This window comes from Ipomoea nil, unplaced genomic scaffold, assembly GCF_001879475.1.
Source record: "Ipomoea nil cultivar Tokyo-kokei standard unplaced genomic scaffold, Asagao_1.1 scaffold0302, whole genome shotgun sequence".
In the NCBI taxonomy this organism is placed as follows: domain Eukaryota; kingdom Viridiplantae; phylum Streptophyta; class Magnoliopsida; order Solanales; family Convolvulaceae; genus Ipomoea; species Ipomoea nil.
In genome coordinates this window covers 142,867-411,818 of record NW_017616730.1, presented here as the reverse complement: position 1 = coordinate 411,818, position 268,952 = coordinate 142,867, and the positions used below count along the sequence as shown (strand labels likewise).

The following is a 268,952-nucleotide window of genomic DNA, read 5'->3' as shown; positions in this document are numbered from 1 at the left end:
ATTTTCGTAAATAAAAGATATATGATGGTTTGATAAAAGTGATGTATATATGATGGTTTGATATGAAAACATTGTTGGGGTGGCCTGGCATGGCGATTTCAGCAGAATATGAACCACAAATAGGGCTGTAAAAAAATCATAATGGCAGAGAGCACAATGCCGACAATGGCACGTTGTATCCTTTTCGGAGTCATCATCTACGGCGAATCATAAACAAACTGTAACGTAATTCATCATAGATTCTTTGTTTTGGTGGATGAGCATCCTATCCAATATCCTCATCTTCTATCCATTAATATTCTGGTAATAACAATATCACAACATAGTCACTCACAAATCATTACCCTCTTCTTTTTTCTCTATCTTCTTTTGCATCATCACAACCCACCCAAAACCCCCCACCTCTGATACAAACTCATATTGACTCTGAGTGGTACTTAAGTTCAACCTCTAAGAATTAAGGTATATTGGGGGATTTGAGAGTTGTTTTTTTGGATGACGAGACGAAGGAAATCTGCAGCCATAGAATTAATTTTACAGGACGAAACTAAGCAACAAATGAATGAAAATAAACTAAATCATTAATCCTTAACATATTCGAGAGTGTACATGCTTGAGGTTTCTTTTGGATTGGTTTAATGTTACGTTGTCAGATGGATAGAAACTTAGACCCCAGACACCCCATTTCTTGGCTGCTACGTACTTAAAAGCTAGGGGCTGCGCTGTAGCTATATACCCATATGGTTTGGGCCAAAACTTAAGTCATACTCTGCTTTATCTTTTGAATAGAGTTTCCTCATTCATTCATTATTTCTTTACAAAAAGAAGAATATGGATATTAAAGAGGAAATGTCATGATATGAGTCATGCATGAGAAGAGGAGAGAAAATGAAAAACTCAAGTCAAGTCAGTTAGGTTGTTAAACTCAGTAATTACAAGATTACAAGTTTGATTTTCAAGGGAAAGCAGCGTATGTACTGGCCTTTAATTTTGATTTGAGTTAGGTTGATTTACCTTAGCTTTTTGTGATCATCTGCTAGATAGCTAGAATCACAAGACAATATTTACTTATCAGTACACACTTTCGAATAGTGAGATTTCCCTTTCACCAAAAAAAAAAAAAAAAAAAAAAAAAGAGAGAGAAAATTAAGAGAATAAAGGGAAAGAATAACTGTGTTGAAATGATGATGGCGGTGAGCAGCGCCTTTGCTTTTGGGTTGGCCGCAAGCTAAGTTGGGGTTACAGCTAAGCATAAGCTAGCTGCAAATGAAATGGTTAGTTGTTAATTGAGGGTAATTAATGTACGAAAAGGTGGATAATTGGAGCTTAATGATGGGGTGTTGTTTGTTAATTAGTTGTAATGTGGGTGAAGTGGAATTAAGGGAAAAGGAGGGATTGAAGAGAAATTAATTAATGGGATGCATCATATGATATGATCATATGGTTTTCCTGTTTCTTGGAGATAATCATGTGACGAGGGGGGCTGGGGGGGTCCAGTCCCAAAGAATCATCAAAGTATAGGCACTCCAATGCAATGCTTTAACTTTTGGAGCCGACCAAACTATCATGAAAACCCACTGCGTGCTTTCCGTGTCCAACATTATCGCATTTCCTTAATTTCTACTGTCATGCATGCATAGTTGCATACTACTATTCGTATACTACGTACTCTTTCCTTTCCTTGGTTTGAGGAACAAAGATATATAAGGCCCATTTAAACAAAAAAACAAAAGTTGACATTGAAATATCCCATAGCCCATTCGGTAATCGTTATACTGGAATATAGTCCATATTGTAATATATTTTTAATGTACTTAAATATAATTCACATTGTAAAATATTTTAGTGTACTAAAAATTCATTTTTAGTAAATGATCAATCAACGATCACCTTGTAATATAAATCATGAATCATAGTATAATTTGCCGCATATGTTAGATGGTAAAAAAAAAATCATGGTAAGTATAGCTTTATCCAAAGGTTCTACCTCTTGATTTGCAATAGAGAAATTGAGAAAACACGAACGGGCCGTTTGGTTCACGGAATGAATTTGGAGGGAATAAGAATGTTATTCAATAGGGAATAAAATAGGCAAGGAATAAAATATGAATTGTATTCTGTTGTTTGGTTCGCTAAAGGAATAGACATTGAGAACTGTATTCCAATGTTTGGTTGGTTAAGGAATAGGAATAAAATATATGTTTAAAAGACATAAATGCCCTTGTACAAAAACTATTATTATTATTATTATTATTATTATTATTATTATTATTATTATTATTATTATTATTATTATTATTACAACAACTATTATATATCATCATCATCATTGTCATATCAAGTGATTAATACTCAAAACAAAATAGTCATATAAATAACAAACTTTTGTAAAGAACATTTAACAATATTCAAAAGAAGCATAACATATGTTATTTTTAACAAAATACTCAAAACAATCCAATGCAAGTTACAATGTTCATAAAATCAAACATCAATGAACATGTCCTTAATTTCTAGATGATATCCATTAATTGAACATGTCATTTGCTAATTCTGTCCTCCAATTATTCCAAACTTCTGAAGGCTCTATTTGTGTGACATCATCATCTTCATGTATGACGTTACTTTGTACGAATTCCTCTTCCATAGGATCAACATTCATCTCATTTCTAATAAAATTATGCAGCAAACAACATGCAAGTATAATTCTGTTATGTATTCTAACAGGATAAAATGATGGGCTTCTAAGTATAGCCCATCTCATTTTCAATAATCCAAAACAGCGTTCTATGACATTACGAGCAGCTGCATGTTTCATATTAAAGAATTCTTGAGGAGTTGTCGGTTGATGACCTTGACGCCATTCATTTAAGTGGTATCTTTGACCTCTAAATGGTGCCAAAAATCCCTCACTATTAGCATATCCTCCGTCAACTTAACCCTCCTATAGTTTGTAACATTGCACACAACTTCACAAAAGCATGTCGATTCATCCTAAGTTGAGATATGCATTTTTCATCACACGAATACACAGTTCGTAACATATATTCTCGAGACCCTAAAGTATTTATAATATAAGATTTCACTCGTTTTTTATTAGAACACAAAATTGTCAAGGTTGACATCATCATGATAAACAATAAACTCACAGAAGCACACATATCCAACCATACACGCAATACAGCTACACATTTTTTCCTTCTTTCAGTACGAGTTATTAAACGCAATCGAGCCATAACTGCAAATTTAATTTAAAACTTACAATAACTTATACAGATTATAATAACATTACGGTAAAAAAAATAAACAATAACATTGCTATGGCAAAAAACAAAACCAAATAAACAATAACACTTTTCAGCAAAAAAAAAAAAAAAAACAATAAACAATAAACAATAAACTAAACTAAAAACCAAAAATAAATAAAAAAAATAAAAAACTAAGTCAAGGACCCATCCATTTTCAATTCCTGAGTAAGTATTACAATTCCTAACTAAGTATTACAATTCAGTTCAAGATAAATAAAATTCAATCTTTTCTTTCATTTTCACCAATTTCTATGTTAAAGATTATCTGTGTGTCAACCTTAATCTTAATTAAATAAACTTTGATTGATATTAGATGGTAAATTATTAGATGAACATATCATTATCTGGTATTCCTACCAAATATACCAAATCTATCATTATAGAATCAAACTAATTAAGCTGACTGAGTCTATAACTGCTAACGGAATTCCTCACTTTGGACCTAGAGTCTTTTGTCATTCTATATAAATTTTGTGATAATTACATTAATAATATAATTTTTTTTTTTTTAAAAAAAACAACATTAAACAAAACTGCTGCGGCTGCGGAACCCTCTGCGCCGCAGCAGTGTATATATATATATATATATATATATATTTTACTGCTGCGGCTCGCCGCAGTAGTGTATATATATATTACTGCTGCTGCGGCGAGGCTGCAGCAGTGTATATATATATATATAAATTACTGCTGCGGCGAGCCGCAGCAGTGTATATATATATATATATATATATATATATATATATATATATATATATATATATATATATATATAATATTTAATTGGTAAAAAATAAAATTCTGAAAATTTACCTTTGATGTCGCAGAAAGATTTGCTTGATTTTGATGTTGATGATGCTTTAATTTGATCTGGCTAGAAAACTTGTTTGATTTTGATGTTGACGATGAAGAAATCGATGATGATGATGAAGGAATCATGAAGGATAGAATGATACGTAGGGAGAGAACGGCGAGAAAGATAAGGTTAAAATTGAAAAAAAAAAAAATTCTATTCCTGAAGACTCAGGAATAAGTTAATACTAGGGGGGGCCCTGGTATTAGCTATTACCTCATCTGAGGTAATAGCCTATTACTAGGAACAGTATTCCTAGTAATACACATTGTTACCAAACAGAAGAATAGGTCTGTTACTGGAAATGCTATGACATTCTCAGTCTATTCCGTGAACCAAACGGACCAGAATAGGTTGTAGTAAATTTGCATATTTAAATGACAACTGGCAAGTAACAAAAGAAACTAAAAATGCATCATTATTCAACAATTCTTCAAAAACCAAAATGTAGTTTAATTTGTCTATAGCATCTTAAACACTTTTTTCATCATTATCATTTCAGTATAGGCGGCGGTTTGTTACAGTGTCCTAACGCAATTGCAATCTTGCGATTCTATAATTTACCCATGACAACCTATGCGGAAGGCCACATTCTGTTCTAGCCAACTAACTCAATCCATAATAATTTCCAATGCACGATGATATTGATCCTCACAGTGGTTGTGGCTGAGGATCAGGGGGGAACACTGAAACTAGAAAACGGTGTATCATCTCAAAACTGGTGAAGGTAATTACAGCTGCTGGTGTGGTCCGGATTAAATTGGTAGCACAACCTCGATAAAAACCAGGGATGCCTTCTTGCTGGAAAACTTTCCTAACGCAGTCAATCACACCACTATAGCGTTTCTCCGAGTGTAGGCCCTGTTCTTGAAGCCTTGACCGCACAACCTACAAATTACACTAATCAATTATAATAATACCCAAGACAGACGGTAATTGGTAATGTTTCCTTTCCATTCATTTGTGTCATTCACTAAGAACCAGAAGAAGACAAATAATAAAGGACCAACAGACCTCATGTGGATATGTCATTGTAGAAGCAAATATTTTTGAAACTGATGATGCAACAGCGACATTGCTGGCACTGAGTTTGTCCATACTAGTGTTATCTAATGTCACCAGAAATCAACCAGTGTCAATATTGATCCTTTCCAAGGGAATAATTCAGGAATATTGCTATGGTAACTAGTTCTAAGCAAATGAAAAGGGAAAAAGAAAATAACCAAGTACCCCGATTAGCCAAATATATCTTGATCTTCTCATATGTTGGAAACTGGATAGCAACATGACTAACACCCGCCAGAGCAGGCACAAGACCACTGACAACAATGAAAACATAAGTGATCAACAAGCTTAACTACCTATGTGATGCATAATTCAAACATTCAAATAAAGACTAACCTATACAGCCCACGAATGCCCTCTTCACGAGCTATTCTTCTTAGAGCCGATAATGTACCCCTATATGGCACAAAACCAGCTCTCATTCCTTGAGTCTACAGATATCAGAAACAGATCTTTCAGATCTCTCAATCTTGAAATAGAAACGAAAATGCTACTTCAATTGAGTAGCAAGGATATATCCTCCCCCCCCCCCCCCCCCCTTTCTCCCCTCCCCACACCCAAAAAAAAGAAAGAAAGAAAAGAACCCCCCAAAATATTGTGTATATAAACTTTTCAGCCCTAATTGATTTTCCAGAGGAACAAAATAAAACAAAGTTAAACTCCTCTTGGTAAAAGGGAATAGTAAAGGCCTCATATCATTGTGTAACCAAACTAGTAGATGTCATGGGACATAATCAATTGAGTCAAGGAAACTTGTGTGAAGGACACACACCTGAAGTCTAGTCTTCACAACCCAAAGAGGATTTGTGGCAATTGTTGTTGCAGCCCCAGCACCAGCAGCAGCAAGCATGTTGGCACCAATAGAAAGTTCATGTCTTTCATCTAAAATAGCCAATAAAACACATATTGAGCTCTAAAACAGCAAACAAATTCTTTATATTCAACAATGAAACAAAATTAACTGACCATCAGAGCAAAGAAAAGATTTCAGCTGCTCATAAATAGTAAAATAAACCTGCAGAAGATATGATCATGTGCTGCATTATTTCAGTTATTAACTTCATAATTTCAGGAATATAAAAGAGCGAAAAGGCAGAAGAACAATGAGTGAGAAAACAAAATTAAGAAAGAAGCAAGAATGGGCCAGCCTCACAAAATATATCAGCAAAGGAAAAGTACCACTGTCCACCATCCCATGGTGTTGGGGAAAAACTAATCTGTTACTCTGTGACTATGCTTAATCCTCTCAGTGCACAAGTGTTTATAGGGGGGGTGGATGGCTACCACTCTTACCCAATTTAAAAATGGACAAGAAGAAAATAGTCAGAATAGCTTCAGATCTAAATAAAATTCCTCATTCTTTTATAGACAGTATTTCACACACTACTTTTTTTTTTCAGAAAAAAAAAATATATATGTGAAGAGCCAAAGCATGGTAGAGTCAGATTCAAAGATTGTATGCAGAATTAAACAAAACTCTGTATGCAGTGCAAGAGAAAGCTACATACTGCATAAATTGTAATTTTCTCAAGCTTGATTTCTTAGCCAAACCTCTAGATAAAACAAACAGCATACTAACTTAGGCATATCATCCATGGGAGTGTATGAACAAAGACAGAAGTCAACAAAATGATATTCTAGAAGCACATAGATCAAATTTAGAGAAAAGGTGATAGTATACCGCCCAGTTTGGAAGTAATGCCAGAACTGTTGGAGAAAGCCCACGGTACATCCCCCGCAACCCCTCCCTCTGGAATATCTGCTCTAAGCTACCAACTATAAGACTGCCTGATCAAAACAAATAGAAACGTATTAGATTACCCATCAAATATTACATTGTTTTACTTCTAAATATGCCTGCTGTTTGGAGAGAATTTGAGCCAAAAACCAAAATTAAATATAGCAGCTATTTGGTAGTACCTCTAATGTTAGTATTACCAAGCTTTGGAAGCCCATGAACCTGAAATCTTGTCTTTATAACATCTAAAGGACACACAAAAGTAGCTGCAATTACTCCTGCAAAAGATCAAACTCGCAAATCTAAGCAAACACAAACGAAATAAACATCAACAAACTAGGGAATGGAAAAGGCGGAAAACGAATTGTTTGTGGACCAAAAGGAAAGCGCGAAGTACCGGCAGCGGCGCCTGCGCCGGCATTGCAGAGGAGGCCTTTAGGGCTAGGGCCATGAGCATCGGCAGTCATTGCTAAATCTACGGCGATCGAATCGAAAGAGGGCTGCGTGAGATGATGCTGCGGCAACAACGTCAACGGCGGGAACAATCTGTTTATTGGAGAAGTCCTCTCTGGAGAGGCCAATAGCTGACAACCAGCGTCGCATGGCCAGTCGGTAGAGCTCGGAACGAGCAATTCGAAGGAGCAAACCTATATATCTCCTCTATGACTGGCCTTTTTATCGTCTTCCTCCCCGCAACAACCTGAAGAATTATAATGCCTGCGTTGTTGGGAGTTCGATGCGATCGAGAATCACAAACAGGAAAGCGATCTCACACTAATCCTCATCTGATCTGGGAGGGTAGGTTTTGGATCGAAGGAAGAAAATTATTGTCGACCATTGAACTACTCTCCACCAGACGATTCGCCACAATTTGGGACCCTACTTTTCTTTTATTTATTGTCTTCCTTCTACGGATGCGCAGCTCCCTGCGGGTCTCTATTGGCGGCCGCGCCTACGTGCTATAAAGTCACAATATAAAATTAAAATTTTGTTACTTTATAATATAATAAAATCTTATGGCTAATAATTAGAAAGCCACAAATGTGGTTGGTTGAGTTGATGTTATAATTCTAAAGTATTATATTAATTTAGAATTAGATAATTGGTCCAAATGCAATTTTAAGTGGTTGATTTTATTAAAGTTAACGTAAATTTTATTAACTATATAATAAAAGTACGAGTAAATATCATTGAAATTTTTTATTTCAAAATATATAAGTGTAATTTTTATTAGGGAGAGTGTATTTTTTTTTTTTACTTTTTTGAACTTTAGAGTAATTATAATTGTAGTTTTTTTATGAATTTTTTCAAAATAAAAACTTGAGGGGTGGGATTTTTTATTTTTTTTTGAGTTCTTTATCGTGCAAAATAAATTTTGCTATGGTACCCACCATTTAAAATATTTTCATAAGACTTTTCTTCTCTTTTGTCATGACTTTTTTCTTCTTTATCCGCTTCTCTCTTCTCTCTCTCTCCTAAAATGCCGGTCAAAAATTAAAGAAAAAAATTGTTTATTAATGTTGCTCTTATATAATTTGGCGCACATGATACATATTATGCCAGTTATAATTATTAATAGTCAAGTAACATAAATAAAGCATGTGCAAAACCTATATTAAATACATATAACGTTGTCAAAATATAAAATCCTGGTTAATACACCTTGCGATGATATATTGCTATGACCATTTATGCTATCTTCAAAGACATACTATACGGCTTGTTAGGTTCAACTTTGAAATTTACTAGTTTACAAAAATCTCATAGTTATATGCAATGGCCTTGCCAATATAATTGGCAAGGTTGATAGGGAATATACCCTACTATACTGACTCGTACGTATCGAAAACCTGATCGGATTAAGCTCCATAGGTGGCGAAGGTCAATTGTCGACCTAGTCTAACCCGAATATAATTCTTGATCAACTAGACGTGAGAGATAGACAATCGAACGGCCTGTACGTTGTTGCTCTTAGCCTTTGGTGCCCAGTTCCGATCGGCTGAGGGACCCGAGCCCAATATATAAGCCCTTAAACTCTTAAAGAGGTATATTGATAACCGAGTATGTCAGATATTGACTAGACAAATACCCTTCAACACGTGGATGCCTTATCATTAGATGTCGTGACCGTCCGAGTGCACAGATGACACGTGGCGTACATTAGATGTCGTGTATGCCTTATCATTAGATGTCGTGACCGTCCGAGTGCACAGATGACACGTGGCGTACATGCCAATTTATTGGCATGTGTCCCATCCACTATTCTATAAATGCCACACTAGACGCTAGTAAGAGTGACTTTTGGCTTTCTCTCTAAACTATTAACATACTTAAGACCCTTTGGCTTCCAGTTGCGGTAACACGAGCCCCTATAACCAAGTGCTCTTTACTCAATAAAAGAGACGAATACATATATCCGGTGAAATTTACCGCATCAGGGATTTTTGCTGATGATAGGTACACAAAATTTGTCAATGATACATGTAGCTGGACAAAGCACACATTTTTTTAATAAAAATATATTATACTAGTATAGAGATAATCAATAATGTTAATCTTTCATTCTAGTAGGCATTAGCATTTTAGCATATAACATACTTGAGACAATTTGATAAAAAAATGCAACTACTATCAATAATGTGCATTATGTAAACCATACTCATGCGGATGAGATTATGATTCAGCAATTCAAATTACATCAGAAGAGGATTACAATACAAAGAGATAGAACTCCCGTAAACAACTCCTAACTAATAGACTAGTAACATAAGACTAAGCCACAACCACTAGAATAATAAAGGAAATAATAATAGCAATAATAATAATACTAACACACCCCCTCAAGCTTAAGGTGGGTGCGAAAAAACATTAAGCTTGTCACGAAGAGCAGCAAACCGCGGGCCTGGCAACGGTTTAGTGAGGATGTCTGCAACCTGATCCTTGGTTGACACAAAGTTAACCCGGAACTCACCGGCGGCAACCTTGTCACGAACGAAGTGAAATCAATTTCAATGTGCTTAGTCCTGGCGTGAAACACCGGATTGGCACAGAGGTAGGTAGCCCCCAAGTTATCACACCATAGAGCCGCTGGTTCACCAGAATGTAAGCCCAGTTCACGCAGAAGAGAAACAACCCAAGTAACCTCAGCTGAGACATCGGCTAGGGCCTTATACTCTGCTTCAGTAGAAGAGCGAGCCATCGTTCGTTGCTTCCTGGAGAGCCAAGAAATGAGGTTGGAACCCAAAAAGACGGCGTACCCACTGGTGCTCTTCCTGTCGACTTGGCAACCGGCCCAGTCTGAGTCTGAAAAGGCATGAACCGTAGTAGAGTCGGAGGCAGTCAGACGGAGCCCAAAGTCCAACATGCCCTTGATATACCGTAACACACGCTTCAATAAAACCCAGTGATCAACCGTCGGAGAGTGCATAAACTGGCAGAGCCGATTAACGGAATAGGAGAGATCTGGACGTGTGATGGTGAGATACTGCAGTGCCCCAACTAGGCGTCTGTACTGCGTGGGGTTGTCATATGGTTGGTCGGAGGCCGCAACTGGTTGACTGACGGCAGCAGGAGTAGCTAGAGACTTACAATCAGACATTCCAGCCCTATTCAACAGATCCCTCATGTACCGGGTTGCGAGAGTAGGATCCTGTTATCATCTTTGAGCGTCTCAATGCCAAGGAAGAAGCTGGGGTACCTAGATCCCGAATTTTGAAAGTAGCTGATAGTCGATGAAGAAGGGTGTCGATTAGTGCTGCGTCATTGCCCATCATAATGATGTCATCAACATACACGAGTAAAAAGACCCGTGCCTGTCCAGCTAAGTAGTGAAAAAGTGAGACAGAGAGTTGCGGCAGGGAAACGGGTGTGCCGATGACAGTGAGCGAAGCAGCGAGGGCTCGGAATTCTGGACGTAGCCCCCTGAACACATACATGTTCTGCTCGTCCAAGGAGAGAGGCCGGCCGGCAAGCGCAAGTACTTCGACAAGAAGCTTAGCACGGCCGAGGAATTCCGCCGGCGTGCTGTTCCCTTGGCGAATGTTCTGAAACTGTTCTAGGAGGTTCAAACAGCGCGCTCGGGTAGACGAACCAAGAGCCGCCGTGATCGACTGCCACACCTCGCCGGACGTCGTTCTCCCCACTGCAAGGTACATCACTTCGTCCGACAGAGAAGAGATGAGCAGTGAGAGAATACATTGATCTTTCTGCACCCATGCAGCATGAGCGGGATTGGCAGCGGACACCGTCGTTATCGCGGAAGCAGACTCACCGAAGATCACGGTTTCGACGGTGGCGGGCGGACATGGGGTGGCACCATCGACATAACCCAATAGTCCTTGTCCACGGAGAAACGGGACTAATTGAGTGCGCCAAAACAGGAAATTGCGTGAGGTTAATTTTATGGAGATGAAATGGTGGGCTGAGGAAAGGGAATTTTGGGTGGGAGATGCGGTGGTGACAGGAGCGGCAGTGACCGTCCGTTCAGAAGAATTCGTCGACATTGTTGTCGGGAAGGTTTGGCGAGGAAGGAGGTAGGATCGGATGGCTAGCTGATACCAGATGAGATTATGATTCAGCAATTCAAATTACATCAGAAGAGGATTACAATACAAAGAGATAGAACTCCCGTAAACAACTCCTAACTAATAGACTAGTAACATAAGACTAAGCCACAACCACTAGAATAATAAAGGAAATAATAATAGCAATAATAATAATACTAACAATGCGTAATAACTCATAAATCACACATAAAAAAAACATATTAATAAGATTATAGTCACCATACTCAACCAAAAATTATTTACATTATGTAATTATGTGTAATAACTCATAAACCCTACATAAAAAAACATATTTTTTTTTAAACCAAACAAACCAATTTCATTAAATCAAATTCGAAATACAAGGAGGAGGGACAGTGTCCCAAACACCAAGGACAGATGAAGAACTAATAAATAAACATGCTAAAAAAACTATATTCAGCAGACTCAATAAAAAATAAAACTCCTGATATTAAATACAAAAATTATATTTAAACAGATACTACAATGTAACAGAGTTAGTAACATTTACAAAAAAAAAAAAAATTATGTTTCATCAACTCATTCATCATTTTGGAACCAAACTAACAATTTCGTTCTTCACTACTACTCACCTACCAAAAATAATATGTTTGATTAGTACACGGGGCTCAATTCCGAAATTGTAATTGGTGCACCAATAAAGAAAACCGGTCCAGTCCCTCTTTGTTTATTTCTTCCCTCTTTCCACACCGGCCGTGCACATCACTACTAAAGTACAAACTCTTACTACACTTGACACCTCTAAACAACACAAAAACCTCAAAAACCCTAATCAGGGATATACTCAGCTTTATATAGTAAAATTTTCTATTACTTCATTTCAATCCCATTGACTGTGAATTATAAATCTCATCTCACGTATCTTTGATACTTAGACCCATACATAGACACCCATATAGAGAATAGATTGATTGATTGGTACAGTAGATATAAAATGTCTAATTCTGGAGGCTTTGCTGTGTCCCGGAGCCATGGCGGAGACCGATTCTACAGCCCGCCGGCGATCCGTCGGCAGCACGAGCAGATGCTGTTGCAGCAGCAGCAGCAACAGCAGTTCCAGAGACTTCAGCAGCAGCAGCAGCAGCAGTTGCAGAGAACTGTGAAGGTGGAGGCAGCTGCTGCATCGGCTGAGGTGGGGAATCGGATTGACTTGGACGAGTCGGGGACGGCATTGTCTAAACAGTCAGTTCTTTGCTCTTCTTCTCCCACAGGGCCGCCAACAAACGCCACCAACTTGGATCGCTTGCTGGAATCGGTTACTCCCTTTGTGTCAGCTCAGCACAATTCTGAGGTATGAAAGAGCTAGGGTTTTGCAGCTGGAGAAAAATCGGGTGCCAGTGTCTAATTTGTGAGAGAATGCAGTTTAAAATTAAAATAATTGGTACTCTTTTTAGGGCTTAGAATAAGGTTATGAAAATCACTAACTTTCCATTTGATGTCTTCTTATGTTATCAATTATTGCTCAATTGTCTTTATTCAGTACAAAGGAGACTGCTGGTCTGTTTTACTTTATAGATTAAAATTCTCCCACACTTTTTTAAATTCATAACTAAATGCTGTTTGATTGTTTGAATTTGATTAATATCTTGGCAATTGCTTCTAACTGGCTCTGGTATTGAGAGTTTGTGAGTTGGAATAGAAATTTGAATGAAGATGTATAGTGGAGGGCATGTTCATGGTGCCAACATTTTTTAATTATCTTTACATTTAATTGGAGGCGTTTTGTGTGTTCAGCTTAATGTAAGAGGGCGGAGAACTCGTGAGGCAGATGCAAATGCATATTTTTGCCTTGAGGATCTTTGGGAATCCTTTAGCGAGTGGAGTGCATATGGAGTGGGTGTGCCACTGTTGTTGGAAGGAAAAGACCGAATTATACAATATTATGTCCCTTTTTTATCTGGGATACAATTGTATATAGATCCATCAAAGTCCTCTTCTTGCTTTAGGTAAACTTTTTTATAGTATGATGCTTTTGTAGTTATTTCATCTTCATATAAATATCATTTATGCCATTATTGTAGTCCTTTTGATTTCGTGCTTTTGTTTTTATTTTATGACATTTTATTTGTCAATTTTGTTAATGCCAATTATGGTATGTCAACGCCATACATGCTGATAGCTCACTTCCACCATTCTATATTTATAAGACATTGGCATGCTGGTGGGCATTTTCCTTCATTCCATATATTAGATGCATTTGAGTCATGAGAGGGCATCACCTCAATTGTGGTCAGTTCTTTATTTGTGTAGTTAAATTATCTTTCACCTGAAGTTACTGTTGAGGAATATCATTGTTGCAATAACCATTGCAGCATGATACCTAAGGACTCTTATCTTAGGCATATTTGGAGCTAGACCTAATTCCTAGCTATAGAGTGCTACTAAGTTGCATTAACTTTTGGACATTGGCATGCTAGGTAGTGGAATTAATATTTTCCCAGGAATGAGGTGCTACATTGGAAACAAGGTGATCAATGATTAAACAGTATTTACTAATACCAATGCTGCCTGCTTTAATGCTGGGTTTCATCATCTCTTATGTCAACTTTCTAAAAATGAAAAATATAAATGGTAGTGAAAAATCGAATGCCAGATGAACCTGCTTTGCTACATACATTCTTAGCGTGCAAGTTTGCTGCTAGACTTGGAGAAGTGCCTAATGTGCTTCAGTGTAATACTGGATTATTTCTCAACTTTAGGAACTCTTTGGGTTTCTCAAGTGGCTAGAGGAGCTTGTCACTTGATGCAACTTGTAAATACATATTGGTTTGCCATGCTCTTTCAGTACCTTTGGACCTGTTTCCAAGAGAATAGGTTGGTTAGGGAGGAAACCAGGAAGCTTGGCAATATGCTAATTCGTATATTTTCGAGCAGAGTTATGCATTGTGATAACCCTGTGTCAGATAGCTTTGAATTATTTTTCTCCATTTGAGAGAGAAAAGAAATACATCTTGAATGTTCTGCAATAACTTATTTCTTACTTGGATATTATCAGATATATACACGTTGCTTCTTGTGAACATTTGATTATTGTTTCTATAGGAGATCTGGTGAGGAGAATGATGAGGAGCCAAGGGAGATTAGTGGAGGCAACAGTAACTGTGAAGCAGATAGGCAATGCAAATCTGCTGCTGATGGGAAACTAAACAGAATCTCATCCAGAGACAAACCTGGTATGTGCTTGTCTGGTGATGAAGGTGAAAATGGCAAATCCAATGGGCAACTCTTATTTGAGTATTTGGAACAAGAACAACCACATCATCGTAGACCATTAGCTGACAAGGTAAATACCCTTAGTAGAGTTTGATGAAACAAACCATGTCTCTGCACTTCTGTGTCCTGAGATGGTATTCTCAATCTTGCTCATGTGACAGATAGCAATTCTAGCATCTCAATTTCCAGAGTTGAAGAAGTGCAGGAGCTGTGATTTAATGCCATCAAGTTGGATTTCTGTAGCTTGGTATGTTCTGATTGCTGCAAAGAGGAGAAGGATATTTGCAAACTATTCAAAATTTAGTTTACTAAAAGATTAATTGCAGGTATCCAATATATAGAATACCCATAGGCCACACGCTTCGGGATCTGGATGCATCTTTTTTAACTTTTCATCCACTGTCCACACAACCTATAGGTGCCTCCCTCCTCCCTGTAATTGTATGTGCATGCAAACTCATTTTCTTCAGTACCAGATTGCTCTATCTGCTTCTCCTAAAGCAACCTTACTCATCTTCTTCGCACCAGGTACTGTTACACCACAACATTATGGTGCAAGAGATGGGAAAGTATGCAGCATGGTTGATGCTGCTTCAAAAATTTCTCTACCAGCTTTTGGCCTTGCTTCATACAAACTTAAGGGCTCACTTCTGAGTCCATGTGGACAGCATGAATCTGAGCAAGAAAACACTCTTTTGCAAGTTGCCGATAGTTGGCTTGGGATGTTGCAGGTTATTCTTCCTGATTACCAGTTTTTTCTCTCACATTATTCTCAAAGGAGATGACATCCCAGGAAGTTGATTGTCTGCGGACATTTGAACTCCTTAAGATGAAATATTGAAGTTCCAAGTTTGGTGGCAGTCTTGAGATCAGCAATAGCCCAGAAAACTTCCCAGAACTTGGGAAAAAATAGAAGTAATGCTGTGTCCTTTAATCCTTGTTTTTAAATGCCAGAGAAACTTTCAGCAGGTCTTGATAACTCGCCAAGGATGATAATGTTTGATTGGTGATTAACAGTTTGATATACCACACTTTGCACTTCATTGCCTCGTTTTGAGGTATGGGAGATGAAATTTTAGAGGTATTGGCTTGAAATCAGTTGATGCCTTGGCTATATTGATGTCTAAAGCACATGTTAGAATGGCTGACATATTTTAGCCAGTAACATTAGTTCTTGGGGAACTACCATGATGATAGTGACGAAAATTTTGAAACACTGTACTCCTATACTGCATATACAGACTTATACTTGTGATAGGGTGTTGTAACAAGTGCTTCTGACTATAAAATGCTTAGATAAATGCCATATTATTGAAATTTTCATTTTTAGATGCACTGTGTTGCAATAAAGGTTTAAACGGCTTGAAGTTGTGTGATTTTGTTTTGTGGTTTTAGTTCTCATGAGAATAATGAATGATTTTGATATATGAAAAATCTATAGTCGATACCTAAATGTGTGTTGATTGGCTCAAATAGTTAGCTCTTACTAAGGAAGTTGAACTTAAAATCTTGTAATTATTAAGCAAACTGTTCAATCAACTTGATTGAGGTTACCTGCCTTCGAGAATAATGGTTCACTACAAAATGTTGTGTGGTATAATAAGGGTATCCACACCACCATTCACTCTTAGAATTCTACTCATCTTCTTGCATGATGTAAAAAAGGCTCAAACAATTAATTAAGCTAGAAAAACACAATTTCCATTACTCATCATTAGAAATGGGAATGTTTCTACATATCAGAAACTGCACCTTAACTTGCAACATCAGCTAAGATTTTTATGAAAAATTAAAATTTGATCTAATAAGTGCGAGGTAAATTTGGTTTGAAGTCCAAATCATGTCTGTCCTATAACAATAGAGTACATCTCTCAGTCACATATACATTCATTCAGACACTGCTACAGCCAAAAACAGAGCAGGGCAGCACAGGACTTGGGGGACTTCTTGAGTTCCAGCCGACTACATTTAGTTTAATTGAATACCTGTCAGATTCAATGTTATTTGCAATGTTTGTTGCTAAATCATCTGCCTAGTTAGCGCACAGCTTTCATCAAGACTTCCCCGGCTAGCATGTAAAAGACTGCTGCAGGCACAGCATTGTCCTACTCATAAAAAGTCATCCAAAATGGTCGAGAACAATATCCCGCTCACGAAATCACACCTTCGGACCTTCTCCGCTTGGTCCTCATCCACTGGGTATGCTTGGGTGCTTCTGTAAAGAGTTGAACAGAACCCAAAATAGATGATTAGTGCAACATACAGAATTGCAGAAAGTCAAATGCAATAAGTTCTACTAAGTTGTAATAGATTTACAGCATGTTTGGTTTATGGAATAGGTCAGAAATGGAATAACATTCCTAGGAATAGACCTATTCCATTGTTTGTTTTGACCATTTTTTCTTGGGAATAGCATTCCTTCCTAGGACTCTTGTGCATTCCGTGAACCAAACATGCTGTTAGAGATAATGACTGAGAAATTTGTAGGACTCTTGTCCATGATAATCTCTCTATTATTGCCAAACTAGCAAAAATGATTACTTTCCAGTAGTCCCGCCTTAACTTTTGATAAACAAGATTTTCTAATCAAACCTATCTATATAGCTTATAACAAATGTCCTCAGCAGCATTAACATCAATTCTCAGCGCTTAAATATCAAAAGGAATGGCATATAATGCAATTAAAAAAGTATACAAGCACAAACACTTATGATGAACATATGGATAGTAAATTAATAATGGTTTAACAATAAAGCTATTATCTATTTTATGCATGGTTTAACAGATTTTTTGGTTTGCAGAATACTTCTGGGACATACTGGTGCATTTTAATTTCTAACTCCTTTGCAGTCATGTTAGTTGTGTACAGTGAATCAATCCAGTGATTCAAACACGTGAATATGATATCAGAACTCACAGGGGAATAAATGCTTTCTTAAAGGCGGTCTAAGGACCAAACCGATTTTAACTTCTAATTAGAGTCGTGCCCGTAACCTAGGAATATCAGTATTCAGCCTTTTAACCTAAGGTTATCATGATCACAGGATGTGGCTACAAGAGCAGAAGTTAACTTTGACAAAAACAAAGTTTATTTTTTTTACCTTTCACAAATACTGTTTTCCTCACTTCTTCCATGTAAGCTTGTTTGAGCTGAGTTTTTAGCTTGCAAGGTTTCAACTCTGTGAGTAGACTGTGGACTGTTGACAAATGAAAGCATCAAACGATCAGCATCCGCATTGGAGGATGAATCAGCCCGACTAGACTCCTTGAGGTGAAGATGCAAATTTAAATTCTGTAACTCTTTCCTCAACAAGGATAAGCTTGAATGCGCTCTGGTATTCAGTCTATTCTGAAGCTTCTTTTTAGAAAGAGCTTAAAAACATGTCAAGTTCAACAAATCATAGCCCAGCGTTTCAAACCAAAAAAAGGTGACATTGTTATGTTATACATAAACACACTGGCACATAGAAGGTAGAGAGATACAAATAACAAATCTTTGAAGACAACAGCTAAATCCAAACAATGTTATAGGTAATGTATGCTGGTTCAATGCACAAAAGCAATTTAATCAAAACATTCTACTCAAATATGAAAACAAACATTTAAAACTAAGGATTAAAATGGACAATAAATGAAGGATATCTTCAACAGATCCACGTGTTGTGAAATCACATGTGCAGCCATGTTAATCCCCACATTTGTAGGACAGAGAGGACATATCTGAAGACAAAATTAACTTCATCATTCACAATACAACATAAAGGCTGAAAATTATTGGCACTCAAAAGCTGTTCAAGAAGGAAAATCGATCACAAACAGACAAAGCAGTGACATTTCAAACTGAAATGTTCTAATTTTATGAATCCAACACTGTACCTTATAAAACCATATCATATTAGCCAACATACTTTGATATGATTTCAGCTGGTTTGGTTTTTCTGAATCAATATAAACTCACATTTAAAAAAAAAAAAAATCAAAATGTGAAGCATTCCAGCACTTGGATGCAGTAACTTAAGGAGTATCTTACAAAAAACATGGGAAATTCAGAAGATGGGGCTCAAAATCAAATTAATCCCTTTAATTCAGTTTTCTTGTTTATGCTACCAAAATTGCCTATAAAGTTTCATCAGTTCTCAAAATTAGCTTGTGAGTATGAGGTTCTTCAACCTCTCCCCTGATAAGACAAAAACCCTGTAGGCAAAGTTGCATTACTTTTGTGTTTCAAGAGTTCCCACCTAAAGTCTGTACCCAAAAAAAGTTCTTCTTTCCACCTTTAGCAGATAGAATCAAACTTGTAAGTAGCTAAAGTTACCAACTTTTTCTCAAAATGAATCATGATCTACTTTGCAAAAATTGAATAACTAATCCCAAAAGTTAGAACCTAGCCAAACATCCCAAAATTTAGAGAGGAGATTAAAAGTAAGATAGGTACCCCAGATTTAGTCTCCACGCGATGCTCACTGTCAATATGGCAGCACAATCCGAGGATATCATAGTCATCCGAGCAAAATGGGCACGCCAATTCCGCCTTCCCATCATCGTTATCGTCCTTAATATACTCATCGTCATCATCATAATCTTCCTCCTCTTCCTCCTCCTCCTCCACCTCCTCTTCGGTGTCTTCAGTGTCAATGCAACTAAAAGCTACACAACATCTTAATTCAACCATCACATATGCATATACTCCCCCAAATCATACACAACCCAATACTCCCTATCCAGTATAGGCAGGTGAGGGCACTGAACAACTTACCTGGAGGCGGCTGGCGAATAGCAGTCTTGAGAGCAGCAAACAGAATATCGACCTCAGTTTTCCGATCAGCCATCGGGTAAAATACGCGAAATGAAATGAATTTAGGTATATGAAGGAGAAGGAGCAGGAGAAGCCGCCTCTTCTCAAAATCTGGTGGTCGGTGTGGACATGATGATGATGAAGGCGAAGCAAGTAGGTATAACGTACGCGATTTAGTGTCGGACGACTGAGAGAATCGGGTCAAGCTCCCTCCCCGCGTATATAAACCGGAGATGAGAGAAAGGCCAAAGAAATTTCGGGCCGCCACACGGAGTCGAAGCCGATTACCGGATACCTGTAGACTCCCCGGAGTATATTCGTCAACGATCCATTAATTGCCGTATCATCATATATTTAATCCAATAATAAGTTACAAGGGATTGAAGCTAAAGGTGGAGGCCATAACTATGACTCCCTCAAATAAGAAGTTACAGGTTTAAATTTTAATGGAGGCATTGACTCAATATTTATTGTAATAAAGTTAATTGATGTAGAGTATACAAATGATATTCCCTACACTTATAATTCTATTTCAGTTCCGGACTTATATCCTATGCCTAGTCTGCTGGTTGATTTAAGTTCTAGCCTCAGCTACAGTTCCTGAGCAAGTAGATAGTATTATATTCCTGAACACACCGTACTATGTTGCTAGAATCAAGTCAATAGTCTAGTCTCGACCTAAATAGGGCGAGACGTGAACTTTATGCAAATGCTTGGGCCGGCTCCCCAAGGGGGAGCTCGCAGCAAGCCCGGAGGTCGGGTACCGGATCGATGTAGGTCGGATCAGGTTGAACTTGGACGGAGAGTCTGTTACTGATCATTAATGCTACTCACAAAAAAGTTACAAAAGATTGAGCTGCATTCTTGAACCCGAAATCTTGATTTAAGTAATTAGGAAGCAAAAGTTATGCTATTTTATTCCCATTTTCATAGGTAAAGAGTTCATTAATCTGATTAAAAGTAAATGTGTTTAGTTTTTTTTTTTTTTTTTTTTTTTTTTTGAAAACCTAAATGTGTTTAGTTTTTTATGGGCTATTAATTCACTAATGATAAATAATTGAAGTATTAATAATTTTGATCATATAAGTTTAGATTTAATGATGTAAAACTATAAAAACTTTCATTATAAATAGACATGTTTTATTTATCATTTTCATTCGTCCATCTAACTTATCTAATACCGTAGTTCTTTTTAAAAAAGAAACAACTTTTACCATTATTATTCTCATAATAATAATAATGTACCTCTAGGCTCTAGGTCCTTAAATCCTCAATCAAATTTATAGTATCACGACCAAAATTGAAAAGAATATAATATAATCATACGCTTAAGAGTGACAGTGGTTACCAAATTTCGTAAAACAGAAAGCAACAACAATTCCATTTAGTTTTATTGGCATACATTTTAGTTTACTCCGTAATAAATGGTAAAGTCTACAGCACAATACGACAATGTACAAATAGTTGAGACGGGGGCCCGTTGAGTTGTTGACGAAACGTGTCGGGCTGCCCATAGAAACCCAACCGGGCACCCGCGCAAAAACGGAAACTGCGTTCGGTATCGTCAACTTATTCATCCCAGAATTACCAATGTCGATGGATTTCTATTTTGCGCTTTAATTTCTCTTTTGTTCTGGTTTTGGGTGCAAAAAGATCAGCTTTTTTTTTTTTTTTTTTTTTTTTTTTGAATTGTAAATCGGGGGAGGTTGTGGAATTCTTGATCACAGTCATGGCGACGAGAAACAGAAATGAGGTATTCAGAAGGCACAGGAACACTCTGAACCAGAACCGCATTCCATTTACTTCTTCGTCGAAAGCATTCGGCGGCGACGCTCCGGTTATCGAAATGGCCACTTCTTCGTTTTTCAATTCTCGCCGCTCGTACGCACCCCTGAGCACGGAGGATCCCGGGCCTTCCACCTCCAGGTTCTTTTAATTCTTCAAAATAAAAATAAAAAAATCTTCTTCCCATTTGCGCTTGCTGAATTTTCACCATCATGTTGATTTTTATTGGAATGATTTGCAAACAAAATCGAGTGATGATCTTTTAGAAGTTGCACTTTTATGCTCTTATGATAGAAGGCACCATGATCAGCCATTAAACTACTTGCTCAGTTACTTAAGGACTAGCTGAGCCCAATTACATATGATATATGCACATAGGGTGTTCATGAATATGCGCCATTTGTTTAAGAGATTGATTTATCCAATCCTTGTTTTAACTTTCCTATGTTGGTGATAATTTAGTTAACAATGTGAATCAGTTCTTTGGTCTTCAATTTAGATTTGTTATTGGATTGAGTCCAGGAAAGGATGAAATTTGAATGTTAAAAATTGTAAAGAGAGTTTTCGACATTGGACTTATTTCTTGGTTCAGTTATGATGTGCATACAGTGGGTTTAGCTCCAGGTTGGGTAGATATTTCAGAAGAAGTTGCTGCCAACATAAACCAGACTCGAGTTAAAATGGCTGAGTTGGTAAAGGCCCACGCAGAAGCTTTAACGCCATCTTTCATTGATGGAGAAGTAGATCAATGTAGGATAGAGGCTCTGACTCAAGATATTACAGATTTATTAAGGAAGTCAGAAAAGACACTGCAAAATCTTTCTGCTGGTGGACGTTCTGAGGATTCAACTGTCAAACGAAATGTGCAGGTAGACTTTATGATCTGCATCTCTAGTAGTAAAATTTGAGTGAAACATTTAAGCTTGTAAGACAGCTACCTTCCTTCACGTGTTTGGTTCAATCTAAGGGATGTTGATGAAGTGCTAAATCTACAATTCTTCTTATTAATCCTGTAAAAAATTATCATCAGTTGTTGCTCTCGAGGACATGTACATGTCTCCAGTCTCTTATAACCTGAACTCTTCTGTTCATTTTCCTTTGTGGCTTCAAGTACTTCTCTGTTGGAGTCATTTATCTTTTCCTCAATTGTCCCGCTTTTTAGTTCCTTATAGGAGTTTATTTCCTTAAATACTTATTCGATGTGTCATTTTTACAGCGATCTCTAGCTACAGACCTTCAGAACCTTTCAATGGAGCTCCGGAAGAAGCAATCAATATATCTTAAATGCCTACACCAGCAAACTGAGGTTTGTTATTCTTTTTGCTTGTGCATATAATCTGAGTGCATTAGAACAAATTGTAGTTGCATCATTTCACATGCTGAGGCTCCCAAAATTCGCTCCCCCTATCTTTTGGATCCTTCATTCACCTGCAGTTTCCATAATTAAGCTTGTTTTAATTTGCAGATAGCTTATATCTTGGTTTGGATATGTGAAGATTACAGATTGGAACCCTGCACTAGAGCTTACAGTCTTTATTTAATTCTTTGTCTAGGGACTTGATGCGCTTGATTGGAAGATGAACTTGAATGGAACATCCTGTAATGTAGATGATGAAATCAGTGGCATGGTAGACTCTTTTTTTTTTTTTTTTTTTTTTTTAATAAAAAATAAAAAGAAGTTTATGATTAATAGAATACTTAATTTGTGTTTATTAGAGTTTTGGTGCTTATTCAAGAGGGAAAAGAAAAGTGAACAGAATGCATAATACAACGAGTGCCCTTTGATTGATTCTGAATGTTTAAAATCATGGTTTATCATTATCTGGATTGATTTGACAAAATGATATCTTTGCATTTTTTTTTCTCCAGGGTTTTAATGAACATCAAATGGCCAAGCTTAAGAATAACAATCAGTTTTCAGAGGATAGAGAAACAGAGATTAAACAGGTATCTGAAAGGCCTTTTTCTCCCTTTAGTGTTATTCAGATTTGGATTACTCCATCAATTTCTTCACGGATTAATGTAAACTCAATATAGGTTATGAAGTCGGTTAATGAGCTTGCTCAAATTATGAAAGATATCTCAGTCCTTGTGATTGACCAGGTTTGAGTCTAGCAGTCTAGTACTTGTTTATCACTGCAGTAGCTCATACTTCTTATTTGTCGGACTCAACTAGCGCAAATCTCATCAGGGCACAATAGTTGATAGGATAGATCACAACGTTCAAAGTGTTGCTGCATCAGTTGAAGAAGGCACTAAACAATTACGAAAGGTCTTCTTCTGTCTCTTTCTCATATGTGCATGCATGCAAGATTGCGAGCAGATGCATAGAGTATTTTATCTATCTGTGGTTGGAAGAGGCTGGGGTGGTAGTTGCTTGTACCGACTAATATCCAAAACATTCGAATTTATTTCTCCTAATATACTAATGCTTGATTATCGGGGGTTGAAATTTCAGGCAAAGAGAAATCAGAAGGAAGGGGGAATGGTGAGATGTGCAACAGTCCTTTTTATCATGTGCTTCGTCTTGCTTATGTTATTAGTCTTTAAGGAGATACTTGTATGATGTGATTTCATTTTGTCATAGACAATTATATGCAATGAACAGCTGAAATTGATGTAATTCTATAGTTTTGGAAGAATGCAAAACTGTTTCGGCCTAGGTTGAATGTCATTTTTCCAGAAATTTGCAGAAAACTAATGAAAGAATTGAGTCCAGAATGGAAGAGTATGATACAGTGCACATAATTATATCACGAGAACCAACACAGCTAGAACAATGGTGAATGCTGTGGAGACTACTGGCATTCTGTAAGCCCTGCTGGGTAGTGTCACCGGAAGTGAGCATTCCTCTCCATTGAAGAATACCTTACTGGGAAAACCATCACTGCGAGCTACATTGATCCCGGGAGTGTTCTTCTTCTTGAAAGAAATCACTGATTGCTGCGTTCCAGGAACCGGGGGATCTCTCCTTGGATTGTCTCCGTTTCTTTCTGCAAGAAGATAGTTTAATCCCGAACCACCTTGTAAGAACAGGGTGTTGCTGGAATTAGTCATGGGTTGTCCTTGGAAAGAGTACACCTTTTCGAATCCCGGCATGGCTTCTTCAAGCTGCAGAGCTGCAGACCAATCAACAATGTCGTCTTTCCCCCAATTGAACAGCGTTATCCTGGCCGTCCACCCGTCGTCGTAATCGGTAAGCAGGTGCCAGTTAATGCTGACTCCACAGTTATCCCCGCAGGGAAGAGGATTTGGAAGATTACGGCGTTTTAGATCTGCGAACTCTATGGCCTTTTCAGTTCTGTTGTCGAATGGAACGAGAAGAGCATCCGCCGGCAAAAGCAGGGCGGGCGCGGTGGCGCTACACACTTTTCCGGGATTAGGTTTACAGCCGCAAGCGCAAGTGTTGCAGGGGACGACGGATTCGTTGAAGAATGAGGAGAAAGATACGCAACATTTGGGCTTCTGATCATCGCCGGAACGCGTGATATTGCACACCACTTGCCAGCTAGCCACCGCCGCGGTTTCTGAAGGTAGGCCGGTGGGATCAGGGAAGAGAGTGGGGCTCACTCTCACCGGCGGCCCGCACACGTAACCTTCGCCGCTAGAACTGCCGTTGATTTTCCAGTTCTGCGGAGGAGTAAGCTCGCTTATGTTAAGGTATGGCGGCATTTTGTAAACCTGCATTACAAAAGCTGATTTCGACATGGCTGCATCCATGGCCGGCGGCAAGATGGTTCCATTGCGACAGCAGAAAGGAACCAATCCAACGTTGGTGTCGTTGGTCTTTGCAAGAGGGAGATCAATGATTGTCGGCTTTCTTTCACAGTTCAAAGCCTTGGAAAAATCAAGACCCTGGTAAAATTCGCCTTGCTTACCAAAAATGCAGTCTGATGTATCCACCACCAAAGGATACGCACCTCTCATGGCGTTGATGAACTCTTCCCTCATCCATTCCCAGCTCAAATGCCAATTGTCCAGACGCTTAATGGGGTTGTGATTCGATATGGTGATCTGCGCCCAGTAATTAGACTCGTATGAGCTGGTCACATCGTACATTATAGTAAGATCACCCTCCTGCCGAGGTAGAAATTCCACTTCATCTCTCGTCGTGTTTGTCTTTGCGTTTGGGTCTTTTGTGCAGCAAACATGAGTGTCATTTTTCCCTGCCCCACAACAAACAACATAATTACCATTTTATTTGACAAAAGAATAGTAAATCGGACATACAAAATGAGACAGAAGGAGTATATGTTTGGAGATAATTCAACGGCCTAATGGATTTCTTGATTTGAATCAGTCAGTTATGAGCAATTAAGGTTGGTTGTTATACCAATTTACCTAGAGATGGTGTTGGAGAACACGAAAAGCCATCATTAACGAGATAAATGGAAGAAGGCATGGGAAAAGCCGGAGGTGCAACGCCAAACTGGGTACCCACCAACTCCACCCTGGCTTGCATCTGATTGAAGTCTCCGGCGGTCTCCACCGCAGTCTTGAGGTTCTCCACGGGGTACCCGGCAAGAGTGGTGCCGTTGCTGACGTCGGCCGGGAAGGAACGCCCGTCACCTAGCACCGCTCTGGGAGCAGATACCAATATTTCCTTGTTCTGGAACCCAACAAAGACCCGCCACGACTTGAGCTCTTCTAGGCCGTTATTGAGGACGATGAGGGTGGACTGGAACCGGTAGGGTTGGTCCTTCCGGTCCGACGGCGAGAGGGTGGGAGGGATAACGAAGCCGGAGTCATAGACGTAAGAAACCAGAACGCCGTTGCAGACGTTGGAAGAAGGTTGAGACGACGTCGTGGGGAGTGAAAGGGCGATCAAGAAGACAGAGATGATAGGAAGAAGAGTAGCCATGGTTGGCTATGCCCTAGCTCTGTGAGCTCGAGGAGGACAACATAAACATACAAAGAGATCAATAACAACGCTTGATATAAAATAGAAGATGATCGATCACAACAGATTCATGTTTGAACTTTTCTGTTTCTTGCGGAAATAATAATGCATGGAAGTTTGTCGCCGGCATTGATTGATTCTTCTACTAATACTAATTACTAATATTAATACTCTGCGTATTTGAAACAATCAATTAAGGTTGATCATACGTGTGTTGAGTGTGTCAAAATCCTATGAAATGTTTTGGTACGGTAGTGGTTGGAAGGATTAGAGAAGAAAGCTAAGCGGTGATAATGACTGAATGGATTAACTAAACGTTTAAAGTTTGGAATTCAATTGAAGAAGACGACCCAGTCCCACTGTCCTACGTAAGGGAGATGGATAATAAAAGACCTCTTCATAATGTGTTTGTGAACGGAGATTACAAAATTTTATTAAGCCGGCCGGTATATGCATACGATCGAGCTGAGGAATCCCTTCCACAAAATGATGAATAATCACTTGTTGTTATATATATCGTGCACCAGGGCACACAATACATTGTGCGTCAAAAAAATCTCATGTTTCGTATGTATATAATTATATAGTAGAATACACATCAACTCCTAACATAATACATAATACATAATACACGTGAACTCTTAAAATAATACACATAACTTTTAGGTGCACAATGCATTCTACGTCTTGGTGTTTTGGTGCACGATATAATTTGCCAGGTTATAATATATGGGTATGTCCAATAGTGCAATATCATTGATCCATATATAGTTTGGGCTAAGCACAATGTCTCAATGATCAGGTATATAGAAAAACAAGATACAAATATACTAGTGATAATAAGAATGTAGAGCTCCAAGCCCACACCCTCATCTCCCTCCATTAATTATTGGAGCTAAAATACTATTAGTTTTATGGCCATAGAAGTCAATGGTCAGCTAAGAACTAACATGTGTAATGGCTTTGAGTATTAAAAATTGTGGACCATTTATAATGCAGTATTCAGGGTATTTATACATATTGAAGCATTGAATGCACTCACTAAATTTAAAAAAAAATTAAATCTCTACAATTTTGTTAATTGATAGCCTAATTAATTGAGTATATATAAACCTGGTAAGATTTTCCCCCCCCAAAATATGGTAAGAAATTATCCTGATTCTTGTTTTAGTATGGCACTTGGTAAAATAATTAGCTTATCAGTCAATTTTGACTTTATTTGACTTGATTAAAAATTCAATATAGGCATTTGATTAATCAATTTTTTGTAACTCCAAAATGCTAAAATTCAAAAAGTTGTTCAAACAACTTTTTTCAATTAGCTTTTTTAGAAAAGAAATTATACCAAACAGTTATCAGCTAATAGCTAATTTATTGAACACCTTTTTACAATCAGCTAATGTTATCAACTAATACGAATTAGCTTATAGTGATTTACCAATCATGGCTGTATATATAGGTTAACCATTGCGGAATCGGGACTGGAAATTGTATAAAAATGAGTTGCGTGGTAGGCACATGCCAGGTAAGACTGTCGCTTCGGCACATGGGGGCTTCATTTCTTTACATCATTATACTATGCTTGCTTTTCATCAAGTACGTACGTAAAGTACAAGCCAATATCATCGTTAACTTGTTGCTCCCCTTCTATTTTTTTCCTCTATACATTTAATCTTTGTTTGATAACCCAAGTTTTGTATTTTTGCTAAATTATATCATTGACTCTGATTTATAAACCCGTTACATAAACTTATGCGAAGAAATTTGATGAGGATTATTCTCCTGGCTAATCTATTTGTACGCATCACACACCTATTCGATACTTGGTCAGCTCCCCAAGAGGAACTATAGTTCCGACCATAACCGACTTTAGAGTTGATCGATCAGACCTACACTGGCGAAACGAGCCTAGTCTTAGCAGCCATTAGTCTTCGACCGCTTGGAAGATCCGCCCCAACCATTTTAGCTCGAAACGAACTGTCTAACCTTCTCCTCCTAGAAAACTAAGTCTTTTCCTCTAGCCCAACTCGTTCACAACGGAAACAAGGGCATCAAGAATCTTAGCACACATGGAGGAATCAACAAAGTCCCCGATCTTCCCGTATGCATGATCACACATGTCATGCATGCCGAGCTTTCAGCATGTGTTCCCTTCACTCCCTATAAATACTCCATTAAATGCTAGAGGGAGGGACTTTTAGCATTTCCTTTAGAACCATTATCAGCTCGGGACCCTTTAACCCACTGTCTCATTTTTTGAGCTCAGTAACTTGAACTAACAAGCACACGAATAGAAGTTTTATATACAATCCGACCTAATAATACATACGTATTTTATAGTTTTGTCTGTATTTACCACTAAACTGGACAATTTTACACACAAAAAGTCTAACCCATACCCAAATTCTAAATATACGTTGCAAAATCAAACATCTATCATGCTAATGAAAGCAAGTCTATACCTTTAATTTGTTAACATTTGAAATTGTGATTTTCAGTTTTTCAATTTTTATGTTTCAAAAAGAAAAAAAAAAATAATAATAATCTTCTTTCACACCAAACGGTTCACTCTGACTCCTTAACATTGCCTGTGTTTTTCACGTGCACACAATTATTTTTTTTTTAAAGAAAAAAAATCTTTAAAACCGAACTATACATACATTGACTATATATAACTTGCAACTCTTTAAAAAAAATATTTGATACGGAGTATTTATTTATCTTAAAATTAAAGTGAAAATTCAGTAATTAATTTGATGAAGAAAGTAAGGACGTAAAAATCTAAATACTCCGTACTCCGATAGTAAAAGTTATGGCGGAGTTTTATGATTGCATCAGAAACGGCCGGGAAGGACTACGGAGAATTTAGCAGTGTCAGATGCTCAGTCTTTATCGGATTTTGTAAAATAAAAATAAATTAATTAGTTTTTTTTTTTTTTTTTGAGGAAACATAAATTAATTAGTTTACAGGAGAGGTAGGTGGCACGGTAATGGGCAGTAGTGGAGAGCAACGACGTCGTACCCAGTCAACCCAACAATAAGACACAGATGATAGAAATCAAGAATACGATGCCTTAAGGACAGCTAAGAATATCCTATTTTTTTATTGGGAAAAAGCTTAATCAAGTTGGCAATGGTCCCTATGGTTTGGACATTAGTTAATCAAATACCACGTCACTCACCACCTGCCAGCTGGCTTCTAATTTCTCACTCCACACATTTATGCCTTTTTAATTAACTATTTATGCTTTACTCCCTACTTTTACGTATAACCTAAGCTTGTGTAAAATGTGATTCTTGAGTGTGATATTATACTAATAATAGGGTGATTAAGTAATGTTTGGTGAAAATTTGTACATTTTATTTCCAATTTCACCAGACTATAACAACTCGTTGCTGGAAGTAATATTAAACGTTGATTGGTCAACCACTTGAATTATTTAGTAAGGCGAATTCGAACACCATTTTGTTACTGAAAGCAAAATTAAACGTTGATTGATCAACCATTTGAATAACCGACAGGGCGAATAAATGGTGTGATTGTTATAGTGATGGTGAGTGGTTTTTGGCACACGGGGAATGAAAGTAATAGGGAAGAAAATGAAAGGGAGTGGCTAAGAATGGGTGAGGTTAAGTGGGTAGTTCACAAGACATCCGCCGCTAACGCCAAAAACACATCCACACAGTCAAACGTTATTAGTAAAAAAGCATTGTTAAGTTGCAGCAATGGCGGCTGCGTCGGTCCGACGCCGGTGATGTCTCTGGACATCATCGTTGTCATCCTCGCCATCAACAACATGGGTACAGATGTATTTATTTGTAAGGTACTAGCAGAGCTATCAATGGTCTAAATTAAATTACAATCCCACTGTCATGGTCGCCGTTGACCTCTCTATTCCATACTCAGGTTGCTAATGGCAGCCAACATCTATCGTGGGTTTGTTGTTGTCTACTAGGTTTTCAAGGCACAAAACAAGCAAAGCTACAACCTTCCTACTATCCTCAGCTAAAACAATACCTCCCAGACAGAATCTTGTCGTTTTGTTTTAGGATTAGGAGGATGGATTCAAATTCTGACCTCGTATCTATAGTGTTCTTTGGCCCAAACATAGACACTAGTTAGAGTGTCTGTGTCGGTATTAATGTATTATTATGCCTCAATTACAACCATAAATGCAATCATAATTCAAACATAGATTTTGGGAAAATGGTGGTCGGAATGGAATTGAATTGAATTGAATTTTCCCCTTTTATTTCAGAATTCAGAGAGCAGAGTGCGGATGAATAGAATACAAATCCTCTCTCATCATCATATAATAATGGAGCTATATTTTAATCCAAATGCCAAAAAAAATCAAGAGAAAAAAATTCTGAATATAAGAAAAGACTGACAAAAATTAATGGAGAAATGAAGATGTCGACCAGAAAATTCAAAGAGACGGGAAACAAAAGAAATTTAGACTGACTAGGAATTTACCGGCGAGATAACAGTAGAGGAGTTGAGTTCACGTTGAATGTCCATGGAGGTCGTACGGTGCCCATAGAGAGTCAAGCGGGCATGGCTTCCTGGAGTCCAGCCTCAGCCACGGCTTGCCGCTGCCGCTCCAGTGGAGGAGACTCACCGGACCAGGGTGGAGGTTCCGGCAGCTTCCTCGTACATTATCGCCGCCCAAACCGTGCTGGTTCCACCTGTGCTCAATGGGCGCCACTTCTCCCGCAAACACTAGCAGGAATGGCGGCAGTGACCCCAATTCGTAGATCCGGTTCGTCTTCTGGATCTCCATCCACCTCTCAATACGCTTGGTGTACCCCAACCGCCTCCATTTCGCTAGATCTATGACCATAACGCCGGTGTTGAAGTAGCACGGTTTCCGGCCGGCGAACGTAGCGTATAAACTCCGGTCCGACCAGAAATTAGAGGTGAAGTACTTGGTGAAGTTGGCGTGACAGTACTCCGGAGCTCCGATGGTCTTGTCCCCCAAGTTTGTAGTCCATAGCTTGGAAATATCGTCCACCACAACCAGATCAGAATCCAAGTATATAACTCTGCGTACGCAGGGCTCCAGCATACCCGCCAAATAATTCCGAGCATAGTTGAGCGGCTCCTCCAGCGCTTGCCGGACGGAAGTAGAGATGAGGCTCCGGACTCTCTCCGGATCGAAATAATACACCTTCAACTTCAACTCCGGAAAAGTGGATCTCACCAGGCTTTCCAGACTGGTCTCGGAGACCAGGAAGTGAAAGAACACACTCTCCGGACACCTAGAATGCTGCAGAATCGAATGCACCGCCGCGATTGAGCCCCGGAGATACTCCATGTCCAGAGTAATCGCGACGTGAACCAGAGAGGGATCGCACACGTAGCTTTCCCCCACCACGGACCCGCATCCACCGGCATTACGAAACGGCGGCGCTTTCCGGAAAGAGAATCGGTCAAGTGCGCCGCTGGAAGCAATCTGTCCTTGAAACCGAAGGTAGGAATCGAGGTTGGACGATCTAATGGCCTCCGCCGGAGGAAACGATTGCAGCGACGGAAATAGAACAACCATCACCATTGCGGCGGAGACGAACCACGAGAATTTCATTATCCAAAGCATCTTCCTAACGGAGAAACCTCCTCTCTTCCTCTTCTTCCTCTTCAATTTAAAGCGCAACAACCGAGAAGAGCACAGAGAAGAAAAGAGGAACTCTAGGGTTCCTCTACCGTCCGCCAGATTGTGGCAGAGAGGTGGGGCTTCCTCGCACTGCTGCTATATACCAAATTAATGCCAACTCCCAAAAAATCACAAATTATTTGATGTTTGACTATATGTATATATATATATATATGCCTTGCCTGAGTTGCCTCTACTCCGACGCCACCAGAAACCAAGCAAACTCAAAAAACACAGCAAATGTAGCGGCGGCGCTGCACCGCCGGCGACACCAATCCACAGTCTTCCCTTCCCCTCTCTCTCTCTCTCTCTCTCCTTTCTCTCTTATCCGGAGAAGGTGAAGCAAAAGCGCAGTCACACAACTGGAGAATAGAGAGGGAAGGATGGGTATAGAGGAGAGAGGGAGAGAGGCATTGAAGTTTTAGAGGAGCCTTTTTTAGTTCTTTTGGCCTTTGATATTATATATTTAATTCTTTCAGATTTCACACCATAAATGATAAAATTTCCCAGTTTAATTCCCCCCAGTAAATGCATGCGGGACGCTAATCAATGCTCAATTACTTACCTATTTCACCTTTCCTAAATCATGTTACCATAATTCTACCTTTCCATGATACAATCCTATTAATTATCTTAATTTCCATTTGATTCAAAACAAAATGTTTTTTTTTTTTTACCGACCACATTTGGTATGCCCACCACTTGCCAATTAATCCTTACTCGCTCCCATAATCCAAAACTATTGAATTGTTATATGTGTTTTACGTACAACATTCGCTATTTTCACGATATGTGAAATTAATTGGATTTTGTTTGGATTGCATCAGTTTGACTTTTACTTCGAAAAAGAATTAACTCATAACTCATTATAGTGAATTATCATACCTTACAATTGTATTAACAATTCACTAACTATTTTGACCGATTGTAATTCATTCATTTTAAATTTATCTTCTACTTCTTCTCTTAAATATTGTCTATTAAACCGGTAAATTAAGTCTATGCAAGCTTAAATTTGTTTTCTAATATTAGGCATGGTGTGTGTGTATAAAATTGCTAAATGAATTGTTTATCAACTACCTAAAGTTAATTGGCATGTTATATCATTAGTTATACAAATTGGACCCAACTACCATTAATTATAAAATAAAACTATGTAATAAAATACGGAGTATTTGGTAAAAAAAATTTAACATGTTTACTATGGAGTATAATTTATCTCTTATGTGTAAGGTTTAAGCACACTTTCAAACAGTGAAAAGATAACATTTGGTAATAAACTTTTAACATGTTTAGACTATGAAACATTATCTTATGATTCATCTTAGTTGGATGATCTTTAATTATTTGAAGATGATATTTGCTGAAATTATCTACCAAATTCAGACAGGTTGAAAACCAAATCTATTTTGGTCCACAAAATTTTTGCACCGTACCACTCCTTTGTCATGTAAATATATATATACTCAAAGAGATGGAGTGTTACATGATTCAGGTAGATAGAAAACAGGTTTTAAACATGTACAACCTTAGCTTACCACAAGAGATCAGACGAGATTCCATTTTTGAAAAAGAATGAATAGACATAAACTGGAAAGTAGCGATACAATTTTTATTTTAGTTAATAGAGATCAGAAAAAATTCAAAGGATGTTTTGGAGATGGGAGTTAGGTGGTGGTCGAGCATTTTGTGAGACTGGACCAGCTTCCTTCTCTCCATCGAAACCGACAACCTTTAACACCCCCCCTCTCGCTACACAGATGCCCTATGCCAATATAGTCAGATACCCTTTCTAAGATTATGAATATCCAACTCCAGTACTAACTCGACCACTCATATTTCAGTCTTTATGCATGATTTTTTATGGTCTAACTTAATTAAAATGGACGAATTTGAACGATGGAGATCCTATAACACAAGTGAATAAGGAGTGAAGATGGTGTTTAAAAAAGAAATACAAATATTAACCAAATTGGTTGGGAGACAGAGCACTCTTGTTCCTTAAGAGAGGTCGGAAGTTCGAACCCGGTCTCATATGAAAAAATCAATTTGACCAGTACTTTGCCTCGTAAATCTTAATTGGGTCGGCCCGGTGTGTACAGGGATTAGCCTGAATATAGTACGGGTTAAAAGATGCCTCCTACAGTTAGGGATTTCAATAGAGTAAACATTTAATTTCAAGTATTTTAAAAATAGACAACCTAAGAGCGGGCTCAGGAGTATAAGATATAATCTATTGATGAAGTGGAAACTTCGGGTTATAAAATAAAAATAGAGTTAATACCCAATTCGGCCACTCAACTATTATGATTTCACCACTTTGGTCATCGACTATTAAAGTTGCTTAATTTAGTCTCTAATTATGTAATTTTCACCTAAAATGGTCCCTCGACTATTAGAATTTCATCACTTTGATCTTCGACTACAAAAGTTGTTCAATTTAGTCCCCACCTATACAAATGTTAACCTAAAATGTAAGTTTAGTGTGAATTTGGAGACCTTTTTAGAGAATCGATGACTAAAGTGGTGAAATCCTAATAGTCTAAAATCAAACTAGTGAAATTCTAATAGTCGAGGGACCATTTTAAGTAAAAATTACATAATTAAGGACTAAATTGAACAACTTTAATAGTCGGGATAATAGTTGTGAAATCTTAATAATCGAAAGACTATATTTAAGTAAAAATTGCATAGTTAGATATTAAATTAAAAAACTTTAATAGTCGAAAATTAAATTGGTAAAATCCTAATAGTCGAGACTAAATTAGGTATTAATTCATAAAAATAGGAGGCGTTGATGAGGTTGACACAAGCCCAACAACTAACGTAACGCCCACGCCGACATACGTCTCCCATTGTATTGCTTGTGATTAGTGATGCAATTGGTTTGATAATTTGATTAGAGCCTAACTAACTCCTGCGCTGATGTGATGACGTTGAAAACTGTATAGCTAACTGCTGAGATCAATTTTGTCCAGTTTTTTACACAAATATTCTCACACCACCTAATCGCCATTGTTATACTTTCAAACACGCCACGTTTGGTGTAAACCTGACCATTTCAACCCCCATTTCCGTTACATCTCTTATTTTATCTTTACCCATAATTTATTACCAGAAATCAACTGAATTATACCTGCAGTTATCTTCTTCCAAAGATTGAATTTCCAATTCTAAGAGTCCCATACCCATGATAAAATATTTGGAAGGATGTAAATCACGACAGGACTCAATACGGATACATACAAATGATCTGTCTACTTTTGGTATAATTTTCACACTGTCACAGTCGAAGTTTGAACCTTAATCTCTTCTCTCAGATACTATCTAATGAATCATTTAAGTAAGTTTATGTGGGTCATATATGCAGTTATGCTGCAAGTGACGTGTAGAGGGAAGAACCAATTAACGTTCGCAGTTCCATTTATTGCTCTGGCAAAAAGAGATCAGAACGGAACACTGAAAGGCCTGCAGGCGATGTTGAAGTTATAATCAAATCCAGAAAATATGAGAGGTAAAAAAAAAAGTGACTGAAAAAGTTGTCGCCACTCGCAAGCTAAGAAGAAAGCACTGACTAATAGTATATACCACAATTTATCCTCACCAACAAAATGACATCAGCGACAACTTTAATATTGGTAAGAGAAGATAATACATGTTTAAAGGATCAGATAAGGTGGCATTTTCTGATGCGTTTGTTTAAACCAATGCTTTTATTTTATTTTTATTTTAAGAAAGTTTAAGAAATAATAAGAATAGAGACATGTTGGTAGTTGCCTATGTTGTCGGTGCAGAAATTGACCCAGTCTCGTCTACTGTAAACTGCGGTTGGGGTATATATAGTACTGCAATATAATTACCGAGTAATGTAATCAAATGAATGTACTGCTCAACTGATAGATTAAGAGGATTTTTGGTTCAAATTATACAACATAGTCAAAAGAATTTGACTTTTAGAATGTTATATTTTCATGTTTGATTCATATTATCTTATTTTTTTCTTAGGTTTTTGAGTATTACTGACTATTCTACTTTCTCAGCTTACTGAAGTACAAAAAGTCAATATTGCTCAAAAGTCTGAACCATTTCAGACCACTAGACCCGAAGGTCTTTGCCTTATTTATTTTAATTACAAACTTATGAAATACAATGAAATATGTAAAGGTATTAAATTTTGTTTATTAAAAAAAAATATCATTATAACATAAAAGATAACTCATAAACTAAACATGTTTATATATTATATTATACCCCTCAGATTTAACCAAACACAAGAATCTAATATTCACAATAATTTAACATTCGTAGCAATATAATATTCTCTAAGAAATTTAACATTTTTTTTAGTGTAATTAAGGTTTTCACCGTTGGAACATAGTAATTACTCTCGTTGAATTATATACGCCTCTTATGAGTGGGACAGCTGGCCTAGTAATTTAAGATTACTTCGAACCCTTAGTCTTCAGTTAAAGATGGATGAGTCACTTTCCCTCAATTATACCCCACAAGTTGTAATCTAACATTTCAGGAACCAAGCGTCCCTAATAGTCTACTCTTTAAAATGATGAAGAATATAATGTGTATTACTTTGTATAAAATTGATTGCTTGTCCTTCTTCCTTCTTTCTTTGTCGATTTTATGGTTATGAAAATCATATTTCTAAAGATTTATTACAGAAATTTAGTAATTATAGACTTTCCATAATTCATGCCTAGCTTCCTTAAGCATAGCACTTGTCAAATCGTAATTTCTATCAGTGTTGTTGAATTTATATAGTAATCATGGATTCATGGTAAAAGATGTTTTGCACCCGAAATTATATAGTCGTGGGCCAAGGTCCATGCTCATAGGAAAGCCCAACACATTTGCTGTATTGGGCCAAAGACAACGGCCCAATAACTCAGGCCGAAGAGTTAAATTTTGGTTACTCACAGTTACTATTGTGGTGATGATGAGAATGAGAAAATTATTGGGAGACATCTATGCTTTGAGTGAACCAAAGACGGGCCCATTTTCTGAACAACGATTCATTACATATCTACTACCACAGCCCTACCAAATTTTAAACATTTTTTTTCCCGTAACTCTATTACAATATAATATATATTCATAATTACTTTTTTCACATACTGTCATACTGAAGCACAAACAATCAATACCGTCTCAATTGATAATCGAATCCATGACCTCTTATTTAGGATAATCGAATCTATGACCTCTTATTTAGAGAGACATGACGTTACATTATTTTCTTCCTTCTTTTACTCACATAATAATGATTTGTGATTTGCTTACTTTTAACGTTAGGAAAGCGACATCATTATATTACAAACAAATTCCTTGTGGCCAAGTTCTATTACTATTGGTTTTTTGAACCTAAAATTTTGCTTTTTCAAATGTTGCCCGGACAATTGATGGGAAAATTGCACCCACTAACATACAAAACTTGTCGTTTCTCGGACGCACATGCAAACACACATTATTGGCATCTTTACTTGTTAACCACTAAGCTTTGGTACGACCGTCCATGTCAGATTTGATTAATTAATTTAATTAATGAATATAATAAATATAACCAGGAGGAAAATGAGACGAATTTGGAAGTACTAATTAAGATTATGAGTTTAGAATTACAGTAATTAATACACAGCGGTATTTATAGCATGCCAAATTTTTGCTAGCATTTAATGAGCTTGACTAATAAAAGCGGTGAAAGGGAAGTAAGTGATAACGGCGTTATTTGACGGATATATTGCATCTTTTTTTTTTTTTTACTGGATTGAAACAGAAAAATGAGTGGTGAAAAGTGAAAAAGTTAATTTGTATAGTTTTGTGTTTGGAAGGATTTTTACCCTAACGTCGACAAGTAATAGGGGTGGCGATTCGCGGCGGTGCATCACGGGGAACCAGTTGAGTTTGGCCGTGAGCTGCCAGCATAGATTTGTAGATCTGGACGAGCATCCTCTCGTCGTACTCCTTGAGTGGCCGGGCTCCGAAGCTGGCGACGGTGTCGCCGGAGAAGCCACCCATGCCCATGCCGCCGCCGCCGCCGATGACGCGGGTGTTGGCGATCCTCAGCATCATGTTGACGTAGGCGTTGCGGAGGCGAATAAGCAGCTTTTTGGGAGAAAATCGGAGGTTGAAATTGAGCTTGATCTTGGGCGTGAGCTTTATCCTCCACGACGGTTTCTTCCGGCCGCTAGCTCCGTCTCCGGTATCAAACTTCCTTCTCCGGCCGCCGCGGCTTATCCTCTCGTATCCCTTCCTCTTCGTCTTCCAGTACTGCTTTATCCCGTTGTATACATTAACAGACACCCCTTCCATTCCCCTCCCGGATCACGATCTCGTAACCGCCTTATCTCTTCAACTCCCCTCAGATTCTCAGAACATTGAATGTTGCGTATAAACGAAGACGAGAAATATAGGAATTTGGTAGTGGGGAGTTGGGTATATGGGAGGTAATATTAAATGAGTTTCAACTGCTTTTCTCGCTTCAATTTAATGCACTTTTCCCTTTCTAATCATTAATTTCATTTTACGTTTAATAAAATGACATTTTAATGTCAACAAAGCTTATCTAATTTTTTTAAAACCAGATTCTATATTACAATTAATACAAATCTGCAGCCTCCCATTTAAAAAAAGGTTTTTAATTCCTGTGATAACTCAAAAATTAATCAAACTAGATAACTTATAATAATTTATTTTTATCTCTATCTAAGAAATAGAATTAACAAGATATCTCACGAGTTATCTTACCTATACTAGTGAGTAGTGACTTTTACCGATTCAATTTTACATGAAATGTTATGATGAAGATTATAGGGTGGTTGTACCCTAGCTGGAATTAGCTGTACCCTGGCATTCACTAAAATAAAAAAGCATCTAACCGTCCATTGCAGGGGAGCAGTACGTAGATCCTGGTAATTAAGGTCAACGTCGCTGCGTGTGCGTTGCACGTGCATTTGCCGCTGAAAGTGAATACGCGGTGGTTTGTATTAACTCTGGTTGTTTCATTGTTTCCGGTTATAGGTTTTGGTTCTTTAATATAACATTATACGCCGTTATTTGTTAATGTTAGTGAACCTGAGACGTTGTTATTGTAGGGGCCACATTTAATTTGTAAGTGACGGCGTTAATGGGTCGTGGAATTAATCCAAGGAGTAGTTGTTTGTATTATTACGGGGGGTGTAACATATAAGTAGAGTGTTTAACCGTGGTTTACAGTTTATATCGATCACCAATATTCTCCTCTAAGATTCCTGAGAATCTTGCCGTGCGGGGAATCTGGGTCGCCCCTCGCGGCGTTTTGTTTCCAAATTTCCATGGCTCTCAACAGCGTATCCTCCGCCGATTCCAGCTGCTCCGGCAGCCACACCACCACACCTCCTGCGGCGGCTCCGCCGCTGCTGTCGGTTGCTCGCGTTATCGGCTTTCTTGTGTCGGCCATCTTTAAGCCCGACAACGGCGACGCCTTGTGGTGCTTGAAGTATTCCCTGTTGTCGTCTTCTTGTCGGCGCCGGTCCGTCGCGTCATCCGGCCACGGGCCGCCGTCCAACCCCGCGCAGCTCACGTCTGTTGTTGAAGCGTTAGAGTTGCGACGCTTTTGTTGGAGGTTTGGCTCTATGCGATCGTTCACGCCGGAGCTCTCTATCTTGGGCGATGACCCACAAGGGGATTTCGACGGCGAATATGGAACTTTCCCGGTGTTGCTGGGTTTAATCTCCGATTCCCCCTTCGCCGTTTCCGCCTTCTTCGCCTCCGCGGCATCATATTCCTGCATATATATATAAATCATAATTATATATATTCACACGCAGCTAGCTAGCCACGTATCAAGAATGAAGAACCAACTACTTATTACTTACATCAACATCACCGCCATGAACATCAGGGTCCGCTGTCCGGCCTACCGAGGCCGACAAAAGTCTTTCCGGCAGACAGTATTGATTCCTCGGAATCAATCCTAGAAGGGGACGATTCAGCTTTGCTGCTAATCTAGCATACATACTTAAGATCTGGCTTCGTATGCGACAAAGGAACAAGAAATTTATAGTTTTAATTTTACCGTCCTATGTAGAATGATTCAATTCTTACTCTGCTTAACCAAATTTAGGATATGATGCTTATATACGTGTCGGCGGCGGTGCAGTGATGAATGAAAAGTTACGTGTCGAAATTTCTGGAGCTTCTGGTGGCATCTTATTTCTACGCGTCACATTTTTGCTTCTTCGCCGTCATCTCCAGCCTTATCCAGATATTTCTTATTTCTTAATCACAAATTTTCTCACTTGATTTATCATAATGTGGAGTCACGTGATACAATCTTTGTAGAATCAATGTTTAGTTTTACCAATAACACATTACAAAAAAGGCAAAAAAAGGCTTTCTCTTTTTCCAGTGATTTTGTTTTCTCAGGAAAAAATTACTGAAAAATGAACAACACTTTCCCCTTTTGCATATCTGGCTGCCAGCTGCAATGGAGATTGGAGAAGGACTCGTACGACTACTAATTTGAAAGTTGGATAGATTGCAAAAATTGGAAAAATGGATTCAAAATTGAAATTTCCCTCGGAATCCAGTCTTCATGCTTTGAATAGTACTCCGTAATTAATATCAATGTACAGCAGAGACACTGACATTGAAGTTGATGAACCCGTGAAGGGTACAAGACGACAAATGAATGCCATGGAAACGTCAACAATTCAAACAAAAAGGGGAAAAAAAATCAACAAATTCAAGATTAGATCGCATTACTAAAACAGAAAATGAATGCTCCGTCGGTTATTACAGCATCATCTTCTTCTACTTCTTGCATTTCTTATAACAAAGATCTTACAATTGCAGCACTAAGCTTGAGGGTTAACAATGGAGTCAATCGATTAGTAATCCTAGAGGTTTTTACTGCCTACAACGGGTACGGGGGACAGGGAAAATGGTTGGTTGTATGGGGATGGGGGTTAGGGTTTGGTGTTCGGAGCGGGGCGGGCCTAGGCGTAAACGGAGCCGTAAGAGAGAGCCATCAAAAGTATCGCCGCCTGTTCCTCCTCTCGCAACTGACTCAACAGCTTTTCCGATCTCCGTAACGCCGTCTCTCCTTCCAATGCCATCCACCGCATCCTCAGCGACTTGGCTGTCTCGGTGCTCCCGCCGCTGCTAACGGCGCCGTCTCCGCCGCCGCCGCCGCTCTTCCTCCTCTTCTTGCCCTTCTCGTTCCTCCCCCGGTCCAACCCTAGCATCTGCCTCCTCTTCTTGTTGTACTTGATCCCGCACGCGTTACAAAGCGACTACACCCAAAACTTCACCTCATTACTATACACCACTCATAACAAAAAAACAGAAAATCAGCAAGTAAAAAACTACCTTGGGACCAGCCGGACCGCCACGCCAGAGCGGCGTTCTGGTGGTGTGACAATCACTGCAACTCTTAACCTGGGGAGAAGGGCTATCCGGTTCTTTTGATCCCTGCAACAGAAAGGACGGTAAGAGCCTAAGAGGAAGCGGAGATAAAAGCATGATCGCAAAAAATGGAGAAGAAAATAGTTTAGAGGAATCACTGACCATTTGCTCATTCAGATCCATGATCGCATACACTCCAGAAAGCAGTAAAAAAAATGCAGAAAAAGATGTCACAGCAGGAACCCACAAAAACGCATTTAGAATGAGGAAACGAAAACCCAAAAGTGAAAAGCGGGAAGAAGATAAGGGTGGGAAATAGGAATTTGTTTTAATGGAGGCTACATAAACACAACAGACAGGCAGACAGAGAGGGAGAGGGAGAGAGAGATTGTGATGTATGAAGAAATCAAGAAAGAGAAGGAGAGATCAAAGGGGTGTAAAACGTTTGGGCCGTTGGGAGGCGGGGAGACATTTATCTGTGGGCTGAAGGGAATCAGACGGTCAGCGGCTACTAAATCTAAGATGAAATATAAATTTAAAAAAAAAAAAAAAAAAAAAAAAGGATAAATGGGTAACAACAGTGAAGCATTAGGTGGACAGTGGTCTGCAAGACACGAAACCCTAGACCCCCCTCACTCTTCATTTTCCATTCATTTTTTAAAATTTCACGAATACTACCCTCTCCATTGGATTCCCTCCCACCTAATCCAAACCTCCAACAATATCTTGCTCCAGCAATCTCAGCCGTTGAAACGAGTGGGGGATCTTCGGCATTCCACGTCGACGTTTCCTTTTAAAAGATCTGTGGTGCGAGATTGTTCGCCAGTGTCTTGATAAGTACGTACCCTCTCACTGCTTAGGTGTCTATTGGATTTTTTCTTTTAACAATACAAACCAACATTAATGATATATATTAGGTAAACTTTGTTATTATAAAGATTAATAGGTCGTTCCCCAAATGTCTATCTGATTGATTATGTTTGTGCTTCTATTATTAAAGCATTTAATTTTTCACCTTGTAAAATACAGTATTAAATAGTGATACAACTTTTTAATTGCTCTTTCATAAATGACCAGTGTTTCTAGTCCAGTTTCTTCACTTTCTTGTGTGTGGGTGGGTATAGAGTTGCATCGCTACTGTCTACTGAAGAGTAGCTGACAAAAGTGCGAGGCCAGATAGCTATACTTTGATTTGACACTACCACACTGAAACGTCCTTGACCTCGGGGTCAAACTTATAGCATCTTACTTGACTACTTTCTTCCGGATTTGTTGAGTAAAGCTCAATAATCGGTTATTAATCTCACTTAAGTAATTGTCTGTGATGTTTTATTGATGGCCGCTTTCGATTTTACTCTATTTATTTATATCAAAAGTTAACGTCTCCGTCAGCCGATTTCAGTAATAATTAGTCCGCAATTATCAGGCTGTGCAAACATAGTCTTCTGTTTCTGTGGTCCATCATCCTTCCGCCTTAATTTTGATCACGATAGTTAACCATCAACCTTGGGTACATGTAGATGGTGACACCATGATTCATAACAACTACTTTCAGTATGAGCCAACAAAATTATTTTCTTAATGCAGGGCAGATGCAACCAACAACCCATTCATTGTACCAGCAAATACAAGCTGCTCATTTACATTTAAATCACTCACAGTCTATTGACCTTACAAACCACAAAAACTGCCTCAAAAGCGTCCATTACTCATTGCTTTACATATTCCACCTCTCAATAAATCTTTAGAACTTCACATCACATTACAATGCGACAAATCAAACAAACAAATGAAAAACATAGGATGGATTTTTTAAAACCAAAAAAAAAATAAAAATCATCCAAACAATTCCTCTTTCATAACAGGACTGTGACCATCTGGCCGGCCTCGGCTGCATTTCTGATCATATGATAATTTATTATTATGTAGCCACCGTAGAGATAGAACCAGAGATCTGAAGAATCTCAAGCAAGTGGATCTGAACCAAATAAAGTGTTGGGAGAAACTATCCACCCGACTCCAATGTATTTGTATTGCTGGCCAAGGCCTTCACATTTAATCTGATTCCTGCAAGGTATTGACGAATAATGAGTGGCATGACAAACTCCATTCAAGGTTTTGTGATCAGGTCAGGATACATTACTGTTCTGCAAACACACACCATAATTGGAAATATGATACTTTAATGAAAATGCCATCACAGCCTAACGGAAAATATATGAACATGTATGAGAGAATCACACCTTCAACTGAAGTTGAATCCTCCTGATGGAACATTTAGTTCACCACCTCCAAAGTCAAATCCAGTTTGTGGAGCATCACCTGATGTAACCTGCTCGTCCTCGTCTTCGTCTTCCAACCAATATGTCTCAAGGAGCTTTATAGCCTTCTCATATATTTCATTATTATCATGGTTCTGAAGGCTTTCAATCTTATCCAAACCATCAGCTTCATCAATCAACTGTGCATATATATTAACACTATCTGCATTTGCATCTGCAGCCTTCTCAGTTTCCCCAACCTTCAGAATGTTCTCCAGTCCTTCCAAGCAGACAGTCACAATTCTTGGGTCAGGACAAGCTAGAAGATCGCACAATGGCTTAATACAACCCTGGGCAACCAAGAATCTGCCAAACAGTCCAAATATGAGCTTCAACTCACCTGTAAAGTAGCAACCAACTACACTGCAAAATCAAAGAAAAGAGATATACTCCGTACTTGATTTGTTCCTTAGATCCACCGGAAGTGGCATTTGAAATTGCCCAAGCAGCCTCTTTCTTTATATCAAATTCAGCATTTTGGAGCAGATCGACAATAGGAGGAGTTAAACCAGCATCAATCACAGCCTGAGAATTAAATTTAAGACAACTTTAATATCACCATGCATCAGGGAACACAAGTATCAACTTTAAAATTAAAAAGGAAACAAAATTTTAAAACTTCATTTTAAATGAGAGGTGGTTTGATGCAAAAGTCAAAACATATTTATGAGAATTACAAATTTTTTATTATGTAATCAGGAGAAAACGTCCAAAAAGTTACTTGTTGAAACTACACTGGTATTGAACCATGACAACGCTGAGAATATTCTAGCAAAATATTGTGACTGCAGGATAATACAACTAAATTTATTGCCTGTACAGGGATTACCTGAATTTGATCCTTATTTCCAGCAGTGATATTTGAGATTGTCCAGCATGCTTCCTTCTTGATGTTTTTTTTGTAATTTTGAGTCAACAGGTTGAGAAGGCAAGCAAGGGCCTGATGATCAATCATGACCTGTAATTTGGAAATAGTTTATTGATGAACTAAGGATCATATTTAGAATTTTTAAACCAGAATACAAGTTCATGGAACAAATACAAGACTAAATATTGTTTGGCTTAAGAGAGCTAAGGAATGAAAATAAAGAGAAATCTAATGTTAGTTTACATAGCACGTAAGGTTGGAGAAATGCAAGGGATAGAGGACGAGGCAGATTAAGATTTAATTGCATACACAAAAAAGGCATGTACATTCATCTCCCGCTTTATTTATTTATTAATAGTCATAATTCTTTACAAAGTAATTCTACTATTGGGGTTGCAAAAATAGCGCCTAGGCACCGGCCAGCCGCCTAGCATATCACCATAATTGGTGGTCTAGGTGGCCTAGGGCCCCCGCCTAGCCACCGATTAGCTATTGTTTCCTTCTTCTTTTTTTAAATGGGTTATTTTACTCAAAACAACGTCGATTTTGAACTAAATAACTCTAAATCATTCAAACCCTAGATGTTTTTTAGGTTAACATTTAATATTTTAGTATTAACTATTAAAGTATTAAATAGTTTATAATTATCAAGTCTTTAAAAAAAAATTAAAAAATAAATAAATAAATAAACATTTAAACCATGTCTACTATACTTTCTCAATCTTTTTCAGCCCAAACAAATAAACAATCAATGCCACCCATTTGGAATGGTAATAGAGGTGTCATCACACTACATGGTAGTTGGCTTATTTATTTATTTATTTTTCCTCTTCATTCCAAATAGACTTTTCTCATCCTCTGTTTAGCATCAAAGATCAAGACACTAGTTTAAGAATTTTTTATGCATAGCAGCAAAGTAAAAGACAGAACAAGTGGTAAATGAGAATGAAATTACAAATAAAGAGGAAAATAAACAAGGGGAGCTGATTATAAAACCTTATCTTTAGCATATAATTAGCACCTTAAGTATCATGGAATAACAGGGGACCCAATTAATCATGTATTGCTGCTTATCTACTAAAGAGTTCACGCAATGATGTATGTATATACCCTAGCAGACACCGTGTAAGCTTAATGCATTTTTGTACAAGAGATAAAATTATAGCAAAACAAACAGAATGGTATTGGATACCTGAGTTTGGATATCATCTCCAGTAACAATATTACCAACTGTTCTTAGAGCTGGAATAATAACACATGGTGAAGGATGACTGAAGACAATCAACAAGCAAAAAATAAAGTGAGAACAATTGATTCTTATTAAGTAAACAAGACAAAAATTTGTAAAAGTTGGATAGTAAAATCTATTACTAACAGCAGAAGCTCAACAAGGCGTGGACAGACTCCAGCCTCAATCACAGCCTGGATTTTATCGTTAGTACCATCAGAAAGGTAAGAAAGAGCCCAGCATGCATCTGTCAGGACTTCCTCGTCAGTTGAAAGTATAAGACGAGCAAGAATAGGTAGGGCCACTTTTAACTGCATAAGCATATTCAACCCCCATATTTATACATACACATGTAAATGTATAGATTTATATAAGAGAGAAAAAAAATAAGATGGAGAGGGAGGTAAAAAAGGTCTAACCTCCTCAAATGGAGGCTGAGGGTTTTTGCCTCTACAGAAATTGGACAGTGTCCAGGTTGCATTTCGCAACATGGACAGTTTTGACTGGTCATTAAACTGTGCTAATAATGACATCAAAGCTCCATGGTTAATCAAAAGATCACGACAGTTGGGTGAATCACCAGCAATATTTCCTAACGCCCAAACGGCCTGAGAACTCAAAAGCACATTGAAACCAATAGAACTTAATTGAAGAATCGGTCATTCACTTGTAATGTTGCACTGCTAACTATTAGATGCTGAAAAAAATTAATCAAACCCCACAAGAAGAACAGTATTATTATGTCTCACAACACATACCTGCTCACGAACATCATCACTTGGAGAACTAAGAAGTCTGATAAAAATTGGAATAGCACCATAATCAATTACAACCTTTGTGTTTTCTGAAGTCCCAGACGCAATATTAGTGAGAGCCCATGCTGCCTCAAACTAGAATAACCAATGATATCAAATACGAATAAATGAATGCAAGGGGTTATACACACACAAATATAATAAGAAATGCCAGCAACAAAACTCAACCTGAAGTTGATGATAATCATCTCTGGCAAGAAATTCAACAAATCTAGCAACAACTCCAGATTGTATCACCTCTTCAATTGGTGGATTGCGTTCTGTCATGACATTCACAAAGAAAATAATATATAAATTTGTGAGGCAAAATGATGCCCAGCAAATCTCAACTGAAATCATAGCATTGAGTAGAACTATAGAAGGAACCTATTGAAAGGAGCTTCCGTAACTGAGTAGTTGCTTCGAGTTGCAAATTGGCATCATTAGACCAAGCCCCGGCAACCATAGCAGGAAGACTCTCTAACTGAAGTAATCGAACAGACAATACAATTTCAGTGAAAAATACACCTAAGCAACTTCGGCGAGATAATCTACTACTCCAATACAATCTTCAACCATCAGAAGCATATGAAAGTTAGCACAATAGACTATGAAACAATACGTAATGCAGTCATCAGCAGAAACAAAAGGAAGATGAACATCGGCAAGTACTGATCGCATGCGAAATCTGAGTTTAGCTAGCTAAATCCGATCGAAGCTCGAAGGGAGGTATCAAGTACTGAGGAAAAACAAAATATGAAATGAACCTTCTTATCGATAAGAGAGACGGCAGCAGAGCTCTGGAGTTGCTGAGCTTGAAGACCCTCGCGACGCTTCTTAAGCAAGTTCTCCTCTCTTTTGTTCTTGCGGATCTCAACCATGTTCTCTTCTCTTCTTCTCCGACCATCGTCGGCATCAACGGCGACCTTATAGCGGCTCCGGCGAGCATCGGTTCTGGCGTTAGGTCTCAGCGACATGATGCTCAAATCAATTTAATCAATCCTAAACAACCTGGCAGTGATACAATCTATGATTATATTCACGATTTCACGGTAGGGAAGAAATTCTCCAGGAGTTGTAGAAAGAAGAAATCATCAGGCGTGGGTATGGTATGGCTTTGAACCACCGCCGAGTCTCTAAATACGCCCAATAATGATGCTATTAACTATAATGCCACTGATTTGAATTTCATATGATGATATGAGAATTGTTATTCTATTTTGTGAGGTGGATCTTGGTAGGAATAAATTATGTATTTTGTGTATTTTTAATATTGAAAGTGTGAATTTTTAAAATATAAATTGTGTTTTTAAGTTAAAACTCATACAAATATTTAAAATGTAAATTGTAAATATTTAGCATGTAAATTGTGAACATTTGAACCTAAGTTTATATCTTAATATGGATCCGGGCCCACAAAATAATTTGTCATGATATGAACATGATACAATATTTTACTTGTGAGTCAATATCACGCTGAATTAAGCAAGATGAACTTCTTGCTTTAGCTTTCTACCCGAAAAAACTGAAGTCCTTAACTACTATGCTATTTTCGTAAGCAATAATTTGTATATGTGTCACATTGTAACTTTTATAGAGAAAATGGTCAAATAGGCCTCTAAACTTTACCTCAAAGATCAATTAGCATCATAAGCTTTACAAAAGTGCAATTAAACCCTCAAACATGTCAAATTGGATCAATGAAACTCAAAAATTAATAAATAACCTATTATTACAGTTCATTTCAATTCCGGCAACAGATTCTGGCCACCGGCGAGGAATTCCGACCACCGGTAAAAAAAAAATATGATCACCGACGACAAAATTCGACGTTCGGTCGTCTTCCGGAGAAGACGACCAGATCTGGTCGTTCTTCTCCAATGGAGAAGCGTCTTCTCCATGGGAGAATGCGGCCGTCCGATCGTCTTCTCCAGTAGAAGACGACCGGACGGTCGGATTTTTTCGCCGATCGCCATAATTGAAATGACATGTAATAACAGGTCATTTATCAGTTTTTGGACTTCATTGACCCAATTTGACATGTTTAATGGTTTAATTGCACTTTTGTAATTGACCTTTGGGTAAAGTTTAGGGGCCTATTTGACCATTTTCTCGCTTTTATTTTTATACTCTTGTAACAAAATGTCATGAATTCAATTCTTGCTAATATCATTTCAATTCATTTTGTTACATACGTTTTTTAGTGTGATTTATTTTTCTTATACGATTTATGAGTTTTTGTATAGGAGCAATATTTATCTAGTATATAGTATCAAACACTGACTATGTATACAAAATGTCATTAATAGTGATTATTCCCCGAGTCTCGTGCCTATACGTTAACCTGTCCTAAGCATGCGAGCTCTGGTGGATCCGTGCCGATCAACTCCGAGCTAATTAGTTGGTCTTCCCGCTCATCTGTGCATGTTAGGTTCTCGTAAAGGGTCATCCTAAAGAGAGCTCACCATTATCCTATCACCCGACCTACTCTAGTCGGGTCGACCATCCCTGGGATTTCCTGTCCTGTCCCGTATGGTCAGGAATCTATAAATACCGCATTTATTGATGTCAATTGAGACTTTTTGCTATTTACCTACGCAACGACTTTGGAGCTCAGGAACCTATGACCCATTGTCACGTTGTCCAGGCTTTATTAGTTAAACCAACAAGCAGATCAAGGTTAAGGAACCACCATCGGGATCAACCTAACCCTGTATCTTGTACAATACATATAACATTTAATAATATTCCCGTATTTACAACATCAGCCATTATACTTGAGTATTGGAACAATTATAACTAGTTGGCAAAACTAACAGGTGTATCAATTATACTAAACAAGTTCGACTAAATTAACTTATGTTTACCATACTACAAAGTTAAGTTGTCGTAGTTATCAAGCAACTCAGTTAATGCCACCTAATTGCGACGTGTCAGCATGACACTAGTGTTTGGTCATAAGTATAAATAGAGCTATCCCATTGTAACACATGATCATCTATTATTTCATATTGTTATTTGTATTGTACATATTATCTTGAACTAATTATTTGATTATTATTTATTTATCTTAGTGCATTCTCAATAATTGGCTATCACTCTCAATACGCCCAATAAGCGCGTGTAGTATACGCGTCCACTAGGTGCGCACCCGCTGTAATTTTTTTGTTTTTGTTTCAGTTTGTAGGATTCACTCCATGAAACAAAAAACGAAGACTCATGCACTCCTCCTACAACCTAAATTTTTTCTTTTCAACACACTATCTCTTCCACTTTGAATCAACCCTAAAAAATGAGGTAAAATCCTATTGGGATGCTCATATAGATATTTAAAAAATAAAAATTTATTGTATGGATCAATTGCAAAAAAATTGGTTTGATAGTTTGTTTTGTAACTATAATATTATAAATTTAATTTGTTGTGTAATTTATCTATTGTAATTATTTGATTTATTTATTTGTAATTACTAATTATTTATTACAATGTAATCTCAACTCAAAGTTAACCCTCTCTATAAGAGTTAGATTAGGAAAGTAGTTCTTTTTTTCCACAAGAAATATTTGAGAATAATTTCATTTCGCATCTAACAAGTAATAGCTCACACTTATCTTATCCAATATTATTGTTATCTTCAGCTGTAAGAAATTAGTAAGCTGCTCCATCGGCAACTGAAATAACTGCAAATCTGCAATCAGGCACGGACAAGAGACGAAAATTTGTTGGAAAAGAGAAATATTGTGCGGAGTAATAGAGAAAATAGGACTATTTTAAAATCCGGAGTTGATTAAAGATTATTAGGATTTGACTTTGGAAATTACTGGTAATAAAAGTGCCAATAATGTTCGACAGACCAGAAGAGAAATAGCTCACGACAGGTAACAGGATGTCGTCGTCGTCGATTACGGAGGTCAGGGATTCCGACGAACGAACACCGCTTCTTGGGAGTTCCTCGCCGGAAGCACCGATCGTAGGTTCACTCAACAGTGTGCAAGAAATCGTCGTTTTGCCAGCTGAAGCAACACCTACACATTCAAGTAATTCAAAAGAACGCCTAGTCTCTCTCGATGTCTTTAGAGGCCTCACTGTTGCTGTAAGTCCCCTCTGAACCTTATATATGTATATATTTTTTCGTTTTTGTTCATTTTTGGTATTTTCATGTGAAGGAGATCAATTGTAGTGATCCTCTCTTAGCGCCGTTTCTGAATTTGACACTCGTGTGTTTTAATTTTGATTTTTATATTATGCGGTGATTCGTTAGCTGATGATTTTGGTTGATGACGCTGGAAAAGCTTTTCCGAGTATAAATCATTCTCCTTGGTTTGGAGTGACACTTGCGGACTTCGTGATGCCATTTTTCCTCTTTGTTGTTGGTGTTTCAGTGAGTCTTGTGTTCAAGGTACATTTTTTGACTGATAAAATTTCCCCACCTATTCAGGCCCCTACTTCTTTTAAATGTTGTATGCGGTATGATTGCTATTCATGGCTGTTACTGGTATCACTGATTTTCATTAGCTACTGTTCCTTTGAGTCCAGAGAAATAATTGTTGTTAGTGCCATTTTTTGAGATGCTAGATCTTTGGTCTCTGTTTACTGCTATTATACTCTGATAGTGATGAGACTACCCTATCTGGTGCAGAAAGTTCCCAGCAAACCAGCAGCAACGAAGAAAGTTTTGCTCAGGATGGTTAAGCTTTTTATATTGGGAGTCATTCTTCAAGGTATGCATCACCAAACCCACATTTATTTTTCTGGTTATAACTACATAATAAACATTTATGGTTGTATGTGGTTAGGTGGGTATTTTCATGGGCGTGGTGATCTAAGTTATGGAGTTGATATAAAGAAGATTAGATGGATGGGCGTGTTACAGGTACTCTAGCACAACTGGAACTTAAATTAAGCACTGATGAAAATATTAAATCTTTGCTTTTCTTTATTTATTTACTTTATTAATGTTCTCCGTGTTTCCAATTCTTTGCTATAGAGGATTTCAATTGGATATCTTTTCTCGTCAATTTTGGAGATTTGGCTTGTTAACAACATCTCTGCTGATTCAGCAATGAAATTTGTGAGGAGATACTGGCTTCAGGCGTAAGCATTCTCTTTGGTTTAAAGTGGGGCATGACTTCTTCTTGTTCAGTTTTTAATTTCTCAGATTGATGCCATTGTTTGGTTTGCATATTATCTGGTTGATATTGACAAAGTATCCATTCTTATTACCCTGATTCCCTTTCTAAATCTCACTTGATTAAAGAAGGTGGTTAGATGCGACTCTGGGAAGGCAGTATTAATATGTTTCAGGATCTCAAATAACAATCAATTCTTAATCAGGTCTTCATTTCACAGGCTGGTTGCAGTGTCACTTAGTGTCTTATACATGGGTTTACTATATGGCCTTTATGTTCCAGACTGGGAATTTAAAGTAGATACTGCCAGCAACAGCTCAGTAGTACCACAATATGGATCTACTACACAAACTGTGAGTTAAAGGCTTTCTGAAGCTTCATCATTCTGGCAATTGCTATTTGTTGATAATAGTATTGATGGGCACAGTCAATTAATATGGATATAGTACTCAAACAGTGATAATTACTATTCGTTGATAGTATTGATTGGTGCAGTAAATAGAAGAATTCAAGCACCAATTATTGGCATTATCATTGTAGTTATGCTGACATGCAAATCATTTATCTATCTTTTGATGGTTGAGCTTTGCTAAGTTAAGGTTGTCTTTCAACCAAACGTGAAAGATCTACTAAAACACATAGTAATTTGAAAGAGATGGATATGATTTTTTATCTTACTCAAGCCCAGCATATTTCTTACCAGGTTCATTGTAATGTGAGGGGAAGTCTTGATCCTCCGTGCAATGCAGTTGGCTTCATTGATCGACTTATTCTTGGTGAAAGTCATCTCTATCAACGCCCTGTCTACAAAAGAACCAAGGTTGGTCAACTTTTTTCTTTGGTGCTGCTTTTGCTTTGCTGGAATCTTGAACTCCTGCAGTTTTATCATTACATTTTTGCTAATCCAGTTTATTTTAGTAGGAATGCAGTATCAATTCCCCTGATTATGGACCTTTGCCTGAAAATGCACCTGGGTGGTGTCTTGCTCCATTTGACCCTGAGGGTATTTTGAGGTTGGATATATCCTCTTATATCATTCCTTGCAGTTTAGATAAAATTTTGTTATGCTGTTCTGCTCTCTCTATCCCTCTCCCTCTTCCTTTATTTTTATTTTAAATTGTTTAAAGTTTAGTTTAGCCTTAGCCCTTATGCAATTGCAATTTTAGAGTTTAGTTTTGTCCTACTTTTACTGGCATAAGCTGTGAGCAAGATTAATTTTGACCGTAATTCAACTTTGAGTGCTCCTTTTCCCTTTTTCTCCATTCTTAATCCAAATGTTTTCCTCTTCTTCATTTTAATTGAAAACTTTCAGTTCTTTAATGGCTGCCATAACATGCCTTGTTGGATTACATTATGGGCACATTCTTGTTCAGGTTAAGGTAAGATGCACTCTGCTGCTATTTGGCTGATTTGAAAACTTAAATTAAATCCTATCGTTATTTTCTTCATCTTTTTTATCCCACGTATCTGTTCTTTTGATGTAGGGTCACAAGCAAAGGATAATATTTTGGTCCATATTCTCCTTCCCACTACTGATTGTTGGACTTGTTCTGGTGGTTGTAGGTAATGTTGCTTGTATTTCACATGCATTCGTATCTATGAATTAAAATTTTGTAATAAAACAATGCCTGAAGTTTTGTTCTTTCAGGGATTCCTCTTTCTAAACCACTCTATACATTGAGCTATATGTTCACCACCGCTGGAGCTTCAGCCATTGCTTTTACCATCATATATTACATTGTGAGTGTACACTTATATATTTTAACTCATTCCTTTCATCCAAGCTTGAAATTAAGGAAAACAATAGTGCTAGGCCAAGGCGTCCTGAATGTAGGTTTGTGTTGAAATAGGTCAATAAAGAAAAGGTTAACTATATGTTGCAGGTTGACGTAATTTGTTTGAGGAAACCAATGATTATATTTCAATGGATGGGAATGAATGCTCTTATCGTCTATGCTTTAGCTGCCTGTGACATCTTTCCTGCAGCTCTCCAAGGTCTCTATTGGCGTTCAACTGAAAACAATCTGGTGGGTTTCTTGTTTTTCTGTTTTCTTTGTTTAAAGACAATATGTATGTATGTATGTGTGTATGTAACCATAGATAAATGGGTCATAGGTTGATGGCTCAGAGAGGCTATTGCAAGGAATGTTACATTCAGAGAAGTGGGGTACCCTGACATTTGTATTGCTAGAGATACTGTTTTGGGGCATTGTAGCCGGATTCCTGCACATGAAAAAGCTGTATATTAAGTTGTAATGGAAGCACTGGTTTTCCTCCGCTGTATACCACCTCTCCCTCTCCATCTGAGCCAAACAAGAAGCAGAAAGTGGTCATGTTTTTGGATGCAATAATAAGGTGTCCAAAGCGGCGTTTCAAGGTACACAACATTCTCATGTTGTCTTCTGGCTCCTTTGTAGCAATGTGTATCTGTAGACATTTGAAATGTCTACATCATTCTGCCATAAGCTTATGTTGTAGTTTTATGATTTTAAATTGCCCACCAAACACCTTATAATCAAGTGGCATAAGTTTGTAATTTTAGATCAACCTATTAAATGTAAATTTTAAATTTTTGAAGACTGCAACAAGCTACACAGGCTCTCTTTTGTTTTTATGTGTTCTCTTCTCGTGATATAACTCAATTGGTCAATTAATTATCTTTGCTTGGTATGAGATGCTAAAAATTTCAAAAGAATGGTAAAAGTAGATCGGAGGCCAACATTATTATGATTATCATCATATGTTGCCTTTTATAATAATAATAATAAAAAGTGGCATCGAGTACTGAGACCACACATAGAGTTGAAGAATCTCTGGCTAGTCTTGAAAAATAAAAACAGCATCACTAGTCACAACCCTTACAGCTAATTGTCTGCCTCTTCTGACCAGGTTGCCTCCTAACTAGCATTTTCTATCATTCTCTTTCACTTTCTTTTTGAATAAATTCTGGTAGTGGCTAACAACTTTCCCTTATATGCTCTGCGCCTCGTTCTCCGCCGTTTCTAGCATTATTTTTTTAGTTTTAGAAGATCGAGCTGGGCATGGAGGAATACAGGCCGAGTTTCCGGAGCAGCGCCGGCGATTTCAGACTGGAAGTCGTGAGCGGGAGGAGCTTCGGCAGCGTTAATCAGGTGTACGGAGCGAATCGGATCCGTTCTCCGGATCTGGCGCCGGTTCCGCCGCGGCGGAGTGTGGTGACGGCGACATCGATGCCCTGGAGTTTCAACGATCCGGAGATGAAGAGACGGAAGCGGATAGCCAAGTACAAGGTGTACACGATTGAAGGGCGGATGAAGGCTTCTATCAGGAACGGGCTAAGGTGGATTAAGAACAAATGCTCCGAAATCATCCATGGCTACTAGCTACCTACCCTACACTACTCCCACTTCAAATCTTATCATCATTGTTCATTTGTTGTTGTTATAATCACATGCAGTAGATAGGTAGTACCTGTTCCTTCCATAAATTGCTTTTCTGATTGCCTTTTGCTATAAAATGGCTGATTCACATGTTCAGATGACTTCGATCCGATCAATTCATTATAATATCTTGTTCGTTTGTTTCATTATATTGTGGCAATTCAAACAACCAGTTACAAATCAAATCATACATGATGAGTACAGTTTGGGAAGAACAAACTACTACAAGGAAACAACTCCATTGTGGAGAAAATTGACGTATAGTACCTCCTCCTGGTTAAACTAAACAGATGGAGAGTATCAAAAACCGATTATGATGCATGTTTTGGGCTGTGGCTAATGATTCAAAATTCTTGAATTGCTTGAAGCTTCATTTGTTTGTAGAATTGAGTAATGAATTCTTCAGCTTTGACGTCGATCATCTCATCGCCTCCGATGGCGTCAAAAACCTCGTCGGGATCATCAGATCCGGTGTCCAGTGCCTGGAGATTGGGTGCGGAGGCGTACTGGCTCATGCCGCTGCGGGAGGAGACGGAGGAAACCGAGGGAGAGACAGGGACCGTCCCATACAACGTTAGATTCTCGAAGGAAGACGACGGCGACCTCGGAACCGAGGGCGAGGGAGAGGGAGATTTGTCTTGCAGTGTTAATGGCCGCATTGACTCCACCACCCTCTTCCAATCGTTGCTCTTCTTCTTCGGTTTCTTATTCTCCTCCTTCTCGCTGGGTTTATCGTGGAAAATGTTGAGCGCAGCTTTGAGGAGACTGAACGACCTAGTGCGTTTCTTCTTCGTCAACCCCTTGTCGTGAAGGGGCGTGGGAGGGGCGGAATGAGTTTTGTATTCCACCATTGCGTCCGCGGTTGAAAACACGTTATCTTCTTCCTTCATATGCTTGGTTTTGGGGATCGAATTTGGTTTTGTTCCGTTGAATTATGTCTCAAATCCCCCGCAGCTTGCAGGGCGATTTGAGGAACAGCGGCTTGAATCGGGGAAAATTGCATGACTTGTCGCTGTATTTATACGTACGCCTAGGCCTAGGAAACCAATGCACACAACCTTTGCATATACCAGACCCTTTTGACCGGTCAACTTCGTAAATCTATCACCACCTTTCGTTTCATTCGGTTGTTAATACTATTTGGGTGTTTAGGAATTGATGAATAGTTGATTGGGTTACTGAATTTGACTAGTTTATAAAATTAGATAAAAAATAGTTTATAAATTAGTTGTTGGTTGTTAGTTTATTATATACCAAATGACTTTCTTAAAAAATTGATGAAAAAGCTACTTTGAGTAGTTTTTTTAATTTTAACATTTTGAAGCAATAAGTTGTTACGAAAAGTTAATTAATCAAACACTCATATTGCTTGTTTAACCAAATTAAACAATTAATAATGATTAAATAAGTCAAAATTGTTTAATTATTTTTACCAAAGCCTTTCTCCCAACACTGAGCTTTAATTCGACTCAATATTATACTCCATATACTACCGGAGTGGCCATGTTGTTTTTGAGTATATTGTGGGGGACATTAGAAAGTATTTGAAATGATCGAAAATCCATTTTAAATACAAAGATGGAATATTTATATAATATAAAGGGAATTTAATCCATGCAAGATACATGTACATGACAACTAATAGATTGAAACTGATGTTAAAATGAAACGTACTTTTGGAGGACCTGAATCTAGATAATTTTAACATTTGACTGCGATGATTTACCTTGTGATATACCGACATTGATTGAATGGCTCAAATGCATTGAATGATTACATCAAACCATAACACTCTCCAAAAAAAAAAAAAAGATCAAACCATAATGACCCAATAGGTAACAAATTCAAAGATGTTGAAAGGCCCAACCCAAAATAAGGTGGGCTGAATCATGCTGGACTTAAATGTCGGAGGAGTTCCCGGCGAGTTGCTTTCGTGCTTTTCGTGGTGGATGAGTGGATGAGGATCCAACTTTTTCTTAGCAGATTCGATTTACGACAAGACGGTTTAGCTTTAAACACTTTGCATCGCTTTCTTCAGCGAATTACGGTATTGTCGAGCTTGAAAATGAATTGACGGAGTTGCTCAATGGGTTCGGAAACCAACTTCTCGCCGGCGTCGTCTTCATCGGCGGCAGCGTCCACGTCATCTACGCCCAGCGCCAAGCGAAGTAGAGACCCCGAAGATGAGGTTTATATTGACAATCTCCACTCTCACAAGCGTTATCTTAGTGAGGTACCTTCTCCTTTTTCTCCCTCTCTAACCTATTTTCATCTTACATTTATATTTTCTGCTTTTGCTGATATTTCATTTTCTTTTCTGTGATTATGAAAGCTCAAATAAGCCTTTCTGTTTTTAGCTAAGAAACTAGAATTGCATTCATGATTCGATCATAAGCTGCTTAGTGATTTTTAGTGTTACAGAAACGCTGGAATTCATATATTGCTATGCTAAAAGTGACAAGAATACTTATCCCTTCGTCAGCTTTCTGATACAAGTCCAATTTTCTGCAAGATTACAGCCCTAATATTAGATAAGTATATACCAATGGAAAGATGTTGTAATGACCCAATCTAGATAGATAACTTCCTACAAGATTCTTTCTATAGAACGGAAACATTTCTAGGAATCTTATCGTATAAACCTTCAAACTTAGTCTTTAGCTATACCAAGGAGCAGCTGCTGAGAATTTTCTGTCAACTATATAATGATGCCAGTCATTGCAAAATTACGCAGGGAGAAGAATTAGAAGGAAAAGAATGAGTACGTTACAAACTATATTAATTTCTCAGAAGACAAAAGGGAGAGGTTGAGTGGAAACACCGAGTGGTATTAAAGATGGAGGGAAAATGTGACCCGTGCATCAAGCTGGTTATATTCAGCATGTTCATGTAGTGTGTTATGCTGCCCTATATTCTATTGAGCGGCCAATGGAGATGTTCTAATCCTTAATCTTGCTTGACGAATTGCAATTTGATTATTGTTCTATTTTTCTTTTTGTTCGTGTCAATTGGATTTTTCTTATTCTAGTAGCTTTTTCGGATCAAATCACTGACCACTGATCAAGGAGGTAATATAGTAGCATGTCGATACAAAAAGTTCAGGGAGAGGGTAAATTATCCCTAAGCAGATAGTAGAATTTACTCTTTTTTCTTTTTGCAGATAATGGCTTCAAGTTTAAACGGGCTGTCTGTTGGAGATAACTTAACTGATAGTCTTGTTGATTCTCCAAGGTCTGAAAGCATGTGCTATATTAGGTAATCTATTTTGGACTAACAGCTAAATGTTTGTGTTCACTTTGCCCTGTGTAACTATTTTATTGTATGCATTAAACAGCAGCAAGATCAGAGGTACTGTGAGTGCATAGCCACCAGTATTTTGTCACTTTTTTAGAATTTTAGCTTGTTCGTTATTTTAGGTTAAGTGTTTTTTTTTTTACTGAGCCACAGGTTTCGTTAACCTGCAGATGGGAGCAGCTCAGAAGTTACGTATTTGGTTTTAATCATCTGTTTTTTGGACCCTGTCTATTACTGCTGAATGAAATATTGCATTGTGTTGGATTACCTGAGCAGTAACTCTTATAATGTTTTTTATTATAAATGATTGTTGATTAAGTGAAACCTCTTTGTTTGATGACAAGCATCTCCTTTTGTATTACCTATGTGATTCCAGGGATGATATCTCTCTACAATATTCACCGATGTCAGAAGATTTGGATGACTTGCCAAGCTATGATGTTTCCATGCATGTTTGTTCGTCTCAGCCCGAGAGCACTCCAACCAGCCCTGTGTCTCCTTACAGGCACCAGAGAACTTTGAGTGGGCTCTCATCAGTCCCCCAAACCACTTCAAGCCCAGCGCTTACCTGCAACTTAACTCCTGTCACATCTCAGGCTCGTCAACGAGGCTCAGATTCTGAGGGTCGGTTCCCATCATCACCCAGTGACATATGCCATTCAGCCGACTTGAGGAGGGCAGCGCTTTTGCGGTCTGTGAGATCCGTGCAGCAGATGAAAACCCAACCTCATGTACCAACACCGTTTGATTTGTCACTTAGTCAAGGCCATGATCACGAGCACGGCTTGGAAACTGAAGATCGTCCTTGTTTGTACATGAAATCCTTAATTGATGAGAGCGATTATCAGATTGCAGAGTGCTCCTCGTTCAGAGCATCAGAATCTGAAAATCGGGATAAACGTTCCAGGTTGTTGAATATGCACGTGAAAGGCGATAAATCTCCCTGATTAACAGTTTGTGTTTGTAAAATTTAATTTACTGGGTCTAATTGATCAGTTCTTCTTAGTCATTTGTTACCATGATTTGTGGCATGGCAATTAAAAAGTAAAATCATATACGCTGAAAGATGTTCCTAAACTGACAATTCATCTTTGCAAAATATTAAATAGTTCATGTGGTCATGACACCATTCAAGTTGTGCTAGTTCCATAAACACAAGAACCCATGTTGGTCTTTATCAATTACCCTGCAAATCTGCAATGCTTTATATCAAAATCATGAACCACCAACTTTTGCCCTTGAAGGAGGTGGAAGGAAGTTTGTGAGTGGATGTAACAAACGTTAATCGCTCATAGTTGGCAAACATTGAAGGTGCATTATCCCGTGATGCAGCATCTCTAAATCCTCCAAGTAAATCCGCTTCAAGTCCATTTGCCTTCTGAGTTCATCAATGCTAGTGCTAAATTGTAGACCTCTCTCCTGCAAAGCAATCTCTTTTATGGACTTGGACGCAGTAGAGTTGCTTGAAAGTAAAGATGCCGATAAGTGGCTGTTGCCAATAGTTGTATCATTCAACCTAAAATCAGGGGAAAATGTAAGTACAATCTTGAATAATAGCCAAATGAAAAGAAAATGAAGATGGCAAGGTTATAAGATAACACCAAACAGAGAAGTATTGCACTTACTTCTCGAGTATTCTTTGAGAGTCGGATTCACTTGCCACAGTAAAGAATGCATCTATAGCATCGTTGCCTACCCATTCCAATCCATCTAAATTGCCAAGCGTTTTGCAGAGTGAATGTATGTCATGAATGGATGCATGGTCATCGATGCCTTGGATTCTAATTGTGTCAGTTGAACTACTTGCATTGGAAGCATCCACAGGCTCAGCTATGCTTTGACAGGATTTCTCGCGACTTGAGACAGTTCCCTTTTTGTGGTTCTTGTCTTCATTTTTGGATGACATTTTTCTTGCAGATTTATTTTTCCACTGCCACAAAAGAGCTTGACTTTACTTTCTAACCATATAACAATAAAATGAGACACATGGCACCCACAATATTACAGAGTCATTCAATTATAGAAATAACCTTAATAGCCATAAGCCCATAGCAAACCATTAGTCAATGTGACTTACTATGAAATGTTCGGGTTTCTCTGTTGCCAATTTCAGTTGTGAAACGGCTCTTTCAGTCACCGGAGGACCCAATTCTGCAAAGCTGTCATCTTCCATCGAGGAGCTGTGTATCGAGCCATTTGAGCTCCCATGTTGTATACTGGTCAATCTTAAGACACAAGCAATATAATCAAATCAAATATGACACATACAAATCATCGCATATGAGAAAAACTCATTACTAAATCTGAGGACAGTAGACATGGATGATCTCTGAGGACAGTAGACAATCCGGGAATACTAAATTAGTTGTTTAATCTTCTTTTTTTTTTTTTTTTTTTGTCAATAACAAATTGATAAAATGTTCTACTTTCTATGGTATGATCAATCTCTCTGCCCCTTCTCCATCAAACTTTCGGTTACTAGTTCTTCATTGGTACTGGAAGAGTTATCAGGAACAATGCACAACAAAACAACTTGTGCCTTACCAAATATAACCTTCAAAATTTCCAGGCACAAAAGAGCAAACAACAAGCAATTTGCAGATAATCCAAGAGAATCTTACCCAAAGTTAAACGCTTTCCATGTTCTGCAAATGTTATTTGAACGAGCACCTGCGATACAGAACGATAAACCTTTTAGAGAAGGAAGCGAATTTCGGAAGGACTAGGGTTTAAGAAGCGTGTTGAGAAACAGCGATGAACCAACCAGGCAGGAATGATATTGAAGCTGCAAGTCTCGACTTCATTTAGCTATGGCGGGAGCTAAGGGACGAGTGAATCGGCAGTAGTAAATACCTGAGAATTGAACGACCCGACCCGAATCGAGTCCGGGATACGACATGGGTGGGTTGATATACCCTCTTCTATCACTTTCAGAGTTCCAAGACAGGCTGGACTTTTTTCTAATAATTCTGCAAACACCATTTACTCAACTTTAAATGCCATCCCAAAATGCAGCTTATTCTAGCTTACCAACTACTCTTACTGAAAAATAAAAGCTTTCCATTACTTAAGATAGAGAAACATAATTAATGCTTCTTATTACTGAAAGCATCCTTATTAGCTGAGAATTTTATGAAATTTTTGTCATACCAACGTAAAAGAGAGGGGAGGAGCAAAGCAAAGAAAAATAAAACTTGACAATCAAAAGTTAAAAATAAAAAATAGCATATTTACGGGCCTAGCTGATGCGTCACTGCACGAACTAGCTAAGCGCAACAGTTTCCAGTATAATTTTTGACGAATAGTAATTATTCGGACAAATTTCCTTGCTACCACAAGTTGAGCTAGTCATTCAAAATATTGGTTCATGTGCTTGATGTACTATGCACATTATTTAAGTAAATAAGTAACTGAACTAGTTGAATTACTATATAATATAATCACTCTTTATAAAATAGGGTACGAAGTATAATTTTATAACTCATAACTAATTTGATGGTTTTTTTTTTTTTTAATATATAAACCTCAAACCATGTGTTTAACACATTGATAATTAAAATGGTGAGATAGTACCAATAATTAATTGTGTATGTTAAGCAATATTCACGTATATTGATAAAATATAAACCTAATATCTCGTATATCAAACACTTGCGTAATTATTTAATGCTATGTGTTCAAGTACTTTAATTACAAGATTACACTTTATTTGATTTATATAAAATTCAGTAATCATTATTTGCATATGTATTTTGAATAAAGCTTATTTTATAATTATAGTCAGTAAAGAATCACAAACGAAATAAATCATATTAATATACAATTTCAATAGATAATTTTTATGGAGAGTCAAACATAAAGGATCCTTATTATAAAAGCTTCTGACCTGACTTGGTATTGGATCTAACGAAGTGTCTCCCATTAAAATTTTGGGGGAAAAAGAAAAAAAAAAAAAAGAAGTTTGGAGTGTAGGATTTTCCGGATTGCGAGGAGGAACAGAAAAAGTGGAAACTCATGAGTCATGAGCGTAAAAATATGGGAGAGAAAGTGTGTGAAAGGTTGGTAAACCGTTTCCGTTTAGTTATAAACGCAGAAGCAACCGAACTTGTGTTTGTGTGTCGTTATAACAGAAGCTTTCGTTCTTTCTTTCATCCTCTCTTGTGATCCTTCTACAAAGTCAATCGATAGTACTAAGGAATTCAAACATTGGTGTACAACCTAAGAGCTCCGCGTTCTACACAAGTACACAGCCCACTCTGGCCGGGCTCGGTCTGGGTCCCCACCACCCTCCAACGCCAACCAGATGGACACTCTTTGTTTGAAGGCAGGGGTGGGCGGCGGCGGCGGCGGCGCTGCGTTGGATGTCCGTGCCACCCTTCCCTCGCACGTTAATGCTTCATCCGTTGGGCGGTCTTGTGCGGTGGTTTCAGTGGAGAAGCCGTCACTGTCGATCCCGCAGAGGATTTCCCCTCGGCGGTTGTCTTTCCGTACATATCGGTGGCCCGGTGGTAGAAGGCGGTGCGTTGTCATGGCCGGCGACGACGTCGTTTTGATCGACGAAAACGTGAAACGGAGGGCGGCGGAACAGAAAGATAGTTGGGTTATGAAGATACTCCGCGTGCGATCTCTGCGCAATGGAGGCCATAAAAGCTGTGGACTTGGGAACTCCGAGGCTGCGAAAATTGAAGGCCGAATTAGTGATGCCGGTGAAGAGTCCGATGTATGTGCCGTTGATGACGACGACGACAAAATAGAGTTCGACAGGGATTCATTCTCGAAGCTGCTATGCCGTGTTTCATTAAAAGAAGCTAAATTGTATGCGCGATTGTCTTATTTGGGAAATTTAGCCTATTCCATACCCCAAATCAAGGTAATGCATTTCTCCCCATTCTGGGAATTTGCGTTTTCATCTGCTAAATCGATATGCATAAGTAATTCTTTGATTCACTGCTAAAGTTAACACCTTTACATTCTTTTTAATTTATGTCTCGTGTCATGTTAGAGAAGAACATTTTATTTTATTTTATCAGTCCATTTCAATATACTTAGCAATCACATGAATAGAGTTCCTGAACACTTGTTATGATGGTGGGTACAGCCAAGAAATCTTTTAAGATTTCATGGATTGCGGTTTGTGACTTCATCTTTAGAGAAGAAAAAACAGGCCTTGAAAGCTGAGAAAGAAATATTGGCTCAAGGGCAAATGAAAAAAGGGAATGAAGTTGCTGATGAAGCTAAGGAAGGAGATATGAATGCAGCAGGGAATGTGAAAGAACTTGAGGGGGATAGGACAAATGGGATTGGTATAAGTGCATCTGTTGCTTACAAGATAGCGGCTTCTGCAGCTTCGTATTTGCTTTCTCATACAAAGACCATTCTACCGTTTAGTTCTCGTCTGGTAGCGGTGAATGGTACACCGAGGAGAAGAAGGATTGGAAGGGATGACAATGGAGATTTGAGGAATGGGGAAGTTGCTTCGCTAATGGCCACCACTGACTCAGTGACGGCAGTAGTTGCTGCAAAGGAAGAAGTAAAGCAGGCCGTTGCAGATGATCTGAACTCAACACGGTTGTCGCCATGTGAATGGTTTGTTTGTGATGATGATCAAAGCGCGACGAGATTCTTTATCATTCAGGGATCGGAGTCATTAGCATCTTGGCAAGCTAATCTTCTTTTCGAACCAACTCAGTTTGAGGTAGTAGTTATTCCCAGTCTGTTCTTATGGCTCTTGAGAGCTCGATCTCGAAATTCTCCAACTCCACTTTAATGCATCTATGTTTTTAGGGTATGGATGTGCTTGTGCACAGAGGTATATATGAGGCTGCCAAAGGCATGTATGAGCAGATGTTGCCAGAAGTTTTAGGGCACCTTAAATCCTACGGTGATCGTGCCTTGTTTCGTTTCACTGGACATTCCCTCGGAGGAAGCTTATCTTTACTTGTAAACCTCATGTTACTAACAAGAGGAGAAGCTCCGCCTTCTTCTTTACTCCCCGTCATAACTTTTGGTTCACCCACAATTATGTGTGGAGGAGACCGCCTCCTCCAGAAGCTTGGATTGCCTCGAAGCCATGTCCAGTCAATCACATTGCACCGAGATATTGTACCCCGAGCCTTCTCTTGCACTTATCCCAATCACGTGGCAGAATTTCTCAAAGCCGTGAATGGAAGCTTCCGTAACCATCCATGTCTAAATAACCAGGTAGAAATGTTTTTTTTTTTTTTTTTTGTTCTTGTCTGTTGAGCATATAGCCATTAATGTGCAATCCAACTATTAGCTTAGGCTTTTAGTTGAGATGGAGCACATGCTTCAATTTGGTATCAGAACCAGACCAAAGGTCATGGGTGAGCATATAGCCATTAATGTACAATCCAACTATTAGCTTAGGCTTTTAGTTGAGATGGAGCACATGCTTCAATTTGGTATCAGAACCAGACCAAAGGTCATGGGTGAGCATATAGCCATTAATGTACAATCCAACTATTAGCTTAGGCTTTTAGTTGAGATGGAGCACATGCTTCAATTTTGTCTATGTTTTTGTCAGTCATTTTTGTTTAGACTAATGTGATTTATTATTTTGTTGTCCCCAAAAGAAGCTGTTATATGCTCATATGGGAGACCTCGTGATTCTGCAGCCGCATGAAAAGTTTTCTCCAAGCCATCACTTGCTTCCCCCCGGGGCTGGACTGTATTTATTAAGTCGTCCCCCCGTGACAGATGACGATGATGCAGAGAAACGAATCCTAGCTGCAAAGACCGCGTTCCTAAACTCCCCACATCCTCTCGAGATCCTGAGCGACCGCTCAGCATATGGCTCGGGAGGAACCATACAAAGAGACCACGACATGAAATCATACTTGAAATCTGTCCGACACATCATTCATGTAGAGCTCAGCCGCATCAGAAAATCAAAGAGGGAATCATGGTGGCCGCTGATCGTGATTCCTGGAGTTAAAGCTGCTGACATTTTCGTTGGGAGATTGGTACGCCCCACTGGCCAAGGCCAATTCACTTTCGCTGGAATGTTTCACAGCGGGAAAGAATCTCTGAAGCGATTTACAGTAGTTGCAGCCCAGCACATGCATTTGTTTCTCATGTTCTTGCTCCCTGCACCCCTGTTGATGCTCAGAGCATTCAATGTTATTATCTTTCGTTGATTTTAGCACACAAGCATATATGCTGCTGTGATCGATCTAGAAATGGTTAGATGATTCTTTATTCATTTGATTGATTGCACAGGAATCTTATGTCCCCCTGGTGTTTAGAATTGCCAGATAATTATAGATTTAGACAATAGATCAAAGATTAGATTAAAGGGGAAAAAAAACAGAACATTGTAATTGCCAAGTGCCAAAATTGGGCAGGGAACTGCCTAAATCTCACATGCATGCATTGATGCATACCTATATATTGAAACCAAGTTGTCCTCGTGGGAGCTCTACTCTTATTGGTCTTTTTATTGATTTAAGCTAATTAACTATGAACACAGATATATTCGTAAATTTGAACTAATCAACTATGAACAGAGTCATATATGTAAATGAAAGAAACTTATAAATGTAAAAAAAAATGTGGAATTAGTTTCAAGGAACTACAATTACTGTGTCCTAAAAATATAGTTATAGTTAAATATTTTGAAGTTTTGAAACTTGAAAGTATGTTACGTAGAGGCGGATTATTAATGTCAATAATGTGTGTTATAACGACGTGACGTACCGTTTCCTGGCTTACGCTAAGCTAAGGTTCCGTTGGCGTTGGTGCTAACGGCCAAATGGATGATCCTTGCACGCAATCCACGATAGCTCCGTCGTTTACAATTAGTTATTTTGCTTTTTTGCTTCGGTAGTCCACGAAACCAATATAAGCCATTACATCAAATTTCTCATTCATGCCGTACAAGACATTTCATGATTCCACGTGTCTAACAACTGGATAATCCTCGTAAAATCCGTCTTACATTTGCATTCAACCATAACATGAGTCATACAATCCAATTGTTATGCCATGGGCCCGATCCACCTTGTAAGGTGGACTCAAGTCCAAAACAACATAGCTTTGCGCATCTAGAATAACTGCTATTAGTGTTACCGTTTTCTCGCGGCGCAGCCATGTTTTTTTGTGTGTGTGTGTGAATATAGAGTTCAAAAATTGTGAATATAGATTTAAAAATTGTGTTATACTGTTGATATAATTGTAAATATAGAGTTCTGTAATTTTGTATATTGAGATCTAAAATTGTGAATATAAAATTCTACAAGTGTGAGTATAGAGTTCTACAAATGTGAATATTAAGTTCTGTAATTTTATTTATTGAGATCTAAAATTGTGAATATTCAATTCAAAAGTTGTGAATATAAAGAAACGAATTCTAAAGATAAATGGCAAGGAAGGAAACATTTTTTAAAAAAAATTCAGACGGCATTGTTTTGAAACAAAACGAGACGATTTTAGACCCGGGTCCACAACATAATTTGCCCATACAATCATATTGGGCCTCGTTCCGGCATTTTTATTTGAGGGCCCAATAGGACCGACCACAAAGGGTCCAAGTGTGGAGTCTGGATTCTGGACACGTGTATCCAAAAAATAATTCTCCCGCCACTACGCAGTACGCACAAAAATCAAAACGAAAAAACCACGAAAAATCCCTCCATTTTTCCCTCATTTATTTTGTTAATTTCGGATTTGCCCCTCTCTTCTCTCCGGCTTCCTCCAGAAGTTTTGCAGCAGTCTGAGAAACTCCTCCAATTAGCGCCAGCTTTTGACCTTTTTTTTGCTCCAATTTTCTGTCTTTTTTCAATCAATTATTTGCGTTGCTTGGTTTCAGCTTTTTCGGTGTATCTTCTTTCTCAATTTTCTCTTTATCTTTCACTATTAGTATTTGCCACTGATAGTGAGAATCAGATGGCTGAGAGTAGCAAACAGGATATAATGCACGACGACCCCTCCAAAGCTTTTACAGGCGTTCGTTTCGTTCTATTCGGCTTCGACCCCGTTAAGAAAGAACAGGTTTGAGTTCCTTCGTAATATCCCACTTCATATTTCCTGGCTTTGTTGCTAAAGATCTCGATTTTTATCTCTTTTTTTGAATGTTGTCAGGTTCGGTCGAAGCTATTGGATGGGGGTGGAGTGGATGTCAGTCGGTATTGTCCAGATTGCACTCATGTTATTGTTGACAAGATTGTCTATGTGAGTGTATTTTGAATTGGTTAGCCTAATGCTGATTCTTGGTGTGAATTATTCTATACTCTGATTATTGAAATTGGTATTTTGTGGTGTGGGGAAAAGGATGATCCCATGTGTGTTTCTGCTCGAAGGGACGGGAAAACGGTGGTGAATAGCTTGTGGGTTGATCATAGCTCTGAAGTGGGAATGATTGTTGATCCGGCTTCTGTAAGTTTTTATGGCAATATCAGTGTGATTACAAAAGGCTTTTATGTTCGAGTAAATGATGCTGAGTGCTAAACATTGTTGGCTTAATGTTCTAAATTAGCAGTAGATTGCTATCATATTGTGTCAATTCTTGCACATCTTTACTGTCTGAAGGGCATTTCAACTGAAAGGTACTGTTGTTGATGACAGGTTATGTATAGACCTTTGAAGGATTTGAATGGCATTCCAGGTGCCAAGTCGCTGCTTATTTGCCTGACTGGATATCTTCGTCAAGACAGAGATGATATTATGGTTTGTGCATGCTTCCTCGTCAATATTTGACAAAATAACACTTCCTATACATGTGTTTATTGTGATGAAGATAATAAAATAGTGTCTTAATGATCTGTTTTTGTGATCTCACTCTTTGATTGCTTCTTGTTTGCAGACAATGGTAGGGTTGATGGGTGCAAATTTTTCAAAGCCATTGGTAGCAAACAAGGTTACTCATCTTATATGCTACAAGTTTGAGGGTAAGCTTTCCTCTCTCTAATTATTCCCATCAATGTGTGGGATTAATATCAAATCATCTGAAGTGTTAGCTGGTGTTTGAAAACAAAAGATTGCTTATGTTTAAGTACCCAATTCTTGGCAAACCATCATTACACCTACAAAGAATGCAAGCTATGACATGCCCAACTTTTTACCCATCAAACTATGAAAAATTACTTCCCGTTTTCCTTTCCACTTTTCATCATTTCATGCTCCAATAGTATTTCAGCTATGTGATGGTCCTTGCTTTACTTTTTTTTCCCTCCTGAATATTTACTATCATCTCACCAATTCACCATGAGGTATCTTTTGAATCAAATTCCATTTAATAGGGGAGAAATATGAGCTTGCTAAGAGAATGTCGCGGATAAAGATTGTCAATCATCGGTGGTTGGAGGATTGGTGCGTCTCTGTCTCTCTCTCTTTTCCAGAAATCTGCCTGTGCATGCTGATTTATGAACAGCTGTTAGATTTGATGCAAAATAAAAATTTGCCAAATTCTAAGCTTACATCCTATGTCTTTCACTTCGTTTTGCAGTTTAAAGTCTTGGAGTCTACTTCCAGAAACTCGCTATGATCAGAGGTGAGATGTAAATTTTCATTTTCCTTTAAAATTTGACTTAGGATTTCAAAGATACTGTTTATAGGAATAAAGGATCATCTCTTGCTGGTCCTAATGTTTGCATATCGAAGCATGTATCTGCAATTTGGGAATTTTGCCAAAAGTAAAAACTTTTGCGACAAAACACTTGAATGCTTGTTATCCTGCAATATTATTTGTATGTTTTTGTGCTCATGCTTGAAATTGAGTAGGGCAGATAAATGAGCTAACACAGCTTTCTTGTCATTGTCCCTTCTTGTAAGAAAGAAATTTGGGCTTGACATTTTGTAGAGATTATGGCCTCTATGTTGTTTGGACCTCAATAGGATCTATCTTCTCTATGAAAGGCTAGTGAATCACATGCTGACATATTCAACTTTTTGCTGCTCTTCATAGTGGATATGAGTTGGAGATGATGGAAGCTGAGGCTAAGGATTCTGAAGAAGAACGGGAAGACGTTCCTGCAGGAGAGAGAAAACTTGTGACCACACCACAGAATTCAAAAAGTTCTCATCAATCCCTTTTGAAGCAGGAAATTCAAAATTTGACCACTTCAAATATTGCTACCTCTCCACAAAATACAAAATCTCCTTTGCAATCCTCATTAAAGCAGGACCTCTCTAGAGACCTAAATTTAAGTGCATCTAAAGTGCTATCAGATCAGAAGAGCAGCATTAAACCATTGTTATCAGCTGGAAAGGGATCAAAACTTAGTCCTATCTCTGGTTTTGAACAAATTCAGAATAGGCATCCTGAGATGATAGACACTCGTGAAATTACAACTTTTGGTGAGAAACCTGCTGGCTTTCTATTAAATGATAATGTCTTGGCATCTGGCACTACTACCAAGCAATCGCCTCCTGAGGCGTCAAAATCTTGTCCTAAAAGTTACTCGCGAAAGAGCTTAAGGAAATTCAGTCCTGTTACTGAAGTGAAAAGCAACAGAGGAAGTCCTCCCAGTGTCAGTGCTGGAAAACATAATGATGGTCAAAGCCTTACATCATTAAATATTGAACAAGATGGATTAAATACTGCCAGTGCAGATGCTCATAAGGTTGTTGCATCATCTTGTGGAAATGTGCAAAGTTCTATATTACCAGAGAAGAGGATCATGACCACTCCATCTAGTAGCTCGAAAATGCAAAAGATTACTCATACACAAGGAACCGGGGGAGATAGTGCCTTGATTGTAAGTGGAACTGAAGTGTTACCGGCTGTTCCTAGTGGAGATGGTGCACATGAGACAAGTAATCATCCTTCAAGGGATAATGGCTGTTGTCCTGATGCAAAGAACGCTTTAGATCCTACAAATAGTTCTCCTGTTAACATCTGCAAAATTGCAACTCCTGATTCTACTTTACAACAATGCAGTAAGGAAGCACTTGAGACTGGTTTGACTGAAACTATGGGGTTAAGGACCTGCCTGAGCAGCCACAATACACGCTGTAAAGCTATTTCCCCAGGCAGCTCTAAAGATGGCTGTGCTGATGTTGAAGTGCAAGAAAATGAGCTGCAAGGCATCAAGGTAAAATCACCTGGAAGCAGAATGGAGATTGAAAAATTTGATGATTTAGCTGACATGGAATTGCCCAAAGGAGGAAAGTCCAACCCGCAGTCTAAAATGCTTAGGAAGAGATATCTTTCCAAGAAGACAGAAAACTCAAAGCAAACTAGTGGTAAAGGGCGTGCTAGAAATCAGAAGGGTTCTATTTACCTAAACAAAACTACAGTCAATTCAACTGGTGAGGAAGAGATGAAAAGCAATGAAAAATTAAACTCTGAGAAGGTTGATGTTCCTGCAATGGATAATGCAGATAGTAGCAAAGAGACTGGTAAAAGTAGATCTTTAGAATCTGAAGCTGAACAAACTGAACCCCTGTTTGATGAGACCGAAGCTCCAGATGACAAAGAGGACGAGTTCAATGTGGCGGTCCATAGAGACAAATCCAATGACATTGAATTGCAACATTCAGTAGATAATTTTGTGGAAGAGGAAATTAATGTCCACAAGACAGATGAACAAATCACTGAAAACAACTCAGATACTGGTAACCATCCTGCAGGGCATGGTGCTCTGAAAACAATGGTTGATCAGACTGATTCTGTGAAGAATGCTACAGAGGTAAAATTGAAAAAAGATAAAACATCCCCCTTGAGTACTAGTAAGAAAGCCAGTCCAATTGCTAAGAAATCTACAGAGTCTAGAAAAGGTGCTGAAAGAAAGAGAGTCATAAATGGAAAAAGTAAGAAGGGAGTGGGGAAGCAAAAAAGACCGGCATCTAGTACACCTGCAGGAGTAAACCTTGCTGATACAAATAAAGAAAACAGTTACATGGAAGTGGAAAAGGAGAACATACCAGCTGTTAGCAGAGAGCAGCAAAACTTGAATGATGAGAGGCAAGGAGTTGAAAATATGGCTCATAAAAAGCCTTGTAAGTCTAATGAAATAGTGAGCAATGCAAAAGCTACCGGAGGTGGTCTAAATGCAAGCCCTGAGGAAGAGGGAGTTGGAAAAATGACCCTGGGATCATGTAAAAAGCCTTGCAAGTCTAATCTCCAAGTGGAAGCTGTGGCTAGGTGTTTTATATTTTCCGGGCATAGGCTACAGAGGAAGGAGTTCCAGCAGGTCATTAAACGTTTGAGGGGGAAATCTTGCAGAGACTCTCACCAGTGGTCATATCAAGCAACACATTTTGTTGCTCCAGATCCTATTCGCAGGACTGAAAAGTTTTTTGCTGCTGCAGCATCTGGAAGGTATCACCTTATTGACAGTGACAACACGCACTAGTAGTCTTAAATCTATTAAGATATTATCGTCTTATTTCATCATTCCTTGCAGGTGGATCCTGAAGGTGGATTATCTAACTGCTTGCAATGAGGCAGGAAAATTATTGGAAGAGGAACCATACGAATGGCACGGAAAGGGATTGACTGAAGATTTAGCTATCAGCTTAGAAGCCCCAAGGAAATGGCGGCTCCTAAGGCAGAGAACTGGTCATGGTGCATTCTACGGAATGCGGATTATAGTATATGGAGAGTTACTTGTGCCATCATTGGTATGTATTCATTATTTCACCCTCTGCTTCATTTTGTATGCCAGAAAGTTTCTGCTAAATATGTGTATATGCTGAATATATCTGTTTTCCATGAATTAGGATACTTTGAAGCGTGTTGTCAAGGCTGGGGATGGCACTATATTGGCAACTTCTCCGTCCTACACTCGTGTCCTCAAGTCAGATATCGACTTTGCCATTGTGGCTACCGGAATCCCACGCAATGATGCGTGGGTTCAAGAGTTTCTGGAACACAAAATACCCTGCGTTTCAGCTGATTACTTGGTAGAGTATGTTTGCAAGCCTGGTTACTCCCTGGACAAGCACGTTCAGTACAGCACCCATGCTTGGGCAGAGGAGTCTTTAAAGAAACTTGTAACACGCTGTGAAGAGGTTGAAGACCTGACACCATCTGGAGATGATAATAGCAGTGACAACATATTGTGTAAAGTTTGTGGGTCTGATGATGCGACGAGAGAAGCAATGGTGATATGCGGGTGTGGTGTTGGCATTCATATTGGCTGCTGCAATCCTCCGCTGGAAGATGTACCAAACGAAGCCTGGCATTGCCCGGAATGTAAACCCAACCAAAGTGGCTCTAAAAAACCAAAGAGGAAGCGTTGCAAAGTTTGACTCTTACTAGGTGTACATTTTTTGTTTTATTGATTATTATTATGTATCAATAACTTGTAGCCATTAGTATAGTAGGTGACGTCGCTAGTGAAATAATGCGATTTGGTGTGGACTCAACAGCTTGCGTTCTGGGCTGGCGACTCAGCTGCTGGATATCTCCTTTTCCACTTCAATGTTCATCCTGCATGGGTTATCAAGCCTAGTGGGCTAAGCATTCTAGTGTGAGTTATTAAGTGTTGTCTTGTGGGATTAATTAATTTAGTTCAGTTAGTTTGATTGATTACTTAAAAGTTTGGTCGTAGTCGATAAAGGGGTCATGTCTAGTACTTGTTGGGTGTGGGATTGTTAAGTAGATGTCTGTAAAGTTTTTAAGGGCTAAGTCATGTACTTAATTTGTCTTGAATAATGTGATAGTGGTTTATAAGTAAAAAAAAAAAGTTGTGTATTCATAATTAACTATAATTTTTGGTGTGAGTGGTAAATACTTGATTTTGACAGGAGGTTTGATTTTTGAGACTCTTGTGTGTAAAATGTACTGGTACAGAAGCATAATCTAAGTTGAGATATCTAATTTAAAAGATTTGAAGTGTTAAGTGTTGAAATGTAGGAATGTGTGGGTTATGAGTGGAGGTCAAACATGAAAGGACAAGAGGGAAGGTAGTGTGTACATGGAATGGTTTGCTTGACTTTGAATAGTGGTTTGGATTTTGAAATGAAAAAGAATGTTTAAATTAATAAAAATGAGAGAGATTTGGTTGGATTATGAAGCAATCCAGCTCCTTCTGATGATGAGAAAAAAGAAAAGAAAAAAACTAAAGAGCACATGCGGATTCCAATTCCTCACATGCTCCTCCTGACATCATCGTATCTGGCCACGACTTAGCCCTCTTTCCAATGTTCCCAACATTCAAACATCACTCCTTAATTCCCCAATACCCCCCTCCATTTTCTTTTATTATCAATTTCCTTCCATTTACATTTTCAAATTCAAATCTTTTCAATTCGATCTAGCTTCTATATCATAACAATAACAACTTCCTGCTCATCACATATTATATATATATTCTTAATATAAATAGTAAATATGTAGTTTAATTATCAATTGAGATAAAATACATGCGAAAAATCACACATTATCCATTACAAGATCCATCCAAAGTAGGAAATATTACTATTCATTAGAAAAGTTAAGGGGAAAAGAAAAAGTGAGGGATACTCTGCTTCAATAGAACTTCAAAAAAAAAGCCTTTACTTCCACCCCAAGAAAATAAAAAATTCTTTTCAAAGTAATAGTAATAGGTTCTGGTTTGGTTTCCAATGATATATGATCATATATATATATATATGAAATAGGGCTGGCAGGGATAGATTAAAAAAAGGGAAAGAAAGTGGGGATATGATGTTGTAATGGTGAAGGCAACTGCTAAAAGAGAATATTGTTAGAGTTTGTCAGAGTCATCCCATTGAGTTTCGCAAATTGTAAAGAAAAAGGAAAACCTTACTTGCATTCTGTGGGTTTCTATAAGATCGATGCATGCACCCTTCCCTTCCCTTAGCTTATTTCTTTCTTTATTCTTCTCACATGTTTTCCACTTTTCTCCCACTAACGCCACCCCCCACCCCCCTCCCCATTTCTTTTACCATTTTGAATCCCTAACTTAAGAGCACCATATAGTTTTTATCATGTAAAATAGTGAAGAAATAAATTACGAGATATATCTCAACTAGTTTATATGCTCCCAAATACTGATACACTAATATTTACAATAAGGTAACTGTTAACAAAATAAATTTTATAAACTTATTTTAAATTAATTAATCAGTTGAGATATACTTCTATGGTTCATTTAAATAAAAACTCAATTTTATGTACTCGTTATCCTCTTAACCCAAACACTTGTAGTTGTACTTTCCAACTACCTTACTTCACTTTATATGTACAATCTCGACGGACTCTTGTAAAAATAAAAGTTCAGGAAATAATTTTATGGTGAAGTTAGGATGATCTAGGTAGGGAGGAAAATGCTATGTGTATTCTTATCTTTTATTCCTAATTTTTATTATATTTTCACACAAAATCTTGATATAGACACTTGTATTGGGACTCACATGAAAAAAAAATTACTTAGTACATGTAGTAGAACTCAAGCTGGGATTGAATACACTACATTGTTGCTGACCGAAATGGATGAGGAGACATGCAATATAATGGGTCAGTAGAGCTGCCCTATAATCGTGGTTGATAGGGGAGTTAGGGTCTCAACCTTTCATCTTTATGACTATTTACGGTGGTAAGTTAAATATATAATAACAAAGAATCTGATTACTTATCGGTTGAAGAAGAATACTTGAAAAGCACATATAATGCAGAAACATGTTTTGTGCAAAGGTAAAAAAAAAAAAAAAAAAAAAAGATGGTAAAAAAGGTGTTGGGTGCAAAGTCACGAAAAGAATGACTGTACCATAATGATGGGTTGAAGCAGATATTTTTTACCCTGCACTGCCTGCAGGGTTCAATCATTTTTTTTTTCACTTTAATTTCGTATCATTTACATTTGCTCCGTACAAATTAACTTTTCCTCGATCTCCTCCTACTCATCTTTAATAAACTTGATTCCCGCAGTAAAAATTTCTGATCACAGTACTATATTATTCACTATTCATGGGGTGCACGTGACACTCTCCATATTTGCACACTGCTGACACGCATCAAAATATGGTTTGCAATTATAAGGCCATGTTATTGTCCTTTTTAATCATCATTATGCCTTAAGGTAAGGGTGTCATCCATTACGTTTAATTAAACATTAAGGATGTAATTAAGGGTATATATAGATAATGAGATCACAACAGTTCATGCTTATTAGGTAGAAGATCATAATTTTCTCGAGAATATTGAGTTGGAAGGGGGCAATCAAAGCAGGATATGGTGATTAGTAGCACGTATTATTCCTTAATTAATCTAGGATTAATTGCTTGAAATTTCCTATTATTTTATTCAAAGATTCTAGATTAGGGTTTGTAGGTTGGTCCAACTTGCATTGGTGGTCAGAAGCAGATCGAAAGTGACCACAAACCTAAAGAATTTACCTAGAAGAAGAAGAAAAAATGGGAGATTATTGATAAAACCAAAGTTGACCGCAAACCAAGTTAAATTTGTTCAAATTTCAAAGCAGTAAATGCCAAAAACCCCTTGAGAATATTTGTAGTCTCACCCCTTGGGGTGATGACCCAAATTGCCCTGTTCACACTTGCCTTGCTTGAAAATATAGTGATATATATTTTTTATCCAAAAAGCAAAATTCTTTCATCTCAGAATTCACATCGAATAGTGAAAATGATAAATCACGATGATTCAATGGTTCATTAAATAAAAGATTAGTGCTTAGCTTGGTACTTATTACATCAATCATGTGTCATTATCCACAATAACTGAGTTGCTTATGTAGACAATGATATATTTTGTTGACATAGGCATTCATATCTATATCATTGTAAGATGAATTTGAATCAAATTTAGGTCAGATTTATAAAATTTGACGAGAAAAACTAACTCAGAGACGTAGTTACATAAGTGATATACTTTATCTACCGACTTAAACAATGGTATCTTTCAAGATGTTAGGTTATGCTAGGGGTAGATTGGATTTCTTTCATATTGATAGCAAACATGAGAATTCTTGTGAGTGGTCATAGCCGAAATTTCCTTAACATATACCGAATCACATGCATGCTTGTTCACAGGCAAAGTTGCTTAATCAAGTGTTGTGCAGTGGATGGTGGATAAGCCTTACTGCTCACTGCTGACATAAAATAACTTGTCTTGTGAATGTGCCCATCATCATCATCATCTATCACATTATGTATATGATGCCCACACACTATATTGCCTGCTACTTCTTTTTAATGGCGTCAGGTGCAAGAAAATGACAACTTTCGTAACTAGAAAATAGAACAAATAAACAGACGATTATATTGGGTAACAGAGTAACAAAATTTTCTTGGCCGCTAATAAGCTAGCTACATATTTGATTATTTTCTTACCATTTTGTACAAAAAGATCAGACCACTTTTTTGTTTAATAATATTATTATTATTATTAATTGTAATAATGATTGAATCATTTTGGTCCGGCCGGTTTTGTTGAGATCTGGTTGTTGGGCGCCATTGATGATCAGAATTCAGCAGCTCAATGCTTCGTATTTCATAGGAATGGGGCGATTGAACCCGGCCTGAGATAGCAAGCTCCCGACAACGGCCAGGTCACGACAGAAAACTCCTTGAAACGCGGGCGATTGTTGTGATGCTTTGATGGCTGCTGTAACCTTGTTCTCGATCATAGTACTGTTCCCGGACATCTCCGGTTCTACTTGCATTGCGGCGGCGGCCTTTTTCTTTTGTTTCTCAGCGGCTACATCTTCTTCAATGATGGTCTTTGTTAAGCTAGTATAAGCTCTTTGAATCAATCTGTACAATAATAGAGCAGTCATCTTTGCTCTGTCCCTCACAGAATCAATGTCTTGATCGTCTTCAAACTCGCATCTTTCCACGAAGCTCATGGATTTATCAGGTTTGTGTCTGATATTAAGGAGTAAATTGGATCTTTCCAATTCGGATTTTGAACAACCCCTCCTTAATCCCATTAAAGCATAATAATCCACGTTTCCAGTTTCGCCAGAAGCAACCCTATGCTTTAGTTCTTGAATTTTCGTGGCCAAAGAACAGAGTTTTCCGGGGATTTCCCGGTACGGCACATTCTGACGTTTCCAAAGCGGTCCGGGCAATATCCGGTCGCGTAGCATCGTGTTGTACAAGAGTTTTAGGTGTTCGAGGTCGTGAAGGCTGTCGGACAAACATCGGATAGCCTCGAACAAAGCTGCTCTTGTTCTGAGAGCTTCAATGCAAGACGGTTCTAATGCGAGGGTTCGATTACAATCTGCGATTGCGTCGGCTATTCGGCCGGCGGATTGATAGGCGGAGGCTCTCAGCGAGTAACACTCGGCCAGGAAGCCTTGAGGGGCTCCACGGCGGCCGTCGACGATCTTGGAGAAGTGGCGGATGGCTTCCAGGTAAAGCCCGGCGTCCAGGGCGGCGATTGCGGAGGTTTTACGGCGGAGGAGCATCTTGATGTGGCTGAGCATTTGAGAAATGCTTTCTGACTCTGTTTTGGGGGGCTGGGTATTGCTATTGTCCACGCCGGAGATGGGGAATCGGGCGAATGAAAAGCTATCGTCGGACCTACAAATGCTCTGACGCCTTGAGGCGTCAGTGGCAATGCGTTTTCCGGTCTGCAAAAGGGCCATTGCATCCTCCATTAGCCCCAAATGGCAACACGCTTGACCTAATACCAAATATCTGAAGAAATCAATCAGATACCACAATGGCCTGAGAAATATTACAGTAATAATAGTAATAAATACAATCCGGATTCAATAAATCTTTGCAAAATGGAATGGCAGTAAAAAAAAAAAAAAAAAAAAAAAAGGAAAATCACCTCCATAGACCGTCCTTTTCGCAGCTTTTGCAGAGCCCAGCCATGACCTTCTTCTTCAAATCGGAGACCGAGAAACACTTGAAAGTGGGCTCGTCATCCCCGGAGGAGAGAAGCTTCACACGCTCCCTAGACAGCGGCCTGGAGGAGCCATCCGACGATTCAGAAGAAGACGAACACGGCGACGCTTCATCCGGGGCTACTTTAAGACTGGGAATGTAGTCCTGCAACATATCGGCGACGTCCTTAAACCGCCGGAGAAAAAGCAAAGTCCGCGCCTTTAACTCCATGGCCAACTCGAGTCGAGGCGAGAGAAGCAGCGCGGCATCAAGAACGTTCAGAGCAGAAGCCATGGCGCCGGGGTCTTGACTTGCAATCAGAACTTTCGCATCCTTCACATATTTATCGGCAATCTGCACAGACCCATCTATTATTCATCAAGATTCAAAAAAACAGAAAACACGACAACACGGTGGTTAATTAATCAACAACCCAAAACTTCTGTCTTCCATTACCTTCCTGTTTGTAAGCCACCAATGCTGCTTCTTCTCACCGCCGGCGAAACAGGGAGATTCAGACATCGTTGTTCCGAGTTCTGACTGAATGACTGACTATGTTGCGCGAGTATTAATTAATCCTTAAAAGCTCCACAGTCATTCTTAAACTTGATCCCAGTTTGTGGGTGATGGGGAGAGAAGAACAGAGAGGTAGAAGACTAAATAAGAGGCACAGGGAAGAGGCCAGAGGGTGTAATAAGCTAATAATGGAAAGTATATATTATGTAAAGGTGCCAGCTGCTTTGACCTTAGATGTGATAAGAGTCTCAATCCTTCATTTTATTTCATAGCTGGCATGCCATAACACCCAAGTAAATTACACCTCATATTACAAAAATATATGAATAAATAAAATTTACGTTTTTATTGTTGGATTTCATGAATATTACTATACCAACTTTTAGGTTATCATTTCACTTATTATTATTAAAAGTTAATATATAATTTGAAGTTGGTAAGTAATCTAATAATATAACTGAAAGGTGGTAGAGTTGACTATTGTAAGAGGCATACGGGTTATCTGGTAAGAGTTTAACTTTGCAGACACAATTTAAGAGGAATTCAAATTAGACATATTGGTAAGAGTATGAGATACACTAACATAATTACTAAAAAAATTAGTTTAAAAGGAAGTTTGGATAATCTTAAAAATAATTGAACTAAATATGTGCTACATACCATATATATTAAGTGTTATCCTATAGTAATACTACCTTCTGAGTTTCAAATCAAATCCCTAATTTTTTGAATTTTTTTTAAAAGGTAAATAATAATGTTGATAAGGATATGACGACAGGAAAAAAGTAAATTAAAGGCTCCCTTACGTAAAATTAGTTTGATCGATTCGTCATACAAGGATGAAAGGAATATAAGTGCAAATTGGATGACTTTAATGTACTACAACGGTATTAAGTTACAACAAATTTCTCTTATTAGTGGTCTTTGATAGTTCCTAAATACGGATTTTGTTAGCGTGCTGTGATGCTTTACCGATTAAAGTTATAAAATGAATTTTACATTGATAATATTTTCAATAAGCACGGTATACATTTTCATAAAATAAAGAATTAATTAATGTGGGAGCTTAACTCCATCCCCTACCCCAACTGCTCTTTGTGCTCTCTCTATCTTTCGGTCTTTCCCTCTCTTTTCCAATACAACGCAACTTTATCACGCCATAGCAAATGTAACTTCACGAATCTATCTCTTTCACCTTTTTTTTTTTCCTAGCTGGCTTGGGAATTCAACAATTTATGGACCAACACCATTATTGAATTATATTATTAATATACTAAAGTTAAAGATTCTTGACAAAAAACTACCTTAAAGCTAGAAAAACACTATTATATGCATGACACCACATTATTAATACATAATTATAGTACATACATTGTTATTTCGTCTCCCACGTAAATATATAATAAATATATTGGATAGTGCATGTTGTATATATAATATTACTTGTATTGTGGGGTGTTTGGTAAATAATTATTAGATTGGGTTAATAGGTTTGACTAGTTGATAGCATTTGTTGATTGTAGAAAAATGTTTGGTAAATTAGCTGCTGATTGTTGATTACATGCAAAATGATTTTCTCAAAAAATGCTGACCGGAAAAGTTACTTTGAACAGTTTTATGAATTTTAGCGTTTTGGAGCAATAAGTTATTACAAAAGCTAATTAATCAAATACTCATATTGATTGTTTAATCAAGTTAAACAATTAATAGTGATCAAAAAAGTTAAAATTGATTGATAAAATAATTATGTTACCAAACAGGCCAATATATCTTTTTGTGTATTTCAATGTAACTAATATGAATAAAGCCAATTTTGTATGTCATATAAAAAAAAAAAAAAGATGAGCAAAATATTTGATGCATATAGCTTATGTGATGAGTATGGATCTGAGATAGATGAACATAGTATATGATTATATCAATTCAGACCGACATATTCTTATTCAGGTGAAAAGAAGTTGGGTTTTGTGTTTGATTTGATCAATTTGAACTTTATAAATGAAATGATTCTTGTTAGAAGAACCAGTTAAAATAAGATATGATAACTTAATTTAAAAATAGTATATGGTATCCCGTCATCCTTACCAACTGTCTCATATTGTATGATGGGTTAATCGGAACTCATCAGTTTATAATTATATATATGCACCATCCATCTTCCCCTCTGTGTATATATAAAATATATAACCATTCTTTCAAAAAATAAAATATATAACCATTAAAAAACTACCTTAGCTTGTCAAGAGAGATTCGATCTATGAATCTTTCTTTTGTATATGTTTTTAAATTGAGATGTGGGTGTTTGACCATACAATAATTAAAGAGTTAGATAAACCAAACAGTGGTAGCAATGAATTCACGTATACACTATACACAACACATATATTTATTACATTAATAAAAGCAAAGAGGTAGGAGAGATTAGTTAAAGCAGAAAAATAAATAAATAAATAAATAAACAAATAGACAAATCCAATTTTTTATGAAATTGCCTATTGACTTTTATAATTTGAGATGGTTAACAAGAAAAATTTAAGTAGTCGAATGCTGATTTTTTGTCAACTAAAGTTACGAGAAGAGTTCTATTCAAAGCACCCATACAGGTAGATGGATGTTTACATTGACTTTCCTATCTTTTGTGGACTAAGGTTATAAGAAGAGTTTCATCTAAAGTATCCATACAGATAGGCGGATGCTGATTTTTAAGTAAATCAAAATAAATAAATAGGCGTGCAGTGGGCAGTGAGAGATGTATAAAAGGTTAGGTTGTTGAATTAAGGAAAAGTTAAAGAGGAAGAGGCCACCCTTCATTAATCATTTGTCGTAAGGTACAAGTCTCGTACTGTTTTGCTTTCTAAGGGTACTTACGTTGTGTGATTAAGGATGTTTCATTAATAAGGTTGGACTCTGCATTTCTTCACACCTTCAAAATTTTCCTTTTTACCATTCAAATTAAAACACAACAACTAAAAAAAATAATAATAATAATGATCAAGACTATATGATAAATATTTTGTTGAATTACATAAAATATTATATATTATATATATATGTAAATAATTGGTGATTATAACAGGCAGGCCAGGTGGGCAAGCATTAACTTAGCTAGCTATAGCTTGCATTTCATCCACACATAGAAACACATGCATATATTGATTAATGAAAATCAAGTATGCATCACTACCCTATCCTACGTACCAATCTATCCATGCCAAAATGCATGTGAGTGTTATTGGAACAACAAGTGGTAGCTGTTTCTGTGTTCCTCAAAATTATAATTGAGGCACTCCAACAAAACATGTGACATACCCTAAGTTTATGCGTGCCACTCTTTACACACCTTATCCTTTCATCTTTTCTCATCTTCCCATCCATTTATATATATATATATATATATATATATATATATATATATATATATATATATACTCCTTCCATTCGAATTCCATCCTACTTTAATTTCAATAATAATAAAATAAATCACAATTTTGATCTCTTTAATTACTCTTTTGTAAATAACCTAGTAAAGTTAATACATTGATAAGTAGACTGTTAATGTAACTGTAAGGTCAGAGATTTAATTTGCTGGGAAAAAAATATATGGCTGGTGCAATTGTAACAAGATAAGAATGCAAAAAGAGTAATTTGATGAATTATTTGTATTATTGTAGTGGGGATCGGAGTAGAATTATTGAATTGAAGTATACATATGCATATATATGTAGGGCGGAAAGAAGGTAAAGAAGAGGAGAAAGGGGGAGTGAGTAATGATAAGTGGGCCGTTTACTAGTTGGGTTCATGAATGGAGGGTAGAAGTTGTACGCAGTGGTATAATGGGGATGATGGTCCACCCCATTTTGGTGGAAAGATTCTTAGCCATCCTCTTCTTTGTAACGCTCGAATGTTGTCTTAATTGGCAATATAATTCATCTGTAGCCGAAACTAACGTAAAGTAGTAAAAGAAACCTTTCAATTTTCTTGTATTATTATATTGTGGAAACTGGAAACACACATGTTGTGTCTTGGCGTGCATATATATATAATGATGTTGCGGTTGCCAGATTTGAGTTATTGGGTGGCACTTGGCAGGCATATATAATTCAAGTTTGATAAGTAGGCCGCCATTTATTGATCAATTATATTGGTGTATAATTATTGTTACATACACTACATTTTGGATGTTCTTTTATATATGTATGCTGCGCTCTAACCTCATTGAAGTGAATATTCAATACTTTACAATGTGACTTGATAATTTGTCTGATTTTTTACAAATTTTATTTGGGCTTCAATTGATAAACCCAACCCATCAACAATTGTAATTTTTTGGTGAAGAAGGAAATCCACAACCACAACCAAAGATATGTACTGAGTAAACCTCGCATTATATTGTTGCCTATAGTTAGTTAGCTCAAATGAGAAGATCAATAGACTGTTTCCACTGAAAGTACTAGAACAACTAATTTGACTAGAGTTGTCTAATAATTGTTTTTTATTCTTAAGTTATTTAGTTGAAAACGGGCGATTCACACTTCATTCGTAGTCTATTCTATACCGTTATCTTCTTCATTATATTGCATTATTGCACTTGTTTCATTCGGACCTTTTTGGCATCTCACAAACTCTTGAGTTTCCTATTTTGCCACTCTCATATATATATATATATATATATATATATATATATATATATAATAGGAATAAGGGTCAAATATGTAATCAAATTACACACGAAAGTGCAATTAAGTCATTGAACTCAAAAAATATACAATTGAGTCTTTGAACAACGTAAAATTATGCAATTGAACCAAAAATGATATGTTTACCTGTTAGTTTGCAGACGTGGAAGTTATTATATTAAAATAGTAATTTTTTATTTTATTTTAATAATTTTAAATAACAATTAAAAAAAAAAAAAAAAAAAACAAGGACTTCGTCTTCGGCAGCCTGGAGACGAAGAGGTCCCTTCATCTCCAGGCGGCGGGAGACGAAGCCCTTGTTTAAAAAAAAAAAAAAATTGTTATTTAAAATTATTAAAATAAAATAAAATAAATTATTATTTTAATATGATAACATCCACGCCAACAAACTAACAAGTAAATATGTCACTTTTGATTCAATTGCATCATGTTTTGTTGTTCAGGGATCCAATTACATATTTTTAAAATTTAATGACTTAATTATATTTTTGTGTGTTGACCCTTATTCCTATATAATAATTATCTTCTCATGGTATCTCAACTTGATCTTTTTATCATGACTTGTGAAAATATCTTCTCATCAAACTTTTTTTGAAATATCAATCTATCATATCATGATATGACGTCGTCTTATATACAATATAATATACATAGAAGATTATGGTGGATATATATATATATGTGTATGTATGTGTGTTTATAATATAATACAGGAATTGAAATGGAAGAAGAAGCAATACAATATAATTAATTAAGATCATAGTTCATATAGTGCGTACGTGCGTGGTACTGTATGTATATAAATGAAGTGTGAACTAAGTAATTTAACACACACTACGTATAGTACAGTACGGCGTGATGATATATGTTAATTGGCTGATGAGTCATCTGCGGCGGCGTTATCTTGATGAGATGATCGTCTTTGGGGTCTTGACAACCACCACTGGACACTTGACATGCTTGGCACAGTATTCACTCACACTTCCCACCAAAGCCCTTTTGAAGAAGCCATAGTCGTGGTTTCCCATCACCAGGATGTCTGCTTTAAGATTCTCCACTGCTGCGCATATCACATCCTTTGCTTCTCCACACCCTACTTTCTTTTCCACTTTTATCTGTATGTATCATCAAGTATATATATATATATATATATGCTTTAATTCATTTCTTTTTAGCACGTGCGTGCATGTGCCAGGGAGATATGGCTAGCTTACACTGGTATTGAATTTTCTGCAGATTGATTCTGCTTTGTTCATGACTGAGTTTGCCAGCTCACTTCCGTATTTCTTCATGTCTGCAATGGCATCATCCCCAGCAAAAAAGTATCCTAAGACAGACGTAGAAACAGATCGAGTATCAGATCCCATGCACATATACATATATAAATTGAAGTTGAAATAATTAAGTAGGTGACCTGTAGGATCTAGTGTAGAGTAGACAGGCGGCGGGGGTTTGACATAGAGGAGAAGAAGGCTGGTGGCGCAAGTAAATTGGGTAAGGAGGTTGGTGAGACACCACGACAGCGCCTCCATACTCTCTTCTCCTTCGTCAACTGCCACCACTACCCTTTTGTTCCTCATATCCTCTATAGCTTCCATGCCCGCCCCCCAAAATATCTTTCTTTCAATTATGAGTATAGTAGTTGATGATGATTCAAGAATTCCGTAGTCTATGCTACTTTTATAACCAAAAGTGCGTGACGTGGAAACCGCTGGCCTGGCGTGCTGCTACTGGTATATATATAATTATATTATATATATGTTGCAATACAGCAGCGGTCTCGTCTCTACTTTAATTTGATTGTATCGTAGTACAACTAACGTTATTTCTTAGTACAGTATACTCGCAGTTTTGACGACGTGTCGATGATTGTTTGAAGATTCCCAGATTTCATATATATATATAAATATAAGGGAAAATACCATTAGCCGCTGGTTACAAAATTCACCAATCAAATTAATGACAGATTTAGATATTTTCCAATCTTAATCAACGAAAGGATATATATGGTTATAAGTATACAAATCAGTCACTCTAAGTTTAGTATGAATCAATCTCGGATAACCGTAATCCAATTGATTAAACAATTAATTTGGTAACTACAAAATTTATTGATGGCCTTCTCAATTGGTTAAACTATATATTAAAATTAGCTTTTGGGATGATATGGATAAAAATGGGATAAATTTATTTATGATTAAATAAATATATCAATATTTATTTCTGTTATCCAAAGAAAAAAGCCTATTTTATGGGGAGGGAACTCCATGGCACATTGGCACTTGGCACACTACTTTATCCATTAACATTATCGGCTTAATAGTTAAAGATTGACCACAAGTGTCTATTCAAATTTGTCTATGGCATTGTATGGTAAAATAGTTAGCTTATAGGTCAATTTTAAGTTATTTAATCAATATTAATTGATTTAATTTGGTTTAAAAATTAATATAAATGTTTGTTTTCAAAATGTTAAAATTCAAAAAGCTACACAAAACAATTTCTTTAATTAGTTTTTTTAGAAAAGAAATTATACTAAACAGCTCCCAGTTAACAGTTAATTTACCAAACACATTTCTACAATAAGCTAATGTTATCAACTAGTTATACCCTTTAATTAACTAATCAGCTAACAGTCATTTATCAAACAGGGCCTATGTGAGCAATTATTTTTATGCAAACATTGTGTAAATTAACAGGCCGTTTGGTTGGAATGAAGGAATTAGGGTGGAAAGAATTGTAATTCGATGGAAAAAGAATAAGGTATGAATAAAGTAGGAATTCAAATTACAGTGTTTCGTATGCAAAATAAGATTGAAAGGGAATAAGTGATACAATGACTGAAATGCCCTCATATACTACTAATAATAATAGATGTCAGGGACAAAATGTCTTTCCAATTTCCAATTCAACACTGAATTACAATTCCTAGGGGGAGTCCGGAATTGTAATTTAGCATTTGGAGGGAATTGCACTTCCCTCCAACCAAACAACATAATTGTGGCCTCCGCGGAATTGCAATTCAACTACACCTAAACTACCTCTAACCAAACAGTCCGTAAAGTTGTTTTGGGAGAACAATGAAATATATATATATATACTAGTTTTTTACGCGCATTGCGCGATTGGGATAATGTCCAATGCTTTTTTTAAAAAAATAAGTACTTTAAAGTATATTAAGGCAAGATTATATTGAAATTGTTCATGCATAGATAATTGAAGGTTGAATTTGCGTATTTAAATAGGTAATTCTTCTTCCAAAGGTTGAGTCCCCAACCCCAAGGCCCCCCCACACTCCGACCCGACAGAGCATTGTGGGAAGTTGTAAATCACGGTGACTCAATGGTTCAGCAGACAGGGCCAAATGCTGATACGCACAAGGAATCTGCCCACTTTGAACATAATTCCCGCATTGCCGCCGCCGAGGTTCAAACCTTGGTCTCTTCTCCCAATATATATATTGAAACTTTTACAAACGTAATTCATTTAATTATGATAAACATCAATTGCCTTGCAAACATACAAAAAAGTTAACATCCATCCCTTTTGTTGCCAGTTCGGGCAAGAAAGCTTAAGCGCCTCACTCCATCGTCTGATCTCATCTCTAATTGCCATCTGGAGTTTCTGTGGGCTTGAATGGGCCCTACCCAATCAAGATATTTCTGTGAGCTCACTGTTTCTGAATTTAGCAATCATACAGGCCCATAACGACTCAGCAAATTATCAATCGTTATATCGTGGACCGCGGGCATAATTAATTATGCATCGCGCATCAAAACGACACTGTTTCTTTAAGTAAAAAAATGACGCGTTGTTAATGTTAGCATAGTGACATTACAGTGTATCTAAATCGACATTGCCTCACGTATTATTTTTATATTATCAAATGAAACTGCAATTATATCAAAATGATACTGTAGTTGTGGTGAAATGAAACTGTAGTATATATAAAATGAAACTGAATAAAATTTCACATATTTGAGTGTATATTGTACAATGAAGCTGTAATTATATCGAAATGACCATGTAGTTGTATTTTGATAAAACTATAGTGTATATAAAATAAAATTAAATAACATTTTCACATATTTGAGTATATAAATATTGAATGAAATTGTAGTTATATCGGAATGAAACTGTAGTTGTGTTGAACTGAAACTGCAGTGTATACAAAATGAAACTGAAGAACAGAGTTATTTTTTGCGAAACGACGCGAAACGGATTCCGTTTATTTTCATTAAATAAAACGACGTTGTTTTGATGCGCGGTATACACCGCGGTGCACGATATAATTTGCCGCAAATTATATCGTAAATCATGTAGTATACTAAAAATGAGTATTTAGTACAATATATTAAAAATGAACTTGTATATCAGTGATTTATGTTGCAATGTGACATTGATCCATGATATAATTATTGTTCTGATAAGCCATAAAGTGGTTTATAATTGTGCTTCATATATGCTTAATTTTGCTTGAATGTTAGGGAAGTATGGTGAAATAATGCTTAATTTGATGTGTTTGTGCTTGAAGGAAAGAATGGGCATAGGGACGCACAAGCTTTAAAAGAGGACAATTAGGGGAGATATCAAGGCAAAATGGATGCTCGAGAGCATGGCACGAAGTAAGGGAGCGAAGACAGAGTTCAAAGTACCTTCTGGGGGTGTTCATGATGAAACTCACACCGTGAAATTCTAGAAGTGAACCAATTTTAATTACAACGATGTTGAATTATTAAAGATAATGTTTGTATTTGAATGATAGTGATAGATTATACTAACCATACAAATACCAAGACTATGTGGTCTGATGGTACACGGGTTAGATTTCTATTTGAAAGGTTATGAGTTCGAGCTTTAGTGGAAATGTTATCTATTCTTTTTGTTTCAATAGATTGAGAAAGTATATGAACAGATACTTTTTATAATTTTATAGAAGGTTTTGTAATGCGGTATGAATTCAGTCAACTAAAATTAATGCATTAAATTGATTTTATTTAATTTAGTGAATTTGTCTTAATATTCAATGGATGCATTCAAATAAATATCTATATTTCTTCTTCTTTATTAGTTAGTGTGAAAAAGGTTGTTGAAAATTAAAGCCATCCCTCTTTCCCCCCTCCATCCTGTATTTAAAGTCCCACTGCACAATACTCCAAGAAACAGAGAAGGAAGAAGAGAGACAGAAACATGATATATACATAAGATGAGATCTGCAAATTTGAAAAGGAAGAATTGAAGGAGGTAGCAAGCAATGGGTGATTTGGTAATATATGTGGGGGATGATGATTGTGAAATAGTTTGTGGTGCAATGTGTTTCTGCAGAATTTGCCATGAAGCAGAGTTTGAAAGCTCCAAGATCTTGGAAGCTCCTTGTGGATGTTCTGGGACTCTCAAAGTACTTTATGCTTTTCTTCAACTTCAACTTTAACTTAATTGCATCATATCATATCATATGATTCATATCCCATCCCATGAGTTTGTTTTGATTTAGCTGGCACACAGAGACTGCATACAAAGATGGTGCAATGAAAAAGGAAACACAATTTGTGAAATTTGTTTACAGGTATATATATATTTATCTTCTGTACTGTCTTAAATCTGGGCAATTTATGACATGCGGGCATGAATGAAAGCATGCATGCATGCATGCATGTTTTCGTAGGATTTAATTAATTATTTATGTTTCTTGTGAGTCTGTCTGGCATTCAAGTTCTGATAAGTGTTCATAGCTAGCTAGGCTGTACAGCATTATATTAATTACAATTAACTTTAATTAGCTAGTGAGGAAGACAAATAGGACATGCATATTATAGAACATGCAGTCCAAACAAAAGGTGACCAGATGGGATGATAGCTTTGTTTTTGGGGGTTTTTTACTGTAACATCACATATATGGCAAGGAATTGGAATTGAAAGAGGAATATTGTCTCATATGCTGTATGTACACTTGTATTTTAGTGTTATATTGATAGAGAGATTTTGGATTTGCAGAAGTTTGAAGATGGCTACACGGCTCCACCTCCCAAGATTCTTCACACACCACCTGTCACCATTTGGTATTTTGTACCATACCTACCTATTTCATAATTTCACGCATGCAAAATTATTTTGGGGTGTTTGATAAATAGTTGTTAGCTGATTTGTTAGTGGGTCTGGTTAAGCTAGTTGATAATGTTAGCTGATTGTAGAGAAGTGTTTGGTAAATTAGTTGATAGCTGATTACATGCTTGCAAAATGACTTTCTCAAAAAACTGATTGAAAATACTGCTTTGATTGTTTAACCAAGTCAAACAGCTAATAGTGGTTAAATATGTCAAAATTGACGAATAAGCTAACTATTTTACCAAACACAACCTTTATGTTGAAATAATTTAATAGTAAATATTAAATATATTAAGGGAAAGCTCGGAAAATCCAAGAATAGAAGAAAATCCGAGAGTGGCGGGTGAAGAAGATGAACGATGTTCATTGAATGTTGTACGTAAATTTGCCTCTCGTTGTCGCATAGTTGTCCTCATTGTAAGAAATCAAACACACTCATTCTCACTTATATATATATATATATATATATATATATATATATATATATATATATATATATATATATATACACGTTTCAATCTTTTTAAATTTCCATTCCCTTATATTATTATTACAAAAATGGCAGCTGGCATTTTTGCTCCTAATGGGGCATCTCTTTGAGTTGGTCGCCGGTGAAGCAAGACGTTACCCATTTTCACTTACCACGGTAAGTACAGACAGATATATTGTTTGATGACGAGAAATGAAAAATCTTAAAAAAAAACATATTCTTTTTTTATGATATATTATATGCTGATCGAAAACAACATTGCAGCATTTATGGTTGTTGTTGTTATTATATTGTACGTGAGTTATCTGCAGGTTGTGGTTATAAAGGCCGTTGGCATACTGCTGCCAGCATACCTGCTAATTCGTATAATCACACTTATCCAGAATGGTGTAATTAGGCAGCACCAGCATTTGGTTAGTGATCGAATTACGTACTGTTAAGTATATATTTCCGGCCTTCAAGGAGTTTAATTAATTACTTAAATAAATTGTAGGTAACTAATATTGTTTTCTTTATTTACTGCAGGATTTTGGAGACACAATTGGCTATCATATCGCAATTAATTGATTTTATTTTTATTTTGAAGTAATGTACAATTATTTTATCTGATTGTATTAAAAATTGAAGATGTATACATCATGTGGTGTAACCAATTTAAGTCATTGTGAAATGAATTTATTTGTTACGTTTATGTGTGTATATGTTTGGGAGACAACAAAATTCTATTTTTTTCACTATTATATGTTCGCTCTTTGTCATTACACCATGTGGCCGAGGCATAATTTTCTCATTTTGAACCATGCTTAATGCTGAAACTCAATGGGGGTGCCACTTTTGTCAACTAAAACGGTTTTAGTAAAACCATTAAACCAACCAACCCCCACACGCCACTTAATTTATTTAAAAAAAAAAAAAACTACCCATTTCCATTTCCTTGAATCTTGATTAATGGAGTAGTTAAGCTCTCTCCATCGCTGCGGAATCTCTTTAAACCTACTTACTACTTACTGCATTGTCTGCTTTCTCTCTTCCCTGCCCTCTTTAATTTGTTTATGGAAACTCATACAGTCACCGGTTTCTTGAAGCTTACTTCATTCTCCACTTTACTCGCACTCCAATCATACTAGCTAGCTAGGGAAGAAATAATGGAGAAGCAGAGGAGTTTCTCCATCAAGCCCACTCGATTCTTGCTTTTTACATATACAATCTCTTTATCCATCGTCTTTCTAATCTTCTTTTCCGTCTGGCTCCTCAAAATCTCTCCTTCCCCTCAAGAAAACCATCTTCAGCTCAACCCTGCCACCTTGGGTCCAATCGTCGGGAGTACTGTTCATGTTCAAGAAAATGGTTCCCCAGTTGCGGAGGAACATGAGAGTGAATTCTCAGTTCAAGAAGATGCAGGCGAGAGTAAATTCGCGGCTGCGAGGGATGTATTGAATGGTAACTTTACCATTACTGCCGCATATTTTTCTTCAATCATTGTAAATAATGATACACTTCTGGATGATACCCACTTGACAAAATCTGATTTAGCTGTAAATCAATCTGAAAATGTTCAAGACTGTGGAAAGGGTGGTAGTAATGGTGTTCACTGTAATAGTAGCTCCAATAATAGTAAGCAACAACATTTCTCAGATACTACTTTTTCCAAGAAAATAAGAGGCCCAAGAAGTAGTAGTAATGTGATTGAGAAGAATAAGAAGAAGAAGAAGATTAATGGAAGAAGAGTTTGTGATGTCACAATAGGGAAATGGATTATTGATGAGAGCTACCCTTTGTACACCAATATTTCTTGCCCTTTTATAGATGAAGGGTTTAGTTGCCAAGCTAATGGAAGACATGATAAAGACTACATGAAATGGAGGTGGAAACCTCAAGATTGTGACATTCCAAGGTAAAGATCACACTTGTGTTTTCTCCTTCAATGGTGTTTTCTTGTTTCTGAGTAATTGTCAAGAAATAATATCCTCATGTGGATTCATTCATTCAATAGGTTTAATGCTACTCACATGTTGGAATTGATAAGAGGGAAGAGGTTAGTATTTGTTGGGGATTCCATTAACAGGAACCAGTGGGAGTCCATGTTGTGCTTGTTGATGGGAGCCATCAAAGACCCCAAAAAAGTGTATGAGACCCATGGTCGAAGAATAACCAAAGGGAAGGGAAATTACAGTTTCAAGTTTGTGGTACGCTATAAAATCTCAGCTGAAAGTGTAGCAAATTCCTTACATTCCCACGAGCATGTAGTAGTAGTTTCTGATCATTGATCATGGTTACGTTACTCCTGCAGGACTACAAATGCACAGTTGAATTCTACGTTACACATTTTTTGGTTCGTGAAGGTAAGGCAAGGATAGGCAAGAGACGAGGTCAGACTTTGCGTATTGATGCCATTGACAGAGGGTCATCTAGATGGAGTAATGCTGATATTCTGGTTTTCAACACTGCACATTGGTGGTCACATCACAAAACAAGAGCAGGGTGAACACCTTGATTCTCAACCCGAGATCGTATTCTAGGAATATATTTAACCTTTCTGATTTTGCATTTGGTATGAATAAGTGGTTGACTTGACAATATGTTTTCTCTAAGATCACCCAAATGAAATCTTCCATATTTGCCTGATTGGAGATCTCAAAAACATGTACTAGATTCTGATGACATTCAAATGTTATAGCATAACTAAGTATTAAACTGCCATCCTTTTCTGTTGCTGATACAGTGATAACAATGCAATGAGAATTGTTGCATGATAAAGGTCTTTGAAAATAGAAATATTTCATTACTACTTTCTTCCAAGTATTTACCTCGATCTGACTATTAATAGCTTATAACAGGATCAATTATTACCAGGAAGGGGATCAAGTTCACGCCCGGCTTGATGTTTCAACAGCTTTCCAAAGAGCTCTAATGACTTGGGCATCCTGGGTTGACACACACATCCATCCTAGGAAGACACAAGTTTTCTTCAGAACTTCTTCGCCCTCTCATTTCAGGTATGCAGGGTCTAATTGATTCAGTCTGTCTGCTGTATTGGCTGATGGTATTCTTTTCCTGATGAAGCTAATTGGCATTTCCCCTGTTGGACAGTGGTGGGCAATGGAACACTGGTGGCCATTGCAGAGAAGCTTCTCACCCTCTCAAGAAGAGTTATAGCACGGCTTATCCCAAGAAGAATATGATCGTGGAACAGGTCATAAGGCAGATGAAAACTCCAGTAACCATTCTAAACGTTACTGGTTTGTCAAATTATAGGATAGACGGCCATCCATCTACATATGGAAGAAAAGCTGGTAGCAAGTCTGTTGTCCAAGATTGCAGCCATTGGTGTCTTCCCGGGGTTCCTGATACTTGGAACGAGATATTGTATTACCACTTGCAACTTACTCAACAGCTAGCACAGAATCAAATTGATCATCTCAGTTTGATTTGATAGATTTGTTATTCTTTTATTTCTTTCTTCCCTATATGTTTCTGCACAGTGTTCAATTAGAATTGCTTGTTTTACTCAAAACAAAAGGTTTACAAGTATTACTGTACTTACTCCTGTGTGTACAGTCTAGAATTTGGTGGACAGGAATGGGGTAGTGATGAGCTTTATTGGTTAAGGTTGTAGCATAAAGTGGGCTGAAAATTTCAAGAAATGTTTCCAAAAGAGGTTACATTATTCCCAAATCCCAATGCAGGCATAGAGTGTAAAAGACAAAATCCAACTGTTTTTTGGGCACATATTAGGTGAGAAGGCAGTATGAAGTGTAGTTATCAAAGAGGCAACCTGGATCTCACCTCAAAATCTTACATGGACAATAAGCAATAACTCATCCCTGCCTTTGTAATCATAAAACATACATATATTGATCCACACAACATAAACTTAATTGTTAGGGCCATAGAGACAGCTCAGTTAGTTCTTGAGTTGTAAATTATATACAAAGACACATTATCGATATTCAATACTGAAAGTTACCGTGTGAAAGTTTCACCTAATGTGGTGGACTAATGGATTCCTGGTGGCTACCACAATTATGTGGGGCCAGGCATTGTGCATACTGCATAATGCACAACATTATATATATCTCTCTCTAATGAAGTCCATCAATCATCTCTCAGCTCATCTTAATTCAAGACTCACTGTGATGGCCACTCATAACTTCTTTTCCTCTTCTTCTTCATCACAGTCCTCTTCCACTTTCACTTTCAATCACATTCCAATCAGCAGTAATAGTTCTGCCAAAGCTTATGACCAAGGTAAGGCCAGTAGCAGCAGCAAGATTATTGATGATAATAAGCAGTTAGCGTCAGGATTTCACGGTTATGGAGACGATGTTGATTTATTTTGTGTCAAGTACGGATTATATCAAGAAAATGATCAGCTACTGGGTGTAGAAAGGCAGTTTATTACCAGTAATTCATCAAACAATATTCAAGAAAGCACCAAACTTCAGGCGGCGGAGAAGGCCTGGCCACCTCTTTCTCCGGCAACTTTAAGGATCCTAGGTAATCGTCCAAATTCTTTAGCCGCTGCTGCCAGTAGTGGTGATGGTGGCCGCGATCATCATCAGAAACTGTCAGCCATGCAAATCGTGAGGCTTGCAGGAGAAAGATTCGTACAATTCTCTGATCACAAGTTCATTAATATCAACATCTTCAAGCATCCTTATAGTTCGACCCTCTCTGAATTGTGTTCTCAAGATAAACAAGATGTGGAGCTTGTTCAGCTCCTCCTGGCCGCCGCCGAGAAGGTTTCCGACCACCAATTCGACAGGGCAATCAGATTGGTGAGCCAGTGCCGGAACAGCGCCTCCTGCACTGGAACTCCGGTTCAAAGAGCAGCGTTCTACTTTGCGGATGCTCTTCAGGCCAGGATAGAACGACAAACCGGAAAGCCACCGCCATCGTCGTCATCCAATGATGATGATTATGGGAACGGTGTGAAGGACGGCAAGTGCCTAGCATCAAGATATGACATGGCGTACCTAATCTGGCATCAAACGCTTCCGTTCTCCCAAGTCGTGCAATTAAGCGCTACGCAGACGATATTAGACCATGTGGTCACGAAACCAAAGGTCCACCTCGTGGATTTCTATTTGAGGACCGGAGTTCAGTGGTCCACGTTGATGCAAGCTCTATCGGAACGGGCGGCGGCCGCAGATTCCGGCCAACGTTATTTCAGGTTCACCGCCATCGAAACCACCGAGAAAGAAAAGGTGGAGGAAACGGGGAAGCGGCTAGAAAGCTTCGCCACCCAGTTCAACTTGCCCTTCTCCATCAACGTCCTCTACATACCAGACCTCAAGCACTTCACGGCAGAGCAAGTGGAGATAAAGGCAGACGAAGCCGTAGTTATCCACGCCTCCTTCATTCTCCGCACAATGATTTCCAAACCAGTGGAGCTGGAAAGTGTGATGAGAGCCATCACGAGGCTGAAACCCAGCGTGATGGTGGTCCAAGAAGTGGAAGCCAATCTCAACTCTCCCTCATTCGTGCACAGATTCATCGACGCCCTGTTCTACTACAGCGCCTACTTCGACGCACTGGAAGACACAATGCGGCGCGACGATCAGCACCGGGCGAGCATCGAATCCGGGTCGGTCCTCGACGGGATCCGTAACATCGTGGCGGCGGAAGGGCGGGAAAGGGTGACGAGAAGCGTGAGCATGCAGGTTTGGAGAGAGTTCTTTGGAAGGTTTGGGGTTGAAGAAACGGAGCTGAGCCAAACTTGCTGGGTCCACGCTAACATGGCGGTTCAACAGTTCGCGTGTAAGTCTTCTTGCTCAGTAAGCGGCAATGGTAAGTCGCTGGTGGTGGGGTGGAAGGGGACGCCTATATATTCCTTTTCTGCTTGGAAGTTCCGATCCCGGCCGGCGTCGTGACAATTGAGTATTTATTTTTGAGTTTGGTTGACCTTTAATTTGATTGGGTCGATGTACTTACGTAGGAAATTAAGACATTAACAAATATATTATATCTATTAAAGATAACGTTTACAAGGTCACATGAACGATTTTAATTTCCATATGAAAATAAAAAACAGGCCGGCCAGAAATTATGTTTTTCAGACATTATTATCATTAATCCTCCAATTACTAGCATCCTGGTGTATTCTCCTGTAAAAGAAAATGAGTGGGATCCGAATCACAGTTTTGACCACCTTAACAATACCAATGGTTATAGTTAGGTAATACAACCACCATCCGACAAAATCAGCCACCCCAACGCCCATTGATAGATCTCTCTTAACCTCAGCCACAACCACCAGCGCCTCCACCTCTTCCCTTAACTTCCACCACCACAACCCGCCGAAGCTCGCCGCCATCACCGCCTTGTCAACCCACCTGCTATTATCTTCTCTGGAGAAACCGAAGATGGTATCGTCCACCACCGGCTTCACCACCGTCTCGGACCAGAAGAGCATAGTCTGATGCAACCCCAGGAAGAACAGAGCTCTACTTAACAAACTCCTCTGGCGGTGAACATTAAGAAGTGAAGAACCATCGACGACGTGAGCAGCTATGCTCCCTTCAATCCCCAACCCAACACAAACCTGCAAGGTGCAAAGCAGAAGCCAGGATGAGTAGAGGCGCGGGCCGGAGACTACTACGGCCGCCTCTGCGGGCTGAGACTTGATAAAGGAGAGGCGGGCATTTAAGGCGTGAGTGAGCGCTGCAATCGCGAGTAATGGAAGCAGGGCGTGGAGGAGAGTGGAGTTGGCGTTAAGGAAGAGGTCGACTAAGAGTGAGCTGTTGGGGTGGACGGAAACGGCTCTTGCAATGGCTAGCCTGGCGAGAATGAGAAAGGAGAGAGGAAGGAGAAGGGTGAGGAGGGTGGTGGTGAGCATCTGAAATGCCTCCCGGAAAATGAAACCGCCATTATTGTTCACTCTTGGTTGACCTGAACTCCAGCCCATTTCAATTTCTTCTGATCCAATAAACAAATTAAACCTTGATAGCTAGCTAGCAATGATGATCTATATATCCGATCAAAATGTGATGATATATAAGATGGCAAGTAGTGATGAGATGCATACATAAGGTAGAGACGAAAGATATAATTTGATGGAAGTGGTTGCAGCCACGACTTGACCTGGTTGTTGCATGCTTAAGTTGACATATACATCGCCGTGGTATAGTAAGCTTTCCACGTCTGATATAGTATCAGCCGGTGGTTAGCTACCTATTAATAAATTACCTGATATTCAGTTCCAACCTTTCCAACACAAAAACAACAAATTAAGCTATATAATTAAAAATTATTACTCCATATTATGTACCATACCATCTTGGCTGACTCTATTATATCTACTTTTGGTGCCATGATTATTGATGATGTTAAAGGAATAGCAGCTCAATTTATGGATGTAAACTTTTATTTTGTTAAGTGATCTGCTAATTGGACTGCTCATAGTATTATTAGAGAGATCGTTTCTATGTGAGGTTTCAAAAAATTACTATTATTATTAGAATAAATACCAATTTTGATCCCACAAATATTAGCAAAATGACACTTTTGATCCACATGTTTAATTCCTACCAATTTTCATCCATGACTATTGTTTTAGTCCCAATTTTCATCCACGCAACTATTGTTTTAGTGCCATAATTCATCACACCAGTCACCCCTCCGTTTAAGATATGCCGAAAAATGAAATTATTGAGGGTATTTTCGTCCTTTTCAAATTAAGGTCCCAATTTGAGCATGAATAAAGAGATTTAAGCGCTAAAATTGATCTCAATTCACAATCTCCCACTCAAATTAAGGTAAGATGAGGAGGAGAATTTGGATCGATCTTAGGGCTTAAATCTCATTATTCATGCTCAAATTGGGATCTTAAGTTGAAAATGACAAAGATACACTTACAATTTTTAGATTTCGGAATGTCTTAGACGAATGAATTATCGGCGTTATGAATTTTGACACTAAAACAATAGTCGTAGATGAAAATTGGTATGAATTAAACATGTGGACCAAAACTGTCATTTTGCTAATACTTGTGGGACCAAAATTGGTATTTGCTCATTATTATTATTATTAAATTCCATATATGTGTGAATATTTAATTTCTTTAATTGAAAAGTTTATGGGATAATGTTGTTTTGTGTACAGTTCATTTTCTTACTATCGGGGCAGTTATTCGTCGTGCCAACATGATCGATTAGATAAATAAAGTAAAGAAAAATAAAGGGAGACAATATTTTTAACGTGGAAAATAAACCGAATGGTGAATACCACAAGCCTTTTTTAGCGGTGCCATACCAAAATTTCACTATATTATGTATGTAGTTGATATATGTACAATTGTGTTCTTCTCTAGAGATGTAGAGGTAGAGGAATGAAGATGGTGTGTTCATTGTGTCCTTTTCTTCTATCTAACTAGGGTTTTTTATAGTAGAAGAATTGTACTACATTTCGTAGTGATTTGTTTATGGTAATTGGGTATTACTGTAGAGTGGAATATTTTATTGGATGTAGATGAATTTAGGAAATATAAAGATATTTAGATAGTGGAGGTGATTTGGGGAATAAAATGGTATTTAGGAAGGTAGTTTATATAGATTGCTTGTGATTGTCACTTTAATTCATTCTTCCCCCGCTAAAGTCGATTGGTCACGTCTTGAGTGTCGCGTACTGGGTCCAACTCACTATCTGGTTGATTATTGTGCCCGACTGACTGCTAGTAGCGCCGACTAGGTACCCTAATTGCATATCCAACATGTACATTAAAATTTGTAGGAAAAATGGTCAAATAAACGTATAAACTTTATACAAAGAGTCAATTAGCCTTCTAAACTTTTAAAAATAGTATTTAACACATCAATATGTGATTTCCATACACCATAACCGATATGATTATTCACCTATAATAGCCTATTATTAGGATTTCATGGTGCAAAATTGACAGTTGGCTTCTTACAATATATAAGAAGCAGACGTCAATCGTCTTCTTCAATAATGACATAGGCAATTGCCAATTTTGCATGCCAAAACCCTAGTCCCTAGGTGCATGAAAATTGTATGTTAATATGTTTAATTGGTACTTTTAAAAGTTTAGAAGTTTTAATTAACTTTTCATATAAAGTATAATATTAATATACACTTTTTATGAAATTTTATATATGCATATAGGTGTATAAACTATACATTTGTCAACCTAACATGCATATATATATATATATATATATATATATATATATATATATATATATATATATATATATATTTAGATTCATATAAGAACCCATCTTTAGGTAGGAACATAGGAACTTAATCTTAGCCATTTATTTTAATCAATCAATGGTCCAGATTTTTTTAATTATGTAATTAGGTTATTTTTACGCTTGCGCATAGTTTTTAATAGTTCAATTTGGTTATTTTTACGTGGAGGGATTTAATTTAAGGCAAGGAGGTAGTTTAGTATTTTCAATTGCTAAATGGTGCGTGTGTTGGCATAATAGTCGACTTCTACTCCTTATAGGCTCACTGTTAGACTGTAATTTTGAATTTGGTTGGACTCCTTGGCGAACTCGACTACCGCTGCACTTTCTTCATCGTCCTCTTTCGCTGTTCGGTGCAGGTAGATGGCCAGCGTAAATGGTAGGAACCCCAAGTGTCCTCTACCGGCGACCAGATCGTCCGTTCAAGGTCGGTTATATTTTATTTTGTATTTTTTTTTTCATTTGCGTTGTTTGCGATGGTTCGAGCTATTTTGCAGTGATTTTTTTTTATCGTTATGTTTTTGTTGTTCGTCTATTACTGGGTGTGGGTGTGTAGCTGTGTATGGTTTGGGGTTGTGTTCGTTATCGGCAGCCATGGCATTTTTTTTTTCCTTTTTCGATTCTCCCTTTTTTTTTTTTTTTTTTTTTTTTTTTTTGTGTTGTTGTTTCATATTGGGGATCTTGTATTCTTGTCAAGGGTGTGCACTTGTATTTTTTTTTTGTTCTGAACATCAGTATGGCACACACAAACCATCACAACGACACATCACCTTGTTCTTCATTTTCCCTTGCATAAATGAATAAAGAACGTTTTAGCACACTCAAAACGACCCACGTGCACACTGCTGTATTGCAAAGCATGCTAGTTATTTTTAGGGGTGCACATTATGGCTTACACAAATCTCCCTAAGTGCACGAGCAGATGTATACCATGTGTCACACACATTTAATATAGTCCCCAATGTTGTATTATGTGCCTCATTCATTTGGATGTGTTTTCTAATGCTCTTTGCCCTTTGTTAGAAAGATTTGTTGTCTGTGTTCCTTGATGATGAGCGATATGGGGCTCTAATACGGAGGATGGTCGCCAGAAGGATGCATATGCATTGGCGCGATGCACATAACAAAGTGGATTGTGGTAAATAAACGTATAAACTTTATACAAAGAGTCAATTAGCCTTCTAAACTTTTAAAAATAGTATTTAACACATCAATATGTGATTTCCATACACCATAACCGATATGATTATTCACCTATAATAGCCTATTATTAGGATTTCATGGTGCAAAATTGACAGTTGGCTTCTTACAATATATAAGAAGCAGACGTCAATCGTCTTCTTCAATAATGACATAGGCAATTGCCAATTTTGCATGCCAAAACCCTAGTCCCTAGGTGCATGAAAATTGTATGTTAATATGTTTAATTGGTACTTTTAAAAGTTTAGAAGTTTTAATTAACTTTTCATATAAAGTATAATATTAATATACACTTTTTATGAAATTTTATATATGCATATAGGTGTATAAACTATACATTTGTCAACCTAACATGCATATATATATATATATATATATATATATATATCTTTGTGTCGCATAAAATATGAATCGAATAAAATTGCAGGCCTACACACGTATATGATGTTACCACCATACCAACTGAATACAGAGTAAAAAATGTAGCCAATATCATCATTGAATAATAGGACTATCGCATGCCATATTGCCATTGGGAATACTTAACTTTATACACCTGATATGATTATATATATATATATATATATATATATATATATATATATAGGGACGGGTTATGGTGCGGAGATAACTTTTGGTGCGGTTGACGTGCTTTAAGCATTAAAATGCCGTACATTAAGTATACAAATCACGCACTTTAAGCTCAAAAACAAATTAAAGCACCTTAAGAACACAAATCACACGCACCTAAAGCTTTAGGCCGACACACCTTAAGTACACAAACCACGCACTTTAAGCATACAAACAAAGCACCTTAAGAACACAAACCACGCACCTAAGGTTTTAAAATGGCGCACATTAAGTTTCACACAACTGACACATTTAAGCATACAAATCACGCACCTTAAGCTTTAGATTGACGCACCTTAAATTTCAACACTGACGCACCTTAGCAACCGCACAACCGCATCTAAAAAGATCAATCGCACGGGAATCCATTTATGTGTGTGTGTATAGTGTTGCAGGCCTCTGATCTCTTCGCCGCCTAATGTTATATTGCATGAACATATATATGGAGTAAACGTGCAATATGATGCATGCTACTTACTATGTAGTGGTTTCTCGGACACAGATGCATGCGCACCAAAAGATTCGAGCCCGTAGGAATCTATTCGAAAACATTATTTGGGTGCCTAAAATGTTTGTTAGTAAGTCGTGAAACCAGTATCGTGTAACGTTTTTAACATTAATTAATTATAAGTTTGCGTGAATAAAAATGGAGCACGTAAGAAAAAATTATGCAGAGTCACAAATCACAATCACTAATGCCAAAGCAAAACAATATAATTAATGTCGTTGGTGTGCATTTTGATTATTTTCCCTCGCTCTCAAACTCCACGCAATACGGAAAACTTGCACACATATATAATATGTCACCTTTACGAGTGAAATGTGTAGTTTATGCTTATTGCGGATAGTGGGCGATGGTGAAATGCAACAGTAGTTGAGTATTTGGCTTTATATTTAAAGAGTGAAAGGGAGAGAGAAAGCAACTTGTGGGTTTGTGAGTTTGTCTTGTCAGCTACCTCTTTGCTCTCATCTTATCCTCTGATTCCTTTTCTCTCTCTCTCTCTTGATCCATCTCAGCTCCTTCATATTTTCGATTTCTGCGTCTGCTTTAATTTGGTTTCATGTCTCCAGTCTTTAGAAGAGTAAGCAAGAGCTAGCAGACATGGATAACACTCATCAGTCCCCAGCATCAGAGTTGAAGAATTCAAGAACACTGATGAGACCAGAAGTTCAAGCATCATCGTCTAAGAAAAGGTAAATTTTATAGAAGCGAGGTAATTAAGCTGATTTCTTGATTAAATATATATATGATGAATGAGATGAAGAAATGAAATTAAAAGAGGTTTTTATATATAATGTGGTGATGGAATTGCATGTGTTAGGAGCATGGCGCAAAAGGTTGTGGTAACAGTGAAACTTGGAGAAGGTGATGGCAGGAAGCGGAAGAGCGAGGGGCCTCCTTCAGATAGTTGGTCCTGGAGAAAATATGGCCAAAAACCCATTAAAGGATCTCCTCATCCCAGGTATCTATATATAGCTTGTTTTCAACTTCTCAGCTCATTCTTGAATTCATATGTATATATACATCCTCCTTTGATTGGTTGGTTTGGTTTATAGATCGATTTTGCATTTATATATATATGTGTGTGTGTGCAGGGGTTATTACAGATGCAGCAGCTCAAAGGGTTGTTCAGCTAAGAAACAGGTAGAGAGGAGCAGAACGGATGCCTCTGTGCTTATCATCACTTACACCTCCACTCATAACCATCCAGAGGTCCGGGAAGAGCCTGCAGCAGCAGAAGAAGAAGATAATCCCACAAGTACTCCAGTGCCAGAAGGAGGAGAAGAAGAAGCTGAAGAAATGGAGCACAGAAGCGGGGTGAAGGACAATGGTTATGAGGAGGATAGTTTCCACTACTCCCAATCTCCATTCAACACTACCTCATCTGAAGATATGATTATAAACCGGGCAGACGACAACTATCTTTTTACAGAAACCTTGGGAACCACCACCACCACCAACTATGATCCCTTGTCTTACCCTCATCTCATGGACTTCTCCACCCCCAAATCACAAGAAGAAAACGACTTCTACGATGAGCTGGAAGAGCTTCCCCCCACTTCATCCTTCATCAGCCACACTTTCTTCAAGGACACAATCTCTGTCAACTCCATTTAATTTAATTTAGAGCTAGCTAGCTAGCTAGCTACAAGGGTTAATTAGTTCACTAAGTGTATGTAGTTCAGATCAGACAACACTCCGATCCGCTCCGATCCCAAAAATAATCCAATCTTAGCTTCCTAGCTCAGCTCAGCTCAGCTCAGCTCCCTCTAGTTTTATTTCAATGGGCATGAATCTATCACAATATTCTGGCCGGCCGGGTACCGAAATAATACTGGAGAGAGAACATTTCAGTTGGTTGGTTTCACCATCATCAGTGAGCCTGTGGTCCTAGCACTGCACGCACTTGCAGAAGATAGGTAGAATGGTAACCAAGCTAGGAAGGGGAAAAGGTGGATTTGCATTGGTTGTAAGATTCAACTACCCCACTTAAAATAAAATACAGTGTTCAAAAATCAAACCATATTTTTCACGTTTTTACTCAAACATCTTATTCCATCTGCCAGAATCATAGGTCCCCATTTCATTCAATTCACTTGTGCATATAGTTTGGCATTTTGTCATTATTTGTGAACATAGTCTGGCAGAATCAATGATGAGTACGTAGCTTAAAAAGTAGCAGTAGTTTTTATATATTTTCTTTCAATTTGTGGAACACATTCACCCTCAGATCAGCAGTTACTGCACTATTATATTTGCAGTGCATGCGCATATATAAATTAAAGAAATATTCTTATAATGGTTTCCAAGAGCTGAGAAAGAGATCAAACAATATAACAATATGACAAATGTCCGGAGCTGAATATTTTGCGCCAAAAAAACACAAGAAAGTGGTGCTGCTTCAGATTGAAAGCAAATACGAAAAATGGCCTCATGCAATCATTGCTAAGGTAAGTGAGGTGGGATGAGAGTTTAAGTTGATGCTAACTTTTAAATTGAAGATAGCTAATTGGCTGCACAATAAAAGAAAAAGCATATATGAAAAAGTAGTAGAACCCAACAATACATTTCCAATATGAAAAAGAAGCGAGGGTATCAAACATATGTACAGCTCTCATCCAACAGTAGAGAGTTACCACATTGAAAACTTACTGAACAATGGTTCTCTACAAGGGATGAATAGCCCCACCATCCCAGCCCAAGGGGGAAAGAAAGATCATCTGCCATTACATCACAAAAATTCCCTGCAAAGTTCTACTGCAGTTCAGATTGTAAGAATGAAGGGTCATCGTCCTTCATGTAGGTCTTCGGAAAATACGGCTGTCTGAGAGATGTCCATTTCAAATGCACTCAAGCCAGAGTAAGGACCAGAAGAGAACATTGATGATGTACCATCGGATTCAAAGGTTGTGGATGACTGCCTAAGGTTGGGTCGAGGGTTGGAATTTGCTGTGGAATCCTGATACTCAGTTACGCGCTGCACCATCTTTAGTGATTGTACAACCTCCCCCATTGTAGGCCGTTGATTTGCTTCTGGAGCAACACAAGCTGCAGCAATTGTGCAAACCCGTACAAAATCTTCCTTCGGATACTTCCCATCAAGTCGTGGATCAACAAGTTCTTCCAGTCGATCCTTATCTCTTAGGATTGGCCTGGCCTGAAAAAACTCTCATGTATGATTTTACCATTTACCAAAAATATATAAACACAATATTATGGCAAAGAATGAACAAAAACAAATGACAGCCTGTGCCAAAGTCACAACATATTACATACCCAAGTAACAAGATTCTCCTGTCCTGATGGTTGTGACATGTCCACAGGCTTCCTTCCAGTCAACAACTCAAGGAGGACAACCCCGTAACTGTAGACATCACTTTTTACTAATAGGTGCCCGGTCATAGCATATTCAGGGGCTACATACCTGCAGAGCCTTCCAATTTAGTCAATGATTCCCTGTGTATTATTAATTATTAACCAGTTGAAGGAAGAAACCAACCCAAATGTGCCCATAACACGGGTAGACAGATAATTTGCTCGGCCTTCAGGGGCTTGTTTTGCCAGACCAAAATCAGCTACTTTAGCATGAAAGTTGTTCTCAAGCAAAATATTGGATGCTTTGAAATCCCTGTGGATAACACAAGGTTGGGAGTCCTCATGCAAGTACGCAAGTCCTCTTGCAGCATCAAGCGCAATCTTCATTCTGGTGTCCCAGTCCAGAGGGCAGTTTACCCCCAAAGGGCCTGCAGCAAATCAGTCCAATTGTCAAATTGCACAACTAGATCAAAATTGTTAATGAACTAGGTAAATAACATGTAATAGACACTCTAAGTGACTCCTTTAGAAATGCTTCAGAACTAAATTTATACGCATTAGGAACACAAAAATTTACCATGAAGCCAAGACTCCAAGCTTCCATTAGGAACAAGCTCATAACACAGTAGGTTCTGTGAAGAATCAATACTGCTATAATAGCCAATAAGTTTCACAAGATTTCGGTGGTGTAGTCTACTAAGCATCTCAACCTCAACTAGAAATTCTTTATCTCCTTGCTGTCCTCCACTACTAAGTCTCTTGATGGCCACAGCAGTACCATCACTTAATACACCCTTGAACACCCTGCCAAAACCACCCTCTCCAAGGACACTAGATGGTGCAAAGTTAGCTGTCGCTTCTTTCAGTTCTTCATATGCAAGAAACCTTGTACTTGTAGGATGGGCAAAAGACCCTACAGTTTGAATAGAATCTACACTCCTAGGCTTCACTGTTATGAAGAGAACAAGTGAAAGAACAAACAGAATAGAAGTTAGAAGAAATAAAAAAAATCAGTGTTCTGCTAGTTTATATATTTAAAAGAAAAATGTAAAGCCATCTCAAGCACTTCAAATTCAGTATGTTTCTTCTAACTTTTATATTTTGGTTACTCCATGCTCCAAATTTAAATAATAGGAATGCTGGAAACACAGTTTTAATTTCAAGAACACCTTGATCAGTTCTGTTAGAAAGTTTATATTGGAAACTAAGCTTATGTAAAAAAGTGGTAGAAGAACAAGCTTCAGAAACTTTTGTAAATGAGATGGAAAAGAACACAACAATTTTGCAAGGAAGTGATGATTGCATATAAAATCAGATACCAGTCTCGTTAGGTGATCTTTTCTTCTTTCCTCGCTTAGAAGCACAGGCATAAATTATGAGCATGGAGATAACTGCAAAGATAAGTATGCCAGCAACAATTCCCACAATAAGAATCAAGTTTGGATGCTTCCCCTTATCTGCAGGGGTGAATGGGGCATGAGTTGAAGGTAGGTGTGGACCTGCTTCCATTGGTGACATAGCAGCTAGAGGTGCTGTATAACACACAAAAGTTATTTACAACTTAGAAAAGATAAAGAGCTTCACAAAAAAGGTCCAAACTATAGCAAGTAACCTATATTCTCAACATTTTGTAGATCAATAGTAATGATTGATGTCATGTTTAAGAAATTACCTTGCGATGGGGCTGGAGCTTTAAACCAGGTTATATTGAGAAGTTGATAATCACCTACTAATGCAGGGCTTAGATGAACCTTATGCGTATACAATGAAGAGTTTATTTTGGAGGCTTCGATTGCTGAAAAGCTAATTCCCTTGTATGGTGTAATGTCCATTGAGATATTAAGTTTTGACAAATCAATAACATAAAAGTTAATTAGCTCAATTTGAGAAATCTGCAAACCCAATTGTTTAGCAAATTCATCTAGAAAAAGATTATTCCAATGTGGGTTAGATGAGACATTCAAAAGGAGAAGATCGATCTTTAATGGGTACACACAGTGGCAAGGCAGGCTTCCTCTCTTAAGTACCATGTCTGGTCCACAACAGTCTGCAAAAACAAAGAATGAAAGCAACACAGTTATTCATTTTTCTCCCCCCTTTTTTTATTTTTCTATTTTTAATTTCATTTTTGTGGGGGAGGGGTGGAAGGTGGGGTGTTTTGTTGGGACTTGTTTGGGATCAAATAGATCATTTTCAAACTTGGCACTATGCACATGATATTTATTTAAGCAATTAAGTTTCTTAAATCTTAATGCCGGGTTTCAGTAAATTCAAGCAAGAAATATTTATACTAAAATCTAAATAATAGACAAAATCACAAAAATGACAATAAAATAGCATGATTATAATGACTAAAGTTCCGTGGATCTCTCTCCTGAAAATGGAATTCTTACCAGAAGTTTGAGGTGAAAGTGGTGGCTGAGCCAAAGGTATACTACTAGCACTTGATTGTGTTGGGGCAATCTGATCAAATTTTGGAGGTAAGAGCCCTGCAGTTGGAGGAACTAATCCACTCTTCTTCATTGATGGTCTGGACAAGTGAGAGCTTGAAGGAGGGTGTGCATAAGTTACCAATGGACCATACTTAGGAGGCTGAGCTGGAACTAGCTCTAGCCCTGGTGTAACATAAGGAGGAGCATGTTTCCAATGTGGTTTATGAAATATAGGAAGATCGGCCCGTATAGGTAAATCAGGTATAGATGATGCTGTCAAGGGTATACTGACTGTAGCTAGAGCATCAGCTTCCAACAGCTTACCCGGTAGACTGGTGATAGACAAGACATAAAATAGCACAAGCAAATGTTTCAGCACTAAGCAATTGGCCTTCCTTACCACTCCTGAAATTCATGTAGCAGGCTAAGTCAATAATATGAAATTCCCACTCATGAAAGTAAAAGTAAAAGTGCAAGTTTCAGTTTTCCAGCTACTGCCACACAAGGTACACATGCTAAGAGTTCATTCCCTGGTGTAAATGCAAATAAAGTAGGAACTATTTTGGAAAGCAATTTAATATCCCAAGCATCGGAAGTAATTCAATCGAAAATTTTCCTATAAAGCCCAATTCTTCAAAGACAAACCCTAAATTAGCAACTCAAAAAGTGTCTCCTATGAGATTTTCCAGCAAAATATTATGATTGGTAGAATTAAACAAAAACGCGGAATACCGCCATAGAACATGCCGAGATAAAAGCATTTTTCCTATTTAAAATAACAGAAACAAAAACTTGAATAGTAAAAAAGCACACCGTTTTGAGTGGAGAAAAGGAGCAGCAGCTCAGCAAAGTACAACATTACTGGCGCCGATGAGTATCACCGATTCAGATCTGAGAGATTCGATGAAATCGCCGGCGGTCAGACCCGAACCAGCTCCGGAATCAACTAGGAGCATGCGTTAGCTACAGAGTGATGATTGAGAGCTCCAGAAATAAATTATAAATGAATTTCTCATTTCTGAGCTGAGAACTAACTAAAAATTCTCTAGCTAAAGTGCTTTAAAAATCCACGAAATTTTTTAATTTGTAAGCAGTAATAAAAAAAAAAAGGGGAAATCGTTCAGCCTTTGGTGGGGTTGTCGGTCGCTTCACTCTGCCATCATCACTGCTCACAGTTCAGTTTTTAATTCTGAAGTACAACTCATTTTCTTTTACCGCTGCTCTCCCTTTCTTACTCTTTTTGCTTTATTTTTATTTCAAATAATAAATAAATCTCCTTATCTTGTGGTGTATTAACGTGCGCCATTAGCGGCAAAGTGTTACCGTAACGGTAAGAAACGGTCGACGTCGGTCACGTCACCGACTCAACACTGAAGCTTCAAAACTCAAAAGAGACTGATCTATTAACCAGTTGCCAATTCGGGCAAATGGAGCAGGTAGAACCCAAGTTAGAATACGGGTTATTAAATACTGCATTGACTCTTAAATATTACTTTCACACTCATATTTTTAATAAGACTCACATGACGAAAATATCTTAGCATAGATTGCGGGAGTCAAAGTGTGAGAGTGAATTGAAAGTATGTATAATAAAATTCTACTACATCTTATCTAGCCTCATCATACTATCTCCAAATATGTTATGTGTGAAATATGATTATTCTCTTTATCGAGTATGTCATACAAAATTGTTCTAGTGCAACAAGTCAACAAAGATCTGGTTTGTCAATTTCATATTTCATATAGTGATCTCTAGTCTAATTTTAACAACCAAATAATAAATTTCTATTGAATTTGTTAATTGTTATCTTCAATTTGGGCTTAGTCTTCATAATATATCAGCAAGATACTTAAATTGGATTTAATAAATGTCATGAAACTATAATATGATGTCATGAATTTTGGGTAGATCTATGACACGATTGTAGTACTCTTCATCATATCAATAAATGAATGTGAATAAGAAATTAACATGATGGGGATTATCCCCAAAGGCCCCGCACCAAACGTTGGCCGGTCTTATATGTCCGGGTTTTGGTTGACCCAAACCAGTTAACGCGGTCTAGGCGTGATCCCTGACCTTCGTTGTGGGACCTGTCGACCAGGGAAATGCGTCGTCTCTTTCCGTTCAGTTCAGGTCGGTACCAGGCAGGTATGACGAACTGATTGATTAGACGTCGCCCAGGAATATCTTGCCGCGTGGCATCCTTTAACCAGGCCAAGCCTATGTCTGATGCATGGCTGCCACGCGGCCGGCATGCCAAGGAACCGGGTGTTGTTCCACGCGACCTCTATAAATACCGCATTTATTGCAGTAAGAAGACTTTTGGCTGTTTACCTAAATGACAGTCTCGGAGCTCGGAAGCCTGACCCACTGTCACGTTCACTGGTACTTAGTTATACGTGTAGGTTGAGGATACCATTCCCGGTTGTCTAACTCATGTAACTACTACTTGTATAAACAGTAATAAAGACGTATCTTTACCATATTTTACCATATCACAACACATTCAAATGCCTTGTTTCATAATCACTGGTTGCATTGATGAAAGATGTGAATCGACAATTAGATTAAGCAATAGAATAGGAGCTACAAGTATATCAGAAATAGGCCTCTAACTAACACTGAGTAAAAGTCTAAACTAACTACACTATTATATAACAATATTTGACTATTACAATTGTAACACAATAAGAATAATAATAATATTAATATAACTAACAGCATTAGCGGTTAACGAATAACAAATTGTGTTAGTGAATTTGATTAACGGATTGTATCCGCAATTTGTAAACAATTTTTTTTTTTTTGATAAAATTAGTTGTTTAGATTATCAGTTAACATTTAAAATGACAATAATAATAATAATAATAATAATAATAATAATAATAATAATAATAATAATAATAATAATAATAATAATAATAATAATAGTTTTTATTATTATAAAAGGAATTAATAATAATTATTATTATAAAAGAATTAATAATAATGATAATAAATATAATTGTTATTATTATTAATAATAAAAGGAATTAATAATTCTTTTTTATTATTATTGTTAAATGAATTTTATTTTATTAGTTCATAACAATTCACTAAACGTTATGTTTTATATGGCATGTTTGGTAAACAACGGACCCAATTAACATTTTGACAAATATGCTATTTATGATGTTTTGATCAAGTAAAAACATCATAAATGTTGTTTGGTAAAACAACGTTTTGTAACAAACCATTTAACCCCAAACATTGTATTTAGCATCGTTTGGGGTTAGTATTTTGGATAAAGAAAATTATTTCTCCAAAACGCCCTCATTATTAAAAATAAAAATAAATAAATAAACCCATTAATTTTTAAGACTTATTGAATAAATGGGGGGAGTATTAGGACTCTATGTATATGAGTCTGTTTAGAACTTCTTATCCTTGTCACACTGTGACTCTCTACTTCTTATCATTGTCACACTGTGACTCTCTACTCTATATATTCACATCATCTGATCTCATTGTAATCAAGTTCAGTAAAATACAATACAATCAGTTCTCATTTGGTATCAGTAAGCTAGGGTTTTTTCTTTGTCTCTCGTCCCTATGGCTGACGGATCTGTTAATTCCTCCGAACGGACCGTGTCTGATGCTGCTATGTCGTCAAGTTCGTCGTCAATTGTGTCGCTATCCACCGCACATCACTTCATCAGTACGAAGTTAACCTACAAGAATTATTTGTTCTGGCGTACGCAAGTCGTCCCGTTTCTTCACGGGCATGACCTAATGGGGTTTGTTGATGGTACGAAACCCTCACCGGCTGTTCTTCTTGCTGCTGACGCCGACACCGCCGACGCCATGCCATGGCCGAATCCCGCCTATGCCGTTTGGATGCGTTAAGATCAAGCATTGTTGTCCATGCTTGTCTCCTCCCTCTCCGACGAGGTCATGCCAATCGTCGTCGGACGTCGCACGAGTCGTGCCCTTTGGGAGGCCATTATTCAGACGTTGTCGTCTTCCTCCCGCGCCCGCGCGTTAAACCTTCTCGGCCAGTTGCAAGGACTGGACCAGGGTGATTCTTCGGTTGCGGATTACATCGGGCGAGCTCAGGTGATTGTTGAAGAGCTCACCCTCGCTGGCCGCGTCGTCTCCCTCGACGATCAGAATCTCTTTGTTTTTCGCGGCTTGAGACCGGAATTCCGTGCCCTCACCGCGTCTCTTGCCGTCCGTGGGCAGCCGGTCACACTCCAGGAGTTGGCGGACTTCCTCGGTGCCCAGGAATTTATCGCAAATCGTGATTACGGCGGTGCTCCGGCGGCTCTTGCTGTTCAGCGCGGTGGTGGCCGATCAGGTCGCGGAGGTCAGAACCGTGGCGGCGGTCAACGAGCAGGCGGTGGCAATGGCGGGTCCAATCGTGGTGGTGGCGGTAGACAGCAAGGTGGCCGTGGGCGTGGTGGCCGCGGTCGCGGACGCAACAGTGGTGGCAATCAGGTTCAGTGCCAGATATGTAGGCGGACTGGTCACGAGGCTCATGTATGCTATAACCGGTATGATTCCCCACCTCAGGCCAATCTAACATATCAAGATAATTCAGATGTTGGTACTCCTCAGACATGGATCCCGGATACAGGGGCAACTAATCATGTTACTCCGGACATTGCTGCTTTGACCACCTCAGAAGAATATGTTGGCAATGACACCTTGCGTGTCGGTGACGGTATGGGTTTATCTATTAGTCATGTTGGTCATGTTTCTTTTAATACCCCTTCTAGATCATTCACATTGTCTGATATACTTCACGTTCCACGTTTGTCTAATTCTTTATTATTTGTTCAGAAGTTTGCATCCGATAATAAAGTCTTTTTTGAGTTTCACCCCCCTTTTTTTGTTGTGAAGGATATCAATACCAAAGAAATACTTCTTCGGGGCAATAGTTCTGGGGGACTATACACACTTCCATTACCTAGTTCATCTCCGTCAGCGTTTCTTTCCGCTCGTGCCTCGGCTTCCACTTGGCACAATCGTTTGGGTCATCCTCATAACCGTGTTCTTAGCCATATACTTCGATCTTGTTTAGTTAGTGGATCTCGTGATAGTATTCGTTGTACTAATTCTTTATGCAATGCATGTCAATTAGGCAAATCTGCCCGTTTTCCCCTCCCTCGTGTTGCTTCCTCTAGTTCTCATGTACTGGATCTTATTTACACAGACATTTGGGGTCCTGCGCCCACTTTATCTACATCTGGCTTCCGTTACTTTGTGATCTTTGTGGATGACTATTCCCGTTATACATGGTTCTTCCCTATGAAATTAAAGTCTGATCTTTATGTCATTTTTGATAAATTTCGTACTCTTGTTGAACGGTCCTTTAATTGCAAAATAAAGGCCATTCAGTCTGATTTAGGTGCTGAGTACTGAACGGTCCTTTAATTGCAAAATAAAGGCCATTCAGTCTGATTTAGGTGCTGAGTACAAAAAGTTGCATTCTTCGTTTGTTCAATTAGGAATTCAACATAGACAATCCTGTGCCTATACACATGAACAGAATGGTCGTGTTGAACGAAAACATCGTCACATTGTTGAAACTGGTCTGGCTCTTCTAGCTCATGCCTCTGTTCCTTTGAAATTTTGGGATTTTGCCTTTGAGACTGCTGTCTATTTAATTAACAGAATGCCATATTCTGTATTAAATAACTCCAGTCCTCATCTCCTATTACATAAATCCCCTCCTTCCTATCTTTTTCTTCGTGTCTTTGGGTGTTTATGTTACCCTCATCTTCGACCATATAATCGTCATAAGATGTCATACAGGTCTTCTCCATGTGTCTTCCTAGGTTATCCTGAGTCATTTAGGGGGTACAGATGCATGGACTTACATACTAATAAGATTTACACATGCAGGCATGTCAGATTTGATGAAGAAGTTTTTCCCTTTGCTACTAAAACTTCTTTGCAGGATCTATCTGCTCCGTTTTCTGGACCTTGGGCGGAATTTGTTCTCAGTCACAGCACACATATTCCTGCCGTGTCCAATGATGAGCCGCCAGAACCGCCGCTACCTGCTTCATTCGAACCAGCCGTGGATCCCGGACAGGCTGCCTCGTCGGGTGATCCTGTGGAGCCTGTTGCTCGCCGGCGAGGCCGTCCACGTGGGCCGTCCATCAGGCCCAATGTCCGTACTCACTCTATGGCCACTCGCAGCAACGCAGATGCTCCTCTTTTTGCTCTAGCAGCTCAGGTGCATCCCACGGAACCCACATGTCACTCTCAAGCTGTCAAATATCCTGAGTGGCGTGAAGCCATGGACCAAGAATTCAATGCTCTCCTGCATAACCACACATGGTCTCTAGTTCCACCCACTGCAGGTATGAATATTATTGGCTGTAAATGGGTGTTTCGTACGAAGAGAAAGGCTGATGGTGCTATTGAAAGGCATAAAGCCAGGCTGGTTGCGAAAGGTTTTAATCAGGTTCCAGGTCAGGACTTCTTCGACACTTTTAGTCCAGTGGTAAAGCCTACGACTGTAAGACTCCTTCTATCTCTAGCTTTATCATCTGGGTGGTCTATCAAACAGCTAGATGTTCATAATGCTTTTCTGAATGGTAATCTGGCTGAAATAGTTTATATGAAGCAACCCCCTGGTTATATTGATGCTAACTTCCCGAATCATGTTTGTTTGTTAAAAAGATCTCTGTATGGGTTAAAACAAGCTCCCAGAGCTTGGTTTAATCGACTACATACGTTCTTATTATCGGTTGGCTTTCAAGCATCCAAGACAGATGTCTCTCTATTATATTACTCTAAAGACTCTGTTTTGGTTTATCTATTGGTGTACGTGGATGACATTCTTGTAATGGGAAGTGATCAGGGTATTATGTCTCAGCTCTTGTCCAAACTGTCTGCTACATTCAAAATCAGAGATCTTGGTGAACCAAATTTCTTTCTAGGTATTGAAACAGTTAAGAGTAACAATGGGATTATTTTATCTCAACAACGGTATATGAATGATATTTTAAAACGGGCTGGAATGTCTGAATGCAAACCCCTTTCTACACCTATCTCTGTCTCGAAAACTGTCCCCTTTAATTCAGATCTATATGATGATCCCACACAGTACAGGAGTCTAGCTGGAGCACTGCAATATCTCACTGTCACACGACCTGACCTATCCTTTGCAGTTATCACACTGGGAGCAGCTCAAACGGGTACTCAGGTATGTTAAGGGAACAGTTGATCATGGTTTACGCATACGACGGTGCTCATCTAGAGACATTCATGTTTTCTCTGATTCTGATTGGGCTGGTTGTCGTGACGATCGAAAATCCACGAGTGGTTTTGCTGTTTTCTTGGGGAGTAATCTTATATCATGGGTTTGCAAGAAACAGAGAACTGTTGCCAGGTCATCCACTGAGGCTGAATACAAAGCTCTTGCAGATGTTTGTGCTGAGGTTCTATGGATTATGTCATTACTGCGTGAGATACAGATTCCGGGTATTTCCATTCCAAAATTATGGTGTGATAATCTAGGAGCTACATATATGAGTGCCAATCCAATCTTTCATGCGCGCACCAAGCATGTAGAGATTGATTATCATTTTGTTCGTGATCGAGTAGCTTCGGGCGACATCCAAGTCAACTTCATCTCCACAAAGGATCAACTTGCTGATATCTTCACCAAAGCTCTGCCTGGACCTAGATTTTCTTCCTTAAGGGACAAGCTACAGGTTACTAGTATACACTGTGCTTGAGGGGGAGTATTAGGACTCTATGTATATGAGTCTGTTTAGAACTTCTTATCCTTGTCACACTGTGACTCTCTACTTCTTATCATTGTCACACTGTGACTCTCTACTCTATATATTCACATCATCTGATCTCATTGTAATCAAGTTCAGTAAAATACAATACAATCAGTTCTCATCGGGAGGGGAGCTCATCAATGCTTTCCCATCCCCAAAATTGGATGGGCAAGCAAGCAAATACTTTTGGAACCTTGATACTTCTTATAAATGTGTACAAATATGAAAAATTAAACACTTATCATACTATTGTATTTACTTTAAAAAAAAAAAAAAAAGAGTGATAAAGGTGAAATAGACCTTTCAACAATATATCAAATTACAATTATATTTTCAAACTAAGAAAACTTGTAGTTAATCCTTAAACTTGTTAAAGTTGTGCAATTAACATACTTGACCTATAATAGCATGTTACTCCTAAATAATATGCCACATAGATTAATATTTTTTTTTAGAAATTATACTTCGTATAAAAATTAAAATAATTATATTAATCATAAAAAAAATTCCACAACAATCCATGGCAGCATGGTAACTCGTAAAATATGTTAAGTACACAATTTTAACAAGTTTAAGGGTCTAATTGATTTTTTTTTAAAATTTATTTGAGAGTCAAATTACACAGTTGGTATATAATTGGATGCCTTACTTGACCATTATAAAAAAAGTGAAAAATGATCAAATAAACCCTTTAACTTTCGATGAAAAAGCAATTAGACCCTCAAACATTAAAAAAATAAAATTCAGTTACACACTTGAACTCCTTAAAATTGTGCAATTAGACCTAATTTATCAGCAACCTGTTACTGGTAATTTTGTTTTTAAATATATATAAATTTTATTTATTTTTATTTTTATTTGTTTGTGGCCAGTCGGCAACGTTCGCAGCCTCTTTCTAATCTAGAAGGAGGTTGAATGTTACCGCCTCCTTCCAGAACGAAAGGAAGAGGAGGCGGCCGTTGCCTCATTCCAGACTGGAAGGAGGTGACGTTTCCCTCCTTCCAGAACATAAAGAGGTAGCCGTTGCCTTCTTCTTGATCGGAAGGAGGCAAAACGTCGTATTCGTTAAAAGGTCGCTGCGACCAAAAGGTCACGATGACTGGTAGACGAGACAACAATCTTTGGTCGGCGGCGGCTGGCGATGGTGGTGGTGATGACTGGTATGGTGGTAGTTATATCATAGTCAACGAGTTAAAACTGAAAGGTTACAAGCTAAACGGTTATATTACACTCATTTTAAAAGTTAAAAGGATTCAATTGTAATTTTTTATAAATTAAAGGGCCAATTGCATTATTAAATATACTTGAAGGGCTTATTGACCTTTAAAACTGCAAAAAAAGAAAAAAGAAAAAACAAAATACGGAGTATTATACTCCGAAATGAGCCAGGAGAGCTGAAAAGACCAACCCCGGCGGCTTTGCGCATTAGAGCGCAAAGATCTGTGATTCACTAACACTGGCTTTGTTACTTCGCGCACGAACAATGGCAGTAACGTGGCATGCTCGTCTCTCTGCGACCCTTCTACTGTTTCTATGTGCATCAACACGCACCACTGCAGATGTAATTCAAGGTTGCGGCGGATTTGTTGAGGTGAGTCTATACTCTTTCAGTATCGCCTTTGATTTCCGAGAAGTTGGATTTCGATCAGATCGATGATGTTCAAGTGTGAAGTATGCAGTTCAGAACTCAAACTTGTTTATATTTAGTTTAATTTGTTTCTGTTTCCCTTTCCTTTTGGACTGATGTAGGCGAGTCGCGCACTGATCAAGTCGAGGAAGCCGACTGATTCGAAACTGGACTATTCTCATATCTCGGTAGGCGTTCGTTAATTTAGTTTTTAATACTGTGGAGCATAAACATTTTTAAACAAAAAAAAATCAATTAAATGGCGTGGAATGATAAGCAACGTACATTTATTGGTTTATTGTAAGTTATCAGTGCAAGATAAAATGTTTATGTTGTTGGATTCTATTTTTGAATGCAGGTTGAGCTTAGGACATTGGATGGGTTGGTGAAGGATAGAACACAATGTGCTCCAAATGGTTATTACTTTATTCCAGTATACGACAAGGTGGGTTTGAAGAGGGCTTATGTATTACTTCTATGAGGTTATGTAGCCATTAGGGTCCTATAAGTTACTATTATGTTCATTTACTCCAGTGCAACATTGAAATTTACTGAATTGACACCTTAGCTGCTGAGCATCTGAATCACATTTTTGTTGCTAAATCCATTTTTAGGGTTCTTTTATTGTCAAAGTGAAGGGACCAGAAGGATGGTCGTGGGACCCAGAACAAGTTGAGTTCTTTTGAAGCTAATTTGATAATACTCTTGCATATCTTTATCCATGCTTATTGAGGAGGAACCTTTCAGGTAACGTGTTGTTAAATTTTTGTTTAGTATAATCTGACATGAGACGTTTCTTTTTGTAGGTTCATGTTTCTGTTGATAATACTGGTTGCAATGCCAATGAAGATGTTAATTTTCAGTTCACAGGGTCTGTTGAAAATCCTGCAAGTTGTGAAATTCAATTCTAGTGATGTTTGTTGCATTTTGACACTGTATTTTACTTTGCTATGTGCATATTTCTATAAGTTATTTCTGATGTAGGTTTACTGTGTCTGGAAGAGTCGTGGGAGCTGTGGGTGGGGAGAGTTGTACTCAAAAAAATGAAGGTCCACCTAATGTGAAAGTTGAGCTTTTGTCTCCTACAGATGATGTGGTTTCTTCTGTATTAACAACTTCATCTGGAACATATTCCTTCACAAATGTTGTTCCTGGTAATGATACTCTTTTCGTAGTTGTATTTTTTCTGGCTGTGTGGAGCTACATGTAACATCTGTCTTACTAATATTGGATTATGATGCAGAGATATTCTGGGCATTATTTTTTTACTTTTCAATCATTATTTTATGTTCATATCATATTTCTATTAATAGCATTGGATCTCATTATAAGATAAAATTTCTATCTTACTGATTGTTCCTGGATACAGGGAAGTACACATTACGTGCATCCCGCCGTGACTTGAATATTCAAGTTAGAGGTTCAGCTGAGGTGGTCTTAGGCTTCCCTTTTGGCATTTGATCATTATATCTTATTTTTATATATTCGGGTGGAGTTATTTGCTGTCTTGGACCAATTGTACATTCCAGTCCTATAGTAGTTAAGGAATGCGCGGAGCTGATTGATCTTATGAGCCATAATATTCATGCAGGTTGAATTGGGTTTTGAAAATGGTGTAGTGGATGACTTTTTCTTTGTCCCTGGCTATGATATTCGTGGATCTGTTGTAGCTCAGGTGAATTGTTTTATATGATAATTTATTTCATGCTTGCCTCCATTACACTTATTGTATCACTAAGGACTGTATACAAGATGAGGTTGTTTACAAACAACGTCAAACTTTACTTGTTTATATTTTTAGAGTTGAGTTCGAAGTTATCAAGTGTTCATTAAATCATGGCTTGACTTGTATACATCATGCAACAGTTTGTATCATTTGATTCATTTCACTTGCCAATTGTAAACTTGGCCCGACACATATACTATTATTGTGTGTATATTTATTTAGTATGTACATATATAATATATAATAGTATCATACAACTTATAGAATAATTGAGCACAACCTCATGTCTTTATATGAGGAAGATATGAGGAAGCTGAGCTCAAACACTAATTAGTGTTCACCTATTAAATGAGCTGGCTCAGCTTGACACATTTACAACTCTGCTTTCCCATTTTGAAATGAGTGTATATGCATTCGTTTTTATCATATACATATCATAAACAAACACTGAACTGCTCTTTTACTGTCTTTCGATTGCAATTTTGCATTCTGCTTTCTTCCCACTATGAATGTTATTTGTTTGCAGGGAAATCCTATTTTGGGAGTTCATATTTATTTACATTCTGATGATGTCTCAATGGTTGATTGCCTTGAAGACCTTGGTAATATGCCTGGTGACCGTTCTGACGGAGCAGCTCTGTGTCATGCTGTGACAGATGCTGATGGAATTTTTACATTTAAATCAGTTCCTTGTGGTAATAGTTGTATCCTTAATATTTGCCATTCCTTTAAATTGTAGAGTTGCCTGGAAGCAGTCATCGTCTGTCACTTCATTATATCTTGTGTGTGCCATTAGGTGATGGCAAGTGGCTTGGACTGGGAGTTGAAATTGCTATGTGGCCACTGTCAGTGGTGTTTTTTTTTTTTTTTTTTTTTTTTTTTTTTTTTTTTTTTTATAATAATTTATTTATTTAAAGGAATTAACATAAAATAATAAAATATGCCTTGCTAGTGTCCAGAAATGTCTTATATTTTTGTCAACTTTGCCCTATAATCCTATTACAAATAGCTGAGAAACATTTGTAGCTCTTGCAGTCTTGATCTTGCAAGTCCTTTGAAACCAGATATTCTTGATTACCTTAAAATTGCTTGTATAACATGGCTATGGAGATTATTTGAATCTTTTTTACATTATGATGATTTATCTAGTGAAATATCTGCAGGGCTTTACAAGCTTATACCCTTCTACAAGGGTGAAAACACCATTTTTGATGTTTCACCATCTTCTGCATCAGTCATTGTAAAGCATGATCACACAACAGTCCCCCAAAAGTTTCAGGTATAAGTTTTGCTAAATGAGAAATTAAAGAAACTTGAAAAAAGAAAAAAGAAAAAGAAACAGGATGAAAATTTGAAACCTATCTTGCTCAGCAAATACTGATGCTGCTTATTTGAATTTCTTAATTTTAAATGTAATTTTGCTTCACAATCACATTTCATACTCTGCTATTTTAATTTTAAATAGGTTACTGGATTTTCTGTTGGTGGCCGTGTAGTTGATGGTAATGGTGAGGGAGTGGATGGTGTTAAAATTATAGTTGATGGTCAGGAAAGATCCATAACTGACAAAGAAGGATATTACAAGCTTGACCAGGTAAAGTATTGTCTATACTTAGGGAAATTTTATGTATTTCATTCATTTTATTATAGCTGAAAGGAAAACATGTTGCACTTACTTGAACCCAAAGGGGTAGCTCAAGTGGCAAAGGAGCTTATTTGTGGGGACGATCCTAGGGATAACCCGGGTTCGATTCCCACAAGTGACAATTCCCCTTGGGCCAGCTCCAATGCCTACCGGAGCGAACATGGATTAGTCGGGTGGACCCGGACCGTAGGATGGAGAAAGACCCGGAACACCTTGTGGTTTACACACAAAAAAAAAGACTTCTCACTACTCTAGGAAAAACTATTCATCTCCTCAAGGCAACTTAGAGTAAATAGGGCTGCAAAAAGGCTGCCCAAGACAAGATATTTTCAGTATATATATACACACACACACACTCATCGCCTAGGCGGTCGCCTAGTCGACTAGGCTGTCGGTGGCATCTCGCCTAGAAAGTTCGCCTTGATAACCATGGTTGCTTTTTATTCATCTGTGTGTTTTTTAGTGTCACATTGGAGTTTTTCTGTTTATTAGACAATGAATTATTTTCCCTTCTGGTTGCTTTTTTGGGAAATCCTTTTTCATTTATTGAAGCTAACTTCATTAGTAGCACCAAGGTGTGCTGCAAAAGATATATGCCAAAAGAAAAATAAAACTGCGTTTCAGCTTTTATGATATCATAGATAGATTTGTGTATAATCACTTATTTAATTTTATGTTGCTTCTTCCTTTACATTATTTCTAGGTCACATCGAAACGTTACAATGTGGAGGCAAAGAAGGAACATTATAGATTTAATAGACTGAATGACTTTTTGGTAAGCTAAGCAATTATGTCCTTTGAAGAACTACACAGTCAATACATAGTTGTGCTTGAAAACTTGGTATACATTGTGTGTAGTATTTCCCCGATTTAATGTGGTTGAATACATAGTTTCCATTTTTTCTTCTCTCCCTGAAAATTTTGACCTTTTAGGTTTTGCCAAATATGGCTTCGATTGCTGAGATCAAGGCTTTGTCATATGATGTATGTGGAAATGTCCAGACTGTTAATAGCGACTATATGGCCAAGGTATTATCAAATTCCCCTTAAGTTCATTGTCATATCATTTAAGCATTTTAAGTTGATCTAGGTTTAAAAAAGGTGCTAGTTGTACCCAATTAACTTAAAGCAGTGTTTACATGAAGTGTAATCTAATATGGGGCAGTGTTGATAGCTATATAAAACTGATAAGCTTTGTGTAAATATTCTGCTTTTTTTGTTTTGTTTTTATTTTTGCTCAAAATTTATTGGCAAGCACCATATAGTAGAGGCCAAGTGCACAAAACTGTAGTGGCACTTAGAATGACATGAAATAGGGCACAACACACCTTGTTTGATACACCTTCACTTCACCTAAGAAATCCAGGTTAACAGGCTTGCTTACTATCATGACCAATAAAAAAAAGTCTTTGTGTAATGACCTATTCAACTATAAATTCTAACAGAGAATGGGGCACTTCTTCCTGTTGTTTTGGTTTCTGCAGTGACACTGCTTATATATATATATATATAAGATATAAGATAATGCCCTCTTTATGCACTTTGTTTTATTCTTGTAAGTAATTACATTAATACAGGTAACACTCACTCATGGACCAGAAAACATGAAGCCTCAAGTGAAAAAGACAGATCAGAGTGGCAATTTTTGTTTCGAGGTATGTTACTGGAAGAGTTGATTATCAATGCCATTGATCTTGTGGTTGCCCTCTGCAGTCAGAGTGTGCTGCTTTTTTGTGGACCATGATAATTAGCTGATATTACTATTTTTTATAAAATGCCTAAGCTTGTGATGCTATGCAATTCATGAATAACTTAGTTCATTGAAAGAACTTTCTCACTGGCTCTGATGTTTCTTAAACAAGTAAATTCAAGTAATTAACACTTTTGATTGATGTACTAATATGTAAGTAGAATAGTAGATAGTAGCCCTTTGAGCAGAAAAGGAAAGAACATTAACATGCATGAAGATATTTTGCCTTTTCAGCAGTTTCATTGTTGTAATGCTAGAATTAATGGTTGCATAGAGAAGAAATTCATTGACGGAATTAAAAAGAGAAGTACCTCCTGCAGAATGCTTGATTTTGTATATACAGAATATGTTGTAGCCATGTAATGACCAGAATTCTTATCCTGTCTGTTTCATACTCCATACTAGATAGTCCCAGAGAATGAGTGGAATCAGATGTACATTCTGATTCCATCAGCTTCTGCCAAATGCTTTACTTGTCTCTGCTGTAACTGTATTTCACCAAGAAAGTTGAATTTATTTTGCTTTTGAAATTTTCTACACATTGAAGTTAATATCATCTTTTCCTGCAGGTTCCACCTGGTGAATACCGTTTATCTGCTATTGCAGCAAATCCTGAGAATGCTCCGGACCTTCTGTTTTTTCCTCCTTATGTTGATGTTTCAGTCAGAAATCCTTTATTAGACATTGTATTTAATCAGGTAATTTGTTTTCTGTTGTTTCCATGTTTTTGACTAAACTAGAATTCTGCTTTAAAGTGGATGCTGAGATTTTTCTTTAATTGATGTTCAGAGTAAATATCTTAACTATGCAGCATTTTATGCTTAAAGTATCAACTATCATAATGCTGCTCTAGTGCTCTCTAACAAGATCTCCTGTCTTTTTAGGTTCAAGTCAATATAGTTGGCTCTGTCGTATGCAAAGAGAAGTGTGGTTCTTCTGTTTCTCTTACTCTTGTGCGCCTGGATGGTAAACACAAGGGTGAGAGGAAGATAATTTATTTGACAAATGAGAGCAACGAATTCCTATTCTCAAATGTCCTTCCTGGTAAATATAGGGTTGAGGTAATATTCCTTCATTTCTGATTGCTAATTACCATTCATGGAACTTTTGGGTTACTCCCTCTAGCTATCTACACCACCAAAGTATTCTCTCATATTATCCATAGTATACCTCTTATATTATCCGAAGGAGACTCTACTTTATAATACAATGAACAATAACATTATGTTGAAATAATGCTGAAGAATAGAGTACGTAAACTTGAAACTACATAACATGCAACACTGCAACATCCACTCAATTGATATATATATTTTTTCTTGTAGTTTGTAGAAGTTTATAGTTTCTTCATCTTTGAATGCCCGTCTTCATTTCAGGTAAAGAACAACTCCCCAGGAACGCTATCAGGAGAAGATAGATGGTGTTGGGATGAAAGCTTTATCAATGTCAATGTTGGAACTGAAGATGTTAAAGGACTATCATTTGTTCAGAAAGGGTACTGGGTTAATATAATTTCGAGCCATGAGGTAGATGCTTTCCTCACGCAACAAGATGGCTCTCTTGTGGACTTAAAAATAAAGGTCAGCTTTATTTGATGATAAAGTGGCCTCTCTTTGATAGTAAAAGCAAGCCTATGAAACATCTATTTCATTTGAAGCTCATTGTTTGCCCCCTCAACCCTCCAACTCTGTTATATTGCAGAAGGGATCTCAGCGCCTATGTGTGGAATCTCCTGGAGTGCATGAACTGAACTTTCGTAAGTCATGTATTTCCTTTGGGAGTTCCTCTTTGAGGATTGATACTTCTGATCCATCGGTATAATGCTTACTAGTGTTCATTTTCCATATTTCATATTATGTTCCATCTCCCCCCTTTCTTTTCCCTGAACTTATTTTCTGGTTTCTGTAGCCTATCTCTTTGAAAGGAGAGAAATATCTTCTCAAAGGTCAAATCCATGTAGACCCAAATTCACTTGGTGGTTCAGAAAATTTGCCTCAGAATATACAAGTTGATATTTTAGACACAGCAAATTCTGTTGTTGGTGGTATTACTGCAAGCCCTGTCCATAGTGAATTTGATCAATCCGCTACTGCAGTTTATGAATATTCAACATGGGCAACACCCGGAGATAAATTTATATTTGTTCCTCGAGACTCTCGGTATGTGATTATAGTTGTGGACTGTGGAGGTGATGAGTTTGAGTCCACTTGCTTTCACTGTTATTATTATGTTCCTTTTACTCTCCCATCCATCTCCTTTGGGTGTTTCCCTGTATGCTTAGGGTTGAGATAGTGGTTATTTAAAGTAAAAGCCATCTTCACGTTTTATTTTTTATGCCTTGCATATGTTATAGATTCCATTGTGTTCTTTCAGTGTCCTTGCAATGTCTAACCCCTATCATTCACGTCTGATGTGCACACTTAGTTTGTATTCTTTTTCATTATTAATGCATTGATTTCCTCAATCTGGATTCGTTTGACAGGGATGATGGGGGAAAAAAGATACTGTTCTATCCTAGGCAGCAGCATGTAAGCAGTAGTATATGTTTTTAATTCCAGTCACATTATTTATAAGTCACATCTCACTTTTCAAGTATTTTGACTTTGTTTTAATAGGTCTCTTTGACGCAAGATGATTGCCCTCCAATCATTTCTCCATTCTATGGTCGCATAGGATTATATATTGAAGGATCTGTATCACCCCCTCTCTCTGATATTAACATCAAAATCATTTCTGCGGGGGAAAGCCGCAGTGCTCCTCTTAAGCATGGTGATGTAGTAGTTGAAACTACTACTGGGGCAGATGGCCTTTATGTTGCAGGACCTTTATATGATGATAGTAATTACAGTGTAGAGGCTTCAAAGGTTTGTGTGTATTAACCTGGAAAAACTCCTTTCTTATCTGCCTCTCAATTTGTTGATTATTCTTTTCATAACTTTCAGCTTTTAAATTGTGATCTATCTCTTGATACTAACTTTAAATATAATTCACACTGTCATTGTTGTTGATGCCATCTTACTCCTTTAAAATATCGGGGCTTGATGAATGTATTTTCATATATTCCTAGAAAATTTATACTCCGTAATCTCTTAAAAAGAAATCTTCTGAACTTAATAAATACCCTGTATGTGCAATATTTGGTGCCTTAATCATTATGTGATATATATTCTCTAATAAACTTGCTTCTCTAAGGAATCCCATTATCAAATAAGCTGTAGAAAGAGTGTGATTATCAGTAAGTTGATTATTGCTATTCATAATATTTATAAAAAATAATGAAAGTGAAACCTCACAACTTAAGCTTAGAGTTGAGGTGGAACACATAACTTATTATAATAATATGGTACCAGCTCAAGAAAGAGGTTTGGGGTTCAAATCACACCCACAACCTGTTGTTAAACACTTAAAGTATTGTCTTTGGACCAAATGTTGGGGGGAAGGGGGAAGGGGGTGAGGATAATATATAAAATGTGATTGTGTATTATACAAAAAGCTTAAACTTTTAGTTGAATTGGAATGCATCATTTATGCACACCATTTTTTTTATAATTGTAATAGACAACTATATAAATGTCGTTCTCATCACCATTTTTTTTTCCTGCAGTCTGGTTATCATGTAAAGCCTCTAGGACCTCATTCCTTTTCTTGTCAGAAGCTTAGTCAAATATTTGTGCGCATATATTCAAAGGATGATGCAAGAGAGCCTTTTCCTTCAGCACTCTTATCACTGAGTGGTGAAGATGGTTATAGGAACAACTCGGTAACTGGTGGTGGTGGAACTTTTATTTTTGACAATTTATTTCCAGGGAGTTTTTATCTCCGACCTCTGCTTAAGGTAATATTCCACATTATACTTGTATGATCAAATAAATTTTAAACACCTAAAATGGGAAACATTTGAACTTTCTGTTAATTGGTCCTGTTTGACTGTAGCAGCATTAATGTGCTGTTGTTGGCATTATGAAAAATCTATGGGTACTCAAAATGGCAATTGCTGGTGCATATAAAATACTCTGAAAATATTGAAGCAATGTCATAAACATCACTTGTTCAAAGCATCTGAGGATCTTAAAATTGTAATGTAGCAGCACACAAATATTATGTCTGCAATTGTAGGAATGATTGGATCTCTGTTTGCAGGAATATGCTTTCTCACCTCCAGCACAGGCAATCGAACTTGGTTCTGGTGAATCCAGAGAGATAGTCTTTCATGCCACTCGAGTTGCATACAGGTATATGCACGAATTGGTCTTTTTATGCTCGTAATTTCTTGTCCTGACTTTCTATCATTATGTCTCTTACAAATGGTCACATACTGTTTGTTTGTTTGTTTTTGTTTTTTTTTTTTTTGTTTTTTTTTTTTTTGTTTTGTTTTGTTTTTTTGTTTTGTTTTGTTTTGTTTTTTTTTTTTTTTTTTTTTTTTTTTTTTTTTTTTGTTTTAAAGTTTAATTATGTAGACTAACTGCTTAAGATCTTGGTTGTTCCTGCTATCTAACTCTGACTCTTTCTTTGGTAATTGATTGTGAAACCAATGCGTTTAGATTGTATTTCTTATGCTAAGGATTTCCCCCCTCTGACATCATTTCTTTACTTTTGCTTGTTAACTTATTATCTTATTTCATTTGAAACTTTGCAGTGAAATTGTCTTTTGCTTATTCTGGTGCTAATTCAATGTGGCATACTCCTACATGTATTTTTGTAATACTATTATATTGGTTATTAAATGTATATTTAATTCACTAATGATGAAGAGTTGATTGTGCATAGACAATGTTATGATATTGATACCATCCTTTTAAATAACAAGCTTTCTGGTCCATGTATTGCTTGGGTTATTACTGGTTATGTGCCTTTGTTTTTAATATGACACGCTTCCTAACTTATTAGTTTATTTTCCAGTTTTAGATAGCCTGCCAATGTTATGATGCCTTAGCAGTTATGGTACCAAATAGATGTCATCTGACATCAAATAGAGTGCTAAATGGCATGCGAGATTCAACCTTCTTCTTTAGCTTATGTTGGATCTTTTCTTGGGTTTGCTTTCTGGCTGTATATATTCTGCTTTTACTGCCTATTTTCTTCAAATAACCTCATGTTGTCACTTTTGCTTATATATTTCAGATTAAAGAATACTCTTAATTTCTTTTTATACAGAGATGTGAAACATATTTATGCTCTGATTAATGCAAGAGTTAAAGATTGTTCTGTGAGTGTCTTTTTGGGGTCTGATGTAGTTTGACCTTTTCAGTGCCATGGGAGTTGTTGCTCTCTTGTCTGGTCAGCCAAAAGAAGGTGTTTCGATAGAAGCTCGAGCAGATTCAGAAGGCTTTTATGAGGAGACAGTAACTGATTCATCAGGAAATTATCGCTTGAGGGGGCTACTGCCCGATACTACTTATGTAATCAGAGTTTCAAGGAAGGTTGAATATGGTAGCCATCATATTGAGCGTGCATCTCCAGAGTACATGACCATTAAGGTTGGTTTTTGCACTTCTTTCCCATTTTCTTTCAAGAGTGAGGATCTGCAATTAAGAACTCATGCCATCATAAATAATTATTGTAATTTCTTGGTGGTGCTTCCTTGATTATAGGTTGGATCTGAGGATTATAGGGGGTTAGATTTTGTTGTTTTTGAAGAGCCAGAAATGACCATCTTAAGCTGTCATGTTGAGGGGCAGAGAATGAAAGAACTTCACTCACATATCCAGGTGGAAGTGAAGTCCGCTACTGACCCACTGAAGATTGAATCTGTATTCCCGCTGCCTCTTTCGAACTTTTTCCAGGTGAAGGACTTACCAAAAGGTAAGCACCTTCTACAACTTCGATCTGCTATGCTATCTGGCACCCATAGATTTGAATCAGAAGTTATTGAGGTTGACTTGGAGAAACATACCCAAATTCATGTGGGCCCACTCAGATACAAGATTGAAGAGGATCACCAGAAACAGGTATGCCACTAATTTTTTCTTAATGTCTATTGTGGGCACCTCTGAAGTCTTTCCTTCTCTCTAGTATCTTTTATTCCCTTGCTAATATTAGTTACTGTAGCTGGTAAACATGAATACTTATTGAGTAACATCCCTTTTATTTTTATATTTTTTAAAATTGTAATTCGGTTAACTATTTCTCTGTTGTCCCCTATTATATCCAGGAATTGACTCCAGTTCCAGTATATCCTCTCATTGCTGGAGTCTCAGTTATTATACTTTTTATCAGCATGCCAAGGTAATTAATTGTCTTTTTCTCCATTGTGTCCCCTATTATTGCTGGAGTCTCTGTTTCTGCCAGAATTTTCTGTTTAGGGTTCTCTGCTTTTTTTGTTTTTTTTTGGTAGACTCATTTGAGTGGAAATGCACTCTTCTAAAATGCTACTCGCAGATTGAAGGATTTATATCAAGCTATTGAAGGATCAGGATCAGCTAGCCTAAGAAAAGATGCCAAAAAACCCTCCACAAGGAAAAAGACATACTGAAACTTGAGGTGTGTCTGTCTTCCATTTTGTAGGAGCTTGAAGGTTTGATTAGTGGTATGTGTAATTCCAGATGCATCACATCATGACATCAGTTTGGTGAAAGTATAAATTTGATAGATAACAGAATACGCATCATTGCATCAAATTTTCCAAAGCTGCGCCATAAGCCTGTCAGAACAGTAGCTGATAGATTATTAATTTCAAATTTTGACGTCCTTGTACTCTCATCGTTGTAGCTAGGCAACACTAACAGGAATATGGATGATAAAACCAATCTATTTATTGAGATCCCTTTTGTAGGGTGTCAGGTTTTTGGACTACTTATTTCATGATTAGAAGCTTCTTGTGCGGGCGTTGGTTTTGTAATTTTCTGTTTAAAATTTATAAGCTATATATAGTCAATAAAGTGGCCTAACTTTTGTTAGTGTAGTTTTTTAAAGTTGGACGAGACTACGAGTCTACTATAGGTCACCGTTTATTATTCATTTATTATTTAAAGCTCCAAATGATGCAAGTTCAGAGCGAAAACCCAAAATAAAAAGTAGAAAGGCCACAAGAAAAGGTAGCCAAAAACTTATTGTGAGATCGTAATCGGAATGGAATTAATAAAAATAGAACCTATAACCCTTAGAGGACTGTGCATATCCAATAAAGAAAGCACTAATCGTTCTTGGATCAAGTTTCTTCTCGTGTGGGTTATATATCCTCACCTCAGACGGACATCCCTAAACGCGTATATGTTACAAACTCGGTTTCCAACTTTTGAATAACTCAAACGGTGTCTTATGGACAACCTTGGTTAGAACACGATTTAATATATACGTCACCGTCTTAAGTGCTTCATCCCACAACGACTTAGAAAGCTTAGAGTTGCTAAGCATACTCCGCACCATATCTAGAAGGGTCCGGTTTCTTCTTTCAACTACACCATTTTGGTCCGGAGAACCAGGCATGGTGTATTGGGCAACAATCCCATGATCTTGAAGAAACTTAGCAAAGGGACCAAGCGCTTGTCCATTCTTAGTATATCTACCATAGTATTCACCACCCCTATCGGACCTAACTATGTGTATTTTCTTGTTACATTGGATTTCAACTTCAGCTTTAAAAGATTTAAAGGCATCCAATGCTTCATGTTTTGATGAAGTAAATACACATAGGAAAATCTTGAGAAGTCATCAATGAAGGTGATAAAATATTTTTGACCAGGTATTGTCATGTCAGGACAACATATGTCAGTATGAATAATTTCCAACAACGTTGAACTTCTATTGGCACCTTTCTTTGACTTGTTTGTCTGCTTACCCTCAATGCAGTCGAGGCAAGTCTCAAAGTCAGTATAGTCTAGAGTAGAAAGTACTCCATCCTTTTAGGGGTGTTCATTCGGTTAACTTAACCGAATTAACCGAAGTTTTTTTTTTCCTTTAACTGTTAACCGAACCGAAGTTTACTCTACCGAATTCACCGAACCGAAATTTTTTTCGGTTAATCGGTCGGTTAACCGAACTTTTTAAAGCTAAAATTTAAAATTCTAAAAATAACACTTAAAATAATAAATCCAATTAAGATAAAATACATATCATAATAAATTCATAACAAAATATACAAAAACATTAATTATAAACTCCAAACATCCATAACTTCAAATTAGTATTTATATTTATATTATTATTTATATATATATTAAAAAATTTCGGTTAACCGTTCGGTTAATTCGGTTAACCGACCTTTCGAACCGAATTAACCGTTAACCAAAATTTTAAAATTTCTTTAACCATTAACCGAACCGAAAAAGTTCGGTTCGAAAATGGTTAACCGAACTTTGTCGGTTCGGTCGGTTAACCGAAAATTATCCGAAGTTTGCACACCCCTACATCCTTTACCAACCTTTTAATACGCTCAAGGGAGATATGACCTAATCTCCGATGCCACAACATTGAGGAATTGTCATTAATACTGCACCGTTTGGTGCCGTTTTGAACATGTAAAGAATTGTAAACTGAATCATTCTTTAATTTAAGACGGAAAAGACCATCAGACAATGTACCAGTACCAACACAAGTAGAATAACGAAATAACTTGATATTATTGGTATTAAATTCAAAAGAATATCCGAAGGGTACAAGTCTAGATACTGAAACTAAGTTCCTAGAAAAACTAAGAACATAAACTGTCTTTTCTAACGCCATTACAAAATCATTGTCCAAAACTAAATTGCAAACTTCGACAGCTTCGACTGGTGACGCAATCTTGTTTCCAGAGAAGATGCTACACTCAGTTCCCGTTGGATGTCTCAATTTTGTCAAATCCTGCAAAGAGTTTGCAATGTGAATTGTTGAACCAGAGTCAACCCACCAAGAATTAGTATTAACTTCTGACATATTAAATTCGAAACAAACAAAAGAAGATGGAACATACCCAAACTTAGCCACAAGCCTTTGTTCCTCCATATAATATCACATGAAACAAATGCAAACAGCTGATTAATAGAAACTGAAAGGTGACGTTTCTAAGTATCCTTCGCAAATAAAATATGGTGGCGGATGTTCTACGTAAACACGCTACTATGCAAAATGTTGCTTGGTCGGAGATAGGCTCACCATTGCCCGAGGTTGCAGACGCAATTGAGGAAGATAGAGCAAGTGTTCCTCAGCTGAGGCACGCTATATGATCTAAAAAAAGAAGCATAGACTCATGCAAGAGAGAATTCCCTAATCTAAACGACGTATACATTATGTATTTTTAGTATTGAAATTGTGAATTTTTAAAATATAAGTTGTGTACATAATAATTGTAGAAGAGAATTTGTGAATACAAATCTTAATATGTTAATATTGTGTGTCTGCAGTATTTGAAAGGAACTTGTGAATACAAAATAAGGTAATCAATTACATATATATTAACATTATATGTTCATATAACACAAATTGTGAATTTTTAAAAGGTAAATTGTGAACATTTGGACCCGAGTCCACGGAATAATATGCGATGAAAGCTGGCGTTCTGGCCTAGAACAATCAGAACCCGATTATAGTTTGGGCTGTAGCCCAATATATTGTATGGCCCAATAGGGTTTGGACGAACAGGCGGGAGCTGGGTAGAAGTAAATCCAGAAAATTCTCTTCTCTCCCCATCCCCACGTCCTTTACTATATTGTTGTTGTTGTGCATATAAATCACATAAACTCGACTCAAATCAACAACAAATTCCAATCGCCTCTGTTCTCTTCTGCGTTGCGGCTCGTAGCAAATTTCCCAAAAACAAGACGACGGCAACGGGAGGCATCGTCCCATTCTTCTGCGTCGTCGACAACAAGGAGGTTTCCTCATCTTGCGGATTTGATTGATGGGAACCGAGAGGAAGAGAAAGGTGAGTTTGTTCGACGTTGTGGACGACGCCGCCGTCTCCACCAAGATCTCCAAGCTCAACGGTGTTGGTGCCGCGCTTCAGCCCAACAACGCCGCCATGTCCTCTTCCGTCAATAGCTGGACCGGCAGGCCCTACTCCCAGAGGTACTATGAGATCTTGGAGAAGAGGAAGACTCTTCCTGTTTGGCACCAGAAAGAGGAGTTCCTGCAGGTCTTGAAAGCCAATCAAACCCTCATCTTGGTCGGAGAAACTGGTAGTGGTAAAACCACTCAGGTCAGTACGCCTCTCTTTATAACATATATATATATATATATATATATATATATATATATATATATATATATATATATATATATATATATATATATATATATATATATGTATGTATGTATTTTGATTGGTATATTAATTCACTGATTCCTAATCCCATCGCACTCTTGCCTATTTCTTAAGAATTGGAAATTAACAAGGGGAAGTGATATTTTTTATTAGCTTCTGCTCTATTAATTTTAGGGTATCTAAATATGTTCTTCTTCGCAATCCATTCACTATATTGTTACAGTTTCCGCTATGTTTTTTCATATTGGTTTCGGATAGTGGTATACTGGTATGGGAAAAAAGAAAAGGGGGCCGGGGGTGTTATATGTTGCTTTGAGGTTTGGTCTGCACTAGTTCATAGTATTTAGCTTGTAGACTTGAGTTAGTAGTAATTGTGTTGGAGATATCATTTTGCTTCAGTTTAAAAAAAAAAAAAAGAGAAGGATTTATTGATATTTCAAAGTTCAACTCTTATATCTTGCTCCTCTTTACAGATACCTCAGTTTGTTCTTGATGCTGTTGATGTTGAGACCCCTGATAAGCGAAGGAAGTATATGATTGGATGCACTCAACCTCGGAGGGTTGCTGCAATGTCTGTTTCTCGTCGAGTTGCTGAAGAGATGGATGTGACCATTGGAGAGGAAGTGGGTTATAGCATTCGTTTTGAAGACTGCAGTAGTGCTCGGACAGTTTTGAAGTAATTACACTTGTTTACAACAAATAATTATGTGCAATTCTTTTACACGTAGAATGAAATTTACTGCCTTCTGCCTTTTTGTGGTTATTGATCCTTGTGCCTTTCATAACAGGTACTTGACTGATGGTATGCTTTTAAGAGAAGCCATGACAGATCCACTCCTAGAAAGATACAAGGTTATAATTCTTGATGAAGCTCATGAAAGGACACTGGCAACTGATGTTCTCTTTGGGCTTCTCAAGGAGGTGTTGAAAAATAGGTCAGATCTCAAGTTAGTTGTTATGAGTGCCACACTTGAGGCTGAGAAGTTTCAGGGTTATTTTTATGGTGCACCTCTCATGAAAGTTCCTGGTCGGCTTCATCCTGTGGAAATCTTTTACACTCAGGAGCCTGAGAGGGACTATCTTGAAGCAGCTATTCGAACTGTGGTGCAGATACATATGTGTGAGCCTCCTGGTGACATCCTTGTTTTTCTCACTGGAGAAGAGGAGATTGAGGATGCATGTCGGAAAATAACAAAAGAAATTAACAATTTGGGAGATCAAGTGGGCCCTGTGAAAGCAGTTCCTCTTTATTCTACGCTTCCACCTGCTATGCAACAGAAGATTTTTGAAGCTGCTCCTCCCCCACTAGTGGAAGGTGGTCCTCCTGGAAGGAAGATTGTTGTGTCCACAAATATTGCTGAGACGTCATTGACTATAGATGGTATTGTATATGTTATAGACCCAGGGTTTGCAAAGCAAAAAGTTTATAATCCTAGGGTACGTGTTGAATCGTTGTTGGTTTCTCCAATTTCAAAGGCAAGTGCTCACCAAAGATCTGGGCGTGCTGGAAGAACGCAACCTGGAAAATGTTATAGACTTTATACAGAGAAGAGTTTTCATAATGATCTTCAACCACAGACCTATCCAGAAATACTTCGGTCCAACCTTGCCAATACAGTTCTAACTTTGAAGAAGCTAGGGATAGATGACCTGGTCCATTTTGATTTCATGGATCCCCCGGCACCTGAAACATTAATGAGAGCCTTGGAGGTTTTGAATTACCTTGGTGCCTTGGATGATGATGGAAACTTGACCAAGCTGGGTGAGATCATGAGTGAGTTCCCACTAGATCCTCAAATGGCAAAAATGCTTGTTGTCAGCCCAGAATTCAACTGCTCCAATGAGATTCTTTCTGTTTCTGCCATGCTATCAGGTAATCTTGTCTTTAATCATACTTTTTTACCATTGGTCGAGTCTGTGAGTGTGGTCTTTGTCCACATCAGTGTTAGGTCTTGTCAGGCTGGGAACTCTGCTTCCACAGGCCTTTATCATCTTGTGCATAGATATGTTTCTATGCACATATGATGTGGTTAACTTCACACATGAGTACAGAAGTGCACATGTATGTGGTTTTGTGTCTTCTTAGGTTGTCATCAGCAACTGTCTTGTCTGGGTTCCATGCCCCCTGCTGGCATGCACCATAGAGGTTCTAAGCTAGTGCTGATGCAGATAGTTGCAGTTTCTCAGTATTCTCTCATGAAGCAAATGGTGTCGTCTCGCCTCTATGCATCTGCTGACCACAGTGGGCCTCCTCTGTGATAACCAATTTTTTCTTTAGTACCCAATTGCTTTGTCCGGCCTAGGGAGGCTCAAAAAGCTGCAGATGAAGCGAAAGGTCGTTTTAGTCACATTGATGGAGATCACCTCACGCTGCTGAATGTGTACCATGCTTACAAGCAAAACAGTGAGTTTCATGTTCTCTATTTCTCTCATCTTCTCAATCTAAGAATTCAACAACTAGATTCTAAGCAATTTTCTTGCTGGGTTTGATGCTTTTCAGAGGAGGATCCACAATGGTGCTATGAGAATTTCGTTAATCATAGGGCTCTCAAGTCTGCAGATAATGTAAGGCAGCAACTCTCACGCATTATGACAAGATTCAACCTCAAGCTGTGTAGCACAGACTTCAACAGCCGTGACTACTATGTCAACATAAGAAAGGCCATGTTAGCTGGATATTTCATGCAGGTGGCTCATTTGGAACGTACTGGTCACTATCTGACAGTGAAGGACAATCAAGTATGTGCCCTTTGTGGATACAACCATAGTTTTTGGATTATTTCTTAAATGTCTAGTAATTACTTTTCAATGGTATCTGCTTATTTTGATTGCAGGTGGTTCACTTGCATCCTTCAAATTGCCTGGATCATAAGCCAGAATGGGTTATATACAATGAATATGTGTTAACAAGCAGGAATTTCATCCGGACTGTTACTGATATTCGTGGTGAATGGTAAGTTTTTAGGTGCTAATTTAAAATTAAGAACCATCATTTTTATGTACCTACTTTATTGTTATCTTTCCCTGCTATTTGAGTGTGCATACTGTTGTTTTTGTGTTGTGCAACCCTCTTTTCTCTTAGAGGTGGGCAAGAATTGGGAGCACAGACAGAACTTCCCCCTAGCTTATAGGCAATTTCTAGTTCTTGCTTTAAAAATAAAGCTTTTGAGTTAAGAAGTATATATGCTTACTCCTCTCTCTCTCTCTCTTAGTTGGGAATATAAATCTATTGGAGGACTTGAGAGATTTGGGTGAATTTTTTCTTTGTTCTTGTACAGTGAAACAATTAAAAATAATTGTGATTGTGTTGGTGATTGAAACTTTGTTTGAGCCGGTCTTGGTTATTTGTGTTGCTTGCTAACTGTGTTTCTTCTATGTACTTCTTATTATTATTCAGGTTGGTTGATATAGCACCACACTATTATGATCTCTCAAATTTCCCCCAGTGTGAAGCAAAGCATGTACTTGATAGACTATACAAGAAGAGGGAGAGAGATAGAGAGCAAAACAAGAAAAAGAAGTAAAGGGTGTTATGCTTGCAGTGAAGTTCAAAAATTTTTAGTTACTCATGTTGCTCTCATTATTATTCAGGTTTTTGCATAAGATAAGATGGGACAGATGGTGTACCATTGTGGAAATGTAGTTTTCTAAATAGTTTGGTTATCTCACTTATCTGTATGAATTGACATTCATGTGTTTGAAGGATACATTTTGTTCCAAGTGTTATAAATTTTATTATTACTGAAATAGTAATGTTGTACGTAAATCTTCTTCACTGTTTTTGTATGGTTTCATTATTTCGTTGGGGGTTTATTTTACTCAAGATTAAAAATTTGGATTAAGCTTGTGAGCTGAAGTGGTTGGTGGTTGCAGACTTGCCCAGCCTTTCATATGTTGTTTGGTTGGATGGCGTTGCAATTCAATTGCAGCTGGCCACCTGAATTATAGTGTTTGGTTTTGTTGTATTGCAATTTATATCCTTCCCCATTCTTGGTATGAATTACAATTTAATGTGGAAAGGAAAGGAAAAATGGAAGAATTTTTTTTTACCCTTGATTATTATTAGTATTATTATGATTATTACACAAGGATATTTTAATCTTTATATCACAACTTCTTCTTTTCTCGTTCTAATAATTCTATTCTTTCTTACCAAATAATGTAATTTGAATTCCTACATTATTCTCACCATATTTTTTTTTCCATCGAAATTCTTTCCTTCCCTTGTCATGTGTTGTAAAACAAACCATCTTAAGTAGATTGTGGGCAGAATTAGAAATTGGAACACTAGATTTCTCTCTAGGGTTGGGAGAGAGGTCCTTCTCAAGAAGGTCATCCAAGCTATACCTACTTATGCCATGAGTGTTTTCTTATTACCTATTGAAACCAGCAAGGAAATTAAAAGGGTTATGAATGAGTATTGGTGGGGCTGTGAAGGGGAAGGAAACAAAGGGATCAGATGGAAATGCTGGGAAGCTTTGTGTGTTCCTAAGAAACGGGGAGGTATAGATTTAGAAAGATCAGGAACTCTTTGGTGGCAAGAATTTACAAAGCCAAGTACTACCCAAGGGGCTCCTTTCTTACTGCTGCCTTGGGGAGTAATCCTTCATTTATTTGGCATAGTATTTATGAAACCCAAAACTTCATTAAAAGGGGCTCTAGATGGAGGGTGGGTGATGGGTCCTCTATTAGTGTGTGGAATGATCCATGGATTCCTAATATTGTTTCCCCTTTTATTCAATCTCCAGTGGTTGAACAGCTCTTTGACATCAAGAATGGATGGGACACTGACATTCTCAAGGACTTATTTACTGAGGATGATGTGCTCCAGATTCTGAAAATTCCCATTGCTGAAAGGAAAGTGGCAGATAGAGTCATATGGATGGAAAGAAAGGAAACTTCTCTATAAGAAGCTGCTACAAAATGAGAAATGGTTACCTCCAAGATGCATGTTTTCCTTCATGGTCCAGAATACCCCCTAAGGTGAAAACCTTCTGTTGGCAACTGAACACAAACTCCCTACCTATCCTGAGAACAAAACAGGTCCAAACACCAAGTCTTTGTCAACTTTGCAGTAGTGATGATGAAAGTAGCTTTCATTTGTTTGTGTGCTGTGGTTTTGCTAGAGCCTGCTGGAGTTTATGCGGTGACATCTCTTATAATAATTTCAGCTCCCTTCATGATTGGATGGATCACAATTTCAACACTCTGGATGATAATGTCTTAGCTAAACTCATTATCATATGTTGGCGTATCTGGGGTGCTCGCAACGGTAAAGTATGGAACCAAACAGTCACTTCTGCTGCCATGGTTGTTGATCAAGCTCTTGCTTTCCTTCATGAATGGTCCTCTCTGAATTCTGGTATTCCAGTTGCAATTGCTACAGAAGCACAACATCCTCACTGGCCCTTAGACACTATTAACAGGAGAATGGGATTTGGAATGGTCATAAGAGATTCTGTGGGGGAGTTTGTTGCTGCAAAAATGATTCCTTGGCCAGCCCTCTTTGAACCTCAGGAAGCTGAAGCACTTACCATCCGGGAAGCTCTCAAATGGATCAAGGCTCTAAATTTTGACAGAATTCAAGTGGAATCTGATTGTCTGGAGGTGATCAAGGCTATTCATAACAGCTCTCTTGATCTCCTAGTTAATGATATTAAGGATATAGCTTGAGAATTCTCTAATCTCGGCTGCGAATAGGGTAGCTCATACTTTAGCTAGAAATGCCCTTTCTATGACAGATTGCATGGATTGTTTTTCAGTCCCTTTCGATTTTATTTCTCATGTATTAGACTATGATTATATTTAATATATTCCGGCCTTTTTTGCTTCCAAAAAAAAAAAAAGTGTTTGGTTCGCAAGTGAAGTAATGACTTATATAAAATGAGATAAACTTTAAAAACTTTAAACAACATGATAGCCTCTTATTGAAAATTAAAAGTTCAAACTTGGAACACACAAAGGGGGAGATATAGTGGCAACACCTATAGATAATAGATATGCCTGTCAAATTATCATTCCCTCACTCCCCTACCTATGTAATATACAAGCACCACACACTGATGAGTGATGAGTGATGAGGCAACACACATTCTTGATTCATAATGAACGCCTGCTAGCTCCACAAAGATATCTTCTAATGCTTTGCTGCTGCTTCTCCATTCAGCTGTTCATAAAGGCTCTCAATTTCTGCCTGCAACCAAGTATTATTATTTATCAGACGTGTGTTTCTACTTTCTACGCAGTATATATATATATATATATATATATATATATATATATATATATATATATATATATATGTATGTTTACCTTGTAATGCTTGAACAATTTGTCTCTTCTTTTCTTCAAGGTTGCAGTGACCAAGTTGGTGTCGAGCTCCAAGAGTTGAGGCTCAAGAATCACTCCTTTTATGTACTCAAATCCCCTTAGCTGTGGGTTGAATGAATGCACACCCATGCATCATAACAATCATTTCATTTCATTTCAAATGGATTACAGTGTATATATAATATACATACCTTGTTTCTCTCTGCAGTAGCCTTCAACTCCAGGAGGACATAGGTTTTTAGTTTGTTGAGGGAACAAAGTTCTTGAAGAGAACCCAAATACCCATTTTGATGTGCCCATTTTCGGCTGTTTTCTTCATTGGGAACCACCACAGCAATCAGTGTAGACTTGAAGCTGTCTCCATACACCCATATCTGAAAGTGTACGTAATTGGCATTTGTTTATTATTACCGTACCAAATAAACTAATCAAATTGCATTGGTGCTTTTGCTTGCTTACATCTTCAACAATGGGTGCTATACCATAAACCTTTTCCAGATATTCAACTGCAACATACTCTCCTTGAGACAGCTTAACAAGGTTCTTCTTTCTATCAATGATTTTTATGACTCCATTAGGCAACATTTCTCCTATGTCACCTGTCAATTTAAGATTTTCTTTCTATCAATCATGTGAGTCTGCTTTGCTTTGCTATCATGCAGTGATGAATGAATGAAAGAAAGGCAGCTAACTAACCTGTATGAAACCACCCATCTTTATACACTTGTTTTGTCAACTCTGGGTTCTTGTAATACCCTGCAAAATTAGTCTTTCCTTTCACACATATCTCCCCGCGAGGGACATCTCCTAGCGGGTTGTAACCCATTTCTGGAACCTCCACTAGACGCAATTCTGAATATAGAAATGGTGATCCAACAGCTCCTATCATGCACATTTCATCTGGATACCCAATAGCACTCAACCCACAAGTCTCAGTTAACCCTGCATGCAATGCATCAATTTTTTTTAGTTGATCTGATGATAGGAATAACACATTTTAAGTCAGAGATGAAGAGAAGAGAAACATATTTCACCATAGCCTTGTACCACAAAAGCACAAGAGGTGACCCTCAAGAATTCTTCAATCTCACTCCCCAGCGCTGCACCACCAGAAACTATCAGTCGAAGTCGCCCACCTAGCCTAGCCTTAACCTAGCAGGACCAATATGAAAGATTAGTACAGTAAGTATTTCTTTACCAATATATAGGCATATATAGCAATCTGAAATATTAGAACTTAGATGCATTAAAAAAAAAAAAAAAAAAAAAAAACCTTTCTAAAAGCAAGCAGATCTGCCAGTGGTGACGCATCTCTGTGCTTGTATCCTAACTGCAACCATTTCAGTTTGCTGCATTATGTGTAAAAATGGTGAAATAATGTTAGTAAATACACATTATAGCTGACAAAGGAAAGTGGCAGAGAAATAGGCAGACTATTACTATTTGTAGAGAATGCTGAAAGCTGTTCTCCTAAATGGATTGAGTTCATCAAGTGCTTTTAGGACACCTAGAAGAGCATAATTTAGGAGATCAAGTTCATTAACCACATCAGTGGAATTTGCATCAAAAAAGTTCCATATATACATACATACCTTCATGGATTCTTTCAAAAACTCGAGGTACTCCAGCCAAGAAGGTTGGCTTCAACTCCTCCAGATCATCTCTTATCTCATTGATATTCTTCGATCACCAAATAAATGGGAAAAGCATCAGAAATCCAACATTAATTTCTTAAACATAAAAAAAGAAGGAAGTTCCAGCAGATTAATTACCCCATGGTAGTAGCCAACAGAAGCTCCCTTAAAGAAGAAGTACTCTTCGATCAAGCGGTCAAGGATATGAGCAAGTGGCAAGAAAGATATGTACACATCATCCACAGTCATCTACCCATTTATAGGTGAAGTTTGGAATCAGTTTGGAAACGATGCATAAATTGTTGAAGGGGTGTCAAAAGCAAAGCAACTAGTCTTACCTTGTCTTCAAACTGATCCATAAAAAGATCAACCCCTCTCGCGGCATATGCAATGTTTTCATGTGTCAATATAACACCTTTAGGCTCTCCGCTGGTTCCACTGGTGTACATGATTGTGCAGATATTGCATGGTTGTGGCGGCGAAACCTCTAATGGGTTCTCCTTTCCCTGAAAATTAAACCTTTTGATTGTCATGAACGAAGGTACAGATAACGCGAAATGCATGGATCATAAAGAAAAGTTAAAAAGTGTTGGGATTCTAATATCAGCTTAGGAAATTACCATTTGGAGAAATTCATTCCAAGAGTATGGCTTGATACCCTTGGAGACTGCCATATCCTTCTCTTCATTTGTTAGCGAGGAGAGACAAACAACAACTACAATACAAAGCAAGCTCGTTCAGTGAAAATGTACTTAATTAGCCTGGGCAACTGCAACTCAATGAAAAATCATGTATGTATACTCACGTTTTAGCCTTTTCACGTGAGGACATTCATCACTAAAAAGCTGCAAGCAAAATCAATAGTTTTTAAACAATCAGATTCACATTGCTAGAAATCGAAATAAAATGAAATTGTGGTAGGTTTTCCCCAGATCAGATCAGATCCTCACTTCTTTCACTTTCTTATCTTGAACAAAGACTACATCAATCTCAGAATGGTCTATTATAAAATTAACAGCTCCAGATCCTGCAATGCTTAAAAGAAGTTAAAAGTCTTCTCAACTTGAAAGTAAAAGAATGCATGCCAAACTGGAATTCATCCACATCCCAATCCAGAAATGTAAAACATAAAATGGAATCTAGCATTTTTCAATTATCTGATGAAATATCTATTACCAAGGGTGTCATAGAGTGGCACACAAATTAAACTGTGGGCATTGCAGGCCTGCATAAACATTGCAATGAATCTCAGATAGATAGTTGTGTGTTGCGAAAAAGACAGAAGAATCATTTGACCACCAACACGAATACAAACAAAGGGAATTTTGTCAAACCTCCATTGCTACAATCCACTGAGGGCAATTGGATCCATAAATTCCAATACGAGCTCCCTATCATCGAACATTAACACTTTTTTTTCAGTTTGAATTGTGAGTACACATTCATATATACTTTATGCATGCAAGAAATCATTTCCTTACAGGCTCAACACCATGCGCTCGTAATGCAGAACCAGCCTGCAGAATTTCTTCGAAAACTTCACTGTATGTTTTCCAAGCATAAGGTCCCCACTGAAACAAGAGTACGCGTGAAGAAACATTATATTCAACAAAGAAAGAAACATACAGAAGGATAAAAGAAGCTCTTATGTATGTATGTATGTACCTTGCCATTCAGCAGTTCTCTCCATCCCAACATCCTATTTCTTGGATGCTTCTCAACAGATGCCCTGTTAGTTCATCAAATTAAAGATTTCATGTACTAATAATATAAAGCTAGAGAGTAAAATTAAAGTCCAATATAATGTGTTAGGCTAGCAGTAGCAGTGAGCACCTTAAGAGTTCCCAAACTGTAGACAAGTTTGGATTAATAGGTGGAAATTCATCCTTAGCCAGCGGATTCCGATATATGGGACCAACAGATGGCTGCCCATCTCGGCCTTCCCTTCCCTCCTCCACCTTTACCGAAAACATCATATCGTCTATGGTAACGTATGTAGGTAAGTAGTTCTTCCTATCCCCACCAGTCTGCAACACAACAGAACATTTACTCCATTTATGGGCACTGGAAATGCTTGCTAGCTAGCAGTAGCAGTTATATGATGGTGAGTTGAGTATGTAAAACATACACCAATTAATTAATTTCCTAACAAAAATTCTTGAAAATAAGAAGATGAAGAAGTGAAGAAACCCATCTCATGAATAGTCATCAACAAATTAAATATTAAAAGGCCGGGTTACTGATGAAAACATTCTGTACAACCTTGTCTGCTATATATATATATGGTGGTGAATGGGCAGTAGCAGAGACAGAAGGGCAAGAAGCTAGCTGCTGCTGCTGATGGAGAAGATGGAGAATGATGCAATGCAAATTAAAGGTTTGATCTTTAAGAGTACGTAGCTAGGTAATAAGGTAAGCAAGAAGCAGAAGAAACGCAATAAACATTATTGCAACACAGAAAGCATGGAATCCGTAATAACAGCACCAAAAAGGTTTAACAAAATCACCAAAATCTCGTGAAGCTCAGCTCACCTCAGCTCCATGAATTATATTATTCACTCACTCCAAACTCCAAACATAGCCGCATATATATGATAATAATGTATGTGTCGAAAATATAATATTAAATAAATAATGAACTAAGACAGAGAGACAAACCCAGGCCAAGAATTGAAGGAGCAAGTTGAGGCCGGCCGGGTGAGTAATGAATAATGATATATATGAATATGATGAGAAAAAGTCTCAACTCCGATCCATTCCGCAGAAATGTACTAAGCTAGCTGCATCTGCTATACATACAAGAGTATAGTAGAAGCAAGCTAAGTGGCTGAGTGAGATAATATAATACGATCCGATGATGGCTTAAGTAGTAGTAGACTAGTAGTAGTAGCTGATTGCAATAACTTTTGCCGGGTCGCCTTTCCTTAACTCACTTTTTTGTCAGCACTTTACAAAGCTGTCCAACTTTTTTCTTTAAAACTTCATATAATTTTATGGTAAATACTTGGTGTACTTTCATTTTAAACTCCAAACTTGTACTCTCTCAGATGCTCTTGATGTAGAATAACCAATCCTATTTGCCACTTCAGGGAGTATAAATGAGGGAGTAGAATTTTGGGAATCTATGTAGCATAACTCTAATTTTATTTTTTTACTGACTAAAATATATAAACCCCATCTCTGATATGATCGATCTGCACGTGTCACCATCTCCGATGGACGGCCTCACTGCGGCCATACAGGTTAGTTGACATATATAATCAATGGAAATTAAGACCCTAATATAAAACCGGTAGGTGACATTATTAAAAGTTAAGTGGGATCATATCATATCGGGCGGAGAATATGAATATATGTACGGAATTGAAGATATTCATAGTGAAGGCTGTTGAGGAACCAACCGCAACATAATGCTATATATACTAGCTAGCTTGCTTACTGTACATTATTATTAACAGCAAGCTGGGCTACAGCCTACAGTGTATATTATTAGTCCACTAATCAGCTCTTAACACTGAGATCTATAGTGATGAAATATTTAATGCATGAAGGGTAGGTACGTAGTTCACGGTTAGTTGACGCTACTATACTATTACTGGTACGTGGAGCTGGATGGAGACTACTGAAACTCTTCAATACAAATTTACTTACTATATATACTCCAGCATTAAATATATATTTCCATTCCAATAATTAATTAACAAAACCAATAACTGCTAACAAGTAACCTTCTGCCAGTGGTCCTTTAAATTATAATTAATATCATTGAATGAATAGAGACGGAATTGAGACGCCGAAAGAGACTCAACTTAAATAATTTTCCATTCTCAATAACCTTAGCTAGGATAGCTTTCCTTGTATGGTATTACAGGGTGGATGAGGGCAGTTTATATCGTGCACCAAGGCGCACATTGTCTATGTGCGCTTTAGGCACAAAACAAGCGCGTTTCATGATGAAGTCATGAAGAGCAGTTGATGAGAATGTAGCTGTTGAAGAAGTGAAGAAGTTGATAGACTGCCCCTTTACTAAAAGGGTTTTTTTTTTTTTTTTTTTTTTTTTTTTTTTTTGTCTTTTTACCTTCAGTTAGTTATAACCGTTTTTTCCCTTTTGTTATAAGAGCTTGCCTCAGCTCTTCTTTCTGTTTTCGATGTATGTTTTCATTCCGTTTCAATCCAAACATGAGAACTCTCTTTTTCCGTCCATCTTCTTCTAGCTTAACTTCTCCATGATCACTGCCAATCCATCATGGTATCAGAGCGGCAACGAAGCTACGCTGCGGCAGTGACGACGAACACCACCGGCAACAACAATCCTATGGAGAATGTGGCAGGCTCTTCAAGCCAGACAGCGATGAACCCTAATCAGAGGAGTGAAGAGTTCGATGATCCTCTGTACCTTCATGTAACGGAGAATCCTAACTTGAGTCTAGTTTCGCCACAGTTGACAGAGCTTAATTATGCTTCCTGGAGCAGATCAATGAGGATCGCTCTTGAAGTAAAGAACAAGTTTGGATTCGTTATCGACGCCGTCCCGGTTCCAGACAGAGCTGATCCTAGACTAGCTTCCTGGGGGAGATGCAACCGAATCGTTTGCTCCTGGATCTTAAAGTCAATCAGTCCGAGCATTGCGGAGAGTGTCATGTACTTTGACAAGGCTTCGGATATCTGGAAAGCTCTTGAGAAGAGATATTCGCAATCCGATCCACATAGAATCTCTGAGATCCAGAATGAAATCTTCAAAAATGTTCAAGGGAATATGACTATGAATGAGTACTTTACCAAGAGCAATGCTCTTTGGCAACAAATGAATTCTCTGAGACCTTTGCTTCTATGCGAGTGTGTTCCGAGGTGCTCATGCACTTTGGTAAGCAGAATGCAGAAGCAGAGAGAGGAGGATCAGATAATCCGCTTCCTAGAAGGACTAAACGAAGAGTATGAAGCCATTAAGTCGGGAGTGCTAGTCATGGATCCAATTCCAGAAATGGAAAAGGTTCTAAACATGACTTTAAAAGTTGAAAGGAAGATTAGAGGATCTCTTAGTCAGAAAAGTGGTGCTTTGGCTCAATCTAATGCCATTCAGAACCAAGTGGAGGAGGAACCATCAGTTGTGGCAGCCTCTACCCTTAACAATAAGAAGAAGTTCACCAACAACATGGGGAGGAGTGTACCTAAGTGCACCTTTTGTGATAAAACTGGACATACTGTTGAAAAATGCTATAAAAAGCATGGATTCCCTCCTGGATGGGTGGCAGGTTATAAATCAAAGAACAGACACACTCAGGGAGCACAACAGGCTTCTAATGCTGCTATGAGCCAAGTAGCTGATATAGGTATATCCACTGATCAATTGCAAAAACTGTTGTCTCTTTTGCAGAACCAAAATCAAACTACAAACACTGCTGCTGTGACTGTCACCACACCCAGGATCAGGTCGGATTTTGGGGAGTCTCATGATGAAGGTAAACTTGTTTATCCTCAGATCAATACTGTCTTAAATTCACAAAGCATTTGGATTTTAGACTCAGGAGCAACAGACCATATTAGTTGCTCCCTAGATTACTTTGAAATGCATCACAAAATCTGTGGAGTTTCTGTTAAGCTCCCTAATGGAGAAACTGTAAAGGTAACTCATGTAGGACAAATCAGACTTGATGAGAATGTTTTACTTCAGAATGTGTTGTTCATTCCATCTTTTGCTTTCAACATTGTTTCTGCTAGTAAGTTGACTAAGCAGTCAGATTGCAAACTTGTCATGGAGGCTGATTTTTGTGCTATTCAAGGCCCTCATGGAATGGTGGATGGTTTTGCTAAGCAAAAGGATGGATTGTACTTGATTAGTGCTCTCCCTGTGAGGAAAGGGACTCAGCATGTTGATAAGAATGTTGAAAAATTATGCAGTAATGTGTCTGTTCAAATTTGGCATAATAGACTAGGACACTACCCTGTCAGCAAACTACCTTTGTTGAATGGAATAAAATCTGCTTTCATTAATAAAGAAGTCTGATTTTGTTTGTGATGCTTGTCACCTTGGTAAGCATAAGAGGTCTATTTTTCCAGTTAGTACCTCAAGAGCTGAAAAAAATTTTGATCTATTACACATGGATGTGTGGGGGCCTTTTTGTTGTGGCTTCATTGAAAGGGGAACACTATTTCCTTACTATTGTTGATGACTTCAGTAGGTTCACCTGGTTGCATATGTTAAGAAGCAAATCAGAAGTCAAGTCTAAGTTTCAAAGCTTCTACAATTATGTGTATACTCAATTCTCAGTGAAGATCAAAATAGTGAGAACAAACAATGGAACTGAGTTCTTGATGGGCAGCTTCTTTGATGAGAAAGGCATCATTCATCAGAAGTCCTGTGTATATACACCCCAACAAAATGGGGTGGCAGAAAGGAAGCATCAACATGTGTTAAATGTAGCCGGAACTCTGAGGTTTCATTCTGGACTGTCCACTGTTTTTTGGGGTCATTGTGTGCTTCATGCCTCTTATCTTATTAATAGACTGCCTAGTGAGGTGATTGGTGGAAAGACTCCTCTTGAGTTGTTGACTGGAAAGCAGGTTGATTATGGTCAATTAAAATCCTTTGGTTGTTTGTGTTTTGGTGCAACCATCTCTCAAGGGAGAACTAAGATGCAGCCCAGGCAAGAAAATGCATCTTTTTAGGCTTTCCTGCCAATGTCAAAGGGTATATATTAGATGACCTAGCTGACAAGGATATTTTTATATCAAGGGATGTTAGTTTTTATGAACACATATATCCCATGAGAACTCAGAACTTGGAGAATGTTCCTACACAAAATGCAGGAGAATCTCTTAATACATCATTGCCTTTAATTCCTACTTCTGTTCATGCAGATCTTCCTGATCTTCAACACACTCTGAGACCTGTTAATCTTGATGCTGGTCTCAGAAATTCAGAAGGTGGAAGTGAACATCACAATGGCAACAATGATGGACAACACAGTGAAATGGCTGGTGAGACACTTGAGCCCATAACTAATGGAACTACTGGAAGAGATGATGAGGTAGACAGTGAGGCAGTTGTTGACAGACTTTCTCCACACAGCCCTAACACTCATTCACATCCCAGAAGATCAGTCAGGCAAAGAAAAGTCCCTGCCAAGCTTCAAGACTACTTTTGTCACACTATGGAGACAAGTAAACCAGGTTTGAGAACATTTCCCCATCCTATAAGCAATTTTGTTTCCTATGATAATTTGCCTGCCAGTTATAGAAGCTACATTGCCTCAATCACTTCCACACATGAACCACAATCCTATAACGAGGATGTACAGTTTGAACCATGGAAAAAGGCCATGCAATCTGAGATTGAAGCTCTGGTTCACAATAATACATGGACTCTGGTAAATTTGCCCCAAGGAAAAGTGCCAATTGGCTATAGATGGATTTATAAAATAAAACACAGGGCTGATGGGTCCATAGAGAGATATAAAGCAAGACTTGTAGCAAGGGGCTACACTCAACAGTTAGGGGTAGACTACTTTGAAACTTTCTCCCCTGTGGCTAGAATGACCACCATTAAGACTTTTCTAGCAGTGGCCATCATCAGAGGTTGGGATGTTCAACAACTGGACATCAATAATGCATTATTGCATGGAGATTTAGATGAAGAAGTGTACATGACCTTGCCACCAAGATTTAAAGGTGAAAAGCCCAATCAAGTTTGCAAGTTGTTGAGATCCCTATATGGCTTAAAACAGGCAAGCAGACAGTGGAATTTTAAACTAACAAAGGCTTTATTGAGTGATGGTTTTCAACAATCCACTGCTGATCCTTCTCTATTCACTAAAACAGAAAATGGCTCATACCTTGCTTTACTTGTATATGTGGATGATATCCTTGTGGCAGGCACAAATCCCATTCAAATACAAGCATTAAAGCAGATGTTGGATGCAGTTTTCAGAATAAAAGACCTTGGCAAGTTGAGTTATTTTCTGGGACTTGAAGCTCTCAGGGTTCCCAGAGGCCTTTACCTATGCCAAAGAAAATACACTTTGGAGATCTTAGAAGAAAATGGTTTTTTGAATGCTAAACCAGCCAAGACACCATGTAATGCAGGGCAGAAGCTCACTAATGATGAAGGAAAGCTAATTGACAGGCCTGAAGTTTACAGAAAACTGGTTGGGAAGCTTTTGTATTTAACCAACACAAGGCCTGACATTTCCTATTCTGTCCAACCGCTGAGCCAATTTGTGGATGAACCCAAGAGCACACATTTGAATGCAGCACATAGGGTGCTCAGATACCTCAAGGGATCACCAGGCAAAGGGCTATTCTATTCATCACAATCTCAGGCCAGGCTACAAGCTTTTTCTGATTCAGATTGGTGCACTGAATCTAGAAAATCTGTCACAGGGTTTTGTGTTTATCTGGGAGACTCTTTCATCTCATGGAAATCTAAGAAGCAAGCTACGGTTTCAAGGTCTTCCTCTGAAGCTGAATACAGGGCTATGGCTTCCACAGTTTGTGAAATCCAATGGCTTAAGTATTTGTTGGCAGACTTAAGAATGGATACCAGCAGTCCCATTACTCTCTTCACTACAAGAAAAATGCACATAGACAACACTAGAAAGACAACAGTTTTTAAGAAAAGTGTTGTCTTTTGTATAAAAGACAACAGTTTAGTCCAAAACTGTTGTCTTTGATGCAACACTTTTGTCAAAGACAACGATTTTTACTTAACTGTTGTTGTAAGTGTGTTGTCTTTGTGCATTTTGTGAAAAGACAACACCACAACGACAACGGTTTTTTAAAATCGTTGTCTATGTGCGTTTTTTTTTTTTTAAAGACAATGGTTTTTTTAACCGTTGTCGTTGGTGTGTTGTCTTTAAGCGCACTGCAATACACAACACTAGAAAGACAGCGATTGTTTAAAACCGTTATCTTTGTGCGCTTTTTTTTTTTTTAAAAGACGACGTACGGTTTTATTTAACCGTTGTTGTTGGTGTGTTGTCTTTAAGCGCACTCGAATACACAACACTACAAAGACAATAATTTTTAAAAACCTTTGTCTTTGCACGCTCTTTTTTATTTAAAGGACAACGGTTTTTTTACAGTTGTCGTTGGTGTGTTGTCTTTAAGCATATTTAAATACACAACACTACAAAGACAACGGTTATAAAAAACCGTTGTCTTTGCGCATCATTATTTTATAAAAGACAACGGTTGTATAAAATATAAACAAAGATGTAAACAACAAGAGTCCAACATATGACCTCTAACATAACAAACTAAGCTAAATCCACCAAGCCACACCAACACTTATGTATTTAAGCGCAACATTTAGGATATAAGCAGTTTGCTTCCGTGTTGTCTCTGAGAACCAAGACAATGATTGTATAAAATATTTCAAGGATGCCACCAGGAAAAATAAAACCCGAGACCTCTAATATAACAAACAAAGCTAAACCCACCAAGCCACACCAACTCTTGTTTATTAAAGTGTTACACCCACCAAGCCATAACAAACTAAACTAAACGGTTGTTCAAAAGTTAATTTAATAGTTCTATTTTCGTTCATATTTAAATATAAAATTATTCACCAAAATTTCAATTTCAATTCATTAAAGTTTTATTTTCAATTACAATTAAGACCAATCTATGAATTCAAAATAATAATAATAATAATAATAATAATAATAATAATAATAATAATAATAATAATTAAGAATAAAAAATAATAGATTATATCTATAATATTTTTTTTAAAAAAATGGGCCCCCAAGGTTAGCGCCGGTTCGACATGGCTTAGAACGGCCCCGACGGTGCGGTGTGGTATGGTGTGGAGGGGTAAGGGTGGTATGCTAGGGGCCGGGGTTGGCAATCGATCCTTCCGGCTAGCGCATGACTAACAAGGTTAGCTATATGTTGGTAATCGACCCTTCCGGCATGCATGGGACACGTGGAGAATGGATATGAAAGAGTAGTTGATATCGTACAGTTAGCTATAGCCCATTTCTTTTGCCGCGATCTTTATAATAATTGGGCCACCAACTGTCTGGGTAATAAACCTCCGGGTAATAAGGGCAAATTATGTTGTGCAACCGTGTGCACCATGCATGGTGCACATTGTTCTATGTTCATAATTACCGAACTATATATTCATAATTTTTGAAATTCATATTCATAATGATTGAACTATATATATATATATATATATATATATATATATATATATATATATATATATATATATATATATTCACAATTACAGAACTCTATATTCATAATTTTTGATATGATGTTCATATTCCCAATTGTTGAACTCTGTATTCACAAATCATAAAAGTATATGTTCATATTTGATAACTATACAGTTTAGAAATTATGAATCAACAATACATAAATTAAGAATCTGCAGTATAGAATCAACAATACATAAATTTAAGAATCTGCGGTATACATAAATTTAAGAATCAACAATACATAAATTAAGAATTTTGCATCTGTTGGTTTTTCGATTTGCACTTATGCTGTGTTGGCAAGGTTGGACTAAGGGATATCTTGCCAAGATTGAACAATGTGGTTTTTTTTGTACTCACAGTGTGAGGTTGCCTTTGATGTTCTTTACTCCTAACTTATTTCACATTTCATTGCAAATTTATTATATCTATACTAATTTATTTACTCACTTTTTACATGTAGTTCCAACAAGTTTTATGACAAAGCGGTTATTGATCTGGTGCGTTTAGAATGGGCCGATATTCTATCAAGTTATATAGAGTAGGTATGATTTGACGTTGTAATCATTTAGACTTGGTTCGTAGAATTGTTTTTAGTAGTATTATGACTTGTATGATGCTTCGTTTAGAATTGGTAATGAAAATATTTTGACTTGTTATTTTGAACCTTGCTTAGCTTGTGCAAATTTATGTAACTACAATTGGCTATGGTGAATGGATAAATTGATTTTTTTTATATGGTTAAAATTTAAGCAGGTTAAAAATGGGTTGAGACAACGGTTTTTACAATAGATAACCGTTTGAAACTGTTGTCTTTTCTACAAAAGACAACAGTTTATGGGCGTGACTTTTAACAACAGCGATTTCAACAACACACAATAGACAACAGTTTATAACTGTTGTCTTTTAAAGAAAAGACAACAGTTAAAAACCGTTGTCTATGTGCATCACTTTTAACAACACCGGTTTCAACAACATTGAATAGACAACGGGTCAAAAACTGTTGTCTTTGAAAGAAACGACAACGGTTTAAAACCGTTGTCTATGTACGTGACTTTTAACAACACCGGTTTCAACAACACTCAATAGACAACAGTCCTTAAACCGTTGTCTTTTCTAGAAAAGACAACGGTTAAAAACCGTTGTCTATGTTCGTGACTTTTAACAACACTGGTTTCAACAACACTTAATAGACAACGGTTAAAAAACCGTTGTCGTTTATAGAAAAGACAACGGTTATTAACCGTTGTCTATGTGCGTGACTTTTAACAACACCGGTTTCAACAACACTTAATAGACAACAGTTAAAAAACCGTTGTCGTTTCTGGAAAAGACAACGGTTATTAACCGTTGTCTATGTGCGTGACTTTTAACAATACCGGTTTCAACAACACTTAATAGACAATAGTTAAAAAATCGTTGTCGTTTCTAGAAAAGACAACGGTTATTAACCGTTGTCTATGTACGTGACTTACAACAACACCAGCTTCAACAACACTTAATAGACAACGGTTAAAAAACCGTTGTTGTTTCAAGAAAAGACAACGGTTAAAAACCGTTGTCTATGCGCGGGACTTACAACAACACCGGCTTCAACAACAGAAATTATACCCCTACGACAACGGTTATTAACCGTTGTCTATGTGCATTTTTCTTGTAGTGCTTTTGTGACAATAAATCTGCCATTGCCATTGGAGAGAACCATGTTTTTCATGAACGCACTAAGCATATCGAAATTGATTGCCATGTGGTAAAACAAAAAGTCAGCGAAGGAGTGATTAAATTGATGAGTGTTCCTTCACATCAACATGTAGCAGATGGCTTTACCAAAGCTTTGCCTAAACCTTTGTTTGACATTTTCCATTCTAAGCTGGGCCTTCACGATGTTCACGCTCCAGCTTACGGGGGGGGGGGGGGGGGGTGATGAAGCCATGAAGAGCTGTTGATGAGAATGTAGCTGTTGAAGAAGTGAAGAAGCTGATAGACTGCTCCTTTACTACAAGGGCTTTTTTGTCTTTTTACCTTCGGTTAGTTATAACCGTTTTTTCTCTTTTGTTATAAGAGCTTGCCTCAGCTCTTCTTTCTATTTTCGATGTATGTTTTCATTCTGTTTCAATCCAAACATGAGAACTCTCTTTTTCCGTCCATCTTCTTCTAGCTTAACTTCTCCATGATCACTACCAATCCATCATTTCAATTGCTGACGTCACTCCGTCCGTCCAAAAGGCCCAAATCTCATTATATGTATTCTGTTAAAAGTTTTTGTGTATTGTGTTATGAATTTTTGTGTACTCAAGCCAGTTAAGAATTTCTGTGTATTATGTATCATGTTAGATTATGTGTAGGTATTCAGTTATGAGTTTCTGTGTATTCTGTTATGAGTTTATATGTATTTGAAATAAATAATTTTTTTTTTTTTGGAACAATGCACCAAAACGACGTTGTTTTGGATAGGGCTTAGACTAAATTAACCCATTAAATGTGATGGTGTAGTTTTGCCATCTATTCTTCTTGAATTGCACCGTACCACCAATCAAATAATCACCCACCAAGTATGACCAATCACATCCAATCCTGATAGGCCTTATATATTAGCCTAGATTTTCGGTAATTAGTAGTAACTGATGTAATATACACCATAACTAGTTGGTAGATCAGAAATACTTAATCTCGAGCAAGACTAGAGATTAGGACGAAAATAAATATACAAATGCTCATTATTCTTATCCCAAAGGCTGAATCCCCAACCCTAAGGTCCCCCACACTTCGACCCGAAAGAGCATGTGGGAGGATGTATACAAATGCTCATTATTCTAACATGATACCAAGACTATCTTCTGGCATATACTATAGAATACCAAGCAACCTACCACTGAGATGCCATTTTGATGTTGTGCAGTGGGTCCAGAACCCAGAACGGGTAACAAATTAAAGTTCTCCTTAAACAAAAAGTTCACCAATATAATATATATAATAATTCTGGCTGGCAACATATATGAAATTTGAGATGAATGTGCATGTAATAAATGAAAAATGAATGAATACAACAAACCCACATGCAGTGAAATCAGTTGATGGGGAGTTAGTTCAATCACAAGTTGACACATCAACACAATAGACAACCTACCCCTTTATAAGGTTTTAAAGACGGACAGCATAGTGCAGAACTATGTTTAATCAATAGAATTGAATGAACCTAACAATAAGAGAGAGTTCCAAAATTAAGAAAGTTCAACACACAATTGAAACTGATCAAGATCATGTCAATAAGTCATCAGTTCAATCACTCAAATTAAAGTTTAACCTAAACCACTAAACCAGCAATTTCCTACCTTAGCTAGCTTTAAAATTTATGTTTCCTTTGTTGAGCCAAACCAAGATAATATTGTGCGCTACCATATATGTTACACTACTTCATTACTAAATATTTTTTTTTGAAGGTAAACTGCTGCGTATATTAATTAATCAAAGCTGAAACAAACAAAGGAGGATCATCCTCCCATACCATAGCGTCTGCCTGTAAATAGGCGTTAAATGCTAACGAATGAGCTAAATTTTTTTTTTTTTTTTTTTTGTGATATGCCATTACTAAATATATATGCACATCATAATAATTGTTGCATAGCCAAGTTGTTATAAATCATTGCCAAAGCATGGAGCGTAGGTGCCCAGATAGATACTTTTCAGTTCTTCATAGTAGGGGTCCAATTATATATATATATATATATATATATATACACAACCAACACGTTAGATGAAAGACATTAGTGCACTGTAGAAAACAATTAAGTAGCTAGTTTTCCATACTTTGACAGCACAAATCTCATAAATGCAGTTAGATATGTGATGAATGTCCGGACATACACTACAGAACATAACAAAATTAAATTAGCTATGAATCTTACCCTGTCCTGGGCGCAGTGCATGTTGGATGGATGGAGGGCTTTGGTCCACTGCATTTTGCAAGTCTGTGGATAAACCCAAAGTGGGATACAGATTCTGACTGAACATATAGATACAAAGGAAAATACTACACCAACTCCCATTTCTTACTTTTATAATTTGTACCCCTGTCACAAAATCTTGATGTTGACACTTTTTCTGGGACTCGATGAAAATATTCAATCCTTGTTTGTCATGTTATAGAGTAAAAGTGAGGGAATAGAATTTCCTTGTTTACCATGTCATAGAGTAAAAGTGATGGAATAGAATTTGGGAGTATATATAATATATACTAGAACTCAGATACAAATTAAAATAGGTTCTTCATTCCAAGCCAGCAAAGCAAGCTAAGCCCAATAATACCAGCAGCATATATATAATAGAGTACATCTGTTGAAGGTACGTTAATTAAGAAAGACAACTAGAAACACTAACTCACTCACAGATCAGAGGTCCAAGTCTGAATGTTTAATTATCTGATTAAAAGTTGTAGTACAATCGATCCATTAAGCGCATTCATGTTCCATTTATAATCTAGACCAATAACAACTCACAACTAGTTCACAACAGATTAAATGAAAGAGGAGTCGGTCTTAGCTTGCAGGAATCCATCCGATCCAGACACCAGAAATACGCCTTCACTGCAGAATGATCAGGACTGGGAAGAAGGAGGAGGAGGAGGGTTGGGGAAGGAAGGGACCCACTGGGCGTGGAACCATTCGCGGTGCAAGCGGAGCTGGGACTGAGGGAACTGAATCTGCTCGCGTGAGGAGCGGAAGAAGACGGAGTAGGTAGAGTCATCAAGAACCTCGGTGACAACGCCCTCCCACCAGCCGTCGCTGTGGAAAGCGTCGACCTCCTCGCTGAGGTTGAAGGAGCGGGTGGACTCGCGGGGAGGAACTGGACGGGCGAGGATGAAGTTGACGAACTGGCGGAGGGGCTTGGTGTCATCCTCGTCAGACATCAGGGTGTGGAACTCCACAAACAACTTCTTGCTCTTCTTCGAAACGGTGCGGAGGACGGTGGCGGTGTACCACGACCCTCTGAAACCCTCATCTTCCAAGCTCACTTCAACTTCTGCTCCTTTCTTGCACCAATCTAACTCTTCCATCGCCTTCCTCTTCTCCATCTTCAAGGGACAGGCGGTAGTGACCTATAGTACCGTTGTTAATTTAATACTCATTTATATTTCGTTTTGCATTAAATTCGATACCTTTTTGACAAGATTGTGTGGATATATTAATATTCTTCCAAATTTTTATTCCTCTATTAATTAAAACATTTTGGAATGTTGTAAATAATTTCGCCAAACGTAACGTTGTACGCGGCTTATCGCCGGCCTGTCTGTATACACTATGGTCTCTATGGGGGACAGTTCATCAATCATCACATCACAATTCACAAAACAGGCACTACTACTAGTCTAAAACATCAAAAGTTGATAAAACTACACGCACTACTAGGAATAGCACCGCCTCCGCCCCCGCAATCCCACCCCACTCTCCATATCCGCACTCGCACTCACGCGGATAATAAAATTTCTTCTCATACCATACTGCAATTTATAATATTAGTGCATCAAAGTCTTCACCAAATAACTACCAACTTGAATATTACATTTGCTTTCAACTTCAACATTAGTGTATAAAATCTTAGCCACTAGCACCAAAAAATAATTAGAAATTGTAATATTAGTGAATTGGGACATTCCCTTACTACCCAAAAATCTATATAATACTTCAAGTTTAATGCTCCAAATCTTCATGAATTATATTAATGCTTCAAATCCTCGACTTAGTACAAAAAAAAGTAATTATAGACTTCAACACTAGTTTGATATTGATATTGACATAAATATAATAACACAATATATATATAAATATATATATAAATAAATAAATAAATATATATATATATATATATATATATATATATATATATATATGTGGGGGCGGGGAACCTCTCCCCGCACCCGCCCCCATACCCGCGTGGGTTTAAAACTTTCCTCCATACTCGCACCCATTACTCAAATTATGCGAGTATTTATTATCCATTAGAACGAGAATGCGGGTAACTCGTTGAGTGCGGGTAGTATTGCCATCCCTAAGCACTACTACTAGTCTACTACGCCAAAGGTTTAGAAGCTAAATCTTGATATCCACTGCGAGCACTTGTAATTTCTCCTCTAACGTCATCCATCTTAGATTGAAGGCAAGCAATTTCAACATCCTTAGCCTCTCTCTTTGTAACAGCCACTTTCAACTTCTCTTCCAACTCTGCCATTTGCTTCTTCATCGCCTCAATCTCTTCATCGACTCCTGTTTTCTCCCTCTCCTGCTTCACCATCTCAACCTCCATTTCTGCTGACTGCACCTCCAGATTTTTGTGTTTTTCTTTAAGCAACACCATCTCCTTTAGCCGCTCTTCTATCTGCTCAACGTCAAATCCGTGCTCTCCCAACTCCGCAAGCGTCTCCAACATTTCTTCTATCCTGCTTCTGGGATCATCAAACTGCAGCTTGCTACATCTATCTACCAAGCTACAGAATGTCACCATATACGCTATAGCTAGCCCTTCGCGATAACTCTCTTTAACGTCTTCCAAGGGCTGGAAATGTGGCTTCTGGGGAATTCGCTGGAAAACATCCATCGATTCAATTGTCGCCCAAAGAATTGTGCTTTTAACGAAAGGCATCTCACTTGACACTGCACCATTGTCAATAGGAGCTTCAATTGTGTCATCAAACATAGTTACTAGTTAGTCACGCCAAAAATAATACAAATAAATGAAGCGAAGCACAAGATACAGGGCATACTAGCTTGCTTATTTGATCCATCAACAGTATTGCTAGGTGCCTCTGCCTCAGTAATGGCTTCCTCTGCTTCAATGTGCTCATCATTTCTCCCTTCAGATTCAGAAGCACCTGCAAGAGGGCAAAAAAAATTATTCTTTCCAGACAATTCAAGTATGGAAATAGACAATAGAACCCCACAACTGCATCTCTTCTACTAGCTGAAATTGTCCCTCCAAAAGGAGCATTTGATGACAAAGTTGTGCCCCCATTAAAACATAAATAATGCAATAACTCAAAAGCATCACAACGAAATACGAAACCCACTTTGACCTTTGGTTTGAGATGATTCATTGGTAGTACAATCCTTATTGATTGTTTCATCCACAGCATCTACATTTTGCAGGTTATCTACAACAAAAAAAGAATAAAATCTTCGATTCAGCAACATATTAGATGTGATTTTCAGCTCAAAATATTCATAAAATACCTATGAGAGGAGCAGGGGATTTAACAGTATTGGCTGCTGACTTGCATGGCCTTCCTCTCTTTTTCTTTTGACCACTCTCTGAATTACGTAATTGTTCACTCTGCTGGCATAAGGGAGATAGTACGAGTTATGACCATCAAGTTTCTAACACATGAAGGTTCCAATCCATTAAAAAAATAATGAAACACATGAAGGTTCCAATCCATTAAAGTTATTAAACATGGGAAATTAAAGCACAAGAATTGGCTCCTTGTCAAGTAGTTGTTAAAAGCATATCAGACATTCTCATATGTAAATTTTTTTTTTTTTTTTAAATATAAATATGAAAGGAATAATGCTAACTCCCAAAAACAAAACATGCAAAGACTGTCATTCACTTGTTCACCTCTATAACATTTGTAGCTAGATCGTTAACATGTTGCTTCTGACCACTCAAGGGATCCGAACACTCCTTGCCATCCATGTGATGAGATGTCTTACTTCTTGTGTTCCTCGAGGGAGAAATACACTCCAACCCTATCACAATTGGATAGCCAGCTTCATTATTTTCAGCTACATTTCCCGCTGCTTCCTTACCTGTTACGAAGCTTTTGCTCTGCACTTAATTATCGGGGTAAAAAGAAAAGATGAGAGTGAAAAGTATGACATTACATACCTTGAATAGGAAGCTGTGCGCCATCAACCAGCAAATTTGTTTGTTTCCCTTGAACCATCTGGACATCTGCCACAGAGATATCCTGCTCACTGATTTTCTGGCGTTTTCTCCTCTGGAAGAAATGATCAATTGAGAGGGTAATGATTAATAAATTAGAGTGGAAAAATAAATCAGTCAATTAGAAACAAGTAAGATGAAAGAATTAAAAATGCTAAGAACCAATTGACACGCCTCCAGCTCTACAAGTAATCTAGAAGTTGAAAGGAGGATTTCACCATATCAAATCCAATACTAAAAGATGCAAAAGCACAGCCTTTATGTGCATTTTTTGATCATATATTTGCATGGTACTGCAATTGCTGTCATCCCAGTAAAAGAAAGAAGCAAGAAATACATTGAGATTAGGCAGTTGGATATGACTTACAGTGCTCTTCCCAGACAACTGATCTACATATTCAGACATTGAAAGAATTCTACTAGCAGCACCCTCAGAAGTCAAGTTGTCAAAACCACAGGGTGTTTCATCTTGTTCCTTCTGCATTACTTGAGACTGCAACACTGTACCAACATCATTTGCAGAAGCTAAACTGTGTGGTTTGTTGTTTGGTGAAACCATAGCATTCGAAGGCTTCTCATTGCAATCAGTTGATTGTGCGATTTGATCACCCTGAGAATTCAAGGAACATGATGTTTTCTCTTTGGAGACTTCATCCTTAGTGCCTGAGCTGTCCAGTTGGACAGTTCTTTGGTTCACTTTAGCATTGCAATTGTCATCTCCCTCAACTGAACAATCTGAAGGGATCAAAATACCCTGAAATGGAAGGCAAAAACTCTAACTTTGAAGTACATATATGGGGGTGGGGGGATTGAAACTACAAGAAACGAAGCAAATATTGAGGTAAGATAGTTATATTTATAAAATCCAAGATAACTCGGCCAAGCTTTAATACCAATCATTAGGTTGGCATTTTTCCATTACGTGCTCTTTAATGGATTTCCATTTAACAAAGTTAAAAACTTTGCACTATAAGTCAAACATAATTCATTGTTCAGTTCAGTTCACCCACCCATTACAAAGATTTTACAGCATTCCAAAGGGGAATGGTATTAGCAACACTCAACATAGAAATCAATTAATGCAGAATCAAGGAAGTGCATATACATCAATACTATAGGATGGAATCCCATTAACAGAAGTGTGCAAACACATTGAAAAACTCAATTAATTGCCCAATTTGGAGTAAAAAAGCAAATAATTTGATAAATTTCCAATCTTTCCAATGATGGGATGGGTGCACAAAGCTGAAAATAGCAAAATTAAAGAAAGTATACATATATACCTGAGAAGTATACCAACTGCCACTTTTCCAATCCATGTGACGCCTTAATTCCAAGCCGCTTACCTCCTTCTCTAAATTAAAGTGCTTAAAGAAAACAACATATCTACTATCAGCAAGCATCTTGGTTATCACCCCACTCCACCAGCCAAAATCATAAAATGCATCCACCCTTTCCAACAAACAAAAATTTCTATTTTTAAGGTGTGGAGGGCAGGGTCGGATCTGAAAAGAACCAACAGTCACTTTATCCTTAACATTTGACTTCTGATACTCCACAGAGAAAGAGCCATTTCCAAAAACTTCGAGAATAGTAGCAGGGAACCAAACATCCCGGGGATCATATCTTTCAAATGAGACTTCTACTGCTTTCCCGGCGGTAAACATATTCCAGCTGTTTTCTTTCGAATTTCAGAAAAATAAACATAAAAAATCCAAAGCCATAGAATAGTTTTATGAAATTAACAACAGATCACATTCACTTTCCAACTATCATTATAATGTAAAAGCATTCATTCATGTTTATTTTAATTTCATCTTTATTGCAGAATGCAGAATATAAACCATGCAATGCAAAAGGGAAACAAAAATGACGGATTCAATCCGGCCTCAAAAAGGGAAGGATGGAGTTTGAGGAAGCATAAACTCGGATAATAGAGAATTCCTCGTACCATACCTGTGTCCACGAATCAGATGCCCGCACTCTGTTCTAAAGGAATGGCGGCCGAACCTTAATCCGTATAGCCTGAATTAAGGTTCAGGGTGATATCGGCAACTCTAGTAAGCACGCGGTCTTACCACCCACCAGCAATCTCCATGATCAGCCTCAAGAACTCCGCACTACTCCTGCTCCTTGGCGTTCTACGACGGCGGAAAAGCTGTTAACATAGGACCTCTCTCTCTCTCTTCCGGGCTTAAATAATTTCTGGGTTTTACGCAGCACGGAGCACGCACGCAGCGTTCTCTCTCGACTTTGAACGTCTTATTCACTGTGAATTGTGATGGTGCGGTTCATACAAACTCCAAGTCGCCTCGCTCGCTAGTCCTACTGCAATACGTAATTAGCCTTCCAAATAAATTGCCCACAAATTTGAACAATTATAATTGTAAATATGTTTGTTAATAGATTGATAGTTAACACGATCACGATAAGGTTAAACACAAACGTGATTCTTTAATGTTAACGGATTAGAATTGATTGTCTTGTCAGAACCGGGTCCACCATAAATCATGTATGAAGATATAGAATCGTGATATTATTGCTCCGGGTCCACCATGGGCTGTCATGTATGGGTCCACCGTAAATCATGTATAAAGATATAGAATCGTGATATTATTGCTCCGGGTCCACCATGGGTTGTCATGTATGGGTCCATCGTGAATCATGTATAATAAAGATATAAAATCGTGATATTATTGCTCCGGGTCCACCATGGGTTGTCATGTATTAAGATATATACATCGTGATATTATTGCTCCGGGTCCACCATGGGTTGTCATGTATTAAGATATATACATCGTGATATTATTACTCCGGGTCCACCATGGGCTGTAACTAATTATACTACTAACGGGTCCATCATGGGCTGTAACTAATTATACTACTAACGGGTCCACCATGAGCTGTCATGTATGGGTCCACCGTAAATCATGTATAAAGATATAAAATCGTGATATTATTGCTCCGGGTCCACCATGGGTTGTCATGTATTAAGATATATACATCGTGATATTATTACTCCGGGTCCACCATGGGCTGTAACTAATTATACTACTAACGGGTCCACCATGGGCTGTAACTAATTATACTACTAACGGGTCTACCATGGGCTGTCATGTATGGGTCTATTGCTCCGGGTCCACCATGGGTTGTCATGTATAAAGATATACATCGTGATATTATTGCTCCGGGTCCACCATGGGCTGTCATGTATGGGTTCATTGCTCCGGGTCCACCATGGGTTGTCATGTATAAAGATATACATCGTGATATTATTGCTCCGGGTCCACCATGGGTGGTAACTAATTATGCTACTAATAAGAGTGGAACCCAGGTGGATGTATTAACTAAGTCAGGGTGCCTATAGTTCTCAGATAGTAATGTCCGAGTAAAAGGCAATTCATCCTATTTATAGCATAATCCCATGCCGGTGCACGCCCAGGTGTACGTCCCTTGATCCACTCCCCCTCCATCCTCCATGTCAAATCGTACCACACCCCGCCGCAACACACCACCCTACCGCCACACCACACCTGTGTCCACGAATCAGATGCCCGCACTCTGTTCTAAAGCATTTGGCGGCGGAACCTTAATCCGTATAGCCTGAATTAAGGTTCAGGATGATATCGGCAACTCTAGTAAGCACGCGGTCTTACCACCCACCAGCATTCTCCATGATCAGCCTCAACAACACCGCACTGCTCCTTGGCGTTCTACGACGGCGGAAGCTCTTAACACCGTTCAGGACTAGGATCTCTCTCTCTCTCTCTTCCGGGCTTAATAATTTCTGGGTTTTACGCAGCACGCACTCAGCACGCAGCACGCACGCAGCGTTCTCTCTCGATTTTGAACGTCTTATTCACTGTGAATTGTGATGGTGCGGTTCATACAAAGTCCAAGTCGCCTGGCCCTCGCTCGCTAGTCCTACTGCAATACGTAATTAGCCTTCCAAATAAATTGTCCACAAATTTTAACAATTATAATACAATTTATGTTCAAATCTTTTTTCTTTTTTTATCAAACTCTAGGAAATCTTAAAGTTTCTAGAATCAATATGTATATTAGTAATTAATTAATTAATATAAAATACATGATTAATTACTATTAGTATAGTAAGTTAATATATAGATATAGTAATTTTGTTATACATAATAATGTATATACCATGTAATAATGCATGAAAATATATACGGTAATAATGATTAATACATATTAATATAGTAATTTAATTGTACATAATAACTATACTTTGTAATTGATTGTCTTGTCGGAACCGGGTCCACCATAAATTATGTATGAAGATATAGAATCGTGATATTATTGCTCCGAGTCCACCATGGGATGTCATGTATAAAGATATAGAATCGTGATATTATTGCTCCGGGTCTACCATGGGCTGTCATGTATAAAGATATAGAATCATGATATTATTGTTCCGAGTCCACCACGGGTTGTAACTAATTATGCTACTAACAAGAGTCGGCTCCGGGTCCACCGCTACTAATGCTAGTAACAAGAGTTGGCTCCGGGTCCACCGTTACTAATGCTAGTAACAAGAGTCGGCTCCGGGTCCACCGTTACTAATGCTAGTAACAAGAGTCGGCTCCGGGTCCACCACTAGGGCTGTCATGTATAAAGATATAGAATCGTGATATTATTGCTCCAGGTCCACTGCGGGTTGTAACTAATTATGCCTAATTATGCTACTAACAAGAGTCGAACCCAAGTGGATGTATTAAGAGTATAGACTAGAGACCACTAAGTCAGGGTGCTTAGGGAAAAGTGTCAAATTGGCCCCCTAAGTCGACCGGATAGTGCAAAATTGCGTCTCCTAACTAAAAAAAAAAAAGCTTTATTCTGATCCTCTAAATCTGTAAAATTGTTCAATTAAGTCCAAAGTGACTTGTTTAACATGTTAAATCTTCACATTGTTGACACGTGTCATTTTAAAATATTTTTTTGTTTTTTTTTATAATTTTTATTTATTTATTAAAATATATATTATATATAAAAAATAAAAAAACACAGCCACCTAAACAGCTTTGTGCGTTTAAAAAAATAGCTTTGTTTTTTTTTTAATTTTATTTTTTATATATAATATAATTTTAATAAATAAATAAATAAAATTAAAAAAATATATTTTAAAATGACACGTGTCAACAATGTGAAGACTTAACCTGTTAAACAAGTCACTTTGGACTTAATTGAATAATTTTACAGGTTTAAGGGATCTAAATGAAACTTTTTTTAGTTAGGGGACCCAATTGCACTATCTGGTCGATTTAGGGGGTCAATTTGACACTTTTCCCGGGTGCTTATTGTTCTCGGATAGTAATGCCCGGGTAAAAAGCAAGTCATCCTATTTATAGCAGAACCCCATGCCGCTGCATGCCCACACGTATGTCCCTTAATCCGCTCCCCCTCCATCCTCCATGTCAAATCGTACCACATCCCGCCGCAACACACCACCCTACCGCCACACCACCTTCGGAAAGGGGGGGCGTGGAGCACGCTTCAACCGGCGAGGCCCAACGCCCCAGGCGGGTGACCCTGTACGGCCAGCCGCGACCGGCTGGCGGCACCCCCCTCCTTCCGCACTATTGCGCCACACCACCTCCCAAAACGGGGGCGCTCGGAGGCGTAAGGCTCGCCTGCGCCGACGGGGGCCAACGCCCCGGGCACCCGCCGAAGGCTGGGCGGTAACCACCCTTCTGGGCCAACCCATCCTCCATTCCTTGACTTTCCATCTTCTTTGACTTGCACTGCCAAATCCCAATCGTTATACCGTGCACCAGGGCGCACATAGCATGTGTGCCCCGTTTCTCCCAAAACGACGTCGTTTTGTTAAGTTAAACAAAATTCTCTTTTTTAAATGCACATAAACTCATAACAGAATACACATAATCTAACATAATACATAATACACAAACTCTTAACATAATACACATAAACTTTTAATTGAATACACATAATGGGTTTGGTTAACATAATACACATAAACTCTTAATTGAATACACATAAACTCATAACACAATACACATAAAATTTTAACTGAATACACAATGAGATTTGGTCGGTTTGGATGGACGGAGTGACGTCAGCATGAAACACGCGCGTTTTGTGCCCGAGAGCACAGTGCTATGTGCGCCGTGGTACACGATATAAATTGCCGCCAAATCCAACCCAATAGCAAGAGCCCAGTAAATCTTACCCCATAACTCATATCTCCATCAAGAATTCGAAACATGAATACAAACACCATTTTAAATGAGTTAAATGAATTGACACAATAGATACGTTGAATTAACATATTTTGGATAACACGATAGTCCTTTTAAAACTCATTAAACATGTTAATATTATTTTAAAGATCAAAATAAAAAATAAAACTTTAGAAAAAAACGCATGTATTAAATCTTTAATAAAATTAATAAAATAGTAAAGATATTTAATCCATAACATATCATAATATTCATAAAATGTTAAAATAATAGTTAAAATCATAACTAATGTTAATATTAACAGGTTAAAATAAGTTCTTCATGGATTAAGCAAGTTGACTTGTAAAGACATTAATTTTAGCAGGTTCTTAACAGGTCAATCCATTCATGGCTCATGACACATTAAAACTAAGCACTAATATGTTATTTTCGTGTGTGTTACTAAGTCATGTTGCAAATTTATAGGTCTACTAATAATCATATATACTATGTAATTAATACATTGGTGTGTGTATATACATAAGGAACATGTCAATAAGAGTAAAATATTGTATTGTTCCTCTTAACATCTTATTAAAAAGAAAGGTTATAAATCATCATAAACTAGAGTTGTCAAAATGGGCTTAGTCCGCTGGGCTAGTTTGTCTCGCTCTGTCAGGCTTCGAATTTTATAACCAGTATTTGGCAAACTTTTTACCCCGTCCCATCAAAATGTCGAGTTTTGGCGGGGCAGGTTTGGCAGGCCGGCGGGGCCCACCAAACCCACTTAGTATGTATACATTATTAATATTACTGTATATATATACATCATTTTATATAATTATGGCAACTCTATAATAAACAGTAAATGAGTAGGTAAAACATAATATTTATATCAAAATATTATGAATTTAATTTTTATCAACTTTTATGGGTTAAATCCGTTATAAATAAATGCGTTGTTGAACTTTTTTTGGTTGGATGAGAAATATTTGTTTAAGTCAATTTCTTAAAATTTGAAAAAAAAAATGTTATGGTTCATGAAATATATTTTTCAAATGAAGTACAGTTCTTTATTATTATTATTTTTTTAAATATTCGACAAAAATATGTATTTTGTTTTCAATAAAAAGTTTTTTTCGGCTTACTTGATAAAACAATTCTCTTATAAAGTTTTCTTACTTATTATTATTACTAGTATTCTATATGCGCGATGCGCAAAAAATATGTGCCTAATATTAAAATCTTAGTTATATTAATTTTTTTAAAAAAAAATAATGTGTGTGTGTATATATAAAATTCATATTAATATTATTGAGGTTAGAATTATAGAAATGATAAATTACTTAATATAACTATGGTAACATTTTAATTAAAACCTAAATGAATTCAAACTTATCATTGAAGGATGTAAGAAACAATATTGTGTATACATATACATGATAATAATAATGTAGAAAGATAACAGAAGTTATAACAGCAGGGATATTTTTGTCCAAAAAATTATGTAGTACAACTTTTATAGCATAAGGTACAAAAAAAAATTAACAGAAAAAACAGACATAAACTAGGGGTATAATCTGGATTGAAATTTATTATGTTTTTAGATGTAACGATATATTAATTTTTATACTCATTATTTATTGTCATTTCAAATCTAAAAAAGAAAATCAATTTTTTTAATAAGAAATTTCAATGTCATTGATTCTCAAATATTTTCCATGAACTAAACCAGAAAATTAAAGGGGGGCAGGCATCTTAGACGAACAGAATACGGGGGTGTTTAGAAAAGATAAAGGCAAAATAAAAATCATTTGGGGGCAAAAAAAAAAAGAAAAACTCATTTAGGGGATTTAGAGCACCCGACTTGCTCAGAGGCATGGCGATGTCGTTCTTAGTAGCAACAGGATCGACCAGAATCTCGTGGACGAAGTACTACTGCTCCAAATTACGAAGCGTATCTCACAGAGAGCCATCTTCTATCCTTTTGCCTAAAGCTGCACAATCTGTGCGCTGTCAGAAGTTGAAAGTTTGTTATAAAGTTAGAGCCACGGCTGCTGGATCCCCGGGTCTGTACTCATCTGAGCAATTTGACCTCACTCCCGAAAACGTCGATAAGGTTCTCGAGGACGTTCGCCCTTACCTCATCGCCGACGGCGGAAATGTTGATGTAGTGTCTGTCGACAACGGCGTCGTTTCTCTCCAGCTTCAAGGTCCTTTCATGCGTTATCTCTCCTCTTCATTCTTCAATTTTCTTTTTTGGTCTTCCAAACTATCAAATTGAATCATTTCTCACTTGCATGATCAATCATGAGCTATTACTTGCTGTATTTTAGGTCCATATTTTCCTTTTTCTGTATAACACTGTAGAAAGCAAGAGTTCAAGAATATTTGGTCACACTGTGAATGAGATGAAACCTTTGCTAAGTATACACCTCAAGTGTACATTACAACTTTTAGAGAGATGCAATACTGTAGATTGCCTGCTTTTAGATAGATACTATAGGTGTTACATTAGTCATATTCTTGTTTCTAGTCTTTTTCTTTAACTGCTACAAGTGTTATTAGTTTGGTTCATATGCACCCGACCCTTAACCAGGAGCATGCGGGAGTTGTCCTAGTTCAACTACGACGATGAAAATGGGAATCGAAAGAGTACTCAAAGAAAAATTTGGAGATGCTATAAAGGACATTCAACAAGTGAATTTCGAAAGCACATCTGAGACCACTGTTGAGGTGAGTATGCTTGCTTTATATTCTTTGAGTAGTTATTTGAGCAGGAGATGGCTTCATATGGAAACTTGCATATGATGCAGGCAGTGAATGCCCATCTTGACGTATTGAGGCCAGCCATTAAGAATTATGGTGGGACTGTAGATGTTCTTTCTATTGAGGCTGGGGATTGCCATGTAAAGTATACAGGGCCCGAGTCTATTGGATCTGGTATCAAAGCGGCAATCAAAGAAAGGTTCCCAGATATTGTCAATGTTGTGCTCACTGGATAGGAATAGGATGCTTACAAATATAGCATTTGATATTCTGAAAGTAGTTTGCACATAGTGAACGTTGAGAACCATTTTTCATTTCAGTGTATAAAGATTGTATCCATAACCTCCATTATTTATTATATTCACCTAAAAGGGTGAGTTGGATGCTTCTGAAACAAACTTAAAATTTAATTTTCTTATAAAGAACTCTTTCTCCTTTACATTTTCTTGTCACTTTCTATGAGCAGCATATTATGAAACGGAATGAGCCTTCCAATGCCTACATGCCACTTTTCTGGTTGGATTCTTGTTTCAGTTGTCCTTGTTAACATTTGAACTTCCTGTGTGGTTGACAACATAATCAGAGGAACATTGATTCAAGAAGATTTCTGGTCGACAATTTCAGCAGCAGCGATTGACCTGAGCCAACGTGACAGGTTGATCAAGAAAGGCGTGTATACGAAATAGCAAGTGATTGTCCAAGTGACTAGCCCCTGCAGATGATTGTCAACAGGCTAAGCTAGGTAATGCAGTAAGCTGGTTGTTATATTGGCAGATTGTAAGACATTTGAGTTATTTACCTGGCCAAAAATCTCCACATTTGCTTTGGGATAATACCATAGACCAAACCATCTGAAAACATGTAGTGTTACTAAGATCCACGAGTGTGTGAAAACTTTTAATGCATCAAGAAATAGCAAGATCTCTTACTCCATTACAGGAATCTCTGCAAGTGGACATCCAAGACCTACAAGGCACGCAAGTGCAAACCCCAACCTAGTTCTATCAAACAATAACCATACCACTTCTGCTGCAGCAAACAACACATAGGCTTCAACGTTGTCCGGTACTCCTGCTTTGTACATCTCAGCGCTCAGTTCAAGGAACAAGATCAGTGCCCTGGCTCCAAAGCAACATACACGTGTCAACTTTAAAAATAGTTTTTTTTTACCAATAGGAAACTAAATTCGTATAGTATAGATGCCTACACTAACGAAGCTGCTGTTTTCTGTAAATTACCCTCTGGTTGTGGTTGCTTGGAAGAGAAATTTGCGTCGTCTAGGAAAAGATTCAGCAGTCCTACAGTGCAGTAAAACAGGCCAAGCAAAGGTGGAACCTACACATATGAAGCGAGCATTATTGGTACTAGAACCAAACGCATCTTTGGGTGAAGAATTAAGGTAAAATTAGATGTGAAATTTACCCATATATTGGTGTGAAGAGGACCGACATCAATCGCCCCGTTTTGGTAGACGACGAGGTTAACTCTGGAATGTATACCATCAAGAAGAGGACCCAAGAAGAAGCCTGTGGTGAAGAGAGACAGTGAGAGTGATGGCCAGGTTTTTGGCACAACTGTTCTGCTTTGCTGCCTGCTTGCTCTGCACACTAATGGTGGCCTCCTTAATCTCAAAGCCGCAGGGGCAGGTCGAGGAGGATTGAAAGGGGATTTGTGAAAAGAGCAAGAAAAGCCATAGCTGACAAGAATCTGCATAGCTTTTTGGTCATTTTTATTGACTTGAGGTCACTCGTGTATTAATAACTACTACAGTATACTACACATCTTCGTGTGGCCAATATTTAGTCTGATATCAGAATTATGCAAGCCTTGTTATTCCAAATTTGGTAGATGCTAAACAAGGCCAACAACAGAAAATCAGCCCATACACCTCTAGCTTGGCCCAATTAAGTGAAGATTTGCCCAACCGTATGTATATGTAGAAATATAAGCTATGTATAGAAATGGAGTTCGAAATGGGTGATCAAGTGGATAAAATACTAAATATAATTCTTGTCACATATCTTTTTGGTCAAATTCAACGGGATTTAATTTGTGCACATTGTCATATGTATGGTTCCCTTCAACACTAATAATAATAATAATAATAATAATAATAATAATAATAATAATAATAATAATAATGGGACATGAGTGGGCCGGCCCCTAAACGCCATAACATAAGTTGTCCCCGTTATTGAATGAACGTGGAGGGACCTCCCTAGCTAGGAATGGAATATTAAAGTGGGGAATGGGGTGATTAATGTGAACATACATACATAATAGGTAGGCTGACTGACAACGTAAGTTAGTTAACGCATTTTAATATTCTTATAACGGCCATCAACCGTTGATTGATTAGCTAGGTTCATGCATGTGATGAGGAAACTGATATCCACGACACACTGACTTGAAAACCACTACGTAACACATGACATCGACCGACAATATTCTTTGTTAAATCTTTGCCTCCGGCAGCCCAATCCCCTTTATCCAACATTTTCCATCCCCTTAATTATTTCGTTATATAAATTAAATTCTGATTTATTTGCCATTTTCCAACCCACAAAAAAAAAAAAAAAAAAAAAAAAAAGTCAAAAGGTCGTTGGCCGTTACTCACTTGGTCTCGTGTAAGCCCACAACAAACTCAACCTCTCAACTACTCTCGCACTTTATTATTTTTCATCTTTTAGTTTACTCCTTCATCGTCTTCTAGCTTGCATAGTTGCATGTGCGCGCGGCTGGATGCATCAACCTCACTATTAATCTATTCTATAGATATATGGATGGAAACCAGGTGAGGTGCATATATATACTGCTTACTTCCATGCACTACTATTACCTTAAAACTACACTACAGTACTGCGGCCATATATATAGTCATATAGATATACACACAACACAAACTTATTAACAACATAACTTCCGGCCTTCATATACTCGATCTAAAAATGGTTGTGTCTTGTCCCACTCCTCCTACGACTGCTACGAGGAGAAGCTGCGGCGGCAGTATTATTAGTAGTAAGAAGACGAGAAGTCATGGAATTCCAACCATCGACTTATTATCCAGTGAGGACAGGGCAAGTCTTTCCGACCAAGTAGTGAAAGCATGCGAAGAGGTTGGGATTTTCAAGGTGGTAAACCATGGTGTCTCCGACAAGACAGTTGCAAGCATGGAAATGGAAGCTCTAAGCTTCTTCTCAAAGCCCGCTGCAGAGAAAAAGCGACGTGCGGGGCCAGCAAATCCGTTTGGGTACGGCTGCAACACCATCGGCTTCAACGGGGACAAGGGCCAACTGGAGTATATTCTTCTGGAAGCTAATCCGGATTCCAAAACCATCTCCGATCATTATTCACTCAACTTCAGCTGCGTCGTGAGGGATTACATAGATGCGGTTAGGAACGTGGCGTGCGAGGTTCTTGAGCTGGCGGCGGAAGGGCTAAGGGTGCAAGACAAATGGGTTTTTAGCAGGATGCTTAGAGACTCCCAGAGCGACTCGTGTTTCAGGGTCAATCACTATCCCCATGCATCCTCGTCTTCCTTCGGCGAGCACACTGATCCTCAGATCTTGACCGTCCTGCGATCAAACGACGTCGACGGCCTCCAGATTAGGACCCGTGACGGCTTGTGGGTCCCAGTTCCTGCTGACCCCAAACACATGTTTGTGATGGTCGGAGACGCTTTTCAGGCGCTGACCAATGGGAGGTTTAGGAGCGTTAGGCACAGGGTTGTGGGTAGTTGTTCATTATCGTTACAGCCGAGAACTTCAATGATGTATTTTGGAGCTCCGGCCCTAAACGAAGCGATATCTCCCCTACTACTGTCGCCGCCGCACACTCATCTACTCTATAAATCATTCACCTGGGGAGAGTACAAGCAGGCCGTTTACTCTTTGCGTCTCGCCAACAATCGTCTTTCCCTATTCAACAACCACTTGTGAACTTAGTTTATTTCTACTATACCTTTAAACTTCATCCGACATACCATACCATTTTTAGTTATTGGCCACATATTCTTTTTTTTTTTTTTTTTAACAATAAAATATGTTATTTGACAGAGTTCAAATTACAAAACCATACAAATATTTGCTTATTTAGGAACACACATGCAGTAGCAGTTGGGGAGATTAATGAATGTGTGAGCCAAGATTACGTGGTCCACTCATATCACTAAAATTATTGGGCCCTTTGTCGTTAAGCTGTAGGAAAGGGAGTGAGCCCACAAAGACTTGACTTTTGGACCATTACGCCTGTGTATTGTATTCTACTCTTCTTTTCCATCTGAGATGGGTGATGGGTCTCATTATATAGTGCACTAGTCTTCAGCCCAGTTTTTGTTGAATTTATTGGGTTTAACCCAATATTAATACACGATCTAATCAGAGGTGTCAAATAGGTGGATTTTGACCAATACAATCCAACTTGCTATTGTATTTTTTTTTTGGATTGGGTCGGTTCGATCTAAATTTTTTTAAAAGAATTAAAGTCCAACTCGATCCAAAGCCCGAAAAATATTTAATATTATATATCGACTCATTTTAAGTTATATTTCTTTCCAAATTAGCTTTAATTGACATGTTTGCATATTTATTGGTTCATAGGACAAAAATTAAAGTTTGGCGCTATTCATAGTATAAAATGGGCTAGTCTTAGTTCGCCTATTGTTGCAAATGGATTAGGCTGGGTTGGCCCAACGGGTCGGGCTTGGAATGGACTTCAAACTAGTCCGTCCATTAGACGCCTCTAGATGTAATAATGAGGAATAGATGAACATGGATCAACATTTTTAATGTGAAATAGAAACTGTATGTGCTTTTTAAATTGTTTTAGTAAATCTTATTGTGGAACATTTGATCTGAGAGATAACTAAGTGATTGTTGTTGATTCCGGAGAGTAATCCTTCGTCTTCATAGGTCCTTTTATGGTAGAAGAATAAGGAGTATATATATGATATATAGATGCCAGCCAACTTGGTAGAGTAATGAAGATTAGTGCATCCATTATATTAAATCTACCATGGCTAGTTTAGTAAATATTTAGTGATCAACTCCTTTTAATTTTATGGACACTAATAATGGTTGTTCAACATCTAGGGTAGCTTGATTGCTTAATTAGTTATCAACTATTTAATTATTTTGTTTGGTTACCATAGACTTAAAATTTATTATGGATGGATTAGCTTCTTGTTAATTTCTTTATGTTTGTGCCTAGTTGTTATATCAGTATTGAATGATAGGGTTCAGACATTGATTCAAATTCACTCATGACTACTGTAGTGCCCAGTGCACCCACCCACCTAAACCTATTGCTCTACTGATTTCTACAATAGCTTTTTCTCTCGGAGCAGGCCATGCGCGCCCTCAGCTCACTCCACATTCTCTGATCTGATCTATAAAGCTCTCAAATCATATTTGTCCCCTATCTATATATCTAAATGGTCGGTTCCTATTGCTGCTATGCACCCACTTCCGCATCGCCTATACATATATATATATTTATAAATATAATCACACATTCACACAACTTTTTGCCACTCATTTATTTGTTATTTGTTATACATACATGAATTAGGCTTTCGGCTTCAATTGTTTAATTGAAATGCATGCAAAATTTCTGAGCTCCCCGCCCGATGGACTATTTAATTTGTTTTTATGAATTGCGGGCAAGTTGGCATATATAGTAGTGGTGAGTGATGAGGAATAGCACTTCCAAGATTCTGCCTACCTGCACTGCATGCCTAATTTATTATGGACTACTTACTTTCATTTCATCCTCTCTCCTTCTATTATAGCTCATCGATTCCCGCGCCTCTGATCTATCAGCTCCCGCCACCAAATTTAACTGCTAATTTGCTGCCTGCATGCCCATACTATCCGCCAATTATATTATTTATATATATATATATATTGTGGCCCTTCAATTCGCTTTCCTTTCCTCATTTTGATCGAACCGAAGACTACTGTACTAGCCCCCCGCAGGCAGTAACCTAATTAAGGCTGTTCTGATCTGTGTGCAGTGCAGTGCAACGTAATATAAGAATGTCGGAGATGAGAGAATGGCCGTGTTGTGGTGTGTTATTGTGCATCACATTTTGTTTCCTTGTGTTTTGCAGCCAGAGCCAGGCTAGATATCATCATCACTACCACTACCACGACCACCACGGCCACAGCCACTGGAATCATAAACACAAGCATTCTCACCCAATCTCCCAAATTTCATACCCTCCTTCACCTTCTCCTTCGCCCTCGCCTTCGGGGAGTCCGTGGCCTGATTATGATGATGATGGTATATTTGATGTGCGAGCATTTGGTGCAGTAGGGGACGGTATCACAGATGACACCCAGGCGTTTAAGGAGGCTTGGGACGCTGCCTGCCAGGTTGAGAACGCCACCCTCCTTGTTCCCTCTCCCTATTCCTTCCTCATCCACTCCACCATTTTCACTGGTCCTTGTCAAACTGGATTCGTCTTTCAGGTACCTATGAGTCGCATGGCATGCAGCCAATTAATGGCACGTATCGTAGTACTCTCTATGTATGCATATATATATATATATCTGATAATATATTTTGTTTAATTTTTGGGTGGGGCATTTGAAGCTGGATGGGACTGTGATGCCACCTGACGGACCAGAGTCGTGGGCAAAGAATCTGAGCCGGCGGCAATGGCTGGTTTTCTACAGAGTTAATGAGTTGTCAGTGCAAGGGGGAGGAACAATTGACGGAAGAGGTGAAGGGTGGTGGAATCTACCTTGCAAACCTCACAAGGTTTTTTTTTTTTTTTTTTTTTTTTTTTTTTTTTTTTTTTTAAATAAAATTTATTGATACATATATATATATATATATATATATATATATATATATATATATATATATATATATATTAAGCTAAGCAAGATCAAAGTATATATGCATGCATGCATTCTCGTTTAATTTCAATTTTCAAGTATTATGAATTATGCCTTAGTAGTATATACAATGATGTATGTGCAGGGAGTTAATGGCACTACGCTGCCCGGACCATGCGACAGTCCAATTGTAAGTAGTGGTAGTAAAGTGCCTATTAATTAATTAAACTAATAAAAATATATTGTTGTTGTTGTTGATGATGATGATGGAATTGGGCGCATTATATTGCATTGCATGCAGGCTGTAAGGTTCTTCATGAGCTCCAACTTAGTGATGGCAGGAATTAGAATAAAGAACAGTCCCCAATTCAACTTCAGATTTGACAATTGCGAGAATGTGCACATTCAATCCATCCACATCACTGCTCCACCCTTGAGCCCCAACACCGATGGCATTCACATTGAGAACACCAACAACGTTAAAATTTATGATTCTCTCATCTCCAACGGTAACCATTAACTAAAAACAACATTATATTATATTCTAATTAATTTCTTCATATATACATACCCGGCCACGCACTCTATATATAAAATTTATCTTTTTAATTTGCATGCAGGTGATGACTGTGTATCAATAGGATCGGGGTGTTACGATGTAGATATCAGGAATCTCACTTGTGGGCCTGGCGGCCATGGAATCAGGTATGTAATATGTTATAACCTAAATTAAATTAAAGTTAGCTGCATGTAAATTTTATAATCATTTAATTTACGTACAGCATAGGGAGTTTAGGGAACCACAAATCGCGAGCTTGCGTGCGGAATATTACAGTGCGCGACTCGGTGATAAGGCAGTCCGACAACGGAGTTAGGATCAAGACGTGGCAAGGAGGTTCGGGAGCAGTATTAGAAGTAACATTCGACAACATCCACATGGACAACGTGAGGAACCCCATAATAATCGACCAGTTTTACTGTCTCATCTCCTCCGACTGTGCCAACACAACCTCGGCGGTGTCCATATCCGGCATACAGTACAGCGGCATCAAGGGGACCTACGACATACGAAGCCCTCCCATGCATTTTGCGTGCAGCGACGCCGTGCCCTGCACAAATATAACGCTCTCCGACATAGAGCTTCTTCCGGCGCAGGGAGATCTGGTGTTGGATCCTTTCTGCTGGAACGCTTATGGAGGGATCTATACTCTCACTATCCCCCCAGTCTTCTGCTTGCTGGAGGGATTCCCTCGCTCTGTCTCCGAAAACCACCTTTCCACTTGTTAATTAATAATCACTAATTAATATAATCATGCATGCATGTGGATCTTCATATCTCATCTACGATATAGCTTCATTATATTATATTTTAGAGTGCTGTATGTATGTGCTTCATTCCATCTAGTCCTACAAATCTATATATGTATTATCAATAGATGATTATATTGGCAAAGACACGTGCGTACATAGAGTGTGATCTCCTTTATATATGTATTTTAACATATATACAATAATAGTATAATAATTTTTTTTTCTTTTAATTTGTTATGTTACTGGATGGCCTGGTGCGATTCATCATCGAAGTTGGAAAAAAAAAAAAAATTAAATCCTGTTTTTTCTTACAAAATAAAATTTAGGGTTAGGGTTAGTGCATGTGGTCAGATATTCACGTGTTCCCACGGAATATTCCATTTGAGAACGAAGCTCCAATAGTTATTAATGAAAGATGGAATATGGTTAACTGTCTGTGATCTAACTTTGATGTACTAGGAATAATAATAAATAAATAAGGTATTTGAAGAATATAAAGTAGGTAGTACAAAAAGGGAGGAAGCACTTAGTAAAGTTGGTATGGTAGTAGTATATGGATGGAAGATGGTGGATTGATTTCACAAAGTCCATTGATTGATATGGCAAAAGAGATAATAAAGTAGCTAGCAGCTGCGCTGCAGCAGTTTTAAATAATACTATAATTTGAGTGGATGAGTGAGTCGCCGCCGTGCATGCGCGGCGGGCCCACACAGACGCCTAGCTTACTTAGTAGTAGTGGCCAGTGGGACTGGGAATGCGGATATATAGATTAAGAAGAATGGTGGCGGATGATTCCGGTCGGTGCATGCACCACCCACCCACCATCTATAATCTATATAATAATATTCTTATCTCAACAGTTGAATCCCCAACTAACCTCAAGGTCCTCCGCACCTCAGTTAGAGTATTTGAAAAAATGTAAATTCAGACAAAACAAATGATAGACTGCTATGCACACAAGAGATCTATCTATTTTAAGTATAATTCCTATATTGTTGCTGTCCGGATTCAAACATTGGTCTCCTTTACAAAAGTGAGTATTTGCATTTAGGCCCAGATTTAGCTGCTTTATTCAGTAACCATCCATTGGGCCATGATGATTTGGTTAATGGTAGCCCATTTTGCAAAAGCTGTCCCGAAATGGGAACTTGACGTACTGTCCAATATGGTGTAATCAACTTTATTTGTTGCTCAACCAAATCCAGTGTAGTAAAGATGTTAGATGCCTTAGCCAAAACGCAAGTGGATGTTCTTGTTGGACTGATATTATGATAATCGGCCCACTATGCCTTTCTGTTTCCTTTCGTTCTGAGTGCGCGGAACTAGAAATATTTATTAAGGAGTACAATTATGAACACTTGATAAAAGTTATACTGTATAGAGTACAATTATCATTTTTTTTATTAAAGAGTGTAGAATTATAATAAATTATCAGCCTTACCAAGTCATACACAATCATTATACCATAGATCAAAGGTCCATCTTGTAAGGTAGTTCATTGACATAAATATATTTTTAATATATTAAAGATATAATTTTAATACACTAGCTAGGGGTGTTTGGTTTAGGTTATATAAGATAATTAAAATTATATTTGTTTTGGAATATAAGATTCTCATTTTTTGTTCAAGTTATGCAATTTCCCCTAGAAATGTAACATAACATTCACAAAAGGTTTGTAGCTATTATAAGGGGATGTGAGATACTCTCCCATTTCTTATGTATTCTCATCTGAAACAAATTAATAATTGTATCCTTATATTATGAATATTTATTTCTTGTGTTCTGAAATTATATGCCTATGAACCTAAATTATGTACCTACTTAAATTAGACTTGAAAAATAAATACATATATAACATGTATATGTGTCTTGTTTTATAAAATTTTGTATTGCGTCGTTTCGATCAAGGTTCATAATACTATGTGGACCTGATCTATGATATAAATCGTAGTTCCGGCCCAGTGGATCACATGATAAAAAAGATTAGCCAATAATTACCTGACCGTCACATATTTAACTTTTGTTAATATTCTAGTTGAGTCCGAGGAAAATTTATGGTTCAAACTTGATAATATTGATGGGATTTACGCTTGACGGGGGAAGTTAAATCGTACATGATTAAAGGCATTAAATTTGGACATCGTTTTCAAGGGACTTAATTATGGCAGTGTTATGCATGTATTAATGTATTGGCATATTCTGAAAGAAAGAAAGAAAAGAGGACAAAGGTCCTGGAATGATTAGAAGATGACCTCGAATGTTTGCCACTTCTTTTCCCTAAGTCAGCCCAACCTATCCACTCATTCATTTGCCTTTTACAAGAAAATTCTTTCTTTTTGTTTTCTTTTGCTTTAACTCTGGATCTGGGTCATATCAAATCAAAGTAAGGCTGAGAATGTATGGCGCAGGGGACCCTTCTAGTCTCCCCCCCTCCCCCCTCCCCTTACCATTGTGTTCTTCCCTTCACTCGAAATGCTGTTTGACATGCATTTCTAGCCTCTGCTTTTGTAGTTGAAGGATAATCATAATGCATCGCTTAATTATGTCATTCAATAAAGATGATTCGATCTGTATATTCATTCCATAGTTCTTATACTATTACCTTTGAGTTGTCGGTTTGTAATGCAAAGGGTGCACAGTATCTAATCCTAGCTTTGACCATCAAATTTTAAGTGGTTCAAGTTATTCTGAATATTTTTCATATATTATTGAGAGATGACAATATTATCAAACATATGTAATGTAGGCAATATAATAGTTGAACCAAGTAAATATTATTCTTAATAATTTTGTATGTGGTAGATATTTTATTTTTTGGGGAGAGTATTTAGTTTCTCAAAGAAGAATTCTCTACTAAGAAAACAAGTTTAGATGCTATATCGAGAATGTTATAATTTATAAAAGGTGTCTAGACTCTCCGGCCAATAGCTCATCTCTCATAATGACCTTTTAACGGCCTATTTATATATGCTCAAGAGTGGATCTCGTTCTCTTTCTTAAATCAATAGAAACCTTTCTTTCAATTCTCTCTCAGCTCATCCACCTTCTTTGTAGATTGTCCTTACATATTAGAGCATATTTTTTTCGGGTTGCATTGCCCACATGTCCCTTTTTCTTAAGTTTGTTTCCTAAATCCTAATGCTCATGCACAATCATGCCATAGGATTAACGCCTTGGCAATAGGATTTGGGCCGCCGTCAATTAGACCTCATTCATGTTAGGGCTTCTAAGAGCGAGGGATCTAAAGGGTATGGGTTATATTCCTTAACTGTTAAGAGTAAATATACATATAACGTGATTGTATTATTATTATTAGAAAAAAACGTGATTTATTAAAATATTTAAATTCAAAATGATATTATATATTAAAATATTTCCACGTGCATAAGTGTTGAAGTTGAAACACATATAGTATGTATTTCAGTTGTTGAGCTAGGAAGTATGGGTAAAACAAAAAACAGCATAATTTAATATAATCAGGGAACACTTGAAATCCATTACACCCTTGAACTGAACACTATAATAAGCATAGAAGACAAGAAGCAGTACAATATAGTACCTGCAGGCTGCAGTTGTAGCTAGGAGGATAGGATTATTACAAACTTCTTACAATTAAGCTAAGGAAAGAGCTAATGTAATGTAATGTAATGTTACAGGTGCACTTACGTACTCTCAAGAGATTTTACATCATCACACTCATTACAGCAAATTGAAACAAACTAATAAGTCATTTTAAACATACATGCATGGATCCGGCCAGTTGCAGCCATCTGAATCTTTCTTTAATTTCACTGACCATTTGAACAGGATTTACTAGTAGGACTGAGTCCTGATCCCCCCAAATTAGATTGTCTCGTAACTTCTCCTGTTCTTGGGCTGAAACCTCCTTTCTTCCCAGAAAGTGGACTTTGCTCTCCTCTCACTCTGCTAATCTGGGGACTATATGCTCTCCCTGATAACCGTGGGCTCTGAAGCAGATTTGCGTCTCTTGCTGGCGTTGCTGTTGAACTACTTACCTTGGGACTGCTTATATGCTTGATCTCACCACGGCTTCTCGTAATAATCTCATCTAAAATCTCTCCACTCCCAGCATACGAAGCTCTCGTGCCCACTTCGTCCTCCTTCAATTCAAATTAGCTATGTGAGAACATCTCATCTGATACACAGTACTAGTGAAACTACTGCAGAAAATTATATATATATATATTACTGGACTTGTCATCATTTAATTACCGTGGGAAGGTTGAATGGCGCAGTGGCCGGTGCCTCTTCATAGTCAGCTGCATCCAAATCCTGAAGGTGTACGCTTTTGAAGAACTTGGGCAATATGTACTGTCGTACCGGAACCAAAAGCATAATGAGCAATGGGAAAAGGAGCCCAGCAATTGGAACCCAGGTTATCCCAAAACAAGCAAGCAAGTACAGTGTCTGAAATATTGTAAATGTTGCAATTGCCTTGAAAGGCACAGTCTCCACAAAACTTGCATGGTAGTTCTCCAAAACCCTGAATGCACCCAACACAATAATGCTTAATTGTTATCAAAATTTCCATTATATTAAAGATGAACTGAACTAGTATGGTATTTGAATGAAGAAGTAATTAGTTACTTGTATCTTCTGCTAGGTGCAGTGAAGAGCAGTAAGATCCTCTCCCAAAATTGATTGCCTGGTAGACTTTCAATGGCCATAAAAGCAAAATATCCCCACAACACCGAGGTTGGAATCATTCTTAACACAGGCATTGCAGCAACACACGCACCCACCATTGTGGCCTGAAGCAGGTTACTCAACCGCTGTTCTTTCACCTCTACTGGCAACAGATCATCAATTTCCTTCTCAATGTCAAAATGTGTTTCGTCAACTGGTGCATCAATGTGTCCAGAGCTTGATGCCAATTGAATCGTTGATTCTTTCATCTCTTTTAGCCCCTATCAGGACAAAAATGAAACATACAAATTCAGATTACATGCATCAAGACGGACTATATGGAAATTATGAAGAGATGAGATATGTATAGTAACATACTGTTGATGATTGCTGATAGATTAACGGAGTTTGCATCCATTGATAAGCTTCTTGCATATTTCCATACAATTGTGCCAGGCTTGAGTTGTTCTTCAAACTTTGGCGTGCTGTGGCAACAAGTCGGTTCCGAAGCAACTTTCAACATATATAGAATGTAACTTTTGTGAGTTACAGATCAAAGAAGAAGAAGAATCATATATGCATGCATGTATGTTGTGTCTAATTCTGCTAAACTAACTAACAAAGAATGATTTCACATGGAGATAAAGGTAATTACTTGGTGTTTAAGAGTAGCCAAACTTTTAGTATGCATTGGAGATTGCGGGATTACACCATTTGATGGAGGGATACCAATAAGACCACACATCAGAGTCTGCGTGCCAGGCCACCAATTAAGAAACAGGTAAGCAAAACACAACATCTTAAGAATCGATCAGCAAATTAAAATAAGTAGTTGTGAAAGCAGGCAGATGCAATATAATGAATTTTGCATACCAAAAAACCCAATAGAAGCAGGTCATAATGAAAAGAAGGTGGCTTTCTCAGATTGAAATCTTTCTGCTGAGCTAGTTGAGAGGCCACACTGTGGTCAAAATAGTACAGTACTGCAATCATCGTTGCGGGAACAAAAGCTCCAAATATGTAGATAATAGGCACATTTAACATGTCCTGCCACAAGGATCATAACATACATACTAATTATTCTTTCATGGATCGATCAGAGTAAATTAAAGAAGAATAATTTAAGAGATGTGAGATTGAAATATATCATTCCAACGTAACCCAGAAACTAAGTAACATGCCTTAATAACAGTCCAATTCCCGTATGCACCGGGTGACCAAGGATTTGGGCTGAAGAGGCGCCGTGGAATCCCTTCTGGGACACTTTGAGATGGTATGTAGGATACCCCTGTCCAAACTAGCACCATAATTGGAACTCCATAGTCAGCTATTAGGCTTCTAAGCCAACCTGTATATATATACATATATATCATGAATGAGATATATATTTATTATAAAGTACAAACTAAACTTGTGAATGGAAAAATTAATCATAAGATTAAGCATCTGATCTGCAGAGGTGACACAAGTAAAGTAGTGTCATATATATCAAATTTGTGCATGCATATATGTGTAGTTAATTACCAGTTCCATATCTCCATGACCTTGCTTTTCGGCTTCTTAATGCAGTTAGAAGCAGACCAAATGACAGAACCAAGGCAAACATTCCATTGGCAAATCTCCATGAAGGCATGAACTGAGTTGAATTGGGGTTTTCTCGTTTAGGAATGCGGAACTCATCCACAAGTCCCTAAGGGGAAAGGGAAGAACATCAGAATAAGAAAGAAAGATGGAAAAAACAAACAAACAATTACGTGGCAAAAATGAAAAACTTTTAGAATAGTACTATGATAGGCAGTGGGGGCAACAAGTGAAAAGAATATTACAACTTTTAGCTAGCTAGCATGCCACTTTATCAAAAAGTAGAAGCCTGAATCAGTAATGTATAGTAGAAATATACACTAGGGTTGTTTGGTAAATAGTTGTTAGCAGATTGGGTTAGTGAGTTTGACTAGTCGATAACATTAGCTGATTATGTAAAAGTGTTTGGTAAATTAGTTGTTAATTAACTGATTATATACAAAATGACTTTCTCAAAAAGTTTATGGAAAAAGTTACTTTGAGCACTTTTTGAATTTTAGCATTTTGAAACAATAAGTTGTTACAAACAGCTAATAGCGATCAAATAAGTTAAAATTGGTTGATAGGCTAACTATTTTATCAAACAGGGCCAATAGGCTAGGACTAATTAATTAAGGGAAACTAGCTATATATATGGTGATGTATGTTATTCTTACTTTGATAGCTTGCTGCATGAAAAGCATGGCAATAAGCATCCCAAACAGCTCTCCAGCCAGGCGAGTAAACCTGTTAATAATTGAGCAAGCTCCTAAAATAGCCAACAGGAAGAGCAAAGCTGCAGTCCACACACATACCCTGATCGAGAAAATAATTAGTTAGATACAGATCGAATGTAATTAAGCATCAATCAGAAAGTCTTGGAAAGAAAAGCACTATATATGTATATAATAATTATTAAGTGACTAACCATCCAGTCCATGCAAGGAAGAGATCACGCCCCAAATCTGGTCTTTGTTTGGCAAAAGTAAACATGAATGTATACATGATAACAGTAGGCTCCGCCACTCCCAATATCAACAGAGGCTGACCTCCGATGATGGAGTGGATAATGCCACAAATTGCAGTTGACGCCAACGTTTGAACAGCAGTAAGAACTCCATCTACAGGATTATTTTAATTCATTACCAATTCATCCATATACATATAATAATAAATTCTTGAAATTCTATCTCATCCATCTCAACTCATAAAATAAGACTATTGTATGAATGAAAATGGCGATTACCAGTATTCCTCTCGAGCTGTTCGCCAAAAGAGATGACCGGGATTGCTGATGCAAAGAATATGTAGGTGGTCGGAGCCAAGATCCTGTATGTTTCAGTACGTCTTAGATAGATAGATAGATAGATAAAGAAATGGGCTTTTTGTTTTTTTTTTTTTTTGCTTTTCTGAGCACGTAGGTATATACAAGAAGTAGGTAGAGTTGATACCTTAAGCCAGCACGGAATCCACCGCTCCAATCTTGCTTGTAACACAGTAGTCTTCCACGAAGGTCATTACTGATCCCACGAAAAGGTACAAACGTCTCTTCCATGAGACTACAACTGCACTTGCTTGCTACTCCTACGTATTGTATGCTCGGTCGTCGTCGGATCGAGAGATTTGCTAGGCCGGCCGGCCCGCCGGGCTCAAAGTAATTTTCTCCTTTCTTTTTCAATTTCAGAAAAAGAATACTACAGTAGTGATTTCACCCAACAACACAGCTCATAGCTGCAGCTAGAGTCGATATGATGAATACACTACTATTAATGAGTATTGACAAAGCAAGCTAGCTAGCTTTATATGATCGATCTGGGAATATAATTGAAAAGCAGTATTTTCGATCACGAAAACTAAAGCCTTGCTTGATCATAATGTGCAGAACATGGCCACGTCTACTGCACTTTCACCAAAAGATTTCAACTCTCTCTCTCTCTATCTGATCTTTTGTTTATTGGGAAACTAAAAGATATGTCAACTTGATAGATACTGCACGCAAGTATGTGCATCAAAAGAGACGATGGATTAGGCAGTGGGAGATTGAATTGGAGAGTGTTGGAGGTTCAACGTACAGGGAGGCAGATTATTAAGAGTGTTCGTTTGTAAGCAAAAAATAGCGAAGTGTGCGGGTGAAGGAAGGGTGGGAGGAAAGGTCCAAATATATAGAGATGGAGAGACAGATAGCTGGCAAATGAGTGAAATTCTGGGGTCAAAGAGAATAGGAGGATATTCACAAACATGGTCCATTACTCTCCGCTCTACACCATGATACGACAAACATATACATAAACAATTTTATTTTTTTTTTTTTTAAATGCCAGAAAGAAAACAGAAGATGAGAAAGTAAAAAAGGAAAAGGCTTGAAAAAAGTCTAAGATTCCCCCATCCTCCAATCAACGTTTCAAAAACTACAACCCAACACGGCATTATTTCATACAAATAAAATATTACCCCCTCTGTCTCATTACTTATTTTCTTTATTAATTTTTAGTTTGATTTTTTATGTTTAATAGTAGTATTTTAATGTAATTTTAAATATATAAATTAAGTGAATCTGATGTCCGAAGTTGCGCATACAAGAGAGAAATACGAAGAATTATACATTAGACAGATGAAATGACTACTTTATCCTTTCATTTAAAGTCTAATTTACCTGACGAAAGGACCCCAATTGAACATAAATTGAAAGTCAAGAGACGTAAAGTGTCCAAATTAAAAATCGATGATGACTAATTTTAAAAAATCAATATAGTCGGAAGACCATTACTGGAATTAACTCTTTTGGTAAAATCAAATGCAAGCCCAAAATTAATTTTATTTTATAGTTTAACTTTAAAGTTTAAATATCTAATATAACTATTTTTATAATTCCAAAATGAACAAATTCTTTAACAAATAATTTTTAAATTTGAACTATTTTAAGAATATAAAATAAAATTTACCCAAAAAAAGAAAAAATCAGTTCAAACAGGCTGTTTAAATAGGAATTGTCAGTTCGCCATTTATATTATACTCTTAATATAATATAAAATAAAATCTAGCTATAACTATATATAAATTTAATATATATACACACAAACACAATTATTTTTAAAAAATTAACATTAATATTAATATTGAACATATATTTTTACGAATTGCGCATATAAAATACTAGTATATATAATATATATATATATATTCCAACGTCATCATTCTAATCATTAACGTCGTCCCTGGCGTATTGAATTGCTACCAATCCTACCATTAACAAAATCAAAAGTTGGTGAAATGATTAACTAAGTAATTACAAAGTGTCATTATGTATTATATTGTGCAAAAACATTATTGGAGTCTATCTACCAAGAAAAAGAAAACAACAAAAACTTCATAAGTTATTGTTAAATATGGGAAAGTGTTGGTTAAGTAGGGCTCACAATATATACCAAATTAAAATATTCAATAATAATACAAGATGTGTATTATTATTATTATTATTATTATTATTATTATTATTATTATTATTATTATTATTATTATTATTATTATTATTATTATTATTATTATTATTATTATCCTTAAATATTATACACACACACATACCACACGGTATTGCGCGAATAGCCCAATGTTCAATGTGTATTTTTAAATTAGTGTTTCATAATTTATCAAAGTATCATTCGGTATATCATGGTGTATATCAATGTAAGATTATCAATTTTTTCATAAAAGTAAATATTTCAAGAATGTATAACTATGACTTGTGGCTGAAATGTTGGAGTAACTTGTGCAATAGCAGTTTTAGAGGGAAGCACCCTCATTGGATAGTACCTAAGCATAGTTTTTGCAACACAACCCAATTAATTTGCGCGATACATGTTTCTTGTTGCCATTTCTGCCATAAATGAATTTTTGATTTGATATAGTCTCATGGTGTGCGTCATTGTAATTTTAGTGTCTTGACGCAATGCATCTTCAAAAACATAACCAAATCCTCCTTTTTCAAAAAGACAATGATAACATACATAGTTTCTTAAGTGTTGAAATGACGCACCTTAAATTTATAACTTATGCACCTTAAATGTAGAACTGACGCACCTTAAGTATGAAACGAACGCATCTTAATTAAGCTTTGAAAATACACACTTTAAATTTTTTTTTTTTAAAGCCAACCAATAAATGATTGTATTAATGAAGCAAAGCTGCAATAGAGTCAGGAGGGATTGAATCCCACACCATAAACTGATCCTAAGCAAAAGCTAAAACATGCGCATGTGAATTAACCTGCCTAGAAACATAATTTAACGAACTATAAGTAAACATAGCCATCAATGACCTACAATGGTCGACTGTGACCCCAGCATAAGACATAATAGTCGTTGACTTCTGGCGCACGGCATTCCACCGTGTTTTTACGATACGCACACTTTAAACTTTATAATTATGCACCCTAATCTTTCTACAATACGCAAAATTACCATTATACCACCGTGTTTTTTTTAATGTATCTTCATTCTGAGTTGTTGATTTTGTCAAGATCAATGGCTATCACTAATCCGCATGTTTCGTCTGGGAGACGTTTTGCACTTGATCCCTTATATATATATATATATATATATATATATATATATATATATATATATATATATGTATGTATGTATGTATGTATGTATAATTTTCAAAAAGAAATTAAAGTGTAAGTAACACAATTATATTAGGTAATTATGTTAATAAATTATTAGTATTTTGGTATTTTAATTTCGGCCAATTAGTACATATAGTGTATGCATATATAATTAAATGCGCACACCCTGGCCTGGCCTGCATGCAGAAGCAATGATAGGATCGGAGCATATATAATTAGGTAGTGGAAGTGGGAACATTAATTGGCCCGGAAGACGCGCTAATGCTGTGTTGTCCCATGTTTTAGTGATCAAATGGCACCATTTTTCACTCTTTACCGGCTTTCATATACCAATAGACGGTTAAAAATGGTGCCATTTGATCACTAAATAAATATAAATAAATAAATAAATAAATATATACTGATTCAAATAAGAATATGATTTCACGTGTAATGAATGCAAATTGCATGCTATACATAAATGCATCACATCTAATAATGTATTTTCAAACACTTTGTGGTGCGTGATCGTACAGAAACACTATACGTACATGAATCTAACTATATATATATATATATATATATATATATATATATATATATATATATATATATATATATATATATATCACAAAAATTTTTAAAGATGATAAAATATTAACTATATAGTCTATATTGGGGTTCAAACATGTAACCTCCTATTTAAGAGAGTCACATAAGTGCCAATGGAGTAGTTATGCTATGCATCCGTATGCACCATTCATGGTGCATACGGATGCAAAAACGACGTCGTTTTATTAAAAAACGCGTGTCTCCCCTTCAAAAAAAATAATCCAGGTTCGACTCCCAGCAACAACATTATGTTGTTTATTCATTATGGAATTTTAGTTCATAGATTATAGAATTTTAGTTCATTGATTCTGGAATTATAGTTCATCGATTCTGGAATTGTAGTTCATCGATTCTGAAATTTTAGTTCATAGATTCTGAAATTTTAGTTCATAGATTAGATTCTGGAATTTTAGTTCATAGATTCTGGAATTATAGTTAATCGATTCTGGAATTATAGTTCATCGATTCTGGAATTTTAGTTCATATGTTGTTGTTGGGAATCGAACTTGAATTTTTTTTTTTAAGATGAGACGCGCGTTTTTAATAAAACGACGTCGTTTTTGCATCCGTATGCACCATGCATGGTGCATACCGATGCACAGCATAATTTGCCATGCCAATGAGCTTCAAGCTACTTTGCATATTTTAATTTACATATTTAATTTCATTTGATTTTAAAGAGAAAATATAATTTTTAAAGCATAAATTTCAATATATTATAAATAACAAGTACTAATAATAATAAAATATTTGAACTGTCCAACAAATATTAGGTATGTAGAAACAAAACCGAACTTGGTTTCTGGATTATGGTCCTAAAATATCAATATTAGATATAGTTGATATTTAGACTAACTAAGCATGGTTAAACTCTTCATGAGGCAATGCGGTATGAAACCTTAACCTCGTACATTAATAAAAAACTACTTAGCATGCTTGAAGCTAATATATATACGATTATTCTAGGGAATTATTAATATATTGAAAATGTTTAATAAAATTGCTACCAACCACAAAATTTGACTTTTTTTTGGGGTAATTATTAAACCTAATAATACTTGGTTGTAAAAATAATAAAAAGTAATAGTTTTGTTCCACTAGTGATGATAAAATAAGTAGAAAAAGAAAGTAAGTTGAGGCAGTGGAATAAATAATTACGTTCTTTTCACTTTAATAATATTTGGTTTGATAGCAACAACAGAGTGAGTTCTTTCGGTATCCTTGGGCTGTAGAAGTTGCAAATCAAATCATAATGTTTTTTTCCTTCAATTCTCAGGATCGGAACGGAAGAAATAGTAATAAAGCTAAGCTTTAAAAGTTAAAACTCTCCATTCAACAAGTCTACGGCAGAAATGAATCCACGTGTACAAAAGAGCAGTCGTAATAATTTGATTGGATGGTCATTCAGCCATCCATCATCTTCTCTTTTTTTTTTCTTTTTTTTCTTTTAATTTTTAAATTTAGGTGATCTCAACTTTGACGGATTAATCCTAAGGCCCGTGAATTCTATGGGCATAACTATTGTAGAGGTAAATCGTAAATCGTGCACGATTGATAGGTGACAATTTGTTTGGATGTATAGGTCATGGTTGCAGTATCATGTCTAGATGCTATATTGTATGTGTGTGTGTGTGGGAGAGAGAGAGATACGGAGTAGGTTGTTGAGTACTCGTGTGATTTACTCCTTCATTACTCTGTTAAATTTTGTATGAGGGTTGTGGGGGCGAGGGAATTTTGCTTTTCGTGGAGAAGGGAGTGGTAGAAATGAGATTGAATTGGGCGAGTGAAGTGCAAGTATGTTCCCAGTCGTTATATCGTGGACCGCGGTGCATAATTGATTATGCACCGCGCATCAAAACGACACCGTTTCTTTAAGTAAAGAAACGGCGTGCTGTTAGTGTTAACGGAGTGACACTACAGTGTATCTAAACCGACACTGTCTCACGTATTATTTTTATATTATCAAATGAAACTGCAGTCATATCAAAATGATACTGTAGTTGTGGTGAAATGAAACTGCAGTATATATAAAATGAAACTGAATAACACTTCACATATTTGAGTGTATATTGTACAATGAAGCTGTAATTATATTGAAATGATCATGTAATTGTGTTTTAATGAAACTATAGTATATATAAAATAAAATTGAATAACATTTTCACATATTTGAGTGTATAAATATTGAATGAAACTGTAGTTGTGTTGAACTGAAACTGCAGTGTATACAAAATGAAACTGAAGAATAGAGCTATTTTTTGTGGAACGGTGCAAAACAAATTCTATTTCTTTTCATTAAATAAAACGACGCCGTTTTGATGCGCAGTGCATAATCAATTATGCACTGCGGTGCACGATATAATTTGCCGTATGTTCCAGATTGGGCTTTTGACGGACCAATTTGGAGATAAATGAAATAGGCGGAAAATATGAATTGGAGAAATTGGAAGCCCAATAATATATATGGGCAGATATTAGGCTAGCCCAAATTCCTATGAAAAACCCTAACAAAGGGGTATTAAAAACTGATCTATCCATCCATCCATCGCCATTAATCAATCGTTGAACAGGAACAGAAGACAAGGAGGCGTCGGCGTCTCTTCCAGCAGGCAAAGATGCAGATCTTCGTGAAAACCCTGACGGGGAAGACCATAACCCTGGAGGTGGAATCCTCCGACACCATCGACAATGTGAAGGCGAAAATTCAAGACAAGGAGGGAATCCCACCTGACCAGCAGCGGCTCATCTTCGCCGGAAAGCAGCTGGAGGACGGGCGGACCTTGGCGGACTACAACATCCAGAAAGAGTCTACTCTCCACCTGGTGCTTCGCCTCCGTGGTGGCGCGAAGAAGAGGAAGAAGAAGACCTACACCAAGCCGAAGAAGATCAAGCACAAGCATAAGAAGGTGAAGCTGGCGGTGCTGCAGTTCTACAAGGTAGATGAGTCCGGGAAGGTGCAGAGGCTTAGGAAGGAGTGCCCCAATGCTGAGTGCGGCGCTGGCACCTTCATGGCCAACCACTTCGATCGTCACTACTGTGGTAAGTGCGGCCTCACATATGTTTACAATAAAGCTGGTTCCGATTGATCACTGATCACTCCTCCATCCATGATCGATCAAAGTTTTGAGTATTGATACTGAGTTTCGTTATATGTTGTATTTTCGCATTTGAAATATGGAGACTGAAGTTTTACTGGATAATGTCAGTTATGTAAGGTCTAAACTCTAATGTTTGTTTGGTTTATTGAACTGATATATTGCTCCATTATATACGATTGAATGAATGAAATCTGTTGAGCGTAGATTAATGATGGTCGGTTAAATTTCAAAGTGTGACATGTATGGTATATTCCTTGCTTTTGGTCTAATAATAGAAGAGTATGCGGTTAGCTTTTTCCTCTCAGGCAACACATGAATTTGGGGCGGTGGATGATTCTAAATTTATAGAGTTAGGTTGCAGCTAGCTAGCTAGCTTGTGGTTTGGTTATTGTATGCATGCTTTGAATTATGGCAAGGATGATTCATAGATGCTTGTGTTTTCTAATGATCTTAGGGGGTAGTAGTTTTTGTTGTTGTTGCTGTTTCACGTATTAGTTATATATATAATCTTAAATTAAACTAAACTCGCCTTGCCTCGTCGCTGTTCAAGTAAGCCCCACCCACCCGCCAAGGGGAGACTCTTGAGATGTTTGGTAAATAGTTGATAACTGTTAGCGGATTGGGTTAACGGATTTAACTAGCTTGTTGTTGAGGTAGTAAATATGGGGTGTATTATCTACAATCTACCATCTCAAGGTTGGTTCTGGATTTGGATCCTATGTTTGGTCTGCTTGCTTGTTGGTTGTTGGTTTAAGGAGTATAGCCTGGTCAAGGTCGATATGATAGTGAGTTAGAGGTCTCCGAGCTAATAACCATAGCATAGTAAAAGCCAAAAGTCCATCCTGACAACAATAAATAAATGTGGTATTTATAACGGTTGCTAGGGGACAAATTTTGGGTCAGCGGCATGTTGGGCACATGGACACCTTGCACGCACCCTGGCAAGGGTCCAAGGGGCCCTGGCTGCATGTCATGATGTTTCTAAGTGTGTTGTGACATGCTAAGAGGCACTAGATGGTTGGTTTGACCTAAAAAGGTCAGTTTTCCCGAGTTCGTGAAGTCCTTTCCGAATCCCTCCTCTGGCGGAGCTAGGTGGGCATTAAGTGATCGGGAAAGCATGCTAAATAGGTCGGCTGAAACCGATCACCGTATAGGCATGACGTTCGGAGAATTATCCCCATCAGTTGTAATACAAAATGATTAGCTTCTTTTAGTAATTTTTTGAATTTTAACCTTTGAAAGCATAACTTGTTACAAGTCAAACCACTAATAGTGATCAAAATTGATTAATAAGTTAATTATATTACTAATCAGAACTTTGGCTGTAGACCAGCCAATGAAGTGAGGGGGGTTGTTGAATGGTTGAGATAGTAATGATTTCGAGAGGAGGAGAGGGGGCTGCTTCTGGGGTTATACATATACTCCCTCTTTCATGCTTTCCTCCTGGGGGAGGGAAGGCTTAATAATGATGTGAATGCGCACATACGCTGTGGATTTTAGAGTAATCAATCACTGCGGTATTTGATTGATTGATCAATGTGAAAATGGAGGCCAGGCCAGGTTTTAAAAATTGCATTTATAGAGCATCTTCAATAAACAGATTTTGAGGAGCTTTTGAAAGAGAAGATGAGAAAAAGGGAAAAAGAAGTGTCAACGTTTACTTATTTGGTAGAATCTACTTATCTTAAGACCAAAAATACTCTTCCACATAAAATTATGCTCCCTCTGCAAACATGAACAAATTTGTTTTTTTTTTTTTGAAAACCAGAAACTTCATTAAAGAGTTAAGACATATCCAAACTTAGAAAAGGAAAAAGATCTGAAAAAATTTATTAGTAAGCAGAATGATTCATGATAAAAGCCTATTTGGATTGGAGCAGCCAGCAGTAGCAGCATCGGACAGTGGCAGGCAGGAATAATGCATGCATTAAACATAGAAACTCAACTCCAACCCCGATTGCACTGCTGCCAGCATGCCCCCCTTATCATTTCTCCTTATTAATAATATAATGTCCGTTGCTTTGGTTTCAAAAAAAATTAAAATGCATGAGATGAGATGCTGCTGATTACAAGGAAACGCACATGCAAGCAATTCAATTCTGCAGGCGTTGACTTCAAAATAATTAATGCATGCAGATGGAGTACAGGTAAGGTAATCCAAACACGGAATTAAGGATGAGCTGAGGGATGGGAAGCTAGCTAAGTAATTAATTAATTAATCGGATGGGATGAAGTGGGCGGGGCTGTGGGTAACCACCGTATATCCACCGTCAACGGCCAAGTTTTGGCCGCTAATGTAAGCAGAGTCATCGGAAGCAAGAAATAAAGCAACCTTGGCGACATGGGCAGGCTTGAGAACAATCCCCTTCAAGTTGGCGATGGCAGAGGTGTTTGCCTCCACTTGACTTGGGTCCAACCCGTAAGCTTTGCAGGACAACGGAGTGGCGACACCGAAGGGGGCAATAGAGTTAACCCTTATCCCGTGAGCTCCCAGCTCGCTGCAAACAGAACGCACCAGACCCACAATCGCGTGTTTTGAGGTTGTGTAAGCGTGAGGACCGGAGCCTCCCAAGCACCCCGCCACGCTGCTCGTGCATATCATGGACCCTCGTGTTCTCCCAGCCACCATTGCCCGAGCCGCATGCTTGATGGTTGCCGCCACACCACGCACGTTGGTTGCCATCGTGTCATCCAAACCTTGGAGGTCAAGCTCCATGATGCCGGCCATGGGCCCCATTATGGCGGCGTTGCTCAACAATATGTCCAGTCTTCCATACCTACTCACCGCGTAACTCACCGTCTCTTCCACCTGCTTCTCGTCTCTTACGTCGCAGTGATGATAACAAACCTCAGCCTGAGCTGAGTTATTATTATTATTAATGGATTGGACGAGTCGATGTCCCAACTCATCTTGCACATCCGCCGCCACCACCAATGCACCCTCCTCTGCAAAAACTCTCACCGCCGCCTCCCCAATGCCGCTGGCCGCACCAGTAATAAGTGCTACCTTACCCTCCAACCTCCTGCATGCATGCATATATATAATCACTACTTTACTTACGCCCGCCCGCCCGGCGGTTAGTTTTGAGTTGCAACTATACTACTATTATACGAATAATAAAAGAGTAGATGCATATATATGGATCGGAGTTCACCTAGATGTGGTGGTGGTCGTCGACGACATAATATAAGTTGTAGTTTGTGCTTAATTATATATGGCCGGAAACGTTTGCCTTAATTAAGTAGTTGATGAAAATGGATTGTTGACTTTGGTGGGTGGAGCTGAAATGAACTGAGGCCAGAGGGAGGGTGCAGATTAGACGCCCGCAGCAACCAAGTATTTATAGCAGTCAGTATGCATGTATGCACTATGCACTAGCCACTACTTTTTTCTTTTAATTTAGGGTTAAAAAAAAAAAAAAAAAAGTGATATTTGACGAAAGCATTAAGCATTAAACGCAACTCCCGCATGCATGCAGGGCTCGAGAAATGAAAATTGGCTTCCCTCACATTTTTTGTCGCAACCTTTATTACTACTCTGCCCCCCATCTAACATCCACTCATTAGTTTACTCAACTCTAATTAACCTTTGTGCTTTTACCACTAGGCTGTTTTTTTTTTTTCTTTTCATTAGCATTTGTTCTTTTCCCTATCGAGTTTTTTGCAAAGTAAAATTCAATAGTACAATACAATCAATAACAAGTTAAAAAGTATTGAGCAACTTGCGATTACCTCACTTGAACAGGGGTTTCAGAGGAGCTAGTTTAGTGTAATTAAGTTGAATGGGTAGGCTAGTATAGAGTATAGGAGCACTAGCTAGGAAGCATACTATTATTTTCAAAGTCAGCTCCTCAAAATGCGGGAGTCAGTACTCCCCTATTATTATATAATCAAAATGCATTACTTTAATAGGTTATTGTGAATTAAAAGTGTTATTGCATTCAATGAATGGACATTTGACTCAGAATTCACCCTACATTTTGTTCCCCCCATCAACATCTATGGTGTAAGGTTAAGTAGTTGTAGAAACTAAAATAAATTTTTTTAATACAGACAAGCACGCAAATCTATGGTGAGAGGTATGCGGAAAGTGGGAAGCACATGCACATGCACATGTTTGTGCCATGCACTGCACTTGTACTACCCAAATTTAAACGAAAATTTTCATCTCAAAATTTTTACTCCGTATATTATATTATACTGGAGTGAAGCCTATAATTGGTTAGTGTACACAAGCCAAGCCAAGCCAAGTTCTCATAAGTATTGTCCAAGGCTTTCTCCGCTCATTGATTCCAACTCCTTAAGAATCTCTTGTGCAAGGGATTTCACGGGCACCTCTACATCCTCCAGCAACTCACCAAGGAATGGAATTGTTTCTGCCAAAAACTGTAAATATTCTTCTTTCAATTTCTCCACCAAATACTTGACGATTCTCAACCCCAATATGCGGCTACGAATTCTTTCGCTTCGAGTTTGCATCAACACCTGAAATTACAAAATTAACATTTCGCTCATAACACCACCCATCTAAAACCTATCAACTCTCCTATGCAATGCATTGCATTGCTTATCTGGGACCGGACGGAGGGAGTAAGAGACCAACTACTAACCTCATGGTTCAATGGCTTCCACAGGAGGTCAGACCCAGCAGTGACAGCCATTTGACCAACACATGCAACCAACAAGTCATCAACTTCCTTCACAGATGGCACACTTGGATGCTGCTCTAACAAACTTGGTGGATCTATGTCTAGCTGCGACACAATAGGCTGCAATAGGACCTGAACAAACACATGGTGCGTAAATTAACCAAAACGCAATTTGCTCTCTTGCCAAGATAATTACAAACCTAAAACACCAGGCTGCAACTATATGCTTTAAGGTAAAACACAACTGTTTCGAAAGAATACCCAAAAATAATAATAATAATAATAATAATAATCCCCAACATTCACTAAAACCCCCCTTCAACACAATATCCAAACATTGAGCATGCAGTAAATGGGGATCTAGTAACTTGCCTGAAAATTGGAAGAGTCAAGAAATTTCTGGTTTCCAGTGTCATAAAGAAAACATTTTTGCAGCGAAGACAAAATCAGTGCTCTTAAATGCCACATTTCAACAGATAAACCACATCCTGCATCCTTCTTGTTCACTTCTAGAAGTTTGGCCTTTTTCTTTTTTGGGGCAAGAACAATTTTTCCATCTTCAGCATCAGTGAGGTGTCTTACACAGTCGTCAAGCAAATACTTGAAGTATGGGACAAACAATGACCTAGCAACATGTTTGAAAACAAGATTCCATCAAAATTTATTCAAACATTTAAATAGATGACCTACCAATCAGTTGAGAGCACATGGCTAACTCATCGACCTAGGTCATGTGATTCAAGTGTTTCAGATAAGTAATAATTCCAAGAGAAGTTTCAAATTTCCTTTTTGTTAGAAGAGAGGCAGCCATGCACTAGGGGATGGTGCTGATTGCGTGTGTGTGTTCAATGGTAGCCACATCAGTACATCACTGTCTCTAATTCTTTATCCTTTAAACCAAAAAATTCTAGCAATGCAGGGAGAATATACCAAACAAAAACAACCAAGGGACTCACCGATGACTTTCAGCCAACATGTTTACCAAGCCATAGAAAGAAATAGTGCGATCATTTGGCCTCCTTATTTCATTATCATCCACATTTGAGCCTGACCATTCAATACTCTTCATGAAAAGAGGCCTGAACATCGTTTCTGTCAACTTCATAGTGAGAACCACCATTGTATTAATTACATTTTTCTCAACAAGCTCAATATTTTTAACAGAAGTCTTGCGCTGACGACGAAGATCAAGAGCTTGCAAACACAAGTCAAAAATCCTTGCATGATAGCCACCAATAGATGGTCTGTCCATTGTAGTGACCAGGTCCCCAAGCATTTTGAAAGTAATAGATATACTACAATCCCCATAACTAATAGCATCAGAGTAGATCTTCAACAAAGGTGGAAGGGAAAGTCGAACCTGATAAAAACATCGAGTAAATATAAAAAGATATTCAAGATATCAAGCCAATGTCAAATCAAATGTTTTGCAGACACTTACAGGGACTTTACTCGCTATGAGCCTGCGTATATCATCAGCTTTTATCTTCAACTTCTCTTCTGTTGTGGATGTATATTGCGGACATAATACAAGAAGTTCAAGAATATCCCCCAGGTATGGACTCAAGAAACCACCTAGCTTACCTACAACTGCTTCTAAGGAAACAAGAATAGACATAAATAGAGAGCCACTTAATTCTGATAATGCAATAGACCTGCTATCAGTTTCATCAGAAATTGATGTTAGAGAATTAGAGAAATCACGAGACTTCCGTATCAGGTTTCCCATTATACATGGAAGCTCAGGTAGTGCCTTTGGGCCCAACACATTGACCAAGGCACCAGTTGTACGAAGGCAACCTGAAGAGACAGCAGAATTGTCTGCACAAATACTTTTACAAACAGATGCAAGGCACAAGTGGAAGACTGAATTATCTGAAGGGAATCTGATAGCTAAAACCTCAATTGTTGTAATTGCTGCGAGTTTCAATTGAGTGCTTGAGTCACTTGCAGGATCATCAATAAACTTCAGTATTACTAAACACATCGTGTTAAAGACTTCCAAAGAATCCTCATCAAGGTGAATCCATGAATTTCTTGAGGTTGAAGTTAGTTCTTTTTTCCCACGCTTTGCATCTATGACACCAGTGGCCTTCACGGTGTCACACAAAATCCCAAGAGCCTGCAATGCAATGAAATGTTTACATGCACATTTAGAAATTAAATACAAACATTAAGAAGATGAATTGCTGAGACAAGTAAAAAGCAACTAATAAAATATCAAATGCTATTATATTCCCATTGAAAAAGCTCAATACTGTCATATTAATTAATTAATAGTCATATGAACACAAGTCATTGAACTTGCATCAGAGAAAATAAAAAAATAATTTTTTTAAATGATGGAATAGAATCTATAATAACAACAAAAAAAAAAAAAAAAAAAAAAAAACAAACAAACAATTAAAAATCTATGCTCCTACAGTCCTACTGCATAGTAAAGAGAGTTTATTAAAAATGAAGGAATATCTGAACTCTTTTACCTTCTTTTTGACATTAATATCTGCATGTCCAAGTAATTGTATAACAATTTTGAAGTATATTGATGGTCTGAGGCACTTTGCAATTGCCTTTAAGACAGAGCGTATGCGCTCCTTCAGTTCCTTCCTGATTAGAGGAGCACTCATCTGCTTTCCATTGGATTCCACCAGTTGCAGATGAGAGACCATTTTTTCCAAAATTACACCAATTGATGGCTGCAAACAAGAAACATAAGAATTGTCATTCAAGAATAAAGCACAAAATACTTTCAAAACACAGTAAAAAAATTTAAGAAGAAAAATTCAAAACAATATCACTAAAGAATTCTAGCAATGCACATATAATAATGCAATAAATTGAATTAACAATAGATGCAAACCTGAATGCTTTCTGAGCCATCTCCAGAATCAAGCATAAAGGCAATTTCAGGATCTTGCAGCTTATTTGAAACAAAATGCTCTGCAACTACCAAGACCATAAACAATTCTTCACTTTCACAATCTATTCCTATTTTCTGAAGCAGAATGGCAATGGAGGGAAGCCATACTGTGCATGGATATTGCTCAGACAACAACACAGCAAATGCATACTCCCATTCCATACTAATTGTAGAGGTTATATAACCCAAAGAAGGACTGGCACCACTAGTGCAAGACGAACTCTTTCTTGAGATGACGGAACGGAAGAGGAGGAAGAAAAGTGATCCCAAACTAGTATTCTCGCCTAAGTTCCTGTGTAAGAAGATTGTTAGCAGAAGCTAATGGCAGAGAATCAAAATTCAAAACAAAATGAGATCATACTTCAAAAGGTGCGTAATAATTGAAAGCCTCCGATGTTCAGACACTTTGGGCAGAAAATTCACAAATATCTGGAAAGGTAAGAGGTTAATGTATCAGTATCTAAACTATTGAAAGTTTATTGGGGGGATATTCCAAGTACCACAATACCTGTAGCAATGCATCCATACTGTCAGTTTTAGACAACCAACATGGCACAATAGCAGAAATGAGGTCTTCAAAGACGCGTTGAGAATAGCTGTCCCACTGAAAGAAGAAAAACCATCAACTTTGTAAAACTTCTCCACTATTTAATAAATACAATAGTAACATATAGAACATAATATTTTGAATAAAGGTTACCATAACGTAATTGAATCAACATTTCAAATGTTATGTTAGGGTAGTACAAGTCATGAACTGTGAGTGTGTAGCATGGGGAAAAAAAACTGTAGAAAATCACTTTGAAAAAGAAAAGGACAAAAGAAAACGAAGCTCAAAACTTGGTTCAAAGATAAACCTGTGTAACTGCAGTTTCCCCCACGATAATCAGAATATCTAAAATGTTGTCCAAAACTCTGTCGGGCATGACCTTTGCAATAGTAGATAACAATGACAAAACATGATTGCGGGTCAAAGCATCACTTGCAAGACGGGCACATTTGATTAGCAATTCCAAATCAAATTCTACACCATCGCCATCCTGTCAAAGTCAATATTAGCCACTGATAAGGAAACCCAAGAAAGAAAAGAAAGCATTTGCAGCAATATCTAGAAAACCATCTCGAAGCACAACAGGAAAGGAAGGGAACCGGCAGAACCTTGGATGTGATTGAAGTAGCAATATCTTCTAACAGTAGGAGTGCTGTTTGTTGAATGTGAATTACAGCACTAGAAGTAGTCTGAGAACAAGATGTTAGCAAAATTGTATCCGAGTCTGCTGCCAAACGAATCCAATCATTGTCCATAAAGACCTTATGAAGAAGCTTGAACAACGGACCCACAAGAGATATTCTACACAAGGAATATTGGTTACAGTGAGCATACATTACAAATTGCAGCTCAGATATAACAGAATATAGAAATAAATAAAGTCAAACCAATGCCAACCTGTTCTTCATATTTTTCTTCAACAGTAAAACATCTAGTAGAGAGCTAGTAAAAGCACATGGGTCCTCTAATTTAAGATTCAAATCATAACAAGCATCGAAATCGTGATGGATTGCTTCCTTTCTTTTTCTCTTTGCATATGCAGAGCAAATACTGTTAATGTTCTGATTTGATATCAAATCAAGCATGCGAGAAACAATGGAACAACTAATCTGAAAGAATCAACAAATCAGTAGTGAGATTTAGCCAAAGAGAAATCAATGTTTAAGAAACCTACATTACAGATGAAATAATTACTCCAAGCTTATTCCCGGAAAGAAGAAAAGAATCCTCAGATTGATTAAAATTTTGCTTCATAAGATTATAACTAGGGAAGTCAAAATTCTGGTTAGAAAATGGAAACTCCTAAGAAGTTATTACAGCTAGGATGAAAACTCAACAATATTTAGATAAAGGATCAAAAGATAGGCAATTGATAGCATAACTATACTCCAAAAAAAAATAGATACGTTATGGCAAAGGGAAGTACATCCAGATGAATCTAGATGGATGTTTATAGGAGGAGAGGATGGAGAGAGAGAGAGAGAGAGAGAACAAACATTAATCCGCAGCAAAGCCCCTTTACTAGCATTTTGTATTTCACTATTGGCACTCCGGAACAGACACACAAGGTCTCGAAAGAGAAGCTCCTGCAAAAACAACAAACTGAATCACACAACTTTCCAAAGAACAAATATCTAAAAACTATTTTGTAAATTGGCAATTCATAACTCCTGAATGAATGGAGTATCAGAATAGATGTTATGAACCTAAATGAAAAAATAAGTCAAAATTGCAATGGAAATTGGTAAATAAATAAAAATAATTTTTTTAAAATAAATTGCAATACAAAGAATTGCGGCAGTCTGGAGAATACTGGCAATCCCATAAACAATTTCTCGATTCCAACATCCAACAATACATAGACACAATAGCACTTAAGGACAAGGGTAATCAGGAACAATTATTCAGATTCTAGACAGAACCTGAGTTGTGGTTTCTAAAATTCCATAGTGTGAATTGGTAAGATTCCTCAGAACAGTTATACAGGGCTCTACAATAGCAGGGTCTTCAGAGGGCACAGCGCTGAACTGCAAGCATGGCAATGACAACAGGTTATATGAAGTGGAAGTTCAAAAAATATTTGAGACTAGCAAACACATAAGATAGGGAAAATGTATACAGAGACAAAGGCAACAAACCTGCAAAGCCTTCAATATCAGGTCTTTAAAGTCATGCCCAGTAACAGAAGTAGAAGGGGTAGTACAAATCTGAAAGATTATTATTATTTAAAAAAAAAAAAAAAATGACTCAAATTTTATTGTAAGGTTTAAAAGGAAATTTGTATCAACCATAAAAGATTGGTTTATATTTGAACTTACATCCAACAGAAGGCAAAGAATGTTAACTTCAACCTTTGACAATTTAGGGTATGACTTGTCATACCCAAAATGATATTGGTGGCGCCTTTTCAGAAGATCGCAAAGAAATGACTCAACACCAGCAATACACATTACCCTACTTCCCAAGCCTTTAAGCAATAACAGAATTCTTAGCTGCGACAATAAATTCAATAACATTCAAATCAATTTCCGAGTACCATATAAAGATTCCATACCCAGTTTAATACAGTACTTTCGCATATCAAACAACCAAATCATAGAGACTAACCTTCGCATAGGCAGAAAGTCCTAGAGCAGATCGTAAAATGAAAGCTAAAATATCATCTTTTGTGGTCTGTTCAAATCTGAAAAATTATGTAAACAAACCTTGTAATTAGAAATAATTCAATTTCTTCAAACTATATTTGAAGTAATGATGCCAACACCATTCAGATTTCAGAGTGTAAGCACAAAACTCATAAATGGTAAAGTAACCTCTTTCCAATGTCCTGTTTCACTAAAAGGCTCTGGCTGGAGGAGCTTAGCAGGGATGTAAAGAAGGATGGGAGAACATTCTTGTCTGAGACTATCAGCTTCTTCTGCTGAACCATTAAGACCAACAATTCTCCAAGGAAATTAACCCAGACAGCATGAAGGCCTGTCAGCTTTTGGGGTTAGAAGAATTCTACATGTTGGAAAGCAAATAAAATGAACAATCACTAGAAGAAAGTGCAAGACCATTTCTAGATCGGGAGAAATTAACACGTGACCACATAGTGAGAAGCTCTTCAATACAACTCATGGCTGCCATCCGCACATCCTAGCCATAGAAGATGAAAAGTATTAGAATAGACTAGTCCGGATTTATTGTTCTGAAGATTAATTTAAAACATCAAAATGCTTAAATTTTTGGAAACTGCCCCCATTCCTTCAAAAACTCCATACTGAATACTGATATAACTGAAAAAAGGGAATAAATATATGAAATTAAACCTGATTATCACTTGATAATGGAACAAGAAGTGAAGGAAATTCGGCACATAGTTGAAACGTAAGGCTCTCCTCCATTTGCATACAAAGATATGAAAAACAATAAAGACACTTAATTTGAACAGCAGATGAATATCCTGACAAAAGGACAACTACATATGTTAGTGTTCTTTCGAAAACAACCATCTGTTCTTATTTTTTGTTACACCCAAAAAGAGCCAGATCGTTATCAAGAAACTATGAGCTTTATGAGAAACAGGATAACGATTAAGGATTAGAGAAAGCTGAGATTAAGACCTTCTTCTGTAAAGAGTTTTGAAAGATAGTGAGATGGAGGGATCTTGCACTTTGTAACAATGTAATCACAGTGTTTCTTGAAATTATATTTTGATTGGGACATGAAAAAGACAAGTAGATCCTGAAGAGAGGATACCCACTTCCCACTCTTGTCCTGCAAACAGAACATAAGATCACATAGAGTAGGTCATAATAAAAACAAACAAATACCTAACAAGGAAAGAGGAAAGGCAAATTTCACAAACCAATGATACATCTTCCGGTGCTTTCACAATAAAAGCCTCAAGTAACCTCCAAAACAAACAGATAAGCATTTCAGCATTCAATTCTTTTATCTTAGTTCCATTCATGCATTCCAAGAACCCTTTGTGGTCTCCATCCAACATGCCCAAGTTAAACTGTAGATTACATAAGATTGGGAACCAGCAGATTTAGTCAAACAGTTAAGAGAAGTAGAATAAAACCCTAAATATGATTGATAACAGTGTCAAAAAAGAACTTTGTTTTACCCGGCTTGCAGATAAAACGTCCCCTGAAGACATCACTAGTTCCCACTGAGTTTTAAGTATTGGAAAGAAGGTGTTGAACAATGTTAAAAATTGATCCCCTGAAATAAATAAAATGAAAAGAAGCTGAAAAAAATACAACTTTGGAATATAAATATAAAATCAGGCCATACGAAACTAAAGATATAAGATACAATCCATACCAAGAAAGAAGAAAAAAACACTAAAACAAAGAGAACGAACATGGACTTGCAGATAACGCTTGAGTTCATAAGTTAGCTAAAAATTAGAAAGGAAGAATGACTCTGTTTTTCTTAACAATCTAAATATCATTGAAGTGTGTCCCTTATCTAGGTCAAGGACCAAACTAGCCAGAGTCTGTTCTAAACAGAGTAATACATGTATAAATACAGGCATCTTAACTAAAGCACAAGCCACAAGGCACCACAATATGCATACTGCTAAAAGAGAATACTAGTTACCAAGTCTTTCTGATAAAAGGATTTTTAGGAAACAAAAACAAATGAATATTCAGAATCCATCCCCGTAAAATATACAAGACAAACATTAATGAAACTTCCATTTCATGTGTAAACAAGGACTAACATAACCATATGAAACGCACTATTATTTTTAGACAGGCAAACTATGAAACCATTGGATTTGTCCACCATCAAAGATAAAAATGAAATCCAGACAGTAAAAAATTAATTGAGTGCAAGTACCTATTTCTGGCAACACAAGTAGTTCTGATAAAACCAAAAAGAACAACGTCTTTGACAGCTCTGATGCATTGCAGCATTCAACCAGCCAAGGCAGATAATCTCCAATATGCATAAGGAATGTTCTTGCCAAAATGCGGATATTTTCTGCATTTACTGAGGATATGCATCCAACATCCCATTTCTACATTTATTTTAGGTAAAAAATCATTATCTAAAGGCAAAACAGAAAAGAGACTTTCTTGAATACACACACACACACACACACAAACACATTTGAAAGATAAGTGTTTGAACAAAACATCACCTTATTCTGCTCTGACAAAGAGACAAGATTGGTATACAAAGGCCACTTTATTTCCTTGGCTATTCTCAAGGCCGTCTTATTTAATTCATGTGTCTGCATTAGAGGAAAAAATAAAATATAAAAACCAAACTACAAGATCAACGATCTTTCAATGTTGACTAGTTAGTAGTAAAACATGATTTTAGAATAAACCTTTGGAACAATTAAGATCAAGGGGAAAAGTAGTGTTGCAAACTTTTTGGCAAATGAGCCAATTTCCTGGCAACTTTTCACAGCATGTTGAAGGCAAGACACAGCAACATCAACTGCTAGAGAAGATTTGTGCTCTGCACCTATATGTCAATATGAACATTAACAAATAGCATATATCTGTGAAAATGTTTGCAATGAGAACACAATGGATCACACATTCAGGCAAAATCAAACTCACTAGATGTTAAAAGCCCAATGCATCTCCAAAGCACATTCTGAACTGCATCAAGAAGAAATGAAGGATTTACTATTTCAGACAGTGCCTCTACATTTAAAACTGCCTTAACAACACTTAGGTCATCATCGTAAAGCCTCCGTGATATTGCATCTTGAATAGTATCAAACCTCTGGATGACAGGAGAAAAAACATTTTATCAACAGATATTGTCACATACTATGAATCTCAACTCAAAATGCAAATAGACTACAAATAAGACAGAACCAGAGGTGTGAACTCATGAAGAAGTGAAGAATATGTGGGAACTGTAATTAAACAAACTCCAACTTTGCACCCAAAATGAGGGAGAGGAAAAGAACACATTACCGGAGAACCAACAGCCTTGTCATTTAGCAAACTGGGCACATCCAGACCCAAAATGGTGGAATGCCGAATCTCTGCCTGTTGACCAAATGTAAAATTAAAAGTAGATCCAATCCAATAATAGGTGATTTGTATCCCAGGAGGTATAGGTTCCTGTATTTTGATATAAATACTGATATTCTATTTATATATATTATATAAGAGGGAAAGAAGTTTTAGAATGCCCAGCCAAAACATGTATGTCAGTATGTGCAACCATATGATGCTAGACACTTCAATTCTGCCAGAATTATCTTTCCTGGTCACTTTATTGGTAAACAGGCAGTCTATGCTAAGAAATGGAACTTGTGTGACATCCTCAGTGCAAAAATCATTAACAGATTAACCCAGTCTATCACTATCATTGTTGATCCGTCAATTAGTTTATTCTTCACCCTTTATTTCAATATAACCAAGTTGTACCAGCCCAATGCATCATTAGGAAGAAACAAGAGATGACATTGGTCATACTTACCATTCATTCTAAGTGGTTCCAAGAAATACGAATATATATTTTAAGAGAGAAATATTATTACCTTTGGATGTTCCAAGGAAAACCAAACTTTTGAATCAATTAATGTATGTGAAAACTCCATATTCTCATCTAGCATCTGGCTTAGTGTTTCATGACAGGACGCCTCTTTCTTGGTCTGCAATTTGGCATTAATTTAAAGGAGGAATCTCAGGAATAGAAAACAACAAAGACAACAGAGAGATGTGGGATAGAAAGGGGCACAATCAAAACCAATTAAACCTGTAGGAATCTGTGAACTGCTTTTCGCAACTCAGATGGATACTTCTTATATAATGATACCATCATCTGCCTGGCAAGGTTTCCTGTCATCATTTTTATAAGAAAACAGCAAGATTACACAGCAGTTAGAGGAAGAGTAGAATTGAAATATCTGATCTTAAATAATAATTAATACACTTGTAAACTTGTTTGAATTTGTAGAACGTAGCCAATTCATGTTGGAAGGATAATTAACAAATACTCCATATATGTTGATGCAAATTAGAAAATTTTACAATTAAGAATTCCAATCTCAGAAAAGTGCAAACCTGTGTTGGAGGCAGTTAAATCACTGTTTTTAAATGTCCTCAAATGCGTATTTAGCAGCTTTGAAACTATGCGATCAAGTAAGCTTTTCACAGGAACAGTCTCAATTATGGCTAATAAAGTCTGATGGAATGCATCATCAGAAGAACTGGAAGATAATATGGGTTAGTTAGACCAAAGCAAACAGAAACACATTACAGTAGTGTAAAATCATTAATTGGCTAAATTTCAACCTGTACTCAAGAAGGGAGTCCAAGAGCACGCCCAAGAATTTGTCAATGTTGAACTCTTCTGTCAGCCCATTGAGAAATTCCGATATATCCCTTCAAATCAAAACCAGACGCAATATGGATGAGTTAGATATGAAGGAAATCAACAGAAAGAGAACTATGAATTTGGTAGGTTCTATAAGTACAAGTCTAGTAAATACTACCTGATCTCATTTAGAATACCCATGCTCTTCTTTGGAATTATTTCAACAGACTGCAACTGAAACAGGAAAGTTCAAACAAAAGTAAGATGACTTAAATTTCAAGTTTCAGTCAATACAACAGATTTAAGATCTATAGCAAAAGAGATAAGCCAGCTCTAGAGCACAGAATAAGATATAGAAGAGCCTAGGACTTTTAGAAGGCAATATCGCATCACAAGTAACATCCATGCAACAAATATTCTAATAATACCTGGACAAGGTTAACTAAGGCCATAAAAGACATGCGAAACGACCGTAAGTCAGTTGAATCCTTTGCATCATTGCAAGCCACATCTACTAGGGAGCGAATCAAGCTTCTGACAGCATTAGGAGACAGGGCTACCTTATAAGCTAGCAAGCTGACAATCATCAAGGCACCAGCCTAAGCAATAATCAGGTCAGAAAGTAATTAGACGTGATGTTGAATCCACAAGAATGTTAAATACATAAAGACAATAGGTTCACCTTAAACAAAAGAAAATTTCCTGTAGAAACATGGAAATACACCCATCAACATTGCAACCAGGCATGTGCAAACAACATATCCAACCCATACAAGATACAAATTAAACTATCCAGCATTTATCAACATCTATAACTCCTTAGAAACAAGAGGGAATAGGGGAAAACAAAAAACAAAAAACAAAAAACAAAAAAACAAAACAAAAACAAAAACAAACAAAAAATACACAACAGATACTTAGCACAGGTCAAGAACAAGGGACATAGAGGCTAATTGTTTTAGTGGTTTAAACTTGATAACAAACCTTTTGATCACGTCCTCCTTTACCATGAGGTTGAAGTCCAGAAGCAACATATGGTAGAACTCTCTTTACCACATCATTGTCTACAGTCATTAGAGAGCCCAACACCTCAACAACCACTGCTGTACAAAAGCCAATTACAGGTCTAGATGGCTTAATCTTCTTTGCTCTTGTTGCCTAATAATGCAAATCTTTCAGATTCATGACAAATAGCAAACTGACAAGCTGACAAGTGATCAGATAATGAGCATCACTAGTACTTACGTAGTCGCACAAAACATCTAAAATCCCCAAGTCACGGACACATTGTTGCACGATAGCCTTCCTGGAAGGTGGTGCACAAGTGATCTTAACATCATCAAGAAATTTCCATTTAGTGTTTCTGCAACAAGGGTAATAGACAAAGTTTATTGTCATGCATGCAAAAGCATAATCAGAACTGCCAAATAACATGTGTTAGAATATAATGTAAATTTGCTTTACCCTGTGTCTATTAATTTCACAATGTCAACAAATGCATGGGTATCATGGTAAGGCAGCGCACATAAAATTAACTCCTCCTTATTATAGACATGAATCCTGTAATTTCACAATTAAAGTAAATTAGGTCACAAAAAGGAACTAGCCAATAAATACAATCAAATATGAATCTTATGAATAATTTTTTGTAAACAACAAAAACTGAAGAATTACTTGTATCTTCGAATCAAATATTCTAGTGTCAACATGGCCGAACGCAATTCAAGATATCCAGACAATAACCACAAATATGAATTGATGGATGCGTTGATTCTGTTGTTTTCCTCAATGCCCATCAACTCTCTATCCAAATCTCTACTCTTGTGACTAAATAAGTCATTTTTGTAATTCCCAAACCTTTCGTCAGTGTTTATTAGGGAATCCAGACCTGAATTGTAAATAACAAATGTCATCAAATGCATAATTTAGGGGACGGGGACAAAACCACCAAAAGAATGGCAATAGACAAAGGTTTACAATAAAGCTTTTTTCTTTTCTTTCAACTCATTATTTAATAGACAAATGTTTACAATAAAGCTTTTTTTCTTTCAACTCATTATTTAAAGATTTCTTCTTTAGACTTTCAGTAACTTATCTTAAAGGATTAAGCAAATTAGTAAAACAAAAAAAAAAACAAAAAAAAAAAAAAAAAAAAAAAGACAATATATGTACCCATGAACAATAATTGTAAAAGTACAACGAGCATGGAGGAATTGCACTGCTAAAATTGAGGCAATCCCCGAAAAGCTGCGTCCCTAATGCAACTTTCTGCTATTGGAGTATGAAATTCTAGTTATTAAGCAAAACTTAGTTTTTAACTACAACTTGAATTGGAGTTGTGTATTTTCTTCTTATTCATTGCAAAAGTGAGATAAACCTGAGAGAGCGAGGCTATGAATGGTGTTTATGTCGTAGTCAGCAGCTTTTTCTGGGCTGAATAGGACTGAGGGCCGTGTAAAGGGTTGTTTCTGCGGCGCTGAATCCGATAACACTTTAGACTTGATTGCCTGAAGCTGTGAAACGATTGAGGTCGCCATTGTTTCTCTGGTTTCAAAACGACAGAAGAACACAGTTTCCTCCTTTGATTGTTTCTTGGCTAGACGCAGTGGAGTTTTGTTTATCAAAAGGACCTTTCCTGCCCTGTGGATGCAAAAACCCTGTTTCACCGACGGGTTTAGGGTTTTAGGTTTGAGCGGTGTGCCATTGAGGTGGTCAAAAACAATTTCATTTAGAACCCTACTGTGTACTTAGGGCTTGCGTAAAAATATTTAAGAATGAATTTTTAATTTCATGAAAAAAAAAAAAAAAAAAAAAAAAAAAAAAAAAACTTGAAAATATTGATTTCATGTGAAAAATTAATTATTGAAAAATATTAAGGAAAATGTCACTTTTTTCCCCTGAGTTATATACCTATAGCATTTTTTCTCCCTAAATTATTGAAGTGGCTGTTTTTCCCGCTGAAATGTTAAATGGACATATTTACCCTTAAATTGAATATTTAATTTATTTTTTTCTCCAACAAATTATGACCATAATTTGGTTCAAACTAAACAAACACTATAGCAACCAAACCGAAATATTCCAATTACAATTTAGAATCGAAATTCGATATTTAGAGTTTATTAAAATCGTGAACCGGAACGGACGGTTCATGTTCCGAACTGAAAAAAAAAAAAAATACATTTATTGTTGAATTTAGACTATTTTAAAATAAAAAATAAAATTTTAAAATAAAGACGGTTCAAAATCGCGAATCAGATCCGGAACCGCTGGTTCACGGTTCAAGATTCAATTTTTTTGATACATAATTTTAATAAATTGACATTTAAATATTGAGTTCTAGATCTGAATTATAACCGTAAACTATTAATTCGATTGCTTTAGTATCCGGTTCAATTCAAACCGAACCGTGGTCATCCCTACGTATACGCAATAATTTGTTGGAGTAATAAAATAAATAAAATGTTTACTTTAAGGGTATAAATGTCAATTTAATATATTAAGGGAAAAAACACCACTTTTAGAATAATTAAGGGGACTAATGTGCTTACCTAAATAATTGAGGGGAAAAAAATGCTATAAGTATATAACTCAGGGATAAAAAGTGTGATTTTCCCTTAATTTTATTATTTAATTATATTTTAAATTGTAACAATTAACAAATAAGGAATATAATTAATATATCTAACTAATTATAATACGTGAATTGTGCAATTAAATTAATATTCAACATGAAAATTAAAATAAATAAAATAAATACTTATTATAATTTTTAAATATCAAAATTAATTAATATAAGTAACAATAATTAATTCCAATATAATCAAAATGAATATTTTCAACTTGTTGTAATAAAAGTGGTAGTAAATATGAATATTGATATATATAATTATAATCGATAATAAAAATTAGAGTAAACACCCAAAATGGTCCCTTGACTATAGCTAAATTCACAAATTGGTCCTCGACTTTTAATTTCAACCAATTAAGTCTTTAACTTTACAATTTTAACACAATTTGGTCCTTTTGTCTATTTGACCGTTTGTTGACTGCGTTTTTTTAGGATATATATATAATTTCATGGTCCATCATCGGTTTTTTAAGATTCCGGTTGCATTTCTAGACCGCACTGTTACATTTGAATCCACTGTCGACGCTGTACCCCATAATGCTGGAGAGATTATAGCTTTTGATAGATAGATCGCCGAAGTCCCTGGAGTGGCTCTTCGAGAAAGCCGTGACTCCAAGCAATGTAGGCAAGCTGAACCGGCCGAGATCCCCAAGCAGCAAGCGGAGAAGCACTTCCCCCCTCCAAAACGGCGTTGTCACCTCCAAGAGCGTTCTCTAAGCTGAACCGGCTCGTGATCCCCAAGCAGCAAGCGGAGAAGCACTTCCCCATCCGAAACAACGATGTCACCTCCAAGAGCGTTCTCTTTAGCTTTGCACGTGAAACTACATATATATCCTCAAAGATCGCGGTCAACAAACGGTCAAATAGATGGAGGACCAAATTGTGTCAAAATTGCAAAGTTAAGGACTTAATTGGTTGAAATTGAAAGTCGATGACCAATTTGTGAATTTAGCTATAGTCGAGGGACCATTTCGGATATTTACTCTAAAAATTATGTCCTAACAATTTTCATATTAAAATAAATTATGTATTCTTAATGAGATATTGATGAGTCAGTAAAACTTAACTTATTTTTATTAAAAATGACATGACTATAATAAACTTATTGATGTTGTCTAAGAATAATTAAAGAGTTATGCACTGAAATTACAATGTACAAATTCATAAGTTATCATGGTGTACATGATTGATACCTCAATTGTCATTATTATGCGAATTATTCATCTTTGAAGTTTTAAACTCTCGTTAATATTTTAAAATATTAACTTTTTCCTATCAATTTTATTAGATCAACCAAAGCTTATTTAATAAATTGTAAAATTTAATTAAAGTAATATATATTTTGAATAATAAATTAAAATTTATACTACAACAAATAAGCTTTGGGTTAAACACATAGAAGACAGTGTATCATTGTAATAATTATAGCTTGATAGCTTGAAAGTATGGGACAAACTTCCTTTGTTGTTACGATCAAAGCATACACTACTTTTTTTTTTCGAGTGAGGAATATCTATTATATGCTCCCTTTAGGGTTTGATATACGTAGTAAATCGGGTGTTGCGCATTTTCCTCATCTCGGACTATAATCGACCCAATGGCTTTCTAAGAGGTAGCCATGTATAATAATAGGTTTTCACATTTTCTTGGTTTTGATAATAACAGAGGCAACAAGTGACATTTCTTCAATTCCTCGACGGCAGCTTGACAGTCATATGGTCACTGAAACCCTTATCGCTTATTCATAGCCTCAAAGAATGGTAGGGCGCGGTCGGCGGACTTGGAGAGGAACCAGCTGAGTGTTGCCAGGCGGGCAGTTAGTCAGTCTTATTTGATATTCATGGGTGGTTGCATATCCAATATAGCCCTCACATTTTTCGGATTGGGCTCAATACCCCGCTTGGTTATCATGTACCCTAAAAACTCCCACCCACCCCGAACTGCGAAGGCACATTTTTGTTTTGGGTCTAGGCATAGGTTGCACCTTCTCGTGATGCTGAAGCAATCAGGCATATCCTTTCGCGTGGTCTCCTTCTTATTTGCTTTTAATCACCATGTCATAGCCAGTCATAAACCTGCCTATCAAGCTTTTTAATAGCTTGGGCACCATGCATATAGGTGACCAGTGTTTCAGACCAAAGGGCATCACTCTATAGTAATATACCACGTCTGGTGTAATGAAAGCAATATTTTATTCGTCTGACTCATGCATGTAAATATGGTGGTAGCATTGAAAGACATCTATGAAGCTCAACAAGGCGCAGCTAGCTGTTTCGTCGACCAGTTGGTCAATTCAGGGCAAAAAAAAAAAAAGGTATTTAGGGCAAGCCGTATTCAAATCAGTGTAGTCCACGCACATTTGTCATGTCGCACGGCAAGGGTACAAACACCGCGTTGGCCATCCAACCAGAGTATTTTACTTTTCGAATATGACCGATTGCTAGTAATGTCTTTACTTCTTTCCTGACAAAGCCCCTCCGGTCGTTTGACAATTAGCGCTTTTTCTAAGCGATCGGTTTGAGCTTAGGTTCAATCAACATGCGATGGGTGATGATCGACCGATCTACCCAGGGCATATCTTCGGGTCATCATGTGAAGACTTCCTTATACTCCATCAACACTTGGATGATCGACTGCTAATCGCGTTTATCAACCCGATCCCAATTTTCACCAGTCTCTCAAGGCGGTCAAGATTAAATGCGACCTCCTCTAGCTCTACCGCCGGCCTAGGCGTTCGAGGGCCCACTATTCCGATTAGTGAGCGATAGTATTTACTCACACATCTCTTTTTCCCATTATGCGACATGCTTGCAAATAACAATTCACTGCCATATTATGTTCACACTGCACTACGCTGACGTGCAGAATGTCATACACAAGTGCGAAACGGAGACCTATGCGCCTAGATCCTCAAGGTCTGGTGGGTCGAGGATCGCATTATGCGCACAACTCAGACTGACCACTACGAACTCCATCTCAAGTTTCCTTACATGGGGCCACTACCAGTCACTGGTGAATCCTGCTAGGGAGTTATTGACCAGGCACAGTTGCTCCATGGGTAATCCTAGTTTATTGTAAGTCTCAAAGTACAACACATTCACAATACTCCCTGTGTCAACTATGACCCGTTTGACCATGGTTCCTTGTATGTCAATGGCAACAACCAAGGCGTCGCGATGAGGAGTCAGGCCCCTGGGCAGATCATTATTGATAAAAACAATCAGTTCTCAACAGGCTTTCTTGCGATCGGATTCTTGAGCTACAACCACCCCTACGTACAACTGCTTAGCCCAAGCATTTCGACCGCCCGTCGTGTTTCCTCATTCCGAACTGCATACAATCATATTGGTGACTGACTTGTGCTTCCAATTCCGACTTTCAATATGACCATACATGGTTCATTGACTATTGATTTTGTTCCAAATTTGGTCATTCAGTTAAATATTCATTTAATAAATATTAAATTTAAAAATAATAATGTAAAAATTAGTGTGTTGTTGAGATGAACAAATTGAGTTCATAAATTTAATACATTAAGTTCATCATCTAAAAACATAATAAGTGTGAATGAAAGTTATACCCCTGATTTATGTCCATTTTTTCCGTTAAGTTTTTTTTTTCTGTACATTATGCTATAAAGGTTGTACATTAAAATATTTTAGACAAACATACCTCTACTGTTATAACTTCCGTTATCTTTTTCCACTATTGTTACCATGCACATGCATCCACCATATATTTTCTTATCTTCTTCATTAATAATAATATATACACATTAAATATTTGAGTTATATGTTAATTATTACATAAATATAAATATCATTTATAAAAATGATTTACATTATTATTATTACTTAGAATAATTTAAATATCTAAAATCTAAATAAATTTAAAAATTTTTAATATAATGTATTAATATTTGACACCTGTTTTTTACGCATTGCGTATAAAAAATACTAGTTGTGAAGAACTAAAAATGAGACATTATTACCCTTAAATTTAATATTTAATAAAATGATATTTAACTAGAGGACCACAGAAAAAAAAATCAATAGTTTGAGACTAATTTATAGCCAAATTGAAATGAAAAGATAATAAAAATTGATAAAGGACAATAATAACAAATTAAAATTTGCAATATCTAACAATTAAAAATCCTGATTGGTTGGATCATATGACGTGTTATTTCTGTTTTCATCATAGCCGTCCAAAGTCAAAATCAGAAAAGGAGCAATCGGCCAGAGTTTTGACGTGGCTTAAGCTCGCCGCCTATCGTCAGCTGTTGGTCGTTAACCCAACTGATAACTTCTCCACCGCGCCGGAATGTCTGCAACGTCAGCTGTCGTACCTGTTCCGGCTCCCGCCGCTGCCTCGCTAAACCGCCTTGTTAATCTCCACCAAACTCCCGTTCCGTTATTCACTCATTGCTCACGAAAGTCAGCTGCAATCTCGTCTTCATTTATCAGCAGATACAGCAACCATGGCTTCCTCTGCCGGAAGGTCTCTCACCCCTCGCCCTCAGGCCTCAGAATTAAACCCCTCTTATCCCCTGTCATGGAATGGCAAGATTGCACGTAATTCCTCCCTTTGTTATCTACCTTGGAGTATATTTATTTTTCCATGAGATTATAAATCTGTGTTCACTGAGTCTGATTTTTGAAGGCTAATTGATCTGATAATTGCAGGGTGAAGATGGACGTAGATGTGCCCACTTCAATTGCTTATAAATGCTATGCTGATCGTGAAGCCATTCCTCAGTGGATGCCTTTTATTTCATCTGTTAAGGTGCGCGCTAGAATATCATGTATTCATTCGATTTTTTAGCTGCTTTAGTGATATCAAGATGCCACTGGACTAAATGCTTGGTATTAGTTATAACAAAGTTTGATTATACAACTTCTTGACTCTTGAGACTTCGTTTTTCTGTTTGTAAGAATTCCTTCTATCTATCTTAAAGCTTGGATTTTTATAGATCTTATTGATCAAATTAAATTGACGTGCAGTACTTCTCAGATATAGTTCATACATTCATTCTATATATATATTAGTTAGAACACCAACATCACCCATCGTCCTTTGGAATTTTCCACTAAGGGAACTTGATTTAGATTCTACTGTCAGATTTTGGAGGACAAGCCTGACCTATCTCGATGGTCTCTCAAGTATAAAGCATTTGGACAGGATATTGAATTCTCATGGCTTGCCCGTAATATGCAAGTAAGGCTGCCTTCAATTGGCTCCTTCTTGTTCTCCCATAAACTTTTTTATTATCTATATATATGCACGTTGTTATGCTGCCATTCATGTTTATTCTGCTGGTGTTTTAATTTTCTGTTCTTGAGCAGCCTATTCCAAACCAGAAGATTCACTGGAGATCTCTCGAAGGTCTTCCTAATAGGTACTGAATGTTATGTGGTCAACTTTTCTGATGTTAAATATTTTCTCTTTTAAGCGTTTGGTGCTTTTAGAGCTGGTGTTTTTATAATCTTTATTTGATAGACTTTTGCTTTTTACAAAACAAAAATGAGGGAAGTTAAGAAGATTGTATCAGTCCATTGCCTCTGCAAGTTAACTTTACAGTTTACACACTTTCTTAGTATGGAATAATGATTTTTCTGGACTATTTATTCTCCAGCTCAAGTAGAGACAAAGAGATAGGAAGTGATCCATAATTTAATTACTACACATGCTTCTTTGATTAACAAATGTGATTAGATAGTTCATGCTTTTGCTATGAACTGTCTCTACTTTCAGTTGATACCATATTCTTTTGTATATGACAGAGGGGCTGTTCGATTTTACCCTAAAGGTGCTTCATCATGTACTATTGAAGTAAGTCGTTTTTTAAAACAAAAGATTATGTAATCGCTTCAGCTTATGATTAAATGAATGAGTTCCTTTATTTTCAAAAAAACAAAAGATTATGTTTTTAACATTTTAGAGTTTCATTGGCTTATTTTTTCTCTAAAAGAAAAATTATGACTGCCGATTTTCTCTTCATTGGAAACATATATTCGAGTAGTGGTCATTTAAGGGGAATATATGTTTGCAAGGAACAAATATGTAAAGAAAGGTTTTTTAGACAGTGAGGGATGATCTTGTGTCCTAAATTAGTGCAAATTTTGGTCATTTAATTTCATCAATGTGTGCCAGCCGACTACAAATCAGACGAGTTATATTTTGATTATGTTTTTTGTTATTTCAGCTAACAGTTTCATATGAAGTTCCTCCATTGCTGACTCCAGTGGCATCAGTAAGGATTCCAAACTTTTATTTAACATGAACTATGTTCCATTTGAAAGAGGGTGGAGATGTAAGGTTTTTGTATTTGTTTGTCCAGGCATTGCAACCTTTCCTTGAAAGCTTACTGGTCCGCGGGTTGGAACGATTTGCTAAATTTGCCAAAGGTCACGCAGCTGCACAGCAATAAGATTTGTTGGCTGGAACATTAAATATGTACATTTAATTATGTCACATTATGTGTAAAAAATAGGTACGAGAACAGCTCAACCAACACAATAGATACCTAAAAGGACCAGAATGTATGTTAATTGTATGTATCTTATTATGTACTGTACATCAAGACTCAAGAGAAATGGGTATCTAAGCTACGCAGCTGCCTACCCCCTTCCCCCATAGCCAAAAATACTACAGGAATTGAATTATTACACATAACCAATTCAGATGTATACACTCCTCCAAGTCCAAGTAGAAGCACCTAACAAAATTGCTACATGCAAACAGTTTTGCCCTCCCCAATGGCGAAATAATAAGGGCAATATTTAAAATTTGTCTACACTCAGCTGCTGCCATTCCCATTTAGCAAGCTTCGTAGGCTGCCTATGGCTTCCGCAGATAAGTTACAGCACCTTAATCTTCGGTTGCGGGTTGGTGATGGCTCGGGATGATCAAAGGACGTAAAACAGACAATTATCACTGTTAGATTATCAAATGTGTTTAAGCGGAGGGCCTCCATGACAAGGTCCTTTGCACACTGTTCAGGGTCATCATGCCTTCTCAGCCCTCGGCGCACCAGACTAACTGCTTGTTGACTTGACATAACATCCCAGATCCCATCACAACCAATTATGAGGAATTCGTCATCCTCAGTCAGAAGAATTTGTCTCAATTCAGGCTCTGCAATTAGAGGAGATGGAGATCCACGAGGCAGTTTCATGTCCCAGTCCCCTAATGCCCGCGTCACTGATAGAACACCGTTGAGATAACCATCATCAATAAATGCACCCAACTCTTCAACCCGCCTTCTCTCTAATGCATAATTCGGTCTGTGGTCTTGAGACATATCAAATGCCTCTCCTTTCCGGCAAAGAACTGCTCTACAATCTCCCGCATTGGCTACCATTAAAAGCCTGGAAAGGATCAAATATTCAGGCACAGGGAACAAAACATATATAATTTGCCAACCACAACATGTCTAGTTCAGTTCTACTACCAAATTTTATGACCAGACTACTTCCTAAAGTGATTTTCAAAAAATCAAAATTAAGTTGAAAGCAAAAATCCTTTACATGAAAATGAAATTAAACCAAGATAAGGAAAGAATTATGTTGTCCACAATTCATTTTAGATGCTTGCAAAAGGCATTGCACCTTACCTTCCTAATACAACAGCTGCCAGTGCAGTTGTTCCTGAAGAACTGCTAACGTTACACTCATCAGCCAGAGCAAGATCTGCAAGCAGGAATCCTTTGCGCAGACTATTCTCAACCTCTCCTAAGAAAGCATCATTAACTTCAGGAGTCTGGGGGAAGTTAGCATCTTTGAAAAAAAATCTAATGGCATTTTTCCGGACGTAAGCAGCTGCTTCAGGTCCTCCATGACCATCAAATATCTGCAATGATAAGCCCACCGTATTAAATCACACTACTAAATGATCAAGAATGGGGGATTACAGTGATAGCTAGGGAAGAAATAACAATTACCCCATAGAAGGCGCTAGGTTTTGGAAATGTGGAAAGTGAGCCCAGATGTGTAGATAAATCATCTATCATTATATGCTCATCTTCCATGTATCTGCGTGGCCCAATATCAGCAAAACTACCAGACCGGATGCTGGGTACAAATTGCAAAACAGCAGAGCCCTGGGGTTTAGCATCCTAACAAATTAAAGACATGAGCTTGTGTCAATTTTGCAGTAATTCAGAGGTGCCATGGTAAGATCAGGAGGGCATAATGATAATGATAAGAAAAGGAAAGAAAAAAGCTCTAAGCTCGTGATACTTTTGTTATAGCTGGTGCCTTTTTCTCCTTCCTTCTTGGTTAAACTAGGATGATATTTTTTTTTCACCCTTGTGTGTAGTATAAACCAAGGTAAAAGCAGCTTTAAGCAAATTGTTGCAAGTATTTAAGGGTCGGTACACAGTAGATTTCAAGATCCAAGCAGGTTGTAGAGAATGGGATGCAAATAAACAAATATTTCAGAGTTCCTACTTTAACCAGCATAGTTTAGTTTATTTCTCCAGCAAATAAAAATAACTAGGAAAATTCAGCAAATAAAACAGAAAAAGGGGAAAGAGAAATTAAGCTGAAATACAGAAATGAAGATAATTAAACCAGGAAGAAAAAAGACATACCAGGCCAGAAGAGGGGACATCCAAGGGAGGGAGGCTCTTTTGGACTATAATCTCGGCTTCAGCTCCCATCTTCTTCTTCTTCTTGTTTGATTTATTTATTTGTTTGTCTGAGTTGAGTTTTTTTGTTCCTTGAAATAAATAAAGAATTGAATAAACTGCAGCTGCTGCTTTATTACTTTTCTCTTGGCTCCGATGAAGGCAACCGAACTTTTCCTTGACGGAAACGGAATCTTCAGAAAGGAGGAAGACGACGATTTCTGGAACTTTCTTTGTTTTCAAAAGCGAACCAAACTGAATAATAGTGGTTGGGCTGGAGTTGGAGTTGCATATATAGGCCGACGTATCTGGTGGTGGTGGGTTCACACGCTAAGCTACTCCGTTGAAAATATGGACACGCAATCTCTCCCCTCCCCGTGTACAGTACGGTCGAGTTGGATTTAGTCCATCCAGACAATTAAAAATAAATATATCCCCTATATATCAAAATTCTACTCGCATATCGCATTTGATTATTGTAATTGTTACGTAATGAATGAATAACGATGCAGGCTATTTCATTCGCCATCACATAAATGTTAATTGAAAGAAGCTTCCAATTCCAAGAGATGTTGGTCCAATTCTGCACTCTGCTTTGGCCTTTGACCCTGTCTTCGCTTTGACTTTAATTCCCCCCCCCCCCTCCCCTCCCTAGGGTGGTTGACTTTTGCTAACTATATGTGATAAAATATTGATCACCTAAATCATGGCAATATTTATAAATTCTTCCATGAAAACAAATAAAATTCTGGAAGCAGGAAAGAATCACTCGGTCTTTCCGTCTCAGTTTTATGTAGAATAGGCATAGAGATTAGTGTCTATAAGGCGATTTAAATTTTCAATGATAAAATTTGCACTTGTTTATATAAGTGAAATGGACAAATTTTGTCTTATCTATATTCATGTCTCTGCATTTAGTTCTCCATCCTATGAAGATGCATTACAAGTATGATAATATCTTACACAACAAAAGTTAAGGGTACACCAATATAGACAACATAATATGCATGATTGTGCAACAAAGTGATTTGAACACAATATAATAATATGATAGCAAGCTTTGCACCTCAATGATATGAAAACTTTTAGATTCATTAATGGACGAAGTTTACAGTGCATGTATAAGCAACCATACGAGGGTGAATTGAATGGATTCATTAACAGCACCTTTTAATCCTCAATGGATACAAGCTCTGGAGTTATTTTCATTCATACTGCACCGATTGTAAATTACTGCAGGCCGTTGAGTTCAACGATTATTTCTAACGCGTCAAGCATATGGTACACTCGGCCCCTATAATGGGAGGGGTTGGGATCTATCTATGACCACCATATAAAATATCACAAAGTGATGAATCCACTAGGCTTTTAATATGTGGAGCTAAAGGCGGGCTGGGATGATCCAGCTTCTGCCTGCGACAATTGAAGTAACCTAGGCTAGCTAGCTTTATCGTGGATGCAGCAAAGCTTGCTTTCCAGAGCTAGATCACCCTATCCGACAGGAATCTAACTGTGTATGTAGGGGGGAAAACAAGGTAGAAAGGAAATGTAATTTAATTATTAGGGTACTTTGGTTAAATTATAAAATCTAAAATTGATTAAGAAGATGTACAATGATAGAAATATGTGGACTTGAATAAATGTTGTAATTCAGATCTGGTACCATTCATTCGAAAGCTATAGGATACAAAATGCAGGATGCAAACAACCATTTTTTGTTCATCTTAATAGTAGTGCATACATGCACCAATGATGGAGTGGTTGGAGAAGAAAGAGGAAAGGGAAAGAGAAATAAAACAAAAATAATGGTAAATTTGTAATTTCTTTAAAATGTGATGGGTAGTTTAAAACAAAAAAATTCAAAAGTTAGATAAAAAATTGTAGTCACATGATTAGAGATCAACGGCCAGATAGGGTGTCATTTTTCATTTTTTCAGAACAATCGGTAAATCTCAAATCTCAAATATAAGTATAGGGGATTAGAAACCCTAGTATAAAAGTCATCGAAACGCCAATCTTAGGCAAAAGTTTGTAATTGAGCTCAGATCGTCGAAGGCTATGGATGATACTTGTGCAGTGTGCGCGGAAACCCTAGAATGGGTTGCATATGGTGCCTGCGGTCACAAGGATGTGTGTTCTACTTGTGTTGCTCGTTTACGATTCATCTGCGACGATCGACGATGCTGTATTTGTAAGACCGAAAACAGTATTGTCTTCGTTACCAAGGTTCCTACCCTTTATCATCCTGTTTTTTTCCTCGTAAATTTTGAATTTAAAAATTTGATGTCGTTCTTGTTTAAAAAAAATTGATGCCGTTACGGATGCGCTGGATTTGTGAAATTCTTCTCCAAAAGGTTGAATCCTTTTGTGAAATTCTGACTGAATATCTGCGTATCATTTATTCTGATAAACTAAAGCTATCTGTCTTTAAATTATTTTCTTAACATTAGCTGTGGTGAATTTTGTTCTAACGGCCCTCTTTTCTCCTGCAGGCTCTAGGAGACTATACCCGTATCATAAGCGAATTTGCAGTTTTTCCGCCTGAACCAAAAGAGGGTCGATCAGGGTCATATTGGTATCATGAAGGCATTCAAGCTTTCTTCGATGATTCTGATCACTATAAGATGATCAGAGCCATGTGCAGGCTATCATGTAGTGTGTGTGATAGGATGGAGGAGCAATCTGGAGAAGGCCCTAAAAGAAGGGGGAAGTTCAGGAACATTGAGCAGTTGAAGGGTCATCTGTTTCACCAACATAGACTGTTAATGTGCAGTTTGTGCTTGGAAGGACGTAAGGTGATATTTGTATCATGTGTCTATTTCTTTTTCCTTTTTGATTTTGCATACTGGAAAGAGCATCATAATTCATACATAAGGGTGGAAAGAAACACACAAGTACTTGCTCTCTTTTAGGAGTTAGGACTATCTGAGAAACTTGTGAACTTAAAACATGAAATTTGAACATCAAGGATTTGTTTGAGGAGTCATTGTTGGAATGCTTACTCTCACTGAATGTTAAGGAGAAATAATATTTGGTCAAATAAATTTGGACCAACTAAGGTGTTTGCAACTTTTTTAGAGTCAGACCACTTATCTCGTGTTTTATTTAATGAAGTTTCAATTTCCAAGAACTTTAATTAGCTTTATTGTTTGAATGCTAGCAAAGTGCTATTGTTCACTTTATTGCAAATGAACTACATATTTTGCATTGTAACTTAAGTAGAAGATTTAGTTAAGACATTTGTGCTGTCATTGTAAGTTGAGCTTATTTGTTTATCTTATGGACTGACAAGTTCATTATCTGTTGTGATAGGTATTTATTTGTGAGCAAAAACTCTATACTAGAGCACAGCTAAATCAACATATAAATAGTGGAGACTCTGAGGTTGATGGAACTGAGAGTGAGAGAGGTGGCTTCATGGGTCATCCTATGTGTGAATTCTGCAGAACTCCTTTTTATGGGGATAATGAGCTGTATTCACACATGTCCACCGAACACTATACTTGTCATATCTGCCAAAGGTAATGTATAAATATGATAATTCAGTCATTTACCATCACAGGTAACACAGGCATACCAGATATAACTTATCAATGTTCCTTATTTTGCTGATTCTTGTAGGCAGAACCCTGGACAATACGAGTACTACAAAAATTACGATGATTTGGAGGTCAGAATTTTCTGTTTCACATATGATATTGTATTCTCTATTTCTCTGTGAGCAATTTGAAGGTGAAGCTATCTAATATGCTGATATCTTTCTTTGCAGATGCATTTCCGTGGTAATCACTTTTTGTGTGAGGATGAGTCTTGCCTATCAAAAAAGTTTATCGTCTTTCAATCTGAAGCTGAATTGAAGGTTAGCATTGTGTTTCATAATAACGGGGCTGTGTCATGCTTTTTTTTTCCTAATACTTCCTATTTTTTGCTTAGATAGAGAGGATATGTGTAATTTTCTAAGTTGCAATTAATGACTTAGTTTTTCCAATTAAATTTCAGAGGCACAATGCTTTAGAGCATGGAGGTCGTATGTCTCGTTCCAAACGTAATGCTGCACTTCAGGTATTATTAATATTAATCCTTGGCTGGTCCTAAATAAAGAAATTCAGGGGCATGCCCGCCCTGAATCACATTTTGTGTCCGGGGGAGGGGGTGTTGTTGCTAATCTGCCCACACTCACAAAGGGGCAAAATAACCAAAACTAAAATAAAATTGTAAAAAAGATAATGTATATTTTTCAAGTGTCTTTTAGCTGTTACATGATCTATATTATTATTAATGTTTTAATAGTTTGTCAGTTATCATTTTATATCTGCACAGTTACCTACAAGTTTTCGGTATCGGCGGAGTAATGATCAAGATGGTCGACGAGGAAGGGGACGCACATTCAGGCGTGATTCCTCTGATACTGAATTATCCATGGCCATTCAAGCCAGTTTGGAGATGGCTAATTCAGATAGGAGATTACAAGATGCATCATCTTCTAGTGCTAGAGTTGTACCCGATCAAGCAGAAACAAGTGATTTTGACGCACTTGTTCCGCCATTTGAATTGTCGACTAATACAGATTCTGTATTGCCATCAAGATACCGTCAAGCCTTATCACAGAATTCAAGAAATGGCCCGCTGGAAGATTCCTCATTTCCTCCTCTTCCTATGGCTCCTGGAGGTAGTCTTGAAAAGTCTGAGTCTTTACCTATGAACACTATGGCTGCACATCTCCGTCAAGAAAACAAAAAATCTGCGAATACTACTAGTTCTGCTCTTGGCAAGCCTGCAGCAAGCCGGACATCTAAAAAACATGCAACTACCCAACGTAATTTTTGGCCTGTGTTAAGTAGTGCTTCAGGGTCAGCATCTAGTTTTGGCCTTAGTAAGCCAGCAGCTGAGAATGTTTCTGCACCTGCAATCAGCCATCAACATGCTTGGCCTTCAGTAAATAGTGCTTTTGGGTCAACATCAACTTCTGTCCGAAGTAAACAGTCAAATGTTAAGGGACCTACATCGTCTGGCAATCAAAGTTCCAGTCAGACTAGATCTGTGTCTGTTCAAGAAATAACTTCTACTGATTCTTTCAGTTCAATGAGAAATCAGACTAGTAGCAATGGAATAAACCACTCCACATCAGTCCCAAACCTTGCTGAGAATGGTTCTTTTGATTCGTCTTCATCTGTCTTTCCTCCTGTTTCAGTGCACAAGTTGCCTGGACATGCACAGGCTACAGAGGATGTAGAAGATGTCCATACTGCAAACAAATCTTTGGTTGGAAGGATACATGTTGCCCTGGACTTTGATCAAGATAAGTATGCTGCATTTAAGAACATATCAGCAGAATATCGTAATGGTGTAATTGATGCAGTGTCATATCTAGCATATGTCGATCAGTTTGGGTTGTCAAATCTGGTTCCTGAGTTGGCTCGGCTTTGTCCTGATGTAAAGAAACAGAAAGAGCTGATTGAGACCTATAATACTAACTTGGGGAGCTTTGTTCCGGAACAGAATGGTTGGAGAAGTGAGAGCCCATTGAAAGCCAGTAATGGCTTTAATAAAGGTAAAGGTAAAGGTAAAGGTAAAGGTAAAGAGACGTCCATTGATGCTGGAGAGAGTAGGTCAAAGGAAAAGTTGGCGGATAGTATCATAAACACTGCAAAGAAACTACAGTCAAGCATCAAGCTTTCAGAAGAAGAGGTAGAAGTATTATCAAAGGATGGTTATCGCCCTACTAAAGGAAAATCAAAAGTGATAGATGATGAATTAGGAGTATCGAATGCATGTTCTAAACCTTTAACGGTGAAGACTCAGAATGACTCATTATCAGACGGTGGGGTTTGTCAAAATCTAGGTGATGGTGATAGAAGAAAGCAAAAAAAGAAAACATCAAAATTCATTAGAGTACGCCTAGGTGATGGATCTGCTGAAGCACTATTGAATCTAAAGAGTCCAAATCCTCCAGATACTGATTTTAAAGATCCATCATCAGATGGACATAGTAGTAGTGGAAGTTTACCTGTGCAGGGTGTTTGGCGAAGTGGTGGAGTGCAGAGACTGTTCAAGGGGGCCTAATAATTGGTACGATGCATGGAAGTGGAAGCAGGTAATTGGTTGTGGGTTTTCAGAAAAGTTCACTTGATTTTAATTGTGATGGGACTCATGGGAGAACAACTTGTTCATGGAGGGGGGTGGGTGGGGTGTCTTTACCTGTGTTTCTATTATTGTGCTTAGATTAGTTGGTTTCAAGTCAACTATGATTGTGCTTTACAATTTCTTTTCAAATCCCATCTGTAGGTGGCGCAATACATGTTGATTTTGCTGAATTGTATATGGGAAGCGCAATACATGTTGATTTTGCTGAATTGTATATGGGAAGCGCAATACATGTTGATTTTGCTGAATTTTATATGGGAAGCGCAATACATGTTGATTTTGCTGAATTTTATATGGGAAGCGCAATACATGTTGATTTTGCTGAATTTTATATGGGAACCCAAGAACGTACCAAATATACAAATAAGGGAACTGGTGATTTTGATTTTTGATATGAGAACAACCAGATAAAGTAGTTGTTATGTTCTTTTCTTTTTGCGTTTACGCCTTGGCTTTAAGTTTTTTTTTTTTAAGGACTGGTCTGAGAGAGATGCCTCAGATCATTCGTTGCATTTAATGTGCTATGCTTTGGCAACGGGGATGAGTTAAAGAAAGTACTATGCTTTCCATTCATAAGAGGACCGGCATTTGTTTGCTAGAACCATTCAATCACACCAAGTTCCTTGACACAAGTTAAGTATTATTATTTCAAATATATATATAAACCTTGCACACGACTTTAAAGAATGTACATAATGCCAATGAGGTCACCACAGTTCACTTAAAACAAACATGTCAATAGAGTTATATGTAAAACGTGAGTGACCCAACTTAATTGAGAGCTATAGCACCAAAGGTTTTCTCGCTGCTGTAGCACATGTACAAGAACCCATCTTCATCCTTAAATGATTCGTACACAGAATCCATCACCGCCGCTGCAAAAACATGCATAATAATACTAAATGAGTACATGTATAATAAAATCAGTTGAGGGCAGGCTAAGATATAGTCCATGAATCAAATATTAAACTACTACTGTACATGTTTGAGGCAAGGTGTTCTCCACAAATACAAACAGAGCCTTCCCGGGAGCCAGATGAAGGCGACCACTCAAGATGTGGATAAACTGCCCGATAGACATGTCTCGGGGTACAAGGTATCTGCCACCACAGAGAGAAGCATCAAAAACAGAGGGCGGGAGGAGATAACTAATTGATGGGGTTCAATCATCTCTTGTTGGAAAAATGGTATAATGATAAGCCTAAATGTCAGGTTTCCCAAATTCAAGAACCAGTATTATTAGAAATTAAACCAATTATTTACTAAGCTATAAGATTTGAATTCAAGAACCAGCATTATAAATTCAAAGGACTGCTAGTTTACTTCTTCTTCTCCATCTCGGAGAGATCGGTTTTTGAATATCTTTCAACCACAACCTGCAACAAGATAAAAAAAAAAAAAAATCATAACATGAGATGGCATTGAGCCCTTCAAAAGAAAACCTATTGCTTATCACACAAAACACCAGCAATTTGGGAACCACTTCAACAATTCACATCCTGACACAAATTTTGGCTGTGAGGATTCAAGATTGCATCTTCGAAAACAGTACAATGCTATATTTACTCAAGATTAGAAATTATTCAAAAATGCAATCATTACAAGAAAGGAGCATAAAGTTGTAGTCTTTACTTTAACAGAGCGATAACACCACAGATAATAATTAGTATAATTGTCATAGTTATTGTATAGTTGTCGTTTGCTGAAGTTCAATTACTGAGATTATAGATACAATTATCCATTAACTACATCTTTAATGTCTATGCAAACAAAACTGAGCTCTTCTAAACCTAAAATCCACAAATTTGACTGTTTATCATTCACAACCCAAAACACGGAGCAAAAAAAATATGGATCGGATGACAAGGAGAAGGAGAACGCACAGGCAAACGATCGGGATATTTAGCAATCATATCTTGGGATTCCTGGAGTCTTTCCTCTGCAATTGATGGAAAGCAAGAGATGTAAACAGAAAAAGATTAACAAGGAATATTAAAAAATAAAGGAAGGAAAAAAGAAGAGAGAGGGCAAAGAACCCAGAGAGAATTGTTGCTTAAAGGATGAAGTTTTGGCTTTCCCCATCTTCTTCTTCAGCTGTCCAACTGAAGGACGAAATCCGGAAGAGGTATATGTATGTGGGTTGGATCTGGTTGACCGATAAGAAGTAAGATACCAATTTAACGTAACGTGTTCAGTTCAATGTACAATTCTTCAACCATCGACCAGATTTTATAGAGCATTGTGGACCATGTGTATGTTTGTTATATTGGGAGTTTTTGTGTATTGTATTTTAAATGTATGAATTTGGTATCTGAAATAAATTAGTAATTATGTCTTATCTTATAAATTTAAGTGTTTGTGTTTGTGAAATTTTGTACTTATAAACATAAATTGTATATCTAAATCAGATTCAAAAAATAAATAAATATATAACATGCGTATGTATGTTATGATTTTTGTGTCTTGTGTTATAACATTTTGTACTTATGAGTATGAATTATGTACCTCGTCGTTTCAATTTATGTTTCATAATGTTATATGGACCTAGTCCAGGATAAAAATTGCCAATTAATGTAGGGGGCAATTGTTCATTTCCACAATTTGGTTAAAATATCAATCCAAGTGTTTGGTTAATAAACTTTTTGCAAATCCAAAATGTTAAAATTCAAAAAGCTATTCCAAACAACTTTTTTCAATTAGCTTTTTTAGAAAAGAAATTATACCAAATAGCTATCAACTAACAACTAATTTACCAAACACTTTTCTACAACAGCTAATGTTATCAACTAGTAATACCATCTAATTAACACAGTCAGCTAACAACCATTTACCAAATAGAGCCTTTATAAATTAATAACATTTTAAACCTGCTATTACATTAACAATAAAACATTTTTAAAGTTAAAAATTGAAAATTGAAAATTTGTAAAGCGCAGCACCTAAACTGAAGTTGTAACACAAATAATTTGTAACGCAGTTCGGGCAAACAACCCTAATCTGCGAGGCACTTCTCAATTTGAGAACTTGCCTAAATCCACTAAAAGCTCAATATTTAAAGTACACTATTTGGAACCTGAGATTATACAATAGAATGATCTTTCCTACCAAACTATTGAAACCTAAACACATGTACTACTTTCTAGGGGAATTTAGTATCCTATTCTCAAAGACTCTCGTACCTCACAAGATTAATGTTGAATGCTTGGATTCTACAAGAAAGGACAACCCCTATTTATAGTAGCTATTCCTAACAGATTCGTGAATAATAAAGCTATTCCTAATCAGACTAGAACTAAAAACTTCAATAACACTTCCTTTTAGAACTAGTACTCTTCAATAACTACTCCTCTTAGGCTTGGTATTCCTTTATAGATCTGGAATTCCTTTTGCACATAACTTTGACAAAATACTTTGAGTCAACAATCTCCCCCTTTGTCAAATTTTTGGCAAAAACCTTGATCTCATAGTGGCTTGATTTCCTATTCTTCTCCCCCTTAGTTGATTCTTCTCTCCCTAAACTTGATTCCTGGAGTTCTTGGAAAAAAAAAAAAAACTTTGAAACTTGTATTTGAATGTGTGAGTGAAGAGAATTCTTCACTGTCTCTGTACATTTTACCAATGTGTGGTAAAGTAGATCCACACAGTCACAAAAGTAGAGGATTTGATCATAGATAAGTTCAAGTGGTTTTGGATCTTATATGGGCCCTAAGACATACCCAATCTCTTAAAGAGGCAGAAAAAATGCAACCCATTTTTTTTTTATATATATATAACCATTGGGAACATCATTTATATATATTTCACAGACTATTAGGCATTGGTTGGTTCAAAGAAGAGACCTAATAATTTTGTCCATTTGTCATCAAATGATCATTTTGGAATCAAGCTTTCCACAAATTGGGAATTGTGTGAAGATTTGTACTGAAAAACAATGGGCCAAGGCTGAAGCCGGTGACCCATTACATGGTTGAAGCCCATTTTTATTGCCTGAATATTCTCTGTGGAAACAACAAAAAATCCATCCGACAGCAACAGAATCTCACATGCCTATTGATTGTATCTCAAAATTAGTCGTACATGAATCAGCTGTTTAGAGCACCTCGTTAGGAATCAGTTCAGCTATGGCTTTCCAATACTGTTTATCAGCTTCTTTATGGAACTTCTCTTGATTCCCCAGCTTCTTTAAAAGCTCAAGTCGGACCAACAAATTAAAGTTTTAGATCTGTAAATCAAACTTCGCCATTCACGCAGGGCAAAGCCCGCCTAATGCATTTCATTTAGAGGAGGAAGCACCGGGCCATCAGAGATGAATATTCCGGTGGAATCTTCTCCGAGATCATATGGATTTCCATTGCCGTTTGAAACCGGAACGGTAGAGGATCCGAAAGTTGGGTGCGGATCCGACCCGAATCCATAGGGATCGGGACTGTGGACGGATTGAGGAAAGTGCTCAACTGTCACTTCATCGTACTCTCCCGGAAATCCCCCGGCTGATTGGTACGGTGGCGCGTATCTGCCGTAACTGCCGTCATCAAATGGCGGAGGAGCCGTTCTGACGTGTTCATCCATGGTAGATACATCGAAGATGCTGATTTCCCCGTCTTCTTTTCTTGATTTTCCGGTGATCCTTCGCACCAGGCTCTCTTCTGGGTTGTTGTGGTAGCAAGAAAATGAAGTCACCCGAAGACTCATGTCATTGGCTTCCATGGAGATTATTATAATAACCGAACAGTAACGGGTTTTGATTGGAAATCAGTCTCGTACTTGTATTAATTTATACAAACCCCTCTCGCATTTGGGTGCGCCCCAACTGTTCGACAGAATTTCGGAGTCATTGTAAGTGCAATCCAAACTTCATATTTTGTTCACATATGTCATAGCTCAACTTTATACCCCAATCATGTATATCTGTTACAGTTTTAAGGCTTCATCAATGTTTTTTTTTTTTTTTTTTTTGGGATCAAACTTGGAGGTGTGGCAGTATACTCCTTTTATTTTGTGGAAATCTTGTTTCTTTCCCTCTAGTCTTTATTGTTTGATTGAGATCTCCCATGATATTTTCCAAATGATGATTTTTCTGATTTTTTAAGACAGTAGAATGACTTTTATCCTTTTCTTCATTTGGCTCTGTTTCTGTTCTGCAATTCTGCATATCATTAGTCAGAGGTGTTGGAACAGTTGTTTCAACAACTCTTGGACTTTTGTCATCATCAGTGGTTATTGTTGGAGTTACATCATCAATGATCACACTGTTTGATGAATAGCCTGGGGATGCTCCTTGGTCATGAAAATTTATGTGTCCCATACGTTGGTGCCATAATTGTGTTTGACTGATGGTTGTCGGTAAACCGGATAGATCACTATCCCATGTGTAGCATTTGTTTGTAGACCTTTTTCCCATCATGACACAATCATGATTCTGATTAAACACATTGCAACTGTCTCTAGAGAACTCTACTTTGAGTTCATCTTCACAAAGCTGACTTATGCTGATTAGATTTGCTTTTAGGCTTTGTACTAAAAGGACTTTTGACAACTTAGGCAGCCCATGGACATTCAAGGCACCATTTGCAATAATTTGTCCTTTTCCACCGTCTCCAAAAGTGACATGCCCTTCATTTTTGTACTGGATGTTTTCAAGATTTTTTGAATTTCCAGTCATATGCCTTGAACATCCGCTGTCAAAGTACCATATATCTTGCTCTTTGTTTGTTTTGGAGGTATATGCAACATTTTGGTCTTTTCTTACCCAGATTTTCTTACTCTTATTTCTGTTCTGTGTTGGCCATACTCTGTTGTTTTGTCTGTAGTAAAGATCATTCTGTCTCTTGTAGCAGTGAGCTTTGATGTGTCCTAGTTTGTGGCAATAGTAGCACCTTATTCTTCTTCGGTGTCGGAAGTGCTGTTGTGACACTTCCTGTGTCTCGGTTTGATGATTCTCACTAGTGTCTGTGCTTGGAGTCCTGGGTCTTTCGGTAAGCTCCTTGATTTCTTGTAGTAGTTTAGCTTCTTTGTTTTTGAAGTCTAATAGTTCGTTTTGAGCTTCTTTGTATTGTTTCTCTATTCGTTCTTTTTCATTCTTCAAATAGTGATTATCTTCCATGAGTTCCAAATTTTTCTTGATTATTTGCTCCCACTTGGCATTTAGTTGAGTGTATGCCTCTAGTAACTCTTGCATGTCATCGCTATTGTTGCTTTCATGGCTAGCGGTGAAGGCTACGAAATTTGTGTTGCTATCATCTTCTTCACTATCTGAGTCATCGCTTAGGGTTGATATATATGTTTTATTTTTCCTTTTCAAGTATGTGGCACATTCTGATTGGATGTGTCCAAAACCTTTGCATTCATAGCACTATATTCCTTCTGTATTTGAACTGTCTCTTCTTTTTGAAATAGATTGATTTTGTCCAGTTGGGAAGTCCCCTTGATTGATTGAAGCACTTTTGTTTCTAAATTTGTTGAATTGTTTGAGAACTCTGTTGAAATTCTTTGTTAGGAGAGCGATTGATTGTTCTATGGTTTCAGTATCAATTTCTGGACTTCCTTTCTGCTTTGATTGGAACGCAATTCCTTTTCATTATCTTTTCCTTTTTGCAGTATCTCAAGCTCATATGTTTGAAGATTTCCCATTAGATCACTCAGTTTGTAGGTGTTTAGATCTTTATGTTCTTGAATAGCGGTGACTTTCATTTGGAATCTTCCGGGTAGTGAGCGTAGTACCTTTTTGACGATCCTATGTTCGGGTATAGGTTCGCCTAAGTTGAATGCATCTCCGGATATACTTAAAACTCTGGCACTGAATTGGGTGATGCTTTCTTCCTCTTCCATTTTCAGGTTTTCAAATTCAGTTTGTATCATCTGAAGCTTAGATTGTCTTACAGTTGTGTTTCCCTCATGATGATCGCACAATATACTACACGCAATTTTGGCTATGCGAGTGGAGGCAATCAGTTTGAAGGTATCTTCGCTCACAGCTCCATAGATTGCATTCATTGCCTTCGAGTTGAAGTTATATTCTGTTTTTTCTTCTTCACTCCAGTCAATTTTAGGTTTTATGTTTCCTTTATCATCAACTGGAGTTTTCCATTCGTTTTCTATAGCATTCCAAACACCTTCTCCTTGTGCCAAGATGTATATTTGCATTCTGGCTTTCCAGCAGGAAAAATTCGTGCCAATGAGGGCAGGTGGCCTAGTGCTTGACAGTCCTTCTCTGGGAAACTCCATTAGGATCCTGCTAATAACTTAAACAGTTTTGCTCTGATACCAATTGAAAATTTGTAAAGCGTAGCACTGAAACTGAAGTTGTAACACAAATAATTTGTAACGTAGTTCGGGCAAACAACCCTAATCTGCGAGGCACTTCTCAATTTGAGAACTTGCCTAAATCCACTAAAAGCTCAATATTTAAAGTACACTGTTTGGAACCTGAGAATACACAATAGAATGATCTTTCCTACCAAACTATTGAAACCTAAACACATGTACTACTTTCTAGGGGAATTTAGTATCCTATTCTCAAAGACTCTCGTACCTCACAAGATTAATGTTGAATGCTTGGATTCTACAAGAAAGGACAACCCCTATTTATAGTAGCTATTCCTAACAGATTCGTGAATAATAAAGCTATTCCTAATCAGACTAGAACTAAAAACTTCAATAACATTTCCTTTTAGAACTAGTACTCTTCAATAACTACTCCTCTTAGGCTTGGTATTCCTTTATAGATCTGGAATTCCTTTTGCACATAACTTTAACAAAACACTTTGAGTCAACAAAAATGAAAACAACAAATTATTTTAATTTGCTGCAAACTAAGGAAGTCCAAGTTCGTGTGTGTAAATTTTAATATTGGTATGGCCTGAAAACTCCAATGGTAGCATAATTTATGAGATCGACATACAACTATGATCAAAGTCATCAAACGTAAGAAAAAAATTTCACTTTGTGATGGGTAATCAATTTATTAAGTAAGTAGAGATATGAATTAATGATATGAAAGATGACCGAAGAAGAAGATCAATTGAAAGACTAAATTACGTACAGTGCAATATATTTTAATTAATATTTTTGATTATTTATTGGTGGACTAACAGAATTCGATTATCAAACAATACAATTAAGATCAGAGGAAGCCCTTTTGCTGGAAGCTATGGATACAATCATCAAACATTTGGGAGAGCGTGGCGAAAGGAGGAAGCCCCAATTCCATAATTTTGGTGCAGTCTAAACTATGCTCACTGTCATCTCCTTCTTCATTGCTGCACCTGCATACATATACTCAGATCAGATAGATCGATCAACTATATATACATATATTGGATTGAATTAATAAGGTAGGTAGGTAGCTTAGCTTAGAATTGAATACTGACTTGGTTAGATATGGATAGGATGGATATTTAGGTCTTAACATGTGAATGATCTGAGAGAAGTGTGCAACCGTGGTTGAACATATGAGTCTACCCGATGCATTTTGTGCCTCCATTGCTAATATATGTGCTCTAACCGCGTCTTCAATATGCACAAACCCCACTCTTTTATTCGGATATTCTCCTATCAAACCTACAAATTCAACCAAAATCAAGCCCAGGCCACGCCAGGCCAACAAATATATATATATATATATATATATATATATATATATATATATATATATATATATATATATATATATATATATAATCTACACAACACACATATATATATATATATACCTTTTACAATGGCAAGTATGAGTTGTAATGTACTGGTTGGTTGGGGTGTAAGCAGAGGACCAACCACGAAGGAGAGATTGACCACAACCAACTCAATCCCATCATTCTGCTCAGCCCATTTCCATGCTTCTTGCTCTGCCATTGTCTTTGCATAAGCATACCAAAGCTGCAATATAATATGCATGTATATCAGATCCGATCCGATCATGCATGCATGCATGCAATATATATCTACATAACTACTATTACATTGTAGCGTTTGCAGTAGTCGAGGTCGGTCCAGTGAGACTCATTGAGAGGGGAGATTTGGGTGGCATCATGGCGATATCTTATGCAAGAGCATGATGAGGTTAGAACAACCCTTTTGACCATCATTTTTCTTGCAGAGGTTAGCACATTTAAGGTGCCCTTTACGGATGGGTCAATGAGGGTTTTTTGGATGTTGTGATCATAGGGGACTAACACAGGGGAAGCCGTGTGGAATACCCCATCCACTCCATCAAAACCATCCTCCATGCTTCCTTCCTCCATAACATCACCTTTCAAAATCTTCAGCCTCTCTTTCGCTCCCTTTAGCTCCCATAGAAACCCCACCTTCTCCAACTCTCCTATATATATATATACATATCATCGATCACTTCCATCATCAATCAATAATTAATTAGCTATATATAGTAACTAGCTAGTTATTACGCATTCATTATATTCTAGCTTTTACATACATACCCGGATTTCGAACCGTGGTTCTTACACTGTATCCCTTGTCCAAAAGGGACTTCACAAGGTATGACCCTATCAAACCTGTACCTCCAGTCACGCAGTACTCAGGCCTTTTCGATTTTGCTTGTTCATCCATATATCGATCTATTTGTATATGAGTGCTTCAATTCAACCCTCTTGATATATATACAAGTTTATATATAATCTATGATATGCCACACTATGTTACTCCAATATATACATGTGTAGTGTGTGTATATATAATAATTAAACATATACTAGGTGCATATAATAAGTTTATTTGATATGATAGATGGCATGCATCTTGCGCTTGCTACCTGCCTACCTCAGCTCACCTGCAGAAAGATGATCAAGTTTAGTTGGTAGCTATTCCACGCCTAATGCATGCATGCATTTGAATTATATTATATTACTAAACATATGTTAGCTCTGATCTGATCTATACCTTCCAGCCTTCAATTCATATACTACCTACAAATTAAATGCCTCACAACAAGCTAGCTAGGATTATATATATTTGCCAAGCTAAGGATCGGATATTGATATATGGTTTTAATTGGCCCATTAGGTTTTTTTGGGGGTGTAAAATTGGCCCATTAGTTGATATATATGTGTGCGTGTGTAGACAAGTTAAAATACAAATTATTATTTAATAAATGCACGTGATCACCGACTTTGAATTAGTCTTGGACTACTCTTGGGTGTGGCATTATATTATATTGCACCTAAATACCTAATTATATTTTCTTTTCCTTGAAAAAAATAATGTAATGATTCCATTCATTCCCCATTTCCCCCGTCCACCTGATCTGATCAGAGGTATTGGTTTGAAGTTTGAAGGGCAGATACAATGCACCAAATCTACATAGCGTAACAAACATAAAGAAAGAAAAAAAAGTAGCTAGAGGTGAATCATGTGTTTACTATTATTAGTATATTGTTTTTCACAAATAAAATGATCTTAATTATTTACAAGCCAAATTAAATACTTCGATGATACAGACAGGCTTACACACGTACAGGTACAAAGAAGCTAAGAGAAGAGAAGATGCTTAGTTACTTGGAGTCCCCAAAAATGGCGTCGTATATATATATAGTACAACATAAATATTATGTATATATATCTGAAAGGACTCGATCCTGGTGGATAAAAATTATACAGTGTTTATTCACGCATGCATACATATAGATACAAATTAAGGACCGACGAAGCATACTACATTAGCCCCGACCGGCAACCTTAATTAGCTTAGCTTAGCTAGAACCGTAGTCCAACATTTCCCACCTAAACGGTTGGAACACGTAAAGGACTTCCGGTGAGCTCTTGAATAGAAGAGCAACACAAACACAAACAGCAGCTATTGCCACCATTGACAGCATAGCCGGCTTGTAAAGTAGCGATCGCCCCCTGATTACATAACCCATCTTCTGATTGCACACCCTGCAACCCTCCTCTCTGGATCTGGATAATCTTGAAACCTCGAAGCTCGTGCTACCACCATCATTTTGCTTCAACTTGTATATTCCATCCCCAACAGCGCTACCAATATCAACCACCACGTGCTCTGTCGTTGAAACTTTCCTGTTGAGTTTCCGCTGGACCAGGTGGATGTAAGAGTAATGTCCTCGCAGACGAGCATAGTCTTCTGGAGTAAACCCTGTGCTATCTCGACCATTCTTCCATGCTTCAATTGCCACCTGCACAATACTCACAAATGCATGTTCATAAACTCACTCAACTGTGTTCTTTAAAAAAAAAAAATACAGAAAGAAAGAGCAAATTCAGTACAGTACCTTTCCAGGATCATCAGTCAATGCATCAATCACGTCTTCGGATCCATCTATACCGGCTGCAACATGCAGAGGTGTCAAACCCGAAGGACCTAGTATATTAGGTCTAAACAAAAACCCACCACCCAGAGCCTCCTCATATTCCAACCTCAGCTCATCAGCTACTCTATCTGGACTATATCTCAACAGTAGCTCCACCAAAGGCCTTGAATTTCTCCTAACAGCTTTGTGAAGGAGACCCATCTCAGAGAATAAAAGTTTCAAGGAGGAGGACTGCTCTCCAGTGCCCACGCTCCCATTAAAAAAAATGTCCAACAATTTCTTCACAACAGCACACCAATTATGGTCTATAGAGAACTCCATAAGCCATGCAAACCGTTTTGAAGGAAAGCAACAACTTGCACTAGCATCCAATTTCGACATTCTAGATTTCAATTTGTTTCTCTGAAGAAGCCAACCCATTTCATGTAGGAAATCCATTGCTTGATTTCTTGTTTCCAATTTATCAATCTGTCCATTGATGTAATCTTTCTGACTCAACTCTATCTCATTCTCCAGTGTTCGAATTTCGGAGCAAACATCCTCTTCAGCAACTATAAAAGGAAAGAAACTGCTACTAAGACCATCATGATCTTCGACCTGTATAAATAAAGGTGACAGAGTGAGCATGGAAACAGCCTTGCCAATCACCTCTAATGCCATTTTCTAGGGCACAGGATGAATAGCTAAGATTAAAAAAGTTATTCACCTCTATGAAGCCTCTACCAGCTGCTTCAGGAACAGAACATGTAAAATTTACAGATTGGATTTCATGATGCTCCTCAAGCTCATTACTATGTTCTGATTCCTCTACACTGGCTTCTGGAACAAGATAGTTCCCTTCTAATGCACAGTGTAGCCTGGCGAAAGGAATTCAAGAAAAAATAGCTCACTTAATTATGCAAAAGCAGTTTACAGTGACACAGTAATGCAAAAATTGCTTCCTAATGGAGAAACAGTAGGGTGACCATCCACGAACAGCACTTTTAAGATTATCACACACACACAAAGAATGCCAAGGGCACAACAGTAACATAAAGCATACCTTGCCAAGGGCGTAGATAAGTTAAAGCCTTTAACTGTAAATTGAGATCTCTCTGACACAGGTACGGCAATGGGCTTCACACTTAGAATCGTACTGTAATCATAACTGTTGAAAGGCAAGGACGTTTCCACAAGAACCTTACCTGTAGCAACAATAAAATATAAAATAGAAAAATAAATCCATCTCAGATTAGGAATTAATAAATAAATCAAAGGAAAAATATATTTTTTCTACTCCTTTGCAGGGAATGGGGTGAACTATCCAAAGAACATTTAATGTGAACAAACCACTGCACAATAATGCTATTTGGTTCTGCACCCTAACGTAAATCCATCCATTTCTCCAGAAACTGTCATTATCAGGGGCATCCAGAAGTCTACTCAAACTGGAATTCAAACTGCAGCAAAGCTACAAAAACAATAGAAACCCCAAATATCAACGCATTTTAGAGTAGGCACAGACACAGAAACTGTTTAAAAGTCATGCTTCTGGGAAGCAAGCATACCTCCTCCCAAGCAGATTCAGGTAGACGAAGATATATAGTTAATATGACACAACCAGGCCGAATATAGCTCTCAATGTCAGTAGGACTATGAGATAACCAATCCAGAATCTGTCATTTAGATGTTAACATAGACACATAGTTAAGCTTTTAAACAGGTTGAGAAATGAAGGGGGAAGCACTTGCCCAACTTCCAAAAATATGAAATAGCCAAAGAGATGCATGGAAAATAAATTTAATGAAGTACCTGTGCACGTAACAAGAATGGAAAGTCACTTGGATCTTTCCCAAAGAGTTTGAAAACAATACGATCTGTGCGGCTCTGCAACAACAATGCTCTTGCAAGATTACTAAAGGTTGAGTTTCAAACAAAGTCTAAGAAAAAATTATATGAATTGAACAATCAATCTCGGAAGATACATTTCACATACAGACAAACGCAGAACTTTAATATTGTACAGCACAGACTAACTAGAATCTAATGCATAACCCACAATAACTCATCTGCATATTTCATTGATAACACCCTAAAACATTGTAAAGTTCAACAAAGAAAAAGAGACAAATGTGATGGTGCAGAGATAGGAATACATATAGTGTACCTGAGGATCCCCATTGGAACTTGATGGTGATTGGGCAGAACCTGAATCTGACTGCCCACTTGCTTGAGGTGGACTTGACTGATGAGAATCCTTTTGCACCCATGATGGGCATTCAAGAGATCCAGTAACCACATCTGCAGGGACAGGCAATCTCTCTACATCTTCCGTTCCATCATCCGAATCAACATACATGTCATTCAAATCAAAAGTAATCAATTTGTTCCTGCCAGCAGAACTTTCCTGACCTGGTGCAGTAACCAAAGAACTGCTTTCAACAGAAAACATATTAACTGGTCTTTGAGAAGATGAAGCTCGCATATCTTCAACTCCGACATCATGCACATCCAATCCTTTCGTTGGCATCTTGGAAGCAGAAGCAGTACAAGGTTGTTCTTTGGGTCTTGAAGGGGCTTGAGACCCATTTGAGATCAAGGCCGATATCATATCTGAATCTCTAAAAGCAGGCCCATTGTTCAGCAAGTTTGAAGACTCATTTAGAATCCCAGATATACTTTTGTCCCCAGACAAGGCACCTTGGCTAGCAAGGCTCTTTAGAAGGTGAGATAGCAAGTCCTGATCTTCTGTAGAGTTCCCTCTGTTTGCTGCAGTTAGTGAAACAATAAGATAAATATCACAGCTAAATAAAAATAAAAACAATAAAAATTGAAACAAATAAAAGTCAGAATGAACTTATTTGAAAATATGCAAACTCTCTCTCTCTCTCTCTCTCTCTCTCTCTCTCTATATATATATATATATATATATATATATATATATATATATATATATATAGAGAGAGAGAGAGAGAGAGAGAGAGAAAGAAGAAAGTATTGGATTACTTACAGTGCATGTTGGCGAGTATCTTCAGTAGGCTCATCAGTAAATAACCACTAGCCTGGCTATCATTCATGGTGTTGCTATTAATAACAGTCTCTGGTTGTGTTTTCCTTCTCCTTTTATTATGACCAGCTAAACGTCTACGGCAACTTCGTTTCCCATCATCAAACTCTTGAAGTGCATGAAACCTACAAGGTAAATCCAATGACACTAAATCATGGTGTTTGGGAAGATCTAAATTTACAACCTAGTGCAGGGAACAGTGGCACTGGAACTTTAGAAGTATTTTAAGTCTTACAATTCCAAAGAACTTCAACTATAAATTTCTAGCTTAAGAAATTAATTAGTTATTGGAGTACAACCTCACAAAGTTAGAATATGAGAGTCTTGAGAATACTGGAATAGCATGCCAGTCTCTCCTAAAGGGATCAATCATAACTATGGGTGAGAGCAATTAGAAATTCATACTGACCTACTGCACTGTTGGCAGAAACGCTGCATAATGTTGCCTACAAGTGCCTTGGTTGCCTTGGAATGCATCTCACAAACCTTATGCCTCCTGTGATAATCTTTGGCCTTACTGAGATCTGCCCCACAATCCTCAACTTGACAAACGGCACGGTTAGAAGTTGGTCCAGACAACTTGATCTTTTTCCCAATGGTTCCATCCAAGGTTTGCAGTTCCCTGTCATTACTAGGAAATCGTCGTTCTCCAAGCTTCAAGGTAAGAGTACCAGTCTCACCACCTTCAAGGTTATCTTCCTCAACCACAATAACCCTCTGCCGCTTTTCCAATTCTCTTGTCTCTTTCTCAGACCCAATATTTACTTCATCGGAGCAAGAGGAGGAACTATTGGAGGTGGATGACACCACGGCTGTGGAGATTCCAGTTTCAAGTGGGAAAAACTGCCTGCTCTGGTAATTTGATGATGGGTTGGGATTGAGAGGTCTGGCAAGGAAAAGATGGCCATCCCATTTCCAATCACTGGGATCCCACTCCAGACTCCTTTTCCCCACCGCTCTCAAATCCGCTGCACCCAAATCATAAAAGAGTTGAGCTTGACCTCCAATTCTGGCCTCCATTTATGGGATTACCAGATTTCCAACACTCTAATATTGATAAAAGCCCCCAAAATACTATAAAGAAAGAAAATTAAAAAAGTCGAAATCTTTTAGCAGGCACAACAGATCAGAGTCGAAAATTCCCAAATCTCAGCCAAAAGGAGAAAGACCTTAAATGAAGCTAATCGGCCTCAGTTCGGCCCCAGAAGTCAAGAAACACTACAGAAATAGATCCATGGTTCCAATTAAGAGCTACCCACATGCCCGTCTCCTAATTAAATTTTGAAAAAGCTCAAATCCGCTCAGTCTTGATAACGAACTGCCTCCATACCTCAATTAAGCAAATTGAGCACCGTAAATTCATTAATGAAATGAAATCAGTTAAAACTCGGAGTTGGGAGAAAAAAATAGATACAACTAAATCTTACAGGAACGACCGAGATAAGGATGGACGGAAAGCGGCGAACGGCGGGGAGTTGGGCAGAGGATGGTTGTAGCTAAAGCCTAAAGCCGAAAGGTTGGGTGGGATGAGGATGATAAGATGGCGAATGTGAATGCCGTGGTGGGGTAGGAAGAGAGAGAGAGAGAGTGGCGAGTATGCTGTTATGTCTGTGCGCGTTATTTTCTTCCCATATACTGTATTTTTTATTCTTTCTTTTTCACCGTTGTTGCATTGACAGTTACCGGCAGCAGGAGTTCTGTTTTTTTGTTTCTTATTTTTTATGTATTTATTTTTTGGGGGGTAATTTTGGCGCACAACCTAACACCAACCAGGACGGCAGGATGCTAATCGATAATGAATTTTTGCACAATATTTTATGATATTTATCACCTTTTGATAAAACAAAACAGATATAATAAAAAGAGGTGTGCCGGTATTTCATTCTCAACAATCAATCATTGAAGGGAATCTCTGAGCTAAGAAGTGGACAATCCTATTCACTAATCGTTTAATAAAAATAATGAAAACGATTAGAAGAAATAATAGAATGTTTTTTTTTTTTTTGCATCCAAAAGTAACAAATCAAAATATATAGGAACCAGGAATGATGTGTGGCATTCAAAGTTCAAACCATGCATGGATCACCTGGAGGGCATCCATTTCAACCTGGAAAAGATCATGATTCAGCCTTTTCATCCATAAAAGAGCTTCAGCTCCCTTAGAGATAATGCTTCAGCCTCCTTCGATTCGGAGTGTATATTCGCATCCATGGAACACTTTTTGCAGCAACAAAGCCTCCATGGTCATCCCAAATAATCCAACCAAATCCCATGACACATATGGCAGCATGCCAGCATCAATATTAAACTTTAAATAACCCAAACTTGGCTTCCTCCATGTATCAAAGAACAACGGGCGAGCTGAGCTGTCTCATAAGAAATTTCTTCGGTAGTAGCAGCTTTCCATTCACTCAGGTGAGTTTTAATTTAGTTCTCTGATCTCAACAATAGCTCTAGTTGGGGTACGTGTTGGTGTCATTCCAAATGTTTTCATTTCTAGCAATTTAGAGGTACTAACAGATCATCAGTAAAAGACTTTGTTCTTCTTGATTCAACGACCAACTAACCACTCTGAAATTAAATTCATGCATGCTTATGCACCATAGTTGGTTGATAGGTGAGCTTATGATCGACACATTTAATTTTTATATATTTTAATTACAATATTATTTGATAAACAATACCAATTTTTTAAAATTTGATAATATCAATCAAATCTACTTGTTCATATTAAGTAGCGAGTAAACTAATACTTGCTCTTAATTAATTAATATAGAGTGGTATCTTAACTTAATTAATTAGGTACGTAAACCTCCACTCAGTTCAGCTCGCCAAACAATTCCAATCTTTACATACATTCATGCGGATGAGAGGAAGGAGAGTTTGCAGAGGTAGTGCATGCATTGAATTGAAGCTAATATAAGCTAGCAGGTACGTATAGAAGGGGTACAAGAGTTAGTGGAGCATCAATTTTGTAGGTAAATGTAAGTAGCTAGAAATCAAAGACCGGTTTTTGTTGGCAGTTTTGTCTCATTAATTGTGATTACAATACATGTGTATGTGTGTGCATGGCTTTTCTTCAAGGGAACATGCTATGTTCTGCCTACCAAAATCCCACTATCCATCATTTATATTTCTATATACATACATATATACATACTTCAATTCATTATATATATATATATATATATATATATATATATATATAGAGGCGAGTTCAGATGCGGCAGTGCGGCATCACCAATAGTTCAACAAATATACACATCAAAAAATACACCACAAAAAACAGAAGAAAATTAGGTACGCATCACCAAACACACACCATTAGGAGTGAGTAAAAACACCATTGTTCGGAAATACACCATTGGGAGTGGTGAGTTATATGGTGTATTTTTTTGGGTCTATTGTGTATTTTTTATGTTTTATTGCATTTTGTGTGTTTTCCTTACACGGTTGGTGTATTCTGAAATTCTGCCGCACGAAAAGACCTCGCCGTATTTGAACTTTCTTTTATATATATATATATATATATATATATATATATATATATATATATATATATATATTACTGTATACAGTGTGCAATAAGCTAGCTAGCCGATCGAGTTAATATTGTTACAAATTAAAATTAATATTAAATAAATATCATGCTGAATTTTGATTTAATTTGTTTCTCTTAGCTTTTTGCCAACAAATAAAATCTTATCTAGTTACTCAACATGCGTTAAAGTTGTGATGTTTTGATGTAGGAGTTCAGATACATACTAAAAATGGTGCAGGTTGGCATATGGCGTAATGATGCAGACCCCAACTATTGAACCAAAAATGGTGCGTGGTCGCATACTGCATAATGATAATGCAGACCAGCGGAATTTTTACCCGGTTTCACTCACACGGTACATCAGATCACCATTGTAATTAAAATTTGTACTTCATTAACCGTTGAAATTGCAATTCATTAAACACTCTTTATAAAATGAGTTTAACAATTGACTTTTTTTTTTTTTTAAATGAAATAATACCACATTTACTTTTATTTTGTATTCACGGTCATCATAACGCGTTCACAACCTTTTATTAAACAAGTGATATTAACTTTACATACTTTCATTTCTATTCACGATTAATATAACACGTGCAATTAATCTATAAATAAGTTAGACATTTTTTAAGTAAAAATCAGACTTTGTATAAATAATTTATGATGAACAAATATTAGTTTCATTTGTGGAGTCTGATACGAAAATCTATTAAAAAAATATAAACAAAACTATTATAAATTCATAATATTTTATATATTTTAAAATAACAATGGAAATAAAATAATCCATTAAAAAAAATAAAGATCTAATATTACAAATATTCAAATAACCAAAATTATAACAAATTATTTTAGTGCACCCTTAGTTGACTAATAGACAGTTATACTACTTTATTAATTTTATTGTAATTGTAATGCCGGATACAGATATTTTATGTTTTAAGTTTCATTCTTTTGACTTGTGATGGGAACAAACAATTTTTGTGTGTTTTATTTTAAATCTTTGGGACTAGATGCTATTTTTAGATTTTTTTGTATTATTTGTATAGTCGTTATGTTGATTGTTTGGATATTGTTTGTGAACATAAATTATTTATTATTTACGAACGAATTATAACCATGAACATGTGTATGCGTTTGTCTATTTAGTGCTTACGGACATTAACAAACACGTTTGCAAACATATTCATTAACATTAAAGAACATATTCACAAACTTTAACGAGCACATAATAATGAACACTTGAAAAACAAATTAAATATGAACATAATTTTTAAAAACATTAACAAACGAATACAAATATGAATACGAATACTCTAAAAATATTAACAAATGAATATAAATAACCTCTTGTTTGTTCATGTTCGATTCGTTAACCGTTCTATGACCAAGTGTGCAATCCATAGAGGCCACGAGAGCTATTGGGAAGTCCGCATGTGCAACTCAACTGACCATAGCGGTGAAGTTTGAGAAGAATGACAAGGGATCGAGTCTCACTAGCGGAGGAGCAACCTCTCAAAGTGAGAGGCTCATTGTGCGTAGTAAGTAAATGTCTAGTTTCTATGATTCGGTTGTGTTATCATAATTTACATCCTCTCAGATGTTGTGACGGGTCCTTGGGGTTGACGATTCAACCTTTTGGGAAGGTTGAGAGCTATTGGAAAAACCATTGTGTCATTTGAAAGGTTCGAGACTATATCAAGAAAGTAGAAACTAATTCATTCACTTGCTCTATTTATTTTGTTCCTTACAGATATATAAAATAAGGATTATATAAGGATTTTAATTAAAAAAGGATAATTTAAAATTGACTATGTAGTAAATCAGTAATCAGTAATAACATACGAGCAACGAAGTTTCCCCGCTATATTCCTGTTCATATTTGCTTAATTTGCGCATTAATCTCCGGCTTGGAATTTCGGAGCTTCAAAAATCAAAACCCTCAATCTCTCACTCACGCGGTGGCATCCTCAGTGCGTTGAAGAAGGCAGGCTGCTTATTCCATTCAGGTACCGGCTTCATCTCTGTGTTCCCATTTACATACCCAACTGACTGGATTCTATATCTTCTTAGCCATTATATGTCAAGCTCGAACTGCTTTTTCATTTCATGAACTGCTTTTTTCTGAGTTTAATTTCTTCTGTACTAATGTTTGTTCTCATGTTATTATGCTCTTTGTCCTTAAAAGTAGTCAGGAATCTGAATTCCATACATCCATCAGTAGTGGAAATACATGTCCCATTCATTTGCAGAAAGCAACTTGCCAAATCCCTTATGGCAGGCCCCCTTTGTCTGTATGTAGTGGTTGGGAATCATCCCATTAGCACTAAATTTGAACTTTTCCACAACCAGTGCTCCCAGGCGTTGCTATCTACTCCGTATTTACCAGTCACTTGTGGTAACAAGATCATCCCATATTAGAGTTGAACACAATATTCTTTTTCCATCCATAACCACTCACTCATACCCTGAGACAGGGGCTATGAAGTCCTATGACATAAGACATTCAAGACTAGAGAACAGAAACTTACCACGATTGAACTGTGTCCTTGCTGACACTAATTGTTCAATCATTCTTAATCTAATGCTTTCACTTCCTTGTTTGACATTTTACAAGTTTATATGTTTCGTTAATCAATTATTAGATCTATCTGTGAAATTTTGTTATGGGTCTATTTACCTAAGAAAGAATTTTGGTGTAACACTAGTTAAGTATCAGATTCCAAAACATTCAAGTTTAATCAAATTTACTAAAAACTATATATTCTCAAATACTGTTTTGGACTTTCAATCAAAACAGTACTCTTGAGATCGAAGGGAAATTTGTATTATACAAAGTATGGAGTACTCCGTAATAAATAAGAAGGCACTGTCTCACTGAACTATTTCTGATTGCATCTTGATTGTCTATAGGTTGAAGAAAAATAAATGATCATTTGCATATGAAACACTTATTAATTGCATTGGAGAAAATAACTCAAGTCCAAGTGCTAATTTTTTGTCCTATGGCTCAACTTTCGAGACAGCTTCAACCATTTGAATCTTTTATCCTGTCGTCAACTTCTTTGCACTGTGTACACTGCACATTGTTCAATGCTACAATAAAAGCATCTTTCTTATGGGACAGATCATTTCTGATGTATCTATTCTATGCTTAGATCAATTCCTTTCCTTAGAAGAAACTATGGCTTTTTTTCCCCTCTTGAATATCTGCATGCATTTTTACTTATTTTAATACCAATGGAAACTACATTCTAAATGAGAATTTTTTAAATTTTTTGCAGAGAATATTAGGACAACAACCCATGAGCTGCTTTAACTGTTGTGAGGAAGATGATTTCAATAAGACTGCTGATGGGGGAGACTTGCATACTGTGAAAAGTTCAATGGGTAAATTAGCCCAATTTATTTTGTCTGTAATATAGGGCATGAATTAAAATGTTACGACTTTCTATGGAAGGAAAAGAAAGGAATCTACTTGAATTTTTCGGTTGGTCTCCCTCACATCAATTTGGCCTTAGGAAATGATTTCATTGACAAAATATGCTCCAATTTCAATTTCAGTACCTTGGTGAACATGTCTAGTTACTTTTTATTACCAAAGTTTTGCTGTCCTTTCTGCTCTTCCTTTATATTTATTTCTGGTCTTTGATATATTTAATTATGTATTTATTTCTGGTATTGGCAGCTGAATTAGAAGTGATAGTAAGGTTGATATTTCCTTGCAGGTAAAAATGGAACTCAACACAGCAAAGATGCGTCAACCGGTGGTGTTCAAGCTGTGAAAGTTCAGCCTATTGCAATCCCTGCAATACCAATTGAGGACCTTAGGGAGATCTCAGATAATTTTGGGACTACTTCTTTAATAGGGGAGGGTTCATATGGAAGAGTATATTATGGGGACCTCAAAAATGGGAGGGCTGCTGCAATTAAGAAGTTGGATGCAAGCATACAACCAGAAGATGAATTCTTGGCACAGGTGCTACTAAATATCTGGACCAATTTTTTACCTCACTGGATAATACTGCTAAGCACTTGATGTTTACAGGTGTCTATGGTTTCAAGGTTAAAACATGAAAATTTTGTTGAACTACTTGGTTATTGTGTTGATGGAAATCAGCGTGTACTTGCTTATGAATTTGCATCAAATGGATCACTTCACGATATTCTTCATGGTATGACATAGCATTTCTGAATTGTTTTTCAGCATAGTTATTCTTGTCATTCTTCTCTTGTGCTATTTTTTTGCCTTATGGACTTCCATGCAACACTATTGTTGAATTGTTATGGAGGAAATTCCCAACATTAAAGTTGTTCATATGATGCATGATCAGTTTAGTTTATTACAATTCCAACTTGTGGGTTTTTATTTTTTTTAAAGCTTGAGCATACTTTTCTAGATTGGTTTTGCTGAATATCTACTAGAATGATATGCAACAATGAAATTATGCCATTCATTTTGGTTTTTATTATTACCGAGTATTATTTTTTGGGTAGTTTAATTGTAAAAGAAACTATTAGGAAAAGAGTATGTACATTTTACCCTTTATCATTTTCCAGCGTATTCACACTGTCTGAATATGTGATGGAGTAGATTTTAATGTTTTTACTTGTATGTTTTAGGGAGGAAGGGAGTAAAAGGAGCTCAACCTGGCCCTCTGCTTTCCTGGGCCCAGCGAGTTAAAATTGCTGTAGGAGCAGCTAAGGGCCTTGAATATCTGCATGAAAAAGCTGAACTTGAACTTGTGCATCGAGATATCAAATCCAGCAATGTACTAATTTTTGATGATTATGTAGCTAAAATTGCTGACTTTGATTTATCCAATCAGTCTCCTGATATGGCAGCGCGTCTTCACTCAACTCGTGTCCTTGGGACATTTGGTTATCATGCTCCTGAGTAAGTTCTCATAAGTCATACCTACTTTATCAAATTGCTTGTATTCTTCTCTCCCCTACGTACGCCAATGTTACAATATGTAGGAAATGTCAAACTATTAATCTTTGTGTCCTCTCATGTTTTGAACTGATTACATCATTGGTATATGTTGGAGCATCTTTAATTCTTATTTTTGTGAATTGGTAGATATGCAATGACCGGGCAGCTAAATTCAAAAAGTGATGTATATAGTTTTGGTGTTGTCCTTCTTGAGCTGCTCACAGGACGTAAACCTGTTGATCATACCCTACCACGAGGCCAACAAAGTCTTGTTACATGGGTATTGTGCTCAACTCCAAAATATCTAAGCTTTTCTGTTCATTTGGTTTTTCTAATTCTTTGCGACATTCTTTAGGCTACCCCAAAACTCAGTGAAGACAAGGTTCGCCAATGTGTTGATGCAAGACTGGGAGGAGAGTATCCCCCAAAGGCAGTTGCAAAGGTAAATGATGGAATCCATCATCCCATTTATGTATTTTTCATAAATATGAGTTGCAATGTGGAAAAAAAAAAAAAAAAAAAAAAAAAAAAAAGAGATGCTACTAGTCCATCTTCAGATATCTGCTTATAGTTGCTTAGAATTGTGAATCACTCCCAGTGATTCTGGCACTAGGCAGGTGGATAATTGGATTTTGATTGTATGAATTTCCAGTGAATTATAGTTTCAACACAAAAAGGCAATGGGGAGAGGATAAAACTAGGATGAAAATGTAGGGTAGAGTTGATGAATTGAGTGGTGATTTGTGTGTTGATGCAGTTTGCTGCTGTTGCTGCCTTGTGTGTACAATATGAAGCTGATTTTAGGCCAAACATGGGCATTGTGGTGAAGGCACTCCAGCCTCTTCTGAATACACGGCCTGGAATTGGTGGTGAAGTGGGTGTGGGACACACATGACAATTGCAGCAACCAAGGGAACTCAACTCAGCCTGGTGAATTCTAAATATTCTGTACTGATGCCAGTGAGGTCTAGACGCATTGGCGGAATTAGTCTGAAATCTGAATCGGTTGAGTTTAATATTGTAGATGCTGATAATGTATATGTCTGGCTGTGTTTGTTGCGGACTTCTTTAGACCTGAGTTTTGATCGTCACGTTTTTGTCATGCACAGAATTAAATTATGGCAAGGCGTCATGAAGAGGACCGACCTATTGCCACACAATTTCTGTACCTTGACAAATACAATACAATACACATATATTTTAGTTAGTAAAAAGGATTTCAATTAAAGTTAGTTAGCGATTTCGAATGTTCTCTTTTGTTTTTGTTTAATTTAATTTAATTTCTTGATTGTGTTAATCTTATCTTAGAGTATTGATTTGGTTATTTCAGTGTTACTAATATACTAATTTGACACTTCTACTTCATACTTAACTAACATTGCTAAAGTGAAACTAGATCATCTAAACTTTTAATTACTAGATAAGTATCTATGTATTTAATTTTATTTTTTATTCTTTATGTATGCTAGAAGAGTATCTTGTAATAAAAAAATTATTTTTTTTGACCACTTGCATAATAATTTTAGATCTCTGTCCATTGTATCATTTTACATTTCATCGCTCTTCAATTTTTAAACTCTACACATAATTATCTCTTATTAAGTGATGCCTTTATAAGTAATAAAGATATTCCTAATTTAACAATTAAAATTATAAATTTAATATAAAAGTTAAGTATGAATAATGTACAAAATTTGAAGTGAGAACATGTAAGAAATTAAGTGAGAATCTGAGATGAGATGAAAAATACTGGGTCTAGCGGGTCGGGTATCGTCTTCTCCACACGGCCGGGGTAAAAAGAGAACACGTGTGAAATTACAATCAAATCTGGTAAGTTATTTTATTTTATTTTTTTCCGTGTTGCAAATTCCAACTATAATATGCGAGTAATTTGTTTATATTTAATTTAATGCTCCGTATATATTTGGGATTGGAAGTAAGAGGAGGAGAGGAAGAACAGTGGCGGTAGCAGCAGCAAAGACAGGCCGGCGTCTGCAGCGGTGGGAGTGCGATATATTTGTGGTTAGAGGAAGGAAGGAGTTACGCACATGGTCTCTCTCTTTCTCTCTCTCTCTCTTCTAAGTCTGAGACAAAACTTGCTTCTCACCCTCTCACATCACCACTGCACTAAAATCCAGTAATCCACTTGGATCTCACACTCCTTATTAATTGCTGCTCTCTCATCACTAGGGTTTATCGTCCTCCACTCTTCACCCATAGCAGATCTTCCTTACTTGAGGTATGAATTCTATCACATTCTCATTTCCTACCTTTTTTTTACTACATTATTGTTACTGTTATTGTGGTTGTTGAATTTATTAAGTCTCCCAAGGTACCTTGATTCCTGATTATCTCTCATTGCTTTGGCGCATTAGTTACTGCATAGATTTTCTCCATTTTGTTCCCTGGTTTATTCGTTTCTCAGATCCGCCTCCTTTTGCTTTCTTTCTTCATCGATTTGCTCTTCTTTTATGCTTTCTCTTGTCTCACTCATGCTTACCTTTCATTTTTTAAAAATGCTTTTCTAGATGTATTCATTTACTTACTGTTGCATTTTCTAGTCTGCTATTGTCACCTCTCTCTGCGATTGGATCAGCGTTTTGACTATGTTTTATAGTAACAGCGAACTGCTCATTATTTGGATGACTAACTGCAGTTGAAACTGAATATTGCACCTCCAATCTGCCTTCATTCTTCAGCAGATTTTTCCTTCATCTTTGGGGAGCAGGAGACCAGTGCTACCCAGACATGATGATTAACAAACAACTTCTTTTGACTTATCTATATCTCCTTATTTATATTCTGCTTTCGTCTGGGGTTATTTTGTACAACAAGGTATGCTGCACCTGTCTCTTACTCTATTTTATTAATGCCTTTTCATTCTTATCTAAATATAGCCCATCATTTTATGGTATTGTATAGTTGATATTAGCCTTGTGGGAGTTTTTTTTTTTTTATTCAAGGAAATCATAAGATGTTTCCCTACAAGTTAAGAAAAAACTTTTGCTCTTGTTACTTAATGTCAGAAAAACAATTGAACATAAACTGGATTTAAATTGAAATTACTAATGATCTTTGTTTGCCTTCTTGTTTGTTTGCAGTGGGTGCTCTCACCAAAATATTTCAATTTCCCATTTCCTATTACACTCACCATGATTCACATGGGCTTTTCAGGCTTAGTAGCATTCTTTCTTATCCGTGTTCTCAAGGTAACAGTGCTATTGCTCTATGTTCTTTCTTGTACCAGTTTATTTGAGCAACAGATTCATTACTTCTTTGGTTCTCATTGATGGGATTGAAGAAATATTAAATAAAGTTGGAATTATTATTTTCCCTTGCAAGATTGATCTAATTTTTTTAACTATTGAAAATAAAATGCAATCCATATGATACTTGAGGACAGCCAATTTTCTAGAGTTGGCCAGTACTTAAAGCTTCCTTGTTCACATATGTTTGATTTTTGAATCTCATTTTATTTACTTAAGTTCAGATACTTATCTGTATAAAGTGGCCAATTCACCGGCAGGTCTCTAAACTAGGAATTTTGTAGCTAAGGTAGAGACTTTATGGCAGATTCTAAACTTAGTTTCCTGTTTTTCTTTGCTCTTCTTAATCCTTTTTAGGGATAGTTTGGTTATGAATTAGTTTTGGAAATCATTGGTCAACATTCAACAAGGATATATAAGTCTTCATGGATCATTGTAGATGACCTATACTGGATAATACTGAAAAAGGAAACAGAATGCTTTACTTTTACAGATGATGGAAGAAGCCGTGTTCTCAGTATTTCATATTTGTAATACATTTTATATAAAAAGAAGGATCCACCATTTGCTGCAATAGCTGGAACCACCATTTTCTGTGTATTTGTGCATGCATAGCCTTCCCCTTTTTTGCTATTTTGGCTATGGGGTTCATAATGCAACTTCTTTTACATACCCTCAATAACAGTACCTGGTGATCAACTTATTTACTTGTGAATTTTTGTTCTGTGTAGGTTGTGTCTCCTGTCAAGATGACATTTGAAATGTAAGATATCTGCAACTTACATCCTCATCTATGTTGAATATTTTTGTCATTTCTGATCCTTAAGATGTATTCTTCCATCTACAGATATGCAACATGTGTGATCCCTATTAGTGCTTTCTTTGCAGCTAGTCTTTGGTAAGTGACTCGTAAATGGAACTAAAGTCATTTTTTCACTTCTACCAAGGCCTTACATATTTTCATGAGTTGTTTCTTTCAGCGTAGATGCCATTTATCTTAATAATCACTATTTTATTTTCTGTTAGTTGGCCTTAGGAGTGGAAATACCATCTTTACCAACCATCAAGGCACTTACCTTAACATGATCTTAATATCTCAACACTTCATCTGGATGTTACTGAAAAAGATAAGAGGATGCTTCACCTTCACTAGTGATGGAGGAAGCCATGTTCTAGTAGTTGATATTTTTAACACATATTAAGTAAAAGAAGATCCCCTGTTTTTTATGCAATTGCTGAAATAGAGATTATATTTTAGACTTTTAGCTTCCATAATATGACAGAGATGCAGTGTGGTATTTCATTAATAGCTATTTCTAAAATAATCATATTTTGTCTTCTTACAGGTTTGGCAACACTGCTTACTTGTTCATATCTGTAGCCTTCATCCAGATGCTCAAGGCTCTAAGTATGTTTCTTTAGACATAACATTTACGTTTTTAACTCTCAGTACTACCACATTGGGGCGCATATTAATTGATTATACCATGTGTTATTCTAAAAAATACAGTGCCAGTTGCCACATTTGTCATGGCGGTAATTTGTGGAACTGACAAGCTAAGATGTGATGTATTCTTGAACATGGTATTAGTCAGCATTGGTGTTGTCGTATCGTCCTATGGGGAAATTCACTTCAACATTGTGGGCACAGTTTACCAGGTCACTGGGATATTTGCTGAAGCTCTTAGGCTGGTCTTAACTCAAGTTCTTCTCCAGAAGAAGGGATTAACTCTGAATCCTATCACTAGCTTATATTACATTGCACCATGCAGGTATACTAATTTTTGTTAGCTGATGCATCTATTTTTGCTGTTTGCCTAGTCTGAAGGCGCTGTATGCAAGTGTAGACAGTTTTTATCTTTAAGACTTCTGCATTTGCATCACTGCATCTATGCATGTCCCTTTGAAAATTTGAAAATTTTTCTTTCTAGTTTCTAAAACTGACTTGGCTATTGGACATCTGGACATATATATGGCACTTAATATACTGAAAAGCAGAGTAGCATTCTATGAATGTAGGATGTGGAAAAGGCATTTTTCTCTCTTAGAGGGAAAATGTTGTTTCCAGTTATACTGTGCTGGAAAATTCTTCAGCTATAAGGAAATGCTAACCTGTCATTATGTGCAGCTTTGTGTTCCTTTTTGTTCCATGGTATCTTCTGGAGAAGCCCGGAATGGAAGTCTCACAGATCCAGTTCAACTTTTGGATTTTCTTTTCAAATGCGCTCTGTGCTTTAGCTTTGAATTTCTCAATATTCTTGGTGATTGGTAGAACTGGTGCTGTGACCATCCGAGTTGCTGGTGTCTTAAAAGACTGGATTCTTATTGCCCTATCAACTATTGTTTTCCCGGAGTCAACAATTACCAAGCTTAATATTATAGGTTATGGCATAGGTATACTTCTTATTCCGTGTTGATGTTGGGGAAGTAATATTTCTTTTCTTGCTTTGGTACAAGGAGTCATTTATTAAGCAGCTGAATTAACACCAATTTTGTATTGCTCCAGCATTGTGCGGTGTTGTAATGTATAACTATCTAAAGGTAAAGGAGTCTCGAGCATCCCAACTTCCTATGGCAAGTATTATGGACCGAACTGCTAAGGTACAGGCTATGAATTCCATCTGGATTGATAGTTATTCTCATCTTGCTTACTGCAGCCATCTCGTTTGTTTTTATTTTAAATTTTTATTCTGCCTTAATAGATACGGAGTACTATAAAATTGAAGTTTATTATTTCCTTTTCTTTAGAATGTGAAATTTTGAGCTTTTTTTCCGACTATACAGGACCTTAAGATGGAGAAGAAGTCATCTGATCTGTATGTACCAGATGATGTCGTAAACATCAGTGGAACAAGGAATGGTTCTCAAGATTCGATCACTGATGAAGAAGCACCACTGATTCCTTCAACTAGAATATCTCATCTTGGGCGAAGCCAACTTGGCAGCCACTCTGCATGACCACTGCTGTTCCTTTAGTGGGTCAGGTTTATTTTGTTTGGTAGAAATAGTTGAAGCATATTGAGACAGCCGGCTCTCTGTAGTCTGTACACCACCCACCCACCCCCTTCTTTTTTGTGGAAAAATGAAATTGTTTTTCGTTGCAAACCCTCTTAACTTGTAGTTATATACATGTAGTATATTTCAAAGATGGTTGTCAGAAATAGTATTGTAGTGTGTTCTTTAAAAATGTTTTACTTGTCTCTCGTCTTTTTTAATTGTTTATATTACACTAACTACTTCGTCTTTATTCCATAAATATAAATAAAAAGGTCTTTCTGGGTATGGGATAATCAAGGAGATTAGAATACATTGTGCGGGTGTTTGGTAAATAGTTATTAACTAATAATTAGGTTAATAGGATTGACTAGTTAATAACATTAGTTGATTGTATAAAGATATTTAATAAATTAGCGATTATATGTAAAATGATTTTTTAATCGAAAAATTTGTTTTGAACAATTTTTAAATTTTAAGTTAATGGAATTGACTAGTTAATAATATTATTTATTGATTGTTTAACCAAGTCAAACAATTAATAATAGTCAAATAAATCAAAATTGATTGATAAGCTAACTATGTTACCGAACAGCACCTTTATATTTTTAGGATGCCACCTCATTTAGAATCAATCTTTATCGAGGTATTTTTCAAGCCCAATTAACTAAATTTGGCTTCCCACAAGAGTTGGCGTTTTCCTTTCTGCTATATATGTAGAATTATAGAAAACTGATACAGCCAGCCATTTGACCACAGTGCCATTAATATAGTAGGTTCAATTGAACTCCACTCTGCTAGTCATTGCTATACTACATACAATATATTGAAACCATAATTGAAATGGCTCCTGCATCGATCAGGGGAGAAAAGGATTATGAGAAGGATAAGCCTGCTTTTCCTTTCTGTAGGCCCTGATGTCACACACACATTCAAATCACACTTAGTTCATGCTACGTACTCCAAGCAATATAAGGATATGTGTAATGTTAACTTCATAATATATCACCTGGCCACATTTGATCCTGCCAGCGCAACTGTACCTACAATTATAAAAATGAAAGGAAATCCAACCAGTCGCTGGTTCCTTCTTCCTCCATATGTTCTTGGAACTCCAGTTCGCACAACATACGAGTATGAGTCTGTTTAAGATTTATCATATATTAACCAGATAACAGGTTAGATTTTACACTCCATACAAGATCAAGTCAAACAGATGTCCACATCAGTAACTTGCCTGCGTGAGAACTTTGCACTCCTGCTCCTGTAATCATCATTAAGACGTTAATGGTATGAGCTTAAGTCATTCGAGTAACTTTTTCATTGTAATGGCAATTTATAGACTTCAGTGGTTCACATCTCAACAATCATACAAACTCCAGGAACCCCATTGATCAGTAAAGATAAAATAATGTCATGATGAAACAATCCATAATATTATATTGAAAATCAAGGAAATGGAGAGGAACATTCTTCCCGACAATGTTTTCCATGGAAAAGAAATGACAAGTCATGATAATAAATACTTCTAAACCCCGTTATTCTACATGGTAAATGAGTAACTGTTGCAATTCATTCATAACATTAAAATAATAATAATAATAATAATAATAATAATAATAATAATAATAATAATAATAATAATAATAATAATAATAATAGTATTAGATTCACAACAGAAACCAATCTTAGACACCCAAGAAATGCAGCAAAAATCACATAAAACCTAAGCTACAAATTGGGTAAATAATATGGAATGCCTGCTTTAAAAATGTAAGCAATTTGGAGTATGTGAAATATATTCACATCATATATGGATCTTCGCAATAAGATAACTGTCTACACAAGGAGAGTGAAGGAAAAAACTGCCAAATATCTCATCAAGCAGCGTGATGCTTAAGCAAGAATAGTTAATATTTTTCAGCCCACTACTGCTGCATTCAAGATTTTGAGAGTGTGATTAGTAGATTCGAATGTAACTTTAGCCTTGAGGGCAATTGGTTTTTCTAGCTTTTGCTTGTCAGTTTGCTTCTGAACCAAAGTACCAAAGAAAAAATGGTAAAAGTATAATTCAAAAACTAATATGGTTTTGTCCAAGGCAGTATAATTAAAAGTAGATCACAAGAAGCCTCCTAGGCATAAAATCTGTGCAAAGTAGCTATTCCATTGATTAGGAATTCTATTCAACTTACTAAGCTCAGTAAGGCTCACTAATCAAAGTGTAGAAGAGAGAAATACCAGAGCACAGGCAACTGTATGCTTCGCTAATCTGCAGGCAGCAATGGACTCATTTTCAGAATAAGGCAACGATGATCAATAAACTCCAAATAACAAAAAAGGAAGCACAAGCACAACCATACTTGGGCATGTACATCAAGGAATAAATGCTTACCATCTTGAATTTACATTCTGCATTTGATTTTTCGTGAGCAGGAAAGCGATCAGGATGAGTTTCCCATACCTTCCTTCTATAGGCCGCTTTAACCTAACCACAAATTCTCAAGTTATTAAATAGAAACGGATTTCTGTTTTCAGCAAAGTAGTGTGATCAAATTTCGTCAGCTTTCGGCACCATCGGTAGACAGAGCAAAGTAGAAGATGGCATATGGCATATAGAAGCAATGCTCTTAAGGTAGAACTAATTCAATAATTTCCTAAATCGCAACAACTCCATATAATAGATAGAATAGAATCATAGAAATGGCAGGCGACTGAAATTCAATACATGGATAGAGCAACAGGAACTTACCTGAGATGAGGAGGGACGACAATTTGGGGAAAAACCTAGCAAGTCTTTTGCCTCGTCGGCCAGCATCTCCCTCCCGATGAATTAAACTTGGTTTGCCCGTCTAAGAAGTCTCGTAACATCATTTGGTATTCATTACCAAAAAAATAAAATATTATTTTACCCCGCTTTATCATGCCGGGCCCTACTCAAGGAAACACTCAGGTCTCAAACATCATAATCAAAATAATAATGTTGTATTGATTAATGAATTTTTTAAGTATAAAAGTAATGGACTTTGTGATTGAGTTGTGACTTGTGCTTCAGTAGTATTCGAAAAAGTAAAACAAGTGTACTTATCTAGGGGTAAATATGAATTAGAATTAATATAATTAAATATATACAAATATTTGTTATATATGTGTATTAAAGTTTTTTTTTTTTTTTTAATGGAAGGGGATACTCCATTAATGTGGGAGGGGAGAGAAAAAAAAAAAAGAGAGAAAACTATTTTTTTTTTAAATAAATAAATTAAAAGACTGGTCAGGCGCGGTGTCAGCGCGCCTGACGTGCCACACGTGGGCGCGTAGTTCACGCGCCCGTGTGGCACTTGGCTGTGCGCAAACGCGCACAACATCTATTTGTTTATTTCTTTCTTTTTTTTTTCTTTTTTTTGACACTATTTTGTTTTTTGCAGGACAAATCTCTTCCCAAATAACTCCACCCCACATTTGTTATTAACCCCACCCAACATAATTGTTCTGACATTAATCCCAAATAAACCACAGATGTGGATGCTCTTATAACCTATTACATCAAATGATATCATAATCGCCTCCAAGGCTCGAATCATCCACTTATTTTTTATTGTCGTTTTCATAATATATGGCTAGGCTTGTATTTTTTATTTTTTTTTAAATGTACGTTTATACTCAAACAGTCAACATGACTTATTATTATCATGGTTATATAACCTATATTATATTGATTGATAGGATATGAAATGATGATGAATTTAATTAATGAGATATATTGAGTGGTTGAATTTGGTTGTCCATCGGTCAACCATTAGTCACAAACATTTAAACGAAAGGAATTTAGGAAACCTCGGACATCCATACATTGAAATGCAGAGTCTGCCGGATGTACTTGCTTCATGTTGCTCCGATCCATTATTCCGAATTGCATCTCAGCATTGTTATATAATATAATCTCCATCCCTTCATCCACAATCTAAACTCATCCACAATATAATGCCATCTTTAATTTCTTCTCTTCTTCTGTCCATTATTGTAATTATAAAATAAAAGGAAAAAGGAAAGAAGAAGAAACGAAGAGATCAGAGATTGATTAATAAGAAGCTGAGCTAAGGGGGGATCGGATCGGAGAAAGATGGCAGGTAATAATGTAGTCCTCCCCTTGGTGTCTATCATCTTTGTGGTGGTGGTTCTGTGTGGAGCCGTTCTGGTGTTGCGCATAGGCGACGAGGATGCACCATCCAACACTAATCGAAATATTTCGACCGGCGGCTCCATGAAGTCTGTTACAACATTCTGTCAATATGCGGAGTACAAAGACTCATGCGCCAAGAGTATCTCCCCAGTGGCCAAAAATCAGTCAGCCACCACTAAGGACTTCATTATCGCAGCCATACAGGCTACAATCGAGGAAGTGTCCAACTCCTACAAGGTTGCCGCGGATACCGACGTTGACCAGACCCTCGATCCTTACAATCATATGGCCATTGAGGATTGCAAGGAAATGTTGCAAGATGCGATTGATGACCTTGAGGCGTCCTTATCTGTGGTGGGAGATAGCGAAATTCACAGCCTCAACGATCGCGGGGACGAGTTACTCAACTGGGTGTCTGCGGTGTATGCCTATCAGAAAACCTGCACGGAGCAAATTGAAAAGCCGGAGTACAAAACTGCGATTGAGGATGGCATGATCAACGCCTCCCAACTAACCAACAATGTAATCAATATCATAGCTGATATGTCCAAGGTCATAGAGGCATTCAATAACATCACCAAAGCAGTGGACTTACTTCATCATGCTGGAGCTAAGGCGGCAAGTAATATTGCTAAAAACGACTCTACCACCACCACTACCTCTCGTCGCCTCCTCCAAGCCACCGCCCAGCTGGATGATGATGATGATGATTTCCCATCGTGGTTCCCTGCAGCAGATAGAAAACTATTGGCTGAACAAAAAGCAGGGAAATTGAAGCCTACCACGGTGGTAGCCCAAGATGGTAGCGGCAGCTTTAAGACAATTCAGGAGGCACTCAAGGCCTACCCAAAAAAGCGTAAAGCCAAATACATCATATATGTCAAGGCTGGAGTGTATAAGGAAGCTCTTGAGGTCAGCAAGAAGAAGAAAAACATTTTCATGTACGGAGATGGTGCTGGGAAGACCGTTATAACTGGCAACAAGAACTTTGCCGTGATGAGAATGACCATCTCAAGAACTGCCACCTTTTCGGCTCTTGGGCAAGGGTTTGTGGCACAAGGAATTACCTTCCGCAACACTGCAGGTGCAGAAGGGCATCAAGCTGTGGCTTTTCGCAGCCAGTCTGATATGTCAGCCCTTTTTGATTGCTCCATTGAAGGATACCAGGACACACTATATTACCACACCTATCGCCAGTTCTATCGCAACTGCGTCATCTCCGGTACTATCGACTTTATCTTTGGCAAGGGGACGGCACTCATCCAGAACAGTGTCATCATTGCAAGGAAACCCTTGTCAAATCAATTCAACACCATTACTGCCGATGGAAAAGAGCTAGCCAAGGCCAAGGGTGGAGTGGTACTCCAGAATTGCAGAATTGTTCCAGATACTGCGCTCTTCTCCGCCAGGTTCCAGTTGAAAACTTACTTGGGAAGACCTTGGAAGGCCTACGCCACAGCTGTGGTGATGGAGAGCCAAATAGGTGATCTGGTCAGCCCGGTGGGATGGAAGATTTGGGACGGGGAGAGTTTTGAGGACACTTGTATTTGCTGGGAGTATAAGAACTATGGACCAGGCGCAAACACGTCTAGGAGGAATAGAGCTTTCAAGCAATGGGGGTTGATTGGTGACATAAGAGCCAGACGATACACCGTTGGATCTTGGCTCAACGGAAATACCTGGTTGCCTGCCACCGGGATACCTTTTGCCCTCGGTTTCACTAGAAGCTAATTATTAAGTAATTACGTACGTTAGATCTTATAAAATTAATTAATAGATGATTGATTAGATCGATTTTGTGTATGTACCTAGTTTTGGAACTAATTCATAAACTCAACTGCCAAGATGTGATGTAGTATTATATTGGAAAGTATTTATCTAATTAAATACTTTGATGAACTAACTCTATTATTAGATGAGATGAGTTAACACCGCTTTCAATGAGGCTTGATCTCATAACTTTCGATATAAGAGAGGTCACTACATACATGCCATTTGAACATAAGGTACTTGGCAAAATTAATTAGTCATATACATTGAGCACGCACATGAATAAATTAAAGCAGTTCATTCATAACAGTTGATGACCACAAACATTTAACTGAAATTTCTGAAAAGTTGGGCATCCATGCAAATGCATACACTGTACGTACGTCATCCTTGTTTCACGTTGCTCGATCGATCTGATCTATTCGATCCGCATAGCTAGCTTAGCCTGCTAGCATTGTTATATAAACGTACTTCAATTCCTTCATCTACAATATAATAATCCAAACCCACCCATCATCTCACATCCCCGCCCCCCCATCGTTCTTCTCTTCTTCGATCCTACATACTGTAACAATAAATGAAATAAGGAAAGAAGGGGGGTGGGTTATTAATTAATAATAACCAGGAGAAAGATGGCGGGTAACAATATAGCCATTACTTTGGTATCCCTCATCTTAGTGGTGGGTGTTGTGTGCGGAGCCGTTTTGGTCTTACAGGGCGTTGACGATGCATCCTCTGGCAAGGGCGATCATGGTGTTTCCACAGGTTCCATGAAGTCTGTCACTACATTCTGCCAATACGCCGAGTATAAAGACGTATGCGCCAAGAGTATCTCTCACGTCGCTAACAACCACTCCGCCACCACTAAGGACTTCATTTTTGCTGCTATTAAGGCTACGCTGGAGGAAGTCCACAAATCCCACCAGCTTGTGGTTAACACCAAGATTGAACAGAGCACCGACCCTTACAATCATATGGCCATTGAGGATTGCAAGGAAATGCTCCAAGATGCCATTGATGACCTTCAAGCTTCTATATCTGTTGTTGGTGACACCGAGCTTCACACCCTCAAACATCGCGCCGACCAGCTTCTCAACTGGATGTCTGCGGTGTACGCTTACCAAACTACCTGCACCGAACAAATTGAATCTCGGTTATACAAATCTGCCATTGAGGATGGCATGATCAACGCCACCCAGCTCACCAATAATGCAATCAATATCATCGCTGAGATGTCTAAGCTCCTAAAGGCATTCAACATCACAACAACCACCGACTTACTTCATAAGGCAGCTGACAAAAATAACAACAACAACAACAACACTACCTCTCGTCGCCTCCTCCAAACTGACCATTTCCCAGAGTGGTTCCCTATTGCAGATAGGAAACTTTTGGCCGCACAAAGAAGAGGGAATTTGAGGCCTAATGTGGTGGTAGCCAAGGATGGTAGCGGCCAGTTTAAGACCATTACTGGGGCACTAAAGTCATACCCACCAAAGCACAAAGCCAAATACGTCATATATGTGAAGGCTGGAGTGTACGATGAAATTGTGGAGGTTGGCAAGAAAATGAAAAACGTTTTCATGTACGGAGATGGTGCTGGGAAAACTATTATCACTGGCAAAAAGAACTACGCCCACATGAAAATCACCACCTCAAAAACAGCCACATTCTCGGCTCTTGGGAAAGGGTTCGTGGCACGAGGAATTACCTTCCGCAACACCGCAGGTCCAGAAGGGCATCAAGCGGTGGCTTATCGTAGCCAATCTGATATGTCAGCCATTTTTGACTGCTCCATTGAAGGATACCAAGATACACTATATTACCACACCTATCGCCAATTCTACCGCAACTGCGTCATCTCCGGCACCATCGACTTTATCTTTGGCAAGGGGACTGCACTCATCCAGAACAGCATCATCATTGCCAGGAAACCCTTGGTACATCAATTCAACACCATTACAGCTGATGGTAAAGAGTTGGCCAAGGCCAAAGGTGGAGTGGTACTCCAGAACTGCAGAATTGTTCCTGAAACTGCGCTTAACCCATTGAGGTTCAAGGTAAAAACTTATTTCGGAAGACCTTGGAAGGCTTACTCCACAACCGTGGTGATGGAGAGCCAAATAGGTGATTTGTTGAGCCCTCTTGGATGGAAGATTTGGGATGGGGAGAATTTTGAGAAGACTTGTATGTATTATGAGTATAAGAATAGCGGACCAGGTGCAAACACCTGGAGGAGGAACAGAGCCTTCAAGAAATTTGACGTGCTTGGTCCCATAAGAGCTCGACATTTCACTGCTGGACTTTGGCTTGACGCAAACAGCTGGTTGCCTGCCACTGGAGTACCTTTCGCCATTGGTTACACTAAATAAGTATATGTTTGGATGAAATTCGTTCGGGTCGCATGTATACATTTTATTAAATAATAATAATAATTTCATTTATATTGGTTAATTATATATATTTTTTTTGATAAATTGGTTAATTATATTTAATTGATCTCAATAGCAAATCATGAACTTCTATAGAATAAGGTCTAAATTGGTCACAGAACATTGAACATCAATATACTACTGAATAAAAAAAGAAGTGCAATTAGGTATAACACCCAAATATATGTATGAAATTTCAACCCAAAATGTATGCAATTTCATCAATTAAACCACGGAATGAAAAGGAAGTGCAATTAGGTCACTGAACACCTCAAATGTATCAAATGTATGCAATTTCATTCAATAGCAGGCCGTCCTCCTTCACCTTTGGTGTCTCCGTCTCCAACCAAAGACGAAGGAGGGGGGAGAGTGGTGGTTAGCCCCCGGCATTTTAGTAAGAAGGCAACTTGATGAAATGGATGATAACCTACATCCTACATGTTCAATTCAGTGGCCTAAGTGCACTTTTAAGTTACTTTCAGTGATTAATTTGAATCTAATTCTTAAAATCAATTCAGTGGCCTAAGTGCACTTTTAAGTTACTTTCAGTGATTAATTTGAATCTAATTCTTAAAATTAATGAGGTGAAATGAAAATGGTATGATAAAAGAAAATTATTGTAATTATTATATACATATTATATTGTACGGAGTATTATTTTTTTAATACTCAATCAATCTCAGGCTAATTAATTTGAACAAGTTGAAGTCGTTCGCATATTGGTTTTAATTCTAGATTTCTAGTTACAACCATCAACTTAGGGCTTAGGTAGTTTGGGATCTTACCTAGTGTACAACCCGAATCGCATTAGGGATTGGTAAAGTTAGTATTGAAATGTGCAGTGCTGGAGAAGTATGAATGTTGAGAGCATTGAAGCGTTAATTGAGTTTTCTTTGCGGCTTTGCTCACTCCCACTCGCTCCTTCCCCCCTCCCTCAAAAGGTTGAATCCACTCGCTCCATTCAGAAGGACTGAAGGAGGAGGAGGCTCCTGTCTTTTGTCTGACTGTGGAAGATGATAAAGATGATGAGGACTCAGGTTCAGCGTGAAGGGTTTTGGCGGAGAAATCATATATCCCTTTTTCGGGAGTGGTTCAAACCACACAAGGATTTTAAAGATAAAACCTTTACGGCTGCTGTTGTTAATCCACTAGGATATGCATCTGTAACATCTAACCCTTCCGTATTCAATCTCGTTCGCTTCTGCTCTACTGGTCAGCTCTGATCTGATCTGTTCCACCATCGTCTTTCTTTGTCTTCCTATTTACACAGCTCACTATCCCCTTTTGGCCAAAATGACAGAGTTGCGACCACATCTATCACTTGACCTTATCAAGATAATGGATCAGCGGTTGTCTTCTATTGAGAGCAGGACTTCCTATCTTCAGAGTGTTCTAGATCAGGTAATCTGTAATCACAACTCTACTTCATTTCTTTGCGATTAGTCCTAGTATTAATCGAGCTCTTTGTAATACAACTCTTTTTCTTCTCCGCGGAACACTTCAATATGTGGGTTGATTAAAGACAGCCAGAATTGTCTCCTCATGAATATTCAATAACCAACAAGGAGCTTAGGAAACTCAGAGATGTAATGCAATTCATAACTGAACTCAGGGCTAAACAGAAGGTACGATTATCTTCCCTGGCCTTTTTTTTCCTGGTACATTCATATTTCTAGCTGAGTAAGAATATTTGCAAATTAAAGCCTATGAGTTTATGTTTCTTGGCTCTGCAAAAATTTAAAATCTTTTTGCTAGTAGGAAAAAAGATTGTTCTGTTTGATTTTGGTTCTGGTTTAGTGTACTCTGGATCACTCTATATGTCTGGTCGTGGTTAAATGGTGGCAAAAACATGTATTCTTGTGTTTTCTCACTTCTGGGCACTATTTTTGCTTGCATAGTATTTTGTAAGGCCTTTATGTTTATGCTGGTTAAATCATTAACATTGACATAATTTATGTCCTTCCTTTCTATATGTTTTAAATATAATGGATTTGTTGCCCTTCGAGATGGCTCAATGACCACTCTTCTTCTTCTATTTTTCCTGATGTCAAAACTGAAAAGGCAGAGGCTTATATAAAGTTGTTACTCACCCCTCTGTGTTCTCTTCACCCAAAAAATGGTATATTTCAATATTTCCCTCGTATGAGGGTCTCAATTAAATGACAATGATTGTTCTTGTGATTTATTTATTTTTCAATTGATCTTACCATCTGTTATATTTTCCCTCCATCTGTTTTGTGATACCTTTTTTTTTTAATTGTAGGAAATTGAGGAACTAGAACTAGTAATTTCTGAATGCCAAGATGATAAAGAGATGCAGCAAATGGCTTCCGAAGAATTGAGCCAGGCCATAGAAGGAGAGAAGAGGCTGCAGTATCTTCTTCTGAAATCACTATTACCAAAAGATGATGCTGATGAGAGAAGCTGCATTCTGGAAGTGAGAGCAGGTAAACAATTTTCATCCAAAATTATTTGAAGTATACTTTCATGGGAGTATCGCTAAACTCAATGGAATTAAGCTTTAAACCCGTCTAGTTGGGGTGCTCTACACTGGTTCTCTTTCTCCACATCTTGTTGCTCTCTGGCTTTAATTTCAGTTTAGTGACTGAAGAAATTTGTGTCAGGAACTGGAGGTGAAGAGGCTTCTTTGTTTGCTATGGACATATTCAAAATGTGGGTTACTGCACTGCTTTTGGTTTGTAAGGGTCCTTTTTTGTTGTCGTTTATGATTCCATCCCTGCACAAAATGCATCAGGTATGAAAAGTACTCAATGAAGAAAGGTTGGAAGTTCGAGATTCTAGATGTAGCTGAATCTGATCTCAAAGGATACAAGGTCGGTCAGCCACACCTTTTTGACAAATACTAGTTATATATTTGGGACCAAGAAAAATTGTTCAGTTTCTAATGATTAATGACAAGGGGTATCCCTTTTGTAGATGATGGAATGCTATAATTGGGTTATGTTACCACTTGCATGATTAAAATATTTTTAAAAAGCTAATATTCAAAATTTCTTGCCAGGAAGCTAGTGCAGCTGTGTCTGGAACTGGTGTGTATGGAAAATTAAAATTTGAAAGTGGTATTCACAGAGTTCAGGTACTTGTCTTCAAATTTGGTGTTGTACTGAAATATACTTGTAGAAATCTAAATCTACTATTTGCATTCATGTTGCTTCTTTTTCAGAGAGTTCCTGCTACAGAGAAATCTGGACGTGTCCACACAAGTGCTGTGTCTGTTGCAATACTCCCTCAGGCAGATCAGGTCTGTATTTGTTTTATTTTATTTAATTTTATTTTAAGTTGATGGCGTTGAAGATTCTTTTGTATGGCAATCATGGTTAGTGACTTTCACAAGCCAGTGTGTATGTGTCAAATAGAGAGGTATTGGTGGAATGGTGTAGTCCCCCCTCGTCTCTCTTTATTTCAGTCTTTGGCCCTTGTTTGTTTTATATATAAAATTTCAGGGGAAAAGAAAATCTATACTGGCTACAGAGAGACACATAATGTATATATGTACAAGAGTCCCCACCTTTTTTTGTCCAAGATGGAAACAGGTCTAGTTCTTTATGGGTGGTTGAACAATTTAAACTGGGGTGGATGTAGCCATTCATGGAGTATAATGAATGTGAAAACATAGTTCTGAAAAAAATCATAATATATACAAAATCAAAAGAGTCACGCATCTTACAATTAGGATTTACTTGTTTCAAATACTCAACTTGCGTTTATGGTAAGTCAAATTGTGCTCCCTACTTGATTGGATTTTCTCAGTTCCGGATTCAACTTTTAAGTAACCATGTTAATGCTTCTGCAGGTAGATGTTCAGTTGAGAAATGAAGATCTGAAGATTGACACGTATAGAGCTGGTGGTGCTGGAGGTCAGCATGTAAACACCACTAATAGTGCTGTTAGGATCACTCACATTCCTTCAGGGTTGACTGTTGCCATACAGGACGAGCGATCCCAACATATGGTAAGGGAACTGAATGATTGATGATTTGAGCATTTTGGCGTATGATGTAGTATTTACTATATACGTTTGCTTAACATTTTGGCATATGGTTAGAAGCATTTAAACAACCAGCGCTCTTATTTGTATGTCATGACTGACATATATGCAGCTCACTGTAGAGTGCCTACATTTTTGTTATCACATATTCTCCTTTCTTATTTCTGGAACATTCGTGCACTACTTTTTATTCTCAAATGCTCGTGTTTCCCCATTTGTTGTGTCTGTCTTTCCAGAATAAGACCAAAGCTCTTAAAGTATTATGCGCAAAGCTCTTTGAAATGGAAAGATGTAGAATTCAAACTAGTAGATCAAAACTCCGTTCAGAACAGGTAAGAGCAGTCTTTGATTGTTTGGTGTGTGTAGGATTACTTTACTCTATTTTACCCATCATAAAATGGTTTTCCCAAAACCTCGAGCAGATTGGCAGTGGGGACAGATCAGAGCGCCTTCGAACTTATAACTTTCCTCAAGGACGGGTTACTGATCACCGAGTTGGCATTACTAGTCATTGTATAGATGATGTGATGCAGGGAGAGAGTTTGGACAGTTTTATTGATGCTCTTCTTTTGCAGCAGGAAATGGACGCCATAGCATCTTTCAGCTCCTCGCATAATACTTGTAGCTAAGTACCTCACAAAACATATAACCTTTTTATCTCTTACATTTGTTGAGCTCATGCATGGCTAGTTGGCTACCCCAAATGTTAGATTTGAAACTACCTTCAAGTTCTTTATTTGGTCCCAAGGAATCAATTATCAATTGGATTCTCTATCCTTCCCCCACCCTGAAATTACACACATACATACATGCGTGTGTGGAGACTGGAGGATGTGAATATGGAGGTAGCCACATTTTCATACTCCTGGCTATTTGAGCAAAAGAAACTTGGATATGATCCAAAGTAATAAAAATCAAATCATTCAGTATCAGTAACCACCACCACCCCTTTGGGGTGGTTTTAGGGGGTAGGGGAAATTGACAAGACAAGAAAAACACATTATGGATTTTGAGTAGATGTAAGTATAACATCAAAGTCGCTCAGAGTCCATTCTGCCACTTCATCTTTGTCACTAACAAAAATTTCAGTTCCCACATCAAGCGATGTCCATATTCTTCTTGCAGGAGGGGTACCTGGATCCTGCATATCACAGCCTAAAATTACTCCACTTGTTGTGTTTTGTTTGCAATCATCAAACTACTATATACACTCCTCACTCAAGTACCTGATAGAAGTAAAGCCTGCTTGAAAGAGCACCGACATCTAGCTCCCAAGTTCTTCCATCCCCAACCCATCCATGTCCTTGTTTGGTTGGGTAGCCATATTCTTCCCATATAGGGTGAGGCAACAGCTGAACCAGTTCCTGTGCCTGAGGATTGCTGTAAGGATCGCAGATGCTGTATGGTTTTTCGAGGTGTTGGGCGTTCCCTGGGGCACAATAATAGTGATAAGCGGCGTAAGGAAAGTGAGCTGTGTCATTTCTGTAGATTTTGGTATCATTGGGGGTGATGTGGTAGGGAGGGCAATTTTCGACATGATTTGGGGTACACCAAGCAGGAGTTGCTGGATTGATAATCATCTCACTGTATCTGGTGATATCCGTAAGCACATCTCCATCACAGGGATCACCATTGTTCTTCCAGCAGCTACCAATATCAATCAAGTAAAACTGGCTCTTAGCTCCTCCCCCCTTCTTCACATCCAAACTCAGTCTCACCTTGAAGTTGGGAGACTCGGGGAGCTGCACTCATACACAACCCCAACTTAAAATAATAATACTCCGTAATAATTTTAATTAAAAAGACTCCCTAGTGGGCTCAAATTTTGGTTCTTAGCATCAGATACTACATTGTAATAAAATCAATAGTACTCAAAAAGAAAAGAAGAATAGCAACAAATTAAGTTGTGAATGGGTCGGGTCGGTCATGCCTGCTGTCTGGCGGCAAGACTTTTTGCACCAAATTAGAGGTTCACATGATTAGTGAAACTATTCATTCAGTAATGACTATGATTTGTGCACAAGTAAATATAAAATAGGTTTGCTGATGTGATTTATTTGTTTTACATAACTAAGCAGTTTGCAAGTGGATAGGTAATAGTAACGCTGCCGATTTTTGCTTGTTTGTTCTCTTGTTTCCTAATGATATCAGTAAAATTTCCTAGCTTCAAATAAAAACAACAATAACAATAATAATAATAATAATAATAATAATTATTATAATAATAATAATAATAATAATAATAATAATAATAATAATAATAATAATAATAATGGTGGTACCAACTCAACAGACGTACAATCTGGGGTGATGGTTATGTGCATTTGAAAAGGAAAAGGAAATGAATCATGTGGCTGTGGCACTGTCCCACTGAACTAAACCATGTGATGTGCCTTGTGGTGATTTTGCTATCAAAAAAAGGAAAAGGTCATTCCTGCTGTGCTGTGGTTGGGCAGTAAGGTCAATCAAACCCGTGAAAAGTAATGAGCATGAATAGGAACAGACTCTGTGTGTGTGTGTATGCATTGGGAGATCGATAAAGATGCAGATGCAAAGGAATGAGTGTTAGGTAACTCGAGAGAGAGAGAGAGAGAGAGATTAATATATTAATGGGAATTATGAAAGATTAGATTTAATTAATTTGGTGATGAGAGAGGTACTTACGGTCTTGAGCATTCCTCTGGTGTCATAGTGGTAGCCTCCGGAGAAGCCTTTGGTTGCATCTGCTCTCAAGTAGAGCATTAGCCATGGGTAGGATTTTGAGGTCTTGAGTTTGTGGGTGAAAACCCAACTTCCCTCTCCTACTTTCTTCTCCCACACCACCTCAAAGTAGGAAAGGCTGTCTCCTTCTCCTCCGCCCGAATCATAGGTGCCATTGAAGCCTCCTCTCATGGCGAGGCCGCCGGCACTTAAGCTGGTAGGGGTGTGATACAATAGGGGGTGGTTCATGCAACCCTTGCCAAAACAAGGAAATCTGCCCGGGGGAAAAGGCGGCACTTTTTTCCCGTTCTGAGGGCAAACACCGGATCTTGTGTCGTAGTTGCCATTCTTGAGCATAATCATCCAAAACTGCCACGGCCTTGGTGAATCCAGCACTTGGCATAATGAACCTAGATAAAGCTCCTTCTCCGCGGCATAAAGGTCCGGATTATTCAAGGATCCGGGACTGAGCCCGGGGAATGGCTTCCCAACTCCAAGTCGGTTGTCGGCCTCCGACACCAGGTGATTTATCATTGTAGTGTTATTGTGTGAGGAGAGGTCAAAGCAATCGGCAGCTCTGGGGCTACCCATTCCCGAGCCGGAGGGAGCTTCCTGCACCCCAACTTCATTGCAGAAGTTCCAAGATTCCAACCCCACTCTCAGACCGTCTCTTCTCATTCCCGGGTCTCCCACTGCAGACCAACTCGAATCATCTGAAGCTTTGGATGGGACAGCAGCACAAGAAGAAAACACAATAAATATTACTTGAAGCAACACTAATATGGAGGAGGAGGAGGAGGAGGAATAACTAGCCCATTCCATGGCAGCTCGATCTGAGCTTAATTAAGGAAAGCTAGACGAATGTAATTTTTAAATAATGTGCAACCTCATAACATTATATTCCCCTAGCCGCCTCACCTCTGCAACAAGTAAGCTAGTATGTATATATGTGTGCATTAGAATTTACAATTTAGAGAGAAGGGAAAGTGAGTGAGCGCAAGGCGAAAGCGTGTTAGGGCATTGTGGGGCTGCCCCACCATGATTCCTGTCGCAGTCAGGACAAACAATCCTCCCTCCCTCTTCACCGATTCTTACGTGTACGCAGATTCCATGTTATATATATTTCAATATTAGTATCGCTTTTGCCAATGCCGACTGAGGGAGGAGAATAACTCCGTGACACGAAGCGGATTTCTCTCATTTCTTGAAATCCAGGCCTAAAATTAAAATATACAAGAATCCCAAAAAAGCATGACGACCCACTTTGTTTATGCTTTATTACTTACCTACCTACTTACTGCCAGGCCCAACCAA

General features: G+C 37.4%; 52 protein-coding genes and 1 long non-coding RNA gene across 90 annotated transcripts; 26 read left to right on the top strand and 27 right to left on the bottom strand.

The window, feature by feature from the left end:
• Positions 1–4,556: 4,556 nt before the first annotated feature.
• On the bottom strand, positions 4,557–7,859 carry LOC109164043 (nicotinamide adenine dinucleotide transporter 1, chloroplastic). The gene is made up of 9 exons (XM_019312798.1): positions 7,362–7,859; positions 7,147–7,242; positions 6,908–7,014; positions 6,193–6,241; positions 5,999–6,108; positions 5,563–5,657; positions 5,392–5,480; positions 5,176–5,270; positions 4,557–5,049 (listed from the first exon to the last, which is right to left on the bottom strand). Exons 1-9 carry the CDS (start codon positions 7,429–7,431, stop codon positions 4,813–4,815), a joined length of 948 nt encoding a protein of 315 aa, XP_019168343.1. The 5' UTR covers positions 7,432–7,859; the 3' UTR covers positions 4,557–4,812.
• Positions 7,860–9,791: 1,932 nt separating this feature from the next.
• LOC109158632 (uncharacterized mitochondrial protein AtMg00810-like) lies at positions 9,792–10,562 on the bottom strand. The gene has a single exon (XM_019306520.1). The coding sequence runs from the start codon at positions 10,560–10,562 to the stop codon at positions 9,792–9,794; it is 771 nt and encodes a 256-aa protein (XP_019162065.1).
• A 1,656-nt stretch (positions 10,563–12,218) lies between these two features.
• Positions 12,219–16,092, top strand: LOC109160023. Of its 2 annotated transcripts, none has more exons than XM_019308142.1 (6): positions 12,219–12,841; positions 13,285–13,496; positions 14,593–14,833; positions 14,925–15,010; positions 15,090–15,204; positions 15,292–15,522. In XM_019308142.1, the coding sequence occupies exons 1-6, from the start codon at positions 12,485–12,487 to the stop codon at positions 15,415–15,417; spliced, it is 1,137 nt and encodes a 378-aa protein (XP_019163687.1). In that variant the 5' UTR covers positions 12,219–12,484; the 3' UTR covers positions 15,418–15,522. The 2 variants fall into 2 exon arrangements, with proteins under 2 accessions (XP_019163687.1, XP_019163679.1); XM_019308134.1 differs by having other exon boundaries at positions 12,221–12,841; positions 15,090–15,181; positions 15,292–16,092.
• Positions 16,093–16,442: 350 nt separating this feature from the next.
• On the bottom strand, positions 16,443–19,896 carry LOC109160081 (protein DEHYDRATION-INDUCED 19 homolog 4-like). Its single transcript, XM_019308221.1, has 5 exons — positions 19,520–19,896; positions 19,199–19,410; positions 18,406–18,483; positions 17,865–18,136; positions 16,443–16,978 (listed from the first exon to the last, which is right to left on the bottom strand). The coding sequence occupies exons 1-5, from the start codon at positions 19,590–19,592 to the stop codon at positions 16,873–16,875; spliced, it is 741 nt and encodes a 246-aa protein (XP_019163766.1). The 5' UTR covers positions 19,593–19,896; the 3' UTR covers positions 16,443–16,872.
• Positions 19,897–21,066: 1,170 nt separating this feature from the next.
• Positions 21,067–23,926, top strand: LOC109160040 (syntaxin-41-like). Of its 7 annotated transcripts, XM_019308184.1 has the most exons (9): positions 21,072–21,226; positions 21,273–21,484; positions 21,936–22,212; positions 22,560–22,649; positions 22,897–22,971; positions 23,213–23,290; positions 23,381–23,446; positions 23,535–23,615; positions 23,802–23,926. In XM_019308184.1, exons 2-9 carry the CDS (start codon positions 21,288–21,290, stop codon positions 23,907–23,909), a joined length of 972 nt encoding a protein of 323 aa, XP_019163729.1. In that variant the 5' UTR covers positions 21,072–21,226; positions 21,273–21,287; the 3' UTR covers positions 23,910–23,926. The 7 variants fall into 7 exon arrangements, with proteins under 7 accessions (XP_019163695.1, XP_019163709.1, XP_019163743.1 ...); XM_019308150.1 differs by having other exon boundaries at positions 21,067–21,226; positions 23,535–23,926; XM_019308164.1 differs by having other exon boundaries at positions 21,067–21,229; positions 23,535–23,926.
• Positions 23,927–23,982: 56 nt separating this feature from the next.
• On the bottom strand, positions 23,983–26,601 carry LOC109160010 (COBRA-like protein 7). The gene is made up of 2 exons (XM_019308127.1): positions 25,685–26,601; positions 23,983–25,509 (listed from the first exon to the last, which is right to left on the bottom strand). Exons 1-2 carry the CDS (start codon positions 26,202–26,204, stop codon positions 24,092–24,094), a joined length of 1,938 nt encoding a protein of 645 aa, XP_019163672.1. The 5' UTR covers positions 26,205–26,601; the 3' UTR covers positions 23,983–24,091.
• A 3,867-nt stretch (positions 26,602–30,468) lies between these two features.
• On the bottom strand, positions 30,469–32,338 carry LOC109160074 (probable galacturonosyltransferase-like 7). Its single transcript, XM_019308210.1, has one exon. It carries the CDS (start codon positions 31,838–31,840, stop codon positions 30,749–30,751), a length of 1,092 nt encoding a protein of 363 aa, XP_019163755.1. The 5' UTR covers positions 31,841–32,338; the 3' UTR covers positions 30,469–30,748.
• A 5,412-nt stretch (positions 32,339–37,750) lies between these two features.
• On the bottom strand, positions 37,751–38,221 carry LOC109158620. Its single transcript, XM_019306510.1, has one exon. It carries the CDS (start codon positions 38,219–38,221, stop codon positions 37,751–37,753), a length of 471 nt encoding a protein of 156 aa, XP_019162055.1.
• An 803-nt stretch (positions 38,222–39,024) lies between these two features.
• LOC109159964 lies at positions 39,025–39,999 on the bottom strand. Its single transcript, XM_019308081.1, has 2 exons — positions 39,766–39,999; positions 39,025–39,674 (listed from the first exon to the last, which is right to left on the bottom strand). Exons 1-2 carry the CDS (start codon positions 39,904–39,906, stop codon positions 39,135–39,137), a joined length of 681 nt encoding a protein of 226 aa, XP_019163626.1. The 5' UTR covers positions 39,907–39,999; the 3' UTR covers positions 39,025–39,134.
• Positions 40,000–40,615: 616 nt separating this feature from the next.
• On the bottom strand, positions 40,616–41,808 carry LOC109159999 (GATA transcription factor 16-like). Its single transcript, XM_019308118.1, has 3 exons — positions 41,459–41,808; positions 41,261–41,362; positions 40,616–41,184 (listed from the first exon to the last, which is right to left on the bottom strand). The coding sequence occupies exons 1-3, from the start codon at positions 41,477–41,479 to the stop codon at positions 40,888–40,890; spliced, it is 420 nt and encodes a 139-aa protein (XP_019163663.1). The 5' UTR covers positions 41,480–41,808; the 3' UTR covers positions 40,616–40,887.
• A 1,045-nt stretch (positions 41,809–42,853) lies between these two features.
• Positions 42,854–47,659, bottom strand: LOC109159900 (importin subunit alpha-like). 3 transcript variants are annotated; one of them, XM_019308024.1, is made up of 11 exons: positions 47,275–47,659; positions 46,895–46,991; positions 46,697–46,788; positions 46,472–46,603; positions 46,133–46,321; positions 45,861–46,024; positions 45,678–45,756; positions 44,447–44,575; positions 44,015–44,142; positions 43,540–43,923; positions 42,854–43,373 (listed from the first exon to the last, which is right to left on the bottom strand). In XM_019308024.1, the coding sequence occupies exons 1-10, from the start codon at positions 47,482–47,484 to the stop codon at positions 43,542–43,544; spliced, it is 1,602 nt and encodes a 533-aa protein (XP_019163569.1). In that variant the 5' UTR covers positions 47,485–47,659; the 3' UTR covers positions 42,854–43,373; positions 43,540–43,541. The 3 variants fall into 3 exon arrangements, with proteins under 3 accessions (XP_019163569.1, XP_019163563.1, XP_019163557.1); XM_019308018.1 differs by having other exon boundaries at positions 42,854–43,356; XM_019308012.1 differs by having other exon boundaries at positions 42,854–43,363; positions 47,275–47,657.
• A 2,419-nt stretch (positions 47,660–50,078) lies between these two features.
• Positions 50,079–54,248, top strand: LOC109159917 (heparan-alpha-glucosaminide N-acetyltransferase-like). 4 transcript variants are annotated; one of them, XM_019308030.1, is made up of 14 exons: positions 50,080–50,222; positions 50,265–50,598; positions 50,767–50,904; positions 51,145–51,226; positions 51,302–51,378; positions 51,493–51,599; positions 51,855–51,987; positions 52,338–52,454; positions 52,556–52,647; positions 52,947–53,013; positions 53,119–53,197; positions 53,283–53,374; positions 53,518–53,661; positions 53,750–54,248. In XM_019308030.1, the coding sequence occupies exons 2-14, from the start codon at positions 50,392–50,394 to the stop codon at positions 53,888–53,890; spliced, it is 1,476 nt and encodes a 491-aa protein (XP_019163575.1). In that variant the 5' UTR covers positions 50,080–50,222; positions 50,265–50,391; the 3' UTR covers positions 53,891–54,248. The 4 variants fall into 4 exon arrangements, with proteins under 4 accessions (XP_019163593.1, XP_019163588.1, XP_019163575.1 ...); XM_019308037.1 differs by lacking the exon at positions 50,080–50,222 and having other exon boundaries at positions 50,289–50,325; positions 50,358–50,598; XM_019308048.1 differs by lacking the exon at positions 52,338–52,454 and having other exon boundaries at positions 50,079–50,222; positions 51,855–51,963; positions 52,554–52,585.
• A 427-nt stretch (positions 54,249–54,675) lies between these two features.
• On the top strand, positions 54,676–54,996 carry LOC109158613. Its single transcript, XM_019306499.1, has one exon. It carries the CDS (start codon positions 54,676–54,678, stop codon positions 54,994–54,996), a length of 321 nt encoding a protein of 106 aa, XP_019162044.1.
• A 401-nt stretch (positions 54,997–55,397) lies between these two features.
• LOC109158603 lies at positions 55,398–55,904 on the bottom strand. The gene has a single exon (XM_019306488.1). The coding sequence runs from the start codon at positions 55,902–55,904 to the stop codon at positions 55,398–55,400; it is 507 nt and encodes a 168-aa protein (XP_019162033.1).
• A 1,075-nt stretch (positions 55,905–56,979) lies between these two features.
• Positions 56,980–59,424, top strand: LOC109159938 (putative protein TPRXL). The gene is made up of 3 exons (XM_019308053.1): positions 56,980–57,286; positions 58,214–58,308; positions 58,724–59,424. Exons 1-3 carry the CDS (start codon positions 57,140–57,142, stop codon positions 59,292–59,294), a joined length of 813 nt encoding a protein of 270 aa, XP_019163598.1. The 5' UTR covers positions 56,980–57,139; the 3' UTR covers positions 59,295–59,424.
• Positions 59,379–61,310, bottom strand: LOC109159945. Its single transcript, XM_019308058.1, has 5 exons — positions 61,112–61,310; positions 60,969–61,017; positions 60,425–60,572; positions 59,973–60,277; positions 59,379–59,863 (listed from the first exon to the last, which is right to left on the bottom strand). The coding sequence occupies exons 1-5, from the start codon at positions 61,149–61,151 to the stop codon at positions 59,629–59,631; spliced, it is 777 nt and encodes a 258-aa protein (XP_019163603.1). The 5' UTR covers positions 61,152–61,310; the 3' UTR covers positions 59,379–59,628.
• Positions 61,311–62,282: 972 nt separating this feature from the next.
• LOC109159869 lies at positions 62,283–65,786 on the top strand. Of its 3 annotated transcripts, XM_019307990.1 has the most exons (5): positions 62,284–63,217; positions 63,446–63,743; positions 63,786–64,042; positions 64,132–64,548; positions 64,941–65,786. In XM_019307990.1, the coding sequence occupies exons 1-5, from the start codon at positions 62,651–62,653 to the stop codon at positions 65,502–65,504; spliced, it is 2,103 nt and encodes a 700-aa protein (XP_019163535.1). In that variant the 5' UTR covers positions 62,284–62,650; the 3' UTR covers positions 65,505–65,786. The 3 variants fall into 3 exon arrangements, with proteins under 3 accessions (XP_019163527.1, XP_019163535.1, XP_019163523.1); XM_019307982.1 differs by having other exon boundaries at positions 62,283–63,217; positions 63,446–64,042; positions 64,944–65,786; XM_019307978.1 differs by having other exon boundaries at positions 62,285–63,217; positions 63,446–64,042.
• Positions 65,787–67,056: 1,270 nt separating this feature from the next.
• Positions 67,057–72,855, top strand: LOC109159859 (BRCT domain-containing protein At4g02110). Of its 2 annotated transcripts, XM_019307974.1 has the most exons (11): positions 67,057–67,356; positions 67,447–67,536; positions 67,636–67,740; positions 67,930–68,031; positions 68,168–68,252; positions 68,604–68,673; positions 68,810–68,854; positions 69,269–71,626; positions 71,712–71,928; positions 72,028–72,575; positions 72,617–72,855. In XM_019307974.1, the coding sequence occupies exons 1-10, from the start codon at positions 67,252–67,254 to the stop codon at positions 72,556–72,558; spliced, it is 3,708 nt and encodes a 1,235-aa protein (XP_019163519.1). In that variant the 5' UTR covers positions 67,057–67,251; the 3' UTR covers positions 72,559–72,575; positions 72,617–72,855. The 2 variants fall into 2 exon arrangements, with proteins under 2 accessions (XP_019163519.1, XP_019163515.1); XM_019307970.1 differs by having other exon boundaries at positions 72,028–72,855.
• Positions 72,856–76,505: 3,650 nt separating this feature from the next.
• Positions 76,506–78,802, bottom strand: LOC109159885. The gene is made up of 3 exons (XM_019307997.1): positions 78,565–78,802; positions 78,053–78,462; positions 76,506–77,913 (listed from the first exon to the last, which is right to left on the bottom strand). The coding sequence occupies exons 1-3, from the start codon at positions 78,628–78,630 to the stop codon at positions 76,740–76,742; spliced, it is 1,650 nt and encodes a 549-aa protein (XP_019163542.1). The 5' UTR covers positions 78,631–78,802; the 3' UTR covers positions 76,506–76,739.
• A 5,241-nt stretch (positions 78,803–84,043) lies between these two features.
• LOC109159988 (universal stress protein A-like protein) lies at positions 84,044–84,995 on the bottom strand. The gene is made up of 3 exons (XM_019308109.1): positions 84,736–84,995; positions 84,536–84,648; positions 84,044–84,436 (listed from the first exon to the last, which is right to left on the bottom strand). The coding sequence occupies exons 1-3, from the start codon at positions 84,917–84,919 to the stop codon at positions 84,221–84,223; spliced, it is 513 nt and encodes a 170-aa protein (XP_019163654.1). The 5' UTR covers positions 84,920–84,995; the 3' UTR covers positions 84,044–84,220.
• A 3,276-nt stretch (positions 84,996–88,271) lies between these two features.
• LOC109159973 lies at positions 88,272–90,677 on the top strand. 2 transcript variants are annotated; one of them, XM_019308102.1, is made up of 7 exons: positions 88,272–88,719; positions 88,816–88,887; positions 89,316–89,380; positions 89,723–89,843; positions 89,992–90,072; positions 90,228–90,351; positions 90,442–90,677. In XM_019308102.1, coding segments are annotated over exons 1-7 (609 nt in total). In that variant the 5' UTR covers positions 88,272–88,575; the 3' UTR covers positions 90,444–90,677. The 2 variants fall into 2 exon arrangements, with proteins under 2 accessions (XP_019163647.1, XP_019163638.1); XM_019308093.1 differs by having other exon boundaries at positions 88,276–88,719; positions 90,228–90,329.
• Positions 90,678–90,831: 154 nt separating this feature from the next.
• Positions 90,832–93,578, top strand: LOC109159891 (protein trichome birefringence-like 6). The gene is made up of 5 exons (XM_019308002.1): positions 90,832–91,810; positions 91,910–92,102; positions 92,207–92,397; positions 92,754–92,912; positions 93,007–93,578. The coding sequence occupies exons 1-5, from the start codon at positions 91,062–91,064 to the stop codon at positions 93,347–93,349; spliced, it is 1,635 nt and encodes a 544-aa protein (XP_019163547.1). The 5' UTR covers positions 90,832–91,061; the 3' UTR covers positions 93,350–93,578.
• A 474-nt stretch (positions 93,579–94,052) lies between these two features.
• Positions 94,053–95,789, top strand: LOC109158592 (DELLA protein RGL1-like). Its single transcript, XM_019306480.1, has one exon. It carries the CDS (start codon positions 94,053–94,055, stop codon positions 95,787–95,789), a length of 1,737 nt encoding a protein of 578 aa, XP_019162025.1.
• Positions 95,790–95,971: 182 nt separating this feature from the next.
• LOC109158587 lies at positions 95,972–96,823 on the bottom strand. The gene has a single exon (XM_019306474.1). The coding sequence runs from the start codon at positions 96,821–96,823 to the stop codon at positions 95,972–95,974; it is 852 nt and encodes a 283-aa protein (XP_019162019.1).
• A 5,054-nt stretch (positions 96,824–101,877) lies between these two features.
• LOC109159947 (probable WRKY transcription factor 65) lies at positions 101,878–103,213 on the top strand. Of its 3 annotated transcripts, none has more exons than XM_019308061.1 (3): positions 101,878–102,152; positions 102,281–102,421; positions 102,555–103,213. In XM_019308061.1, exons 1-3 carry the CDS (start codon positions 102,061–102,063, stop codon positions 103,075–103,077), a joined length of 756 nt encoding a protein of 251 aa, XP_019163606.1. In that variant the 5' UTR covers positions 101,878–102,060; the 3' UTR covers positions 103,078–103,213. The 3 variants fall into 3 exon arrangements, with proteins under 3 accessions (XP_019163606.1, XP_019163616.1, XP_019163611.1); XM_019308071.1 differs by having other exon boundaries at positions 102,056–102,120; positions 102,262–102,421; XM_019308066.1 differs by having other exon boundaries at positions 102,095–102,152; positions 102,276–102,421.
• A 791-nt stretch (positions 103,214–104,004) lies between these two features.
• On the bottom strand, positions 104,005–108,441 carry LOC109159851 (proline-rich receptor-like protein kinase PERK15). Its single transcript, XM_019307964.1, has 8 exons — positions 108,021–108,441; positions 107,169–107,612; positions 106,448–106,822; positions 106,095–106,307; positions 105,353–105,724; positions 104,960–105,203; positions 104,737–104,884; positions 104,005–104,617 (listed from the first exon to the last, which is right to left on the bottom strand). The coding sequence occupies exons 1-8, from the start codon at positions 108,064–108,066 to the stop codon at positions 104,246–104,248; spliced, it is 2,214 nt and encodes a 737-aa protein (XP_019163509.1). The 5' UTR covers positions 108,067–108,441; the 3' UTR covers positions 104,005–104,245.
• A 7,910-nt stretch (positions 108,442–116,351) lies between these two features.
• On the top strand, positions 116,352–128,565 carry LOC109159820 (nodal modulator 1). 2 transcript variants are annotated; one of them, XM_019307942.1, is made up of 27 exons: positions 116,352–116,586; positions 116,745–116,810; positions 116,981–117,067; positions 117,237–117,293; positions 117,429–117,493; positions 117,607–117,776; positions 117,992–118,053; positions 118,214–118,297; positions 118,875–119,043; positions 119,512–119,627; positions 119,814–119,942; positions 120,697–120,768; positions 120,927–121,022; positions 121,571–121,648; positions 122,313–122,441; positions 122,628–122,804; positions 123,120–123,323; positions 123,445–123,558; positions 123,652–123,902; positions 124,226–124,271; positions 124,359–124,607; positions 125,348–125,578; positions 125,884–125,975; positions 126,992–127,220; positions 127,335–127,691; positions 127,895–127,968; positions 128,151–128,563. In XM_019307942.1, exons 1-27 carry the CDS (start codon positions 116,479–116,481, stop codon positions 128,164–128,166), a joined length of 3,528 nt encoding a protein of 1,175 aa, XP_019163487.1. In that variant the 5' UTR covers positions 116,352–116,478; the 3' UTR covers positions 128,167–128,563. The 2 variants fall into 2 exon arrangements, with proteins under 2 accessions (XP_019163487.1, XP_019163479.1); XM_019307934.1 differs by having other exon boundaries at positions 116,353–116,586; positions 128,122–128,565.
• A 2,834-nt stretch (positions 128,566–131,399) lies between these two features.
• Positions 131,400–135,685, top strand: LOC109159837 (probable pre-mRNA-splicing factor ATP-dependent RNA helicase DEAH2). 2 transcript variants are annotated; one of them, XM_019307950.1, is made up of 7 exons: positions 131,400–131,857; positions 132,397–132,599; positions 132,712–133,796; positions 134,202–134,327; positions 134,424–134,662; positions 134,758–134,876; positions 135,321–135,685. In XM_019307950.1, the coding sequence occupies exons 1-7, from the start codon at positions 131,561–131,563 to the stop codon at positions 135,445–135,447; spliced, it is 2,196 nt and encodes a 731-aa protein (XP_019163495.1). In that variant the 5' UTR covers positions 131,400–131,560; the 3' UTR covers positions 135,448–135,685. The 2 variants fall into 2 exon arrangements, with proteins under 2 accessions (XP_019163495.1, XP_019163502.1); XM_019307957.1 differs by lacking the exon at positions 134,202–134,327.
• Positions 135,686–137,797: 2,112 nt separating this feature from the next.
• On the bottom strand, positions 137,798–142,738 carry LOC109158080 (long chain acyl-CoA synthetase 1-like). 4 transcript variants are annotated; one of them, XM_019305901.1, is made up of 20 exons: positions 142,546–142,738; positions 141,721–141,914; positions 141,553–141,616; positions 141,369–141,458; positions 141,222–141,278; positions 141,064–141,112; positions 140,838–140,914; positions 140,693–140,732; positions 140,508–140,602; positions 140,226–140,393; positions 140,026–140,136; positions 139,846–139,933; positions 139,694–139,760; positions 139,527–139,602; positions 139,288–139,405; positions 138,950–139,195; positions 138,713–138,852; positions 138,445–138,627; positions 138,236–138,355; positions 137,798–138,116 (listed from the first exon to the last, which is right to left on the bottom strand). In XM_019305901.1, the coding sequence occupies exons 2-20, from the start codon at positions 141,861–141,863 to the stop codon at positions 138,060–138,062; spliced, it is 1,989 nt and encodes a 662-aa protein (XP_019161446.1). In that variant the 5' UTR covers positions 141,864–141,914; positions 142,546–142,738; the 3' UTR covers positions 137,798–138,059. The 4 variants fall into 4 exon arrangements, with proteins under 4 accessions (XP_019161446.1, XP_019161450.1, XP_019161454.1 ...); XM_019305905.1 differs by lacking the exon at positions 142,546–142,738 and adding an exon at positions 142,420–142,509; XM_019305909.1 differs by lacking the exon at positions 142,546–142,738 and adding an exon at positions 142,395–142,416.
• A 1,395-nt stretch (positions 142,739–144,133) lies between these two features.
• On the top strand, positions 144,134–145,891 carry LOC109158578. The gene has a single exon (XM_019306468.1). It carries the CDS (start codon positions 144,134–144,136, stop codon positions 145,889–145,891), a length of 1,758 nt encoding a protein of 585 aa, XP_019162013.1.
• A 9,571-nt stretch (positions 145,892–155,462) lies between these two features.
• On the bottom strand, positions 155,463–161,735 carry LOC109158447 (DUF724 domain-containing protein 2-like). The gene is made up of 10 exons (XM_019306356.1): positions 161,561–161,735; positions 159,311–159,708; positions 158,395–158,781; positions 157,971–158,082; positions 157,701–157,891; positions 157,316–157,418; positions 157,153–157,236; positions 156,850–156,957; positions 156,144–156,760; positions 155,463–155,490 (listed from the first exon to the last, which is right to left on the bottom strand). Exons 2-9 carry the CDS (start codon positions 159,692–159,694, stop codon positions 156,159–156,161), a joined length of 1,971 nt encoding a protein of 656 aa, XP_019161901.1. The 5' UTR covers positions 159,695–159,708; positions 161,561–161,735; the 3' UTR covers positions 155,463–155,490; positions 156,144–156,158.
• A 4,306-nt stretch (positions 161,736–166,041) lies between these two features.
• Positions 166,042–167,431, top strand: LOC109159804 (nifU-like protein 1, chloroplastic). Its single transcript, XM_019307918.1, has 3 exons — positions 166,042–166,440; positions 166,827–166,963; positions 167,044–167,431. The coding sequence occupies exons 1-3, from the start codon at positions 166,107–166,109 to the stop codon at positions 167,230–167,232; spliced, it is 660 nt and encodes a 219-aa protein (XP_019163463.1). The 5' UTR covers positions 166,042–166,106; the 3' UTR covers positions 167,233–167,431.
• On the bottom strand, positions 167,351–168,868 carry LOC109159797. Its single transcript, XM_019307911.1, has 5 exons — positions 168,419–168,868; positions 168,204–168,331; positions 167,926–168,114; positions 167,796–167,847; positions 167,351–167,708 (listed from the first exon to the last, which is right to left on the bottom strand). Exons 1-5 carry the CDS (start codon positions 168,707–168,709, stop codon positions 167,592–167,594), a joined length of 777 nt encoding a protein of 258 aa, XP_019163456.1. The 5' UTR covers positions 168,710–168,868; the 3' UTR covers positions 167,351–167,591.
• Positions 168,869–169,928: 1,060 nt separating this feature from the next.
• On the top strand, positions 169,929–171,056 carry LOC109159783 (gibberellin 2-beta-dioxygenase 2). Its single transcript, XM_019307896.1, has one exon. The coding sequence runs from the start codon at positions 169,945–169,947 to the stop codon at positions 170,932–170,934; it is 990 nt and encodes a 329-aa protein (XP_019163441.1). The 5' UTR covers positions 169,929–169,944; the 3' UTR covers positions 170,935–171,056.
• A 1,975-nt stretch (positions 171,057–173,031) lies between these two features.
• On the top strand, positions 173,032–175,219 carry LOC109158562 (polygalacturonase At1g48100). The gene is made up of 6 exons (XM_019306457.1): positions 173,032–173,466; positions 173,591–173,758; positions 173,984–174,028; positions 174,140–174,347; positions 174,459–174,543; positions 174,621–175,219. Exons 1-6 carry the CDS (start codon positions 173,032–173,034, stop codon positions 175,123–175,125), a joined length of 1,446 nt encoding a protein of 481 aa, XP_019162002.1. The 3' UTR covers positions 175,126–175,219.
• Positions 175,220–178,625: 3,406 nt separating this feature from the next.
• LOC109159775 (boron transporter 1-like) lies at positions 178,626–183,132 on the bottom strand. The gene is made up of 12 exons (XM_019307889.1): positions 182,811–183,132; positions 182,606–182,688; positions 182,288–182,480; positions 182,037–182,175; positions 181,324–181,489; positions 180,981–181,147; positions 180,673–180,846; positions 180,455–180,550; positions 180,178–180,312; positions 179,761–180,080; positions 179,386–179,656; positions 178,626–179,273 (listed from the first exon to the last, which is right to left on the bottom strand). Exons 1-12 carry the CDS (start codon positions 182,912–182,914, stop codon positions 178,941–178,943), a joined length of 2,181 nt encoding a protein of 726 aa, XP_019163434.1. The 5' UTR covers positions 182,915–183,132; the 3' UTR covers positions 178,626–178,940.
• A 5,986-nt stretch (positions 183,133–189,118) lies between these two features.
• Positions 189,119–189,884, top strand: LOC109159811 (ubiquitin-40S ribosomal protein S27a). The gene has a single exon (XM_019307926.1). The coding sequence runs from the start codon at positions 189,190–189,192 to the stop codon at positions 189,658–189,660; it is 471 nt and encodes a 156-aa protein (XP_019163471.1). The 5' UTR covers positions 189,119–189,189; the 3' UTR covers positions 189,661–189,884.
• A 1,854-nt stretch (positions 189,885–191,738) lies between these two features.
• Positions 191,739–192,992, bottom strand: LOC109159789 (short-chain dehydrogenase reductase 3b-like). The gene is made up of 2 exons (XM_019307904.1): positions 192,828–192,992; positions 191,739–192,695 (listed from the first exon to the last, which is right to left on the bottom strand). Exons 1-2 carry the CDS (start codon positions 192,854–192,856, stop codon positions 191,888–191,890), a joined length of 837 nt encoding a protein of 278 aa, XP_019163449.1. The 5' UTR covers positions 192,857–192,992; the 3' UTR covers positions 191,739–191,887.
• Positions 192,993–193,560: 568 nt separating this feature from the next.
• On the bottom strand, positions 193,561–207,806 carry LOC109159735 (uncharacterized protein At3g06530). 2 transcript variants are annotated; one of them, XM_019307848.1, is made up of 39 exons: positions 207,456–207,806; positions 206,753–206,966; positions 206,543–206,638; positions 206,324–206,441; positions 206,063–206,236; positions 205,507–205,677; positions 205,257–205,312; positions 205,057–205,146; positions 204,826–204,971; positions 204,518–204,600; positions 204,300–204,413; positions 203,728–203,802; positions 203,362–203,530; positions 203,124–203,263; positions 202,932–203,024; positions 202,628–202,808; positions 201,906–202,003; positions 201,642–201,794; positions 201,397–201,550; positions 201,103–201,236; positions 200,848–200,929; positions 200,605–200,767; positions 200,399–200,474; positions 200,110–200,283; positions 199,927–199,998; positions 199,714–199,824; positions 199,288–199,377; positions 198,689–198,900; positions 198,400–198,592; positions 198,099–198,281; positions 197,750–197,845; positions 197,603–197,670; positions 197,182–197,533; positions 196,805–197,017; positions 195,763–196,443; positions 195,278–195,681; positions 194,694–194,946; positions 194,283–194,453; positions 193,561–194,157 (listed from the first exon to the last, which is right to left on the bottom strand). In XM_019307848.1, exons 1-39 carry the CDS (start codon positions 207,613–207,615, stop codon positions 193,927–193,929), a joined length of 6,444 nt encoding a protein of 2,147 aa, XP_019163393.1. In that variant the 5' UTR covers positions 207,616–207,806; the 3' UTR covers positions 193,561–193,926. The 2 variants fall into 2 exon arrangements, with proteins under 2 accessions (XP_019163393.1, XP_019163401.1); XM_019307856.1 differs by having other exon boundaries at positions 193,586–194,157; positions 199,714–199,818; positions 199,930–199,998.
• Positions 206,454–217,788, top strand: LOC109159767. Its single transcript, XR_002050648.1, has 3 exons — positions 206,454–206,464; positions 209,415–209,417; positions 217,539–217,788. It is a non-coding gene; the product is annotated as an uncharacterized LOC109159767 (long non-coding RNA).
• Positions 212,929–215,292, top strand: LOC109159755. Its single transcript, XM_019307875.1, has 7 exons — positions 212,929–213,283; positions 213,395–213,494; positions 213,831–213,926; positions 214,055–214,107; positions 214,493–214,541; positions 214,915–214,962; positions 215,050–215,292. The coding sequence occupies exons 1-7, from the start codon at positions 213,033–213,035 to the stop codon at positions 215,137–215,139; spliced, it is 687 nt and encodes a 228-aa protein (XP_019163420.1). The 5' UTR covers positions 212,929–213,032; the 3' UTR covers positions 215,140–215,292.
• LOC109159746 (probable protein phosphatase 2C 49) lies at positions 215,253–217,530 on the bottom strand. The gene is made up of 4 exons (XM_019307864.1): positions 217,303–217,530; positions 216,652–216,825; positions 216,325–216,560; positions 215,253–216,079 (listed from the first exon to the last, which is right to left on the bottom strand). The coding sequence occupies exons 1-4, from the start codon at positions 217,369–217,371 to the stop codon at positions 215,509–215,511; spliced, it is 1,050 nt and encodes a 349-aa protein (XP_019163409.1). The 5' UTR covers positions 217,372–217,530; the 3' UTR covers positions 215,253–215,508.
• Positions 217,789–219,296: 1,508 nt separating the features above from the next.
• Positions 219,297–223,914, top strand: LOC109159703 (zinc finger protein 598). Of its 3 annotated transcripts, none has more exons than XR_002050638.1 (8): positions 219,297–219,564; positions 219,831–220,133; positions 220,651–220,859; positions 220,960–221,008; positions 221,108–221,197; positions 221,338–221,400; positions 221,659–223,485; positions 223,524–223,909. XR_002050638.1 is itself a non-coding variant. In XM_019307811.1 (8 exons), exons 1-7 carry the CDS (start codon positions 219,397–219,399, stop codon positions 223,399–223,401), a joined length of 2,625 nt encoding a protein of 874 aa, XP_019163356.1. In that variant the 5' UTR covers positions 219,297–219,396; the 3' UTR covers positions 223,402–223,432; positions 223,624–223,914. The 3 variants fall into 3 exon arrangements, 2 of the variants coding, with proteins under 2 accessions (XP_019163356.1, XP_019163348.1); XM_019307811.1 differs by having other exon boundaries at positions 221,659–223,432; positions 223,624–223,914; XM_019307803.1 differs by having other exon boundaries at positions 221,659–223,909.
• A 191-nt stretch (positions 223,915–224,105) lies between these two features.
• Positions 224,106–225,665, bottom strand: LOC109159730 (autophagy-related protein 8i). The gene is made up of 5 exons (XM_019307835.1): positions 225,519–225,665; positions 225,366–225,421; positions 224,806–224,858; positions 224,464–224,582; positions 224,106–224,357 (listed from the first exon to the last, which is right to left on the bottom strand). The coding sequence occupies exons 1-5, from the start codon at positions 225,562–225,564 to the stop codon at positions 224,254–224,256; spliced, it is 378 nt and encodes a 125-aa protein (XP_019163380.1). The 5' UTR covers positions 225,565–225,665; the 3' UTR covers positions 224,106–224,253.
• A 5,855-nt stretch (positions 225,666–231,520) lies between these two features.
• LOC109159720 (tetraketide alpha-pyrone reductase 2) lies at positions 231,521–233,124 on the bottom strand. Its single transcript, XM_019307823.1, has 5 exons — positions 232,920–233,124; positions 232,443–232,801; positions 232,194–232,359; positions 231,852–232,041; positions 231,521–231,746 (listed from the first exon to the last, which is right to left on the bottom strand). The coding sequence occupies exons 1-5, from the start codon at positions 233,047–233,049 to the stop codon at positions 231,605–231,607; spliced, it is 987 nt and encodes a 328-aa protein (XP_019163368.1). The 5' UTR covers positions 233,050–233,124; the 3' UTR covers positions 231,521–231,604.
• Positions 233,125–233,968: 844 nt separating this feature from the next.
• LOC109159696 (squamosa promoter-binding-like protein 12) lies at positions 233,969–239,410 on the bottom strand. The gene is made up of 11 exons (XM_019307791.1): positions 239,241–239,410; positions 238,223–239,131; positions 237,757–237,938; positions 236,914–237,515; positions 236,559–236,633; positions 236,315–236,422; positions 236,097–236,217; positions 235,810–235,951; positions 235,474–235,624; positions 234,729–235,364; positions 233,969–234,632 (listed from the first exon to the last, which is right to left on the bottom strand). Exons 2-11 carry the CDS (start codon positions 238,831–238,833, stop codon positions 234,189–234,191), a joined length of 3,072 nt encoding a protein of 1,023 aa, XP_019163336.1. The 5' UTR covers positions 238,834–239,131; positions 239,241–239,410; the 3' UTR covers positions 233,969–234,188.
• A 3,827-nt stretch (positions 239,411–243,237) lies between these two features.
• LOC109158117 (pto-interacting protein 1-like) lies at positions 243,238–247,522 on the top strand. 3 transcript variants are annotated; one of them, XM_019305958.1, is made up of 9 exons: positions 243,238–243,363; positions 243,543–243,752; positions 244,639–244,740; positions 245,079–245,333; positions 245,403–245,529; positions 245,978–246,251; positions 246,438–246,570; positions 246,646–246,732; positions 247,048–247,522. In XM_019305958.1, exons 3-9 carry the CDS (start codon positions 244,660–244,662, stop codon positions 247,183–247,185), a joined length of 1,095 nt encoding a protein of 364 aa, XP_019161503.1. In that variant the 5' UTR covers positions 243,238–243,363; positions 243,543–243,752; positions 244,639–244,659; the 3' UTR covers positions 247,186–247,522. The 3 variants fall into 3 exon arrangements, with proteins under 3 accessions (XP_019161503.1, XP_019161485.1, XP_019161493.1); XM_019305940.1 differs by lacking the exon at positions 243,543–243,752; XM_019305948.1 differs by lacking the exon at positions 243,543–243,752 and having other exon boundaries at positions 244,639–244,744; positions 245,083–245,333.
• Positions 247,523–248,130: 608 nt separating this feature from the next.
• On the top strand, positions 248,131–252,750 carry LOC109159643 (probable sugar phosphate/phosphate translocator At3g17430). 9 transcript variants are annotated; one of them, XM_019307779.1, is made up of 11 exons: positions 248,131–248,341; positions 248,481–248,529; positions 248,993–249,125; positions 249,392–249,499; positions 250,288–250,319; positions 250,404–250,454; positions 250,903–250,964; positions 251,067–251,328; positions 251,685–251,950; positions 252,063–252,157; positions 252,341–252,750. In XM_019307779.1, the coding sequence occupies exons 3-11, from the start codon at positions 249,039–249,041 to the stop codon at positions 252,512–252,514; spliced, it is 1,137 nt and encodes a 378-aa protein (XP_019163324.1). In that variant the 5' UTR covers positions 248,131–248,341; positions 248,481–248,529; positions 248,993–249,038; the 3' UTR covers positions 252,515–252,750. The 9 variants fall into 9 exon arrangements, with proteins under 9 accessions (XP_019163324.1, XP_019163280.1, XP_019163281.1 ...); XM_019307745.1 differs by having other exon boundaries at positions 248,132–248,341; positions 248,908–249,125; XM_019307737.1 differs by having other exon boundaries at positions 248,132–248,341; positions 248,852–249,125.
• Positions 252,751–253,228: 478 nt separating this feature from the next.
• Positions 253,229–255,421, bottom strand: LOC109158059 (chaperone protein DnaJ). The gene is made up of 6 exons (XM_019305881.1): positions 255,300–255,421; positions 254,943–255,035; positions 254,789–254,819; positions 253,788–253,814; positions 253,560–253,692; positions 253,229–253,464 (listed from the first exon to the last, which is right to left on the bottom strand). The coding sequence occupies exons 1-6, from the start codon at positions 255,363–255,365 to the stop codon at positions 253,410–253,412; spliced, it is 405 nt and encodes a 134-aa protein (XP_019161426.1). The 5' UTR covers positions 255,366–255,421; the 3' UTR covers positions 253,229–253,409.
• A 1,108-nt stretch (positions 255,422–256,529) lies between these two features.
• LOC109159414 (pectinesterase-like) lies at positions 256,530–258,539 on the top strand. Its single transcript, XM_019307528.1, has one exon. It carries the CDS (start codon positions 256,668–256,670, stop codon positions 258,456–258,458), a length of 1,791 nt encoding a protein of 596 aa, XP_019163073.1. The 5' UTR covers positions 256,530–256,667; the 3' UTR covers positions 258,459–258,539.
• Positions 258,540–258,825: 286 nt separating this feature from the next.
• Positions 258,826–260,964, top strand: LOC109158511 (pectinesterase-like). Its single transcript, XM_019306427.1, has one exon. It carries the CDS (start codon positions 259,130–259,132, stop codon positions 260,867–260,869), a length of 1,740 nt encoding a protein of 579 aa, XP_019161972.1. The 5' UTR covers positions 258,826–259,129; the 3' UTR covers positions 260,870–260,964.
• A 699-nt stretch (positions 260,965–261,663) lies between these two features.
• LOC109159616 (peptide chain release factor 1) lies at positions 261,664–265,681 on the top strand. Of its 2 annotated transcripts, XM_019307729.1 has the most exons (11): positions 261,664–262,141; positions 262,230–262,330; positions 262,456–262,554; positions 263,193–263,376; positions 263,554–263,602; positions 263,685–263,763; positions 263,952–264,026; positions 264,114–264,191; positions 264,744–264,902; positions 265,175–265,270; positions 265,361–265,681. In XM_019307729.1, the coding sequence occupies exons 1-11, from the start codon at positions 261,943–261,945 to the stop codon at positions 265,565–265,567; spliced, it is 1,326 nt and encodes a 441-aa protein (XP_019163274.1). In that variant the 5' UTR covers positions 261,664–261,942; the 3' UTR covers positions 265,568–265,681. The 2 variants fall into 2 exon arrangements, with proteins under 2 accessions (XP_019163274.1, XP_019163275.1); XM_019307730.1 differs by lacking the exon at positions 261,664–262,141 and having other exon boundaries at positions 262,229–262,330; positions 262,452–262,554.
• A 129-nt stretch (positions 265,682–265,810) lies between these two features.
• LOC109159605 lies at positions 265,811–268,741 on the bottom strand. Its single transcript, XM_019307727.1, has 3 exons — positions 267,603–268,741; positions 266,165–266,680; positions 265,811–266,079 (listed from the first exon to the last, which is right to left on the bottom strand). The coding sequence occupies exons 1-3, from the start codon at positions 268,458–268,460 to the stop codon at positions 265,939–265,941; spliced, it is 1,515 nt and encodes a 504-aa protein (XP_019163272.1). The 5' UTR covers positions 268,461–268,741; the 3' UTR covers positions 265,811–265,938.
• Positions 268,742–268,952: the final 211 nt, after the last annotated feature.

Bases quoted from the DNA above. Each gene is read 5' to 3' on its own strand.
- LOC109159820 (XM_019307934.1), top strand. From the start codon at position 116,479: ATGGCAGTAACGTGGCATGCTCGTCTCTCTGCGACCCTTCTACTGTTT. The intron at 117,068-117,236 runs GTGGGTTTGAAG...ATCCATTTTTAG, and splicing joins TTATTCCAGTATACGACAAG to GGTTCTTTTATTGTCAAAGT. The intron at 119,628-119,813 runs GTATAAGTTTTG...AATTTTAAATAG, and splicing joins CAGTCCCCCAAAAGTTTCAG to GTTACTGGATTTTCTGTTGG.
- LOC109158080 (XM_019305901.1), bottom strand. From the start codon at position 141,863: ATGATGTTTTCGGTAAAGGTGGAGGAGGGAAGGGAAGGCCGAGATGGG. The intron at 141,113-141,221 runs GTTTGACAAAAT...ATGTTTATGCAG, and splicing joins AGTGGATTGTAGCAATGGAG to GCCTGCAATGCCCACAGTTT. The intron at 139,406-139,526 runs GTTTTTTTTTTT...TGGTCCTGCTAG, and splicing joins ATCTGCTTGCTTTTAGAAAG to GTTAAGGCTAGGCTAGGTGG.
- LOC109159643 (XM_019307779.1), top strand. From the start codon at position 249,039: ATGATGATTAACAAACAACTTCTTTTGACTTATCTATATCTCCTTATT. The intron at 249,500-250,287 runs GTAACAGTGCTA...TGTTCTGTGTAG, and splicing joins TTCTTATCCGTGTTCTCAAG to GTTGTGTCTCCTGTCAAGAT. The intron at 250,455-250,902 runs GTAAGTGACTCG...GTCTTCTTACAG, and splicing joins TTCTTTGCAGCTAGTCTTTG to GTTTGGCAACACTGCTTACT.
- LOC109159804 (XM_019307918.1), top strand. From the start codon at position 166,107: ATGGCGATGTCGTTCTTAGTAGCAACAGGATCGACCAGAATCTCGTGG. The intron at 166,441-166,826 runs GTCCTTTCATGC...ACCCTTAACCAG, and splicing joins CGTTTCTCTCCAGCTTCAAG to GAGCATGCGGGAGTTGTCCT. The intron at 166,964-167,043 runs GTGAGTATGCTT...CATATGATGCAG, and splicing joins CATCTGAGACCACTGTTGAG to GCAGTGAATGCCCATCTTGA.
- LOC109159720 (XM_019307823.1), bottom strand. From the start codon at position 233,049: ATGGATGAACAAGCAAAATCGAAAAGGCCTGAGTACTGCGTGACTGGA. The intron at 232,802-232,919 runs GTATGTATGTAA...ATATATATATAG, and splicing joins AACCACGGTTCGAAATCCGG to GAGAGTTGGAGAAGGTGGGG. The intron at 231,747-231,851 runs GTCAGTATTCAA...ATATGTATGCAG, and splicing joins TCCTATCCATATCTAACCAA to GTGCAGCAATGAAGAAGGAG.
- LOC109159746 (XM_019307864.1), bottom strand. From the start codon at position 217,371: ATGGGAGCTGAAGCCGAGATTATAGTCCAAAAGAGCCTCCCTCCCTTG. The intron at 216,826-217,302 runs GTATGTCTTTTT...TTAATTTGTTAG, and splicing joins ATGTCCCCTCTTCTGGCCTG to GATGCTAAACCCCAGGGCTC. The intron at 216,080-216,324 runs GTAAGGTGCAAT...GATCCTTTCCAG, and splicing joins GCAGCTGTTGTATTAGGAAG to GCTTTTAATGGTAGCCAATG.
- LOC109159414 (XM_019307528.1), top strand. From the start codon at position 256,668: ATGGCAGGTAATAATGTAGTCCTCCCCTTGGTGTCTATCATCTTTGTG.
- LOC109159605 (XM_019307727.1), bottom strand. From the start codon at position 268,460: ATGGAATGGGCTAGTTATTCCTCCTCCTCCTCCTCCTCCATATTAGTG. The intron at 266,681-267,602 runs GTAAGTACCTCT...GTATGAGTGCAG, and splicing joins CCAGAGGAATGCTCAAGACC to CTCCCCGAGTCTCCCAACTT. The intron at 266,080-266,164 runs GTACTTGAGTGA...TGTGATATGCAG, and splicing joins GCAGGCTTTACTTCTATCAG to GATCCAGGTACCCCTCCTGC.
- LOC109158578 (XM_019306468.1), top strand. From the start codon at position 144,134: ATGGTATCAGAGCGGCAACGAAGCTACGCTGCGGCAGTGACGACGAAC.
- LOC109159947 (XM_019308061.1), top strand. From the start codon at position 102,061: ATGGATAACACTCATCAGTCCCCAGCATCAGAGTTGAAGAATTCAAGA. The intron at 102,153-102,280 runs GTAAATTTTATA...TGCATGTGTTAG, and splicing joins GCATCATCGTCTAAGAAAAG to GAGCATGGCGCAAAAGGTTG. The intron at 102,422-102,554 runs GTATCTATATAT...GTGTGTGTGCAG, and splicing joins AAAGGATCTCCTCATCCCAG to GGGTTATTACAGATGCAGCA.
- LOC109158592 (XM_019306480.1), top strand. From the start codon at position 94,053: ATGGCCACTCATAACTTCTTTTCCTCTTCTTCTTCATCACAGTCCTCT.
- LOC109159859 (XM_019307974.1), top strand. From the start codon at position 67,252: ATGGCTGAGAGTAGCAAACAGGATATAATGCACGACGACCCCTCCAAA. The intron at 68,855-69,268 runs GTGAGATGTAAA...TGCTCTTCATAG, and splicing joins GAAACTCGCTATGATCAGAG to TGGATATGAGTTGGAGATGA. The intron at 71,627-71,711 runs GTATCACCTTAT...CATTCCTTGCAG, and splicing joins GCTGCTGCAGCATCTGGAAG to GTGGATCCTGAAGGTGGATT.
- LOC109158511 (XM_019306427.1), top strand. From the start codon at position 259,130: ATGGCGGGTAACAATATAGCCATTACTTTGGTATCCCTCATCTTAGTG.
- LOC109158613 (XM_019306499.1), top strand. From the start codon at position 54,676: ATGGAGGAATACAGGCCGAGTTTCCGGAGCAGCGCCGGCGATTTCAGA.
- LOC109164043 (XM_019312798.1), bottom strand. From the start codon at position 7,431: ATGACTGCCGATGCTCATGGCCCTAGCCCTAAAGGCCTCCTCTGCAAT. The intron at 7,243-7,361 runs GTACTTCGCGCT...GATCTTTTGCAG, and splicing joins CGGCGCAGGCGCCGCTGCCG to GAGTAATTGCAGCTACTTTT. The intron at 7,015-7,146 runs GTACTACCAAAT...TGTTTTGATCAG, and splicing joins TGGTAATACTAACATTAGAG to GCAGTCTTATAGTTGGTAGC.
- LOC109159783 (XM_019307896.1), top strand. From the start codon at position 169,945: ATGGTTGTGTCTTGTCCCACTCCTCCTACGACTGCTACGAGGAGAAGC.
- LOC109159938 (XM_019308053.1), top strand. From the start codon at position 57,140: ATGGGTTCGGAAACCAACTTCTCGCCGGCGTCGTCTTCATCGGCGGCA. The intron at 57,287-58,213 runs GTACCTTCTCCT...TTCTTTTTGCAG, and splicing joins ACAAGCGTTATCTTAGTGAG to ATAATGGCTTCAAGTTTAAA. The intron at 58,309-58,723 runs GTAATCTATTTT...ATGTGATTCCAG, and splicing joins GAAAGCATGTGCTATATTAG to GGATGATATCTCTCTACAAT.
- LOC109159797 (XM_019307911.1), bottom strand. From the start codon at position 168,709: ATGCAGATTCTTGTCAGCTATGGCTTTTCTTGCTCTTTTCACAAATCC. The intron at 168,332-168,418 runs GTAAATTTCACA...TCATATGTGTAG, and splicing joins CTCTTCACACCAATATATGG to GTTCCACCTTTGCTTGGCCT. The intron at 168,115-168,203 runs GTAGGCATCTAT...CTTTGGAGCCAG, and splicing joins AAAACAGCAGCTTCGTTAGT to GGCACTGATCTTGTTCCTTG.
- LOC109159616 (XM_019307729.1), top strand. From the start codon at position 261,943: ATGATAAAGATGATGAGGACTCAGGTTCAGCGTGAAGGGTTTTGGCGG. The intron at 262,555-263,192 runs GTACGATTATCT...TTTTAATTGTAG, and splicing joins AACTCAGGGCTAAACAGAAG to GAAATTGAGGAACTAGAACT. The intron at 263,603-263,684 runs GTGGGTTACTGC...AAAATGCATCAG, and splicing joins GCTATGGACATATTCAAAAT to GTATGAAAAGTACTCAATGA.
- LOC109159789 (XM_019307904.1), bottom strand. From the start codon at position 192,856: ATGTCGTCGACGACCACCACCACATCTAG. The intron at 192,696-192,827 runs GTGAACTCCGAT...GCATGCATGCAG, and splicing joins ACGACCACCACCACATCTAG to GAGGTTGGAGGGTAAGGTAG.
- LOC109159945 (XM_019308058.1), bottom strand. From the start codon at position 61,151: ATGAAGTCGAGACTTGCAGCTTCAATATCATTCCTGCCTG. The intron at 61,018-61,111 runs GTTGGTTCATCG...TCTGTATCGCAG, and splicing joins TTCAATATCATTCCTGCCTG to GTGCTCGTTCAAATAACATT. The intron at 59,864-59,972 runs GTAAGTGCAATA...CCCTGATTTTAG, and splicing joins TCTCAAAGAATACTCGAGAA to GTTGAATGATACAACTATTG.
- LOC109159988 (XM_019308109.1), bottom strand. From the start codon at position 84,919: ATGGAAGCTATAGAGGATATGAGGAACAAAAGGGTAGTGGTGGCAGTT. The intron at 84,649-84,735 runs GTCACCTACTTA...CGTCTGTCTTAG, and splicing joins CTCTACACTAGATCCTACAG to GATACTTTTTTGCTGGGGAT. The intron at 84,437-84,535 runs GTAAGCTAGCCA...TGATACATACAG, and splicing joins GCAGAAAATTCAATACCAGT to ATAAAAGTGGAAAAGAAAGT.
- LOC109158117 (XM_019305940.1), top strand. From the start codon at position 244,660: ATGAGCTGCTTTAACTGTTGTGAGGAAGATGATTTCAATAAGACTGCT. The intron at 244,741-245,078 runs ATGGGTAAATTA...TGATATTTCCTT, and splicing joins TGCATACTGTGAAAAGTTCA to GCAGGTAAAAATGGAACTCA. The intron at 246,571-246,645 runs GTATTGTGCTCA...GACATTCTTTAG, and splicing joins AACAAAGTCTTGTTACATGG to GCTACCCCAAAACTCAGTGA.
- LOC109158447 (XM_019306356.1), bottom strand. From the start codon at position 159,694: ATGTTTACCGCCGGGAAAGCAGTAGAAGTCTCATTTGAAAGATATGAT. The intron at 157,892-157,970 runs GTATGTAATGTC...GCTTCGTAACAG, and splicing joins CGCACAGCTTCCTATTCAAG to GTAAGGAAGCAGCGGGAAAT. The intron at 156,958-157,152 runs GTGGGTTTCGTA...GCCCTCTTGCAG, and splicing joins ATCTCAAACCAAAGGTCAAA to GTGCTTCTGAATCTGAAGGG.
- LOC109159735 (XM_019307848.1), bottom strand. From the start codon at position 207,615: ATGGCGACCTCAATCGTTTCACAGCTTCAGGCAATCAAGTCTAAAGTG. The intron at 204,414-204,517 runs GTTTAATTGGTT...GCCAAATTGCAG, and splicing joins CAGTTCACAGATTCCTACAG to ACCAAGAAAGAGGCGTCCTG. The intron at 198,282-198,399 runs GTTCTGCCGGTT...TGACTTTGACAG, and splicing joins CTACTTCAATCACATCCAAG to GATGGCGATGGTGTAGAATT.
- LOC109159755 (XM_019307875.1), top strand. From the start codon at position 213,033: ATGTCTGCAACGTCAGCTGTCGTACCTGTTCCGGCTCCCGCCGCTGCC. The intron at 214,542-214,914 runs GTAAGTCGTTTT...TTGTTATTTCAG, and splicing joins CTTCATCATGTACTATTGAA to CTAACAGTTTCATATGAAGT. The intron at 214,963-215,049 runs GTAAGGATTCCA...TTGTTTGTCCAG, and splicing joins TGCTGACTCCAGTGGCATCA to GCATTGCAACCTTTCCTTGA.
- LOC109159811 (XM_019307926.1), top strand. From the start codon at position 189,190: ATGCAGATCTTCGTGAAAACCCTGACGGGGAAGACCATAACCCTGGAG.
- LOC109158562 (XM_019306457.1), top strand. From the start codon at position 173,032: ATGTCGGAGATGAGAGAATGGCCGTGTTGTGGTGTGTTATTGTGCATC. The intron at 173,467-173,590 runs GTACCTATGAGT...GGGCATTTGAAG, and splicing joins AAACTGGATTCGTCTTTCAG to CTGGATGGGACTGTGATGCC. The intron at 174,029-174,139 runs GTAAGTAGTGGT...CATTGCATGCAG, and splicing joins GACCATGCGACAGTCCAATT to GCTGTAAGGTTCTTCATGAG.
- LOC109160010 (XM_019308127.1), bottom strand. From the start codon at position 26,204: ATGGCTACTCTTCTTCCTATCATCTCTGTCTTCTTGATCGCCCTTTCA. The intron at 25,510-25,684 runs GTAAATTGGTAT...GTTGTGGGGCAG, and splicing joins TTCTCCAACACCATCTCTAG to GGAAAAATGACACTCATGTT.
- LOC109159900 (XM_019308024.1), bottom strand. From the start codon at position 47,484: ATGTCGCTGAGACCTAACGCCAGAACCGATGCTCGCCGGAGCCGCTAT. The intron at 44,143-44,446 runs GTAATCCCTGTA...TTTAATTCTCAG, and splicing joins GAAATAAGGATCAAATTCAG to GCTGTGATTGATGCTGGTTT. The intron at 43,924-44,014 runs GTACGGAGTATA...ACTGTTTGGCAG, and splicing joins GGATCTAAGGAACAAATCAA to ATTCTTGGTTGCCCAGGGTT.
- LOC109159973 (XM_019308093.1), top strand. From the start codon at position 88,576: ATGGGTGATTTGGTAATATATGTGGGGGATGATGATTGTGAAATAGTT. The intron at 88,720-88,815 runs GTACTTTATGCT...GTTTTGATTTAG, and splicing joins GATGTTCTGGGACTCTCAAA to CTGGCACACAGAGACTGCAT. The intron at 89,844-89,991 runs GTAAGAAATCAA...CAAAAATGGCAG, and splicing joins GTCGCATAGTTGTCCTCATT to CTGGCATTTTTGCTCCTAAT.
- LOC109160081 (XM_019308221.1), bottom strand. From the start codon at position 19,592: ATGGCTGATCGGAAAACTGAGGTCGATATTCTGTTTGCTGCTCTCAAG. The intron at 18,484-19,198 runs GTACCTATCTTA...TTTTGTCTTCAG, and splicing joins GCGTGGAGACTAAATCTGGG to ATATGTCCTCTCTGTCCTAC. The intron at 18,137-18,405 runs ATATCCTTCATT...ACATGTTTTTAA, and splicing joins AACACGTGGATCTGTTGAAG to GCTCTTTCTAAAAAGAAGCT.
- LOC109158603 (XM_019306488.1), bottom strand. From the start codon at position 55,904: ATGGTGGAATACAAAACTCATTCCGCCCCTCCCACGCCCCTTCACGAC.
- LOC109160074 (XM_019308210.1), bottom strand. From the start codon at position 31,840: ATGCTTTGGATAATGAAATTCTCGTGGTTCGTCTCCGCCGCAATGGTG.
- LOC109160023 (XM_019308134.1), top strand. From the start codon at position 12,485: ATGTCTAATTCTGGAGGCTTTGCTGTGTCCCGGAGCCATGGCGGAGAC. The intron at 14,834-14,924 runs GTAAATACCCTT...CTCATGTGACAG, and splicing joins GTAGACCATTAGCTGACAAG to ATAGCAATTCTAGCATCTCA. The intron at 15,182-15,291 runs GTGCCTCCCTCC...TCTTCGCACCAG, and splicing joins ACTGTCCACACAACCTATAG to GTACTGTTACACCACAACAT.
- LOC109159696 (XM_019307791.1), bottom strand. From the start codon at position 238,833: ATGGAGGCCAGAATTGGAGGTCAAGCTCAACTCTTTTATGATTTGGGT. The intron at 236,423-236,558 runs GTACTTCATTAA...TCTAAATGACAG, and splicing joins CATTCTTGTTACGTGCACAG to ATTCTGGATTGGTTATCTCA. The intron at 234,633-234,728 runs GTACTGTACTGA...AGTATTGTGCAG, and splicing joins TGACTGATGATCCTGGAAAG to GTGGCAATTGAAGCATGGAA.
- LOC109159917 (XM_019308030.1), top strand. From the start codon at position 50,392: ATGTCGTCGTCGTCGATTACGGAGGTCAGGGATTCCGACGAACGAACA. The intron at 51,379-51,492 runs GTACTCTAGCAC...TCTTTGCTATAG, and splicing joins GATGGATGGGCGTGTTACAG to AGGATTTCAATTGGATATCT. The intron at 52,455-52,555 runs GTTGGTCAACTT...TTATTTTAGTAG, and splicing joins CTGTCTACAAAAGAACCAAG to GAATGCAGTATCAATTCCCC.
- LOC109158620 (XM_019306510.1), bottom strand. From the start codon at position 38,221: ATGGAAGGGGTGTCTGTTAATGTATACAACGGGATAAAGCAGTACTGG.
- LOC109159999 (XM_019308118.1), bottom strand. From the start codon at position 41,479: ATGGATCTGAATGAGCAAATG. The intron at 41,363-41,458 runs GTCAGTGATTCC...TTTCTGTTGCAG, and splicing joins TGGATCTGAATGAGCAAATG to GGATCAAAAGAACCGGATAG. The intron at 41,185-41,260 runs GTAGTTTTTTAC...TTTTGGGTGTAG, and splicing joins GCGGTCCGGCTGGTCCCAAG to TCGCTTTGTAACGCGTGCGG.
- LOC109159869 (XM_019307978.1), top strand. From the start codon at position 62,651: ATGGACACTCTTTGTTTGAAGGCAGGGGTGGGCGGCGGCGGCGGCGGC. The intron at 64,043-64,131 runs GTAGTAGTTATT...CTATGTTTTTAG, and splicing joins TCGAACCAACTCAGTTTGAG to GGTATGGATGTGCTTGTGCA. The intron at 64,549-64,940 runs GTAGAAATGTTT...TGTCCCCAAAAG, and splicing joins ATCCATGTCTAAATAACCAG to AAGCTGTTATATGCTCATAT.
- LOC109160040 (XM_019308150.1), top strand. From the start codon at position 21,288: ATGGCGACGAGAAACAGAAATGAGGTATTCAGAAGGCACAGGAACACT. The intron at 21,485-21,935 runs GTTCTTTTAATT...TTCTTGGTTCAG, and splicing joins CCCGGGCCTTCCACCTCCAG to TTATGATGTGCATACAGTGG. The intron at 22,972-23,212 runs GTAGACTCTTTT...TTTTTTCTCCAG, and splicing joins ATGATGAAATCAGTGGCATG to GGTTTTAATGAACATCAAAT.
- LOC109159885 (XM_019307997.1), bottom strand. From the start codon at position 78,630: ATGTCTGAATCTCCCTGTTTCGCCGGCGGTGAGAAGAAGCAGCATTGG. The intron at 78,463-78,564 runs GTAATGGAAGAC...GGGTCTGTGCAG, and splicing joins GGTGGCTTACAAACAGGAAG to ATTGCCGATAAATATGTGAA. The intron at 77,914-78,052 runs GTGATTTTCCTT...TGATTTCTTCAG, and splicing joins GAAAAGGACGGTCTATGGAG to ATATTTGGTATTAGGTCAAG.
- LOC109159891 (XM_019308002.1), top strand. From the start codon at position 91,062: ATGGAGAAGCAGAGGAGTTTCTCCATCAAGCCCACTCGATTCTTGCTT. The intron at 91,811-91,909 runs GTAAAGATCACA...TTCATTCAATAG, and splicing joins CAAGATTGTGACATTCCAAG to GTTTAATGCTACTCACATGT. The intron at 92,398-92,753 runs GTGAACACCTTG...AGCTTATAACAG, and splicing joins CATCACAAAACAAGAGCAGG to GATCAATTATTACCAGGAAG.
- LOC109158632 (XM_019306520.1), bottom strand. From the start codon at position 10,562: ATGTCTGATTGTAAGTCTCTAGCTACTCCTGCTGCCGTCAGTCAACCA.
- LOC109158587 (XM_019306474.1), bottom strand. From the start codon at position 96,823: ATGGGCTGGAGTTCAGGTCAACCAAGAGTGAACAATAATGGCGGTTTC.
- LOC109159703 (XM_019307811.1), top strand. From the start codon at position 219,397: ATGGATGATACTTGTGCAGTGTGCGCGGAAACCCTAGAATGGGTTGCA. The intron at 219,565-219,830 runs GTTCCTACCCTT...TTTCTCCTGCAG, and splicing joins GTATTGTCTTCGTTACCAAG to GCTCTAGGAGACTATACCCG. The intron at 220,134-220,650 runs GTGATATTTGTA...CTGTTGTGATAG, and splicing joins TGTGCTTGGAAGGACGTAAG to GTATTTATTTGTGAGCAAAA.
- LOC109159730 (XM_019307835.1), bottom strand. From the start codon at position 225,564: ATGGGGAAAGCCAAAACTTCATCCTTTAAGCAACAATTCTCTCTGG. The intron at 225,422-225,518 runs GTTCTTTGCCCT...CATCAATTGCAG, and splicing joins TAAGCAACAATTCTCTCTGG to AGGAAAGACTCCAGGAATCC. The intron at 224,859-225,365 runs GTGCGTTCTCCT...ATCTTGTTGCAG, and splicing joins AATATCCCGATCGTTTGCCT to GTTGTGGTTGAAAGATATTC.
- LOC109159775 (XM_019307889.1), bottom strand. From the start codon at position 182,914: ATGGAAGAGACGTTTGTACCTTTTCGTGGGATCAGTAATGACCTTCGT. The intron at 182,481-182,605 runs GTAATCGCCATT...ATAATCCTGTAG, and splicing joins ACAGCTCGAGAGGAATACTG to ATGGAGTTCTTACTGCTGTT. The intron at 181,148-181,323 runs GTAATTAACTAC...ATATATATACAG, and splicing joins GTCATGGAGATATGGAACTG to GTTGGCTTAGAAGCCTAATA.
- LOC109158059 (XM_019305881.1), bottom strand. From the start codon at position 255,365: ATGCTGGCCGACGAGGCAAAAGACTTGCTAGGTTTTTCCCCAAATTGT. The intron at 255,036-255,299 runs GTAAGTTCCTGT...ATTTGTGGTTAG, and splicing joins GTCGTCCCTCCTCATCTCAG to GTTAAAGCGGCCTATAGAAG. The intron at 253,815-254,788 runs GTATTTCTCTCT...TGATGATTACAG, and splicing joins ATACAGTTGCCTGTGCTCTG to GAGCAGGAGTGCAAAGTTCT.
- LOC109159964 (XM_019308081.1), bottom strand. From the start codon at position 39,906: ATGTATGCTAGATTAGCAGCAAAGCTGAATCGTCCCCTTCTAGGATTG. The intron at 39,675-39,765 runs GTAAGTAATAAG...ATATATATGCAG, and splicing joins TTCATGGCGGTGATGTTGAT to GAATATGATGCCGCGGAGGC.
- LOC109159837 (XM_019307950.1), top strand. From the start codon at position 131,561: ATGGGAACCGAGAGGAAGAGAAAGGTGAGTTTGTTCGACGTTGTGGAC. The intron at 133,797-134,201 runs GTAATCTTGTCT...TTTTTTCTTTAG, and splicing joins TGTTTCTGCCATGCTATCAG to TACCCAATTGCTTTGTCCGG. The intron at 134,877-135,320 runs GTAAGTTTTTAG...ATTATTATTCAG, and splicing joins ACTGATATTCGTGGTGAATG to GTTGGTTGATATAGCACCAC.
- LOC109159851 (XM_019307964.1), bottom strand. From the start codon at position 108,066: ATGTTGTACTTTGCTGAGCTGCTGCTCCTTTTCTCCACTCAAAACG. The intron at 106,308-106,447 runs GTAATTTCTTAA...TGTGTTATACAG, and splicing joins AGCTCCAGCCCCATCGCAAG to CACCTCTAGCTGCTATGTCA. The intron at 105,725-106,094 runs GTATCTGATTTT...TCTTCATAACAG, and splicing joins AAGATCACCTAACGAGACTG to TGAAGCCTAGGAGTGTAGAT.